We start from the raw sequence: 288358 nt of genomic DNA, 5'->3' as shown, positions 1-288358 counted from the left end.
GCAAGACTAAACTGTTAGAGCGGAAAAAATGATTTCATATCAATCCACAAGGGTTTTTTAAATAAAATTATGAAAACAAAGGTCATTTTATCTATAATTTCTGTTAGTTTTAGTTAGTTTTGTAAACTCACAATACTGTTTTTTGCTTTTAATTATAGATTTTATTTATTTCAGTTAATGAAAATGTTTTTCAGTTTCAGTTTTCATTATTTAGTTCGTTTTCGTTAACTATAATAACCCTGTTTGTTACAAAGTTTACCAGCCGGCAGGAACCAGCTTGGTGGTATCACGTGGTATAGCCAAACTCGCATGCAATTGGTCAGTGGGTTTCCTTGGACGCTTCACTACTACCGTAAGGACTGTAAAAGCTGCGCCGGTAAACCAGAAAGCGCTCAAAAAGATTTTAATTAAGTGGTTATTTCTGTTTTGGTATTAGGTTCGGGTCCGCTTGAGACATCATTTTGTTCCGGATCTGGACCGAGGTCCGCCTATTGGTGATGGTTGGTGTAGGGGCTCACCCTGCTGGCCTTAAGCACAGCGGTGCTCCAGGGTATTGTCATTGCAAGCCCCAGATCCGCTTTACTCCAACCTGCATTGTGTGGGGAATTGAGGTGCTTCTTGACCCAGTTGGTTAACTGTGTTACATAGGCCACAGTGGGTGGGGCCATTCATGCGGCGTTGCTCGCTGTGTTGTGCGGTGACCTGCCCCTAATTATGCTATAGTTATTATGGCTCACAACACATCACTATACACATAGGGCCTTGATGGGGCAGGTGTGTCACCCAGTGGTTTGTGAGTGGGGCTGCTGAGTTCGCCTCTTCACTGCTGTGTGCTCCTCAGTTTTTTCTGCACCTTAAACACTGAGCATTTTTGGGGGTACGTTCGGCTGTGCACTGGTGATCAGTGCTCATGTCACATCTGTCCCCTCAATTTTAATAGGGCTCTAGCTTTCACACAGTCATACACATCATTTTATACACAATACACTTGCAAACACCAACATATACACCCAACATATCACCCCAATACTGACAAGTGTGTGTGTGTGTGTGTGTGTGCGTGTGTGTGTGTGTGTGTGTGTGTGGGGGGGGGGGGGGGGGGGGGGGGTGGATCCATTTTGCTTTTGTTTTGGTTTGCTTTTTCATGTGCTGTTTGCTTTTTGTATGTTTTCTTGCAGGTGCAGCACTTGATGATGTACTTTCTCTACTTTCCTTTTCTGTCTCTTAATCTTGTTTTTTTTTTTTAACCTGTCTGGTATTGTTCTACTGTACATGTATACATGTGAAAAATAATAAAGTTAATGATTAAAAGAAAAAAAAAATAAAAGCACTAACAAGAGGAGCTTATAGAGAGTTTATAGTGCTCACCTGGAAAAGCAAATGTGTTTGGGACAACAGTGCATTCAGATCCTGGTTCTGACTGCAAAAGCTGCCAGACTGCACAGGGTATTTAAAAACAAGAAGAAGAAGAAGAAAAAGAATAGTATACAAAAACAGGTCTAATTAAGCAAGTGAAAGTGACTAAGCACACAAATAGATTTTGTCCTACTATACAAGCACATCAAGCCCCATGTTGCTGTTGGCAAAGCAGTAAGGAGTATATTATTTAGATATTAGCTATTGTCTTTATCACACTACTGTGAGAGAGAAAGATGTGTATGTAGTAGACCAAGTAGCTGTAGTAGAGAGCATACACCACCAAGACTTCATCCCAAAAAAAAAAAAAAAACAAGAAAAAAAGAAACAACGAATGAGTAGTTTCTTTTCACGTTTACCTTACAGAGGTCAAGTCACAAATCTTTTTCTTTTTTTTCTGAAGTCTGTATAAATTCACATACAGATGCAAAGGGGGACATTAAGCCAAAGATGTGTGTGTGCCAAGTAAATTTTCAATGGGTGGAGGAGAGTAAAATTGCCTTAAACCCACTTCAAGGTCATCATCTTCTAAAGAAAGTAGAGAGACAGCTGGATGTTGCCAACAAGCACAGTTTGCAAAAATCCAAGGAGCTTTTACATCATTATCATAGCTTAATAAAAATTCTCTTTTGATTGCTGCAGTAGTTATTTACAGAAATACCCTGAATCAAGAGGATGAATGCTGTACAGATAAACCTATCCAGACTATTCGAGAGTAAAACCTTCAGTATTGTTTTTGTAATAGTCTTCTATAGAACATGTGAGGTGTATGAACTTAAGGCAGATCTTTTTGGGCTGCAGTTTATTACTTCCTTAGGCACTGTTTCAGCTATAGATGATATTTATAACTGTGACAGAGAATAATCAAATGAATGTGACAAAATAATAATTCCCTTAATTTAAACAACGTATAATTAATGTAATTGGAAGTCTTAAATGAGATAATATTTCATTAATGTGCTATTACTCTATCAGGCAACTGACCTGCTGTCTCAAATTACTGCAGATGACACAGTCTGAGGTGTAATTAAAAAACAATTAAGAAAATATTGCAGGCTAAGAGCACCTTCACCTCCCCTCAGCTAAACGAGGTCAGTAATCCTGCTGGATATGACTTTTACAGATTATACAGGTGCGTGTAGGCAGTACTTGTGACTGCTCAACAATTGGCATCTTAACTTTAAAATGCCAAAGCATAAAATGTTATTACATGGATATTGTTTATACCAAGATACAGTAAGTATATTTGCCTGGAAAGCATCTAAATCCTGTATTTGAATTACATTAAAGTGAAAAGTTAAACTATATAGACCAAGACATTTTAAAAAGTGCAACAAGGTTTAATTTATGATAAGAAGTCGCCATAATCATGACAGAAATTAATCATAATCCTGACAGCGAGTCACTGGAAGCCTCTGACAATGTAAAGCATGCATATAATTGCTCTTATTCATTTATACAGTAGGTTTTCATTTTGTAATTTCAACTCATATAATGTTCACATCTTTACTGAAAATTCCATCAATCCACTTAGCAAATACATTTTCATAGGCTCCACCCCTGATATCAGCTGAAGCCTATTCCACTGATATCTGGGGAGAGGCAGGGTATTCCCAGAGTCCAACCACCAGAGCGGAAAAATAAACCCAACGCAAAATTGGCCAAAAAAACAGCTGCAGTTCCTCTAGGTTCCACTTGAAGCTGACTCCAAAAGGCAGTCAATATCCACAGACTTCAATGTTAAAACAATCAATTTTAAAGCATTAAAAAGCATGTTTACAACCTGATACAAAAACTGATTGACCACTGTGGATAGTTTCCTCCATCATAATGGCTCTGATTGGGGTGTACTTTTTTAATAACTTGCTGACAAAGCTGTAGCCGATCAGCTCTGGAGGGCCTAGTCCACTTTTTTGGTCGTAAAACTGAACGTCTTTATAGTGGGTATACTGTTGGCACCTTTTGGAAGGTTTTAATGGATTTGATTTATAGTATGGTTTCCTCTGTGGTACAGTACATCCAAGAACTATGTCCTTCACTTTTGGAGAGTGAAATTCTAATATTTTTTTAGTCTGTTGCTTAGCACTGACATGTGGATCTCTGCTCTGCAAGCATACAGTTTATGGAAGCAGCTTGCTAACCAAGCTTATTAGCTGCGAACTCTACGCTGTTATCCACACAAGTTCACTTCAGGCTTAAAACAACAATAAAAGCAACATGGTGGCAGCCACAGCATTGATGCTGAAGCTTCAAACGTGGATTCTCCACTCAATGGGTGATGTCACAGTGGCTACATCCATCTTTTCTACTGTCTTTGGGTATTCCCAGGATAGGTCACCAGTCTATTGCAATGGTAACACAGAGAGACAGATAACCAATCATACTCACTCACTCAGGCCCAAGGAGAACTTAGAAACTCTGCACAGAAAAGGCCCTGGCCAGCTGGCAGGTTTGAATCCAGAACTTTATTGTTATAAAGTATCACTGCTAACCATTACACTACTCAAAAGCTCTAGTACTCTGAAAAGTCATGATTTGCAGGTTTCTTTCATTGCTTGTTAACGCTTATTTAGTTTTTGGGTCAGGTCATGGTAAATTTCAGTCAACCACTGTGATTTAAAAGTATTTTGATTTTGAACAGAGGTTAATCTATTTACAAGGTGTTTAGTTTTTGACTTTGATCACAGATTCTGATAAATTATTCACACAAATACAAAATCTAGGGAGACGTTAATATAATTGAGGGTACAAATTATCTAAAGGTTTACCGCTGTTACCTGCTGGTATTTCATATAATGCGCTTCTGTTTTTTATAACTTTAGACAATAAAAAGCAGCTAAAAATATAAAAGAACATTTATATTACTAGTCATTCTCATTCATTGCTTGAAGGCATTTTAAGAAATCTTTAGAGACTTTCTGTTTAAACCAGCTTCCTTATTGCCCTCCTTCTTTAATTTTTCAACCCAAGGAAATGAAGAGGAAAGGGTTTTTTTTTAACTCATGTCTGCTCTTTTTGCTGCTGTCTTCGTACCCTCCAGCACCGGTAAAGTCCATGATTTCAATGGTGTATCACAGAGACGTCTCAGTTTACTGGCAGTTCTTTTAATTAAAAGTCACAATCTGACTGTCAAGCATTTGTTTGTGCCTCGTAGCAATGAAGTCATCAGCTATTTAAGTGAAGATGCACCCTCTTCCCTGTTGGTTCTCTGTGTGAATAACTGTCAATTGTATGCCCATATCCCTCTGCATTAATTAGACTGTAGTTGGAATTGGGTGGATAACAATATCCTCAAAAATACCCAGGCACAAATTGGCTTCAAATTGGTACTCAATTCATTCCTGCACTTTCCTGTCTATTTTTCTTCTTTTTTTCTTCTTTCTTTTTTTTGTTTTTTAGTTATGTAGCATGGCACTGTCAAACACAAGCTTGTTTGACTTCTGGTTGGGTCACAGTTCACAAGTTTTGACAGTGATCTGTGCATGCCCTTTAAGCCAATATTCATCCTCACATATGACCTACAGTACACTGACATTGCTGGTGTTTCACAGCAGGACAAGTCATAACATCAGTCCTGTGAAACCTATTCTGGTAATAGTGCATGACTGGATTTGCCTTTAGGTGTTTTGTTTAGGAGTTTTTGGTAAATCTGTGAAGATTAAAATAAAAATGGTATGCCTCCATAAAGTAGCATTCCAGTGCTAACACAGTACTGGGATACGTAGGCATATCTAGGTACTGCATGGCTAAGAGAATAACCACTTCTGGTCTGCATGGACTTCACAGCTGCTATGTGCTGGTAACAAGAGTCACATGGGACCTGTACTCACTGGCCTTTTTTTTCAGTACTCTTGTTTAACTGCTCTTTAACACAAACATCTAACCAGCAATTGAATGCATTTAGGCATGTAGACATGATGACCTGCTGAAAGTGACTGTGAATGTGACATGATTGTTGGTGCCGGGCTTGTCTGAGTATTTCAGAAATTGCTGATCGCCTGGGATTTCTCCACACAACCATCTCTAAGGTTTACAGAGAATGGTGCAAAAAAGTGAAAATATCCAGTAAGTGGCAGTTCTCTGGATGAAAATGCCTTGTTGATGTCAGAGGTCAGAGGAGAATGGCTAGACTGCTTCGAGCTGATAGGAAAGTAGCTCAAATAACCACTTGTTACGACCAAGGTATACATCTATGAATGCACAAACATGTCAAACCTTAAAGCGGATGGGCTATAGCAACAGAAGAGCATACCGAATGCCACACTAAGAACAGGAAAACTGAGGCTACAGTTCACTTAGTGTCACCAAAATTGGACAATAGAAGACTGGAAAAAACATTGTCCAGTCTGATGAGTCTTTGTTTTTGCTGCAACATGCGGATGTGAGGATCAGAATTTGGTATAAACAACATGAAATCATGGATTTGTGTTGCCCTGCATCAGCAGTCCAGGCTGGTGGTTGTGGTGTAATGGTGTGGGAGATATTTTTTGACACACTTTAGTCCCTTTTAGTGTCAACCGAACAATTGCTTTACTCTACAAATCATAGTTAAAGTAGTGATCTTCAACTGATGCTACGAAACATCAGCTTTTGAGAGGCAGAGTTAAACCCGCAGTATCCCACCATGGTGTCAGGAAGGCTTGGCTGTAACAGTCTGCAAGTGCGTCTATTAATGTTCATGAGGGTTAAGCTCAAGCAACTTTGGAGGGAAGCTTATGAAAGTCTTCTGTGCACTTCACGTTATGTTTTAGGTCAATTTTCTGCTCCAGTATAATGCACAACACATACACTTGTTAAGTCTGACGCAGTTAGTTTTTTTTTGTGTCAAATAATTTTTCTATTTCAGAAGCAAACAGAGGCGAGTGATAAGTTTAGCAAGGGGCCAGTTGCCAGATGAGGGTTCCCTCGCTCTGGTTTACATGTCACTGCCCCAGCCAAATCATTTTTATTCCCCCCTCTGATTTTTAGTGCTTGCATTTTGAACATTCTGCAGTGCTAACAACAGTCAAAATCAGAAACATTTACCTTCAGCGCACATGATCATCATCATCATGATACAGTAGATATAACACTGTGAAAAGTCTGCAGGATATCAGGACCAGTTCCATTCCAAGTTTTCTTTAAGACACTAAGCACCTCTGTTTTAGAGTCCAAACTACCAATAACTAAATAAAAGTAAATGAACTGGATTTCGAGCATCAGGAAACACACACCACACACACACACACACAAAAACAATCACAGGAATTGCCTGATTGCTGACATCAGAATTTGAGTTGTGCAGCTTCTTCTTTCAACATTGAATTGCAAAGCATGCGGGGCTGCTGTCTCTGACAACCAGAGGTGGCAAAAGTACTGACATTCTGTACTTAAGTAGAAGTACAAGTACTTATGTTAAAAATACTTTAGTAAAAGTCAAAGTACTGGTTCAACTTCTCTACTTAAGTAAAAAAGTACAGGCTCTAAAATGTACTCAAAGTAAGAAAGTTAAAGTAGTTCTTTGGAGGATGTTTCTACCTGCTATTTTTGTGTAAAACAAACCGAACCTCATTATATATTATTGTAATAATATAAAATAGTACATGAGAATACAAAGGTTATTCCAATTTAAATTTTAATTCTAATGAATGCTCTCAGCTTGAATCTGTTATGTAGGACACAAACTGTGAAAGGGAATTTAAACACAGCTCTGTTCTCTGTGTCCTCCATAGTAGAGGGTGACTGTGCCTCCACCTAAACACCAACATGAGGATACTCAGGGTTACAGTGGGATTCAGAAGGTGGAGGAACCCTAAGATCAGCTGTAGTGCTCTGCATGGGGAGAAGAATCACAGCTTTCTATTGTGAGCTGCAGTAAATGATGTTGGTGTGCAGACTGTGATCAGCTGACCTGCTGCTGCTGCTGCTCTGAGGTTTACTGCTCTGTGTGGATGAAGTGAACTCACAAAGATGTAACCCAGTATTTCACAGCTCTCTGAGCTGATCTCCATCCCCTACACTGACAGCATACAGGCTGTAGAAATGTTGGATTCAGTGACTGAATCTCAGCATCAGCAGCTTTGATTCAAACTCATCTCTGCTGCACTGATGTAACCTGTAACTCTGACATGAACACAAACACTGTGCTCCAGTCCACACAGAGCTTTACTGTAAATACAGTACAACAAACTAACCTATTTATTAAACACTAAACTGCAGCATTTTCATAGAATCTTTGAATTACACAAAGTCAGCATACTTCAGTTTGTTTTCCAGTCCTTACCTTTAAATCTAACCTCTCTTCTTCCTCTCCTGTCCTCTTTCTCCATCTCTGAGTGAACTTCTCTCTCTTTGCTCTCCCTGAAATACAGCAGCTCTTCTTTTAGCTAGCAGACACACTGTGTGACAAACTGCACACACTTTGTGTGTTTGCTGATATTTGTTGAGCATTTAGAAACGTTGCATTTACCTGCCACACGTTACTCCCTTCATGCTCGCTCCTCTTCAGTAGCGCTAGCTAAGCTGTTTATGTGCCGCAGCGCAACTTACGGACACGGTCCGGCCCGATTATAGCACTATAAATGATACATTAATTATATGGGTTTGCGTTTTTAATCCCTTTGTAAGAGATAAGCCCCGGTGATGGAGGATACGCAGTACGATTGTCTCTTATATGTTATTATTCCTCCATTTAGGCTCAGATCGTTTTATGTTTGAAGGCGCACTGACCGGAAATGCAACTTCTCTCTGACGTTAAAAAGTAACGAGTTTGTTTGAAAATGTAAGAAGTAGAAAGTACAGATACTTGCGTAAAAATGTAGGGAGTAAAAGTAAAAAGTAGTCAGAAAATAAATACTTAAGTAAAGTACAGATACCTGAAAATCTACTTAAGTACAGTAACGAAGTATTTGTACTTCGTTACTTCCCACCTCTGCTGACAACCTACAGTTATGAAGAGTGTCTGACAAAATTGCATGTATGGTTTGTTCGCTTTGCAATTAATGGTGCAGCTGCTGTGATGCGCTGACAGAGACAGAAGCAACCACGCTCCTGAGTGAAAAGATCCAACGCTAACCTGACCATCAGCCACTGCATCATTCACAAGTTAGAACTTCTGATCCATGATGCTGTAAAAGGCTTTACAGAGCCAAGTTTTTTTTTCAGATATTTATCACATTAACTCTCAAACTCCAAAAGACTGCTGCTAATCTTAATAAATGTAACAGAGCCACTGCCTTCCCCATACAAACATTTGCTGATGTCATGAAGGAGGAAAGCAGAAAATGTCTGTCATCAAGCCAATTGTTGTTTTGGCAATTTATTGTAACAGAATATTTAGAATCAACATCGTTTTGTGTTGTTGAAATTTGTGATTGTTTCATATTGACTATTGAAGTTGAATAGCACAGGCGGCCAAGTAACCCAAAGTGAAAAGTTACAATATTCTTGTGCTTGTATGTTTCAGTTTTGAACTTGTTCAGTGAAGTTCAGAATTATTATTTAAATGCTACATTGCCAGCAGTGCAGTATTACATACTCTAACAGGCTTTGGTGTATTTAGATTTAGTTTTTTCCAAGACATTAATATTGAAGTCCAGGCCAACTTGAGGTCACCATCAGTTTTTAAAAGTTTAGCTTTCATAACGCTTAAAGTTATGCTAAATAAATAGCCTTAAAAAAGAAGGGAAAACATTTTGGAATGGCAACTGAATGGTGCTGTTTTTGTTTTCTCAGCCAAGTAGGTTGAGGGTTGTACCTAGAAAGAGGGTCAATATGTCTCTACTTAACACATGGATAAAATGTCTCTGATGTTTGTATATTCTGTATCTTTGGGTGTCCAGCTTCAGAATAGGCTTAACACTTAATAATCCCACCGTGTGTCACGTCAGTTATTTGGTTTGGTTTCCTGCACTGGGGGAAAGTTGATTTCTTGGATGACTAGAAAAAAAGATGAACCCAAGTTTGAGATTTATGACAGCAATGAAAGGGTATACAGTGGGAGAAATAATGATTTGATCTCCTGCTAAATTTGTAACTTTGCTCACTTACAAAGAAATGAACAGTCTCTATTTTTATGCTAGTTTCATTTTAATTGAGAGCGACAGAATATCAATGAACAATCCAGAAAAAAACACATTACATCAAAGTTACTAATTGATTTATAAAATAATACAAATAAAAACTATAGATTGTTAATTTCTTGATTTTATTTAGCAAATTCTGCAATAAACGTTGCTTCACCTGTCAAACAATGCTTGATTTATTGACCTTCTGATGTGCAGTCATGTTCTGTCAACCCAGCCACACTTTGGACACAAGACATTTAGTGTCCACAGTGTTTGAGTGTCATGTACTGTCCTCCAAGACAGCATCATTTGATGCTGATTTGATGCTAAGAAGCCTCTAGCATATAGTTCAGCACCTATTAATTTAACTTTACACAAGACTCACATTGTTGTTTATCAAGCAATGTTTTGCTGAAAACGTGAAGCACTGACAGGGTAACAATGGCTGCAAATTACTTTACTTGTACAAGCCTCTGATGAATGCACAGAGTAAATGATAAATGGACTGGTTTTTATATAGCATCTCTACTCTACTTAAGCACTCAAAGTGCTTCATACAACATGCGTAATTCACCCCTTCATACAAGCACTTTTTTTTCTACATCCTTTCTATCTAACATTCTTTATTCACACTCTGATGGGGTTCAGCCAAAGATTAAACTACCAACCTTCCGATTAGTAGGTGATCTGCTGTACCTCCTGAGCTACAGCCACCCTAAGAGTGAGGGTGAGTGTCATCTGAATGATTGAAGGGCTGTAAATTAAGGAAATCTTGCTTAATTTCTCTTTTCTTATCTAGACGTAGTGCATGTATTACTAAAAAATTCCCTTTTCCTTTTAAATCACAAGTTCTCATGGTTACAATGTTCAAAATCTTCTGATTGATTTCAGATTTGCATTCAAATTTAGATTTAGAGAATCTTGGACCCCACTGTAATGACTCCACTGTTCATACATCGTATTTGAAAGCATGAAAGTTTTACAAAATCCAATTGATCTGTATACTAAACCCTGTGTATGTAATGGCCAAATATGTTGTACGGTGCTTGCACAAATTGCATGCTGGTAGCAAATTAATCCGGAAAATTGGGTAGGAGGACACCAGGATCTCCTTGGCAGTAGTTATTCTTGCTTTTCGGCGTTCGGGTTTGGTGGTGGTGTTTAGCTTTGGTCAGGCTTACATAATCCTAAAATTGATTTAATCAAACATCAAACTGCTATGAATTACAATTAAATATAAGAAATCTTCTTTAATGGGTGCAAAGCATTTTACTTGTTACCATAGAGACCATGCAAACAGAAGCGCTGTGAAAGTGAGTAGGAACAAAAAAGAAAGTCTGGTATTTCATCTCATCTTCCTTTCAAATAATCAGTCACAGCAATGTGAAAACACAGAAAAGGCTATTTTTTTAAGGTTAGAAACATTTGGCCAGTACTAAAGATGTGATTTTCTGAAGTGTTGATGACTCATGTATCTGCTACTAACAAGAATTACTAACAGGACAAACAATATAATGCAATACTTTTCATGTTCTTCAGCCTATAGCCTATATATGAGCTGTCACTTTCCTAAGGGAACACGGTGTTTTATTACTAAAAAAGAAACCAATGTATTTTTATTGTATATTGTAGAATAAATGTTTTTGAACATTTATTCTAAGGGAATAAATGTTCAGAATGCCTTTGAATGATGGTAACTTTAAAAGCCATCACTCTGCAATTGAGTATCTCTGTATCCGAGACAATATTTTGCTGTGTGTGCTTTTAATTCCCCAAAATGTATCATAGACTTACCATGTTAATGTACAAATTGGGTTATCCTTCTTTCAAGGTCTCCAGCCTTAAATTAATATGACATCTTTGGCAAGGAAACTAGAATGGCTTTTAGAAGAATTTAATAAAAAGCATCACTGATGAAATTAGCTAATGCCCATTGACATTTTATCCAGAGCATTAAAAGAATAACTGAATCCAATGATCATATTTCCTATGGTTTCTGATGTTGCTGTCTGATCTATATTTCAATTTAAATGTAAGTAAAGAAATTGTCTTGAGCTCAGGGGTGGCACCAGTGTTTACTATGAATCAAGAAAAAAATTGTTTCATTACGCTCTCACTAGCCGTTGTTTCCTAGTTCTAAAATATCGACAGTGAAGCATTTAGCAGGGTGATTGTCCAGCTTAACTTGGAGATACAAGAGTGTCAGGCAATAAACATTTATACTGCACGCACAAACACTCCTCACAGCAAATGGCAATTATAAATGCAGGTCCCCTACCAACAGTCATATTCTTTCCGCGTTGGACAAAAATCTACTATGAATCATTTTTACTTGTTTTGAATCACATGTCAGTTATAATGATGGAGACCCACACAGAGCATTCAGCAGACAAAAAAGCAGCAACTGCATGTCCGCGGTAAAAACCCATGAGAGCAGCTGCATGTGAACAAAGCAGCCTTCAAATTTGTCATTTTCTCTGTGGTTGTTGGTATAGTTGCAATGACTTGCCATTAAAATGTCAGCAAGAACCACTGTTTTGAACTTTTCAAGCTATCTGAACAATTCTTGCTGGTGAATAATGCTAGCTATAGTTATCTTCATATGCAAAACTGTTTTTAGTAAAAGCAAGTACATTTTCTACATTTCTTCCATTATCTATACATTAAAACATGATGCATTTAACAGTTTCTTTCTTTCTTTCTTTCTTTCTTTCTTTCTTTCTTTCTTTCTTTCTTTCTTTCTTTCTTTCTTTCTTTCATTTTTTATAATTAAACTTGAGAACACTTATTTAAGGTGCTTGCACTTTGTAAGACATACTCATTTGAAGAAATACCCATGGGGTGTAATGTCAGACCTTAATGTCGGTGTATTGTTCCCTTACTTTCATTCCCAAATTTTTTTTGACACTTAACACTGGCACAAACATAGAAATGACATATCATCTAGCACAGTTCTAATGTACAAGGTCTTTTGGTCACATTGTGAGTCATATACTGACAGTATTATGAAACTAACAGTTTTTTCCTCCTTTTTTTTTCAAACTCAAAGAAAGAACTACACTTTTCTCTTCTTGTAATAGTGTTCAAGGATACCTTATTAAACCATGCTTCAGATATGGTTTGCTGACTTTGAGCTATCATATCAAAGATTTTGACAACTTCTCTTTAAACGTGATTCTAAAGTGCAGTCACTGCCTCACTGAGAGTCCAATTAGTATGAGGAAAAGAATATCACATCTACAGTCACAAATAAGTATTATAAAACATTTAAGAGTAATAATATGTTTTTTCTTTTACTCTTAAATGTTTTAAAATAGATTACTAAAATTTTGTTAATAGAAAATTTAATAGCAGTAGCAGCTGTGGCCATATGTATGTGTGTGCAAGATGCAACAAAATGGTAAGTTGCCCTAAAAAATGCAAGAAAGGATGGGGAAAATCAATGAGTCAGCATCCACTCTGCCTGTGAAATGAGAAAAAAACATGTTGTTGTTTTATTGACTTGTACTTTGTTCCGTTTTTTTAAATATCAAATCTGTGAAAGGTAATACTCAGAAGTTATAATTGACATGTACTTTCTTTTTAGTTTACCAAAAGAATTAATATTGGCAAATAATATCCTCTATCTTTTATGACAGTTTTTTGCAAGAAACAGAAACCTCTGCTTTGTTAAGAAATGTAGCAAAATATTGATACATGATATAGCACAATTGAGGCTACCAATAAATCTCTTATTGTTTTTTAATGTTTAAACATAAACTGATTTTTGAAGCACTTTCCCTGAAACCAGTAGTGCTCAAAGCCATTTACAAAGTATACCAAACGGAATGCGCATTTTCTGCTTTAAACGCATTAATTTAATAACACAGTTGTGCCGGTCTATTAATAGAGCTCACTGTTTTTCCCTGTGTCATGCTCGGATATGGCTTTTGTGAGTTTTCATGTCAAGGATGACATTTCTTTCTATGCAGCTTGCGTCACGTCCATATGGCTCTGTTGATGTATAAGTTGTGGTGAGGGGGAGTGATGTTGCTCATCTTTGCACAATGCAATATTCTGTTAAAAAAAAAAAAAATTGTATTAAATTTGATGTTACTTTGACATCAACACCACACCCCCACCCCCACCCGCCACCATAGCAGCATTATTTCCCAATATCAGTGCTCCCCCTCCACCAGCACGACAGTGCGCCCACCCACCACCACCCTACCCTCACTACAAAAACCTGAAGAGCTTAAGGCATTTACCTGGCCTACAAAGTCCTCAGATCCTAATCCAATTGAGCATCCGGGGAATGCACTAGATCGAGTCTTATCGGTGAAGTCCCCACTCAGCAACCCACAACACCCAAAGGATCCGCTGTCAATGTCCGATACCACAGCACGCCCTCAGAGGTCCCGTATCCATGCCTCAATGGGTCATAGCTGTTTGGTACATTTTCAACAGAATGAAAGGTAATGTATGTTCAACAGGTGGGCATTTATGATATTAGCCCCCCCCCCCCCCCCCCCCCCCCCCTTCCCCGAAAAATCTAAAAATCTGCATTGCTCCTAGAATCTGAAACTCACACATGAATGACATTAAGTACGCCTGTGTGCAGCATCAGTTACCAAGATGGACAAACCAGGTTAATTAAAAGATGGCCACTTTTGTGACATTGAAAGTTTTCTTTTACGCTCCACATGTCACATTTATCTTGTTTTGGAGTTCACTCCTCAGGTCTTCTTTTTAGGAACAGTTAATCTACAAATGAGTAAAAAAGGATAGCAAAATAAATGCACACAGATAAAAGGCTGAGGTACTTTCCCGTACTAAGAAAGACCAAGGTATTTCTATAAACCTGGAAACTGTGTCTAACAACTGATCTGATGTGCAGAAGAAGTAGATGAAACAATTTACCTCAGATCCTGACCCATATGCATTATATTTAAGTCGCTATTAGTGCGCTATGTGCTTAAATTTGTGCATTGTTCTTGTTCTTTTCTGTTTCCAGATATTAATATAACACACTTCAGATCTCTGCTTGTCATTTTACCATGGTATGTAACAGATTTGATACTAGAGAGTAAAAACAGCAGTGGAGACTGCTGAGAAAAACAAGCAGAGACTTATGTGTGCTCTAGAGTTTTCCTTGTGTTAATTCTGAACTGATCTTTATGTGACTATTAAAGTGAAATACTACAAATCCACTATAAAAAATAACTTTCCATCCATCCATCCATCCATCCATCCATTCATGCATGCCGCTTATTCAGGTCTGGGTTGTGGAGCAGCAGAGCCCACTCTCTCCAACCACCTCTTTCAGCTCTTCTGGGGGAACATTGAGGCATTTCCAAGAGAGCCAAGAGATATAATCTGTCCAGAACATCTGCTCAAGGGCCTCATCCTTGTAGGACATGGCCACCCCATCTAGAAGAACACCCAAGACCCAATTTTGTGCTCCAAAAGGCAACCTTCTATAAATACAAATGCACTAAGGCCAGTTGTAAAGAATCTGTTTTTTGGCATCTACATAAAATTTCACTTCAGATTGAGCTCAGATTGAAAGTGTGAACAGCAAAATAAATAGAAATCAATACATAAGTTTGGTGAGAGGCAAAGCTAGAAGGAAAGCCACATTAGCATTGTAGTTGTTTTGTTACTGATGCCTATTGTTATGCCAATGGACTTACTGTCTGTAAAATATACCTTCATTGATTTGGTGGAATGTACACTGCTCAAAAAAATTTAAGGAAAACTATTTAATCAGAGCATCAAGTCAAACACCAAGTTAAACTTCTGGGATGTTGATCTGGACAGCTAAGTAGCAGCAACGGTTGTTAATCAGTTTCAACTGCTTTGCAGTTAATTACATTAACAACAGGTGCACTAGGGGGCAACAATGAGACAACCCCGAAAGCACAAATGGTTTTACAGGCGAAGGCCAATCACATTTTTTCCCTTCTTATCTTTTCTAGGGCTAGGGTCAGTGTCACTACTGGTAGCATGAGGCAATACCTGGACCTTACAGAGATTGTACAGGTAGTCCAACTCCTCAAGGATGACACATCAATATGTGGAGGACCACTAATGCCCTCTGTTTTTCACAGATGAGAGCAGGTTCACCCTGAGCACATGTGACAGATGTGACATGGTCTGGAAAAGCCATGGAGAATGTTATGCTGCTTGTGACATTGTTCAGCATGACCACTTTGGTGATGGGTCAGTATGGTCCTGTGAGGCATATCCATGGAGGGATGCACAGATCTCTAAAGGCTCAGCGATGGCACCCTGACAGCCATTAGGTATTGGGATTGAATCCTTTCACCCACTGTCAGACCCTATGCTGGTGCAGTGGGTCCTGGGTTGCTCCTGGTGCATGACAATGCCCGGTCTCATGTGGCGAGAGTATGCAGGCAGTTCCTGGAGGATGAAGGAATTGATACCATTGACTGAAGCCCACACTTGCATGACCTAAATCCAATAGAACATCTCTGGAACATTATGTTTTGGTCCATCCAATGCCACCAGGTCTCACCTGAGACTGTCATACACAGTCATACAAGCATGTGGGGTCCATGTGAACTACTGAGCACCATTTTTAGTTGCTGCAATGAAATTTCAGCAACATGGACCACCCTGCTGCGTCTATTTTTTTTTTCACTTTGCTTTTCGGGGTGTCTTTGAATTCAGCCTTCTGTAGTTGTCCATATCAGTATAGATGTCCATCATGATTTTTTTCCCCTTTGACATCTGATGTGTTTTCAAAGTGGTCTTTTATTTATTTTTATTTTTGCAGCATTAAATTTTGATGATCAAAAAACAAAAAAGTTTCAGTGTTTAGTATGTCAAGGCTTGAGTAAAATGGTGCCCTCAGCATGGACAATAACTGATGAACAGTGCATTATTGGTTGCTGTTCTTCATATATTAGACAGTTCTTTATTTCTAAAACCAACTAGTTGTGATTAAATCATACCAAGTATCACACTACTTTCATATACTGCCTGATGGAGTGAGGGATTGCCTCCACCATAAGGGTTAAACGTTTAAGATCAGCTACATCTGCAAATATATATGTGTAATATTTCTGCAGCTCCGAATCCCCTCTTTTTCAAGCACCACAGTCACAAGGACCTCATCGAGCTGAGTCTCTAACAACTCTTAGGAAGGCTTGAATTATGGCTTACCTTTTTATCTCATAAAAATGAGATGCATTTATTAGATTGAAGCCAGACTTCACTTGTTCTTTTTGTAAATGTTTCTTCAGATTTCAATTGAGAGTAGAGAATGCCTCTTTAATCTCATTTTCCTCCCTAAAGTTAGTCTTAGACTCAGTGAAGTTGGCTATCTTAGGATAGATGGGCTTTGCATACCAGTTCCTGTATTTATTGCATAAGAAAGGTTACTTTTTCACAGGTTGCTTACCACTGAGAATCCAGCAAGTTCAGTGGAACTTTACTGCCCTTTCTGTTTAATCAGTAAGCTGTCTGTTATCTAAGTCTACTGCTTACTCTGATGAGCTGTAAGGGGCAGATTTAAAAAATGACTGGTGGTAAATTCTTTTACCAGCTTTCAAGGTCTGAAATTCCACAAGTAAATTGTCAAAACAAGCCAGTCAGTGAAGAAAGGTCCCTGTTTTAACATTCTTTCATATTCTCAAATGTGAATATCACCATATTGACAAAAAGTTGGGGCACTCATGAAATGGTGTGAAACTACAAAATTTCTGATGATGATGATGATTATGCTATTAAGTATATTCAGATATAGCAACCTTTGTAATAACCAAGATTTTGCACATATGCCATTTTCCACAGTAAGCCTTCCAGTCAGCAAACTTAAAATAATAGCAGCATCGGATCTGGGAAACAGTTGGACAAGGACACAGCCCATAAAGGAATTTCAGCAAAATTCAAATCTGGTATAGTTTAAGATTTTTAAGGGCAAAATGCTTTAATATTTTAAGATTTTTTTTAAGTACTGTACTTACATCTATTAACTACAATATTCATCACGTGCCATTCTTCTTCTGAACAGGCAAGCTGCTAGATAGATAGATGAAATGCACACTGCGAGTAATGGTGATGGTCTTGCCAGCAAAATACTGGTTTGCAGATTTATTTGTTAGCTTATGTATACCTAGGCAATCTTTTTCAAAGTAGAACACCAACAAAAAGATTTTTTTGTTTGTTTGTGTGTGTTTTAATATGTATACTTGTTTATTTATTTCCACTTCTTTTCAAAATGCAGAAGGCAAGAAAACAAAAACCAGATGAAGAGTCTTTGTCGTCACTAAAGCTGAGGTCATTGTTCATTGCGCTCATCTCGCCTTGGTTTCCAATGAAAGCAGATGCTTTCAGAATCTATAAAAGACCACGTGTAAAAGTAGTGGTAGATTCTAGAACATAAAATACAAGAGAGGTATAAAAAAAAGAAAAAAGAAAAATGCCTCTGGGCAAATGTCTGTTTTACACAGGCTGAGCCTCTGGGTCGCTGCTGGCAAGATACTCGACAAATGACAGCACTTGGTTGGTTGTTTCGAGGCTTCGAGGCCATTTGCCTTCATGTGACAGGTTGTGTATCTTTAACTACACTCAGAAATGAACTGGTTATAAACGTGTTCCAACCTCAGCAAAGGATGAGAAGATATTTTGTATTTTTGCTTCTCTTTCCTCATTTTGTGTTTCTTTTTTGTTGCCATTAGGTCAACTATAAGGCTAAAGAACAGGTATGGTCTTTGAAAGATACCTTTCATGGCATACAGTTTCAGTCATTATAGCAGAGAAAGGAGCTTCATTAAGTGTGCCAGTAAGCGATGAGAGTAAACCAGCATGTACAATATTAGGTCCTTCCCTAAGGGGAATGCAGTAATTGTTAATATGCTTGTGTTTTCCCCATCATTACATGTCAAAAATCTAACAAAAAATCAGTCACACTTCTCATCTGGTAAAAATGCACAATACAGAATGTGTGTTATTATTGCAATAAGTCACATTAAATGATTACATTTATATCTATACCTTTTTAAACATAAAATTCTGAACACAAACACAGCACCTATGATGCCATGAAGAATCAAAAATGATGCATTAGACTGCATGCTCAAATAGACAAATGCTTGAAAACACCACAGACAGCCAATTGCAGCTCTTAAATTGAAAAATCTAGGCAGCAACAGTGACTATCCACCAGCAAAAAATGGAATCAGAAAGGCATTGTTCCTCAGAGAAACTTGTTCTGCTCCTGTGCTTCTGTCTTGCTTAGGACAAACACTAGATTTTATGACCTGGCAAAGATGCTGCCTTCTCTCCAGTGACTCATTTTCACCCATTCTATCTGCAATAAGCATGATAAAAAAAACATCCTGGTGCTGCATGGTAGTAAGTTCAATAATATAGTGTGGCCTTAGTGGTTACCTGCAAGAATCATAGAACATTGTTGGTTCTGTATATAGTAGCAATGATTTTCTATTCTAGAATTTTTGCTAGTCTACATTCATACAAATAGCTACAGAATAGTCTACTAAACAATTTGAAAAAGATATATAGAGAGTGTATGTGTATGGAGTATATTATTTAAACATCAGACAGTAACCACTGAATCTATCTACCAATGAATCTATCATGTTTTAATTTTGAAAACAAAATATATCCATAGCATACAACAAATGTCTATAATTTTGTCAAGGCTTATTGGAGGATTCAGAAAAAACAAAGAAAGGTTTCATATGCATTATAGTTATGAACAATCTAATATACATATCCATTTAAAAATTAGAGGAGTTGAAAAAATCTTCACTACAAACATTACATAGATGGCTTTTATTTTGACACTTTAAAATCATGCTGGTAAATTCCTGTAACTAACTGAGGGCTTTTATTTTGAATAGTGACTGAATCAAAATGACCTGTGTTTGTGTTTCCCATACTCTGTGTCCATACTAAAAACAAATAGACAGGCAGACAGATTATTAATCCATCCATCCATCCATCCATCCATCCATTCTCTTCCGCTTATCCGGGACTGGGTCGCAGGGGCAGGAGCCTAAGCAGAGAAGCCCAGGCTTTCCTCTCCCCAGCCACCTCCTCCAGCTCATCCGGAGGGACCCCAAGGCATTCCCAGGCCAGCCGAGAGATATAATCTCCCCAGCGTGTCCTGGGTCTACCACGGGGCCTCCTCCCGGTGGGACATGCCCGGAACACCTCACCCAAGAGGCGGTCAAGAGGCATCCTTATCAGATGCCCAAGCCACCTCAACTGGCTCCTTTCGATGTGGAGGAGCAGCGGCTCTACTCTGAGCCCCTCCCGGATGGCCCCACTCCTCACCTTATCTCTAAGGGAGAGGCCAGCCACCCTTAGAAGGAAACTCCTCCATGAATCGCCACCTTATCGTGGTGGAGGGGTTTGTGTGTCCCAGTGACCCCAGGAGCTATGTTGCCCGGGGGCTTGTCCCCCTGGTAGGGTCTCCCATGGCAAACTGGTCCTGGGTGAGGGTCCAGACAAAGAGTGGTTCAGAAGACCACTATGTCTATAACAACAAGGGAACAGTTTACCCTGCCCGGGTTACCGGGGGCCCACCGTGGAGCCAGGCCTGGGGAGGGAGCTCGAGGGAGAGCGTCTGGTGGCCGGGCGTTAGCCCATGGTGTCCAGCGGGAAGAGGTTACATGGGCCCGCCCTCCTGTAGGCCCACCACCCACAGGATGTGTTGTAGGGGTCAGGTGCAGTGTGCGTCAGGCGTTGGCCTGAGGGCAAAGGCCGATCCCCGGCCATCGAGACTAGCTATTGGGCAGACAGATAAATTGGTTGAAATATTTTGAAAATGTATGTAAATACATTTCAAGAAGGACTTTTTAATCAGACAAAAACAAGAGATTTAATCAGATTAAACCAACCTGTCTGAGAGAAAGAGAAAAGTTTTTCCTGTGCAAACACATCAAGTATCCACCAATCAGAGACAGAGGTGATTTTTCAAATCCACCAGCTCATCAACTGTCACACCTATGTCAGCAACTGACAGGTGTCAACATTCAAAATTGCTGTAGTGATGAGCTTCCGAGTGACTGATAGTGAAACCTTTGTAACTTATAAAACCACAACTTGTATCGATATAGTTTAAAAATAATAAATGCCCCAAGAAGTTGTTCTACAGGTCTTCTTGTGTGTGTTTGTGTGTGTGTGTGTGTGTTAAAAATGTGGTCATGGGAGCATGATAGAAAAAGACGTATTTTCTTCTTTTCTCAAAAAGTCCATGATCAAATTAAAAAGGATCTCTAACTGCGGCTGTTAGATTGCTTCCTGTCACTCCAGCGTCTGTTGGCTTTGAGAAAAACATTGCTTTGAAGAAGTCAAATTTTCCTGCTTTCTAGTAATAAAATGATGTCGGTATATTTAATATTATGGGCTCTGTGGCATGTAAGAGATCAGATTTTCAGAAGAATTCTTCTGCTTCTTCCACTTTGACAGTTAAGTAGTCCGCTCGTGTTCTGAACATTGGGCTTACTGAAACACGTACTTTCAAGAAGACAATCGCTGATTCACACAAATGTGCTGGTTATCATAGTGCTTCCACAGTGTTTCGATGACAAATGGTCTAACTGCATACCAAACTTTTGGATTTTTTGCTTTCTGAATGACAATATGTAGCCAGAATTTTGCTTTTGTAGAAATCACACCAGTTATACTTAAAGTAGTAATTGAAATGTTTGTTGCATTTGTAATGTCTTTTCTGGCGGTTAATCTGTTTATTTGGGGAATCCTTACTATTTGGGGAGGCCTGAAAAAATGCTAGTGTCAGTTGAGCTTTTCGGCATATGATGTTCTGGCTCTCCACTGATAGTGCCGGCTGTTTCGGCTCAAAGGACAGCACAGACTCTGTTTAAGATTAAAAACTTAGACCTGGGTGAACATGCCTGCAGTAAATTGTGTGTTAAATGTAAATAAATTTGTGTAAATTGTATACCAAAGGTGTTAAACTTCTCTTTGTTCATGGGATGAGCAGTTAAATGTGGATGGATGGATGATGGGCCTCTTACAGCTAAATCAGATCACAGAAGGGCTGTAACAGTAAAGTAATGCACAGTAACCTATGAAAAAATAAATAAAAATAAAACTCTTTTTTAAAAAAATTTAAAGCATTTCATAAATTTTCATTAAAAATTTGACCTTTTGATGTCTTACTAGAGGGATATACTTACCAAATTTCCTGTCATCTGGGGGTACTAGAACAATCATTAGAGGACCACATGTCAGTTTGATTCATCCTTTGGGTACCATGAACATCTGAATGTAGTAAATATACTAGAACATAAGAGAGTAAATGTAAAGTAGAGTGAATAAATATAAAGGACATAGAGTTAGCAAACTTGTCACAATTCCTCTTACATGTTTGTCTAAGAACAGAAACATCTAAGTCTTAAGTAATATGAAGTAATTTTATGGCATCTGCCTTTAATGTGATCTCTTGCTCATTTTACCCTGCAAAGCCAAATCAGCAAGTCACACACGTGAACATGTATTTTTTTTTTTTAACAAATTTGTTACAAAGATTGCAGTTAGTGAATGTTTTATACCAAATACTGGGATCCCAAATGAGTAAAATTGGAAGAATTTCAGAGCGTAAAAGAGAAGGGAACCAGCATCTCAGACAAAAGTAGAAATAGGTTAAACTGTCCTGTACCAGAGCTGTTTTAACTGTATATGAAAGTCTAATAAAAATATATACAAAACAGACTCATCAGTGGCTGCATACTGGTTGATGTATACCATTATAATAATACAATATTTAAGATTATTTGGCTCATTCATGTTTGCGTGATCATAGCTCTAGCCTATACTTAGATAACTGCTACTCAAGGTCTGACAATGTATTCCAGTCACGCAGTGAGGATGATGTACCGTCTTCATTTTCCTAGCTCTTTACATTTCTGGACTCCTACATGTGCATTATGTGTAAAGCTTGGCCATGCATGAGTGCTTGGACAGGTTTTTGCACATCTGCATATAAAATGACAAGGAAAGGCTGAAATGTGTTGATCAGGCAGATGCACTGTAGCCACTGTCACAGCTGTATGCTGAGTCCCTTAGGGAGCGCTCCACCAGCCACCCTGTAAAAAACTGCTACGGCACATCTGGGTCACAGCAGGTGCTGTGTAGTCTCATGATAGAGTGCTGTTTGTTGCAAAACCTTTGGACTGGTGTCCTTGTGCATCATATATGGAGCTTACATTCAGTTTGCAATACCCTTTAAATATTGCAGTAAGAGACAGAAGATTGAAGATAAGTGAGGTACTGTCCATAGACTGCTATGTGTTATAGGAAGTACCAAGAGCAGGGAAAGGAAAAAAGGATCAAAGAAAAAGGACAACCATTCTTGGAGATAACAATAGAGATGTGATTGCGATGTCACTGTCACAATGCCTGCAGGCCAAAAGTCAATCCTATAACAACTGCTTTCTATCATATATTGTGAGATTTTTCTTTTTTTTTTTTTGTCTTTACACAATTAAATGGGGCATGGCATCCTCTAACAACCATCAATGTAAAATACAGTACTGTTGTGTCAGGAGTTTTCAGTCTTTGAGGACAAACTGTAAACACTGTTTATATTTTTATTGAAGTGGGTAAAGGACAAAACAAGGATAACCAAATATCATCCCGTCTGATCGTGATTCTGTGGTGTCAGAGATAAGCAAGTGCAAATTAAAAAGATAACTTTCATTTCATCAGGCTTTATTACTTGTCTTTAGTTCTTAATTGTTGATGTTCCCTTCACAAAGTAACTGACCTCCATATCCTCTAGTCTTTATCAAGAAAGCCATCAAAAAGATCTTGATATCTGTGAGGAGCAGTGATAAGTGATTGATTCCTGTGACACAGGGTGTGATTATGGTCTATAAATATAGGAAAACAGGAGCATGTTTTGGGGGTCACGAGCAAGATGCTTTGCTGAAACATTTCACCTCTTCCCAAATGTGCTGATTAACTAAGCCTAAGATAATACATTTGCTTGCATCACACTAAAACCTGTTTATTTTATGTGTCCCCTCTAAGTGAATTTCTACCATAGCTGACATTTATTTTTTACATCAAGTTAAAAAGGTATAGACGTTGATTTCAGGCACCATTTTAAACATTATAAATATACATAATATTGTAAACAGAAATTAATCAAATGTCACAGTGGAGCCATTTTATATCACTTCAAGACTCGTCCTAAGTAGATTTTGAAAATAAAGACTAATGTACAGCTGGAGCTTCCTGCTTCCTTCATGCTTGCCTGTCAGCAAACATGTTTATAAAAGGCATTATAATATGGCTGTCAAACTGACACACTAAAAAAAAAAAATCAGTATGCTTAAAAGAACATGACAAATGACAAAATTTGGAAAAATGCATTTCTGGCAGATGAATTTTTAGTCATGAAAGAAGAAAGTCAACAATACAGGTGTTTGATTTAAATATCCCCTATGGCAAGCTGTAGTCCTTTGCTTTGACTCTGGTGGCAAATAAAATGAAGGTGGGACAACGCAGGATATGTAGAGATGACAACATCATAAACCTCTCTCTGGATTATCATTAGAACTTTCAAACCAATGTTTGGAAGTTATTTCAATGGAAACTTATTATTATTTTAATTACATTTACTTTACTTTTACTTAGCTCCCCAAAAATGACATGCTAATGCTGTAGCAAAAGAAATAGCAGCAAAAATAATCTCTTAAAAAATAAATCCCTCACCATTAAGGGAGAAATAAATTTATATAAAGATAATCATCAAACTCCTATCCAAACCAGAGACTCAATAAAAATACATCTGTCAAAGTATCAAAAAACATAATAATCTTAATCAAAAAGGAAAGAAAATGTAAGATTCTGTTTTTTTGTGAATGTGAAAAAATATCTATTAATAAAAGGTGTCAACTCTTTGACATGCTAAGCGATGATGGCTTAAAATACCGTGGTTATCTAAAAGACTGTGGGTTTGTTTGAAACTCTTGAGGCTGTATTATTTCTGTTATCTTTGAAGGGGCACAATTTTTGTAAATGCCTTTGGAGTTAACTGCCTTTAGAGTTAACCTCATAGGTTTACATAAGTGGGTCAGTTACAGGCGAGGCCTTTCCAATTTGGGGCATAGCTTTTGTGAAAAACAGTGAGAGCAGGCCCAAGTTTGAAAATAGCTAAGTGGAATTTGATTTGAACTGCGCTCTTCCACCTCCGGGTCTTAGAAAAACATAGTGTATGTGTTTGCATCTGAATCCTCACCCCTTCAACTTGTCTGGGCTTTGATTTCTTGACATACTCCCTTGCTGCCTTTTTGCTTCAATGCTCAGTGTACTGTGTTGTCTCCCATCTTCTTGTATCTGTCTCCTATCTCATTCCACATGTGCTTCCAGGCAATGCATGGCTCACAGTCTGCTTTCCATAAAGATAACATTGCGTTGACTTAAACAGATGGGGTGTAAATGTTCTCTCACTGATACGTATCTGCGTCGACCAATGAGATAGAAAAAAGATTTTTAAAGCAACTTGAATTTTCAAAAACTATTTAGCACTTGGGGGTTTAGAAGTGCACAATGCATATGCACATACAGGTTTCTTGTGATACATGAGAGCCTGCATTAATAATGGAGAGAGCTGTCTCTGAAATGTGTTTGTCATCATCATCTGTCCCTTTTGTAAAGTTAACAATCTTAACAATATGACTGATTTGTGATGGGAAAGCTCCTGGTGACAAATTTGCCAGTTGTTCGAACAAGAGAAGTGACCAATCCTTTAGTCTAAAAATCAGAAAACCCTCAGAAAACATTTAAACTGAGCACATAAATATGTGAAGATCAACACCACTTTGTGTATTTTAGGAGCTATATGAAAATGTTAGTCCTGTTCCTCGTTAATCAAATCACGTTTTAAATGTCCCTGAAATGTGCAGCACTTTGCACACGTGTAACGTTCCAAACACAGATCATCAGATTCGTTTCTTCCATGCTAGTGTCCACATCCCATTGCAGAATATGGTTATATGCTTGGTTGTATTCCAGTTTATTCTGCTGACATACACTTGCTAATTTTGCACATTAAAATACTGCAGAATTAGCATTGGCGGTCTATGAATGTCAACTTCCATTCATAGACAGAAAGAGAGAAGAGGGAGAAGTTGCCTGTCAAGGCTGCAGGTAGTGACCAGTGGTGATGTAACATCTGCAAACCAGTAACTGCCGTAGTACATTAATAAATAATACATTTAATCAACTTGTATGGACCCGTAAGGAAAGGAGGCAATATTTAAATGTCTGGTCGACTAGTCGCCCACATCCCTAATTTGTGATGTTTAGCTGATGTATCGATGGAGCCTACTTCTATTTTAAGATTGGGAGAAATGGAACATCTTTCCATCAGTTGCATGTATTTTCTATCACAGAAAGGTCAACCCAGAAAAGGCTAAAAAGAAAAAAATTATCATACTATTTAAGTCCATGTAAAGGTAGGCTTAGGTGGTTAGGCTGTTGCTTCACAAATTTAATCTGAGATACAACAGGCAAAACACACTATGTATTAAATATGTACAGCCTGTACTGAGTGGCTAACCCAGCTGTACTTCCCTAAATCTGTGCTGTAGTGGCATTTTTATTCCACTCTAGTCACAGCAACTTAATTCTAAATGTTACTGAACTCCCTGTCAAACATTTTGTGTTGATAAATCTCCTAGTTATTCTTCAATCAATATAAGGGCAAGGTGGTGGGTGAAAAACCTTTATAATCCTTGCCCTCAGCAATCCTTTGCACACAGGCCAATTTCAGTCTGGTTTTATCATTTGAGCCTGACAGTTTGCAGTATGTTGAGTGGATCCAATCCATATTGTTTGATACCATTCTTGGCTCACACCCATAAAGTATTCCAATGAAAGTAGCAGCAATGTGTTTTTACTGTCAGTGGAAAACCTTGTTTGTTTATGCACTTGTAAGATTTTCAGATAGAATATCAATGTGAGAGGCAATTGAGCAAGTGCTAATCAATTTCAACTACCGTGAAAAATGTTGCAGTGGCCTACTTAACAACAGCAAATATGCTCTCATTCATTTTGGTTTAATTTAGTTAATTATGAGAAATAATGCAAAGACACTGAAATAGGAATAATATGTATAATTGGTAAGTACCTATCACTGATAAGAGAACCTATTCAAATAAATATTGTATGATTTTAACCATCTATGGGTACTCTATGTTAATTTTAGCACCTTTTTGGATTTTTATTTCAAGGTAAATCTGTGTAGTGAAGCATTTCATTGTCTTTAAATAATACACGTTTAAACTCATGGTCCTGACACTTTTATGATACTTGGGTATTGTCGCTGCTATTTCCACAAGTTAAATGAATTATTCATAAATAATTTGACATTTGTACGATGACATTTGGCGCCAACCAAATCAGCAAAATCATAATAAAAGTGATCAAGAAACAAATCACGGTGTCAGATTGTTAATAAGTGGATCACAATAGCTGTTAACCAGCAGGTATAAAAGCTGGGTCAAGGACTCTTTTTGGTTTTGCAAAAAAAAATAAATAAATACTGCAATGAATACTGTCTTAGGGAACGCGGTTTAAAGGGTGGGTTGTTCTGTCTTTACCAACAGTGACACCAAACTTACCCCTGGGGCAAAGAAATAACCATAAACACAGTGTATATAAGATCCTTCTTAAATGATCAACCTTTGATTTAAAGCCAGTCGGCCTTTTAGGCATGAGAAAGTGTAGAGATTCTCTAAAGAGAAAAGGAATGTGCTTAAGCACTTTGGAGATTCAAAGAAACATTTAGAGCACACATCACATTACGTGACAAACAAGACAGCACCATCTTGCTAAATGTCAAAACTGGGAGATACTCCATCTCTTCTGTCTGATGTACATTATGTGCAATTTGGCCAAGCGGGTTTGCATGTCTTCAAGATGTTGTACAGTACATCAATAGGACACCTTGTTAGCATTTTTGCAGTTGAGGCCCATCTCGCAGGTTGTAAGAGACAGAAACAATCTTAAAACGCTTCTGCTAGGCTGCGAGAAGCAACGTCAAATGAGTGAAGGGTCAGCACACCAACAGTTAGAGGGAAGCCTCGGGGACATGTATAAAATTGGATCTGCCATTTTCTGAAAAATGTGCTGTTGATTTGATACTTTTCGGGTCTGGGTTTTGTTCCTGAGGATGTCCATAACAGTTGATGAAGACAAATTACAGGTGCTTCCCTCTAAAGGAAAAGAAAAGAAAGCAGAGGAAAGAAAAGGAGATTGCCCATACTGTAGAGACTGTTGGTCCATAGCAGAATAGACCAAGTAAAATGGCTTATTAAAAGATAATGACAGACTCTTTAAGTATTTATAGATAATTTCAGTGTCCCAGGACAATTTGTGTGATGTCTGTGAACTTGCATCAGTCTTTCCTAAAGCTAGACATCAGAGGCAGAACCCTTGAATTTGTGATGTCACTGTTGTGTAAAATTGGGGGGGGCTGCTGATTTGCGGGTGCACACACTCTGCAGTCTTTCTAAGTTCACAGCAAAATGAATTAAAATTCTAGCTCTGTGGAGCATAATATAAACCTCAATGAGAGTAAAAGTCTTATACACAAAGTTGGCATCCCATTCAAAGTCAGCTTTTAACACAACTGTCCAAGGGCAAAAAAAAAAAAAAAAAAAAACTTGCCGTTTGAGAATTTCAAAAATGTTTTTAATTCCCCTTAGAAAATCAAAACCCTAAAATTAGTTTGTTAGCTGCTGCATGCAGTTGAAAGGCACCATAGTTTCTTTAAACTAGCCCAGTGAAAGTCAAAGAGAGATAATGCCTTTATGATACTGTAAGCCCGAGTTATTCTTCAGAAAATGATGCATAGACAGAGTGCTCAGAAGTAAAAGCATATTTGTCTACTTGTGGGTTGTGTAATTTTCAGTACTGTGTTTCAGTGAAAGTCTGTGTTGTGTTGTAGTGCTGGCATACAGCCTTACTGGAATTTTCTATGGTGATTTTCTATGAGCTTACTCTATTAGAATCACAGAGGGCTTCCATCTAGTCAGCAGCAGCCTGCATGCAAAAGAAGTGTCCCTGGAGCCTCTGTTTACCAACCAAGTCGGATTTGCTGCTCTCTAACACAGCCAGGCTAAAGCTCAGCTACGCAGCTGCCCCCCCCCCCCCCCCCACACCCCCCACTACCCCCCACTCCCTCACCCTTCTGCTTGCCCTCGCCACAAACAGCCCTCCACCCCCACTCCACCCTCCACAAACGCATACACACACTACCCCCACCTTCACTCCCACCCGCTGGTCCTTGAGGCTTTCATTTTGTCGCTCATCCTTAGGCTACTTTTCGCCAGAATCTGTGTAAACTTTTCAGACTGCGAGCTGTTTATGTAAATCTAGTGGCACAAAAAAAAAAAAAGTGAAGCCATGGTTACAAGCCAAATCTGCATCCTTAAAAAACAACAACAAAAAAAGAGACACTTCAAACAGAATTGTTTAAGTCTTCAAATAACAAAATTGAAGAAGAATTGTACTATTGCTTTGACAAAATAGAGGGAGGGACTTCAAGAGCTTTTTAATAAACATTGAACAGAAGCCTTTTGCCTGCGTAAAAATGTCTTCAATCTGTTTTCAAAATGGAATACAAAAAAAAAAAAAAAAGTTTTCTTCATCTTATTTTTCACTTTGTCACATGTTCGAGTGGTTTCTGCAACAGGCAAGTTTAGTTATGTGATTTCAAGCTATTCAGAATTTTTGTTTTTGGCACTTTGATAACCCTCTTTCTCAGTGGGGGAGTGTGAAATAAACTGTCTGTAAGAACTGTTTCTTGGTGTTAAAGGAAACAATCCAAAAATGAGACTATACAGGAGGGGGGTCTTTCTCATCCTCACATCTCTTCAGGGAAAGAACTTCTAAAAGTTGATGAAGTTAGTTAACAACTTTAGCTTCTCGTGAGGGGAGGATGTCATATGTTCGTTGTTGTTAGTCTTTCACAAACATGCTGCTTGTGCTTGTGAGGATGTCATCAGATTTTTGTTCTTTTTAACCCTCTAAAGCACACTCCTTTACTCAACAGCCTGTAGAACCGCCTTTAGTCTGAGTCTTTGCAATAACCTGAAGTAATTGTTTTTCTGCATGGCAAGTCTCTCACATGGCTGTGCAGTAATTTTGGCCCACTCTTCTTTACACAGTTCATTGAGACTTGTTGGCATTTGTTGATCCACGGCTCTCTTAAGGCCCCACCACAGCATTTCAATCAGTTTGACGTCTGGATTTTGGTTGAGCCACTGCGGCACCTTGATTCTTTTCTTTTTCAGCCAATCTGCTGTAGATTTGCTAGTGTGCTTGGAATCGTTGACCTGTTGTAAGACACAATTTTGGCCAAGCTTTAGCTGTCTGCCAGATGGCCTCGCATTTGACTCTAGAAGACTTTGGTATACAGAGTTCATGGTCAATTCAATCACAGCAAGATGCTCAAGTCCTGTGGTGGCAAAACAAGTCCACAACATCACCCCTCCACCAGCATGCGTGACAGCTGGTATGAGGCGTGTGTTTATGCTGTTGCTGGTATATGTTGTGTTTAATTTTTGCCAAACATGGTGCCGTACATTATGGCCAAACCTCTCCACTTTGGTCTTGTCAGTCCAAAGAACATTGTTCTAGATGTTTTGTGGCTTGTTCAAATGCAACCTTACCCTAACCCTAACCTTACACGTAACATGCTAACTGAGGCCTGTAGAGTCTGAGCTATAACTCCTGAGCTTTTTGCTCTTTCTCTGAGCACTGCGTGGTCCGACCTCAGTGTGAATTTGCCGGGATGTCCAGTCCTGGAAGATTATGGCATTGTGTTCACAACCATCTAAATGCTCCAAATTAGCAGCCTCCCAAAACTTCTGCTCTTCTAGAGGTGGTCGCACTTGCTGATATTTATTACTTATGCTTTGATTTCTATGGGAGCAGTAAAAGGTGTACTTAGTTTTCATAAACTTTTTGTTTTGCATAAAGACCTGTGAAAACTTTCTTTTCACTTGACTATATATATTTGTTTGTGCAACCAATTAATTATTTTATGTATTTATATATTCCATCTTTTATTTTCAGTCTATATAGTCTTTCTTTACTGCTTCAAAGTTCACATTTATTTGTTCAGTCAACCTTTTTAGTTGTTCCACCTATGTATTTATTTAAACTTTTAGTCTATTTGCTTGTTTTTTCATTAATTTATTCCGTTTATTTTTCTGTGCATTTATCCATTTATTTATATACTTCTTTATTGGTTATTTGCTTTTAATATGGACATATGACAGCTGGGATAGGCTCCAGTCATTTATTTATTATTTTTTCTTTATTTTGAATTTGGCAATTCCACTCTTCCATAAGCATCATGATATAGCAAATTAATTCTACTCTTCACAGTGAGCTTTATCATTTTTTTTTTGGCAGCAAATATTTTGCATTTGACTCCAAAACACATTCTTGGCTTTATATCTATACATTTTGGCTTCTCTATTTGCCCTCATTATAAAGGTTTGACCTGCCAAAACACAGAAAACAATAAAAACTAAATATCAACAGTCAGTAAACAACATAGATGGCAGAATACCAAACACAAATACAGGACAAAATGGATACTACCCTTTTCATTATTCTTAGCCCCTTTTTTGCAATTACTTGGCAAAAAGATTAATTTGAATTTACACAGAGCTGCTGTCTTGGCATCAGCAATTGGCAAACTGCCAGAAACTTGGCATTATGCTGTCATTCTTCTTATCAGAAATAACATAGTTATGAGTTTACTGATGCTACGCCACTTGGCATCATCATTGTTTGCACGACATTGTCAAGAAGAAATTATTTTCTGTCTTTACAATAAACATCTGCTTGATAGTTTCTTCCTGCACCTTCAAAGCTGTTTCTTTTTAGCTTTTGTCTGTCACCAGAACAGAGCTGAATCACTGACTGTCACTTCCAGCTGCAGTTTGTAGAATCTTCAGACATGAAATCAATACAACATTTTCCTTCTGATGGACACATACTGGGGACAGACAAATTCACCTTACCAAGACTGCACTTGATTGAGCCCCAGTTAGATTGCTAATGTGACTGATGGACTGACACAGACAGCTCTACAGGAAGTTACTATTCACTGACAGCAAGAAGATGTATTTGAACAATGTTAAATATTTTGCTTTTGCACTTCCTACTGTTTATTGTTTACGCCTGTCCACACCATGGGACAGCAGAAACTTTGACTTAAAATCACATGACATCCACAACACTAAATTTTTAAAGGGAAGATTTAGCTTTGTCTAACTGGTTCTGACTCCAATGATGAAATGACTGCACACAACATTGTTGTGTTACAGGTTACAGGTTTGAAGAAAAGAATATAAATTGTAGTATAAAATATATTGTTTGAACCACTCATTAACAACAGCACCTAGCAGTGTGGGATGAGGCAATCATAATCATATAGTTACACTAGCATGAAAACTCTTTGATGTGTTATTAGGTTTCTTATTGTATTTATCTGGGAATTCTAGGTTACAAATATGTATTAACAAACAGCATAAGAAAGTGTCTTGAAAAAGATTGCATTTTGAAACTAGATAATGTGTTCTGTTTATGCGACACCGCACAGCTACAGCGGGTAAGAGGGTTCTTTAGCATAATGTGTTGTTAAGCTAGGATTATTTTGGTAGTAACAGGCTAGAAGCTAGCATATTTTGCATCTGGAAAAAAAAAAAGAATTACAGCAGTGCATTTTTGTTTTAAAGGTTAACCAAAACCACTACTGCAATTTTTTTCTTTGCACTTTCCATCACCACTGAAACAGAAAGAGCCCAGTGTTAAAATCATACTGCCAGAAAAGACTGTATGTTGTTTAAAAACAAAACAAAACAAAAACCCACGGCAATGTCCACTCTGTCCACCAGGTCTTAGAATACCAAAGTAGTAGTAGTTAAAAATTCATATGCTGCATAATTTTAAATACTTTTCACTGCTTCCAGAGTTTCATCATGAATTTTACCTGCTGATTGGAAGCTGTGAGGTTTAACCTCACATAAAACATCACAAGAAAAAAAAAAAAGACCATGTGAGCTACAGCTCAGATGGTCTGCTTCCTTATAATGACCCAGTTATTCTGTCCTATGTTATATAAAGTTTCAATATAAATTAACATTTTGTTGAGGTGTGAATGCCACTCAAATCATTTTTAAAAGTTGGAGTGTGCCTTTGTGGAAGAAAATTATCTTACACACACACACACACACACACACACACACACACACACACATATATATATATATATATATATATAAAATCCCAGCTCACCCTGCGGGCGGTCTTTGTCTTCCAAACTTGGGTCCTCTATCAGGGGACAGGTCAGATGAGGGTCCTGTGCAGTATCTTAGCTGTTCCCAGGACTGCGCTCTTCTGGACAGAAATCTCGGATGTCGTTCCTGGAATCTGCTGGAGCCATTCTCCCAGTTTGGCAGTCGCTGCTCCGAGTGTGTGTGTGTGTGTGTGTGTGTGATTCTTCAAAATAGGCACCTCTTGTTTAGATGACAGCTTTGTACATCTTGACATTTTCTCAGTCAGCTTTATGAGGTAGTCACCTCTAATGGCTTTCAGTTATCAGCTGTGCCTTGTCAAGAGTTAATTTCTTAAATATCTTACCTTCTCAATGTATTTGAGACCATCAGTTGTTTTGTGAACAGTGATGTCAGTAACGTTTTACTTAGTAATGCCTTACTCTAATCTGACCACTTTTTTCAGTAACGAGTAATCTAACGAGTTACTATTTCCAATCCAGTAATCAGATTAAAGTAAGTTATCCAAGTCACTGTGCATTACTATTTTTGTCATTTAGTAAAAAGATATATGTTTGCTTTCTTCTTGCGTCTCACCTATGTGACAATTAAGTCACGTTTTCAGCATGAGGACAATAATAGCACCCAGCGACACAATCGTAAACAAGTATCCTCAAGTGCAGTCGCAAAGACCATCAAAGATGATGAAACTGGCTCTCATCAGGACCGCCCCAGGAAAGAAAGACCAAGAGTTTCCTCTGTTGCACAGGATAAGTTCATCAGAGTTACCAGCCTCAGAAACTGCAAGTTAACAGCACTCCAGATAAGAACCCACCTAAATGCTTCACAGAGTTCAAGTAGCGCACACATCTCAACATCAGCTGTTCAGAGAAGATTGCGTGAATCTGGACTATATGGTCGAATTGCTGCAAAGAAGCAACTTCTAAGGATGAATGACAAGAGGAAGAGAATGGATTGGGCCAAGGAACACAATGAATAGACATTAGACCAGTGGAAATCTGTCCATTGGACTGATGAGTCCAAATTTCTGATTTTTGGCTCCAAATGCCATGTCTTTGTAAGATGCAGAAAAGGTGAGCACATGGTTCCTACGTGTGTAGTTCCCCTGGCCGCAGCTATATACTTTCTGAGGTGTATGCAGGGGTGAAAGTAGTTTTAAATTCTTGCTGGTACTACGACAAAAACATATATATATATATATATATATATATATATATATATATATATATATATATATATATATATATATATATCGCTTGACTGGATAAGGCAGAAATATATTTTTGTTGTTAAGGAACCGAGGTGTTTGGGCACATTGTACACTTAACACAACTGATGACCACCTCCATGCATTCTGCTTCTGTCCACCAATAGCAAACCTCTGAAAAGAAATAACCACCAAACTTTCACAAACCTCAATCCCCTTGGCATCCACTGTGTTTTGGAGGTGAATGCGCGCTCATGTAGCGTAAATGAAATCTCTGGTCATAAGCAGTGTTTTTCAGTTGTGCTGTGTTGCTGAAATTGAGCAGAATAACATGAAAAACAATTAGTTAATCTCTCTTTGCTTTTAATTGAGATATTTTGTAACAAGCAGATCGACATTAAACGTAGCAGTGAACGTTTTAACCTGTTAACTGGCTGAACCAAAATCACCTGAAAAAACTACACCCTCTTGTTATTATTGGCTCTGGAAAACCCATGTTGTTGCCTTGTAACTGGCTGCATCCTGACCGGTATGCATTTTATATGGAAGGTAGACATCTCCCCTATGCATTGGATATAATACATACCCACTTTTTGGCGCCACTGGTGGTTCCCACCATGAAGTATGGAGAAGAAAGTGTGATGGTATGGGAGTGTTTTCCTGGTGACATTGTTGGCAATTTATTCTAAATCCAAGGCACACTTAACCAGCATGGCTACCACAGCATTCTGCAGCAACATGCCATCCCATCTGGTTTGCGTTTCATGGGACCATCATTTGTTTTTCAACAGGACAATGACCCCAAATATACCACCAGGCTATGTAAGGGCTATTTGACCAAGAAAGAGGGAGATGGAGTGTTGCATAAATGACCTGGCCTCCACAATCACCTGATCTGAACCCAATTGAGATGGTCTGGGATGAGTTGGACCACAGGGTGAAGACAAAATAGCCAACAAGTGCTCAGGACCTCTGGGAACTCCTTCAAGACTGTTGGAAAACCACTTGAGGTGATTACCTCATGAAGCTGATTGGGAGAATGCCGAGAGCATGGAAAGATGTGATCAAAGCAAAAGGTGCCTACTTAGAAGAATCAAAAATTTTGAACATCTAACACGTTTAAGTTTACTACATGAGTCCTTCATAGTCTGGATTACTTCAGTATTAATTTACAATGTAGGAAAAAAAGGAGAAACATTGAATGAGAACCTATGTCCAAACTTTTGACTGGTACTGTGTGTATATATATATATATATATATATATATATATATATATATATATATTTTTTTTTTTTTTTTTTTTTTTTTTTCCTTTTAGTTAGTGCCATTTCACAAAAATAAGATTGCATTTGGCTTTAACTGAATTGAATTGACTTTAATTACAGGGCATACCATCACCTCCTATAAATGAAGGCAATACAATACAGATGGCAGCAGTGGCCCTGAAATGAGATCCTGTCTAACACAATAATGATCTACAAATACCATTGGTCCACACACATTTTATTCACTTTGTCATGAATGTCCTGTCAGTGGTATTCAGCCTGCCGCCCTTCCTGTATTCTTCAACCATTCACTCCTCTTTCACTTCTGTCACAGTCCTTGACAGTTTTAAAAAACTTTTTTTTTTCCCACATAGACTACATTTAACAACAAGCTCAAAGTTCAAGCTCAATCATTACTCTTTGCCTTGGTTAACATAGCCAACCTATTATCATTTTAGTAACAGTTACATTACAAGAAAGACATGTCAAGTGAAGCATCTACAATATATCTGGCACGGCAGTAATTTGGCAAAACACAGATCTTTCAAAATGAAAGTGTTATGAAACACACAGAAGGGCAATAACAAAGACAAATTGCCAGAATGGAGATAAATAGTGCAAGGAAAAACAGAATCAACCACGTTCTTTTTCACCAAGACTTTGCCATCTGTTAAGCTCCATGGCCTTAATCACTCTGCTCTGTGGAGAAAATGTAGTAACTTTGCTAACATTGTGTGTGTATATATATATATATATATATATATATATATATATATATATATATATATATATATATATATATATATATATAAACAAATTATTTTCTTCTTAAAGACTTAACTCATAGGTGATCCTGCAGTTGCCTCTTGTCCAGAACCATTTGAGTTGTTTTTAAGATTGCAAATTTCTTTACTGTAACCCACATAAAAACATATGGGCATTAAACCATTAACTGTCTGCAAATCAGGCTGTGTTATCTTTTCATATCATGTCTGCTCACCACTGCTGGTACCAGACAGCACAAAGAGAAAGAGAGCAAACATATGTTAGCATCATTTTGCAATGTGCAGGGTAGTCTTATAGGATCATTAGGAGCTCCCAGCATCTGAAATAGATGCTATGAGACTGCGGCAAATGTCACTATTACAGTAAAGCGTAACTATAGAAACCAGGAAAATGTTAGAAACGCTCATTGCAGATGGTAAAAGTTTGCCTTTTAACACATTTAAAATGATGTAACTCTGTATTTTAACCAAAGCAATGTTACAGAAAATGTATTGCCCAAAATAAAAGTGCAAAAGATGATAATCCCAGATAGGACTCTTCATGATCATGATGCCCATCACTTCACCTAACTTTTTGCTTTTAATCCTTCAGTGCATTGCAATGTCAGAGATTGCAGCTGAAGGGATATCTCTTTATGTCTGGAAAGGCCATTAATGAGTTCCTCTTGGTATAGAATATGACAAGAAAGGGTTGCTGTCCAGCTGGGAATGTGTAATGTATTAAGGAAAAACATCAAACTGACTGTATTCATTGATATGCACAAGGCTCTACTGCTATGTCTACAATTTCCTATTTCTTCTATAACAGAAAGGATGTCAGAAGCTGCAAAAACAACTGCTGGTTTCTGGTGAAGATTTAAAAGCATATTGGTGTCTCAAGAGAGCTGTAGGTACTGAGCGAATGCTAACAAAATGGGGGTCAGTGTTTGGACTAGGAAAGGCCTTGCACAAGTTGTCAAAGGAGTTGTGCACCATCTGCTTGTTCATTAGTCAGACTGGGCAAAGGTGGAAGTGGCTGACTATTGTGGAATAGTGTTTTCTTTAAAATGACCATGGTAGTTATATTTCTTGCACCACTGAGGCCTGCTAGGCAGCTTACGAGGGGGGGGGGGAATCCTGTTGTAACTCAGTCTGTGACCACACACAAGGCCAAGTGACTGGTAAGAGGGGCAGGATTATGCACATTTTTGACTCGAAAGCTACTGGTTATCCTATTTTCACTTAGACTTTCAAGCCTTGGAGACCTAGTGGGGGTGATAGAGGTCATAGATGTGTATATACTTCAAAACTTTAATTCCTCAGCTTTTATTTTACATTATAAAATATACATACATTTAAAAAAGAAAAAAAAACTGAAATGCTTTTTCACTTTGTTTTTATTCTCTTATTTTTATTTAATTTCTGTCATTTTTCTTCTGTATCTCTATTTGCATTGACTTTAACTTTTATTATGAAGTACAATCTATAACTGAAAAGTGCTATGTAGCCTATTTCTTACATAGAAGTCTTTCATCATTAGTGGCCACACCAATGATACATTTCAGATGTAGATCGACCGGACAGGGACTGGAATTGGCCAGTTTTCAGCATGCTCAGCTCAGATGGGTGACAGGCCAGTCAGTCTCAACTAACACGCGCACAGCAGCGCAGGTAAATGGCCGCTCACTCATTCACAGCCACACGTTATCATGTTGTTAATGTGTGGCTGCAGCCGTTAGAGAGGTCTTCACTGTGAGCGAGGAAAACTCAAAGCTTGCCAAACTGTGGGGGAACCACCACATGTCGGTAACAAAACAAACCAAATGATACACTTAAATGAAAATGCCCAGCTTGGAGAAGTTAACAAAGGGAAAGTGGCTAAAGCTAAAGCAAGACAGATCTCAGGGCCAGACACAAGGCAGCAGCCTCAGTATGGACTTGAGTATGAGCAGTGAAAAGCAATAACTAACAAAAATATGGAGACAAGCAAAGTTTAATGATTTTGGTTATTAAAATAAAACTTTGCATTGAAGAAAGGTTTGTTTGTATATGCTGTCAATTACAGCTCTTATAAAGAAAACAGAAAACAGCAAAAACCTCTATCTGCAGCATCAACAAAAGCCACTGTTCCAATTGTAAATCTGAAAGTAGCCAAGCCATGTTGGTTGATTGGGGTTTTTACCTTAGAATATAAAGCACCTTGGGGGTGCTATAAAATAGCATTGAATTGAACTGAATTGAATGGAATAGAATTGATGAAAACCATGTGCTGGCCTTTTTCATATACAAAGCAAAGTTGACTTTACTTTCTAAGCAAACAAAACCAAGATTGGAGCAAGATTGGAACCTTACCCATGGTAATGTGAAGCTGGAGGACTTTATCTCAGAGGAACTAGATATCCACTCTCTGCACACCCAATAGTCAATTGGTTCCCAATTCCCCCTTGCCCACTAGTCTTGTGATTTTGTTAATTGTTGAGTGCGCACTACACTACACCAGTGCATAACCACTGCAGACCTGCTATTTGCAGTCAGCCCCCAACACCTCCACACCTCCATTTCTGTGCACATGAAAATACATTTGATTACATAAATGTATCATGGAAAAAAGTTAGAAGAATGTCCATTAAACCAAAACAAAGCAATTTAAGTAATTAAACCAATTGTATCTGAGGTGGAATCCACAAAATGCACCCTTTTCAAAGTGTTTCCTCAAGAGTGACAATGCTATAAAAAATAAAGGCTTGGGCTGCAACCAAGACAGTGAATTTTGTGTCCCCTGAGACACATAGAAAAGAAAAAGCTTGACATTAAAGTTGGTGTGAAAAAAGAACAACAGACCAGAAGAAAAAGAAGAAGGACAAGGACCACAGGCACTGACAGCCAAAAGATGAGAGAATCATAAGCAGGAAAGAAAACATGACAATGACAGTGATCTCATTAGTCAAGAATGAAAGGGCACAATCTTTGTGGGTCTTTAACACGTTAGGTCGATGCATTGCTGAATTCTTCTTCTTCTTTTAAGGCCTTTAATTAATCCAGTATTAATTCACTAAGCATTTTGATTAAAAGAGATATGTTCTTACATTTTGGATGACAGTCAGTCTTTTGCATATACAGTAAAGACACAGATGCACAAACCCACTACTTGTGGCCAGTTGTCATTAAGGCAGTGCACATCTAACTCTGAGATCACTGATTATTCCTTGTTTGGAGCTGATTAATTTTGTGATCCTTTTCCTTCTGACCTCCATGGAAATGTGTTTATTGGATGGGAGTTGATATTAGGTTATAAGGCACTGATCGCTCATGTATTTTTTTAATTAACTTTTATAAGTTCTCTGTTATTCATTCTGATATTATCTATCTTGTCATCACTATCAAAAGATACGAGTGACAAAAAAAGGCCAACTAGGATTTAAAAAAATATTAAAATTGCTGATTTATTTCTTGAATGCAGACATTTAAAGTGACTATAGATTGCATTTTTGCTTTAAATGTTTATTAAGAAACCAGCTGTGCCTGTATTTTGTAACAGTGAAAGAAAAATGGCATACACAGCATTTAGATTGTTTGCTTATAAAGGTTCCTTTTGTTGCTCCCACCTGCAGATTTCATTTACAGTAAAGAGGAAGCACGTTTCCAGTCATGCAAACCCAGAAGAAGATAGCACTAGTTATGATGGATGATGGATTATATACTCAGGATTAAATATAAATATATATATATATATATATATATATATATATATATATATATATATATATATATATATATATATATATATATATTTTTTTTTTTTTTTTTTTTTTTTTTTTTTTTTAAGGGATCATTTTCCAATAGACCTCTGGATTTCTACAGGACCGTATTTGCAACTAAAGCTATCGCCATCTGATTTAAGGCACTTCCGCACTTCAGCATCATTTTTTCCAACTTGGAAACCACATCCATATTTTATGCTATCAGGGGTGATACAGCACAACCCTGGTCTTTGCAACAACCTGACAACATTGTCACCTTTAATTCTTCTTAAAAGTGCTAGGCAGTCATCTTCCCATTGTTCTTGTTCTTCCCAAAAAAGAACAAGAATGTTCCAAAGAACTCGTGTTCATGCTGAAAGGTTTATCATCATCATCATGTATACGAAAGTAAGTGATTAAGTGTTGAGCTTAGCAGTTAATATTTACAAATAGATTTATACATTAAATAATTGTTCTTTAATGGGTACTGCGTTCAACTGTCTATATTTTATACATGAAGTTTATTTCATTCAATATTGATAAAGATATCTGACATAGGAAATACAGAGATGAGACAGCTGAGATGGAAATGAATGATGGAAAGATTCATGACAGTGCTTAAAAAAGACACTATAAATAAGATATGCCCCCAACTACTAAACACTTAAACCTCTTTGCACATTACCAGGCAAATTTTATTTACCATTGTTGACCTTGGCAAAAAAAATTTGGATCCTGATGAGGTCCACATAATTTGGACCTCTGGGATGTAAACAGTTTTAGTCTCATAAAACAAAAAAGTAAACAAATGGCAAAAACTCCAGTATAAGAGGCGATAGAGTTGTGGTTCTTATGGTCTGCAGTTGTACTCTTCAATACATATCTATCCTCCAAGTTTGAAGTTAATATCTTGCACGGTTACTGAGATATTGAAAGTGTGACAGACAGAGAGATGGACGATGGAAATGTGATCCCTAAGCGTCTCCCTGCCTCTCAGCAGGTGACACAAAAAAGGAACAAACAAACAAAAACAGCCTATGGCCTCCACATCACATACAGTTGTGAAAAAGAAAGTTTTCACAAGACTTCTCTGAAAACAGCAATTCTCTGAGAACTGAGTATCCTTCCATAGGAATTACGACTGTAAATAGCAGCCAGGTGCTACTAATCAAATGCACTTTAGCAACTGATCATCAGCAAGTGCGACAGTCTCTATAAAAACATATGTTTTGCACTTTGCTGATCTGAAGCATCCAGGTGTGTGTTAAGAAAATGCCATAATCATACCAGGAGTGGACGTCTCAACAAATTCATGAAACAGTACAGTGATCCCAAGCACACCAAATCTACAACCGAATTTCTCAAAAAGAAAAGAATCAAGGTGTTCCTGTGGCCTGGTCAATGTCCAGAGCTCAACTCACCTCAAGTGCTGAGATGGGACCTTAAGAGAGCTATGGATAAATGAATGTGTGTTGTGGGGTTAGTGCACACACGTGCTGAAGGGAAGTGGGTGTGAAAACATTCACTTTATGTTGTTATATGTAGTACTATAAGTAGTTCTACAAGCTATTAAATCATGGGGTGTACTTAGTTTTTCATAGACTTGATTTTTTTGCATAGACACCTGTGAAAACTTTATTTTTGTTTTTTCACATGACTGTATGCACCACTTATATACTGCTCTCATCCCTGTTCAGGTCATGTTCCATGAAGTACAAAGTGGCAGCTCCATCAGTGTAGCCACTGGCTGAAAGTTCCCAATCATATTTGTGAGTCAAGCTGCAGCTGAGCAGAAAAGAACCTACTCATTAGCTCTCATCAATTGCAGACTTAGTTACAGTGTACAATGACCATCAACAAGCTCACAACTGAAGCCTTTTGAAAAAGGAAGCCAGTTCCTCAACGGTGCTGGCTGGAGACAGAAAAGAATACAGTATTATTATTATTATTATTGCATATATACATGCAGACAGTCATACACAAGTCATACATAAGCCTGCATATATATATATATATATATATATATATATATATATATATATATATATATATATATGAGATATTATTGAGGGAAAAAAATCATTTGTATCTTCAATTTGTTTTTTTCACCTTGAACTGCTTATTTACCAGGGTGAGTGAAGAACTGTGGTTGGTGTGGTAAATAATAAATTTTATGTTCTGTTTGATGAGATTTTATACAAGCACTTTATGAAGAGTTTGGACCATTTTATAACATCGATTCCTGTTAAACACAGATTACTCCTATATTACCTCAAACTGCAAATGACATAAACTCACAATACTTCAACTCACCTTGAAATTTTGATTGGGTTGATAACTGCTCTATACATTTTATCTGGTCCAATTTTGCTCCAAGGTCACTTAAAGAAAACTGTGTGCATTCAGTAAAATCTTGGCTCACTGAACAACAGGATGAAAAGCTGTTATTACTTATGATTAAATAAACTGATTCCCTCTTTGCCAGTATCCTAAAGAACTCAGTCTGTTATCTCTACCAGTCCTCCTCAAGAACAGTCTGCTCTGTAAATAAGTGTACTTACATGTCTATATGACCTGGATTAGATATGGCAGGTTGACTCCTCCCACTCACATAATATCGTATTTACTGTACTTATCAAGTTTGGCATTTTTTGTGTGATAAGAGTACCATTGAATTATTTTATAAATTTTTCCATTGATGACATTTTTATTAAATTAAACAGACCCTACAAACATAAACAGTATGCCTATACAGATTTCTTAGATTTATTCAGGGAAAGGCTTCTGGAGTGGAAGGGCTAGTGAACAGCTACAAAAAAAACATAAACTGAAATGATCTGAAAGTACAAAAAATATATATGCTCAATACTGTGCTACAGCATTGTTAAGGTCCCACAATAAGAAAAGATGAAATCTTTCGAATAAAGTTGAAGCAAAGTTCAAAAGGAATGAAGACAGTGCACTCAGTCGCCTTCAAGAGTCCATCTATTGTTTAACATTCAACAAACATCAACAATATTCATGTGTATCTTACTTGCTTTCAGTCTCAGTGTCCTTACAGTTCACATATTTCCATCTTTCCATCACTTATAAGCATAAAAAGAAATGCATTCACACACTAACATTCCAACATTTTACATGTACTGTCCATCTCTCATTGCACGCAGAATAAAAGTACATAGTCACCCTTGCATAGCAATCAAAAGCTACTGTAAATCTATATTGCATATTACCTCAATACTCAACTGTATTTAAGGCAGGCTACTCTTAGCTGTTTGAAATTACAGTGGACAGATACTGAAATTAAGCACACATTATTAGCAGCACTCTGAGGATCTTCTACATTCTCACGTCACTAACATTCAACTGAACAGATTTGCACTCTTTGCAGTATAATTATACATAAGGCGCTAAAACATCTTCACACTGACAGCTTTATATTAAACAGTAAAGTGTGCAGGAGTAAAAATGTTCATAATGCAAAGCAAATAAACCTACAGCGACCTTCCTGCAAGAGGACACTCAAAGGCATAAGGCCCATAATGCCACAACATACCGCGACGTACCTGCCAGCTGCAGACTCTGACCCTGTCTGGCTAAGGCAGTTGCGGGTCACCGGTGCTACAACTAAAATCATAAACCCCTACAAACTTGGCATACAGATGAAACTTTGTCTCCAAGCAATAGACAGTGGTAGTTTTTTTTTTAACCAACTACTAACTTGCAAATACAGGGAAAGTTCAGGAGCAATGAACACACTCGGTTCGCCGTCCACATTTCAGTAGCAATCCACGCCCTAAAGCAACTGGGGCACATCGGCCCAGAAACAGTTCCACCTGTGGTGCTGCTCCACATTACTGCCTTTCTATACAATCAGTGTTACAAAATAATGCATCACAAACATTGGTCATGTTTCCTAAATGTCCTTATAGTTGCTGAAAATAACCAACTAGCAAATTAAATAAATTAAATTGTCATGAGTATCATCCCCTTTGCCACTACACTGATTTTATTTGTACTTTTCAGTGTTGGAGCTGTATGTTAAAGTTACATTTTGGCCAGAAATTCTTATAAAACTGTTGGACTCTGGGGCTTTAATGTGGGATTTTTTATGGCCAGAATTTTAAGTACAACTGTGGTCTTGAGAATCAGTATTTTGGTAATGTTTGGATCAATATGTTTGCCTTTTGCAGATGATGCTGTCTTTCTGACTCTACTGGAATTTGTATTAAAGCTGTTTGGGGCTGAGTATGATGCACTTAGAGTGAATGTCACATCCTTGAGATCTTTTAAGCTAGCTGTGGAGATTTGCTGCCATTCACCCATAAGAGCATTTGTAAGATTAAAAATGTCAAACAAAAAGCCCTGGCTTGCAATTGGTGTTCAGAGTTGCACTCAGGGCTCTAAAGACACCAGTTAAGCTCACACTGGACTTCCTTTTGTGCACAGGGTACTATCATGTCAGGAGAAAAGAGCTTTGGTTTCTTGTCTTTTCTAAAAACTTGAGGAAACTAAATTATTAAGATATTATTTGATCAAATTTGCCCCAGAAGCAGATCACCAGCATTCAGATGTCCAATTGTAGAAAAAAGGTGGCTTTTCCACAATCATCCAAGTAGATGCATTCTCTCTAGTCTGGGCAGATTCTGGATAACTGCTTAACAATATTTGGAGGGCATGTCTGAATTGCTTTCTCTGGATGGATGGATGGATGGATGGATGGATGGATGGATGGATGGATGGATGGATGGATGGATGGATGGATGGATGGATGGATGGATGGATAGGTTTATAAGTTAAGTAGTTAGAAGCTGATTGATGGTGGCTATGATTTATGTTTATGCTTTTAAAGGCACTGACCTCAGTAAAAAATATCTTTCCAGCTAGATTAAATTAAATAAATGAACTCAAACAAGCATAATGGATTTACACTATGTGGCACTGGAAGACTTAGCCATTACAGATTAATAAACAGTTTTTTCTGTCAAATATGGAGATTATTTGTGCACTGCTAAAAATAAGCAATGTAAAATGTCCACATTTAAAACTTTCAAGACACCAGAAATCTGAAAATGGCAGATGCCGGTCTTTTCATGTTTAACACTTATGGATTTTTAACACTTATGGATTTCCCAGGTGTCTTACTAAATAACACCAGTAGCAGCAACTATAAAACATGAAGACACAAATATTTTGTTACATTTCTTCACACTGTCAACCTGGCTCAAAACACATCTGTATATGAATATACAGAATATAAAAAATATATGACATAAAATATGCAGAATATAAAATATATATACATAAAAAAGTCTTATAGCTTTGATTCCCATCTGAAGGTCAAAACACCATGTTTTTTTTTCAGTGTATTACAGCATTTAATCACATTTCACATCAAACTTTGGCTGACGGGAGACATTCATGTGCCGGCACTTCCATGAATTATGATGTTCCTATAGTCATGATTATCATTTGGATGATGATGGGATTCTACAGGTGAGGAAGTGTAAAACAATTTGATAAATCTAATATTATCACGGTAGCTTTTTTTTTTTTGGTCTTTGTTTGTCACAGTACAATTGTTTTTTTTTTTTTTAACCTCCCTTAAGCCTCAAACTAAGGAGCATAAAGTCTCAAGAGTGCAAAAGAGATGTCTGCACACATTGTCTTTGCAGTGCCATGTCTTTGGCAAGGGGGCATCCACAGTTTACAAGGCTTGCCTTCAATTTTACTCATCAAACAATGGTTGTGTACACAGCCCATTCAAGGCAGGGAAAATGCAACAGAACGTGACGAGAACATCAAGCATTTGGCCATCTGGGGAGGAAGATTGCCAAATAATCACTCCTTAGTGATCATGGAACAGTTATTCTTATTCGCGCCTGTCACACCTTAAAAATGGTGGATGAAAGAAAAATATGTGTGAGCACTGATCTTACCATGTGTTTTCTGTGACACCGGTCAGATTACCGTGTTGGGAAACACATCATGTAATGTTTAATAGGGAATTGAAAATGCTGTAAGTTGAAAGATGTTGATTTAAAACCCTTCCTCCCATCCTTAAATTACATCTATCCAATTTATTTTCCACTTCCTTTTGTTGCCACCAGGGCCATTCTTATCTGTGACCTTACGAGGACTCAGCATTAACACTGACATCTCTAAAAAAAATTATTTGAAATCAATTTGGTGACCTTCTCGATGCAAAGACAAACATGATCTCAAACCCATCCCAATTTCAGGCAATGTGTTAAACAAATGTTGCATATCTTTATTAATGAGTCTTCAGTGAGCACTATAGAGGAGGTTAAAATCTCACCATGTTCATTTTTAGTTACTTTGTAAAAAGCTTTTTTCTTCTTGCAGTTCTATCATCAACACTGTAGACCTGTTTTTTTGTTTTTTTTTTAAATCAAGGATGTATTATATTTTTTACAACTACTGTGTGAATGAATTAATGACTGCACGAATGTGCATGGATTCAGAGTGGGACTACATACTGCCGACTGTACAGTATACAGCCAAGCAAACCACTCTCGTCTGACAGCGCTGCCCCAGGCTCTGTTTCACAGTAGACAGATGGAAGGAAACATCACCACAGCATGTACAATCGCCTTCATCAAACACACAAAGAGCGTTTTAACAGTCAGTTACTTCTTGAAAAAGGGAAAGCTTTCCAGGAAGCAGGAATTATATAGTTTATGCATCCATCTTAAAAAAAGAAACAACATCACTCTGATATCTGTTGATATTCTGCAGGTTTTTTTTTTTTTTGAGTATTTATAATATGTGTGTTTATTTTCAGTAAGAAAAAAAATTGACAGTTAAAAGTGAATCGGTGAATAGGTTGCGCTACAAATTGATCTAGCACCATGATATGAAAAAAGCAGACGTGTGATGTTACATGAAACAGAGCAGAGAAGCAAAACTCTGTGAGTCTTTCATTATTAATGTAAACGCAAAGTCATGTCAGTGTGTATTGTCATTAACTGACACGTCTCCCACCTGTGCTTTATCATACAATAAGCCCTTTAATCTATTTATAACCTGGAATACAGATCTTATTACCTCTGTGTGGTAAATAGGTGTTTCATAAATAATAAATAAGTATGGCAGATTTCCTTTTAAAAGGCATACCATATCCTAAAAAAAAATGCCTTTTTCTGTCTTTCTTATTTTTTTCCAATCCTGTCAGTGCCTCTTCATGAAAATATGGCTATTCTTCTAAATAAAACAACATTTTGATAACAGTACTCTTACTTGTTAGGTTGTCAAAGGCAATTAACAGTTCAGCTTGCTGTCAAGGGCAAACATGACATGATACATTCACAGAGAAGCCAGCCTAATCAGTACAGTGCTTGTATGCAGTTAGTTTAATACAAGACATTAACTAAGATTTGTATCAACACTCGTGTAATGATAATCTGTATCCCTCTTACATGTAAACAGCACACACACACACACACACACACACACACACACACACACACACACACACACACACACACACACACACACACAACACATATTAATTTGCTAGTGGAACATTAGGTGAGGACATGTAAATTGACAATAATGGTGGTTCAAAGACTGTAGTCTAATTGGTGCGTTGCAGCTACATGCCACTCAGTGTTAGACCCTTCATTAGTTTTGAGAGTTCTTTGCCTAATGAATTCTGTCCTATTCTGCTATAACCATGCATCAAACTTATCTGACAGGATATTAGTGACATGGGTTGCCTCAGCAATAGAATTTTGTATTGGCATTAGGGTGACTGTTTTAATCAGACCAAAGGCAAACGCTTTTATAAATAACATTGTGCTTAGGAGCATTAAGTACCCTTTTGCTAATAATACTATTGCATGACATATTATTTAGACTTATGATCATTTATGATCTTTTTAAAATTTAGAACCTTTGAAGCTTTGTCGGGCATCAGCTAATGGGCCAAAGTTTTACCTCCAGTTAAGCCCCAGCCACACAGGACTAGAGACTAGCTAAAGACCATGTTGTAACCACTGGTTGCAAGGTTTAAAAAAAAAATAAAGTGTATTCATTCCCTGACTGATTGATGAGTGGTTGCTGGAGGGTACTGGCAGTTGCTAGGTGAAATCGAACACAAAGAGGGTACTGCACCAGTAACCTCCTTGTGATTCCTGCGGTTGCTGGCAGGTTGCTGCTGTCGGCAGTAGTTTTCATAGAAGATGCCAATTTATCTGGAAACACTTGCTAACAAGGTGAGCAGCAGTAAAACAAGTGCGATGGAAACAGGAAATGGAGAATGTTTACCTTCAAAGTAAAGTTGTGGTTCACTGCTGCAGCCAACATGTTTCAAAAGGTGCAACTTTTACTTTGCTTTTACTTTACTGTTTTTTCTATTACACTTTTCACAGTTTGATTACTGCTTGCAGTGCTGTTGGCAAGTGTGTGCAGACAAGTTAGCGTCTTCCATGCAAAACACAGGCAACGGCACAATCTGCTGCTGACCAAAGCAGTCGCAAGGAGGTTCTCTGTGCAGCACTGTACTGTACACCTTTTTGTGGCCACTTTCATTGTGCAACTGCCAAGAGGCTCCTGCAGTATCCTGCAACCATATGCTAACTGCTCAGAGAATACACATGCTGCCTTTGTGACTGGTTGTTGCCAGATTGTTGCCAACTGGTCTGCAGGCCTGTGTGACAGGGGCCCTCCCTGCTGGAACGTCAGTATGATTTACTGTTGGTGTCTTGCTGCTAACACCCCTAAATTGCAATGTCTGGTTGTGTGTGTGTGTGTGTGTGTGTGTGTGTGTGTGTGTGTGTGTGTGTGTGTGTGTGTGTGTGTGTATAGCTATTAAAGCACACTCAGAAAACAGAGAGAAAGGACTTTAATTTAATGGTCAGTGTAAGGGAATTTTCATTTCTTCCTGAATCTCATCAGCACTATGATGTCATTTGCAGTCTGAAGCAAATTTTGGAAACTATATGTGAATGCAAAGCAAACTCAAAGTATGCCGTAAATAAATTACATTCTTTTCATCTAATGTGGACAGATAACTCAGATTTTGTGTATAAATGCTAATATTCAGAATTCTCGGGTGGGCCCTTTGGTGCCTTGTGATATTTCCTCTCTGTTTTTAGCAATAATACCCTAGACATAGTCTTTTGCCGTATCTACCGCTCATGCATGCTGCATATTCATGCTGTATGGAACAGTTCAAATATTATTTCTTTCAGAGCTTCTTTTTTGTCTGTCCTATGTTTCAACACTTTTAAAATTCTCTCTCAGTTGCCAATAAGGTAAAAGCAAATATTGAATTATCCTCACTTCGTCCACTCCATCTTTCTCAAATCTTTTTCTTTCTCCAGAGATCCTTGAGAAAGTGGGAGAGAAAGACACAGGCAGGAAGAAATGAGGCAATAGTGATAGTTTCAACTCATTGTGGTAAATCTCAGTGGTTCTTGAAAGTTGCCATGGATACAAACCCAGCCTGTATGGATGAAAAAAAAATGTTTTGTCAGGATGTATCAAACTCTTCAAAAAAATCTTCTGTATTTCTACAGAGTATGCTTTGGACATATTTGCAAAGCCTTGTCTCGGAGTGACATGCTGTGGGGAACTTTTTTTCCTAGTAGAAAAAAATCCAGTGTTAACAATTTATGCTCAAATGCTCAAATATAAAGAACAAATTTTTAGACAATATTCCACAGGAAGAGTATTGAACAAAGACGATGGTATAGCAGGCACTTCATTGCGGTGTCTATGGACAAGTTATGCTGTTTTAGCTGAAAAGATAATACAAACCCACAGAACAGTATTGAATCAAGTGTGGTCGGCAAAGAAGCCGTCGTCTCTCAACACCTCTGAATGTTAACGGACGGCAACCTTGCTATTTAGCTCTGCAACCCATTGCTTCACCCATCCCTTTGCCCAGCTGTACCACACTGATAAGGTATATTAGCAAGTGTGCTCCTTCCATTTCTGCTACATGTGAGCATAACAAGTCATGGATTCACTACAAGTATGATTAAAACCAACGATGGGGAGAGGGTCTATTTGATCATATCTCTAATAAAAAAAAAAAAAGCAGAAGAGCAACCTTTGCTTTTTGACACATTTGAAAAACAAAATCTAGCTATAACATTGTTGGGAATGACTATTTAGACAGAAGAAGACTCTGTTCAAAGTTATGTATATCTATTTGTCTATAGATAGATAGATATGTCTTAAGTTAGTATGTCATTTTAACGCTTATTACACTGTAATGAGCATCAACATGGAATGAAGTTGCATTCGCATTAACACGTGCAGTATACAACTTCACAGTCACAACACTACATTTCGCAGCTAAAGGAAATTGAAAAAAAAAAAAATCCCGTTTTGGGCGATTTGACATTATTACTAAAAACCTATCAAAAAATTTGTTGAGTCGACATTTAAGATAATCAGCTTTGGTTAAGCTGTTGCAACATTATAACTGAGGATTTCTTTTTTGTGCCAAGAATAATCAATCAAGGAGGTTAAACAGAAATTTGAACCAGTGTCAAATAAGTTTTACACCCATGGCTGTATTTCATGTTGAATTATATTACTGTGGGGATTCATCCTATAAAATTTGACATGAGGAATTATGTGCCTTCTGACAGATATTATTGCTTTTTGGCTTTCAGATACTTCTGATGCATTCTTCAGAAATCCTCAGAGGCAGTTAAATTAAGAAAACACATTTTGTATTATGCAGTGTTTTCTCAATAGAAAGAAAAATGACTACTTGTTTTATAGTGAATTTTTTTTAAAAAATGGGCCTGTTGTTTTTCTATCAGCTGCTAAAAACAACTATCGTTTGGTCAAAACTCACAATAGACTCATCTGGTACAGTCCCTGTCTTCAGGGATGAGTGGCACAACATGGAACAGGTGAAGGCAGCATATACAATCATGCCAGAGGCTAAACTTGTTAAAATGCAACAGCCATTTGTTGTATGAGCTGATGACAGAGGGACAAAGGTAATTGGCTGTAACATGATGTTGGTCAAGATGATTTGACCCTCTGTGACCATAACCCTTTTTGACCCCTGTAAGGGAAACTATTAGAATCTGCTGGAAGCTATTTAGGGACAGAAAACCCATTCATTTTGCTGCAGCGGGAAAAGTAACAGCTTGGCAATATGTGATTAGTAATTGGTAACATTACATTGATCCCCGTCTGACAATGAAGTTTGCAGCTGCAACTATATTTGTTGATATTTTAGCTCTAAAGTTAACACAGTTTTCTTGCTAATACCAAATTAGGCATGTCTGTTTCTGTCTGTATATGTTTTAAATGAGGCATATCTGTACTTTAAGACGAGACATTTTTTTTTTCAGCCTTTATTATTATTATCTTGTTATTTCTTGTATTTCAAACATCCAGCCTATTCATGGTACTTAGATGGACTGTCACGTTCATAGACCATAATAATTATTTGTGCATTTATAAATGGAAGTTATCAAAAAATGTAAACAAACCCATAACCGGGCTTTTCATCACGGAGAAGGGCTCAGCTTTTGCATGTTGACATCTCGGGAATGTGTGAAAAGAATTTAAACCTCACGTCATTATACAGATATGCCATTGTTATAGGAGTCCCTCACTGAAGGCTTGGTATTAAAGCGAACAGTGCCCCCCTCTTGCTTTCAGGTAGATTCCTGGAGCACTCTGGCTACAGCAAACAGCAGAGTAATCTGTGGTCCACATATACCCCAACATCCACCTACTGTACCTCTCGGTGCAAACATCTCTCCAACGCAGTGCGGCTTTAAGAGAACCGGGGCTCTTAAATCTGAGCTTGGCTCCTCCTTCCTCCATGATGTCAGTCGGAGGGAGAGCGAGAGGGAGAGAGGTGGGCAGCATTGAGGAACTGAGTTCATACAATACTACTGAGACATCTACAGCTTAGCAGACAGATACGGTGAACCGCCTATCCCGGCTCCTGTAAGTGATGCTGCACTGAGGCACACTTTGATCCAACTCCACTGGGGGGGCGATGCGCTCTCTGCATCCCTCATTTAAGAGTTTTTGGAGAGCGTGTACAGCCTCAAATCAGTCAAAACAAGTGGTTATAAAATTAAATTAGGTTCAAGCTTTCGTTTCTTCATCAGAAGTCTTCTCTTTTTTTTTTGCCCTCCTGGATTTAAGTTTTATGTGCGGTTTGAGAGGCTTTAACGCACACGTCTAAGTTTGCTGCCAACTGGTGAAAATAGGAATTTCAAGGCAAATTAGGCTAGGGAGACAAAGTTTATGTAAAACAAGCGTGGATCACTGCGTATCTCCGCCTGTGGGATTGTGAGCCCAATACATCCGAAGAGGAATTACAGCGTCCATTAAGTTGATCGCTGTGCATGCTCTTTTTCTCTTGTACGCGAGGACAACATTTTTTATTTTTTTTAGCACATGGATAAGTTTTTGTAGTGGATAACATTTTTTTTTCTACGCTTGTTACCGATTCAGATGAGGATCCTTTCTCCCCGTTTTCCCTACTTCACATTAATTCATGGCACTTCTTTTTTGTGAATCACTGATGTCTCTGCGCGACGGTACACACGGTTGATTTTTCATCTCATTCGAACGGAAAAGGTAAGCTTTGCTCTTAATCACAACTTTACTGTTGAAAACAAAACGCATTTTTACTTTACCGCTCTCTGACTATGTGTGCATATGACCGGTCTATCTCCTGTGCGTAGTTTGAGAGCTCCATAACCTAATTAATTTAGTCCGTATAAAATGAAATTGCTGCCCCAGTAAGGGAAAGGACAGGAGCGTTATATGTAATCAATGACAGCATAAACTGTGCGAAAATTAGTCTAGCCTAAAAGGTAGTTCGACAGTGGGTCATTTTGACGTTGAGTGGGTTTTCCTAGAGCTGCTCCAAAGATATAACAGGCGTCCCCGTGAACCCAGTGTAAATACAAATTATCCATTTACACGGTGCATCGTGGAGCATCTAAGCGGAGTTGTCGCATTATGAATGTGTACCGCGTGGTTGGTCACGACTTCGGGCTTTATTTAGTCTTGCTCGCCGCTGATCGCTAGATAGATAGGCCTCCTTTCCAAGAGCATCCAACAACAGGGACTTTTTTTCGCGCAGGTTTCTCAACAGCTTGGCCGCTAAGCTCGGTGCGTGGGTGCGCGGCAACGGCGCGCTCCTGGTCAAGCGGTTCAGCTGTCACAGACCGTAACCTCAGGGCTATCATCCTGTTCACACTCCGACTCTTGAGAGGGGAAAGAAGCAAACACAGAATTGATTGCTTCTAGGAATAATAGTTCAGGTGGTCAATGTAATTCCCACTTAGTCTTAGGATTAACCGCCATGGTTGGCTTTTTTGGATAATTTGCTATACCTGTGCCGCATGCATATTGTTATTGGGGCTATTTTAAGAGGCCTGTCAAACTCAGTATTTGCTGGAGAATAACTTCAAATCATAATGTGAATCTCCCCAAGGTGTCCCAGATATTTTGGCAATATCCTCTGCGAGTTATATTAAAAGGGGGGTCAGTGGGTGATGGAAGCAGGGCTTTTATTTTATTTGCAAAACACAATAAAAAAACATTTTCTCATTCACATCCGCATTTCAAATTCGCCAAAAGGTACTGATCAACTGACTGTAGTCTCTAATATCCTTGCATAATGTGCTCCAAATTTGTTTTATGACTCGTAGAGGTTGAACTACAGTACTATTGGCTGCTGAGTGATGAGTTTTGGGAGTCATTAACTTGCACAGGGAAACACTATGTGTTCTGAAGAGTTAATACAGTAAGTAACTGTGGTCTCAGGGATTCTTACCAGGTGCCAGAATAATGTCTTTCTGCATTTGCATTCAAATTCCTTCCACAATTACAAATAGTTTATATAAAAAGTTAATTAAGAGTTTGCCAACAATTTAGGTCCATTTAGGATCCTCTCTTGAGTGGCTTTCTGATAACACACAACAGCAGTTAAAGTGTCCTTTTCATTCTCCATCACCTGACTTATTGAATTTGATGGCCTACATAAAATTTGTCTTTTTGAAATGATTTCAGAATCCATAACGAGAAACCTCAAGATATATATGAAAATGAAAATTTCGACGGTGTCTTCCCGTATCATTAATGCAGAAATTTATATTTTAGCACTTATTCATGATAATGATGGCTTCAGTTTAACATTTTCTTTTCAGAATAAGTTTTAATAATTGGATGGTTAATCAGTAATTTGGGGGCAAGAAAGAAAGAAAAAAGGATTTATGAGTGAAATTTAACAGGAGAGATGAAGTAAGGCTACACCAACAGAAACAAGCTTAGATTTGGCTTTAGAATTACATCTTCATGTATGGACTGCCCTCTTGAGGTCCATGATTACAAATTTGGCATTTAGCTTGTCATTTTGCAGATAGCGGAGGTAAGATCTTTGTTTACCTGAGCAGTAAAAGCCTTTATAATGCTAGTCAATCTAAGTATTAAACTGATTCAGCTGTGGATATACAGTGGCTCATTCAGCCAAAATGCACTAATAATGTAAAAGTACTTGATAATGTGATCATTATGCTAGAACCTATGAGTCAGAACTTTACTATATCTTTTCTGTTTTATTTTTTACTCTTATAGTAGGCATCCGACAGTTTTATTTGAACTCCACTGTTCATACTTCATCAGTATTATTTCCATGTGGTGGATATTTTTTTTTCTTGCACTGTATTACTTTACACCACAGCTTAGGTGATACAGACATTGCTGAAGTCTCCCAAGAGAAAACAACTTTTATTCCACCTCCACGTGAAGAGAATTGGTCTGGCTGTGTGGACTAAAAAAGAACTGACTGATCATGACAGAAACCTGGTCTGTCAGGCTGTCAGCGATCCTTAAAGCTGCTAAAAGTGAAAAAGCTCATGACAATCAAAAGTATTCCGTCTACCAGTGCCCTCTCTTTTAAATCTCTTTGGATCTACAGGCAATATTGATATACAACTGTGGTAAAAACCTGGCTTTGACAGTTAAAAGACTCCAAATGTCAGAGTAACTACACTGAAAGTTTCCAATGAGGGTATCTTTTAGGGGTGAAGGTAGGAGGTGGCAGTAGATGTATGTCTCCTCTCCCGCTGCTCCCTTCAGCGGTTGCGAACCACAGGAAGACCTGTCCATCACGCTGTCGTGGAAAGTGATCTCGGGCCAGCCTGCTCCTCTTCGCTGTGTTTCCCAAGAGGGAGGCTTGAGTTTGCCTACTGGATTCAACCTGCTGTCTGGGGCTCAAAATAGCATTTCAGGAGACTAGTGAAATGTAAGCAAAGGAGACACTCTGACTGACACCTAGAATCCCCCTCCTCTTACCCCCCCCCCAGCACAATTCCTTCCCTCACCTAGTTTTATTCCTTATGGACAGGTTTTTAAAGAAGTGTGACTAGTGAAAATCACTGCAGCTGTTGGAAAATCATGGTTAAGAGAAAAGAGCCCCACATCAAGCTAAAAGAATACCAGAAGTAAATATGTTCAAGGGCAAGTGCACCTCTAACCTTTTAAATACTTAATATTATCACTTCATTAGGTAAATATACAAATATATCTTTGTTGTAATGTATATGAATATCTGAAATAGAAAAAAATGTATTTGTAGTGCTCATTAGCAATGCATGGGTGTCTTTCATATTACTACATTTGTTACTCCTGCATGTACTGAATGAAAAACATACTACACGCCTTCATCCTGCAGCACATTATTGTCACTTACAAGCGAGAGGAGATCTAGATCATGCTTTGATCTTTTCTGTTTTTTCACTTCAGCGAATCACATCCCATTTAAGGATGTAATTTAAACTTCATTATGCGTCGTGCGAGCTCAGCCTTGGACTGCCTGGCGATCATCACAGTAAAGCAATTGCTGCTCACTCTAAGAAAGATGCACACTTCAAAGTAAAGTGTGTCACGGTTACTAATAGGATATCTCATCGATATTTTGACGTGACAGTACAGCACTGCTAATATTGTATGTGTAGAATGAGTAACCCTCACACAGATCAATGTCATCCATTCTTTTTTTTTTTCTGTTCAACTGTTCTTTAATGAGTCTCATGTGACTGCTTTGTGAAATGTGGGAAGCCTGTGTCTACACGTTTCATGAATGCCTTGCAATTGTTGGAGATTCAAAACCAGCTTAATTAAATTCTTATTTTTAATCAATTCCCCTTTGTCAGCGGGCAGAAAGCTTCAATAGCTATGGACGCAGTTGCCTTGCCAATTTAGAGGACCCCTGTCGTGCAGTTTAGGTAGTCATACTTTTTCTACAGAATACTGTTTCAGTCATGTAAATGGCTGGAAAGGATGGAAATTTTAAGAAATATACCTGACTCGCAACGAGCCGGATATGTGTACGTTTTAGAGCAAAAGCTGTAAATTGTTGTGCCATGGCTGTCGTACCCATTTGCCATTCTTCGGAGCAAATGTGTGTTTGATTTCAAGGCAGTTGCCCTGTGAATACCAACAGATATCTCGAGGAAATTCACATAAGGTTAACAAACACTCAGTGGGAAAGTTATTAGCTGTTAATTGTGCTGCAATGCAGATGGGTGGTTCGGGCTGCAGGGTGGGGGTATGCTTATAAGACTTTACCCGTACATGTCACTGTGGATTAAAAACAGGCCACTAATGTAACATTCTCAAGCAAAGAAGGATGCGCTTTTATAATAAGACTAAACTTCTGCCCATTAATGCACATGTGGCAAAGCCTCAGCACGACTGTGACACTATGGAATAAAATGTTTTAAATGCGTCCAGGAATGGGTTAAATGAATGAATACATAAAAACTAGCAAATCACATCACACACAAATTTACTTCCTTAATAACAGGTGAGGGTAGAGAGGGGCAACATGCGTTTGGTGTCACTGAGCAAACAAATTCATAATAACCGCATAGTATATTTAATTCAATTCCTCCGAGAGAAAACTAGTGTCCTGCTCCTCTTCTGGGATCTGTTTTCAAACAATAGAAAATCTAGCCTGTGAGCTTTGGTCAGTTACTGGCCTTTTTTGACCAAATCAGGTGAGCTGCATGAAGTAGTAAAGTGAGTGGAAAAGCCTTCATAGGAGGTATAATGCAGTGGTACAATGTGATAAGCAGGGGACTTTAATCTGGGTAGACAGGGTTTGAGTCTTTTGGAGCGTATTGACATATTTTTAGCTTGTAGCATGTGCATATGTTCATATGCTTAGAACAGAGCGGGGGGAGCTACAGGAGGGCTGCTTTTTTCAATATCTGGCTTTTTTTCCTTTTACCTTTTCTCAATTTCTGCATACTGCAGCTTTAACCTGTGGAAAGCAGTCAATATATATGCTAGAATATATGCTGAGTTATAGAATTATAAGGTATTACACAGTATCATCTTTCAATGATCTACCTGGCTTTTAGCAGACGAGGAGCTTGCCCTTTGGCAAGCTTGTGCACTCATAAAACTTAAAAAAAAAAAAACTGTACAAAAAAATCAACTGGCTTGGCACTTGATGCTCAAAAAGTTATTAATGAACATTGTTCACTTAGGGTAAATCAGTCGCATTGTGTTTTCTATTAAGTGTTTCTATCTGATCACCATTCCTTGCAAACAACAAACTGCGTGCAGTTTAAATTTAATGCTGGAGATAAAACATTTGCTAGCATGTAATGAAGTTCAGATTAAATTTCTCTAATTTGACTAATGGTGGCTCCTGCAATAAATGATATCACATTGTTGTCTCCTTCCACTGCTGTTACTCAAAACAGTGCTTTCATCATACTGTGCTAGTTTACACACATGGACGTTCATGAAATATTTGAGAGCTCAATTGTTTACATTCCAAACAAATGATGGTCTCCATTAATAGCTGCTGTCAAGCGATACAACTCAAAGTCTGTGTGTGTGTGTGTGTGTGTGTGTGTGTGTGTGTGTGTGTGTGTGTGTGTGTGTGTGTGTGTGTGTGTGTGTTCATGCATGGAAGCACCAATGCTTAAGGCTCATTTCTGCTTTCTCCAAATGAGCCAAAGTCTGCGTGTGGATGCACTTTCAGATATGATGGCGTAACAGTGGAACAGCGGTTAGTACTGTTGCCTCAAAGCAAAAGGGCGCCTGTGTGGGTTCTGTGCTAGTACTCTGACTTCTTCCCACAGTCAAGACATGCATGTTAACTTAAGTGCTGATTCTAAATTGACCATAGGTGTGAATGTCAGTGTGTGAATGGTTGTCTGTCTCTCTGTTAGCCTGTGATAGATTGGCGACCTGCCTAGGGTGTACCCTGCTCTTGCCCTATGACAGCTGGGCTCCAACCCCACCACCACCACTGCAACCCTGAATTGAACAAGTAGTTAGGAAAATGGATGGCTGAATGATTCAGAATGAAGTTTTTCTCCATGTCCATTTTTTTCAGGCGAAGTAGTTTGTTAACAAGGTTTGAAAGCAACTATTTCATTGTAATACTGAACTCAACTGCTTTCATACTTCTCAATAAAAATATTAAATGGTTCATTACAGCGATGAAATGGATTGATGGAATGCATGAACTACTAACCTTTACGTGTCCGCTTGCTCAATGGATGTCATCAAAGGTTAATTGTGTAAAACTGCCATTAATTTGCTCTCAAAGACATGGGAAGGATGTTGGCTCATAACTAGTTAGGATGAAGAGGTCAAGTTGAAAACTCTCCATGAGGGAAAATAGTACTAATTACAGCAGAACTTGAATACCATGTAATTTTCTGCACTGACATTGTGTGTTCTTTCTTTCTCGCTTCTTTTTTTTCCCCTCCTCTGGCTTGTCTGTCGTGACAGATTTGCTGCAGTGAAAGTGAAGCTCCCATCTACCCTTGAGTATGGACTTAGCAAGTCAGGCTCATGTGCTGGTGGTCTTGCTCACCTGTGTGGTCTTACAATGCCAGGCCCAGGAGAGGGACTACACAGTGAAGGAGGAGCAGCCAGAGAACGTCCGAATTGGGAATCTGCGCAAGGACCTGGACCTGAATCTAGACCCCAGCATCAGGCTATCCTCACCGCTGCAGTTCAAGCCTGTGTATAAAACAGGTGACGTGCCTTTGGTGAGGGTGGAGGCCAACACCGGGGAGATCTTTACCACCAATCACAGAATTGACCGAGAGAAGCTGTGCTCAGGGGTCTTCAATGAGAAGCGCTGCTATTATGAGATTGAGGTGGCAGTGTTGCCGGATGAGATCTTCAGACTGGTCAAGATCCGCTTTCTGATAGAGGATGTGAATGACAACGCACCCCTTTTCCAGTCCACTGTAATCAACATCTCCATCCCAGAGAACACAGCCATTAACACACGATACCCAGTGCCCTCAGCAATTGACCCTGATGTTGGGATCAATGGGATCCAACATTATGAACTAGTCAAGGTGAGGATTAATCCTATTTCATCACTGATATCTAAAAAAGAAGAAAAAAAAGCAAAACTATTGTGTTGTCATCTTTGAAGTCTCAGTAATGTTAAAATTACAGAAAAACTAGTCAGGGGAACATTTCCTTATACCCGTAGTGAATTTTCTCTGGATGTCAGCTTGAAAATGTAATGTTTGCATACATTAAAAAAAACTGTAGTTGTTTAGAAGGACATATATAATCAACATTATATGGGAAGAAGCAAGTTTTTAAATATCTAGTCTTGATTTTATAATTAGCTTTTTGATTAGTGAACCTCAAAAGTTAAAATTAGAGTTATAATTATATTTGTGAAAAGACATATTTGGCATGGTTTTTTGTTACTATGAAACCCATTTCTGAAGGTTTCTTTGATTCTTTTATGAATTATGATTTTGTTTGTTTAACACCGGGACTCTCGCTGTCCCCAAGTGCATACCACCAATGTATCCCTGTTTTGCTTTACGTGTATCAAACTCTCAGCTGTAACTAAATCATTAATAATCAAACACATCTAGTAGGATTTTGCAAGTAAAGATTTCTTAAATATCTACTTCACTATAATACTACATGTTGGCAGCCTAAACTAAAAGCCGTTTTGTCCAAATTAAATGGAATAATAAGTGAGTGAAAGAATATTGCCTGAAGCACTGTGTAACTGGAACAGCATTTGAGGTACAGGTTTACTGAAAGGATTTAATAAAATAAATATGCTTTAGTTGTCTGTTAGGTATATAGCTTCAGAGCAGTTACAGGCATACATTTGATAGATCAAAAACAATTGAAGTAATTTTTGTCTTGGAGAAACAATTGTGAAGAACAAACACGCAATAGAAAGTATGAAATTAATTGTCTGACTTTCTTCAATGCAAGCGCAATATTCAGTGCTCACATTATTGATTAAGCTGTGACAAACTGCTATGCCTGCAGCATGCCACCTGTGTACATCAGGTCTGAATAGCTGACTATTTTTTAATTAATGAGCCCTTACATCGTTTCTCTTTGTCAGTTTTGTAGCATTATTGAATATGATTCAGATTCTGAATTAGCTGGATCTGCAAACCCATTATAGTGCTGTAGAGTGTAGTGTTGTAGTATATATATGTGCATTACTGGAAATGAATTCACAATCTGCATTGAAAATATGACCTACTTTTTCATAAAGCAGAATATGTTGCGAAGCCTAAAAGATTTTATACCAGCTATTAATTTCACCATATGTTTTTTTTTTTTTTTCATTATTAGAGAAGGCTGTGAAAAAAGGGGCATGTTTTCACCATGTACAGTAATAGAGAACATGTAGCAGAAAGTGCAGACACAGCATAAACTGCATGTCCAATTTTCAGCAACAGGTTACATGTGCTAAATATAGTATTCTAAAGCAAGTGAAAAGGAATAACGTGTATTATTATAATATGCATCCAATGCAGAACTAGCAGAAGCCTTTTTTTCCTGTTACTATTAAACTGCACTGTAATATTCTTTGTTACCTAATGAAATCAGCTCCAAATACAGAAATGTAAGATAATATCATGCATTCTTCATTCTCAGTCTAGACAACACTTTATGCTTTGCAGATAAATGCTGGAGATTACATGACCACATAAAACTAAATTTTAATTTAAGAGGGAAACCCAAGCATTCTGGAGGGAATTCTAAATATGATAAATCCAAAAAGGTTGTTGTATTTAAGACAGCAGTGTGAGACAGGATGATGAGTCCATCGTGGAGTCTCAGATGACATTAACACTGTGTAGGAATGAACAGAATCATTGCTGCCTGTGTCGGCCTTGAATACCAATTTGCATTTTTAAAGAGTCTCCCCACTGCCAGGACCTCTCCAGCGCAATGTCCTGAATTGTTCATGCCTGGAAAATCACCAACCAAATGTTCTGCTCATTATGATGATCATTTGCTATAATTTTCTTTGCCCTTTCCACAATATGGAGCTTTCTAAAAACTGTACCTAGGCTGTGGTTATGTTATCTTTTGCAGGAAATTCTTCTTGCAGCATCCTTGGCTCCACAGCCCCGATTCAGTACTCCTCATTATATCCTCATTGTATTCAAGATTAATTTCCTTGTATCGCAGATTCCATATGAGTAAAACACAGGGAGAAGCATTAAAGGGAGTTGGATACATTTTCAGCCTTTGGTATGTTTTATTTCAGAAGTGAAGTAGAAAGCCAGGGGTTTAGGGGGGAAGGAATGTGTAAGCAATTCCTAGAATAGCTCTTGGCCGCTAAGCCACCCTTGGACTATCTTTGTATGGTCCTGTGAGATTTGTCTCAGAAGCTCCCTCAGAATGATAGTTTGCCCAGTTTTTTCTTGTGTTGTACAGGGCACAGTGCTAAAATTGCTTCCATTGTGTGGCACAATGAGCCATACTCAGTGGTCTGTCACTCCACATGTAACTTGCCTGAGTTGTCAATATACAGAAGAAATGAAAGAAACATGGTGGCCTTTTTTGTGCAACTTTCTTCTTTTTCAAAGCCAAGAAGGACAACGGGTAATTTCTTCCTACACAGTGCCCCAGCGCCACATATAATGGTTGATAATCATACTTTGAGCAAAACTCCACCATCAGTGCAGCAGCGTGTTACGTCACCTGAACTGCAGAGAAGTTGTCCTAAGAAATGGTCAAGGTCAGAGAAAGTAATCACATGCATGGCTGGAGAAGAATGTCCCATGAAAAGAGATTTGATCACTACATATTCACAGGATACGTCGGGTCAACACAGAAACAGACTCAGGACTAAATGAGATCTCACTGTTGGTTTTCCTCTCGCTTTTTCGATTTCAAAAGTTGGCACCATTCTTTATGTCAGTGCTTGGAGCTTGACACGCACTGTTAATCCAAGTTGCATTCATGTCAGCGTCTTTCATTAGATTTAAAATGAGCATCTTGTTCAGATGATTTTGATAAAATCAGATTTCTGTCACTAAGCTTGACAAATAAAATAAAACAGGATATCTGCATTTTGGTTGAGCCATCTTGAGGGCATTTATAAATAACCTTATTCCAACAACCAGGGGCAGTCCACTTGGTTTTTATATTTCTAACTGAAATATACCTTAGATTTTTGAGTGGCTGGAGTAGAATTTTTTCTGGTACTCCAAGTCTGAGGCTGACCAAATTAATTCCCAAACTGATTTGAAGATGCAAAATTTATTCAAGCTTCATTCCTATGTAGCAAGAAAAATGTGATTAATTCATTGCATGCTGCCTATAGGCATTGAATATTTGGGTGGAGAACTCGCTCTCCAGCATTTCTACTTTTCATTAGCATCCTATTTTGACACATTTTCTTCTTCTAGGGGTTGACGAAAAGAGGCAAACAATTCCTAGGTTCTTTTGTCTTAATTATATGCATGAGATCATGACCAGGGGCAAAAGGGGATGAGGGATAGAGAGAAAGAATGAGGAAGAGAAAGAGAGAGAGAAAGAGAGAGGGAGTTTCTATCAGCATTATAAAGAGGTGCTATAGCTTGTGATGAATACCTCTGCCTATTTAGTCCCATCCATGGGCATCACCGTGACTAGAGTCTTCCTGATATATTCACAGCCCAATCTGAGTCTCCTCTGAGTTTTAATAAGGTCATCAACTTGAGTGAAAGATGCATCTACTGATAATCTGAGGCACTGTCTGCAAAATGGGGTTCAGATTCATCCTTCCCTCATCATCTCCCACCTCTGCTTCTTTCAGTGTCCCTCTATCAGTTTCATTTAAATTAGCCAACTCTGATTAGATTTTGTACTTCACAAACCTCACATATACAGTGCTGTAATCCCCCCTTGGCTTCCAGAGAACCTGTGGCCCTGTAATGTGGGATGAAAGGCAAGTCATCAAAGTTCAAGAAGACATGTACCTGTACAGAATATGTGAGGTGGCAGAGCGAAGCATGGTCTAATGTGCACACTTGACCGTTTAGAGAGCTTTGTCCTTCTCACTCAGCCTTAAGGTTTCCAGTGAGTGATTCATGCTAGTATTTGGCCTTTTCTTAGCCTGCCCTAGATCTTATCACAATCCACCAGACTAATTCTGCATTCAGGAGGATGCACAGCCTGAGAGATAGCTCTCCGCAAGTTATTGAAATGCGGTGAGTGCTGCCTTGTCAGTTGTAAAATTGTGTGGAAAAAAAAGACAAAAGCATAGAGGAAACGCTGGCTTATAAATCATTGTGCAGCATTCCCTTTGACACATGCTAACTCAACATCCTACTATTAACATCAGGCTTTGCCAAATATCAGTGTGCAGGTACTGAGCTATACTGTGCCGAATCTGCAAACTGTTCAAACGACTGAGGATTGAGGAGGTCTGTGTAGCTGAAGTAGTGCTTAACAATACAGCCCCTAGAATGTTGTCTTGGACTTTTCAGTTAGAAATACTTCTGCTGGGTACATAAAGATTCAGCTGAGTTTATCCATAAGGCAATTTTTTTTTTTCTACATCTCCACGCAGAGTTTTATATGCTATGTCTGCTTATCCCTATATGACTTTTGCTTGGCAGAAGGATGACAAAATAAGGTCTGAAAGATCATTGCTGCAGTGTTGGCTGTTTTAAGTAGTTCTGTCAATCACTGACATGTTGACAACATTCCCTCTGCAAGCAATTTTTCAGAGTACACAATAATTTACATGCTGCAGCTGCACGTTTTCTTGTGTCGGCTACAAAGCTATGTTGGCACAAGGACAGTTCTAGATTTTGAAACCAACTGAGGACTCTTGTGCTCTCAATTTGGTTGAAGTGTTTCTCCCTTGAATAAGCAGAATGTATATATCTTAATCTCATTTGATAGCTGTGCCTAGACAGAGTAATCTCTTCCAACATTATGTGCAGCATGAAGCTTATCTCTTTAAAGAGGATGCTTTTTCTTGTTTTACCATGAAACTGCTTCTGACTGAAAGAGCTTCAAAGGGCTTCTTTGTTTCATAATGTGCATGCAGCTCATTCATGGGCTTGATCGTCTTCTTATTTCCTCCCCCTACTCTCTCTCTCTCTCTCTCTCTCTGTCTTTCTCTGTCTGTCTTTTTCTCTCACACACTAGTATGGTATGGTATGGATCCATACCATATAACAGTTGTCAGTACTACACAAATAGTGAACATTAGTGCTAGATTTTTTGGGGTGGAAGGCAATTATTCTTAACAGTGAGTGCCCTTTCTGGGGGTATATTGTGGATTACTCATGCATTTGTTTTCATTATCCTCTGGTTTTACTTTTGCCTAGATTGATCTATTTCTGAGTGAAAAGCATTTCTAACAGGAAATAATTTTTGACTGTCTGTCTCTTTATGCATAGAGATTTGGCCTTGAGGTGTGTGCAAGTGATTTATTGGTGTGGCTTCATTTCCAGCTCTTTCTCTCACTCCTATTAGAAGTTTAAATGTTTATAATGTGTCTTGTTGCATTTTAACTTGACGCAGTACAGGAAGGTGGAGTGAAGTCTGAGAGCATGAGCAATCTGATGAGGAGGATAAAGACGTAAATGAATCCCTTCAGATAGTAGTTAGTTGAAAGTGAGGCCAGATCGTTTACCAAAAAAAATGGTCATTTGAATAGGATTTATTACAAAGCATTTAATATATTTTTCTGGGATTTATTTATAAGGTGACAGAAATGACTAAAAGCCTAAAAAAAAACTCGCAGATGATTAGCATGTTTGCACATTTGTAGAGACCCAACTGAGATGAGCAGAGCAGAGCAAAAAGCCAGCTGCTTTTGTTGAAGAATTTCCCAGGCTGTTTAACTTGACATTCATCAGAATGCATAAGAAGGGCTCCAAACGAACCTGAATAACCTAAGGAAATACCTCAACAAGATGTTTGTTGTTATAAGATAATTGAAAAATTTGCACTTTAAGAATAAAAATGCCCAAGGATGCTTTGGAATGCTTACCATATATCTCTGTTATTAGCCAAGTCAATATGTAATGTTTTCAGTTATACTACCAATATATCAGTCAAGTCTGTATTCATAAAAGAGGTTTAGCAATTTTTTTTGCACCAAATGAAACTTTCTCCCCATACAGTCTTGTCTCATATGTTTTTAAAGCTGTACATTTAAAATGTTAACATTCACAAGTTTGTTGGTTAGATTTTGTTTGCATTATTCAAATAGGTATATAAAAACAGCACCACCAATTAAATATATTGTCCTTTCTTTGCAGAGTGTCAGCGAGTTTGGCTTAGACATCATTGAGACGCCCGAAGGTGACAAGTGGCCGCAGCTTATTGTCCAACAGAACCTGGATCGTGAACAGAAGGATACCTTTGTCATGAAGATAAAGGTGGAGGATGGTGGCAACCCTCCCAAATCCAGCACAGCCATTCTCCAAGTCACTATTTCTGATGTCAATGACAATCGTCCCATTTTCAAGGACAGTGAGCTGGAAGTCACAGTACCAGAAAATGCACCTGTGGGGACATCGGTCGCACAGCTTCATGCCACGGATGCAGATTTGGGCTCCAATGCACAGATCCACTTCGCCTTCAGCAACCAGATCTCTTCCTCAACCAAACGTCACTTTGCCATCAACAGCTCTACTGGACTTATCACTGTGAAGCAGCCACTGGACAGGGAAGTAACTCCTGTTCATAAACTCATTGTCCTGGCCAGTGATGGCAGCTCCACCCCCTCCAGAGCTACAGTGATTGTTAATGTAACAGACATTAATGACAATGTTCCCTCTATAGACACTCGCTACATTATCAACCTGGTTAATGGAACTGTTCTGCTGTCTGAGAATGCACCTCTGAACACCAAAATAGCCCTAATTACTGTTACTGACAAGGATGCAGATCTTTATGGCAAAGTAGCTTGCTACACTGACCATGATGTTCCTTTCCGATTGAAGCCTGTCTTTAATGATCAGTTCTTACTAGAGACAGCTGCTCCTCTAGATTATGAGACGACTCGAGAATATGCAATTAAGATAGTAGCCTCGGATAGAGGGACACCTCCTTTGAACACTTCAGCTATGGTCTTAATTAAAATCAAGGATGAGAACGACAATGCACCCATCTTTCCCCAGCCAGAAATCCAGCTTTCCATACCGGAGAACAACGATCCCTCTACACAGTTAATAAAAATAAGCGCCACTGATGCAGACAGTGGACATAATGCTGAGATTATTTATACTCTTGGCCCTGATGCACCTGATGGGTTTAACATTGACAGACGGTCAGGAATTCTCTCTGTTGGCAAACGACTGGACAGAGAAAAACAGGAGAGGTACTCATTCAGTGTCATAGCGAGGGACAATGGCTCTACATCCCTGCAGAGCAATGTCACTGTCAAGCTGATTGTCCAGGACCTTAATGACAACAGCCCAACTTTCACACACCCTGAGTACAACTTCTATGTGCCTGAAAACCTGCCTCTCTATGGAACTGTTGGCTTAATCACAGTAACGGATGCAGATGCAGGAGATAATGCTGTTGTAACTTTGTCCATTTTGAATGGGAAAGACAACTTTATCATTGACCCCCAGACTGGTGTGATCAAACCCAATATTACCTTTGATAGGGAGCAGCAAAGCTCCTACACATTTATGGTAAAGGCAGCTGATGGAGGGCAACCTCCAAGCTCTTCTTACGCCAAGGTCACTATCAATGTTGTTGATGTAAATGACAATCGCCCTGTGTTCGTAATTCCATCCTCCAATTACTCGTATGACCTAGTGCGAACCACCACCACCCCTGGTGCTGTGGTCACCAGAGTGTTTGCCATTGACAATGACACTGGTATGAATGCTGAGCTGCAATACAGTCTCATCAGCAGCATCATCATTACATCTAGGGTCTCTCCTCGCGGTCTCTTTGCCATCGACAAAACAACGGGTAACATAACACTGCAGGAAAAAATAGTTGCAGCTGATCAGGGGCTGCATAGACTGGTGGTCAAAGTCAAAGATTTAGGCCAGCCGGAGTCATTACATGCTATTGCACTTGTTCATTTGTTTGTCAATGACACTGTTTCAAACGCTACCTTTATCCAAGAGCAGCTGCGAAAAAGCATGGAGACACCATTGGATCGCAACATAGGGGACAGTGAGGTAGCACCTCAAGCTAACGGATATGTGATTGTTGTCATAGCTATCATAGCAGGGACCATGACTGTCATCTTGGTGATATTTGTGACTGCTTTAGTGCGCTGCCGGCAGACACCCAGACACAAAGTAGTGCAGAAGGGCAAGCAAAGTGGAGAGTGGGTGTCACCTAACCAAGAGAACCGTCAGATCAAGAAAAAGAAGAAGAGAAAGAAGCGATCTCCCAAGAGTCTCCTCCTGAACTTTGTGACCATAGATGAATCCAAGCCTGACGACCCTACGCATGAGCATGTTAATGGCACACTGGATCTCCCTGTGGAGCTAGAGGAGCAAACCATGGGGAAGTACAACTGGGCAACCACACCCACCACCTTCAAACCTGACAGCCCCGATTTAGCCAAGCATTACAAATCTGCATCCCCTCAGCCTACATTTCAAATCAAACCCGAAACACCAGTGGCCCCAAAGAAACACCATGTGATCCAGGAGCTCCCCTTGGACAACACATTTGTGGTGGGATGTGACTCACTCTCCAAATGCTCATCGACTAGCTCCGACCCATACAGTGTCTCTGAGTGCAGCTGTCAGGGGGGATTCAAGACTGCGGGGCAAAGCACCAACCGACAGGTAATTCATGACTTCCTTTTTAAACCCACCCACACTAGTTCCCACTCACGGTCCCCTTGCTGTCCTCTGGTAGGTGATGTTGGGGGTGGGTGGGAACATGAAGGAAGGGGATTTACCTACACAGACCATGACCATGTCTTCATGAATGTCATTTCCACCTAAAAATCAGACGAAATTGAACAAACAAACAACAAAAAAAATCATAATTTGTTGCAATTAATACAGCAAACCTTCCACTGTACTGTTGTTAAGTCACCCTGTATTCACCCTGACCATTTAAATGCAGCCATAACTGTATAAGCATTTACCAAAATACATGTTTAGGTTAATTTCATTATCAAAAGCTTAAGCAATGGGAGTAGTACAATTATAATGGCTAGCTGTTTTAAAATTGAAAGTGAGTAGTTGGTGGCAGTGTAGCCTGGGATATTTAGCAACTCTGTATTTGAGGTATTAGGATGAATGAAGCTGTGGCTATCTGGCTGACAGTGTCAAAGGCCTCATTTCATGAGGTATTTGTTTAGGCAAAAGTGTGAAAGTAAAAGCACAAAAATAAAATGTGCTAAAACAACTTGATAAATAATTCCCATTTTTTTGTGGTTTCTGTCCTCAAAATATTAAGTGCTAGCTTTACTGTGCCAGTGATGCTTTGTGGGAGTGAAACTCATTTGAATGCCAAGGTACAGCAAAGGGCTTATGATTCCCTAAGAGATATGTGCCAAATGTGAAGTGCCCCAATAAATAAAAACTGGCAAAGGGAAATAAATGTAAATCAGAGGTAAGGAGAGGTGGCCTTGCTCAGTGCTGACAGCCAGAGCAGAGTGCTGTGGGGAAGACTGAGTACTGTTTGGGGCTGGGGAGGAGGAGGAGGGGTCACAGGGATCAAGGTGACGCAGAGCCTTGAGACCAATATACTTAAACACCAAGGGAGCAGTAGTCCATAAAAAAGCCACCTAGGCCAATGTTGCATTTAGCCCATAAATGTCCTACTTTAATGACCCCAATTATTGTTATAAATGGCATATGTTGATACAAATTCTTTACATTTTTTAAATAGTCTTACAACAGAGAGGATCAGAACAAAGGTTTGCCACGTCGATGTGTTGTAGTTTGTGTTTGACCGAACACCGAAGGGTGATATCGTCGTATTTCTAATACATGACAAAGTATGTTCATGGTGATATTTCACCTGCTATCACTTGCACAATGGAATTAATGAAGGCTGATTGGTCTGTGCATGGGGTCGTAATTTATTCATACCGATCTGTGTGTTGCCATAGTTTTCCCTTAGTGTCAAGCATCCAGTTGATTTTTCTGGCTTTTCCAATCATTTCCTTGTCTTTCGTTTTGCTTCTTTTGAGATTTTTGAAGATCCCATTGTTGCTTGGTTGCACTGGCTTTCGTTTTTGTTACTGTTTTGATCATGATTACCACAACTGTCATTCATACAATTCTGGGTCAATTTCATGATATTGCATCAATAATTGATTTTGTTTGATGAGGTGCTTGCTTTTGTTTGTGTCTAGCATCATATTGCACACAGTTTCTAGATCTTTGGTTCAGTTCTGTCTTTTTCCTCTCAATATGCTTCTATTGCTTTAAAAATTCATCATAGCATAGTTGTGGCAAATGACTGTTGATCCTGTGAAGTATTGTACTTAGGCTAATTTATGAAGACACCCACACAGACTTGATAGTCATTCCCTTCATCCACCTTTTATTTGAAACCCTAGTTAAAAGCTATGCTCTGCCATGGTACATTATACATAAGCCTACTACATGCCCCTGGTACCAAAGATTTCATCCATAATGTGTTTATATGACACACTGACGAGTTGTCAGAATGATTTTCCCCTCTTACGAGTAGTGGCTGCCCTGAAATATGCAGAAAGATTCGGTCTGTGTTCAACCGTTCTAAATTATTATCCGTTATGAATTTTATGCATCGAGGATTGAAATTGATTTCCACTCATGTTACTGATCAGAGTGTGGAATTTTTATTTTTAATTTTTTTGCAAATAATTTTAAATCACTGAATATATTATTATTAAACATTCTGCCAAATCTTCGGGCTACAGTTATATCTGATTATTCCTAAGGTATATTTATCCACTCTTCTAATTGAGCATGGGTTTTATGTGTACTATAATTTCATATTTTGGTATCATATCTTACTAGTATTTCAATATAGGCAAAAAATGTTCTCATTGATTATACTCGGCAATCCGTCTTTAGTGACGTTAAGCTGACAATATATCTATTTTTTTTCTGTCCCCTTGAGCAATTGGCAAGTGATTCCTCCCACTTTACACATTAGATTTCCCACAAGTTTAAAGTGTGCTTATTTAAAGCCTATGTTATAGAAGGAAATAGCACGAAGCTTTGCCTGATGAGAATCACTGGCTGCAAAGGTTAATTAAATGCACTAAAGGGTTAATCACTCGTAATACAGTATGATTAAAATCACTCTAATTGGTTTGAGAATGAGGCTGATAAGAAAGAAGAAAAAGGCAGCTGTCCTTTAAGAATACCGCAAACTAGCCTTAGGTGAGTCCTGTCCTCAGGATCCAAAGTGATGTGGCAGTAGATGACCAGCACCCATGTTTGTTGAAGCACTATTAAAATTTCATCAGTTTGATTTAATCTTTGTGCTTCTTTAAAGAGACTAAATTTTCAAGTTTCAAAGTGCACCTATAAAAAGCACTTCAAAATGTATGGTTTTTGATCTGATGAGATAAAAAAAAAAATGTTTGGGAACTTTGTAGTGTGGTTCTTAAAACAGAAATTGCATCTGGTCTGTAAGTGGCAGCTATTCAGTCTCTCTTCAGCTTAACTTAATATTAAAAATCCAAAAGCAAAGATCATAGTCACTTTTCTCTGTTCTTCATCAAAGTGACACAATTCTTTAGTGCATTAAAGTAATATCTAATTGTTACACATCTAAAGAAGGTGAAAATGAAGCATAGACAAAAAGCCCAGACATGGAATAACAATAGGGAGGGGATGTGGGAGGAGATAATTATGGTTGAAGGTCAACAAAATGTTTCCAGGGACTTTACAGATGTAGCTGATAAAGAGTAAAGCTTGTAAAAATACTTCAGAGACTACAGATTTGTGCCACCATATGGCTTCATTATACAGTAAGAGCTATAAATGCAAATCTCCTCTTTTCCCTCCCTTCTCTTCCTAGTTTTTATGCATCTCATCATTTTCTTTTAACCCCTACCCCCTTGATATTAGAGGTCAATCTGCCTCCAGTGATGAGGAACACTTGTGAGAGTATGTGATTTAGAGGAATCAGATCAAATGACTACTTTCCTGCTGAAGTGATCTCAGACATCATCATGAATACGTTGGCTAATATTTTCGTATGTTTGGCCCATAAGTCTGGCCAAAGAGCAGGAAGGTTTATTAACATTTTGTTAGTGTTTTGTGATACCACTGCATACAGTACTGTGCAAAACTTTTGAGCCACCCCTCATTTCTTTATATTTTGCTTCCAATGAGCCAGACTTTGTTGTAATTTATTTTAAAGTGGTCTTAGAGCTATAGTTCTAGACCTCTGAAAGACTTTCAAAATTTTTCTTTGGACATTGGCTCCTTTTTCACCCATTTTCAGTCCAGTTCTTGTACCTGATCATTTTCAGAGGATTGTTTTTTTTTTTTGTTTGTTTGTTTGTTTGTTTGTTGGTTAAGCCACTTAACACTGACCTGTGAATCATTCAAGCATTAAAAAGGGCACCTAACTCAAGGGATAAACCAGTGCTGTGTCTACACTTAACAGACAATTTAGCAACAACAAAAAAAACAATTAATTTTAGGCACTTAGTTACTAGGAGTTGGTCACAAAGGCATAGTCACAGTGGTTTCAGTGGAAGGTTGGCTGTCAAGAAGACATTTTTAAGGAAGGGAAACAGGGAAAAGGTATGCCAAATTACACATGAACTGGACTGAAAATTAGTGACAACAGCTTTTATGGGTTGATCACTCTATCACTATCTATGTAAAACATGGTGGAGGCTCTGTCATGGTTTGGGGCTGTATTTCAGGGGATCTTGTCAAAATTGATGTAATTACAAACGTAATTACAAACACAGACCCATCAGATCCACCATGCAATACCATCTGGAACACATCTGATTGGCAATGGCTTCATTTTTCAGCATGCCAATGATCCCAAATACACTGCCAGTGCAGTAAAAGCATACCTGGATAGAAAAACATACGATGGAACACTATCAGTCATGGATTGGTCTCCCCAGAGCTCGGACCTCAACATTATTGAAGCAGTGTGGGATCATCTTGACAGAGAACAGAACAAAAGGGAGCCAACATCCAAAGAAGAGTTTTGTATGTCCTTCAAGAAGCCTGGAGAACTGTTCCTGAAGACTGCTTAAAGAAATTACAAGAAAGCTGCCTAAGAGAGTTCAGGCAGTGTTGAAAACTAAAGGGGGTCATACCAAATATTGATTTTCAAACTTGTTAGAACTGTAGAAACTTTGTTTTTGCCTTATATACTGTATTTCAATGTTCGTTTGCACAATTTTCAATAAACCTCTGAACCTATTTCCCATTATCCTAGTACAATCTAAAGAAATTAGCTTGGCACAGTACTGTACACTGCATAAAAATAGTATTTTATAGCTGTATTGGCTAACAAGGGCAATATTAAACTAGATTTTTCCACACATCTTTTATTTCTGTGGGGGAAGGAATGGGTCAGTCACACTTGCCACCTACAGTTTGATGACAGAATGTTTGTGCTTAATGGTAGTGGGTGCACAGCCAGGTGTAGAAACTATGCTTTAACTAGGCACATTGGTCGATTTCAATGCCAGTTTGAAATCCTTGCAACTGATTATGGTTTTGTTTGTAGTTTTTTTTGTTTGTTTGTTTGTTTTGTCTTTTTCTTTGTTTGTTTCTTTTTTATTTCTGTTGAATCATTGTTGAGTCATTGCATATGTAATCACTGTGCTTTGTTAATGTAAGCACTATCAAGCCAGATTCTTCCTTATTTAGACTTTGGCAGATGTGTTGCTACTTTTGTGAGGAACAGCAAAATGTCATATTCTGTACATATCAGAGGACCCACTGGCAAGGGTCCAAAATAAAGACTGGGCCTAAATTAATCCAAATGTTTTTATTTATTTATTGTTTTGTTTTTTCTTTTTTGAGGGGAAATAAAGAGTGCTGCACTAGTGTGGTGGGAGAGCAAAAAAAAGACAAATTGGGAGTGGTAATTGGATAAGATTGCATGCTCTGATAAGTACAGGAAAATGCACAAATGTGTGACACCTGTAGCATTCTTCAAGGAAACCTGACAAGATAATGACTTGATTGCCAGCCGTACCTTGAAGAATGTTTCTTTTCTTTTCTTCTCTCTTTTTTTTTTAAATATCATCTACACTCTTTTCGGAGTTTTCTTTAATCAGTGTTCAACGTAGCCTCACACTGATAAGGCTACAGCATAGGCTGCTCAGAGCTCAATGATATTGTAACGACAATCTCCCTATATCTGTCTGTCTCTCTATATTTCAGGAGATGGCACTGAAACCACCACACTATGGCACACTCTGTGGCACAGGTACAGCTCGCTCCCACAGGATTAAAATCAATCTCTAGCTCCCAAAAGAGAGAAAAGAAAGAAAAAAGAGAGAAAGAGAGAGAGAGAGAGAGGGCAGAGAGGGAAGAAGGAAGGCAAGAACTGAAGAGGTGAAAACAAGTACTTTACTGCCTCTACAGCCTCAAACCACACCTCTTCATACAATCGAATGAAAAGATAAATTTGGAGGGGGTTGGGGGTGGTGTCACAGAAAACAGACAATGCTTCATGTTGCTGCCTGAAACTTGACAAAGCCCCTCGTGTGAATCTGCTGGAAGTTGGAAATGCTTTATTGAGTCCTCTGCTATTATTTACCTGTGTCAATGAGGATGATATTGTATGCTCCATGCCCTCCTCAAAAAATGTCCCACTCCAGCACCCACTCTGTAAAATAGGTGTCAAATACAGTCAGTAGATCTGTAAAGTATGTTTATATGTATGTATGTATATCTATCACAGAGTTGATGGTGTTTATATTTATTGATTGCATTTGATTTACCTTGTTTTCAAAACTGCCTGGTGGCCATTTTATTTTCCTACTTTATATTTTTTGTATCATTTGATGTTGCTCTATCTGGGCTTGAGCAGAACTAATGATTTTTAATATATTTATGCTGCAAAGCCTATGACCTGTAGGCTTCCATTAGTATTGAGCCCGCGCACAGTGTACCATGTCTGTCACCATTCGCCTCTTTTATTTCTACTTTTGCAGCTGATAACATTGTTGGTGACAAGTGTGGCTGATGTTACAGATACATGCATGGCCCTGCAATACCAATCACATTCGTAGTGCTTTACAACTGTGCTACCGATCGCCATGCTGTTATTACACTGGTAGAAATGGTAGGACAAGTTTAATACTTTAAGCTAAGCCACAATCACAAGGGACTAACTGCTGGGGTTATAATCAAAAGCTGTTTATGTAGGGCAGATTTGAAGAGCGCTAAGCCTAACCTTTTGTGTGTCGCTTACTATTTCTAAGTCGGAAGTGATTTAACTATTGGGATCCATATTAAAATGACTCCAGATGGTAGAAAAAAAAGTCATAATTATAATCCTCTGGCAGTCGTTAATATGATTTCTTGGGTTCAAGCAAAAAAAAAAATGACTTGACTTTGTACACTTATTTACATTGAATAAAGACATTTTCTGATGAGAAAAAGACTGAATAGCAAAATAAACAGGTACTGCAGGATTCAGTTTAAGAACAGCAATAAGTTAAGATTTGATGAAAAATAAATAGACAGATCCACTATGGTGCAATTCATACTTCTTATTAAGAACATCGTTTTCTTCTACTTTTTCTTCACTCATAGAACCGTCATGGCACATTTTGTCTTACTGAATCATTTCTACAGAACACACCAGTAACTGGCTTGATGGGTTTGCAGCATTATTGTTCAATAGTCCTGTTAATTGGTAAGCTAAATGTCTTCGCTAGGTAAGGCCTAAAAGGCACCTTCAGTACAGAAATATAAACATAGAATTAGAGTAATTAAAATGGACAAAGTCTGTGTAGTCAGTTAGAATTGTACAGATGGACTTTGCTGGGGCTGTTTTTTCCTTCTTTAAGAGACTATATATAGTTAAATGAAATGACTGCACAGACAAGGCGCCTTTTTGATTTTGTTCCAATCTTTAATCTGTCATGGTTGTACAGACTGTGTCCATTTTAAAGCTTTTAATTTTATGCGTGTCACTTCTTTGCAAGGCAGGTTGTTATTATTTAAGGAGGTATATTCATGTAATTATGGTATCAAATGTATTCACTACTGCGTAGGAGCCACAGTATAAAATATACATAGCATCCTAGCACTGTGTAATAATTAGATTTGCCTGATCTTTGGGGAAAAGACAAAAAAAAAAAAAACATACAGGGGAAAGCTTTTGTCCTTGTAAGGGAGACGGAAAACCTCACTTTTATTCAATGTGAAGTACAATATGCACCTTACATGATCTTTGTAATTGACTTTGATTTGCCAGTGTGGAGAAAACTGTAAATGTTTTGTTTATGTATGTGTGCGCTTCTGAAATTTATTAAAGTCTTTTGCATTGTATTGCATATTTTGATGACTCTTCTTATTCATTGTTTTAAACATCCAATATTAGTTTGCATCACACAGTTTTCTGCACACGATATTGTGTCTGCCTGATGAGAACAGTAAGACTATAATGAGGCGAGCGCACGTTGCAGAATAATCTGTTGTTTTTCTCATATACACTTAGTTGGTGACATTAAGTATTGGTAAAACAGGCTGTGGCCTGTAGAAATATGTGTGGCTGTGTTGGTTTAGACAGCATTAATAGGTTCATTTCAGCCATAAAAAAACAAAAACAAAAAAAAAACAAAACACCCATACATTTCTTTTTACATTTTGCAACAGTATACCACTTAAATAGGAGAAAAAAAAAAAAAAAGATTTACATCGCTAATTAGGAACAGCTTACAGATAAAAAGCTATGGAAATTATGAGAAGATCACATCCTTTGAAGTGCGCAGACAGAAAACAGCCAAACAGAAGCTTTTTTTGGACCAACACATTTTTTTTTTTTTTTTTATTTGTCTCCCCTCTATGAGCGCTGATAATGATCATTTGATAAAGATAACTCTGCTATTATGATGTACAGTAGGGCGCAAAAACAGGGTTTTACACATCTGAGAGAGACTGATGCGAGAAAGTACAATAACCACTGCTCAAACATTGTGTTGTGCAGTGTTTATACGGATTTGATCCAAAAATACAGACTTGAAAGGCACAAAACAAAAGCCTGGGTAGAGACAACAGAAAATGTTTAATTGCTTATCAAAGTTGCTTCATATTTTGAAACCAAGAGAGCTAATCAGTTCCTGTGGGAAAAGTGTCCTTGGTGATTTGAGAAAATGGTGCACACTCAAGAAAAGCATCTTCCAATGGAGAGTGCATAAATGTCAGCTTTCTATTAATAGATAAATATAAATCTGATAAATGCACTGTCTTGGCATAAAAAAAACAGGGACCAGGGATAGATAATAAGGCAGATGTATCTCTTTGAGGAACATAAATTTAGTTTGATTTTTTCTTTTATATATAATTAGGCAATAAATGTTTTCAAACGAACCATAAATAAATGTAACAGCCAGGCCATTAATGAGTCTTGACATTTGTTCATGAGTAGTATGTGATAAATGGAGTTTTCTTTTGCTTCTTAACACAAATTAAGAAAGAAACAAGGAAAGGAAAAGTCTTCAGTGAATGCTGGGCTGTTGTGATCTATAACAGACAATCTTCTTGCTATGTCTGTGGACCAGTCATTTTGTTGCTTTTGTTTGTTTTTAGAAAATTGGGATGTTAGTGAGTGCACATAAAATTCAGTACTTTTATCTTTTAATATGGCTGTTAAAGCTTGTACCACAGCTACATTACAGTATGTCACAGAGCACAGCATTAGCAGAGTTTCTTTGTTGACATATTGATTCATGATTTATGAGAAGGCAGTATTCAATTTCATTTACCAGGCCAGCAAGCAAGTTATATGTACTAAGTTTGATTACATATTGTATAATGCAATGATATGTCTGCAGATGGAGCATCATATACAGACCAGGCACACATTCGTCCATTGGTTGTGTTGGTGGTGGGGCTCACCATATGTTCTTCATTAATTATATGTATATGTTTCTTTTTCCACTTTCTTTGCTTCATCAGTAACAAAGTGACTTCTTATTTTCCTGTAATGTCTTACTGCATTATTTAAGCATGTGTTTATTACTAGTTAAAAATACTGAACTCCAGCATTAATCAGAAAGCATGTGTGAAGTTTGTTATACCAGACAAAGACTGCATGGCTGGCCCGGTGACTTTCCTCAACCTTGAGAATGCAATCAGTGCAATCAGTAAATCAGCCCTGTTATCAGTGCTTTGCCTCTAATAAATGTAACATAAAACTTAAGCATATCTGTTATTTATGTGGTAAAGATTGCAAAGGAGCAATTGAGATGGCAAAAACCATTACACATTGATTTTACAAGTCACTCAGATTCTCTTCTGGGATCAATGATATCTGCTGCAGACAGTATAGAATTACAATTCAAGATTAAAGATTGTTTAAATTAAATGACTGGTGCAGTTGCTTTCTCAACTCACTGTTTAAAAGAATTTTGAATTCCGTTATCTTAGGACTGCATTACATGCATTCTCTATCCATCTATGTATCTACCCATCCATCCATCTTTAATCATTTCATAGCGGTCACTACAGTGGACCTGTTCTCTTGCATGTGTTTTGATGTTATAGTTGCATATCAGCCAACACAGTGGATGCTTGTGCATCATCTCATACACAGCTACCTATTGGCCAGTCATGGGATGTTTTTTTTTTTTGTTGTTGTTATTTTTATTTGTTATTTGAATGTAATTAATAGGCTCATGATTAGTCAATGCTAGCAGTAGTGAGAGTGGATCTGAGGATGCAACATCATTTTCTGTTATTGGTTTGTTAAATACATATTTCTCTGGTTCAAAAGTCAAATGCATGGTGTGCAGCTGAGTGGACATGTTTGTAACTCCATGAAAAATAGGTTCATAAACAAAATTTCAGTTGCATTGTTTTTTGTTTTTATGCCGAAAGAGGAATAAAAAAAAAAAAACTGTTGACTGAGGTTCTCATAATTCATGCATGAAAGGGTATATATATATATATATATATATATATATATATATATATATATATATATATATATATATATATATATATATATATATATATATATATATATATATATATATAAGTGAATTAAACAGGTTTAAAATGAAGGCATTTCATATTTTGGTTGTCTTTGGGGAGGTATAGGTCAATTTAACAAGCAGCAAGCATGCTCAGGGTATGATGTGAAATTGTCCCGAAGCAATACTGAGTGTGTAAGCAGAGGCTATTTATGCATGTTCTGTGCAGTGGTGCAGGAAACAAGAAGATGCTGTTTTTTCTGTTGCACTCCACTCAAGGCAACACTCCACACAATTGCTGCCAAATCTCTGCCAAACTGAATAATTCAATCATCCCCCCATTGCTGCGGTGGTCTATCTACCTTTGTGTGTGCAACAATCAAATCAGTGTGGAAGCCTGCCGTGTGGTTCTTTCTGAGACACTGAGTAGCTCTACAGCCTGGAGATTGTTTTCATTGAAAACAATTCTGTTGATTAAACGAGGTGTGACTGTGGAGCAGGCATCTGAAGAACATCGATTGCTTGTACAATTGTTTGTTCCTTGTTAAAAGTGTGATCTAAAACAGTGGACGCCATTAGTGTGCAAGGAGCATATGGTTGGCTGGTGTGCCCCTAAGACAGTGTGTATCTGTATTTCCTAAAATATCCCAGGTAAAGAAATCCATTGTGATCACTTGTGTGGGCTCAATAATACCTTTTGATTAGTAACCACATAAAATTCTTAAATTATACTTCCCATTGGTTAACATGGCTTTATCAGTACCTGATTTATATTATTATATTGCATTGTATTTTTTCTTTTGTGAATGTGCATTACTTCATACAGATAAATGAGCTTTACAACATTCTTCAACAGATAGTGCCCTCGCCATTACGCTGGATTCAAGCTTTGCTTCGCCCATGTCCACCCAGCTCTAATTCCCCTGAAAAATAGACTGCTGTGAAGATTAGGTAAAATGAAAAATTACCAAGATGCTTTATGTGTTTTCTTTTTTTTTTACCACCTGGGCACTAGTGGTGCACCTAAGTTTTGTGGACATCTGCAACAAACTAGCAGTCACATAAAGGTTGTTTGAGTTGAATTAATTCCTCATTACCAGCCATAGCACTGCATTGATACAGAGCAAGATCAAAAGTGTTGGAGTCATTTCATCTTACTTAGTGTAATTTAACTACAACAAAGTTATTCCTTAAAAAAAGTTGAAGTCAAATGTCATATTCTGCAAACAACTTCATATAGCGCTGATTTCAGAAGGTAGAAAATGTGTTTCCCAAAACTGAGTGGAGTTTTCCCTGCATTCTCTGAGATGTGTCGTGTGTGTATAATGACTTAAGTAAACTGGGTTCTAATTTCCCACTGATATTATGTGGTACATAGCCATTATTGTTACCACTACTTTTATAGTGTTCCTGTTGTGGAAGGAGTTTTTTTTTTTTCTTCTTCTTTTTTTGGTCAATGCAATAATGCCAGGGGATGCAGTCTTGGAAGTGTGTAGCTTGTGTTGGTTGTTGGGGCAGGTGTGATAGTTGGAGTTGGTGTCATCCTATTGCAAGACAATCAGCAGCTGTAGCTTTTTTAAAGCATACAGTGGAATACCTGTATGGCAATCTGCCACGCTATTTCATAGCCATGTCCCACTATAGGTTATTGTTCAACAATATCTGATGCTGTCAAAACTGTGTAAAGCAGATATTCTTTTCTGAAATGTAACTGGGTTGCTTGACTGATGGCATGTAATGACTGGTGATATGTAAATCAGGTTTCAGCTGTCTGCATTTGAACACTGCTCTTTTGAAACAGACTAACAATACTCCACACATGACAAAAACAACTGTTCCTAGAAATGATGTTTTAGCTCAAGAGAATTAGTCAGTGTCAAGGATGTTGTCATGACAAGACGCATACATGTTTGCAAGCTGAAGGTGTCCAGACTAGAAGGCGGCAACTTAAAGACATTGTCCAGGGAAGGCTATGTCTGTGCCCTCCTTAATCCTGGTAATCCTCGTACAGAATTCTTGATTTGCTTTTGTAAAAGAGATTGGGAGATGATAAGATGCTCGTCCGCCTCCTTAGAATAGCTGATAATCTGGTTTGAACAGAGGAATCAGGGGGTATTTAGCCTGCCTTAACATTTGCCCAAGCAGATGGCACTGACGGGGGAAGGCACAACCTTAACCTTCATCCCCCTCCCTCTCTGCTTGGTCTACTTTGGGGGAAAAAAAAAAAAAAAGAACAGTGGGATGATAATCAATGTTGTTTATTTTGCTGCTTGACTCTTTAAGTACTTTCAGCCAGATTATAGGCTTTTGCAGGGGATAATCAGGAGACCACAGACAATTGCTTTTTTCCCATCCTGACAGTATCCCCCCACGAACGCGTAAAGAAGGCGATTTAAAGTAGATGCCAACTCCTAATTCCTGATTAGTCCCATTGCAAACCCTGTTAAAATTAACTGGACACTGTGCTAATCACTGCATTTTGAACACTTGCTGTTCTGGTACAGTGGACATACCGTATCCAACAAGTAAGGCGACTTCCCACGCGTGATATCTCCATTAATACTTCCTTTTGAGGCCCCCTCGTCCTCAATGTGATGACATACAAACACACTATGAACCCTAAAAACTGCTTGAGGGTAATTGTAACACTTCAGGACTGAACAGCTAGTGTGCTGATCTATTGTAAAAACAGACAAAGACAAGCCCCTTCACCTCAGTGTTGTAAGGTAATAAAAAGAAAGAAAAAGAAGAAAATGTTCTTCTTATTTCAGCAGCACATACTGAAAATAACAGATGTTAAGTTATTCACCTAAAACTGTAAGGTTCCGATTGCACTGTTATTGAAAGCTCACGTGCATATTATCAAAACTGCAGTAGCAGTTTTGATAGCATTCATGGAAGCTGTAAGCATGACAGTATGTAAGCCATTAAGCCATTTATATTAGTTCCCTAAGTCTACCTCTCTAACTTAATGCCTCTGGCAATCTTCTCAGCTTGGACTGGACACCTGCAACAAAAGCATTTCAACAAATGAGATGAGCCCATTGACTAATTAGAACTGTGCACGGCATATGTGTGCGAAAGGACAATTTAACTAAAGCATTTGTTGCATCCAGTTTTTCTTTGTCTCTGCAGTTGTGTTCTATAACAGGATATTGTGCATAGCTGTCAGGCTCAGTCTGGGGTAGAAGACAAAAGACAAGCAGCCCAGAATGCATCCTACTCAAGCATGTACACAGTGCAAAGTTAATCCACATATTCACAATGACATGCTGATTGTCTGTCTGTGCTCTCACTTCATCCAGACGCAAGCAAAAGAGTCAAGCACTCTCAAACATGCATTTTGAGGGGAATGGTCATTTTCAAAGCAATTTGCATGAGACACACAAACATTATACATTGTAATTGCACCTATCACCACAGCTTGATATCCTTGTGTGATACTTGCTATAATTGATGCAGTTATTGCATTTGTTTCTTCTCATCCATGCTGTGCTATTTAAGTGCTTCCTCATAATAAAAATGTATTTGATGTGATGTGCTTGAAAGCTGATGTCAGCAAGGAGTATGTGCAGAACCATTAACAGAGAATATTAGATGGTGAACCACATAAAGCTAATGCTAGGCAGTGGTAACACGCATCATGCAGCTCATACTAATTGCTTGGACCTTTACTTTTAGCAATGTTAAGACATTGCCAGCTCTTTGAGTTGAAACCACAACACTGACATGGTCACAAAACAAAACACAACATATCAGTGTCTTTAAAAAGCTGTTGACCAAATCCCTTTTATCCATCGGAAACAGCTTTTAATATACAGCCGCTAATAGTGTAAACTTTATGTCCAAAAATATGCCACAACAAAAGCAGAAAGACAGCAAGAGCTTGAAATGCAAAAGAATAACTGAATCAGGGATATTTTGCAAAGACTTCTTAAGCAATGTGTGTGATATTCACAGATTGGCATGAAGAATTTCAAGGCATTCTGTATTCAAAAACAGCAACAACTCATTCCCAAGATCAGTCATACTTCTTCATGGTATTTTGACAGTGTTTGCAGAAGAGGTCTGTGTTTTTTGAATGTATCATTACGAAATGATAAGGCTTCATGTCACATACTTGTGCTTCTCACACACACTTTGAGATTTGCACTTTCTGCTGGTAGGATTCAATATGCAGGAATTTGGAGACATAGATTTGAACACCTCAAACTCATTTTCCTGTAAACATTTCTTTAATAAATACATTAAAATTATATATATATATATATATATATATATATATATATATATATATATATATATATATATATATATATATAAAACCATTTTAAACCATTAATCCCGTTGTTCAATAATGAATAATGAATAATTAATTTAAATGCTGCTTAACTGCGCGGCACCGCACATCGTGCATTCTGAACACTGCACGTAATACTTCAAACAGACAAGGGAGACAAAAAAACCCCAAACAAACTTAAAATCAGTGCGCACTATAAGAAATAAACGAATCAATTGCAACTTAAAAGTGTGGCCCATTGGGGCGCGCATAATGAACGATAATCAATTCATTACACGCATCTCAAAAGTTAAATTCTCAAATGATAATAAAACATTAAAATACAAACAAACATCCATCCACCCATTTTCTTCCGCATATCAGGGGCCGGGCTGCGGAGCCGCAGCCTGAGCAGTGAAGCCCAGACGTCCCTCTCCCCCAGCCTCCTCCTTCAGCCTCCGCCTGATTCTGAGCTACGGTGTAACCTACGTAAGTGGCCGGTGTTGTTGCCGACATTAATGCTTGTTTAGGTGCATTGCGTGTGTTAATTACCGTGTCGTCCTGTTTTTGTTTTTGTTTTGTTTTTTTAAAGGTGCAAACATATTTGTTCCTCTAGTTTTTTTTGCTTCTTTGTACAAACTTGGGGGAAGTAGCCGGAAGTGCACGCAAGGAAATGACGGTGGTTCTCGGTGGTGCGCTTTAGGTTATGTTATAAAACTTCAAAAATAACTAACGATATTAGACCTAATAAAAATATAAGCCAAGATTAACAGAGTTATGGCATTTTTCTATAACAGTGTCAGGGCTGCAGTTCTATCGGGTGGCAGATAGCTGTGTAAATCTTAATAGTTAGGCTAACCGATTAGTACGTCTAGTACCGAGTGGTGACGATAGCATACTCATCTAGTCGACTAGTCCTGCACATCCACACACACACACACACACACACACACACACACACACACACACACATATATATATATATATATGCATTTGTTTCTTTCCACAACTTTCTTTCCATACACTTTTCAGCAAAATAAATTTATAGGTATGGCAGATGTATTGCACACACAATTCTCAATTTAGATTACATGTACACATATCCACACATACAGATATGCGCTGCTTGTGATGGAGAACACATGTGTTCAAAGCCAGAAATAATGGACAGCATTTCAATGACTTCAGTGAATTGTGCCGACCTTATTGTATTGTGTGGATGATTGTGTGATGCTCCCTCAGATAATGACTGTGCCCTATTTTGACTTTGAGGCAATGACCTGAAATAAGGCACACAAGTGAAATCTGAGTCTCGATGAACCTGGAAGTGATTAAGGTCACCCAGACACACCACATTTGTTTGCCCGGTGACTCACATCAGCCGATGTCTGCAAATCATTTGGGAGCGCATTGTGGGAATCCTTCCCAATGCAAACAATGACCGTGTATAGCAAGCTTAGGAAGAGTTTCAGAATGATTGGTTCACCTATATAACTGTGAAAGCAAATCCAATCTAAGTTCAGCTCTATAGGTATACACATTTGGGTTTTTGTTTTCAATGTACCACTTTCTGAACAAAAACCTTTCCTGAAAACTACAGTTTTTTTAGACTGTCCAACAAAATGAACAATATGGTGAGAGTGTAATCAAAGATTTCACAGCATGCAGTGATTGCTATGCATTAGCTCTGGACGCTGACTAGACAAAGGGGGGGGGGGGGGGGGGGTCACAAAAGTTAAAAAAGGGTGCTATTAGTGCAAGTGCACAGCAGAGTACAGTGAGTCAATGAAAGTTTCTTAGGGACATAAAAATGCACCCAACTACTTAAGTATGAATCACATATAGGGGAAGTAAAATATCAAGTAACTGAAGATGTCACAAAAGATGATGCAACATTGAATCCTGGATTCATTTTAAGTTAACTCTATTCAGCGCCTTAATGCATTATTTAACAAAGTGACTGAAAAGGCTGAGTTCCTTAGTTCAAGTCTGACATGATGCACATATGACTTTGGGGGAAACATGGATAACATGAGATCATGTCTGCCTCTTGAGGGGAGGATGCACTGAGTGGATCTCTTTTTGTGCCTTGCTATTCTGCTGGGGATCAGTAAACAGCTCCTCGCAACAGCCACGATGAAAACTGCTATTCCTCTGCTGTATATGTAAATCAGAGTAGGGGGATATAATGAAATAATGAATTCTCCCTTTTTTCCCCCCTTTTTTTTCAGGAGGGACTTGTGGGACCCACTATTTTTAGACACAACAAAGAGATTGCCATGGGTGTCCAGTCTCTCTGGTTAAGTTATGGAGTTTTATCCAACTTGTCAATGATGAACTGCTTCTTTCAGTGCTTAAAGGCATGCTGGGTAAAAATGGAGGCCTGTGTCTCCCCTCCAGACAATTTCAATTAAGCCTCTGTGGGGCTTAATGAATGGATGTGTCAATAAATGGTCACCCCCCCCCCCCCCCCCCCCACCACCACCTTAATAGATTATGAACATTATCAATAAGATTATGGGAGTTGATTCTGAGTTTTGTGCTGTGTGTATGTACTGGCCACATGCATAGCAAGCCTGTAAGATGACCCTCCCTGCCAGCAAGAATTGCTTTGTCACTCAGACAAATGTGGCAGATGAATGCTCAGCATGATGCTGGGTTATTTGTCATCTGGTGTTCTCTTTCTAATGGGTTTACTGTTGACGATCCAGGTCAGAGAAGGACAAAGCGCTCTGCATCAGAAGTTACAAGAGAACCTTAAGAAGGGTCACTTGATAGATCCTAACCTTTTAGACTCCAGAGTGTAACTCTTTTATAATTCCAACTATATCTTTAATCTTAACCTCCACCAAAACAAAACCCTTTTGTTTATGAAGCTCTTTCTGACCTGCTTGGGGTTTTCTCTCTAATAATGTAGGTCTTTACTTTAAAATATAAAGTATTGTGAATTGGCACTATATAAAAAAAAAGCAAATTGAGCTGAATTGAATTAAATTTCACTTAAGATGCTGCTGTCCACCCCACAGGACATGCGAAGCTGAGTATTTTTTTGTCCCTAAGAACTGCTTAACTCTGTTAGGGGTGTATGTTTATCCCCGTAATTTACTCTAACACCTTTATCTAACATATTCTTAATATAACATTTAACCTTGAAAATGTGATATTGCAGATACGGTGAGACTGAATCTTTGCAAAGTCAGATATTTTCATACTAGCAAGTAGGAAGGGGCAGTAATGCTGCCATGTTTGCCTTTTGGAGATAACACCTCAGAGGTCACTAGAATGACTTCTTGTAATATGGGTCACGTCAAACACACTGAGAAACCAACTTCCTGACATGTGAGATTTTTACTCTCTTGCTGATTTTTTTAAATTTTTTTTTTATCATTATTATTATATAACTGTGACTGGTTGCTATGTGAATATCACTCGGTAGACTATTTCAGGAGTTCAGGGCCACACGTATGGGACTGGATGATAACACCTTTACACATCAGGTTTGTTCAGTGTTAAAGTTATAGTGACTTCCTCTTCCCTTCCATTAGATTTCTCATTAAAAAAAATTATGTTACAGAAATGAGCCCATAATCATATCCTCAACATTCAGGATTAGAATTCCTCCAAAACTAACTGTCCTTGACTACTTTAAAGGAAAACATGAAAGGTAGTGCATGTCAAGACACACATTTCCCAGCAACGTGAAGATTCTTGGCTCTTATCTGTTTGATTTTGCACTTAGGGATTTTTTCTTCATCTTTTCTCTTCAAACATCAAGTGGCAAAGTCATTTACATGTGCTAGGGGCAACCAGAGTTAAAACACAGACATACTGCTGTCTAGAGGCAGTGTATGAAGAAAATAAGGAAGTTGTAAGGGATAGGTAAAATAAGGCAACAGAGGAAGAGTAAAATGAAAGGAAAGTGAACAGGAAGGGAGGAGAAAGAGATTGAGAGAAATGAGGACAGTAGGAGGTGAGAGCAGTGAAACACAGAGAGGGTAATTCAATTTGACTAAAACTCTGTCGCTTCATACAACAGGGGGATTGGCCTAACCACCAAAATGAATTAAAATTCATGAACTTTTGAGGAGAGAGCTGCCAGCAGGAAGTGAAGAGGATGAGACACAGTTAAAGCAGATATTATTTTTTTTTAATTACAAATAAATGAAGCTATTAGTTTACCTTAAATTAAAAGCAGAAGGGTTCCCTCAGAGATATCTGATCCCATGTGCAAGTCATTTAAGACTGATTGGGCCCCTATTGAGCTATATAAGTTTCTCTGAAAGTATCTCCTGTATCTGACTGCAAAGTACCTTTTGGTTATAAAGAAGTGAAACTGCTGGCTTGTTAGCAATTCCACCCTCTAGTTGTAATCGTATACAGATAAATAAATGTCATAAATGTCTACACAGTGGAATTTGGCAAGAAGGAACACACACAGCCGATTATTTGTAATGCTTCCCAAACCAGACAATCAAAAGAAAATCCAGTGTTTGACTTTGATCCATGCACAATATAAATAACTAATTTATCAATTGTGCTTAAAGAGGCATACAATGGGCAGAACAGAGAACATTGTGTAGCCGGGATAATCCCTTAGAAGATTTATCCTGACGTTGCCTTGAGGGGAATAGTGGGAGCAAGAAGCAGATCCTATTCCCTCACTCTCTGTCTCTCTATCTCTGTTTCTCTGGATACATAGTCACTATCTCAGCTCCTGATCAGCCCTATTTAGTTATATTGCATTGTGTTCTTTGATATTCTAGTTAATCCGTCAAGTGAAGAGATTAAAGCTAAGATTACAATAATTCAATGAACTTTTGATTAGTTATGTCTGCAGCCCTATGGCCTTTTCTTGATGCACCGTATGTGCTTTTATATACATTTGTTTGCCTGCATGAGTTAAGTGTGGGCAACTGACTGTTCTGAGTTTTAGTAGCAAGAAGATTGCCATGATGTATTGATGGTCTGAAAGCTAAGCAGCTTCCCTCAGTGTACTCTGGGGCTATAGTAGGTGGTTCTAAATGTGAATACCAAAGGACATACATAACGTCTGAGAGGAGTCTCATTTACCATGATGGGGTTTTTTGTTTTCTTTTTTTTCCTGAGTCACTTGATTTCATCTTTACATAGACATCTAGACAACTGATCTTTAGGCTGAATTCGAACAAATGGAGAGCAAAAGTATAATTCCATTTTATGGCTGCCCAAGCCCACCTTCCAAATTTAGTATGCATGCTTTAATCCAAGTTATCATGCCTCGGAACAACACGAACAAGCCAGCATAGGTTTGGATAACATCTGTTTTCAGTTTTCTATCAGTCGGAGCATTCTGTATGTGCAATTACTTGAACCAATCACATGCAAAAGCTTTTTCAATCTGCCTCCTTGAGTGCTGTCACTAGTTATTACAGTGTGTGCTGTTTAGCAAAAGTGCTTTTGCAGTTTGAAGAGCATCCCAAGATATTAGTGGCATCTAATTGCATTACCTGGAGGAGACTGATGGCGCCAGTTAAAATGGCTGGAACCTGCACAGGCTGTGTTGAGGGCAAGTGCTTCTTTACAAGTTATACTACATGTTTCTGACTGGAATCTTTTGTTGACTAAGTGATATTCTGACAGCTTTAAGCCTCCACTCGCCTCACCAAATACCCTTATTCCCTTAGCAATCATACATTTTACCATTAATCCACTTTCATCCATGTGAAACCAAAGCAATGACAGAATGATAATGGCAGCTAATGCAGCCAAATTTTGATTGCACAAGTCAGTTTCATTCTCATTAACTTGTTCTGAATTGATTCATGCATTCATGCCTGTTTACCTAGCAATAGTGTAAAATGTCCCTGCAGTGCAATCCATATTCAAGCAGGCCAGCTGCGAGGCTTGCTGCAACACTTGTCCATTTAAGCTCTGAAATAGCTTCTTTTTTTTTTCATCATTCTAAATAACCCCTGATCAAATCTTTACATCTTTTCAACAATCCATTACACTGCTGACATTTTCAATGCATAATATGCATAATAGAGATCTCCAAGTAGCTTCTCTTTGGCAAGGTGACAAAAATGCCTTCTTAAAATGTAGACTTTCCATAAGGATACCAAAAAAAAAAAAAGTCATCTTGTGGGCAGCTCAACATCATTTTCCAAAGAAGCCACAGGCAAATTTTTATGACTGCGAAGACAATAAGGTGAAAACTGCCGAGTGACCCTCGCAGGATGTGTCTCCAGCCCCTTCTGTCTTCCACTTCTAGATTTAGAAGGGACCGGAGGGGTTTTTAATGCACAGTCCTCACATAGTCCAGTGGGATTCTCATCTTGGGAATAGCATGCCAGTTTTATAGAGCAGGGAGTGGCAGTGGAGAGAGACAAGGGTCCTCAGAGACGCCTGGATGTTTTCCATATTAAACTGAAGAGAACAAGACTTAAGATCTCACTGGTGAAATGACTCATTTTCAATGTGAAAATGCCAGTTAAATCATGATATGGAAATTAGCATAATTATGGAAACTGTGACATATCTAGGTCTGTTGTTGGGCTGAGATTTTATCCCACTTATGCTATCCCACTCCCTCCCTTCCTCTCATTTTTCATTTCTCCCCCACCTACACGTTCCTCTAATCATTTCCCACCCTCACTTTTCCCCTGGACCCTCTTTGCATGAGCACCCTTCTTACCAATTCCCCAACCTCTAACTCCTCTTTTTCTCTCACTCACTTCCCACAGAGAGTAAAATATCCATGGGCATTTTAATCACATTAATATGAGCAAAGGATGTAAGGTAATAAATCGCTTCTTTCTCTCAATGAGCCATAAGAGGTAGTGATAAAAACAACTTTTCTGTTGTTGTTCGCTTTTGCCTTGTGATGTGAAAAGAAGCTGTGTTTGAAGTTCAGATTAGTCTTTAGGGAGCCCCACCTATTGGGACTGTTAACCTTTAGCCATTCAGCCATAAAACAAGTGAGTTCCATTAAAATACATAATGCATGAAGTGCCGAGATTGCATGCCATTGATCAGCACTTGAATAAATTGAGTTGAAATCCTATTAACATAACCAGTTACACATAAAGTGAGATGAATAAAGTGCAGTATAACACCTGCAAAAATTAGCTACCATCAGCCGCAGTTTGTGATGGTTGAGGTGGTCAGGCTAACTAAAGCTAATTTAAAAATAAATTGTAATGAGCTATAATTCCAGCTATTTGTGCAGTGAGATGCTGGCATTTTAGTCACAGTAATTTTTTTGTCTTTTCTTCTTTTTTTAATTTATTTTTTTTACACACCTATTATTCTGGATTGAAATCTCTTGTTTTCTATAACTATTTTCTTTTTTTTTAGTACATACTCGTTGATCAGGTTATGACCCTTTCTTCAATTTTATTCTGGACAATGATTTCACTGTATCACAACGGCAGAAGTTCACTTCAACCAAGTAGCACCATTGCATTCTTTTCACCTTTTACTCTCTGTGTAACTAGAAATTCTTAATGTTTCATTGTTGTTTATTGCTTATTTTTTGGGCTGCGTATGAAAAGTTGCCATGAGATACGCAGAAAAGCTGTTTAGCTTGGTGCACTGTGGCCTCCAAGGCAGCTTTGACTCATGGCGCCTGGCTGCTTCAGATGTGGTAACTAAGATTCCGTCTCCCCCTCCCCCAACAACCACACGACACTCTTTAAAGTATGAACATGTTCTTCTTTTTAACGCAATTAAGAGATGGCTTGTCATCTTGACAGGTTGCCTTCATCTCCTTAAATGCATGCATGCTGCAGCAATAAGTCTTTACGGGACTAACATGGCGTATCATTTTTTTCACCATTTTTGTTTTCATGTCTCAAACTCCCTGTCCCTCTTGTATTAGGAATAATTAGGGCAATTAATTCAGGTGGATGCCCATTACACCATATGTGTTTTCAGATTAGGTGCAGAAAAGGCTCTGTCACCCGACCCCATGCAGACTGGGAGATGACCCAAATTGAAGCATGTTTCCTCCCACCCATAGCCCCCCCTCCTTCCCAGATCTCCCCTCCGACACCCAAAATCTCCGTCCCCACCCCCCTTCCGGTGCCATGCCAGCATCTCAACAACAAAGCCAGAGAACGCCTGCCAATGGTGGCAGCTCCTTAATGAAATAGTAATTGTGACTGTGACTTGCATGCATCAGTTGCTTTCCTGTTCTGTTCTGTTTCATTGCACAATACAGACAGGAGTCTACTGAGTTCCAGCTTTGTGATTTCATTAATGCTCAGTGTTGCACCTCTGCGTATGGTTTGTTTTCATTGCTGCTTTACATTAGGTGTGATTGGTTTACTAAGTCCTTCGCCTTGTTGTTTTAAGACTTAATATTTTAGGAAATCCAGTTTGTATATAGAGTCTACAACATGTGCCTGTAGAAATGCTTTTGCTAGTCACAAATAAAGTGTGATATGTGAGAAAAAAGATTGAATATTGCCTAAAAATTGTCACAGCGAGGATTTTGTGGTACAATGGCAGTAACAGCTGTTCAGAGAGACACCAGAGCGTGGAAATATTTAAGATCAATATATCTTTTATTTTACTGGGAGTCTATAACGGGCCTCCAATTGTATGCTTCATTACTGGACACAGGGGCCTATACTGCTGACCAATCCCATCTAATGAAAACAAATGTACTTGCAACCTGAAGAAAAGAAATACACTACGCTGCAGTTAACATTCCACTATCATTTTGTATGAGAACTCTGGCCGTGGTATATCCTGAACGGCAGACCTAACAACTCAAGTGTGTCATTATGTGTGGGCAGGGAGAAGGAAAGCCAAAAAGTATCCTAATTGCAGACTTCTGCTGAAACTGAAAAACAGATTGCAGTGATCCATCCATCCATCCATCCATCTATCTATCTATCTATCTATCTATCTATCTATCTATCTATCTATCTATCTATCTATCTATCTATCTATCTATCTATCTATCTATCTATCTATCTATCTATCTATCTATCTATCTATCTATCTATCTATCTATCTATCTATCTATCTATCTATCTATCATCTATCTATCCTTATATACAGATGTTCAGAAATGGTAGTGTCTTTCATCAGAGCACAAATGAGATCAGAACTATTATTTCCAAAGTGCCCATGCTGATCTAACATCAGTTTTAGCTTCAGATCATGTTGAAAATGGAGAAAAAACAAGGACACATTTAGTGATCCTAGATCAGCTCACTTTCTCTGAGGTGTTTGATGAGAGCAGCTCCAGATTAGATTAGAGGCCTTACAGTGATGAAGGTAATCCATCATCTTGTAAGCAGCAAAAAAAATTATGACAATTTAGTCCCCGCAAGTCTGTCATAAGCTTTTAGGTTTTAGTTTCTTGCATAACTACAAACAGAATATAGAAGTACAAATGAAGGCTGCTGGGTCGACATGTTTTATAAAACTTTGGGGATTTTGATTTGTGACCATGACAGAGATTGAAAATACATCATACGTTGAAAGTGCCTCTTTTCTATTTCCTGCTTTTTGTTTCTTTGTTTCACCTTTTGCCTTACCACTGCAGGCAAAACAAAATGCGTGCCGCTTCCATTTCATCTGCTAAACTTGGAGATAAAACACATATAAAACTGGATGTTTTTTTTGAATGTTTCACCACTTTATTCCAGTTTGTGAGACGACAACTTCTTTGAACTTGATTTTTTCCCCCCACGGTGTAACTGCTGTGTATCCCATGAAGTAAGCCTTCTTAGTGGGCACTGAGGGAATGAGTTGATCAGCCTCTCAACACAAATCTTTTGTTTTTGTTATTCATGTCATATTTCTGTCAGGTGTGGCAGCTCATCAAGCTGAAATAATGAGGCCACATTCCATGATTAGTGACAGAACTCTTTAGATATTTATGTGACAGTAAACTGTTTCTTTCGTCAGACAGTTGGTTCTTGTGATTATTTCACCAAAGATCCATTTCTGTGTGCGTGTTGTTCACAAGCAATAGCATTTCTCACCACAACACAACTTTTTTCTTTTTTTTTTTGTAGAAAAACAATACCCCTGCCCCAAAATATAAATACATAAATGCATAAATAAATAAATAATGGGTACTGTAGGCTGAAATCATAAATCCAGAAACCACTTTATAAGTGGGCGTATTAATTTAATTGAAGCAGAATCTGTTTTGTGACATGATAAATTAATGTGGGCGGAGAGTTTTAGCAGCTTAGGAGTTTAAATGTTTATGCATTTTTTGGTTTTATAAATCCTAATACCTATTAAGTGACATTAAATAATGTAATTTGAATGGCAATTTAAGTATTTCACGATGACGTTTTACTTTTCCCCTGCAGCACAGCCGCGGCATAAACTGTTCAGTGCTTGAATATACCTGTATATATGTAACACCGTACCATAATTATACTTCACGCTGTTCAGAATTAGACTAAGTACTATACTGATAAATGTGATTAGCGTTGTCTCAAACATATCACAAATAGTGTGTTAAGAAAACCAAGTCACATAATATTCAAGTGCATCAAAAAATAAAGTGCAGGTTTTGGATGAACTCTTTGTATGCTGCCTGCACAGACAACAGCTTGACAGTTGGTTTCAAAGAACATCTCGGCACCTGAAGGGAGGTGTGCAAGGAAGGGGAGAATCACAAAAGTGGTTCAGTCATGCACATCACACTGTTCTTGTTTTTATTAATTCCCACTGTACATCTCCACAGCACTTAAAACAGACTTTAGCTAGCACCCTCTAACTCACATCAAAGTCAGTACTTGTTTATTGTGTCAACTTTAGTAATAGACATTTGCCCAAACAACTGACAGTAACATTCCTTATGCAAATAGGCGAGAAGGAATTGTCAGTGTTCTCAGTGCAGGGTAGTGCTGGTTTCATATCAGTTTACAGGTGGAAGAAAAGAGATTCACTGGGTAAGTATGAAACTTAAAATCTCAAAACCGTGACTGTGTATACTGAACAAAGCCATTCTCGTCCATTCAGACTTTTGTTTAGATACATTTTCTTTAGTTATTGCCCGAATAATTTGCTTTTCCATTTTAAGAGACTTTGCAGCCGGGTATTTCTTAATATGCGACAACTCCTATTTCAATAATAGTTGATTTGAAGCTGATCCCTTCATTTTGGTGGACATGACACATTAAAACTTAATTAACTCTCCATCCGCCATAATGAGGAGTGTGATGTGAGTTGAGTGCCAATAACACACAGTAGGGAGAACTCTGCAAAGCACCGTGTGCAAAAAAAAAAAAGAAAAAAAATCACACTAATTTAAATAATTGACATTATACATGCTGTGTTGAATAAATAATTAAATAAATAAATAACACCTCTGGATCATAGCTTGAGTTTCTCATTAGAAGGCAAACTGTGCAACTCCGTGCTCAGGAGTGAAAGTCAAGTGAAGCAATTGCAATAATTACAGCAGCAAGAAAAAGTCTGTGCCTGTTGGGAAGGGGAAAGGGGCTTCACGGAAGGCAATGAGGAGGGAGGCGCCGGCTGTCTACAGGTGCCTCTGATTAAGGGTAATCTGGCTAGCCCTCCCCTTTTTTATCTCTGCAACAAGCCCTGCTGCTTCTGGGTGCCTTGAGCTCCGTGGCTGCCTGGCGTAATGAGCTCCAAAGCCACACAGTAGATGCCCTGCAGGACAGTCCCTACAGAGCTATAATGAGCACTCCAGTGTACCAATTCTTGCTCCCCACCAAGGGGCCCCAGAAGCCAGCCTTCACTCAGACATGGGTGGGCATGGCTTGTTCACCAAACCTTCAATAGCCACCTTTCACTTCAACTCCCCTTCTGAGGTAATGGCAACCCATCTGGATTTAGTGTGATGCCATTGCGTGTGTGGTTAGAGGGATGGCTACATCAAGATCGAGGTGTAAGGCAGAGGCGGCGATAGAGATTGAGCTGCTGCAAAAATAGAGAGGAGGCAGGACATCAGAATAGAGTGCCAGGTAAAGAGTGAAGGCAGCTGAAGTAGCTGGGGATAGAAAAAGGTAAATGAAGGTAGAGGGATAGAGAGTATGGTAACTGACAGATGGAGTGAGTATAACAGAAGGAGCGGAAGGTAAATTGTAAAATGAGGGAGCTGCCCAGTTAGATGGGAGAAAGAGGGGTGGAGAGAAGGAGAGAGGAGTATCCTGGTATAATGAGGTCTATGGAGGAGGGTTGGTAAAGTGAGGAGGGGTGTCAGAGTCCAAGGTGAGATAGTGAAAGAGGAGGAGAGGGAGAGAGAGTGAAAGAGAAAGAGAGACTCCTTTGGACAAACAGCAGTCCCTCTGTTGGTGCTGGGGTGTATCTGTGTGTTTAAGAAACTGCACTGCTGTGCTTTTGCTCTCTTAAACAACCGGGAGGTGGGTGAGAGGATCGACGGGCCTGACCACAGAGCAGGGCTTTGAAGCTGCCTCACGCTGCGAGAAACTGTATTGGGTTTAGAGAGACTGCCTTTCAAAATGAAAAAAAGCTCAGAATGAAAGACAAAAGAAATGGAAAACTAAAATACAGAAAATATTATAAGCGAATGAAAGAACTATGCATTATGCATGGAGTATTCCTCATACATGCACTTTTGTTCATCTACAGTTATCACTGAAAAATTAGCATAACAATTAACATTTTATAATGGCCTACATGCCAATAGCAAGATGGGAATCATGAACGTGATGTGATTCACCATCATTATGTGGTCATAAACAGTTTTCAGGGCTGGGAAAGATTCCGTTTATTTTTCAAATTAGTTGTCTTTTGCATCAAAACCTTGCGTTTTCCTGCGTTTTGCATTTGTGGATGTGTTTCTCTGTGTGAACGCCTGCTCATGTGTGTGTTCGAAGATGTTTGTGAAGTCCACAAGTAAAAGGGCCCTCATCATCTTTCATCTGTGCTGCATTTATTCTACAGTAACAGTGCAGCAGCTGTTGCAGCTATATTTTTTTTTTTCCTTTTTTCCCCCCCTACATGTATTTTGTATTATGTATAAAATCGTGTGCATCCTTCAAATGGCACGTTGTCAGATCACCAGTTGAATGTACTGGCATATGAAAAAAAAATATCATCATTGTCTGAAGAAATACACTTGGGAATAGAGTAAGTGTACAGCATTGTGTACAGATACACAATAGACACCGTCAAATGAGAAACTTTTTTATACTACAACAGCTACATCTGTATCAGAAAGGATTAGCATGGTGGGAAGGATTGGACAGTATGTCTTATTTTAATTGCCATGTATTTTAAGTAAATTCCCATTGCTTTTCTTCTTGAATAGAACCTCTGTGGGGCCAAAAACTCTCTTTTCTGAATACAGTTCCATATGGGAATAAGGATTACATTATTATTATTATCTTGTGAGGGATTAAGGATTTGTCTCATTTTGTCACAGTGAGTAGTGTTGCCCTGCAAAATACAACTAAATCACAACACAGTGTAACAAAATATATATGCTTTTTTTTTTTTTTTTTTTTTTTAATAACAGCTCATCATGCATACAGCTCCAGCAACAGTTTCCTAAAAAAAGATAGTGGAATTAAAAATGGCATTTGGGCTCAGTTTTCGATCCATCATAGCGGACAGATCAGTAAAATTTTCCAGTTATCTATATAAGACACAGTTTGACATTTTATTTTCACTGTCATATTATTCTGCGTTACATCAGTGCCTGTCATCATATTGTTGGGAACGTGATAAAGAGCAATGCCAAGCACTAGAAGTGTTTATTTATATGCGTATAAATGAAAAATCAACACTTTTTTAGCTTAAGGATTGAGAACCGTGTTCAGTTTCTATTGCACTTCTAAAATGTACACAAATTGGTATCATTACTTGTTTTCACATGGGTCACTTGGCTCCAGTGCAGTATAAACAGAGAGGACACCAGAACAAAGCACCGCCCACAGCCACAATTGACCTTTGGGGTTCTGATCTCTTAATGTGTTTCTCTGTGTTGGTGCTGATAAAGCTTTCCTTTGCCTCTGTCCAAATCTATAAAGGTTTTTTCAAAGATGCTGGCAATGCGAAGTGGGAGACACAAATATCCTCTCCATTCCATGGTCATAATCTCTGCCTCTGCTATCGATACCTCTAATAGGTGTTTAGAAGGCCTTGTATGTGTCTCCATTTGATAGCCTGCTAATGGTTTGACATGTCATTCAGAGAAAATGTTTTGTGTTGAGGGGGTGGGGTAAAAGCAAGATCAGAATTCACCAAAGGAGGCCTGGACTGAAACATGTAATCAAAAGCGAAATCTTGTAACAATTGACAGAGCACCCTCTTTAGAGCGATCCTGTTTTAAGTTTATTGAATCTGAAAACTGGTACACTGCTACATTTATTGTAATTATGAATGCACTGCACAGCATAATATTGTATTTTCTTTGAATAATTTTAACCATAAATAATTAACTCATTTGTGTATTTGAGTAGCCAGTGTGTGTTTGGGTGGTGAATTGAGAAATGCTAAAGCTGGTTCTCAAATGAACACTTTGTACCATGTGAGATCTAAAAAGGGGGGAAGCTGGAGTTGGGAATGTGGTCAGGTTCAGACTTGGTTGGGCTGTGGGGAATGCGGAGAATCATTAGGTGACTAGTAGATATATGAATTATATAATATTAGATTGATGTGTCCAGTTGGATTTAACAGGCAATTATATTTAAATCATATTTGAAAACTGAGGATCATATTTTTTTTCACAAAAGCAATTTTTAACATTTGTTGGTTTTTTATTAACTGAATAAAGAACTGTGATTTGTTTTTTTGATCAATAGGAAAAGAAAAGAGTCATGTTGTATTTTACAGTAAAAGCTAGTTAGTTAAATATATTAAACAATATATTAACATAAATTATAAAAAGGTGAGTTTTTGACATTCATCACCATCCTGGATTAATTATATGCTGTCTCTCAGCAATACTTTCTGTCTTGACTCCGCCTTTTACACAGGCTTTAGCAGCCTGCTGCTGCTTGGCCAGAGAAGTTCTCCACTGAGGTTTAACGCAACCAATGAGATTATTTATGCTTCCATAGAAGCACTGTCTCAGAAAAAAAAACATGTTTGTATTGCTAAAACCCCAATCTGCCTACATGTCCTGGTTCATGTGTGGCCACGACTCCCCAGACTGAAGGTTTGGTCAAGGTCTCTGTTTCTGCTAGTAGTGTGGAACACATGCCTGGCACGGCCAGTGCCATGGGGGGAATGGCACACAGCTGGTTTGATTGGACTCTGGCCTTAATAGCCCATGTCTCTGCCATCAGCGCTCAAGGAGCAGTCACACACATGTTAACTGTGCTCATACAAGGGAAACTGATTGGAGCCTTCTAGATTTATTCCTAATCAAATACTGAATTGTGCCCAGACAGATAAAAGCCCGGTGTTGCTTTCTTTGCGAGTCGGATATCAGTGTTTAACAAGAAAGTTTGGTCTAGGTGTTCAATGAGCTACTTGTGGTCTCAATTTTCAGGCAGATGAAGGGGACTGCTGTCAGAGAGCTAATTGTAGGGTACAAAATACTGGGGGACGGTCTGTGTGTCAAGATAAATACCTTTTCTCCTAGTCAAATGCCATTAGCCATGCATATTTTAATCCTAAATAACTGTTATAAAGCTTGCAAAACAAAAACACAAGGAAAGGTCAGTATTGAGCAGCTTAAAAAAAAAGAGTAGACTGCTCATCTAAACAAGAGCATCTTGCCTTTAACTGATGAGGAGTACAATTGTAAGACTTACTTCCAAATTTTCTGTTTTTTTTATCCTTGTTTCTCACATATTCTGTTATGTATCATATTTGTCATTCTGACCTCTTTTGCCAAACAGGAGTCAAATCAGTGTTTTTTTTGTTTGTTTTTTTTTCTTAGTAGCTCATGCACTAAATAATATAACTTGATAAGATGTTACATATTGTCATTTATCAAAAAAGCCATTGCCTGACCATGAGAAGAAGTCAATAACAATGTGTAGCTAATGTAATTTTGTATACACTTAATGCTCTGCTTACCCGACTAGAGAGGGAACTGCAGTAATAAATCGGTTGACTGTTGCTGATAAGCTTAACAGCAAAGCAGCATCCAAGCATTTGAATGAGGACATTAATGGTTGTTTAAAACAGGAATAATGAAGTGACAACAGCAGTGTTCTGCTGCCTCTTGCTCTTGAGAGGAACGTCTGCCAGTAGACGAAAATGGTGACTAGTTTACTTCTAAAGAACATTTGCAGAGAAGTAGTACTGCCAGTCATGAGAACTTAGTGAATACTATAATTGCAAAAAAAAAAAAAAAAGAAAGTGGAAAAAAAAACAATGTGGCCTCATTTCAGCATTTCATTTCATTTGTCAACAGCTTCTCATACATGCACACAAACTTAAAAGCATAAACACAGAGAGACCACTCTTAATCTTTTTGACGCACACACACGCGTGCACATGCACACTTGCTCACAAAATACACATACAAGCTCATATGCAGTGCACAAACACAAAGCAAATGTCCTCGCAAAGTAGATGAGCTTCATTCTGTGTCGAATCGAAAGCATCTGCAAAGCCAGTTGCTCTCGGCCGTGGAGGCGTGCATCAGCCGGCAGAGGCGCCTGCTTGGTGTCCCAGGGTGGCTCGCGTAACACTTGGCCTGCTCCCTAGCCACTGCCGGGATCAGAAAGGCCCACTGCTATCATCCGGGCGCTGGCAGCAGTGAGGCTAGGCTTAGAATGACAAATTGGTTTGAGGGAGTGAGTGAGGGAGAGAGCAAGCCAAGAAATATACTTTGAAGAGAGAAATGCATTCCGGGTTTCGACAAGCATGCCATATTATATGGTCAAGTGTACAAGTCTGACTCCTGCCATGTGGACTGATCGAGATCCCAAAGACACTTAAATGAGGCAAGGGTCTTTCATCATGACAATGCCAAAGTATTTATCTTAGAAAGTCACCCAAAATATGACTGGATTAGAGAGCTTTTCAGCATGCAGTCTCTCATCTCGTGGCCTCAATTTCTATTGAACTGGCCTTTTTCTGCAAAGTACTTTGCAATAGTAGTTTTGTAGTATTTGCTTATGTTTCAGAAATATTCACAAATATCTAAACACACATAATATTATTTATAACTTTATCCAAAGCCACGTTAATTGTTGTATAAATCACAATGTTTACATCATGCATTTTGGATAATTGTTGAAATAATCTGGAAAAAAAATATACGTGGTGCTTAATACATGCTAATGTAATTTTCTCTGATGAATTATTGATTCAGAATGTATTACTTAATTCATATTTCAACAAACTCATCATTGCCACCATCATCAGTGATTACAGCCAGTGAATGATGCGCTGTACTTATTGTTTGGCAGAGCCATTCTTTTCAAATGAAACAAACGAGGAACGAAATATGATGATTAGTGAATCGTATCTTTATTTTGGATTGAGTTAGAGCGTGAACTGATACATAAACCTTTGTTTAACCTCTAAGTGTGGTATATCCAGAGCATGGCATATATAGCACTGTCAGGATCAGCTTGAAGAATGTTGTTATTGTGTCCCTTTTCTGTGTGAACTTACTGAAAGCAAAATCTCCTAATGCAAAGTCATAGCAATAAAAACAATATTAAGCTTTTGCAGCATATTTTAGATTACCAGAAGCCCGCATACAGTGAAATCCAACTCTAGTTAATCCACAACAATATTGCATTTGTAAAAACAATCCATGCTACCAGGAAACTGTTCAGAATTACAGGGACAAGAAATTTCTACAGTAAATGGGGAATGGCTCAAGTGTTGACACTGGCAAGCTGTTTAATGTTGGAGGTGCGCAGCATTCTCCTCGACTTGAGGAGGATAACAGTGTGTGAACACTTTGCATATTTAAACAGGAAATACTTCATTTAATCACATGCATCGGCTCTACAATTTAAATTTCATTTGACGGTATAAGGGATAATCTGATTAAACATTACCGCAATTGTCACTCTTGTACAATTGGATAACTGACTTATTTACCAGTGCAGTGTTCTGCTGTTTTAAGTAAGAGCTTGTTTTAAACAAGCAGCTTTGTAGGTTGTAATTACATTGTTTTCTACAGGCTTGTTGGCACCTTGGTCAAAGGCAAACTCCTGTGCGGACTCCCTCATGTAAATAAGACCCCCTTTCCTTGCCAAAGCAATCATGACATTGCACTGGTGTAATGCTAGGCCTGCAAATAAGCCATGTCAGAAGCACACACACAAGACACCGGATGTAACTCTCTTGAATTCCCTCTCTCAGCAAACTGCAGAGACGTACCATTTGGCATCTGTAGAATTTGGTTTGAGGTTGCAGAGTATTTTACTTTTGTTGTCAAATTGCTTTGCAAATGAGGCCCACTCTGGCACAATTTCAAAGAGCTTGTGCTATATGTGCAGCTTCCTTCAGGCACTAGTTTCTGAACCTTCATCATTCTGTATGCATATGCACAGTACTGCACTAAGCTCACATGGAAGACTAGATAAACATGCCAAGCTGGGAGGAAGATGGAAGGCAGTATGCTTACGTCTTGTCAGCCTGTCTGTATGTTGATTTTGTGTTGTTCAGCTTGACTGGCATGGTCTATCTAATAACATGGCAGGTAGACAGTATGAAAGCCTTGTAGGTTTCTACCCATTAAAATGATATTCAATCATTTTTTGATGGGCTTTCGTTGCCCGAAACCACGCCTTATAATGATTTAAGGTTCGAGTGCCATTCACATTGAAATGCTGTGTTGCTTGAAGTCACATCAAAATAATTGTTTTGATATGTTCCGTTTTTGACTTGGCAATGACATTAATAGGAGGTGATTGTACAATGAGGATAAAAAACATTTTTTGAGGGATGTTGACTAAATTTCAGCCATGGATCCCCTGGCTCACAATTATACATTTTTAGTCTGGGCATCATGGAACAGCCATTGCTTTGAGATACAAGTGTTGCACATATTGCGTGTCCTTTTGATTGCATGTCCAAGTCAGCCACTAAATAATAATGCAGGGATTGAAACACTGCAAAATAGCCCAAGGCTCAGAAATTGCTAATGAACATCAGCAGGGTGCAGCTGGGGTTGCAGTGGGGGGGATAAAGGCATTGAATCCTTACTTCATGTTTCAAAGGCAAATAATCTGCGGTCGATTTCTTTATGCTCCAAACATCTGTGTCATTGCCTCAAAGGTGGGGGGGGGGACATTAAATGTTAAATGTGTATTAAGAAAATTTATAGACGATTGTAAAATAAAATCAATATTCCTACATGTCATAGTGTCAAGTGTTAACCGAACTTCAGCGCCGGACATCTTTACAGCACTTTACTGTTTCTGTGGATTGATAAGCAGTGGAAGCATGATCTCTATCGTCACAATATTACAAATATGTGTTTTATACTTGTTACATTTTCTCCTTTCAAAGCCTGTCAAGTATTATTCTCACTTTGCAGAGAACCAGCGAGCAAGGGGAAATCCATGGAGAGGCAAAGAGACAGAAGGCAAGAAAAAGAGAATATATTTGGTGCTATGTGCTGCAGATCAAAAACATGGCAGTCACATGATCAAAGGCATTTGATAATCCTTGAACTACAATGCTCCTTTAATCCTAGTGAGAGAACTATATTTTATTGGGGGAGGAGGGGTAAAACAATGTTGGGGTGACAAACAGAGCTGGAAGAGCAGTAACTAGCTGGTAGAAATACAGTTTACTAAATGTAGTGCAGTACTTTTGTGGGCGCTGGGGAAGACGACAGTATAAAGCCTCCTTGTGTGTGGAGAAAATGGAGGCTGAGTTGATGGGACTAGAAACACAAATGTGCCACAAGTCAGTGTCCACTCAGCACTGAATAGTGCTCTTGTTTTTTGTGTTTTTTTGTTTTTTTTATATACTTGTTGGGGAAGTTGGCTCAGTATATGTGACTAGACTACTACATCTGCCACAGAAACAGAATGCAAGCTATACAGGATTTGGGCTAATGCTTCTCCCAATCAAACTGGGTTTCTGGCTAATTCTACGCTGGAGATTAATCTAAATATTAAAAAAATGGAAGTTTTACAAAATGTTTTTTATAAACCTTATATCCGATTAAAATGGTAGAAAGGCAACATACCTAATGACAAAATGTTGAAATTCTAAAATATATACTCATTTAAAATTTTATGGATGCATCTGACACATTAAAAAGTTGTTACAGGGACTGGACATGAGTAAAACATCATCAGGAACATCATTACTAATGAGGTGAACATGTCTTACTGCATGTAAAACTCTCACTATCCCCAAGAGCCTGAAGGGTTTCACAACTTCCCCAAAAAAATGTGTCTTCAAAAAAATTGTCGAGAAATCTGGGATTTTATTCATTACTTAAAGTCAAAGAGTGCAAAGACTTTGAAATCTCTGTGCATAATGGATAAGGCAGAAAACACCTTCTTTGGGTTCTCAGGCACAACTGCATTAAAACAGACACAGTTCTGTAGTTCTGCAGTGGAAATCACTGCACAGGCTCAGACACATTTCTGAAAACCATTGTCATTAAACACAGTTCATCCACTAGAAGAAAGTTAAAGCCAGAGACATTATAAGAGAGGCGTGGTACTCGCCTATAACACAATCCTGAAAGAATCTATGGACTGCAGCTTATCTATATATCTACAGCAGCAAAGCTGATAGTAGAAAATCTTTTAAAAGCCTTTAGCTGCATCCACACAGGTAGCAGTTCACTTGTCTGCATGACTTTGAAGTTAACTTGCAGACTCTGGTTGTCTAGGTAACCCAGTAATGTATTTACTACAAGGCCATATGTCAATCAATGGTATACTGTGCTCTGGTTTATAGTTGCTTTCATTTCTCACCTCAGAGTTGGAAAAAAAGATATCTGGTCCATTCATGCCAGCAGCGCTTTTTTGTTTGTTTTTTGTTACTTGAAGTTGCTGAATCTCATTGACTTTCTGTGGTCAATGTGCATGGACACATCTTTTCATTTCATACACGCAGTTTCCTGGCGATCACTGAAATTTACTAACTGCCCAAACAGGTGCTGGGAGGTGTACATGGCTGCTGACTGGTGAGACTTGCTTTTAGAAGAACTTTGTTAAGCCCTACAATTCAAACTAAATAAATAAATATAATTTAAGCTACTCATTCTTTGGGCCAAAGAATGAAAGGACAATGAACTGAGGTGAAGTGGTCCTGTATATCAAAACCTTAAAAATCTTTGTGAGAGTCTGATCCCGGAGCCAAAGAGAGGAGGGAACATGTGAGAGCCCGCAGCTGAAAAGGTTTAACTGAAGCTTAACGTGTGTTCATTTTTTAAAAAATCTAACATACAATTAAAATGTTCAGAAATTATATAAATGACAAATAATGATTTATAAAAAAAAAAAAAAAACATTTATGATTTTTTTTGAAGTATCTTAATAGGCACATAAAGGCCCATTTCAAAGAAGAGTTGCTTTTGCCCGTAGTCTCAAATTTTTTTTAAGAAAAGAAAGGAAAAAACAAGAAAACTTTCATCTGAAACTTTTCAAAGTACGCTTGTTCCAAAGAAATTTAAGATTCTATGTGGGAAACTTTTCAACAGAGAGACAGACACCTCAGAGGTCCTCAGCTGGCACTTTCATTACTTTAACCTAAGACCATGATGGTGTTGGTCTGTGAAAGGAATAACACACACTGTGCATTTTCTTTTTTTTTTCTTTTTTTTTTCCCTAATTCCCACATGAAATAGTTTTCCTTAAAACAAGAATACTTCAGTGAGTTTCCAAAGATGGTCCAGCTCAACTTTTTTGTTTTTCTATTCAGGACAATCTGTTTTCATCTCTGCTAACATATGTTAACATCAATAAGACTTTTAACATGATAAACTTGCATTAGGCAACGCAGTGTGCTACTAGAACACAGGAGCACTGGTTGCTAAAATGGGCCACTGGACTCTTATGTAAATATACCATTAAAAACCTTCATGATGCATGATTCCATTATTCTAATAGACTCTAACAAATTCACTGCACTGGAAACCCCTGTGGCGTAACTGTTTGGCCTGCCACAGTGCATGTACGGCATCAAACACATTGACATTATTAAACTGATGTTTACTGTATTTTTTTTTTTTTACTCTAAAAGATCAGGCTGCTGGACAAAAGGCACCTTTTCACAACATTAACCATATGCTAATGTTGTTTATGTTTCTTCATTTCTTTGCTGTCGAGTCCCATAGCAGTGATAATACCTGTAAAGAGAAAAATGTGAACCCAATCAATTTAATGTGCAAACTGGGAGTGAGAACTCCCTCTGAAATCCTATATAAACGACAAAAGGAACGCATGCCTTCAGACTACAGCAATTGCAACACTTAGCACAAAAATTCATAAAAGTTTATTTATTTATTTATTGTTGTTTGTTTATTTTGATAAAAGACAATATACAGTAGCTGCTGTCCCATGCAACTTTTTACAGACTCGTTGCTGGTGTTAAATATTAAAATGAGCACATATTTATTGCAAAAAAAACCCAAAAACAACATTTTCTCCATTTCAAACTTTGCTTTGTACTATTTACACTTAAGTGTAGGGTTTAAATAATTTGCAAGTCATAGTATTTTGTTATTACTTTTATGCAGCTGTATCTACAAGAAAACTGTTTTATTTATTGAAGTAGAGAATTAAGACTTGTCCAAGTCTGTGGGCTGTTGAGTGAGCACAAGAATTACTAAGAAGAACGTAAAAGCAAAGCAGAAATGATTCCTGAAACATCACGGTGTTTCCAAGAAATCAGAAACATAAAATTCTATTTCATTTTCTTAGGAAAGTATAGCATTGTGCTCTCTGGGCCTCGTCAAATTACAATAACCAACCGTGCACTGTGAAAAGACAAAAACATCAATATGTGGTGTAATCCAAATCCCTCTGTTGCAAGCATTGTCAATATTCTTCTTTATCAGATGCAAAATGTCCCAGACAAAGGTGAGTTGAAAAATGACAGCCATTTTTAACTTCTATATGTTTTCGCTTATCGCTTCTCTCCCGATTACATCATCCCGTGTCTCTCCTGTAAATGAGTGGAGATGAGCTATTTGCAGGAGAAGCTGCATGGTTTTATTAATGAAAGCTTTGGCACAATGGCACAAGTGTAAAGTGGTGGTTAGCGTTACTTAAAGAATCCAACAGCAAAAGAAACAACTGCAGCTGTGAAAAATGTTGCTACATAAGTGTGTGCGTGAACAAGGAGGGAATTTTGATCATCTATGGTTGATGTAAAATATGAACAGGCAACTTTATTATAAGTTATATATTCAGCATATTTTGCTATGTATGCAAGGAAGAACATCAAGCAGTCTTTAATAATGATAATATTCTGTCTTTAACATTAACATTGTTGAACTTCCAATCAATTTGGAATACATACACACACACACACGCACAGAAGAATTTTCACAAAGATTTTTTTCCCTATTACCTTCATAGACTATACTAGAATAACTAGAAGTGTTAAAAGGAGCTTGAAATTTTACTCTAAGGTTCTGTGTGAGTTTTTTCTAAGTCATGCCTCGCTGTAGTTCACACTATAATTAATTGGGCTCCCTCTTTTTTTTTATCTACTTTTTTGTCGTTCCCTTCCAATTCTACAATATCCTGTAGAATCTAATATTCCCAATTTTGGAGGCAGTGTTTAGAATCAAGGTCATTCATTTCCCCCCACTGGAAACATGGAGAAGCAAATCCCATTTCCTGCTCCTATCAACAAAGAAAATAATTCATGTTTATTTGTCACATCAATTAAGATATCATGGTTATATTGCCTACTCAATCTGTAGGGAAAATTTTGTCTACTAATTCCACCGTCCCAGCAAGGCCCATTTATTCATTTATATTTCATGACCTGGTGTTTACGCTACAGTGAAAGCCTGGCTTTTTTTCTCCCGTCTCTCTCTCTCGCTTTCTCTCTTAGTTGCCTTGGCCAGAGAGGTGTTCTCCTTCTACGCTGCAATGAAATATAGATGTTAAGAGTCTGGAGAGTTGAGTGTCTCATCTGTCCTAGAGATACCATAAGGCAGCCATTAATAGTGTCACAGAGCATCAGACATACCACAGGCACATAATTGGAAATGAGGACATAACTGAAAGCACCTGCTTGAAAATCAACAGGGCCTTCCCAGGAGGCAGACCCTTGGTAGATTCCAAAAGAAGTTTTCTTAGCCCCTGTGCTTCCCTGCTGGGTCTGCTTCACCCATTGCTCTTTTCATTTCTCACTGAGGTCAGCTCAAGATGGCTTATTGTTTTTTTTTTGTTTGTTTGTTTTTTTTTTTTTATGATGGCATTGTGAGTATGCAAATACTTTGAATCTTTGCATAATCACAAGCAGCAGGACCATCTGTTGTTGGCTTGTTGACTTACCTTGTGTCTGCTTTTTAATGGTGTTTTCTTGTATCTGAGTGATGTATTGGTGTATTAACAATGTGATAATCATTTAACCGCAAAAAATGCAGCCGGGCGTGTATGAAAAAATCCCAACATATGTTCAGTGAAATCTTCAGACAAAGAAGGATTTGTAATCTTTGTGCAGGGATAGAAATAAGGGAAAATAAAAATCACTGCACTCACGTGACTCTGATAAGACAGTGCTGTCAAGATAAAGATTTAAAATGTGACATCAACAAATGCGGCGGTCTTGGATTACCGGGTGGTAAAGAGTGGAATTTGAGTGTCACTTAACCCCACTAAAAACATGCAGCTAAAGGCTAATGCTAAGGACTAGTAAATAAGCTGCAACTTTTATCACTGAAGATTTGCAAGGATATGCCTGCAATGAAAACACGTCGCTGATAATGTGTTTTTCTTGTAGAACCCGAGCCAGACACCAGAGAAGTCTTTTAACTCACCGCCCCCCATTTGTCCTCATAAGGTAAGCTCCAGCTTGCTTTCAGGCAAGAAATAAACAACATTATGTGAAATAATTGCAGATATTTTAAGAATGTGATGTTCTTATTAATCTGTGTTTCTGTCTATTTGCATTTGTAAATTAGCCGTATATTATGTCAAGACCCTTTTCATCTTTTCACATATCTGATGTTCCATTCACCATATCATTGCAAGAGTCTTTGCCAAATGATGTGCAAATGAATTTGTTCATCGTGGATTCGTAAAGAAACGATTTTCATTTCCAAAATAATCGTTTCATCTGTTTTCTATTCTTCCTCTGTGCATTCTACTAATCATTTGAGATTTATTTAACATGAGGCGAGAAGGGCAAATTTATTCAATGCTAATTAGTCTTGTACATGCACAGTCAAAGTCATCACTTCAATGTGATGGTCTCAAGTCTTCACCACACACTGACTGAAGTCATTCTCCCCTTCAACCCCTACTCCTGATGCATGACTCTTGCAAATGTGATAATGTGCCATCCAGTGAAATTCGCGCAATTTCAGTTCACTTAGCACCAAACGTGTCAAAAATGCCTGTGTCCTTTTCTGGATGAATGGGCGTTATGGTTGAGAGTGGCTTATTGCAAGAGTAGACCTTGGTAAAAGGAGCCTAAAAGATGGAAGCTGTCTGACAGCCTGTCATCAACTGTTCAAAGCCTAACACCGCTCTACATCCCTAATGCACAGCTAGCTGTCTGAGATGACTTTGGTGGCATTAGAATCTGTAGTGGGACAGTAAATAATAACAAAATAAGATACCCCTTCCTCCGGTCTGTCAGTGGGAAATCACAAAGAAAACAATAAACTACAGTTGCAGAGTAACACTGCACATCCATGTAAGACCCAAACATTTCATATTTGGGATGCTCCTGGTGAGAAATTACAGCCTGGCATAGTTTTAAAGCGATGTTACAGATGTTTTAATGTAAGAAGACATCTCTTTTGATTGCTCTACAGAGTATGTCTATGTCTTGTTTCCTCTGGACCCCATATTTCTCTCTCTCTTTCTCTCTTTCCATTTCTACACAGCTGATCAGGGCTGATGTAATGGGGGAACACTGTGGGTTTGCGGATAGTGTTATTCACGTTTTAGCTGTTAGCAGCTGAACATAATCTCCCTCTAGTCAGCTCACATTAGTCTCCATGATCCACACCAGCCCAATATGTGCAGCGAATGCAATGGGCCAGCTGGGGTAATTTAGTATGTCAGTCAGTTCAGGAGGCTGGTAAAATGAGTAAATGGCTGGATATGATTTATATGTAAAGAATATTCTGATTATAATGGCTCTCAGAATAGAATATCCACTGGCTTTTTAAACTTCTCTTCATCTGCATTGTGTGCATCCCCCAGATAGATAGCGAAATGAACAGAGGGCTTTTAAACTGACTACTCTGTGATTATATTAAGAATGTGAGAGTGAGAGAGCGAGGAAAGGGAGGAGAGGGAGGAGATCGGGTGCCCGAGCACTAAGTATATATAATTGCTTCTTGACACATTGGCCAAATTCTGCAGTGCCAGGATCTGAGCGAAGATGATTAACGGCTGTCCAAGTGGGTGGGCACTGCAGGTCGTTCCGGGCCTTTGGTTTCCATAGTGATTCTAGTCTAAAGGCCATATATTGCATAGTGAATATCCCAGAGGTCTACACATTGTTAAACTACAATTATAACTCACATCAAGAGCATTGTCTGTCCACTGCAAACTCTCTTATTCACCCACCAAGTGTCTTGCTGCGTTTTCCCTCTGCTCATCATTTATTTTCTCTTCTTATTTTCTTAAATTGTCTCCCCTAGCTGGTGAGAAGATAAAGAGTGAAATTTTTGCATTATGTGAATAATTGATGTGTGGGCTCACCTCGGAGCATCATCACACTACAGCAGTCAGGGTAAGAGGTGAGGGTAAGATCATATTTATGACATGAGGCTTCAGGCTGTAGAAAATTTGTTTCACAAGGTTTTTCCACAAGGTTTTCTTCGGAATCTACGGCACATCTACAGTATGGATAACAGCTTCTAATTATTGGACAATCTGATTGTAATAAAATGTGAACAGGTATGCACATGCTTATTTCTGTGCATAAACTTAAAATCACTTTTGTAACGCGGGTGGTAAACACACTTCTTGTGTGTCTGACAAGCTACTGCGTACAAGTGGCTCATTACAATTTTCCTTTTGATATCTGAGGTGGTTGTTTCAATGATAATAGTGTGTGTTTAAGCATGCCAAAGTATGTGTATGTCTTTGCGAACACCACAATTTAAATAGATGACAGATGGAGAGGACAAGGGAGGTGGGGGTGGGGATCAAGCACCTCTGACAATATGGGGCCTGCACTGCACCTTGTTCTTGCCAACTCTGAAATAGCTATGGTAAACTAAAGCCATGTGACTCCAGGATGCCATTTCACAGTTTTGTTTTCCTCACATTTCACAGTTTTATTTTCCACAAAAGAGAAAGCCTCTTGTGAAATGTCACATAACAATGTAAAAGTTGAGTGATGAGCATGCGAGAGAAACACCTTGCTTCTTGAAGGGTTGGGCTTTATCCTGTGAAGTTTGACAAAGGCATGAATGTAAATGCGCTGATGGATACAGATAAAATTCTGTGTGCGGGAGCTTTTTAAAGCTAAGGAAAGGCCACCAAATAGCACATTTCGATGGTGATTCATGCTGTATAATGAAAGGAAATCCCTCAGGCGTCCAAACAAAAGGCTTGTCATACAGCAATTAAGCTTTGTTATTTGCATCAAGCAGACTATGTATAAGTAATATATCTTCCTAAAGATGTAGATCCACATCCTTGCACATGCAAGTGCACAGACAAACACAGTCAGTCACTCAACCCCAATTCATTTGAGGTAAATATAATCTCAGAAGACAAGTAGCAACAACCCACGGCTCCATCAAGGTGCCTGGGGTTGCATTGGTGGCCATCGTCAAGCAAATAATGCTTTGTGACTGAAAAAAAGGCAATCCAAAAGGTCATTTGTGACCTCTGGGACCAGTGCTGTGCAGCATCTGTCACTAGCAAGCACCACATGTCTGTGTCAAATGGCAAAAGGTATGTGGTGCAGCCAGCCCGTCATGTAATAAAGGCAGTAGGCCTCTATATACATAACATCACAGTCACAGTTGTGTTAAAAGGGCTGCACAGTATCCTGGTTTATCCTGGTTTATCTTATATGCACCATAGTACAAATGACTGGATGGAAAATTTGAAGCTTCCACAATGTGAGTAACATTATTAAATATACACACTTTTTAAGCTCATACTTGGCATGTCCTGTGACTAAATATGACTAAATTCCCATTTATATGCATGTTCTTTGGAAATTTCACTGGAAAAAATAATATAAAAACATACAATTTATAGATTTTTGTTTTTACATACTGTAAGCTACAGCTATAAGTATTTGACATGACACTAATGTAACCCCTCATGTTGGGCCATCCCTTTCATGTAATGAGGTTTAGGTAACTTTCAATAGAAATATGGCTATCCTCCATGTCTGATGTTATTTCACTTGTCACACAATTTCTGCAACAGCAGTTAATGGTATCAAATATTCAGGGTAAAATGATGAAGGAATATATAATCGATGCTTTCCTTTCAGCCAACTTGCAATTCTCATATATCTGCATCAGACCACACCTCTGTGTGGAACAAATCAATAATATTCCATTTCTAACCAAATTTTTCTTTTTGAATAGCGAAATCCAATCTTTATGGACACAGTAACAAATTGGATATCCCGACAGTCACATTAGGAAAAGAAACAGAAACACAGAGAGGACATGGGTTGGTCTGTAAAATATTTACCATGCATATCGTGTGATGAAATTGCGTACCTCACAAATTTCATTCTGAATTCTCTCAAAGTGCAAATGAGGCTGAGTTCTGTTAGTATATTTCCCACATCCCCTGCACTGTACTCTCTCACATGCTGGCTGTCCTCTCCTCTCACTTGCCACATATCTCCCTCCCCACACCCAGCTAAACCAATCAGGGATTTGAGGGCCTCGCCTCCAATCAATTACGACCCAAATCAGTGCAGAGGCCTTTGATATAGAATCATTTGTCAAATCAGTGCAGATGGCTGGGGGCAGGTACCCCTGTGCTATAGGCCATATCCATGTGGAAATCTCTGCTCAGGGTGGGCTCTCCTGATGCTCCCCAACCTATTAATGGGAAGTCATTGTGTGCCAGGACTGCAGTCCGGCTGCCTGGTCTCGTAGATTGCTAATGTTTAAGCATCTTATTCTGACCAGTGGATAATACCAAATGATTTGGACTACTTTTAATATGATTTTCATGGATCCTACTTGAAGTTTTCATATGGACTGCACACCTACTGCAGGAGTACCCAAGGTGCATTTTTAAATATAAAATTATCACATGCGACCTACTGTGACAAAAAAGACTTTAGTACACGAGCCAACTCACTGAAAATGGTGTCCCAGAAATACCCGACAGAAATTCATATTTTCATCATGTTTACTTGTGCACATGTTTTGAACATTTGAAGAAAAAACATCTGGTTAAAACTGCACATCTGAAGTGAAAAAAACGTTTGCCATTAGTGCCATTTGATATCTTCCTAGGAGAAGACAGATAGTGTATATACAATGCATACAAGGTATTTTATTTTGAAATGCCAGGATTTTTTCAAAGCCTCTGTGAAGCTCCTTGTGATAGCTTGGAACAATTATTTTGATATTCCGGAATATATCATGCAAGGGTTATTCCAACTAACAGAGTTCCTTCTTCTCGCAGTATCTGTTGTAGGTTGTTGTTTAAAAGTTTAAAAGGCATGTGAGCTCCTTTAAATACCTAGGAGCTTTCATTTTTACAATCCAGCACACTTCTGGTACAGTAACACACTGGTATCATGAGGGAAGCCATGATGGATGGTCAGTACTACATTGGATCAGAACTGCCATCTAAACCAATCCCCGGCCTACCACCACCTACTCTTTGTATCCAATCTCACACCAACCATGATAGATGTTTTTGGAAGACCTTTTACAGTGTGTGAAGACCAGTATACATAGAAGTTAGGTGATTAAAAACCTGCATTTTTACTTATATCACAATACACACTGAATTTGTGTTTTTTTTTTTTTTGTTTTTTTTTTTAATTGAATGAACATAACCCCAGTCTGATAATTTTAATCATTTGTGACATTTTATTTATACTTTTTTGCTTATAATGTGTATGTCCACCATTTTTTCTTTTATTAATACAGATTCAATCCTCCTAGGCATGAAAAAAGCACTGTGCAAAAAAAAAAAAAAGCTCTACAAAGTATAATCTTGAGTTTTTGAGCTATTTTACAAGCAGTCGTTTTCTTGGAAACCAGTTGTAGCGGTTGGCTTCACGCAATATCCTTTGTACAGTACTGTCTGAACATCAGTGAAATAACAGTTTCCAAGAATAATCCTTTAGCCAAGCCAGGAGCACTCACCTGTTTTTGAAAGCACATGTTTAAATGTTTTTTTTGGCATCGTCATTTAAGGACACTTATAGCTCTTTCTATACTTTGTAACTACTGCTGTTGGTGTGTTTTGGTTATGAGTTCTGCATATGCTTTACACAGATTGGATTCTTACTTTGTCACAGAGTTGCCTGCGATATGGAACCATGTGGCAACAGACAAACATGCCCAACTTCATGAAGCTGTTGTAATCACAGTCACATATATTCCCTTATAACTTTGTATTTACACTTAATCTGGAACTGGAAATTGTATGTGTAATCACATGTGTGGCAGTGGTCAGAAGTAAAATGACCTTGTCCTCACCTTTATACTCACCTGTATTGTATTGTGGTTGTACTTTGCATTTTTTTAGTGTAGTCTCTGGTTTTAATTAGACATGAGATCAAATATTCTACACTTCAACTTAAAAAATAATTAAAATATTGAAAGCTGATGCAAGTATTGTTCTTTTTAAATTATTGGACAATTTCACAGGAGTTTAATTTTTTTGTGCATTGCAACAGCAACACTGAAGCAACAAGATGTTGTCACAATTGTTTGTCATTAGAAGAAAAAAAAAAAGTGGTGCGGTTAGATTTTCATGTTTAATGACTTAAACACAGCGTTAGAGGCTTCATTAGTTAGCGCATTGGTGCAAACTAGATTGTCTAGGAACAGAACAGAACAGAAAAGTTAAAGCAAACAGGACTTGTGTCCTTATGTGATCTGACTTTTCCACTGGAATTAAATTATGAAAGCCTAAAAGAACATAAATAAATGTGAGGGGAAAAAAAAAAAAAAACTCCTCAAAATCCAGAATGTTCAATTTATAGCTGAACATTAATCATCAAAAGCTCAGCATTCATGGGTATGGTTTAAGTTTGAAGGGGGAAAAAAAAAAGGTTCTTTTAATGATTTTATTTATGAGAGAAGTATTATTCACTGCCTTCAAGTTTCAGTGATGTATCCTTACCTCCTATTTTTCCGCCCTAAGATTATGAATCAATGCAGTGCACTGGGATGTCATGGATGCCAGCCCTCAGTTCTCTGTGCAAGAATAAGACAAGTTCCCTCTCGTATTTGAGGCACATTGAATATGTCTTCAGATCAACACAGCACAACTGTTTCCCTGGCAGACAGAACAAAGATCACAGGAATCAGAAATGCAAAATAAATGTTTAAAAAAAATAAATAAATAAATAAAAGCAAAAGCAAACAGCCTTATCCTTAAAGTGGGAGTTTTGAGCACTGCACACACATTCTACCCCAAAACTGCTCTTGCAGCAATCAGCATAATCATCAGCCTGCTGCATTCTCAGATAAGCTAGTGGGTGCATTATCTGTCCTCCAGCTTCACAATTTTAGTCATCATACAAGCAACACTTTCATTGTAGGTGGTAATCAAGCTGCATTTCTAATTCATGTTAATATTTCACATGTTTTCTTGAATGTCCACCCTTATTCATTTCATGAGGTATTATTTAAGGTTTACACATAACTAGTAAACTCACCCACAATGTTAAATTAGCAAATGTTTTGCCAAGAATATCCCATCATTCTATGGGAGACGTATTCCGGTGCCTCTCTGACTTGTTTTAATACACTGTAGTTTGTGCACCACTGCCAACAGACAAAGAGAATGACATTTCTTACATTCTCCGCAATTGTAAAGCAGACATATGTGTATTTATATTATGACACAGATTTCGTGATCTCTGAAATGCCTGATATTACTTAAGACAGAAGAGAATAAAAACCAACAAATGAAAGAAGAAAAATGCAGTTAGGAAATGATTACAAGCATGTAAGCTCGCTAGGCAAGAACAAGCTGCATTGCTCAGGATATTTTTCTCACCCTCTGCCTTTGCATATTTCACACTGGCATAGTCTTTTGAGATGTAAGTCATACTGAGAGAATTTGACTCTGCATGCTAAAAAGGCATAAATACAGGGGAAAAACATAACCAGCAGATGACCTTATTACACTCAGTATGTAACATGCAGTAGCAATATTGCCTTTATTTGTCATTATTACCACCCGCAATTACTGTGAGTAGGAGGAATATTAAATTGACAAAGAGGGCCCCTGACTAAATGTTAAGGAGCTCTCCTGTCATGTGAGACACATCCCTGCCGTTCTGAGTGGGCTGATATGACTGTGTTTTACTACTTATGGATATTCAATGGAAGAGCACAGAGCAGGTCTTGCCGTAATAAGGCATTTACCAATGCAGAGTAGCACTGTGCGCTGTGAGAACATATGTTAATGCACTTGGCTGTGGCCAGAGAAACAGTGAGAGGTTTGGAAAAAAAAAAAAAACACATGGGACTAGCCTCCTGGAGCACACACAGCCTTCTACAAAGATATTAATATGACTCAGTGGTGGAAGAGGAGGAAAAATTACCCTGGCAGTGAGGAGAAGTTTGTTTTCATGATGGTGATGGACCCCAATTGAGTGAAGCAGACTGGGGAAGAGAGGCTATTCTGTGTTGGATAGCTTTTGAATTACATCAGCGGCACACCTCTAACTGCCTGCCTTGCCAAAGAAGCTAACATCAATCTATTTGGGGAATATATGCATGAAAGAAATAGGAATAAGTTTATGAAAATAGTCTCTGATTTATCAAGACTTTTCTGCTGACTTTTGGTCATTTTTGAGATGTGACTGTCTAGGCTGTAAATAGAAGTAGGATTCCACCTAAATCCAGATTTTGTCATCTGAATCTGTTTTGGCTGTCCTCTGTAACAATTAGACAAACAATGTCAAGCTGCCATATCCATTTGTTCTAATAATGAGTCAGGTGGCACACATGTGTTTCTGTTGAAATCAAGTTCTTTTGGCTTTATTTTTCATTTGACTTCAAACATGCAAAAGCATAAAGATAGTGAGATTTAAAAAAACAAATTAATGCACTTCACAAGACCTCCTGTTAAATAATTGGCATATTGCATTTTTATGCAACTTACTAGTTTAAGCAGTTTACCATGTTTACTGTTGGTAAATCTTATGCAAATTTGTGCTCATAGAGTTTGCATTTCACTTTTCAAGGTTCTCCGAAAGTGCAAAATGTTGCTGTGCCTCTACTCTAGCCTGGCTCGTTAGCTGGTAACCTTTACTGTTCGGGGCAACTCTACCGTGATGAGGGGGAGGCAAAAAGACACCATCACAATGTTGCACGAATCAGGCCTTTGTTTTCTTTTTCACAGGGCAGTGTACAAATGGTACAAAACATTTGGATATCCGTTACACTAAAACTCCGTCACAATCAAGCACCTTGTGACTCTTTACACTAACTTCATCGTGGCTATGTCCTGTTTACATACTCATATCCTACTACACTGCACCTACCTTCCTTGAAGGGAAAAAGGTTTTTCATTATAAAAGTATCACTTTAACACAAACTGAATCCTTTCTGATCAGTTCATCTCAAGCACAGCACTTGTGACCTTTGACTGAGGCTTTAAGGCACTAACTGTAAGTTACGAACTCTACATAGACGGTACCACGAGAAATCGTAGTGCCTGACACCACATTTAATTCAGCTTCTAATGTTTCTAACAACTGCAAATGACAAATATTTGTCTTGCTTGGCTTTCATATTCATCTTGATTACCTAACAAAATATTGATGAAGTTCACACTGGGCTCACAAGAAGTAGTATCTTCTTGAATATTATGTATATTAAGTTGCAGTACTCTGATAGAAGTAGTCAGGGTTATACTTCTGCTCCAAGTGCTTTGGGTGATAATGTAATTAAGCTCTAAATTATGGTTTTCTTACTGAGTATACAATCCCCTTCTCTAAAAATATATCGAGTGACCTTTCTGTTCTCTAGGTTCCATTACCTTTTCAGTAGGAAAAGAAAAAAACATTGTTTCTGTGTCATAGGCTTTTATGAGATGCACCATCTCTATAGGTTTCATCAGCAGTAATAAGCTTATGTTGAAAAAGATGAATACATTAGTGAAAAAATATATTTACAATATCAGAACTCTGAACTGACCTCCACACTGTTATAACTGTAGTCTTTGGGTTGTATTAAACCTTCATGAGCTGCTTGTGCTTCATACTTATTATGGTATTGTTTGTAATGTGGAATTAAAAAAAAAGAAACAACTTTGTTGGTAGTTATTCTGGAATACAGTAAGCCATTCACAAGTAAAAGTTGATATCTACTAAGTAACAACAGTGAATTTTTGGTGTTAAAACCTGCACTGTTGTTCTAGCTGCACAAAAATAATACTGTTATCCCCATGCTAAATTTGATCACTTAAGATATAAATTGATTTCTGTGTAGAGAACAGATTATATATAACTGGAACAGGAAAAAAAAATGAAGTCTTTTTAAAATGAGACCTGTCAACATTTCAGCAGAGAGAAGGCTATTATTCTCAGTGAGATTAATAAAGCATTATCACTTCTTGTTGTGGGGTTCTCACTGAAATTTATAACAAGGCCACTGTCAGCTAATGTTTCACGAGCTTCGTTGTCTAATCCTTATGGCTGTTGTAATATGTGAAGAATGACATTGAATACATTTTCAAAACCCAGCGGCTACACCAAGTAACATTATAGCTACCGTTTGGCTATCAGCAGTGTCTTTAAATTTAAGACAGAAGCATCTTCCACTTTTAGGAGACCAGTACCATAAATTTAGTGACAGTCATTAATCATTATCATCACTGGGCTTCATGTTTGTCAGAGAATGACAGTGATTCAGGCTCTTTTCTCCAAACCTGAGCTTGTGATTCACTGTGTATTTGCACATCCCAGTCTTTGGATAATGCTTCCATAAGTGTCAATGAGGAAAACTGTCAAATGTTTCAATAGGAGAGAGATCAAATGGGTGAACAGCTCATATTACAGCAGGATTTTGATAAAGTGAAGTTATGACACATCAGTGGGTCTTTCCATTCTCTTTTTCATGTTTTCCCCTTGACAGTTCACTTTATTAGATAAACCTCCCTGTTAATGCAGCTCCCTCCCCCAGACAGTGATTCAAGCCCTTGTGACTCACTATGGAGGCAGACAGGACATGCAGACAGGGCTGAACAGTTCAATTAAAGGTGTAGGGTCCACACGTGTGTCACCAACATGTAAATATGCTTAACTTTATTCCAGCAAAATGATGCACCAGTTTTTGTATTAGAATAAAAACCATTAGACCAATGGACAAAATGCTGAACTGGATACCATATTGTAGAGCTCTCAGTAGACATGGTGAATAAAACTGTCTTTTTAGTCAGTTTAGTGGACAAATCTTGACAATTCTTCAGACCATGACAACCTTAACATCATGCCACTGGCTAGTAGTAGAAAATGGCTCTCAATACATATAACATGAGTTTTTTCAGCAACAATATTACAGATAATAGCACACTAGGGACTCATGACTAGTGTTTCTAAAGCACTTAACTTTTTTTTCTGTCTATTCTTTCATATTATGTTTGAGCCAGCAGCAAAATCTTCATTTTCTTGTAGCAAATAATATTGTAATAATGCAGAGACTGTGAGAGACATATAAAGGCCTGGATGTTATTATGCATTAGTAAGATTGTTATCATCCATTGCGACAGCACCAGCCAACATGCTATCACCAAACATGGGAAGAATTAAGTCAAGGCAAGGTGCAGGAGGTGGAAAGCGTTTATCACAGTAGGACAGTAGCACATTCTCTCACATGCTCAGTTTTCCAGTGATGAATTTATAACCAAACCAAGTATGGATCATGTATGTTGTATTATAGTTATATCAACACTGTTTTAAATGCCAGTGAAAAAAAAATATATTACAATAGCAGAATAATATCCATTTTGCCACTGTAGCTAAAGCAACTTCAGTAATCATAATGGAATGTTTATTGTTTTAGCTTTTTACTACTACTATTGTAGTAGTAAATCTAATATTTTTATGTATGTGAAAGATAAACACAAAACAAAAGGATGGATTACTTTTATACCTTTAGCCAGTGGCCTTACACCATGACATGCAGGGCAGGCAGTGTTTGTGAAACTAAATCTACAAATTACAACAAACTTTGCTTTGCTTGCCTTTCAGTGCATGACATTGCCATTAGCCGGTGTAAATATATCTAGGGTCTAACTCCAAGTGTTGGTGGTAAGAAAGAGCAAGGTATACTATATTGCCAAAAATATTTACTCACCCATCCAAATCAATGAATTCAGGTATTTCAATCACTTCCATGGCCACGTGTGTATAAAATCAAGTACCTAGGCGTGCAGATTGCTTCTGCAAACAGTTGTGAAAGAATGGGTCGCTCTCAGGAGCTCAGTGAATTCAGGTATGTTTCAGCATACCAAGACATTTTGGACAATTTCATTCTCCCAACTTTGTAGGAACAGTTTGGGGATGGCCCCTTCCTGTTCCAACATGACTGTGTACCAGTGCGGAAAGCAAAGACCATAAAGACATGGATGAGCATGTTTGGTGTGATTTCACGTGACCTACACAGAGTCCTGACCTCAACCCGATAAACCACCCTTGGGATGAATTCGAGTGGAGACTCTGAGCCAGGCCTTCTCGTTTAACATCAGTGTCTGACCTCACAAATGTGCCTCTGGAAAAATGGTCAGAAATTCCTATAAATACACTCCTAAACCTTGTGGAAAACCTTCCCAGAAGAGTTGAAGTTCTGACATCATATTAAACATTATGGATTAAGAATGAGATGTCACTCAAGTTCATATGCGTCTGAAGGCAGATGAATAAATACTTTTGGCAATATAGTTTAGGTTTTCAGTGCTATAAATACTTGATATTGAAGGGAAACAAAAGGAAGATTGAGTTAAAGCAGAAAAATGACTTTTCTACAAGCTTTATGTATATTTATGATATTCTTGTTCCCATAAATATAGCTAACATTATTGCTGACCAGCTACAATTCTGTCTCATTGTTTTTTCTTTCTCTTTTTTTTTTTTTAAAGAAGGGAGTTTTCTTGCAAGAAAATGTGTCATTGTCTCAAGACGGTTCCAGGAAATTACTTTACTTTACTCCAGTGGTCTGTAGAGTCCCCAGATCACAGTCTAATAAAACATTTTTATGATGAGGTGAAATGGGATGTTCATAGCATCTGCAACAACAAAAAACTGCAAAAACTTCAGGTCAGAATAGATCAAAATCTCAATGTAATATCTCTAGCAACTTACTGAATCATACCTTAAAAAAAGAGGGGGGGGGGGGGGGGGGGGCAACTCTGAGGGTCAAAAGAGGACCCTATTACTTAGGTGTACTTAAAATTGTCAATGAAAGTATTTACAATAGTAGTAAAGAACTTGACTTCAGTCAGAGACCTCAGGCTGAAATATTCATTCCTTTCCTTGACTTCTTAGCATAGACACCATGACATCCTAAATTTGCATAGCAGTAAAGATCAATGTAGCTCTTGGAGGCTGGTGTGACACTTATTCAAAACAGCTCCTCTTTTTTCCCTAGTGTAGTCTGGAGCAAAAGGAGGTGAGAAGGCAGTGAGTGATGTGGGTAAAGAAAGCCAGACACTTCCTCAACTGTAGTCAACCTCAAAGAGCATTTTGTCATGTAGCTTCACTTGGTAAAGTACCTGCAACCCTCTTCACATCACTGCTGAATCAAGGTGTGTTTCACACTGTTTGATGCTGTTTGATGCCAGTTGAAATTTGGAGGAAAAAAAAAGTAACGACAAAATAATAAAAAAAAAAAACACCTTTAAAACTGGCATAGCATTTTTTAAAATCTTTTTAAACACATGAATGATTTTTGGTAAGTGGCAATTATTAAGTTAGATGTCACTGCATTTTGAAGGATGTCCTTCAAGCTGTACCTGATTTCAAGGGACAGCTTGACAAAGCTCACTTTGAATTTGGTTGAAAGCACGTCTAATTGAATTTTGATACGTAATTAAATCAAGCAATAAATCAGCGCAGATCCCACTGCAACCGACAATTCAACACTCCTGAGCACCACAAGCTAATTATGATGAAGTTATTATCTCAGCCAAAGGGAGTTCTCTGAATGGCTCCTTCTGCATCATGTAGATTCTTTTCAACTAGAATGTACTCAACCTTGAGAAAAGGGCATCTCTCATAATAGATCCAAAAGATCCTATAAATTTTACTTGCTCTCTGGGTAATGTATCCTTGTCGCAACATTGTCCCACTCAAAGCCAGATGATTTCTTTGAACAGTCATATCAGTGGGATGTTTTTGACTCACTTCTACACATTCGCACATTAATAAGCCGAGTTAGAAATTATCCGATATAAGTGAGCGATTACAGCTGGTAGTAATTTCTGTCAATAATCCCTTGATGTGTAGGAAGTGGCTATATTGATTTAACATGGATTTAGAGCATCATCCTCATCATCTGTTTCCCACCCTCACATGGTTAATCAATTATATCCCCTGAGATTTAAGTATGCTTTAGATGCCATGCACTGCGCATGTAATCTTGTGACATAAGGTATTAAATGAAGTCTAATTATAACTTTGCAGCTATGTGTCATATCATACTCTTTTAATACCTTCCCTAAGAAGACAAATTGGTGTGTCAGTAAAGTGGGGAGCTGCATTTTGATTTAGTGAAAAACAAAATGCAGAGGCTTGTTAAGACTGTCACATGATCCTTGTAAACAAATATGCATAACATTTTTTAATGTATTTTAATCATCAATCATCTGCTTGAATCTGAGATTCAAGAACCTAAAGAAATGAAAAAGGGCAAAATTCACCAACTCCCCAGACAACCATACTAGTTCTAGCTCATATGGTTTTCATAAATGAATCCTCTGCCACAATTACTGGAGTAGCCTCCTTCTGCATAATTTGATGAGCAAAGAGAACATTGATGAACTTTTTTAATTATTATGCCGCTTGGGATTCTGACACAAACGCCACAGAGAGGGAGGGGGTCCACCACGATAGCTGCCAAGGAGCTTTTTTTTTCCCTTTCTCTCTTTTCCTCTTCCCACATCACCTTTTTTAATTCACCCAATTTGTTGGCCCAAATGAAACAGCAAAAGGTTAGAGTGTGGAGTAATTAACAGCAGCTAGCTTAATGAAATCAGGAGGGGCTGGTACACTGGGAGGATCAATGCCTCACTAAGAGTGAAGCAAGAAGGAGGATTGTCCAGGGGAAACACACACATATACGGACCACTTAATAATAATAAGCTGATTAAAAGGCAACATGGTGTCCACTTGTAAATCAAAACCGGTTCGAACATACAGTGACATTATTGCTGTTTAGTAATTGTGTTAAAGGAAAGTTGCTCCTTATGCACACTCAAGAAGTTTACAGGATTTACGCCGCTCTCTGTGGTTTGCTGAGAGGGTTTCCCTTTAATGAATGTCAATAGTACATCAATACACTTTGGACAACTGAACACTAGTGCAGAGGGAAATGGTTATTCTATTTATCTAAGGCTACACTTAAGTATATTGAAGACTTTATTAGCCTCTTTTGATGAGGAGGTGTTTTGTTTTGCAACCGTTTTATTATGCTGTCTAAGACATGCTGTGTTTGCCAGATATATAAGGGATGTAAACTTGAACTCTGCTCACTTTGTCTTAGCTGAGACATTCGTGTCTTTTGTGTCTGTGCACATGAACAGATGGCATCCGCATCAGTTTTCCACTGTGAATATTAGTGTTATGTAAGCATGTGTCCATGTGTGTATCAGTGTTTTGAGGCCACCTGACAATTGTCAATTTGCTCTTTTTGATAAATTCAGACACTTCCATCTCTTCCACGGGGAAAGCACTTGATAGCGGGCCATGTGCTTTTCTCCCACCCGCTCTAAAAAGTTTAAGTAATAGACCATGGCACATTTTTTCGAATACTGCAATCTTGTCAAAGTCCCGCCTGACCATTATTTTCACAGACTTCATGCAGTGAGATTGGCTGAATTGCACCAGACCCCGTGTGTTTCACCAAGGAACCTTAAGTTGCAGTCAAAACAAATGTGAAATATACAAGTTAAGAGACCATGGCCAACTAGCAAGGTTCCCGTCTCTTTGGCTTGCTCTGTGCTTTTCCCTACCTTCAAAGGTATTTACACTATGAAATAAACTGTTATGTGGGAGGCTGTAAAGATGGGAGCAGCAGATCTCATTAGTGTTAAACTATTAGGAGCATGAGGACCCCAGGGATAGGGGTTTTAAGGCTTTCACTGTAGCTTGAAGTTATCACATCATATGCTCTTTAAAAATGTTTTCACAAACTGCAGTGAGGAAGTTTTTTTTTTTTTCTTCCTTTTTTTTCATGCACTTTGAAGTTGTTGCTAATGGAACATACTCAGCAAAGCTTGTTATTGTGGTACTGTGTTTTAATTGCTGACATATTACAGAGGTCATAATTGAGCTTGGACCTCTGTGCCAGGAAGCTCACAGAGGTCAAGGAAAAAGTCACAAAAATGCTGGATAACAGGAGTCAAGGATTTGATTGGCATTGTGTTTAAGGATGCCTATCTGTGGAAAATGTTTGTGTATAAATAAATTATATATATGTGCGTTCATTTAAGTACAATGGCTACCAGCTGTGTTTCTGTGGTTTCTAAGTGCACATGAATGTGTCTACAGTTTGAGGAAATTAAAAAAATTGAGCCCCATTGTGGCTATTTAATATCATTAGAGTGTGGTATAATTTAATAACAATGGTTGTCGACCTTCTCTAGTGACATATGTTTGCAAATAAGTTTCCGTTTGCAATGTACTTTGGTCCACAAAATATCTGTAATTAAAACACAATTTTTATGTGCTTTCAACACATAGAAATTGTAATAAAAGATACACTAAAAGATAGAAGTAGCTTTGAAATTGTAAAATTAAGCTGGTGCTTAAGCGTTTCAACCTTGCACTCTTTCCTCTAGCTATTAGTGGACAATTTCAGTTGTATTTATATAACGATAAATCACAACAGTCACCTCAAGGCGCTTTATTTTATAAGGTAAAAATCCTACAATTCCCTGATGAGTTTATGGTCTTAATCGTTACTTTCAAGTCTTATTTTGGACAACGTGATTTTGATTTTGTAAATGATGATCCCCTTTAGAGTCAAAAAGACAACAAAGCAAGATATTCTTTAGAGTGGGCAACCCATGGGCAACCTCCAGAGCTGAAACATGAGGACAGCGCAGAACTGGCATAAACAGTTCCTCTAGGCGCCACTTGAGGCTGACTCCAAATAGGTGTAATTCCCCATAGACTCCTGTGTTTAAATGCCCAAAACAGTTTTGGCCTTTATCAGTAGTTTCTCCCTTCAGAACAACTCTCAGTGGGTTTGTCTTTTTTTTTTTTTTTTTTTTTTTTAGTAACTTGTTAAAATGTAAAATTGACTTAGGGGCATGGCTGCTTTGGTTTACAGGTGTCTTGACGCAGTGGACTTTTGTCCCTCCACTACATCCGGTCATTCCACTGGACCTCTTCATTGTGTGGTTTATGTGCTGTTCCTGCCTTTTAGAGCATTTTTAATGGATTATCTGACTATTATTATGGTTGAATGTGTGGTATAGATATAATTTTGGTGAGTAAAATTTTAGTGTTTTATTTGTCCATTGTATGTGTGGCTGTGCTGTACCATACAATTTATGAATGCGACTTGCTAACCAAGCCAATTAGTTAGCTGATAAATATGCACTCCACCGTTCACCCATATATGGTAACTTATGTCTTAAAAAACATGGTAGCTAAATTCATCTTTTGTACTGTCCAGAGTTGCTACTTTATGAGCCTATAGTGATCAAAATCAGAGCTATTATTTTCAAAAAGACATTTACCAATTGTGGTTTTATCAAATAAAGAGGAAAAAATGGAAAGCAGCTGAAACATAAATAATGAATAAGTATTGCTCTAGTATACATTAAACAGCAGTGAACTAGAACTATGATGCACCAAGCTCATAGGTATGTAGAATAATCATTTCAGGTGATCTGTAACAACAAAAAGCAAATTTTTATTGTACATTATGTATTATACATTATCACACAATCATAAGGTGTTTTTAATTCAGTATCTTTCTTTTGATGCATGATTACTTTCCTGTATTGTTTTGATCATTTTTAATAATGAAAATAAACCTTCAGTAGCACTGCAAAACCTCTATTATTCAGACAGCTATCCAACTAATATATAAAGACCAGCCAGCATGAGAGTGATTGTAGGTATTGACTTGTCAGTTCAAACATTTTAATTCATTGATTTTGTAGATAAATTCATTATACTTTTAATATGCTAACTTATCCCTGCACATAAAACATGCTCTCAGTGTGGCCTTACATTTTATTTCTTTAGGAAATGTAAGGTGGCCATTCTTCAGACTGAAGGCCAGAGCAATATCGCTTTGCACCTTTACCTCGTGCTCAGGGTTGAATGAAATTGTTAAAGGCAACAAAAATAATGATGTAAAACCTCACGGTGAGGAACGCATGCAGTAATCAGAATGCTTAGAAAAAATTATTGTCATGATCATGAACCACTACAGATGAACAGGCATGCACATGTTGATTTAGTTACTCATACAAACGTGGTAATGGATTTATTCAATGGATAAGTGGGCCCAGTGCGACTCTGCATGGGGTCCAGAATTTGTGCTTCGCCACAGGCCAAGTATTAGAAGTTGGAACATGAATAAATTTTGATTACCGTGGACTCATTTTTTATACTCAATATGTAAATGTATATGTACTTAGGGAGATGTGTGTCCAAACTTTTGACTGGTACTGTATAAGCCTAAGCTGAAGGAAGGCTTTTTTAATATCCACAATATACACATAGCATGCATGTTGTCCTTCTCTTGCATACTGCATACACAATTTTCGCTGTAGATGGAATATTAGCTACCCTCCAGTCACCTACGCACAGCTGGAATGCACTCAGTCCTATCTTTTGTCTGTGCCTTCTGATTCTTTTTCTCAGTTCCTCTACCTCAGTGGCAGCTTGGCATGCCATAGCTCAGACCATTACTTGTGAAGAAGGTTTGTTTTAGGACTTCAACCTGTCTTCAGTTCATACTGGAACTCAGTTAGTCAGTAACTCAGTACTCTAGTCAGTTCACCATACGTGTTAGAACAATATCAGAGATAATTACTTGCAAACAATTTTGCAAAACATACCATCCAAAGTGACAATATGTCCTATTTGTCCCATTTATTCATTTGTACAGTATAGCCACTGTGTCTCAAAATCAGGATACATTTGGATACAGAAACAGAGCACAATAAGGTCTGGTGTTTTTAATCAATTATTTATCCAATATTTTAATGATCAGAGTGCCTGGGGTGATCAAAGGCAAGGTTTGAGCTCCACAGCCTTTGCTCGCTAAGACATCCCTCTGTACTTTGATGTGGTTCACCAACAAATGCATTTATCTTAAGCAGAACTCTCTCCCGCTTGCATGTGAATGCTTTGAAAACTGCTAGTTTGAGAGGCGTACATGCAGAGAGAGGGTCACTGACCAGTCCATACTGAGGAGAAAAAAAACAAAAAAACTTGTACATTTATGGTCTTTGACAATCAGATGTACAACTACTGCTTTGAATGTCATCTAAATATGAAACAACCATAGGTCACTTTCTCAGTTCCCTTATGTGCATTATCATATATTTAATTGGTTGGCAAGGTCTCTAACTTGAAGTATGTGTCACAAGATGTTGAATAAAACATTACTTGGAGAAGAAACAACTGCCTGATGGCAGCCTCAAGTAAAATTCTGCTTTAAATGACCAGTCATTAGATGCAAATGACTAAATCTTCAGACAGACTTGACTGATATTGTTGGGCTCAAATGTGCAGAAAAGAAAAGAAAAGAAAAGAAATAAACATCTATTTTGTTTCATTTGCATAAAAAATAAAAGTACATTTAAAGAAAGAAATTGATGCATGCCTTTATAATATTTTTATATTCCTTATAATCTGATTATGAGTGGTTAGTAGATGTTTAGGGCGTAATGTGATGATGAAATGATAAGTGCAGTGTTAATTATAATTACAAGCTTATGTAATCTACTTTGTTATGAGTGACATTGTCTCCATATGCGAAGCAGTTTGTTAAGCGTGTATCTACATTCATTTCTTGAACAGGGCACTTTGGAAAGTGATGTGTTGCTGATTTCATAGTAATTACAGTCATCTTATACACAATGACTGTGTTTTAAAGAACTCAGTGGTGGTTCTGCCTCATAGCAGGACACTTCAGATACAGTGAAGAAAAAAGAATTGAAAGCTGACTTATATCCGCTCTTTGTCCCTTATAGAGGTGGGTGATATAGTCTGAAAATGTAAATATGATATTTCAAGGATAATGTGATAATGATATTTTTGACGACATAGCAAAAAGAATACAAAAAAATGTAAAAAAAAAAAATGGCTTGCAGGCAGCAGCATTTATGAGTGCAAACAAGATGAGCCAATAGCAGCAGCATTATAGTGCGATAGTAGTGATACAGCAATATATCCAGTGACACAGCATAAGTCAAATGTAAACACAAAAGTAGCTGAAGTAGTGTTTTTCAATGGAATTTTTAAATAAACAGAATAGCTTAACACAGTATAACAAAAACTAAACAACTAAAGTAAGGCTAGTATAACAATAGCTTAGCATAACAATAACCAAAAGTAACTCAACCTAGTAACTATTCAGGAGCCTGCACGATATTTTCTCGTAATAAAAGTGAAACTGAAAAATGTTTTTCACCTTACTTAAAAAGCACCTCTCCCACCACATACCTGCACCTGTAATTTCAATCCACCTGTTGTTCTTGTTGTATGGTGTGCAACTAGCGAATGCTCCAGTGTGTCACGGTGGAGTGATTTGTTTTACTAATGGTTCACACATAACCAGCTGTTAGCACCTGCTCCTTGCCCTTCACACCTGGTTGTACTGGATGGTCTGTTTTTGCCTCAGCTGGTGAAACAAGTTTGTTGTTGTGTATTGTGCTTTGTTGGAGGTCTGATTTCTTGTAGCTAAACCACTTGATATTACAAGATGACACTTTTCTATCCCATAAAAATTATGCTGGTATTATCTTGGACAGTATGGCACTGCCCTAATATCATATTTTGTAATAATGTCATATGTCTGTTTTTGACAATTGGGGGAAACACATTAGCCTTTAAACAAAACACTAACATAAAGTTGCTGCCACTTACCCGCTTAAAGCTGCTCATTCTGTGTTGTCTGTTTATTAACAGACATAAGGCATAAGCCAATGTTAATATATACTAACTCTGTTTTAGGCTCCAGCTTTCAAGGGAAGCGACTGTATCTTTAGCTGCTAAATGAAATGCTAACTGCTAGCTTTGCTTGTCTCCTTTTTAATATTAGGTGTTGGGTTTATCAGAGCTCCTGTGCTATAAATGCAGCAGTAGGGTCTTCTAGGCACAGTGGATGGTGATGAGAGGTGAGATGGAGCCAAACCGTAAATGTATGGGCTGTAAAACCATAACAATAAGTTGAAAGATACAAAAAAAAAACCTTTATGGATTCTCTTTTTTCCATTTTAATTTAGTTCGGCTGGCCACCACGAAGAACTGTTTTGTTTTTAGTGAATATCTTGGGGTGTACTCCTCTATCACTCAGTCAGTAACAGCATCCCTTGGCAAATAATTGCAGCAGGATAATCTGTTGACATGAACTTGTTTCCTGTTCATTGTTTTACCGTTCCACCCCAGTAGTCCTCTCAGCTTCTCCCCTGTCTAAGTGGCACTTCACTGCCACATTTCTTTTATTTTCTTTGCAAATAAAGTCACGTATTCAGATTATTATACACAGTACAAAGAAAACAAAATTGGTGATTAAAAATTAAATACTCTTATCTCTCTGTGAGTTATCTCAGTCCCCAGAGAGAGGATGCTATTTTGCAGGCTTGCGGGTGTCTTTTGTTCCCAATTTAGAAGCTTGTCGCTGTTTATTGTTAATTTTTGATGCTTCATTTGATATTCTGTTCACTTTCCTCCCTGACATGTAGAGAAAACATCTTTATCAAAGTGTCAGTTGTGGGGGCTTCTGTTGTCAGGATGTCAGGTTTGCCCTATTCTTTACTTTTCTGGCGAGAGGGTGTGTACTCTGCAGCCTGGTTTGTCGGCGAGCCAGCTGGGCACGGAAGTGTGCTGCGCAAACTTTGCATCTGAGCAAGAAATCAATACGTATCCTTATTCTCAATTCCAACTTTAAAACGACTTTAAAGGCTCAAGTCTATGAATGTGGTTATATGAACTCTGATTGACCCTAAGAACACCAAAAAGTTCCCTACGCACTTCCCTTTGTTGAGTTCAAATATCAATTTCAATTGTAAATCTCTGTAGAGTTATAGTCAGGCAGTGATGTAAAAACATTTTCGTCTGTCCTTGCAGGAGGCCTGCCAATTGGGGAAGATCACCTCTGTGAATGTAAGTGCTCTGCTTCTTCTTTTGCATGTTCTCGGCTATCAACAGGAATATTGCATGACAAAGCATTTGTTTCATCTGCTACTATATTTTATATAAGTTGCGGCTTAAGTAATATTGCATCTCACCTAAATAGCAAAACAAATTAACATTGTCAGCTTATGTTAACACTTGGGTGAACATTACAGATGTTAACAACTGTTGTCTTCTTTTTTTAAAAGCAGTTTAAGACAATAATTATTTTCTCTGTGCTGCTGGAATTAAACACACCTCACAAACGAGTGTTGGCTGCTTACTGATGCTCAGTGTCAAATGCACTTTGCTTCACAACAGGATTGTAAACTACACAGGTGCTTCCTATATATTAACACAGAAAGGTTTAAATATGGTTTCATGTGATCCGGCACTAGTTTTCATTTGGACTTTAAATGCATTTTATTTCAGTTGTAACACTTTTTTTTTTTTTTTTTGCAAGTTTAGTGACATGTTTCACTTAAAAGTAATATAGTTGCTCACTAAAAATAACTTACTGCAGGAGCTGCACATTCAAAAACAAACTGTTCTGTTTTTGCTGTTGCTTAAATCTAAAACAAAAAACACAGATGAAAGTCCTACTATGGCGACTGTATATTGTTAGGAGACTGTTTTGAATATGTATAATACTTATTACTATTAATATGCACATTGTTGTTAGCATTTGGAAACTTCAAACCCACCACTGGATTTGATTCTAAACCTTCTGGAAATGCAAGGTTTATAACTAACACAAATGACAGATTCTCTTACTGTGATGGCCTTTTCTGTTTGTTACAACCATATTCTAGTATAAATATGACTATTGAGAAATGGATGTTGTAAGAACTGTTCAGTGTAGTAGCTGTAGTATGAACCCTCCTGGCTACATTGGTGGGAAAAATACTTTTTCTGAAGCCACACACTAACGTGTGACCGCAAGATCAATAACTTGTGGTCATAATAAGACATGTGAATGAGATAATTAAATAGTGTTCACGAGTTAATAAGACATGGGAATTAGATATTAAATTGTGGTCACAACTTCATTATAAAGTGTCCATGACTTTGGATATGAGATAAACAAGATCAGAAAACTGCAAGGTGTCTGATCTTTTAATTGTTGCCTGAAGCGTGTGGCGCTGCGTGCACATCTGGGCTCAACTGTCAAGACACATGCTTGTAATTTTTGTTCTCTCAAGCTCTGTATGGCCGTAAAAATAGTATAAACAACCAAACTACTAACTATTCTTGCTGGTTGTTTCAGAGCAGGTCAGTGGTTGCTGTTTTTAGGTGCCAGACTGTGATAGTTTTTAAGCAGAGCATAGGTTATTAATGATGTCACATATTTCTGTTTCTTGTGGTAGAAAATTCCATTTTCCTTAATTATAATATTCTTCAGACAGAAGGAAAACAACAGACATGGAAAAGGACAGTCGGAGCGAGAGAGAAGGAGAGAGAGAGAGCTGTTTCAATGCCCCTCCCCCTGCTGATAATGCAAGATATTATTATAACTCATCCCAAGATTAAAATAAAACAAAATTAAATCAAATTTATAGACGCTTCATGTGTGATAATTTCCCCAAGGAGCTCGCCCCGTGCTGTCAGTAAACAGCAGATTCTGTATCTTGTGGCCAGGCATTAATAAGACATGGCAACAATTTAGTTACCATATCCGTAGATCTAAACTGCCTCTTAGCCACAAGCTATTGATTTTGTGATCACAAATAACAAACTTGTGGCCATTAGATTTTTCTGACCAGTGTCACCATATGGTTCTATAAAGAGCAAATATATGTTGTCAAACTTCACACTGACAACATTACAATATCATGCGTATTGAAAAGCTTCTTCTCATCCCTTTATGTTATTTTCTTATACAAAAGTATTATTTTAGTGTCAGCTGTTTAAATGGTTATTATTAATTCCCAGCCAATATACGTACAGTATATGTACATATAGTGCTTAACAAATTTATTAGACCACCACCCAATGCAAGGTTTGTGCCGCAGCTGCCCAAAATTGGTAATTACCAAAACCTTTTTTTTTTTAATGTTTCTGTAATTGTTAATCTACCAGTACACCACAAGCACAAGCTCTTTAATCAAAATAACATATTTTTTTCATGCTAAAATATAATTATTGTTGTTATCCATGAATTTCCAAATTTACTGTTTTACAAAAAGGCAGAGAAAAAAAAAGTAAAGCACATTGTTATTTTTTGATTAAGGTGCCAAATTATAGCTATTTACTTGCATTGCTGAATAGAAAAAAAAAATGTTTTAGTGGTTGAATGTTATGCTTGATTAATTTCTGACTTCTCAGAGAAGTCCAGTGTGCTGGCTCAAGTTTAGGCATAAAAATATGAATTCAGTTTGCCTAATAAATAACAATATAATTTTTCAATCCATTTTTTGACAGATTTCTAAAATGTTTGTGTTTTCTTGTTTTCATGGCGGGTTAAATTAAATTTGGTAAGCAGTGTATTGTGTACTCGTGTCTGTAAGCGTACTGAGAGTTAAGACTCTTTGGGGAATGACAGCAGGACTGTAAAATTTCTTCCTTACTGTAGTTTGCACACCAACCTGGTACCTGCTCCCCCAACTTTTCTGCAGTCTCAGCAGAATGCTGACAGAAGAACTTGTGTGTCAACATCTCACTTTCGTTTTTAAAACTCACAGCCAGAATTTTGTTATTAATAACATATGTTGCTTATTCATACTAATGCCATTATATTGGTGACATTTCACAGTTCGGCGTAAGACCAAAGTTTGCCAGAACTGGGGATATTACTTGTTTTGTCATAGTGTTGTCACACAAAGAATATCAGAGTTATCAGTATATAACAGCAGATGACTCAACGATGAAAGTCAGAAACCACCCAGTAATCTCTCAGCCCACTTGCTAGAATCACCTCCTTCTAGTATGTTCCTGCTAACTCATCATCTCACAAGCAGAGGCATATCACCTCACACATAATAGGCAGCACTGGAACAGCGTGTACAAAAAAATATATCAAAAAAGAAATAAAGAAATACCTATAAAATAAATTTTCTGACAGATATTTTTTTTTTTTGGCAATGTTGCACCACATCAAGTAATACAGGGACATGCAGGACAGCACTTTTTGGATCTTGCCATTGCCGTATAGCTGTTTTTTTCACTCTACATAAGATGTGTGACATGACAAATCGCCATCTCCTCTGAACAGATTTATGCAGGTCTAGGTGTGCCCGCGAGCTGATCCTTATCTGAAATGGCAGAGCCAATCTCCCCTGATTCACTCCTAAGTGGTCTCTGTTTATCACTCAGTGAGGTGGTTGTCAGCCAAGTCCCTCTCTGTGCATCACTGACTTCTTTGCTATTTTGAGAGAATGGTAGTGGGGGGGGGGGCAGTATATATAATAATAAAAGTCATAGAGCTGTAGTCTACCAAAGAACAAGGTGGCAACCACCTGGCCTCCTCTCTTCTATATCTAAATATAACCGACTTATAATCCAGTAACCCGTGAATCCAGCCCTGCCTGGGTGGTTACCAGAGGGCTGGTTTTGGATTTTCTAGCTTGTTATATGGTAGAACTTGGCATGCATGTCTCCTGTTCATTTATCTCTGTGTACATACTTCTCAAGGCAGTGTTTTATCTGGCTGAACGGGCTTTGTTTGGTCTTGATATCTCTTACAGCAGCTTGTCTTTGCTTTATGGATTTCTGGCAGCTTCTTTAAATAAGTGATTATGCTTAGCAAAACACTCACCTTGACTCCTTAGTGAATGTTTGTTTTTGTTTGCAGTGTTTGTTTTTCAACATTAATGTTTTATTCGCATTAGTCGTTACCTCTGGGAGCAAAACTTTTATTTATTTAAGACCTATTAATGGTATTTAATTGTAATTAATATTGCAGCTCAAAATGACTTTGTAGCGAGGGCACCATGAAATCAAATTAGGCTTTTCTTAACATCTGGCATCAACTTGAAGAAGCTTGAATAAACAGCAGTCTAAAAATGAAGACACTCCCTCATGCAAAATGATTATGTCCTAATTGTCACGGGCAGCTGTTTGTTCTAATAGATTCTGGAAGCCATTGTTGAAGCAAGTTTTCAGTAATTAGAATCGTGTGGAGAGAAAGCGCGCTTTTTTGTAAAGCTGCCAACCTTCCGTAAGTGGGCTTTTTCTTTTGCTGGAACCTGGACATTGCATTTGCGTACATCCTCCAGTAATTTGAGAAACAGCTGCCAACGCTGTTTGAGAACAAGTAGATATTTAGACCACTTGAAAGCGTGGGCAAACATGGCACACAGAACTATATAACTTTGCCAGCAAGGTATTTCTTTCTGCTGTGTCTTAGAAAATGAATAAAACCACGAGGAAAAAAAAAAAAAAAGTGGGGAAAAAGAAGACATAAATCTATGCTACAGTATGTGCTGTAGAATATATGTCATAATTTGCCACCAGAGCATCTCACACCACATGCAATAAAAACAAGATTAATTTTAGGGAGTCCTACGTCTTATAGTTTTATGTGTTTGAGAAATGAATGCAGCGCACGTGAACAAATACATTTTTCTTCCAACAAAATGCTTTTGTTTCAGAGTTTTTATGTCACACAGTAGTTGAAGGCTATGTGTGTTTTGCTGTTTGTTTCTTTGACTGTGTGCCCCCTTTTTCTCTCTTTTGCTTCCTATTTCTCATCTGTCTTTTTAAGGGCATGCACACACTAACTCTTTCTCACACGCGCGCGCGCGCACACACGGACAGCGAGATTCGAGGCCTCAGGTTTCAGATGAATCAAGAAAAAAAAAAAGAGTATTTAACAAACTGTTTGAACATCACAGTATTGAAACCACTCAGTTTGTGCTTTCATGGCTCTAATTGTGAGGATTTAGGTTAGTCAGCCCACTCTAATAATTTTTAAATGAAGCATTTTGTGCACTTTGTTTTTGGCAGCTTGTCCTTCTTTAGAGCCAGACTTTAGTTTACTCTCATCTTTCCTCTATTTCCCTTGCCTTATTTAGCCATATCAAACAACAATAAATGCTTTATCTATACACTGTAGTGGCTCTGGAAAAAATATGTGCGCACAGCTTATCCTGAGCTTAAAGGAGCATGTGTTAATGATGTTTTTAATTCAGGACATGCATATTGCTTTTGTTGCTATAGCAATGGGAAATCAAGATAGTCATTTGTGCCAGTTGTGTTTGCTCTTGGAAAAAAAAAATCTTATCAGTTTGAATAATGGGATGAATAAAATTTGCTGCAATAACCGAAGCTGAGGGCGTAATTATATTTTATACGTTTTATGCCTCTATACAGTGTGATGCAGTATGATGTTACTCAGGGAATCGTGTGAAAACATAAATTCAAGCTGCAGTCTATATTACTGAGACCGCGCTCTGTTTTACCACTGCTACATGAAACTCCAGTCAGATGTCCTTGTTTCTGATTTTTTTCTTTATAAAATTCAAAGGAAACACACACACACACACACACACACACACATATATATTTATATTATTAAAGATGAAAGCAAAAATATAAACTAAAATCAGTGGTGTCTAAAAATTGCCCAGTGTGCCTCACAGTATAAAGGACTGTAACTCTGTAGTTTGCTTTCTGTAGGATTCGCAAACATGTTAACAGACATACAGAATGTTTTTCTTCTTTAGCTCCAAAGAAAGGTCGCAACTTCTGTAAACCTCCAGAGAAATCAAAGAGGCCTGTACTGTTCAGAAGAAAATGCCCACACTCCTGTGATCCCCAAGACTTTACAAATCAAAGTCTCAGCCTCCATACACGTTTCCACTTCTTTTGTGTCTAAATTGGGTGAGTGGAAAAACTAGGACATATGGTATTTCAACCTGTTAATATACATCCCATCTTCTGCAAGATGTGTATGGTGGAAGTCTCAATTATTAAGTCTTGCAGTTACCTTATATAAGAGAAGTGATTTAATAGGCCTCAGAGACCCAAAACAGTTTAGCAATTTAAGGTCACTATCTCAGTCAGTCAATCTAAATACAGGATGCATTCTGGACTTCCAGTTACTGTAAAAGCAGATAAACACTACAGATGCTGAACTGGCATGAAAAACTTTATACATTTATGCATGGATATCCCTTGGAAATGTCATCTCACTATACTCATTTACCAATGAGTAAGTGTTGCTGTCACTCCCTTCTTGGTGTGAATGTTCTGTCTTCATCAGCAGTGGTGTCCTCAGAGAGAAGTAACCAGAACTGATACTTATGCTGCCTTTCAATACCAAATTCTTTTATTAATTTTTTAAGTACCGTAGGCAACACATGTACTGAGGCTGCCATTCTGCAGAAACAGATGGGGGCAGCATTAATCTGCAAGTGTTCATGTCTATCCTTAGACACGGAAGAAAAACTACACAAGCCACAGAAAAGAAAACTTTAAATGGGGACTAGTACAGTTATCCTGATAGCTCTGCTCGACACATTGATAAAAAAGACAGTAAGAGTCAGGAATGGAAGTACTTTGCATTATTATCCTGAAATACCCTGGACGGTATTAAACATAGCCATAGCTTCTGGGTTGGAAAAAATGAAGCCGATTTGGATCTTAAACCTGCAATCCAAGGCCACCAGATAGTGATAGATGTGGTTGCAAAAAGAGTTCTGGTCCTATAGAAGTTAGATTAGATTAGATTACATTCAGTTTATTGTCACTACAAAATGCTGAAGCCAATGGGAAACCAGCGTTTTGACCTCTTTAAACATTTTCCTGCTGAGTGTATGGCCTCAATCACTCATTTTAGGTCACACTAAATAAAAAATTTGGTTTATTTTGTAAACTGTGGTTATACTATGTTTAGAAATTGAGGATTATCTATTATATGAAACTGCATTTTAATTGGCCAGTGACTTGTGATTGATAAGGTGTTCACCAATTAACATGTCAGATCTGTGACCTCCTGGTCACATCTGTTTGTTTGCAACCAAAATGGCTGGAGTCTCCAGAAACCAGTGGGTGGCATCGGGGTCTCTATGTGAAATTCACCTCGCCTTTTTGTTCAAGACAGCTGGCATTGCCATTGTGAAAGTTATGCTCAGTTTATCTGTAGATGAGGGTTTTTTTTTTTAATTTATCTATTTTCTTTTTTCAACCGTGATATCGAGAATTGTGTAATTCTACTGTTATTGGTATCAAATACGAAGTCTGTGGTAATGTGACACCCCTATGTTCTAAAACCTACAATATAAAGGATACTTTCTTAAACACCAAGCTCACCCATATCTGAACAACAGGTAAGGTTAAGGTTAAATGTCTTGATGAGAAAACAAAAGAAATCCAGTGGCAGAAGTGAGCAATCGCAGTTCCAATTGATGATTACACTGGTTTAGGGAATCACTAATGCTTTTTATTCTGTTGGCTTGTTCAGTCACAGAAGAGGAAAAAAGTAAGTGTTGTGGTTAACACCAGGCGCATAGTTCTAAGATTTCTGTCCTCACCCCAGTACAATGGCTGTGAGAGGAATTCTGATTGTGGTTCTCAAAGCTTTGATATATTTTAAAAGATTAAACAATGTTTTTCTGTAGAAGAAATGTCCTTGTTTTTCCAGACAGATCTCACTTTGAAGTATTCATAGGAACTCCTCACTGCTGAATAAAGCAGTCCTTATTAAAAAAAAAAAAAAAAAAAGTTCACTGTGTTCGATGGATTATAAAGAGTACCTTTAACACCATTTCTGGAATGAAATATTGCTGTCACTATTTTTATGTAATTTCTCAACTCTGTAGTCAACACAAAAATTGAAATTTCATTCCTCCCCAGATGGGGTGAAGGTAAAAATCTTAGAGGCGGATATTTCAAAACCTGGGCAAATACTGAGGATTTCATTCATTCAGCGATCAGCCCATACTTTATGACCGCTCACAGATGAAACAATCATATAGGTTATCTCCTAACAACAGCACATGTCAGGGTCTGGGATGTATTAGATTTAAGTGAAGAGTGTGCTGTTGTAGTCAAACTGTAGGATTGGGAAGAAAGAGCAAGTGTAAGGACCTGAGAGACTTTGACAAAGGCCAGATTGTTTGAGCCAGACGACTGGGTCTAATAACAAGGGGTGTTTTTGTTAAGCTGTGATAAGTGAGGGGAGAACCATAAAATGGTGACAGGGTGTTTCAGAGGAATGTGGAGCAAGTCTGATCCAGGATGGTTGCCTTGCATCTTACTAGGTCTGTCTTTAGTATGAGAGTAGCTGCAAATTTAGGGTCTTAATAAATTGTTGCTGTAATCACCTCTCACCTCACAAGCTATTGTCATATACAGTCAATAAGTCACTACACTGATGGTGGTTTCTACATTTCTGTATTATTATTATTCTTCTTATTGTTGTTTATATTAACAGGACAGAAGTGTTTCTCATGCAAAAAAAAAATTCTTATCTTCTGGTGTGCTTCAGACCCAGCGCCGTGTGACATTCCATCTTCCAGACGGTTCCCAGGAGAGCTGCAGTGACAGCGGGCTCGGAGACCCGGAGCCTAGCATCACTGCCAGTACCACCCAGCCTCTTCCCCTTAGCTTCCCCCAAGAGGAGTACTATGAGCAAACATCACCTAACAGCCGGACGGAGGGAGATGGAAACTCAGACCCAGAGTCCAGTGAGTAGCATATTTTGCTAGTTCTGACAGCAGGCAAATCCTTCCTTTTATGTTTTTCATTTTTATTATTGTTTGTGCTTTCTGAGGCTGACAGCATAATTTACAAGTGGCCATCTGTGTTTTTAGACAGTAAAATTATTTACTGAGATTACAGCTGTGATTGTAATTGTAACAACACAGCTTTGCAAACACTAAGCCAGCGGCCATTTTATGCAAAAAAAAAAAGAGAGAGGTTAGGATACCTAGCCATGCATGTTGGTTTCATGAGTTAATTCTTTAGACAAGCAAGCAAAAAAAATAAATAAATAAAAACATTTGCTATTCAAGTAATCCCAGAATAAAGGATGCACCGAAGTGAGATAAATATACTCCTTCTTGGTGTGTTATATTTTACAGTTTTCTTTATAGAGATTAAACCAAAAAACATCTCAATCATTTTGGATATGCAAATAAATTTGTTTCATTAAAAAAAAGAAAGAAAGAAAACAAGCAGTGAGTCTGTCATGGGAGCGCAGAATAAAATTAAGGATGTAATTTGCACAATGGTGTGTTTACTACTGAAAATTCATTTTGTATGATTAATTTTTTTAACTGTTGTCCAGTGTTAAGCAGTACAATGTAATGGGAATTATCCCTCTGAAGTTGTAACTCTGTTGCCAAATTGTATTTTAATGATTCACAAGACAGCTGTCACTCCATGGCTTACTGCCCACTGCTGTTTTGCATAATAAAAAAAAAAAAAAGGGATACACAACTCCTTCCTCATGCATATACATTTTAACAGTTGCTCAAACAAATTGCAGAGGGGGATGAAAAAAAAAGAAGGAAAGTGTGCTTAAGGCAGTTTAGAAAAGTCTGAGCATTTTCATTAGTGTCAGCGTAGATTAAAAGCCCTTACACCAACAGCGTACCAGAGATCCTGATGAAATTATTTTGCCATATATGACAGCATAGCATGAACAAGGCTATTCTGAGTCCCAATCCAGGTGAATCACATTCTATTTCCTGGATGTAACCCTGCACCATATGTTTCAGACAGGACTGCTGCTTGGATCGGTGTAGACGTTCACTCTTTTTGTGGCCTGTTGCTTTTCGGTTATCTGTCAAAACATAAGACTTTTTTTTTTTTGTTTGTTATTTTTCCCTATGCAGCATATAAAATCCAAAGAACACTGAAAAATAGATTGCTTTGCATACACCTACATGCAGTAAAGCCATTGTGTCACTGTTGTAAGTGAGACAAGAGTCCCTGATGCCTCCCCAGCATCTGGGTTGACAGGTTTGGGGCTGGGGTGCCAGTGTGAGTGTGACTGCTTTTGTTAGGTATTAAACAAAATGGGTGACACCCTGTTGATGGCCTTCTGTTCATTTCCGTGTGGAGGTGTAGCTTATGTATAATGTTCGGTTGTTTTAATTGTGAAGTCAGAGGAAGACAGTTTGATTTTTTTCTTTATTTTTTTGTTTAACAAAAAGTTTTTTTTAACAAAACCACCTCCATATTTTCTTCACAAACCCACACATATGTCCACACATATGTCTATAAACATGCGCATAAACTCATACAGTACATCTAATAATTGAGCCACTCCTTCCCCAGCTGTTCTCTATAATATATTCACCATGGTGACAGCGGTGATTCATATGTGATTCATTCATATAGTGAGGCAATTGCTCATGATTTCATTAATATACAGAGACATAAACATCTCATACTTCATAAATTTGCTCAAATACTGCACTTATTACCCACTTTCCCTCTGGGGTAATATTTGTTGAAGTGTATTTGCTTTAGACAGAAGACCATGCTAATGTAATAAATGCATGTATACTTTTACAAATTGCTGCATGAAAAATCCCAGTGAGTGCAGTATCAGCGTCTAATATGAGTAGTTGGATATTAGAAAAGCCATTTTCAGTTATTTGACCGCAAAGCCACGTGTAATACTCTGTTCTCACCTTATCGCACCAAATTGTATTAAAGTCAGGGTAGTTCTAACAGATAAATAGTAAAAGCAGGTTAGAGGAGACTGAATCATTTTCAAAGCCTACATATATATATATATATATATATATATATATATATATATATATATATATATATATATATATATATATATATATATATATATATTTTTTAATTTGTAACTCAGCAGAACCTTGATGCGTTCATATTTTCTCTTAGTATAATTCATATAAATAGATATTTCATAGACCATACATTTCCACCTAAAACCAAGAATCAGTTCATTTGCTTTTGGATGCTACTGATTTAACACATGCTTACACACACACTTGCACATCATTTCAAGGCAGGGTGAAATTCACCTGACTCATCGAGCTCCATTTTCTTCTTTCAGAAGTTAAGTCAGATAAACTCTGACTCTGTGCAGCTCAGTTCAAAAAGAGAGATGGATCCTGTGCACGTCGACTGTCTCAGAGATGAGTGTGTTGGTGACAGAGGGGGGCCTAAGATGGATTAGATATGGTTTTATCAATGAGCACCAGGCTGGCATGGCAGTGGCAATCTCTTATCATGTCGTCTCAATTTGTAAAGCAGAAAGAACAAGTAAAAGTGTAAAGAGGAGAGAGGAGATGGAATGACTCCAAGTGAAAAGCGAGAAACAGAGCTGAGAGATTGAAAGACCCGAGCAATGGCAGAATGAGAGAATTTCAAGAGTCAAAAGCAGTGTTGTTTCTTAAAGGTGCTTCAACTAGAACCTGAATGTCAACTTGCACTGAATAATTGTCTGTGCCAAAGGCAAGCCATGTGGCCTTCTTATGACAATGAATTTCTCAACTCCTCTTTAAACCTGCATCTTTATTAGACCACCCTCTCTTGATATAAAGTTCATATGACATTTTATGTTTCTATTATTTATGAGTAAGGCGGCTGTTCATTTTATGGGTTCTTGCCTCCCCCCCCCCTCCAGGCTTATTTCACCACCCCGCTATCAGTCTTAAGCTGTCGCCTCTCTTGTCACACATTATTTTGAAGATTTTGATAGTTCTTCTTCTGTCTCAACAAATATAAAAAAAAAAAAAAACCAAATTAAGATCATTTGCACGTTCATTTTTATGTCAGACCCGCATTCATCCAACAGCTGGCTATTACAAGACTATACAACCAGACCTATTAAACACAGTGAATAGTTCAAACAGGATATGCAAGGCTTTGCTTTAGGGTCTACAACACTGCTTCAGTTGACTTTCCCTCTAGTAGTGACTTCTAGCTTTCCAGCACAAATTTACACAGGTTCACCCAGACATTAACTGTGTCTGACTTTTTGTTCTACCTGGAATACTAAAAGTATCCACTTGATGAAAAACATAATTCTACACCCACCTTGGTTATAACATTGTGATCTAGGTTTGTTGTTCATTTTTATGGTAATGGTCATTGACATGTTTGTGGGTGATGTGACTGCACTCTTGAGCTGTCAAGCTGCGTGGATGCTGAAATATCTGTACTTAAATCCTGTGTTAATTTTTTTTTTTTTTTCACTTTAAATTTTATGTGTTTTAACCCGTGCTGTTAAGAAGATGTTGTCCTAATGATAACCTGAAAAGCTTTTGAAGAATGATGGGAATCATCATGTCGCGAGCGGCGATCAGTGCTAAGCCCTCAGACAAAGTGGAGCAAAGTGGGAGCAAATCCCTGAGTCTAAATCCCTCACATTTTTCAAACAATACACAATTTTGTTCTTTGGACGATTTGTAATATACTTATTTCTTTCTCCTGTTGTTGGAGTTGAGGGATTTAGGAGCTTGTGCTTTTGTCCACTTACAAGCAGCTCAGTAAAGGCAGTCCCGACGTAGTGCATTAGTCTCTGGAAGAAACATAACATATCTGCACAGCATAGTGCCGTATCTTAATCTGTGGCATATGGCTTTCAAATGACCAGCTTACACCTTGTCTGTCTAAGATCTAAATCTGCTATTAAAATAAGCCAATCCTTTTTAAATACTGCAAATGTAATAAGATTATGGTTTTAAATGTGCTGCACAGTGCATTCTGTATAAATCTAGAGATTTCAAAAGGCAGTTTCTCATCAAATAACACATTTCTATCACTACTTTGTGGTTCATATTTACTTGTACATTATATCTCTCTTTGGGCATTTTGGGGGTCTTTTATGGCACATTCTATAATTCCTGATACCGGCGGGCAAATAATCTGATTAAAGGCTTGCAGAGTTCATACTTTCTGGGGGTTACATTCTCAAGTCTTTGATTTCTGTAGGTCCAAAATTTTCATAATGGCTCTCAGACTGAGTTTCCAGTTGGCTGATTTACAACTGCCCTTTTCTTGTCTTTGGAAAAGGCCACTTGACTTGATCTAGTGTGCCAAACACGTTGGTACCACTTGAATTTTTAATACTTCTCTAACCTCCAACTCTACTCTGTATGTCTGGCCGCCAGTTCGCTTGCGCTGAGATTGGAATTCAGCTGTCTAGACACAATCTGCCCGCAAATGAAGAGATTTAATGAAAAAAAAGTTTGTCAGTGATTGGGTCTGTGCATTATTAAAAAAAAGTATAACACTACAGTTTATCATTAAAACCAATAGTTTAGCACATTATTATGTGACGGCAGCAACATTACAGTGTTCAGTACAGTTAGCTGCATTAATTATTCATATGAGCCGGATCTCAGTTTCACTTTGAGGGTTCTCATATGCAATTAGAAGTAATGAATGTGCTTCTTAATTACATTCATTTGTGCAAATTTCCATTCCCCATTGAATTTTTTTTCTGTGGAAACATTGTGACACTGACCAATGGCATATCATTTGCAATGTGACTAAATCCATTCAGCATAGAACAATTAGCTGTAATTAGTGTTACAATGTCATGAGCGACCAGGGGGAAAGACTAAGCTGACATGCAAGGGAGAAGAGGACCCTTGTTCAGAGAGTTAAAAGTCCAATATTGTAGCAAGAGCCAGATAATTGGCTGACCACAGGTTAGAAAGATGATGAACTGTTGTAAGAGTGTTTTTTTTTTTTTTTCGACTTTTATGTGCAAGGTTGGCTGAGCAGGCATTCTCTTTGATAGCGATGCCACACTTACTGTAGCTGTCAATGCAACCTTTTACTTTTGCCAGCCCATCTCATCATCTGCTGCTGACAAATGAGCAGCTTCACAGGAGTAATTAGGAATGAAGTGCCTTGCTTAAGGGTACATCGCTGGTGATTGAAGGATGGGAAGAAGGATTACCTTACATATTGTCATGTTATCTGACTTATTCTGGCAGCAGTGTGTATATTTAATTCATGCTGCACATAAAATGGTAATGCAGCCTATTCCTTCTCTTGCAGTTATGCCACAATCTACAAGATAACTTCTCCAAACTACTTTTTCTTTCACATCATTTGCACCAGTTTGCTTTCCGCTATATATTTCTCCATGATATAAATAAATAAAAGCCTTTGTGCCTTCTGGCTCCCAGAACTTTTTACAGCTGCCCCAGTGGGCCTGCAACAGAGCTAAATGAAGGAACAGTGAATATTAACCTACATAGATTGGACCTTTCCTTTTAAGATGATTTTAGGGTCTTTTTTCTGCATTTTCTGATCGCTGGGGGTCTAGAGCTGAGTTGGAAGGGGATTTAAATGGACTCATCTGTATCCTTCTCATCCAACTGGGATTTGGTGGAAGTGCTCAGTTGTCAGAGGTGAGGTGGAGGGGAACCCTTGTTTTATCTGGTTCAAATGCCACACCAGTTGTCTTGGAGAGAGAAAGAGACGAGCTATTGATCTGGAGGAGTCAACTCAGCTCACAGAAATCTCTCTCCACCCTCCTTCAAACAGCTGAAAAGTGTCATGTTAGAAACCTCCTTTTCCAGAGTATTAGGGCCTCTTCTTTGTTGCCCTGCCAAAGTCTTCTGTGAAGTTGAGACAGGAGCTTTCTGGTGCAATCAGCCAGATCGTACCATGGCAAGACAGAAAAGACATTAAAAGATATCAGGAGTGACATTTGTACATTTAAAACACTGTAACTGTTCCACGTTAAAAGTAAGTAAATATATTGAAAGTATGTTATTACAGTGCTAAGAGCTGCAAACTAACTGCATAACATCCTTAGTATATTAAGTGTGTATATTCATATTAGACTGTTTTTGGCTTTGACTAGAAATCCCAACTGTTATTCAATTCAATTCATTATAACACCAAATCACAACAATAGTCACCTTGAGGTGTTTAAAGACCTTACAGAGAAAACCCCCAACAATCAGATGACCACCTATGATGCACTTGATGACAGTGGGAAGGAAAAACTCCCTTTTTTAACAGGGAGAACCCTCTGGCAAAACCAGGCTCAGGGATGAGCAGCCATCTGCCGTGACTGTTTGGGGGTGAGGGGAGGGAGACAGGACAAAAAACACACCGTGGAAGAGAGCAAGAATTTAATAATAACTAATGATCAAATACATAGTGGTGTATAAAAAAAAGAGTAAAAAAAGGTGAGTGAAGAAAAAATACTCATTGCATCATGAGAACCCCCAGCAGCCTAGGCCTATTGCAGCATAACTAAGGCAGGGTTCAGGGTCACATGACCCAGTCCTAACTAAAAGCTTTATCAAAAAGGAAAGTCTTAAGCCTAATCTTAAAAGTAGAGAGCGTGTCTGTCTCCTGAATCTAGACAGGGAGCTCGCTCCATAGAAGAGGGGCCTGACAGCTGAAGGCTCTGCCTCCCAATCTACTTTTAAATAACCTGGGAACCAAAAGTAAGCCTGCAGTTTGAGAGCATAGTGCTTTATTGGGGTGATATGGGACTATGAGGTCTTTAAGATAAGATGGGGCCTGATTATTCAAGACCTTGTACGTGAGGAGAAGGATTTTAAATTCCATCCTGGATTTAACAGGGAGCCAATGAAGAGAGGCCATAATGGGAGAAATCTGCTCTCTCTTTCTAGTCCCTGTCAGTACTCTAGCTGCAGCATTTTGGATCAACTGAAGGTTTTTCAGGGAGCTTTTAGGACAGCCAGATAATAATGAATTACAATAGTCCAGCCAAGAAGCAATAAATGCATGAACTTCTTCAGCATAATATTTACAAATATTGCGCAAATGCAAGAAAGCAGTCCTACATATTTGTTTAATATGTGTACTAAAGGACATATCCCGGTCAAAAATTACTCCACGATTCCTCACATTGTTACTGGAGGCCAAGGTAATACCATCTGAAGTAAGTAGGTGGTTAGACACCATGTTTCTAGATTTGTAAGGCCGAGTACAATAAATTCAGCTTCATCTGAATTTAGAAGCAGGAAATTGGAGGTCATCCAGGTCTTTATGTCTTTAAGACATTCCTGCAGTTTATCTAATTGATGTGTGTCATCTGGCTTAATGGATAGATAAAGCTGTATATCATCTGCATAGCAGTGAAAATGTATGATATGCCTTCTAATAATATTGCTTAAGGGAAGCATGTATAGTGTAAATAGAAATGTTCCTAGCACGGCACCCCATGGAACTCCATGATTAAGCTTAGTGTGTTAAGAAGACTCCCCATTTACATGAACAAATTGGATTCTATCAGACTGATATGATTCAAACCACTGCAGTGCAGTAACTGTAATATCTATGGCATACTCTAATCTTTGTAATAAAATATAATGGTTAACAAAACCAAACACTGCACTGAGGTCTAGCAGGACAAGAACAAAGATGCGTCCACTGTCAGAGGCTGTAAGAAGATCATTTGTAACCTTCACTAATGCTGTTTCTGTACTGTGATGAATTCTGAAACCTGACTGAAAGTCTTCAAATAAACCGTTCCTCAGCAGATGATCAGTTAGCTGTTTTACGACTACTCTTTCAATAATATTTAAGATAAAAGGAAGTTTGGAGATTAGCCTATATTTAGCTAAGACAGCTGGGTCAAGTGATGACTTTTCAAGTAATGGTTAAATTACTTCCACCTTAAAGGCCTGTGGTACGCAGTCCATTAATAGAGATAGATTGATCATATTTAAGATCAAAGCATTAATTACTGGCAGGGCTTCTTTGAGTGATCTTGTAGGAATGGGGTATAATAAGCACATTAATGGCTTGGAGGATGTAACTACTGAAGTTAACTCAGAAAGATCTGTCAAGATCAATTGGAGACAAAGCCTAGATAAAAAGTAGTTGTACATAATGATACATCTGTGAGATGATTCTGAAATTTATTTCTGCAATGATTAAAATTTTCTTTGTGAAAAAATTCATGAAGTCATTACTAGGTAAGGTTAAAGGAATACTCGGCTCAACAAAGCTCTTACTTTTTGTCAGCCTGGCTACAGTGCTGAAAAGAAACCTTGTTTTCAAGTGATTAATAGTAAGATGTCCCAGCAAGTTTTTTTTTTTTTTTTTTTTTAATTGAGCAACAAACCTAAATGAAAATCTTCTAAAATGCAGTTTCCTCTCCAGCTTATGTGTTATCTGCTTTAAGCTGTACATTTGTGAGTTGTACCCTGGAGTCAGGCACTTCTAATTTGAGGCTTTCTTTTTCAGTGGAGTCACAGTATCCGAAGTTGTACGCAGTGAGGATGTAAAGCTATTGACAGTATAATCAACCACTCTGGGAGTAGATGATAGATAACAACAAATAAATCTGGTTTTTGAGTTTTTTAGTTAGGGGGTACAAGGCTAAGAGTCAGGCTATCAAATGAATTAAAACTCTGTCTGGGTCTTTGGTTGATTAATAAGCTGGAGTGGAAGATTGCTGCTATTCCTCCTCCTCCTTGGCCTGTGGAGGCTTCTGACAGTATGACTCTGTGTGTTGATTCATTTAAACTAACATATTCATCCTGCTCTAACCAGGTTTCTGTAAGGTGGAATAAGTCAATATATTGACTTATTTTTGTTTTGTTTGTTTGTTTGCTGATTTTTGGTTTGTTTTTTGGTGGTCTGGGAGCACACACAGTCCCTATGGAGATTGGGGGGGGGGGGGGGGTTAATTAATTTGGCCAGATTCTATAAATGCGAGCTGCTCCATCCAACGTGGGATGGATTCCATCTTGCTAACAAGACCAGGTTTTCCCCAGAAAATTTCTGGTTTTGTTCCTCAGCAGGTGTGTCGCTGAGTGGAGGAAAGCTATTCAAAACAACAGTAGGTTGGTGGTGTACCAGGGGCTTCTGTTTAAAGCTACGCTTCCTCCTCTATATGTGTTACATATTTACAGTAGTTACTTCATTCAACAGTTTTAGGGGGTTGTGTTATTAATGAATCCTCTAACAGTTTTATTTCAGCATCTGTGAAAGGAGCAACAGGTAACTTTTATTTATTTAATAACTTTACTATGAAATAAATGTTAATTGCACAATGTGTGGCTATAGAATCATGAGATCATCCCCCTTTAGGTTGGTTCCCCATAATCCTTTTTTTTTCCACTATGCAATTCCATCCCACACTATTTATCAAAATGCCCTGGGAAAATATGAGGCTCAGTTGTGCAACCCAAATAGGTAGAGGAGAATGCATTTTCCCCCCAGTACCTATTGGTAGCTTTCCCCAGGTAGCTGAAATGGCGGACAGTGAAACAAAAGGACTTACTGTGTAAAAACTACCCAGCAAAATAAAAAGAGCCTGGTTGTCAGGGGAGGCAAATAAGGTGAAGAGGGAGAGTGATATAAACTTTAAGTAAAATAAAAGTGAATCTTAACTCGTTTACACTCGTCAAGCTCCAGGGTTTGGGTGGAGTTCAGAACCAACACTCAGTTAGCATTATTTCAACTAGATCAGCAAGTAAAAACAAACAAAAAACAACATTATCTTTGTTACAGTGACACAGGGAATGAGGAAGGCTTGTCTCTTGCCACATTAATGCATGAGTGTCCTCAGCAGTGTCCTGAAAGAGAACCAGAAATGTTGGCTGGATGCACAGTGTTTGACGGTCCAAAAGCTCCTGTTTCAAATTGACTCAGCAGCACTGTGTCACGAGTGGGCTTTTGAAAGACCTACACAATTAAAATACTTATTTTGAAGTTGTTAACATGTTCAGTAAGTCTTATGTCTGATTTGGGAAGGGATCAATAGCTGCCAAGTTTGATCGTATCTCTGGACAATGTATTCTGAACTCGGCAGGGCTGGAGAGAGACTTCAAACAAGAATAGCGGCTCAAAGGCCCCAGCCAGCAATCCACTTTGTTCCATTTCACTGACTCTGTGATTCCCAAACTGGAATATGGCTCAGGCTGCATATAAAACCTGTAAAATATTGGGTTTGAAAGAGGTGAGCGTTGTGAGTCCTCAATTCCATAGCTGATTTGGCCTCAGTATCATCAAAAATAAATCATTAAAAACAAAAATAACACACCTGAATTGAAAAATTGGCAAGCTATTCATTTGATGATAATGGTGTCTAGCATACGCATGGCGCGGTGGCTCTGTTTGTTTTTATAGTCATTTATTTTAGTCTGTTTGAAAACAACCACTAAACCTTCTGGCCAGAGCTCCTCAGATAATAAGGAACTTTTAAACTCTGAAGAAAAGCTCACCAAAAATCTGGATTCCACAAAGCTCCAAACAGTTCTTGAGATCTATCCTTAAAGTGTTACACCTGGCTGTAGATCCAGAAACTCTAACTCCCTACAGAAGCAAGAGGAAAACATGGAAAGCTATAAAATATAGATGTACTAATATTTTATTCAAGTTAGATACAGGTACCTTTCACAAAAATCCCAAACTTTTGTACATATATATACAAAATATATAGAGGCTATTTATGTATTTTATGGAAAAAAAATCTGAAGGCTGTCTGTCATTTTTGACAGATTAGAACACTGAATATGGATCTGCTGTAACTGTTAAGAACAATGCTGGCAGCTTTGGTGGTCTGCTTGGAGGAAAGACGCAAAAAAGAAAAATATATCACCTTTGCACCAACCACCCCTGATGCATTTGATTACACCTGAATACCCACCTTCTATTCAGTTCATATTGGCGTGTTGACTGCAGTGTTTTAGCACCTCTGCTTTGACTGTAGAAAAAAATATTGACATGTGCAATCAGTAAAAGCAAGGAAAGCAATGCCTGCCCTTTGAAATATGAAAAAAAAAGAAATCAAAACAAACCAAAGTGAAAACAATCTCTCTCTTTGGGTCTCAAGACAGTGTTCTGTCTTGTAAATAATCTCAAAGTGCTTGTTTGTGGTCATCCTGTAAATCACTGTCATCTTGTGGCCACAGTTGACTATTGTCTTTAGAAGCCAGCTTGCCTACCAGACACTGAATATACTGTTTCTGTTATTAGGGCCCGAGCACGAACTGTGCGAAGGCCCTATTGTAATTGCTTCGTTTATTATTAGGGCCCGAGCACGAACTGTGCGAAGGCCCTATTGTAATTGCTTCGTTTATTATTATTTTTTTTTTTTTTTTTTTTTTTTTTTTTTTTTTTTTTATTATTATTATTATTATTATTATTATTCAGGCAAATGAATTGGCTTTTTGGGGGCTTTATCATATTCAAAAACTCATGAAACTTTGCACATGCGTCACACCTGGTGAAAATTTAAGTATTTTAATGGGCTCGGGCAAGGGCGCGCCCAAATGGCTCGCTAGCGCCCCCTAAACTGGAGCCCCACCGCTGTGTTTCACGTACATGAATGAAACTTCATACACATGTATATCATGTCCAGGCGCACAAAAAATCCTCTTGGAGCCATGCCCTAAACCCAACAGGAAGTCCGCTATTTTGAATTAATTATGCAAATTTGGCGATTTGCAGCCCTCACACTTTTTCTAATAACTCAGAGGTTTTAGACGTTATCATCTTCATATTTGGTTTGTCTAACCTACACCCCCAGGGGAATCTAAATCTCGAAAATGGTGAGTTTTTGCCAAGGGGGAGGGGTCCTTATGCCCCTTTGAACTTTGATCATTCGCCATGAAATTTTGATTGCCTCTCATTCATACCTACATGATCCAATGTGCATCAAACTTCTCCAGTAGGATGAGGGTGCCCCCCTGAACACATACATATGACAATATTTAATATCAGTCGCAGCGCCACCTAGTGGGAACAGGAAATGTCATATTTTACACTTGGAGGTCCAGCTCCAAGGTGGTTTAGCAGAACCATCTCAAATTTCACCTGGAAAGCCTTAAGAAGTTGGACTTACTGTGTTTTCAAAACTGTGACTTTTTGACAAAAGGGCGTGACCCTTATGGGACGGCAAAGTTCGATGATTCGCCATGAACACAAAAATGGCTGTAACTCAAAGCCAACTTGCCCAATCTGGCTCAAACTTCAGTGGTGTGATAAGCATGCTGCCCTGAACACACTCATATGCATAAAGTCCATAAACGTTAGAGCGCCGCCTAGTGGCAGCTCGGAATATCTTAAAATAGCATGTTTTTTGAGTAGCCCCGGAGCTACGTTTTATCTACATGTATGAAAATGTACAGGCTCATGTAACATCCTAAGACGTACAAAAAAGTCTCTTGGACCCATACCCCAAACCCTACAGGAAGTCGGCCATCTTCAATTGAAGGTGTCAATTTTTGCGATTTCCACGCCTGCTATTTGAACGAACTCGTCCTAGGGCATTTCACCCACTGACACCAAATTGGCTCCAGATCATCTACACAAGTAGCCCATCAAATATTGTGGAAATCTTTACAAAATATTAACCGGCCTTGTCACACCAGGCCATTAAATTTGGCCTTTGTTTTTCTCCCTCACCACCAAAATTGTTTGTGCACTTGTTCGCACATGCTTTGTCTGATCAGGCTGAAAATTTAATCACTCATGTACACACCCAGGCTGAATCCATAACTACAGATTCAAGACTGTAGGCGCAATAGCGCCCCCTACAGAAGCAAATGAAAATTTGTATGACCGTCCACAGAATTAGTTTTGCTCTGAAATACATGAAATATCTTTCACCATTCCTTACAAAATCCTCATCAATTTGATAAGCCTCCTGCCCTGAACACATTGATATGCATAAAGTCCATAAATGTTACAGCGCCACCTACTGGCAGCTTGAAATATCATAAAATAGCATGTTTTTTAGCTAGCCCCAGAGCTACATTATATCTACAGCTCTGAAATTCTGCACACTCATGTAACATCCTAAGACGTACAAAAAAGTCTCTTGGAGCCATACTGGAAACCCTACAGGAAGTCCAGCATCTTCAATTGAAAGTGTCAATTTTTGTCAATTTTTGCCATTTTCAGGCCTGCTATTTGAATGAACTCCTCCTAGGGCATTTCAGCCAGTGAGACCAAATTGGCTCCAGATCATCTAGATCAACAGCCCATCAAATATTGTGGAAATCTTGACAAAATATTAAACCGTGTTGTCACACCAGGCCATTGAAGTTGGCTTTCATTTTTCTCAATGGCGACCAAAATTGTTTGGGCACGTGTTCGTACATGCTTTGCCCGATCTGCCTGAAAATGTAATCACTCATGTACACAGCCACTCTGAACCCATAACTATGGATTCAAGGCTATACGTAGCTGCAAGAGCGCCCCCTACAGAAGCAAATGAAATTTTTTATAGCATCCACAAACTTAGTTTCTCGGAAATGTATGAAAATGTGTTTCAACATTCTTGACATCATCCTGATCAAAACAGTCTATCAGACCCATGCCCTATTTTGCATGCTGGAGCCGTGACCCCACCCCCAAATATTCCATTGCGTCTATGCCGAGAGCAAAAGATATCTTTTCCTATAAAAGAATTCAACTTTCTACAGACCTTCTGTACACCATCACGATCACAAGACCTCCGAGTGCGGCACGGGTCGACGAGCGCCACGGGTCGACGCGCAGGGAGTGCGAGGGCCCGATATCACCGCTTGCGGTTTTAATTATTATTATTTTTTTTTTTTTTTTTTTTTTTTTTTTTATTATTCAGGCAAATGAATTGGCTTTTTGGGGGCTTTATCATATTCAAAAACTCATGAAACTTGGCACATGCGTCACACCTGGTGAAAATTTAAGTATTTTAATGGGCTCGGGCAAGGGCGCGCCCAAATGGCTCGCTAGCGCCCCCTAAACTGGAGCCCCACCGCTGTGTTTCACGTACATGAATGAAACTTCATACACATATATATCATGTCCAGGCGCACAAAAAATCCTCTTGGAGCCATGCCCTAAACCCAACAGGAAGTCCGCCATTTTGAATTAATTATGCAAATTTGGCGATTTGCAGCCCTCACACTTTTTCTAATAACTCAGAGGTTTTAGACGTTATCATCTTCATATTTGGTTTGTCTAACCTACACCCCCAGGGGAATCTAAATCTCGAAAATGGTGAGTTTTCGCCAAGGGGGAGGGGTCCTTATGCCCCTTTGAACTTTGATCATTCGCCATGAAATTTTGATTGCCTCTCATTCATACCTACATGATCCAATGTGCATCAAACTTCTCCAGTAGGATAAGGGTGCCCCCCTGAATACATACATATGACAATATTTAATATCAGTCGCAGCGCCACCTAGTGGGAACAGGAAATGTCATATTTTACACTTGGAGGTCCAGCTCCAAGGTGGTTTAGCAGAACCATCTCAAATTTCACCTGGAAAGCCTTAAGAACTTGGACTTACTGTGTTTTCAAAACTGTGAGTTTTTGACAAAAGGGCGTGACCCTTATGGGACGGCAAAGTTCGATGATTCGCCATGAACACAAAAATGGCTGTAACTCAAAGCCAACTTGCCCAATCTGGCTCAAACTTCAGTGGTGTGATAAGCATGCTGCCCTGAACACACTCATATGCATAAAGTCCATAAACGTTAGAGCGCCGCCTAGTGGCAGCTCGGAATATCTTAAAATAGCATGTTTTTTGAGTAGCCCCGGAGCTACGTTTTATCTACATGTATGAAAATGTACAGGCTCATGTAACATCCTAAGACGTACAAAAAAGTCTCTTGGACCCATACCCCAAACCCTACAGGAAGTCGGCCATCTTCAATTGAAGGTGTCAATTTTTGCGATTTCCACGCCTGCTATTTGAACGAACTCGTCCTAGGGCATTTCACCCACTGACACCAAATTGGCTCCAGATCATCTACACAAGTAGCCCATCAAATATTGTGGAAATCTTTAAAAAATATTAAACGGCCTTGTCACACCAGGCCATTAAATTTGGCCTTTGTTTTTCTCCCTCACCACCAAAATTGTTTGTGCACTTGTTCGCACATGCTTTGTCTGATCAGGCTGAAAATTTAATCACTCATGTACACACCCAGGCTGAATCCATAACTACAGATTCAAGACTGTAGGCGCAATAGCGCCCCCTACAGAAGCAAATGAAAATTTGTATGACCGTCCACAGAATTAGTTTTGCTCTGAAATACATGAAATATCTTTCACCATTCCTTACAAAATCCTCATCTATTTGATAAGCCTCCTGCCCTGAACACATTGATATGCATAAAGTCCATAACGTTAGAGCGCCCCCTACTGGCAGCTTTAAATATCATAATATACCATGTTTTTTAGCTAGCCCCTGAGTTACATTTTATCTACAGCTCTGAAATTTTGCACACTCATGTAACATCCTAAGACATACAAAAAAGTCTCTTGCAGCCATACTCCAAACCCTACAGGAAGTCCAGCATCTTCAATTGAAAGTGTCAATTTTTGCCATTTTCAGGCCTGCTATTTGAATGAACTCCTCCTAGGGCATTTCACCCAGTGAGACCAAATTGGCTCCACATCATCTAGACAAACAGCCCATCAAAAAAGTCAATCAGACCCATGCCCTATTTTGCATGCTGGAGCCGTGACCACACCCCCAAATATTCCATTGCGTCTATGCCGAGAGCAAAAGATACCTTTTCCTATAAAAGAATTCAACTTTCTAGAGACCCATCACGATCACAAAACCTCCGAGTGCGGCACGGGTCGACGAGCGCCACAGGTCGACGCGCGCGGAGTGCGAGGGCCCGATATCACCGCTTGCGGTTTTAATTTTCATGGTTATGTCCGTGTTTCATTAACAACGGATAGAGCTTTGCAAGATGCGATAGAAGCAGAAATTTTTTTTGACTGTTTGCATAAGCACATTGTGGCTTAGCCACTGCTCTTTGTTGGGAGACTAATGGGGAGACCAGCAGTGTCCCAGCAAAGATGATATATCCATGGTCAAAACTGGTTATGGCATAACACCAAAAACTGAACCGTAAATGGAGGATGTTGAGATTGCTTCCATGTAAAATCGAGGTCGGGTGAGAAATATAGTCAGATTACTGCAAAGATTAATGCATTTCAACCATGATAAGACGTCAAGTTATTCCTATGGTTCAGCTTTCACCAATCTGAAATCAATTAAGATGTGCACTTCATTATATACATGCACAGATAAATGTGGAGACACAGGGGTAGGAAGAAAGTTAGCAATTTACTCTGTGAGTCATCATCTCAGTAGATAAGTTATATTTTTCTAATCACCTTGGCAACGTGTGTGGTGTCACACTAGCGTGATCACCATTTGTGCACACAAGTGGCACATCTTTTGGAACTATATTGGCAGCCATACAACCAGCCAACCGGCTCTATTAGACCCCAGTTCTTATTGAAATTACAATGAATAATTGTGGGTGTTGCTTCCCGTGTTAAAAGTGCACAGCATTTTCTCTCTCCCCCCAGCTCTCCTTCTTCCCCTTCTTCCTTCCTTTAAGACATTGTGCCATATTAAAATGCATGGTCTCATCCCATTCTCATTTTTCACATGCAGTCGGTCTCAAGGATAAGGATGGCCTCTGCTCAGAAGGACTTATTGACCAAAATAACTGTGCATCAATATGTCTCCTGAAGGCTGAGTAGACCACAGCATCACGAGTTGTATTTTCACCAACTCTCTCAGCCTTTAATGGTATTGACCTGCGTTGTCCTGATATTCTGCAGTACAGCATAGCAGGCTAGAACCATATGGCAAAGTCGTTTTAAAGCTTCATTGTCCTAAAAAGAGCGCAATTATTTATGTATCAGGGAAGCTGAATAATAGAAGTGTTCTAACAGATGACAAAAAGGAACATAAAGCAGATATTTACTTGAAGAACAGCCTGCTGTGACCAAAGTAAAATTATATTGTGGCTTTTCTCTGCCTTATTTTCCAATAAGAAAGCACTATGAGATTAACTGCACTTTTGATTAGGTTCAATTTACAGTGATAGCTTCAGTATTGCTGCAATGACATCAATGATATGATGACATACGGCTACAACTATGATGCCATCTGTCTATATTTCACATATTAGCATATTTCTGCTAAAATGTGTCATTCACAAGAAATGCAATATTTTCCCGTTAAATCATTAATTTCACAAGCACAGGCATAAAATTGCAATAAATCTCATGCTTAACAGTTCGTGCGCACACACACACACACACACATGCACAACTGAATTCTGATGAACTTACCAGCAGTTAATCCAGCTGGTTGAAATATAATAAAGCATGCAGGTTACAGTATGGTTTTAAACTGTATTCTGAGTTAACAAAGTCATTTAATCTGGGTGTTGAATGCACAAGCATGATTGGGATTACTCCCCTCTACACTGTATGGAACCCCATCCCCACTCAATCAATGTATACACTGACCGGTTGATAAATTGGTATTCATGGAGAAATGGATCACTTCAGAAACCGCTCACATGCTGGTAATACTGACAAATGGAGTCAGAGTGTGGTGAGAAAAGGAAGAAGAAGTTGTGCTGAAGGAGTGCAAGAATAAAACAGAGAAGGAAGAGAGTGAGGCTTTCAGATGGGACAAGGGGGTTGATCTTCAGCTAGGTCCTCCAGCACATGTTTGGCCTAACAGAAAATGACAGAGGAGTTCAAGGAGGCTTGACACTGAACACATAAACCTGATTGTTGTGTACTCCACGTAGCAAGAAAGCTGAGGCATTCATCACATTCACCATCACAAGTTTGTGCAGCACTTCTGCCCAAGCTCTTTGTGAGGCATCTGTAGGGACCTCAAGGCAATGTAGCACTCGTGAGCAGTCTGCCACTCCATGCATGCAGAAGCAGACCTGGTGCACAAAATACTTGCCAGAAGCTCCTGCGAGCAAGCAGACAGACGGTGTCCCTTTGTCCCCGTTTCCCCCAGACACCTGCATGATTACATTGATTTGTCCCAATTCCATTCAGCCACAGATCCCGCTGGATTTCAAGTGTCAAACATCTGTCATACTAATTCAAAAAGGAAAAATAATATTGACAATTTCCAGGATTTTGTGGAAATTGTGTACTTGTCTGGATTATTATTATTGCATTTATAACATATCCAGGCCAACACAACATAACACAATGCCAGTGGTTTTTGAACAAAATATTCTTTAGACATCTTAACACTCTTCAAAGTTCTAAAATATCTTCTTTTACTGTAAACAGTGTATCTGAAGTCTTTACAGACATAAATGTGGTTCTTTGGATGTATCCCTTGGTGTTCATTTCACACAGAATGGTAAGAGCGGGAAGAAAAATACTGGGTGAAAGAAAGGCAATGTTAGAGAGAGTGAGTTCATAGTATTAGCAGAAATAGACTGAAACATCTCCTGAAGCTAGTTACAGGCACTAGCAACGGCAATGTCTTTGTTATGATAAAATCAGGGACCTCTGCAAGTGTGCCCTTGATTCTTCAGTTGGCTTAACTCGGCAGGTCACCAAGGGGAGGCAGATGTTGTCTTGAGGCATGTCCCACTGCCTGCACGAGGGTTATTGCTGGTGTTGCTGAGCTTTTTTTTTTCTTTCTTTTTTTTGGGGGGGTGGGGGGATGTATTAAGCCTCAGCTTAGCCACCACAGGCCAGCGCTGTGGATGTTGGAATGAGCAGAAATGCTCATTTTGATCCAGTGAGGTATAATAATTGATGATCAGTCCTGCTGTCGCATCTGGGACCCACTGGTCCATGCTATAATACACCCTTAATGCAACACATGGTAGTGTGGACAGAGGTGCCATGGGGTCTCATGCTGACTTTCATTTCATGTGGTATAATGGATGATTGAGCGAATACAGGTCCATATAATACACCATGGAAAGCCTTCTCTTGCACCTTAACTTCTTGTATATGTTGAATAAAAGGCTGAATTCATCCCTGAAGAACTCGAGACATTTGATCACTAAAAGCCCTCTTTAAAATGATTGTTGCCTTGAAGCTTCTAATTATAGTTACACGTTCCTAAACACATAATGCAGACGAAAAGTACAAACAATAAATGTTTATAAAGAATAAAAGGAAAAGGCAGCCAGAAAATGTCAATCTGGGGACATTTTAGTCTTACAGAAAATAAAAATGTAGTTTAGTGTCTCTGGAATTTTGTAAAGAAGATCTTTGAGATCACACAAGACAGTCTTTCTCTGTTCTTCAATTTAGTGAATTGGCAGAAAGTAAAAGAGAAAGTCCTGTAAGGAAGGATAAATAAAATCTACTCCTTTCTGAAGTTCAGCTTCATTGTTCTTAAGGCTTAATACTTGACCTACATCCCCCACCAACCACCCTGTGCCATTAAAAAAAAAAAAAAGTAAGAAAAAAGAAAAAATCTCATTTGTTTTTTGGTTACTTTATTAATCACTGTTATTGTCCACAGAGACACAGTACATGCAGATAATTTACATGCCAGGCATACAAATAAAACATTCCTACAGAAGCACATACGTACAAATACACCTTGATCTGCATCTAGCTGAACAAACCTCCCACGTCGTACAACTAGAGTTGAGAACACAGAGGTCGAACACAAAGCACTATCACTGACAACCTAAGGGCCTTTGAAAACCTCCTTTGCAGGTCTTTCTTCAGTGTGATTCTCCTGCTGCAGGAGATCAAACAAAAAGCACAGTAGCCCAACACGAGATCATTCCAAAACTCGAGCAAAAAAAAGTCTCCCAATCTCCCCTTCACACAAAACAGGTCTCATGCAATGTCACAATTTCTTTTAAAAATTAGCATGAACCACTTAGAAAGTTAGAGTTTCAGCATAAATGCCAAAGCGATCAATAGGCTGCCATTATCCTGGCCACAGTGGACAAAATTTAAACCACTGAGCAGCTTTGTCGGTTCACAAAAAGGAGCTGTGTTTCGTGTTTGTTGTCAGCGTTGGTCGTCAGTGATCCGATCACATTTTAATCACAGTACTCGGCCTCATTGATTTCAGTTTACCACAGATTGTGCAGAATGAAATATTGTTCTTTTTTCTCCATCAGTGGCAATTATCCAACAATAGGAGCTTGATATTGCAGCGTATTAGAAGGCATGGTGTTTGTGGAATACTGGATTTGGGCTACTTGTGTGCAGCAGCCAGGATTTGAATATAACAGCCATGCACACACATTCGCATGTGCGGCAGGCACACGTCTCTGTGCTCTCAAGCAGCCACTGATATACACCCACAGGTCCACTTATACTGTCGACAAATGCAGACAAAAAGACAATTGCACACATAAGTAGTGAGTGGATACCTTTTCTTACCTTATTACTAATTTCTCAGATTAGTATGTGCGTGTTTGCTGCACTTTGTCCTCGTGGCTTGAAAAAATAAAACTCAAAAAATTTAAATTTTTATATGTTTTTCTGGATTGTCTTTTGCAAGCTTTTGTTTTTAAGGTTACAAAGTTCTGGCTTCTGGTTGTTCCAAAACTTTTCTGCTTTTAAAACATGGCTTAAACTATATTATACTTGTTCTATACTAATAACAGTCATATCTGCAATGACCTGTCTTAAATAAAAGACATTAGGACTTTTTTCCTTCATCATTTCCAACTAGGCATTCCGGTCATTACTGTTAATTTCTCCAAAGTGAAAAATGTGCATACTACCATAGAACCCTGGCAAAATCCATCTGTCTTACCTTTGGAGCATCTGCCATTGCTTACAGGGCCGTCCACCTCACGAGTCACGGGGACTTAGCGACATCTGTCCCAACAGATAGAAAATCAGGATTGGGCCATCCATTCTGTTAACGCTCCACTGAACTCTGTGTTATGTTCACCATAATTTGCTTTTGGTTGCTGCAGCATCCCGGAATATTGCTTTGCAGCAGCTCAGACAAAGTCGACTGGTTGTAATGTGTCCCTTTTCGGCCATTCTGCAAGCAGATAATTTGATAAACCTCCAGACTTAATGGCTATGCTGCATCCTGATAAATGTGGGTAATATGACAGGGGACAGAGGATTTTCCTAACAATTTCTGAAGAGAAATTTGGCTATTAGGATGATTTGATATTTTCTGGAGAGAGTGCATTTGATCTGAAGGGAATGTATTTTGCTGTCATTCAGTGGATGACTTTTTTAGTTACGGGAACTAATGCATACAATGTTTATTTTGTTGCTCATCTTGTTCGTGACTGTGAATGTTGTATTTGGATCTGTTCAGGCAACATTTCCTTTTAAACTGTTTTTTTTTTTTTTTTTTTTTTGTAGCTTCACATATTAAACCCCTATTCCAAACGAGGGGTGGGGGGTAGCGTTACAAGCACAAAGTATTACTCAGTTTCCTATTTTTGTTTGCAGCACCATATGCTGTTTCACTTTTCCCTAGCAAGAACACTCTCCACTGCATGCATACAATATTATTCACAATACATTACCCTTTTATATATTCTTAAAAAACACAAATCAGAATAAAGTTAGTGAAACTGACCATGCAGTGGCCCAAAAGCTCTCTCTGCTAGTCTCTCTTGCTCATGCTTTGTCTCAATCTTTTGAGGGTAAACGCGTCAGCTATTGCTCATATGGTAAAATATGCAATCTGTGTCTGCCAGTCTATGAGTGAGTTTTGGGTTAATCCTCATGAATACGTGACTTTGTCTGCATGAATAAATAAAAACCTGCTCACTGGGTAATTGAGGTGCTGTGCCACTAACAAACGAGGACACAATTTGTAAATGAGATTTTTTTTTTTTTTTCCTGCACCAATCTAGACCCGTGGCGGTTTATATCAAATGAAAATGCTTACTAAAAAATCATATTGATTCAAAAAATAATGGAGATGTGACAGCGAAATTCACACCTGAGGACTCTTGTTTTGCTTTTTTATCTTTTCTGTCAATTTTGTAGAGGCTTAAGGGTAAGAATGCCCCATTGTGTTAATGGAGGGTGAGAATACATGAACAGTAAACTTCATGCACAGAACATTTATAGTGCATTGTTGAAGAGGAAAAAAAGAAGAGAAAGAGAGATGTAGCAGACAGAGACAGACCCTGGAAAGTGTTCTATTTTGTATTCTAAAAGAGGCACAATTTCAGTCAATTTTGTGTTATGTGTCAAAAGGATTCTATATGTTGATTCTCTTTATAGAAAAAAGCTGCCTGTCTGAAGGATACATTTTTTTTTTTTTTTTGACAGAGCACTTTCAGATTCACCACAGCAGCACCACTAGTAATTGAGCCAACAGCATTAAAAGGTTTCAACATGTCAAAAAATAAACACAGAAAATAAAAATAAAAACAGCAGCAAGGTTATTTAAGCATCTTTAGATCACTGTGGCAATGATCAGACTCTTGTAGCAGTTCAGGGACTAGAGAATTACACTGTGTGTACAACAGAACTGTAAGTTTAAATTTGAACTCTTAATCTGATTCAAATATGCACCAGTCTTTATGATTATGTGTGCTGGTCCACATTTTTACTCCTTCGTATTCTGAGATAACTCAGCATGCACTCCAGACTTTCTAGTTTTTGAGCACAGACAACTATTCAGCAGTGCAGGTACTTAAATCATCTTAACCTGGAGAAGTCCATGTACATAAAAATCAAACACTTAGTGGCGCTCACTTTTCTCCAGCCCGATGTTGTTGCAAACATGACTCAGCTAACTCCTGAGTCAGGCATGGACTCACATCAACTGCGAAGCCCCAGCATTTAGCCTGCAAACCTCTTCTTTATGGAATATAATGTTCATCAAAGGCTGCTTAAAAACCTTAAAATAATAAATTTTCTTCTGTTTATAGCTCTAAAACATGAGGACTTTACCTATAGATTTTTATTTTATTCAGTTTGAAATCAAATTAGTCAGATAAATAGATATCCTTGTAAAATCAATGTTTTTTGAATTTCATTAGTTTTGTTTTATATATTCTCAGGTCAGTTAATGTCACCTTTTCTTTGCACTGGAGAGTTTAAACAACGCTGCTCCTAATAAAAACTGATCAGTGTGCTCTGCTGTGGCTTGTTCCTCCCTAATGGTCATAAAGGTATAGACTATAATACCTTGCCAAGTTTCCTCTGAAGGACCAATTTCCATACAAATCTGAAATGTGTCAAATTAGAATGTGGAAATGCAAATAGATGAAGGTTAAGGTCAGAAGTTAAAACTGTATTGGTTTTTGTGAGTATTGTTTGTTTGCTATTAGTATTTTAATGTCCCTGGTAAATGCTATGAGGGCCAGTTTGTGTTTGCTCAGGGACTGACAGAAACAATTAGCTTCTTTAACACCAGGATGCCCGTGAAATATCATTGCTTCTATCTCAGGAGACAAGCGGTATAATGGCTGACAATTTGGGTACCATTTACCGTAACAGCAAAAATACACAACTATTATGATACTTATCTCACAAGATATGATGACGAAGAATGCCTTGGGAATGAGATAATCAAACTCAGATAGGGCACCTACAGCTTTTAGCCCATCATTTACCACCACAGTACACTTTTCTGGTGTTCGATATCCCACCAAAGCAAGCCTTGAGATGTGCATTGATTTCAGTGGTGTCCTCTTCACCAATCCTGCCCCTCACGCCTAGTGCTTGACCCACTTATTTTCTCATCTTTCTCTGTTTTCTCATGAGAATTTTGCTTGCACACTGCTTTTCCCATTACAACGTGAGTGGATGCAGGCCAAGTATGATTGCATTGCATAGGCTGTCTCTCTCTCTCTCTCTCTCTCTCTCTCTCCCTCTATGAGTCACACGCACATATACACACTCTGTCTACCTGAATGAGTTAGGTGATACCAAGCCAGTCAGCCAACAAATAAATCACCAGACAAATTGACATATATGCCACAAGAGAGACTGTCATTAAAGGAGTCGTTGAACACTGCTGTGCTATAAGGATTTCAGCAATGATGGATATTGACAAAGCACTGTGTTTAAACTAAGCTAAGAGCCCATACTGACCAAGAACATCCACAAAATATTACTGATAATATAGGGCAAGACAGTGCCTTTCCCTTTTTAGTGTTTGGGGAGCAATTGCTGTGAATTCTGTATGAACGGGGGGGGGGGGGGGGGGGGGGTGCGTTCAGTTGAAATATTTTGAATTTTGTTTTATTAATATATTATCATCTCAAAATAAGATTTGCTGTGTTTTATTACCTTAGAGTAATACTTTGAGTGAGTTCTGCTTGACAGAGTCCACCACGTTGCCCTTTTTTTTCTTTTCTTTTTTTTTTTTTTTTACAGAAGTTCATAACACACCAATGGCCCAAGGGCACTTTCTTTCTTTCTTTCTTTTTCATTTTTTTTTTTTTTTAATCCTTAGGTCTTTACGTGTAGCCACTAAATCCTATACATTGATCCTTTAGAATTATATCAGTCACACAGGCCTGGAGACCAGTTGGCAATCCCCCTGGCACCAACTCTTCTCATATCCTGTGTGAAAAATGTGTATTCCTCAACCAGTTGGCAAGTGGTGGCTGTCATTGGGTGAAAACGGTCACAAAGAGGTTGCTGCACCAAAAACCTCCTTGTGATTGCTTTGGTGTATAGTTCATAATTTGCATAGAAGATCTTAATGTTTCTGCAGACTCTCACCAACTCATTACAAAGTAAAAGTTAAAGTTATGCTTTTGTGCCACACTTTTCACAGTTTCACTACTGCTCAGTGAGTAGTTGGCAAGTGTCTGCAGACAACTCATATGGTACCATGCAAACTATGGGCAACCATGGCAATATGCAAGCAGTTGCAAAGACGATTTTGGTCCAGCAATGTATACTTTGCAATCAGTTTCTCTGTTACCAATCTCCAGGAATCACTCACCAACTGATCAGGGAACACCCATTTTCCCTGGTGACCGGTGATTTAAGGGAGGGGGTTGCTAACCATTCTCTAGGCCTGTATGACTGAGGCTTTACATACAGGATATGGAAATTTAACTGCATCAATTAACCCTGAGGAATTTATATAACATTCATAACACAGCTTGTGTAACTGAGGATCCTTGATTGAATTCTAAAATATAATAGCTAAAATGGAAATATGTAGATATAAAATAAGACAGTGAACACTAAGTGATTAATAACAGCATTCAAGGTAGTCATTTCTTGGTGAATTCACTTACATTCTTTTCACACATTTCACTGACATATTTTAGAAGTAAACTTTTTTTTTGAAGTTGGGATGGCAAGTCATGGCAGCTGGCACCCTATGCCACCTTGGCAGATCCACCCCTGGTTATCTGCAAAACATTCTGACCCAGTATGAACCATTTGCTACAAGTATTTTAGCAGTCCCCCAGTCTGCCAGAGGCACACTTCGATATATATTGCTGGCAGCCATGCAGAGCTCTCTTCTATGTGCTGTTTTGGGATTTGGTTTGTTAGTGCAGTAAACCTGTGATCTGTAGTTTCAACTTTTTGGAGGTTCATCCAGATCCATAACAATTCCCAGACCTTTTATTGATCTTGTAAAATCTTGTAAATCTTTGCACTAAATCAGGTATTTTGTGCTTAAAATGGGGAGGTTTTTTTTTTTTTTTAGGGTGTTGTAATAATACCATTGCTGTTTAAATAAAAGAACAAATACAGTAATATTAACAAAGAATTTTGAATAATTATACAAATTGTGGAAATACAGTACTGCACAAAAGTCTAAAGGCACCCTTCATTTCTTAATATTTTGCTTCCACTGAGCCAGATTTTCTTGTAATTTTAAGTGGTCTTTACCAATAGCACCCCAGGCTTTTTAAAGCTCTTTAAAAGATGTTTAAATATTCCCTGTTTTTTCACTCATTTTCAGTCCACTCTTTGAACCTCACCATTTTCAAAAGGTTTTTTGTTTGTTAAGCCACTTAACACTGACCTATGAATCATTAAAGCATAAAAAAGCACCTAACTCAAGGGATGAATCAGCTTGTGTCTAACAGACAACTTAGAAAAGAACCAATTTTAAATTGTATCTTTAGGCACTTTATTACTAGAAGCCTGTTGCAAAAACACATCATTTGTTCCAAATTATTCAGTTAAATCTCTGAAGAATTCCAAAGAAAAACACAGTTTGAGAGGCATAAAATAGCAGTTTTGCACCAAAAAGGTGATACCCAGCAACCTTTTGGCCAAAAATATGGCATATTTTGTCATGGGTTGCAGTGTGTCCTGAAAGAAATTAAGGGAAACTGGATACTTGGAGGACAAAAGAAGAAGTGGCAGGCTTAAAAAAATATCTGCAGCAGATGAACACAATCATGTCATATCTTTAAGAAGTAGTAAAAAAAAATCCAGCAAACACCTGACACAGGACTGGAGAAATACATCTGGCCCTACAGGTGATCCAGCTACTATTCACCAAAGCCTCTTCAGAAATGGTCTCAGTGGAAGGGTGGCTGTCAAGAAGCCATTCTTAAGGAAGCGAAACTGCTGACAACAGAGAAGGGAAATGGAGAGAAGGCTAAGGTATACTAAGTTACACAAAAACTGGACTGAGGTGCATGGCAAGATATCATGGCTTGGGTCTGCATTTCAGCCAGTGGAGTTGAGGATCTTGTTAAAATTGATGGAATTATGAACACAGAAAAGTACCATCAGATTCTGAGTCACCAGGCGTTACCGTCTGAAAAGCATCGGATTGGCAACAGCTTCATTTTTCAGCATGACATGAAGATCCCAAACATACTGCCAATGCACTAAAAATATACTTGGATTGAAAACAAATAACGGAACACTATCAGTCATGGATTGGCCTCCCCAAGAGGCCAGATCTCAACAGCTTGATAGAGAATGAAACAAAAGGCAGCCAATATCCAAAGCAGAGGGTTGGAATGTTCGTCCAATAGCTCGGAGAGCTATTCCTGAAGACTAATTAAATTGAGTCATAAGAAAGCTACCTAAGAGAGTTCAGGCTGTGTTGAAGAATAAAGGTGGTCAAACTAAATATTGACTTTCATTGAAAGTACAAGTGTTTTTGGATTACAGTTGGGGAAATAATTATTTGATTCCCTGGAGAATTTGTAAGTTTGTTCACTCTCTTTTACAAAGAAATGAGCAGTCTTTAATTTTTATAACATAATCTTTTTAAACGAGAGAGTCCAAATTTCAACAAAGAATCCAGAAAAAAACACATTACATAAAAGTTATAAGCTGATTTGCATGTCATTGAGTGAAGTAAGTATTTGATCCCCTACAACCCAGGCAGAATTATACAGCATGAAGGTCCTAGGTTTGATTCCACCTTAGCCAGGGTCTTTCTGTGTGGAGTTTGCATGTTCTCCCTGTGTTTGTGTGGGTTTTCTCTGTGTTCTCCAGTTTCCCTCCACAGTCCAAAGACATACACTTAGTGAGCGTAGGTTAATTGGTGATTCTAAATTGCCCATAGGTGTGAACCTGAGTGTGTATAGTTGTCTGTCTCTCCTTGTTAGCCCTGCGACAGGCTGGCGACCCGTACAGGGTGTAGCCTGCCTCTCGCCCTATGACAGCTGGGATAGGCTCCAGCCCTGAAACGGATAAGTGGAAGAAAATGAATGAATGAAACTACCATAACAAAATTCTTTGCAAGTGGGCAAACTTACTAAATCACCAGGAGATCAAATAATTATTCCCCCTTACTGTATAGTATTCCCGTGTATGTTTGGTCATCTTTCAAGTAAACCATTGCACCTGTTCCACATTTTTTGAAATCTAGTATTTTACAGGTACTTTTGAATTTTTGTTCCAATTTTTCTTGCTAGAGAGGATAAAGGAGGAGAAGGTAAAGTATGTAAGAGGCAGAGTTAAGGGTTGGAGTTTAGGTTCTTTTGGAAGGCTGCATAATATTTCTTAATAGTTTTGGAAGCAGACTTGAGGCAAGTCTGTGGAGATTCTCTCTTCCTCCCCCGGATTATCATTTTTAAGCAGCTTTCTTGGGTGCAACTAGAATCCACATTATAAAAGCCAAGGATGAAAAAAAGGACCTCACTACTTCGGTTATTTCCTTCCATATGATTCGCTTGTGTTACTCACAGTGATCCAAATGTTTTGTTTGTTTGGTTTTTTACCTTATTTACTTCAAAAGCAACAGCACCGTGAGCTTCACTTTCCAAGCCCAGCTTCTGCTGTAATTTGAACTCATTTAGTTTTAACCATCTGAGACGTTTAGCCTAGCCATGCTGTTGTTACATCATCAGAATAATGCTGAGAGAATCCTTTGTTCTTTGTTTGTTTTTATTGTTTGTTTATTTGTTTGCTTTTTAATTAATGATGCAGTAATATAATGACGAGGTCTCCCTCACCTCAATCTCAGCTGGTCGCGGCACATGGTTGCCCCTCCCTGAGCCTGGTTCTGCTGGAGGTTTCTTCCTGTTAAAAGAGAGTTTTTCTTTCCCACTGTCACTAAGTGCTTGCTCACAGGGGGTCACCTGAATGTTGGGATTTTCTCTGTATTATTGTGGGTATTGTGGGGTCTTTACCTTTCAATATAAAGTGCCTTGAGGTGGCCATTGTTGTGATTTGGCACTATATAAATAAAATTGAATTGAAATGAATCAATATTTTGTTGTCTTATCTAGTGGTAATGCAGTGTTTCTATTTTTTAATAATTCATAGAAATCTTTACTCAGAAAAAAAAAAAAAAACCCAAACAAAATAACAAATCTGGTCTCGGGGCAGTACAGGGAACAAAGTCTCAATGTATCTGTGGATTCCACCAATATTAGAGAAATGTTTTTTTGTTATATGCAGATAGATGTTATATGCGGCAAATCCTTGAGAGCAAGTTAGTGAAGTTACAAATCAGTGCTACTGTTGATTTTTATTGGAAGGTGAATTACAAAGGAGCCATCGTGTGAACTGGCTAAACACAAGACCTGGGTTTTGCATGTAAGACAAAGCCCATTTTTATTAAGTGGAAAATCTGAACTTCTTCAGGTAGCATACCTACTGTCTGATTTTCCCTTCACAGCAGCGGCATTTGCATTTTTCAACAGAGGCAGGATTTGAGCAAAGACTGTGATTGCTCTCTTTGCTAGTTAAATGTTTAAAGAAGACATGCAATTTGAATTGCTGCAGAGCTCATCAATATGAAATTGGACTAGTGGAGGGAAACAGAATGTAAGGACGCAGCCTAGCAGCTGGCATGCCAAGATCCACACTCCAGTACTCAATTTTCCACCACAGAAAAACTTTATTCATCCTTGATCTGAATGGCACATATTTTTGCATTACATATTAGCACATTTGTGATTACAATCTGGGACAGAATAGCTTTTAACATATTTTTTTAAAAAAAGGAAAAACCCTACAGTTATTGATTCAGCAAATACAATGAGAAAAAGGATTGATAATCAAATTTATATCCACATTTTCACTGTTTTTAATGACAAGAATAAACATATCTGTTAACTGGCACTAAGCAGGCTGTATTCATCAGGGGAGAACTTCCCTGGGCCTCCAAGCTTGTTATCTGTCACTCAAAAAATGATCCAATAGCATCCATAATGCTTCTAAAGCCCTCCTGTTGTCTTCTGCCCCTGAATCCTGCTGTGCTTGAAGATGTGTCGGCAGCAGCAAATTATTAAATTGTATTTTTCATTCTCAAGGGTTGTCAGCAGCCTTGCAACAAATAGAATTTCCCAATATAATTATGATTACTAGAGGGAAGGTGAAAAAGAAGAGCTGTGCAGGGATACTACTGGCAAACAATGGGACCCAGGGTTTTGACAAGTATTACCTACTTAGTTCTAATTATTATTCACAAGCCAGGCCCAAATTTGATTGATAATCTAGCATTGTCCTAATACAAATGTTTCTCAAAGGAACAAAATAATGTGTATGGAGAGACAGTCAGAGTTCAATAGACTTTCTGTCATCAACTCTTTCTGCTGATAAAATGCACTAGGCAGTGGGGTGAAAGGGAGCCATTTGCAGAGTTGACAGATTCCATCATGGATGACTTTAGCATACCTGAGAGCTGCTCTTTCCCTGCCTTCAGCATGCCCTCTGCAAGCGATAGGGGTGATGAATCAGGCTTTATGGGCCTTCAGAATGCCGGCGAGGCCAATCTGTGCGAATGGCTGTTAAAAGCTGACATAACTTGACCAGGCCCCTTTAACAAGCTCCAAGTCATACTGCACCCACAGTCCAGGCACATTTGTATAGTTCTCCAGCATATTTGGTACTCATATGTTGCTCACTGAGTTTCTGAATACCAAAGTTGGCTGTTACTACAAGACATAAAGGAAAACAAGTATTTTTCCTTGTAATAAGAATTATGATATTGACTTCTCTGATTTTCATTGGTGCAGGCAGTGATGGAAGATTAGCCGCAGTTGAGTGAGTGCTAGTAAACTGTCCTTGTCATGCCCTGAATTATTCTTTCGAACAAAAGGCTGCTAATAAAAATAAAAAATGAGAGTGAAAGACAGCCGGAGAGACAAAAACACAATGAAATCACTCTACATATTCTTTTCTGATTTCTAATACAGTGGTTGTGAAAGGAGGAAAAAATTATGTGCTACCTCATTGTTTCATTATTATCCAAAGCTGATGAGTTAATCTCTCTGAAGTTGTTTCTCTGTCATTATTAACACCCCCCCCCCAATCCCAAAAAATAAATAAATAAATAAAAGCTCTACTGGCAAGTAAAATATATACAGGCACAAATCACAGTGTTGGAGAAAATGTAAAAAATCTGAAAGACTGTGACTTAATAAAGGGAATCAATCTGACAACCACAGCAGAGTGTGTGTTGTATAGGATAAATAGAAGTAATCTGTATAATGATTTCTCTACTTTCATTAGCCACTTGCATTGCTTTACACCACAAGCCACAATCACACAAAGCTATACATACAGTAGAGTTCATTTTCGGTCACATACACACCAGTGACGCATCACTGCAATTTTGGGGTTTAGTATCATGCTCAAGGACACTTCAATATGCAGAGTGGATGAGCTGTGGATTGAACCTAGTGGACAAAGCACCTTTTCTCCTGAGCCAAAGCTGCTCCTAATTGAAAAGTTGAAATGTAGCTTTTCCAGCAGAAATTTAAGTCAGGTGGCTTTTTTAACATTAACAAATGCAACTAAAATATGTTTTATCAATGAAAACAAATCATACTAGTGTAAAGTATATATCATGAACTTGGGTTGTTTTTCCAGGATAGGAGAGATTAACTGAAGTGGACCTGTGTTCATTTTTGTATGGGACAGTCAAATTAATGTTATATGCTATGTTCTGTCAGAATGTTTCTCATTCCTCAAAACTATATTGTTCTGTGGTCGATCGCATTTTCAAACAACACACTGCATCTATTAATTTGCCTCTATATCCCAGTTGGTCTTTGTTTGCTTTTACAGTGACCTCTTTTCCTACAGCTTCACATCGAGAAGTTTTTGTAGCTGTAAAAGCCTCTTAATTTTATTTGTTTTTGGTTGTTTTAATCCATCATGTTGCCTTGACAACAGATTTAGCTAATCCATAGTGCATGGGACACAACTGTTGGGCCACAGACAAGGCCAGAATGATGCACAAAAATGGTAATATCACCTGGACTTCAGTGTGTGATGTCTCTGCACTCTGATCTTCCCTCCGAATATTTTGTTGATGTTGTGAAGTCACATTTTCACACAGTGATGCCATGTGCACATTTATATGTGTGTGTGTGTGTGCGCGTGCGCATTTTGCCAGTGGTCTGGCAATCATAGGGAATAACACAGCTCCATGATTGCACACTGCCCTTGAAAAAAATCTATTCCCAGTTGAACTCAAAACAGCCTAAAGCCTTTCTCACCAAACTCAATATTTTTCCTGTATACATTCTGCTATAGGTGGACAAGAAACATAAAGAAACAGTGGTATTTGTGGCAACAGATTACAGCAGCACTCTACTGTGTAACACAGTCTGCACACACATAAAGAAATTTATGTGTGATTTATATTAGAAATGCATTATTTCTAATATAAATCACTGTTATTCTCTAAAGAGAATTTTCCCCACTAAGAAATTAGAAGATTACAGTACTAAATAAAACTAGTATAGGATCACAACTTATCATAAGCTTTGTGTACTCAAAAAAAAAAAAAAAAATACATTATAGCACTTCCCAAGTGTTATTTTCATCCACGCCAGTTTTTTTTTTTTTTCCTCAGGTTCTGGCTTGCTTTTTTTTTTCTTGTTAAATGTCACTGACAGGTTTTGACATCAAAACTTAAGTTAGCAGTATCCATCCTGTCATACTGTATTTGTAAACAGCTTACTTTTCCTTCTCTGAGCTTAGGAAAGGAGGTGAAGCCTGACAGCAGACAAGGGTTTTTAACAAACGTCCTCAGATGCATACATAATGCCTCATTTCAAAAAAGGGAAAGTTTGCCGCTCCATTTCATACATAGCATTTCTCTGAGCGCCCAGGGGATACCTTCTGTCCACAATTTCTATGGGCTGCATGCACTATACTTAGCAACCCTGAATCATATTGTATGGTTACACAGTTCACCACTCCCCCCTATCTATGCATCAAGGGAATGAGTGATTTAGTGTAATAAGATTATGCCTCCTGAGGAATTTATGTGTCTATGCAGAGTCAAAGTTTCCCAGAATAATCCATCTCATGATGAATTACCTTGAGTTTTTGCAGGATTAACTTTGGTTTGCTGGACAAACTTTGAACGTCATGCTTTGGCTACATCAGCAGCAACATGCTGTGCCCGTGTTGTGTAGATATTGATTGATGTAGCTAAGAAGTACGATTGCTGTCCTACACAGCAGCAGACAAGGCCAATGGAAATCCTGTGGATTTCTATGGCTCAGGCAGATTTAACTCATCAGCAGAATAGGAATCACTTGGATCCTCAGGGAGTTGTGCTGGGGATACATCAAGGGCAGGTGTGAGGAGACAGGTGACCCATGACCTTTGGCTCCCACTAACTGACCTTAGAATGAAATATCTGTATCTGAGCTAAGGCTTAAATCTTCTGTACTGGATCAATTTGGTGATGTATAGTGTTATGCAGGAAGCTTGGGATAAGAGCTCAATATTTAAGTATAAAGAGACCCATGGGACACAGTGTATCTGTGAAGTCACTGCTCTGTTTTCTGCTTAGATCAAGGGCTAACTCAAAAGAGGCAAAATATTTAGGAATACATTTGTGGTCATCCGGTAACATTCAGTCCTTTGAGTCAGACGAATAAAAGTGTAATATATTAGCAATATTTGAGTATTCCTAAAGTGTTTTTCGAAGGCCTCACTCAAGTCTTATAAGTGATATGAGATCTTATTCTTGATGCATTTGTTTTCTTTTTAGATTTCGAATTTTCTGAAAAAACTTAAGTAGCAAAAAAAAAAACAAAAAACAACCGTGCTCTGTGTCACTCCATTTATCACTTACAAATGTAATTTAATGGCAAAATGTGTTTTTGCAACTTACATTTCAAAGTTACTTGACTGAAAATAAGTATCATATTTATTACATGATATCTAATTGGCTCTAGTGATGAGGCAGCGTGCATGGATACAACATCAACCAGGTGAGAGTTTGAAATTTCTCACCTTTGGAAGGAGCAAAAGTAAGCAGATGGCAGGCCTTTAGGGTCCATAGCACATTGTCGACAACGAATTACAGTCCAGAGGGGAATGGGATGCCTGATAACCTCGATCCCATGGTTCCATCTGCTGAATCCTAAGCAAGGACAGTGCATGCAGACATGCAATGACATTTTGCAAATATGATTTAGAACTGTTCAAAAGAGAAGAACAGATCTTTTTTCTTTTTCCCCTAGGATGTGCAGCTTTTCTGAAAAGAAAAAAAAAATTGCATTTCAGTATGGAATACATCATAATGTAGCAACAGAGCATTTTGTTAAATAAAAATCTTCAATAGTGTTTCTTTTTTCTGACTCACAATAGCTGAGCTCATGATAAAAGATTACCGGTGGTGTAACAAAAAATTAGATGGTCATTCAAAAGGATTCAACCTGGCATTTGTGCAAACCCTAAACTGTTTTCATCTAGTCAAAGCTCCTCTGTATGCCTCTTTGGGGTGGTTTAAAAAGAAAAGACTTGAAATAGCAAGCAGACTGTGTCAGAAAGCACATGCCAAGGCCAAGTCTCTCTTTTGTCTTTTAAAACAAAGTGGTTCCTCATGTTGCATACATTCACGAGGTTTCAAAATAGGCTTTCATCACAATAGGACTATCTAAATCCTATTGTGACAGAACAAGGCAATGTTCTCAGAATGAAATAGAAAAGACTATTTCGCTATATTCTCCGACTAGGTTTAGTCTAGCTCCATTCATGCCCATGCTAATCACAACATAGCCTGAGAAGGAGAATTACCGCCAAACATAACTGAGGCTGTTATAATTGCACGACAGGAATTGGCAAGAATGTTCAAAGCCACTGATATGAACTAAATATACAGTTACTTGTTTTCACATATATCTCAGATATAAGATTCTTTGTCCCTTTTGAGTGAAATTGTAACTAGTGATGTAGCCACTTACTTGTTCTACCAACCCTGCTGCCCCACAATATTGTTCAGCCTATTTGTATGTGACAGGGGGTGCCTTGTCCCGCCACAGTTCTGTGTGGAGCAGCTACAGTAAGAAATCACAGCCTCTGCTGAAACAACAGCTGTTTGTACTTATGTAATGGCTGCAGGATGACTGTTCATATCCTGGCTCGTTGAAGCTGTCACAAATCATTAATCTTGGGTCTGTCTGTGGGGCCATGCTGTCAAGTTGCCTTTGGACAACTGTGGCTAGACAGAAGCGGGACATATCATTTAGGGAGGTGCCTCATACCTTTAAATTATTACAAGATAGCTTATAATAATCCAACCTTACCTGCAGCTCTTGCCTTTGAATTGAAGACTGAACTGAGTGGATGAGCTATACAGTGCATGCACTTTACCTAAATAATCGCACAACTGAAAGGATATGTGGTGTAATCTGTTCTTTTTGTGAGTATTTTTTCTGTTCAAGGATAACTTAAAAACACACACAAAAAAAAAAAAACAGCCACTGCACATTTCTTGATTGCAGGAATAATATACATCTATTTCTTTGCCTTGTGCAGTGTTACATAGATACATCCTGTAAAGGTGCATTGTTGGTATCACTGCAGCAGATCATATGACATATGAGATCAGTGAGCTTAGCAGCAGCATTAAGTGTCTCAAGTAACTTCTTAACACAGCAACACTGAAATGGCTCACTGAGGGAGACTATATGCCCTCTTATGTCATTTAAATATGGAGAATTTAGCTTGCTTGAGATTTCCTTAGGTGCTTATAGTACATACATCCCATATTGTGTTTGATATAATTGTTTTACCAATTTCATAGATGACCGATCCATCTGTATGTTAAGAAATGAATATTTTTTTTTTGGTCCCGTGTATGTATGCTGTGTGAATGTCTGCGTGCATCTGTACAGATTAAAAATATAAATGTTTTGTGTACATTTAATTAATGCTGGTTTTTTTTTTTGTTGGTTTTTTTTTGTTTTTTAACATACCATGGGGCCTATGGCAAACTGTACATGAAAAATGAAAGGGATTTTTACAAATTATTTGTTTGTTTTTTGGTCTACTTATTGCTGACATTTTGCAAATTAGAACAAATAAATTCTAACATTATTGAACCATTAAAGTGAGATGTAGAGTTTGGCCCAGCTCATAATTGCTTTTTCAAAGACTAGCCTTGGAAGTAATTAGAGGTCAGAGTAAAAACACTAACCGCTCAGATAATCAGCCTGCCATCAACACCTTAGGGGCTGTATTGTGCTATCAGCTTGACCCTGCTTGGAAAACACACTCTCTCTGCCTTATTTGCAGACTTTACTCTTTAGACACAAAGTGTTAGTGGATTGATTAGTGCAAAGGTCACCATGTAATACTCCCAGCATATTTGTGGCCCAGGAAGCTATTGACTAAACAAAATGGATTGCATCATACTTTTCAGAAAGACTGCTATTTAGCTTCCTTATTTTGAGCAGAATAAACTAATTAGGCAGCACTTTTTTCTTTTTTTTCCCTGCAAACAAAATCTCCTTTTATTGCTTGACCTTTTCACTGACAAACTTGTGATTGAGTGCAGATTTCATTATGGAGAGAAACTCATCTTTATTGATCAAATTAAGAGACAGGTTGTAGAAGATTGTAAAAGGCCGAAAGGTGGATTCTGATGACTATAATCAGAATCATCCGGTTCCAAACCGCTGCGTCTACTCAGCAACCTCTACTTTTTTAATTTTTGTTTTTAGTTTGTCATTTTTGATTAATGTCTTGCATAGATTTCAAATAATAAGGTTACATCAAAATACCATGTTTCATTTGTATCAGATTCACATCTTGCTGTTTCCTGATCGTAGTGTCCGTGATCGTTTGGCAACAGGTATTAGGTGCAAATAACTGTGAATAATATATGCTGGCCTTCACATGCCAGTGTCTTGACAGCTTTAAAGGAAAAACAATACTTGGCTTTCAGTAGGAAGTCATGCTGTTTTATTTATGGTTAATTTAATTTATTTACAGTATTTCAGCTTCAATAATTGATGTAGCATCCATGGATCATTCTTTTCACTAGGAGGGAAGACAGCATCCTATTTAATTTTGTTATTTTCCCATTAAAACCTGAGAAAACATCAAAGGCAGAATGATTTAATTAACAATGTGGTGAGTCTGTGTACAGCCGTCTGCATTTTTGCAAATTACTCTTTGCTGAAAATAAGAGACTTATCAGGTCCATACAGACATCGCTGCACACCTCAAAAGAAGTTGTGTTGACACAAGGAAGGGGAAAATACATGTCTCCCCCAGACAGAATTATCCACTTCACAGGTATTTTCAGTTTACAGTTTCCAGGTTGAAAAATTAATATCCTTTCTTCTTCTGCCAGTACAGTTTACAATTCTTTGTTGTGTTTACTGCAAAGTGCAGATGGAATGAAGAGTAGAAGGAGAAAAGGTGTCAAAAATGGAGCATCATTGTGATTCATATTCTTAAAGCATTTGAATTCTTGATAACTGTTTTTGATGGGTCAGGGCTTCGAGGAAGCTGTTTCTTAATGATTATCCCTCGTATTGCCACTTGGGTTTGGCAGCTTTAGGTTTGTTTACCAGTACTTGAGGCAAAGATGCGCAATATAGCCAGTGAACTCAGACGAGGGCTCTCAACACGTTTGATAATGACAATGAATAATAGTTTTGATGAAAATGGAAGAAAATGCCAGCTGGGGCATGTTAACCACTTTAAATGATAATTGGGCAGCCTTGCTCTTTATAAACCCATATGAATCAAAGAGCAATTGAAATGAAGGAGAAGTGAGCCCACAGTGGTCTTAAAGCACTCAATACATTGTTGTCAACAGTTTGTTTAAATGTCTAACAATATTATAAAATACAGTTTATTTGCTGTGCTTCTTTCTTTTTTTTTCTTTTTTTTTACCTTAAGTAAAGGTGAACTATTATGTTTGAATAAATTTCCATATTGAATTACAAACTGAAATTATTGGGGTCACATGTTTGCAAATTAGCAAATGAGTGTATTATATTTTACATTGAATAACTAATCCAGCCGTCTGATGTTGACTGAAAGGTACAACAAAAATCAGTGCGGGAGAGGAGTGGAAGAGACAATGCAAGAAATGCTCCGAAATATGGCAGATCATCATTGGATGAGGTTGAGCATAAAATATATTTTTAGACTGTATCCAGACGAGCAGAGAAAGTTGCCTTTCCCAAAGCATGATTTAATAAATCAGACTACCTGAAATTGTCTCGACAATAAACAGCAAGAAGAAGGCAAAGGAGCGCAAATAGCAAGAAATAGAGACAGACAGAGTAGAGACAAAGACGACGAATGGGGAGAGAATCATTTTATGTTCTTCCTAGGGGTGACAGTCCTGACCAATTCCATTTCATACCTATGTTTTGTTGCAATGTTCCTCCTTCTGCTTGACATTTCTGGGTTAGAAAGCACCTATTACAGGTTCCTATCGTCATGTTTCACACAAATTCACATTAGATGGAAATTATCTTTTTCTCTGTCAAGGAGTGGTCTTGTTCTATTATTCTAGTCATGAGCAAGTCACCACAGGTGAAAGCAAAAGAAGAGCAAGGTAGAGTGTTATGATGATAGAAATGTCACATTTGATAGAATCACTTTAATTGCATGCATGTACTAAGTTGTTCCTCAGCGCCCGCGCATTGTATTGGCTAATGTCATTCTTTTGATGGCATTTGGATTCAAACTATTTCATTGAACAATAAAGAGCAAGCATCCGGTGTTCATCTGTTGTTTTAATAATCACTATAATTATAGCTTGAATTAATCATGGATGACCTTTTGTACCATTCTAAAAGTAAGCAGTATCTTGCAGAAATAAAGAATAAATTTATTAAAACAGGGGGAAAGACAGTGGTTTGGCACATAATTAATTAAAACAACACTTATACCACTACTTCTATTTCAACTATGACTTATATTTATTATTTAATAATAATAATAACAATAATAATATAACCATATTGTTTCTTAGAGATGAGAGCCAGGGTAGTGGGCATGCTGGGGAGTTGTTTTAAGGGATTGAATGTCATCAATCAGCATTAACCGTCAGCTTTGAGCTATCGACTGATGATTCACTACGGCAGAATCTCCTCTGACTCTAAAATGAAAGGCAGCAGTAGCAGCAATAACACGACACACAGACACTCAGTTGATTGGCACCTCATTGAGTCTGGCAGGGGAGCCTTTGATTGCACTAGCTGTCAATATCACGTAATTGTTTTTCTTACATACATGGTGCCCTCTGTTTAGTCTCTGTTTTTCATTTCTTTCTTTTTTTCTCAGCAGGCTCTACAACTGCATGCAGCTATTTTCTGGAAGCTTTTTTTTTTTTTTTTTTTTTCAAAAACATATTATTCTTTTTATTAGTTAGTATGAATTTGATGCACAGTGACCATTCTGTGAGTAGACCTGCATTTACATTCCTGTTAATACTTTGAGCAAAAACTTGTCTATGTACCATCACATAATAACTCATCTTAACATCATGCATTAAGATTCATACCCCTTAGTAGACAGCTAGATTAGCAGCGTATGGCTGTAAATCTGTCCTTGCTAGCTGCCCCAGGGTGTGCTGGAGTAGCCAGTAATGCCTTGAAGCTTTAATTGGGTCCCTCTCGATTATCACATTAAGTGTGTTACTGCAATACATATACTGACCACACTTCTGTCTCACTGTGTGTTCATTGAAGTCAAGCTCAAATTGAATTTAAATCTTAAATGACACCCATAACTTCCAGAGGAACTATTCAGGGCTGAGAGAGCAACACTGTTTTCCACCCCAAGGTCAGCAGAGAAGATGAGATTTAATTGAAATTGAAGCTGTCTACCTGATAGTTTGAAATAATTAGCAATGTCAGAGTGGAGAAAGGACAAGTCAGGGATGAAGACAAATAAAAAGGACATCAGCACTAGATAAAAATGGCAAGTCATCAATTCTAGTGAATTGAATGTCACTGTGATTGACTGGACTTGCCTCTGGATGTCGCACATGAAACTTAAACAGGGAATGTAAACACCATAAATGATATAGAAACTTTGCGAAAGATTTATAGAGACAGCTGGGCAGTTTAATGATTGTTTTAGAAAAGGCATGTGCACTTTTGGAACTGATACACTTTGACTCAAAGTGTCATGTAAATTCAAGAGGCTGCTAAACATTCAGAGAAGACTAAACTTCTTCTGTCTGGCAAATACACTATTATGGATGCATGACTCCTAAAATCATCCACCCTGTATGAGCAGCTTTCTCTTCCCACCCGTAAAAACCAAACTCGACCACCCCACAGCCCCAAAAGACTTCAGAAGTCACTTCTGCTGGGTCCAACATTTCCGCACCAGTTAATAAAGGGGAAATGAATTGTATCAGTGTTGCTGTCTTTGCTCATGGTGAATAGGAAATTATCATAGAGATGGGTATTGGTGCCTTCACACACTGAATTACAAAGAGAGAGCCTGTTTCTGTTCCACTCTCACACATGCACAGAGACGTGTATGCTCGCAAACAGACACAGTACCTTAGAATAAAGCTCTGAATAAAGTTGCCCATAGCGATGTCACTGCAGCAGGGGTGGTTGTATTGATGAACCAGGAAGTGCTGGCAATTTTCTCCAATAATTCCACAAACACACAGACATGTTAGTGAAATCCAAGACTTTTAACTTTTTGTGTCAAGCTTCCTGTACCTTCAGTGCAATCCTTCAACTCTGATAATTCATGTAAACAGTACAGCAGATGCTAAATGCAAGGCAGAACCAATGTAACATATTTATGCTACCCCTACTACCCTATTTATGGGTGTTATTTGTGGCAGAACTCGATACAAAGAGGATGGCATTGGACAAAATCTATTTATGAATGTACGTAAATGTCCCGAGGACATGCCAAATCAAAGGTGTGGTGTGTTAATATTTGTAAGTTGGCACATTGGACTAAACATTGTAAAAGGGAGTGCGGTCAGTGGGTTGTCAGCAGTCTATAATGCAAAGGAGCCACTCAGCTATTTTAACTGTCTCCTCCTCTGTGGATAACTGTAGCCGCTGGAGTATTGCCTTCATCAGCGCAGGCAGAACACAATCAGTGAACCTACTTTACATAAGGCAAAAATAGTGCTTGTACAGTTCTAAAGAGCTTGAAAGTCAATATTTGGTATGACCACCTTTATTCTTCAACAAAGCCTGAACTCTCAGGCAAGCTTTCGTGTAATTTCTTTAAGAAGTCTTCAGGAGTAGTTTTCCAGGCTTCTTGGATGGGATTGCTTTGGATGTTTCCTGGCTCTTGTTCCATTGTCTCTCAAGATGATGCGTACACACTGCTTCAATAATGGGGAGGGCAATTCATAGTTTGATAGTGTTCCCACATGTCATCAAGCAAGGCAGGCAGCTGCTTGGGTTCCCAGTGTCCATTTGTGGAGGTATTTTCCTACAGAAAGTCTTCAGAGAGGGGTTTTCAACCAGCATTAACTTGCTCCTGTGCAGTCCTCCAAAACAAGCAGGAGCAACTCAGACTGGTTGTACCACATATTTGTGACATTGCCCCCATCTGACAACAGACACTCTCTGCAGGTAGACAGGCAGTCCGAAGCTGCTCATGGACTGCCAATGGACAAACACCATAACGGGGCCCCACCTGACTCCACTCACTGCCATTGCAAGTGGTGTTTATGATTTCACAATTTTATGATTTCATGTCAAAATAAATAAAAAAGCAGCCAGTGTCCAAAGAAAAAGAAAAGTATTGCTTGAGACCACTTAAAAAAATTCAGAGAAAGCCTGGCTCCTTGAAAGCAAAACATATAGAAATGAAGGGCGGCACAAGACTTTTGCACAACACTGTGTGTTGACTACAACTATACATTGTTATTATGTGCGACAGTTAATCAGAGTCAGTAGCAGCTTATAATAGTGTTAATAGTGTCTCCAATGTCAGTTAATTGTGTTTACGTGCATCAGAAAAACTTTTTTTTTGTTTTAATTGAGACTCTTATGGTTATTTGATCTGACAGTGAGACTGTAATGAATGGTTTAGCTTGCTTAGTGCAGCAAAATTAGGCATTTTTCTCTCCTGGAGTAATGAAGTCACGACAGCAACAGTTATTTTAAGTATCAAAAGTTTTTTTTGTTTTTTTTTTGTTTTCTGAGATTTTGAAGTCATGTTCTAGTTTTCATTGAATTATTTATGGACTTAACTTTATGCCTCTTTTGCTTGTGTTTCAGCAACTGCCATTTTACACACGCTCTCTCCCCCTCCGTGTGTCTGTCTGCAGCTGTCGCTCTCTCTGTTGTGAGTGTTAGTTGACAATGTCTGCACTCAGCACACCCCAAATAAAGTGCGTTGTGACAGCAACATTAACACAACCCACTGAGTACCTCTGTGATTTTAGTGAGAGCATATCTGTCAGCTGGGGCCTGGAGGAGTAAAAAGCATATATCTGAACTTTCAACGAGTGGTGTTTGGGTGGAGGATTGTGACAGTCAACATCAAAACAGTAAAAGTAAAGCCGTGATTTATTGAATGTGCTGGTTTGTGTCTGCTTTCATGTTTGCCAGTGATACATTATATGACTTTTCTCCTGCTTTCAAGAACATGGCGATGCGGATGAATTAAACATGTTAAGCAGGAACAGGTCTTTCTCTGAAAGCCTTACCCTTTTCACGATAACCCCTTTTTAGACATTCAGTGGACTTATCACAGCGTATAAATAGGACAGAATTCATTATTCAGGGGAGGTTTCAGTGAAAAATTAATAGTTGTCCCTGTAGGAGGGTCTGTGGTGCTTTGGAAAAGGAAAACCTTTAAAGTGTACATGCTCAGGGGGATTTGGGGAGAGTCTGCCCTTCATATTAAAACTGTTACCATGCTACCATACACATTGATACTGCAATTGTAAGTTTGCACATCACTAATGACTGTCACTAACGCCGTATACAGCCTCCATTCATGCCTAAGCGGACTGCAAAATACTTTAAAGCTGGAGAGTAAAAAGACAGGAGAAAAGGGCAGCACAAGTGTCTGCTTCTGATACTGACACCTTAAACAGATTACACATTTTCAGTATTGCCTATTAGGACAAAACAGCGGGACTTCAGCTGTTGACTCCTGAAAAGAGACTCCTTTTTGATAACAGAGTGAATGATTTCCCTCAGAAATACCTCGCTGTACAATAAACTGACATCCTAGCAGAGCACAACAAAAAACATCAGGTCCTCCTCTCACCTTTGTCATATAAGAGATTACAATTTTCAGCATGTCCAGATTACTCAAGCACTGAAAACATGCAGCCCGTGGTGCTGAGTGGTTTTCAGCCTGCCAGTTATCAGTTGAAAGATGGGCTTCACAATGCCTTTGTATCCGCTTCCTATCTGTGCGGCCATGAAGGCAATAACCGTAATGTATGGCTAAGGGAAAACAGAGCTAATCATCAATGACTGCAAGATATATAGCATATACAGTGGCACCTTGTTTATTACCCTCTCTTCTCCTTCTGTTGTATCCATTGGCTGTACAGACAGGCTACTGGATTGGAGAGCTTCTTCAATTTGATTGTTAATTTGATTTATTCTTGTTTTCCATAATAATTGGGGGCAATGGGTCAGCGTGATGAATTTGCTTGTTACACGACACAGGAGGTAGCACGTCGGTGACTGCTGTACAGTTTGTCTGTCTAGTTTATTTTTCCCATCATGTGAAACAGGGGCCTCGTCGTTATTAGCTATTTTCAGAAAATATCCAGTTGTTACATAATAGGTTTAATTCTGAGGACCTGCTTATACTTCAAATCAGCTCCTGATTTGATTTTAAAACAAAAGCCAAGAGTGTTACGAGTGGCATTTTCATTTTTAGATCAAAGCCATTTCCTAAAAATCATGATTGTTTAGATAGTATTCCTGCTGGAACAATCCAATCTTTTTGCAAATATCAGGCTGCTTTGTTATGTCCCACTTAATCAGTCTATTTTTCTTTCTGTCTTAATCCTTCGGAAATGTTTTTTTTTTTTTTTTTACTTCCTTTTCATTTTACACTCTTTATTTTCATTTCCCAGTCTTCACATTATCTACACAATATGGAAATGTTCAGACATCCATCTATAAGCAATGAATTTTAAGGCAGAAGCATTTCTTTAGTCTTATAAATATACATCTATGTATTGCTTTTTTTTTGTTAGTAACAGCACACCTGTACAGTATATCTGCGCTTTCATCCAGTGCCTGCACATGGCACAGGTTTACAAAAAGGAGAGAATGAATTGCTACCCTTGCTTGAGATTTTAAAATGAAATCAGTGTATGCATGTGTGGGTTTCTGAGCATGTCTTGTGTTTCTACCCCCCATAGAAACTCTGTGCCTCCTCCTCTGTGTGTCATTGTGTTGATGAGCGCTGATTGCAGATTGTTATGGTGTTTGCACCTCTCATCTATCTGGCCCATGCTGAGTATTTGGCCAGGCCTGATTGTGTTGATGGTGACACCGGCATCTTGTCCTCGGGTGGGAAGGCCCAATAGTAGTCCAGACATAATGAAGGAGATGTAATCAACCAATGTCACACACAAAAAGTCAAGTGAAAGAAAACTGTTTCTGTGTTCTACCTTCCCGACTGTGCTCTCTGTTGATGGAAATCACACAGTCGTGGTTGTTGATGTCAGGGCTTGCTTTTTTTGGCAAACATTTTAAGCTAGGCGAAAAAGAAAAATTTTCTTGTTCTCGTCAACAAAGGTGACTTGGAGATAAAGGAATTTACATTAAATTAAGTCAGTACATTCTCTCTGTGTTGTACGTTCTCAGTGGAGAAATGGGTGTTTCTACCTACAACATACTTTTAATCAATGACAACAAAAAAGAAAGAAGCAAGTGTTTGGCACTTCGTTGTTCAAGAGATCCTTTCTCTCTTTGTGCACTTTGTCCTCTCTCTGTGCTTTGTTATTTGTTTTGGTGTTCTAATCTCTGCCAAGTCAATAATATTCTTTGTTGTCTGAAATTGTGTGTCGGGAACAAAAAGGCCTCCTCCTTTTGTTGAAAGTACCTGTCTGTGACTTTTCACTCTCTCTCAGACTCCCAGATAAAGTAATCATTAGATGTTGTTTTCTGCCTGCAATTACTTTCAGTTACAATGGGTCAAACACTAGGAAAGCAAAAGGGGTCGAGAGAAGACAAGGCTAGATGGATTACAGGCGAGGAACTGTATAGGTCCCACAAGTGCTGATAAATACGTATGTGGCTCAGAGACTCACCGTTGTCAGGAGTGTCTCAGTAAATGCATCAAAAGTAATTAGTCTAGAGTATATATGGACAACCTTGCTCTGTTCTTATCTGCATCGCATTGTCTCCTTTACAAAAAAGGCCATTCATTACATCTAGCACTATTTGTTTTAAGAAGTAAAAAAGGGACAACAATGGCTCTGCCATTTCTTATATCTGGCTTTGTATCTTTTGCAACAGAGAATTGCTTTTAAAATTGTGTTTCAGAGGAAAAATCCACATTGAGCTTGTCAAATGTTAATACAAGTCAAAGTTCTCAGGGGTTCTGATGACCAGACAAAGGCGTGTGCTATTCCTTGTGTTTCATGTCACATTAAACAATAAAATCATGTTTAAATATAATTCTGAAGAGGCCTCTACAAACTGTTTACCTCAGCATAGCTTCTTTTTTTTTTTCCTCACTCTACATGACACAAGTGACCTCAGTGGCCTTCTTTCCAAAACACATGCCATTTTTTTTTTTGCTGCTACAAAGGAATACTTGAATTACTTCTTCCTCCATCCCTTTGGCTGCAGGGATAGTCTGTTTATTAAGCGATGACGTATCAGCCCTGTTTCCGGATCCAAGCATCTACTGCCTTGACGGAGGCAATGTGTTGTATGCTTTGTGTTTTTTTTTTTATTATTCTTTTATTAAATAGCACCCCCCCCCTTCCCCTCCAAATAATTAGTGGCCGTTCTTTTCCTCTCCATTTGTTAGAAACATTCATGTGTAGCAAGTATTTAGACTAAGCTTTTAAGAGCTCAAGGTGTACACTACAACAAGAAATCCAAACCATCCTGCAGCGTATCAATAACTAACCTCATACTGTGTTTGGGCTCATGTCAGATGTTCTCTTGGCTGAAGTTTGGTCCGTTATCTGTGTCTTTTTCCTGCCATATGATGACATTTGTTTCTGCCCATCATCTCCAATCTCATTGTACATCCTGTATAATGACAATAAAGGCATTCTATTCTATTCTATTCTATTCTATTCTTAGATCGAAACAAGCAAACTAACAAAGTTAAAACTCCAGCTTCAAAAAACATTGTGAATGCTCTTTGTCATAGATGCCTATACATTAAACTTTATTGCAAAACCCAGAAGAACAGTCACACTGATCATTTTATTGGAGCCGAAATAATTTTAACCATTTTGGTGCGTCAGTGTTTGATTTTGGGAACCAGAGTAGTGTTTGGACCAGGAAATGGCTAATAACATCAGACTTAAGAAACGGATAGCACTTACATCCATCACTTCACTGGGGATTTTACTGTATCTGTTCCTCATAGAAGTAAAGAAAATCAAATCGTATTTGAGACTTACAAAGTTCATTTTCAGACTGATTCAGATAGATCTTGGCTTGTTCCAGTGAAGTCACAGATATTGTCATGTAATTCCATCTTGTCCGAAACCAATCTGAGTTTACAGCTTCTTGAATACAACAGGAATTCAAACATCAGTACACATATACTGTGCACACATAAGGTGTGCATCAAAAAAAGTCCAGAAAAAGGAAGGAGGGTGGTGAAATGCTATCTTGTTTTTGTAATGCTTTGAAAATTAGATAGTTGTCTTTCCTTAAAATGAAGATTGCCAGAGCTGTGATGAAAGTAATGGCATCCCAACACCAAGGGGTTTTAATAGCGCTATTATTATTAATGACCATCCATTTGCTTATCCAGATTGTACATTTGGAGTGGGCATAAGGCCGGGTGAAGTGATAAAGTCTTGGTAATTACAAACCCAATTATTTCTACTGAGATTCTATTTGTTTGAAATAATCTTTCATATTCTTGTATTTCTGTGTTTCGGTGTCCCTCCAGACACACGACACGTGCTTGTGATGTCCTGTATAGTCTGTTTCTACTTTTTCTCTCTTTCTCAGTTTCTTTCTCATTTCCTATCAAACAAGCACACATTATATATAATAACATTTCTGCACTCCTGATAGCTGTATTACATGAATTCCAGGATGGTTTGATAACTTTTGATAAAAGTCACAGGCTTCATTTTAAAAGACTCTTGCATATTTTGGACCTGTTACACCTGTTGAATTCAAATTGCCTGACAGTGCTAAAATTCTGGACATAAATACAGATGAAAAATAAAATGTCAGTGAAGTTTTTGGTGATAAGATAGATTAGAATCAGTGACCCGATGGCTAGCTACAGAGGATTTTTTTTTTTTTTTTTTACTATAAGCACAACAGCGGCAATATCTTTTACAAGTTGGAATTGTTTTCAGTTCAATCATATGGCAGAGCTACAGAAAATGTACAAAAGTGCAGCCAAGAGACTGTCCTGGATGACAGAATCCACAACACAAGGTTATGATTAATATGTAGTTATAGACTTTGAATTATTTGCTGCTGAAAATATTACCTTAAGCTTTATCTCAAAAATCTGAAAATGCTGGCCAGGTAGTGATTTGTGCTTTTTGAAGCATTAACATATTAGTGTGTGGGACAGCACAAGCCCAGGAGCTGTAGTATACATCATGGGAATTTAAAAGCTTAGCTTAAAGGTGTGGCATGAATGAATAAAAGATATAGATGGGTAGGATAACCATTTAATAGTTTTTTGGGGTTTTTTTGAGAATTTATGTATATTTGATAAAAAGCACAACAACACAGCACTACAACTTGTTGAAAATAAGAGCCTCAGCCAATGCAGTAGAGGCCTGGACAGTGAAATAGTTCTATGATTGTCAATAAGTCATCATTTAATAATTTCAGGTGGAGAAAAATGTATTTATATTTTAGAATGTATGTGAACATGTTTGGACAGTGAAGTTATGTACTAAAAAAATAACCTCTCAAAATAACCTTTCATTGTGAAAGCCTGTGTTTCAAAACTGAATGATAAAAACCAAGAAAAAATAAATATTTTCACTAAATTGCACATACAGTATTGCAAAAATATACAATATGGCCATGACCATGGGAAGCTTTTCATTTGAGAGTACACAAGTATGATGCATAGATGCATGCAAGTTTCTTGCAAAAGAATTACAAAGACTGAACCAATTAAGTCTGTAGGATGAGTCAGGGGCCTAGTCCACCTTCCTGATGGCTGTTTGAAGAATTTAATGTCCTAGATGCATGCAATTATCCTTTTAATTAGCAATAATGAGTTTGTACATGCTGAAATAATGAGTTGAATCGTGATATGTGTGCAGACCTTAATGTGAAGCTCATCAAGATGTAACAAGCTCTGTTGGTAAATATCATCAACTGTCATGTTAAATATCTCATGCTATTGTACTGAAAAGCCCCAATAAGCTGGCTAATATGGATCCTAGCTATCTATGTGTGCATGTGTGCGTGTGTGTTTCTGCCTGTTTGAATGTGCATTTGTTGGTGGATTTTATGGTCAGGAAAAAAAAAGGGAATCTGAATGCGATCCTAAACACTAAATCCAAACCAACTTAAATGCCCTCCTGTGTGTCCAGCTGTAGTGCATGAGTGTAAGTTCAAGAGGACTGTCTGAATTCTTCTAGGCTCTTGGTGTACAGAGTGGGCGAAAGGCTATTGCAAAATGATCAATTTACTTGTGTTTGCCAAACAACATCATTAAGCAAAAAAATGAAAGTAATGATTGATGAATAAGCACAGTCTGATTGGTCAGCTGGTCCAGTGAAAATAAACTCATGCTGGATATGTGCCAGCAGAAAGGATTTGCCCACAGACGCTAAAGAGTTAGAGTTAGCAGAAGCTGTTCTAGCCATTAAATGAAAATGGCAAAATGTGAGTTAGCTGCTCATTTTTTTGTGTGAGCATATGCCAAACTAGCCGCTAGCCAAGCATTATGCGTTATGAAGTGATATAGAAAAGTCATGTGGGAATAGCCTGGATGGCTAAGAGAGCATGAATTTGTTTCCAGGGATAGGATTAAAACTATACTTAAAGGAAGATTATCATCAGTGTGTCACCTGCATGCCAGATGACTGGAATCTTATACAATGCATTTTAACAGAGGCTGTGCAAAATAAGATGACCATCTGTATATTATAATGCAGTTAGACTCTTTGTCAAGTCTGGCTCCAGAAGGGTTTTATTCAGCTTTTACTTACCTCACGTCTGTGGTGGTAAACTGGACCGAGTAGACTGAAAAACATGTTTATGTGATATCAGTACTGATTTTCTTTTTCAGCTAAAAGTAACACAAATTACATTACTTAAAAGTCTGAGCAAACATAATGTATCTCACAAAGTTGTGTAAAGTTATTGGACCCAGTTGTAAAATACTGCACATGTTCAAGGCATTGTCTTCAACCCCATTATATTTTTAATTAAAAGATTGCAAGTTCTCCCATTAGTGAGAGCCTTTTGTATTATATGAATCCCACCTTGTGTAAAGTCAAAAGTGATGTGATTTGTTGTATACGTTCACTCAGTCTCATGAAAAAAAAATAACATTTTGTGAATGCTTTGCACACCATCTAGCATCCTCACACCTTTCTCTTACACATGTTCAATATTTATACAAGCTGTAAATGTTTGACCGCACCAAATGGAAGGTCGGCTGAAGGTGAATGCAGCAGTTTTCGATCTGTGGCTAGGCACAGGATGTGTTGATGTTGCAAAACAAGATTGCTGAAAGGTACCGCCGGTATGCATATGCCTGAAAGTGTGACACATTGTCTAAAAATACAGAGAAGACCATGGATAATAGATCACCAGAGCCATCAATCAGGCCATAAAATGAATAGTATTTCTGGAGCAAGCAGAAGACCACTATTTACACTAATTGCTTTTATTAAACGTTAAATTAACTAAATACATAGTTATCAGAGTTCTTTTTCAACTTCACGCTAGTCAGTAAAAATGATTCATCTCAAATGAGAACACTAGGTCTAATCTCACTTGTGCTGTCTATTACACCTCATTGTTTGCTATTATCCCCTCTTGTCTGCCATTCAAATTTCCTTGAAGGGAATGTAGAAAAGTATGTTCACAGCATCAGGGGATCTGTGGCATCAGTGATGTGTGATTTCTCCTGAAAGCTCCGTGGGGTACAATTGTTTCCCCTGAATACAAAAGACAGCGGCATCACAAGCAGGCTGCGGCATACCTCTAGCTGACGAAAGCAGCAAGAGCTGTCAGCGAGATCACTCATACCATGTGCCCACCCTCCCAAACCAAACTACCCCACTGGAATTGAAAATAGTACAAACCCATGTCATTGACAAAGGCGGGTCGGTAAATATTTAATATAAAATTTGTAGGCATTGAAGGCTGTTGACATAGAAATGCTGCGAGTTCGGTCTATGTAAAGTCGCAGAGTAAGAACTTACCTTTCATTATTTGTTTTATTGTGTTAAAGAGAGCTTCAGCTTTAAATAGAATCTGAGGAGGAAGGAAAAATATCCAGGACAAGACAACATTTTCTGTGTCTGGCAGGGTAATAGGGCATTTATGCTAATTACATTACCTAATCAAAAAACATCAGCAACCTAAAAAGGCATCACCAAGAGCAGAAAACACTTGGAGAAAGATTGAATCAACGCACGGCCGAGACTTGGCTTGGCCCCATTGTCCTAGCTCAGAGAATGAGAAAGCAGCATCCATTTTTCCCTTAATGAAGTTAGTGACCCTCTGAAAGGTGACACATTTACCGCCCAGGGGATTTATACACTCCTGCTCCACGGCTCTAGTTCAATATGGAGAGGACAGATTTGACTCTACATGGGTACTCCAAATATATCCTTACAATTTATACCAGGTGATTCATTTTCAGACACTACTCTCATAATTAAAGTTGGCGTTGTGGTATTCAGTGTATGGTAACAAAGATATACAAAAAAACCCCAAAAAAATAAACACGTTTACTGGGCCGTTGCACAGCAATCTAAATAATTCTGGGAGGACACACTGGTGTTGCTACCAGAGTGTAATCATGATTTTCATTTTCATCCAAAGAATTATATAAAACAATAAACAAAATGATGGGGGAGACGTGCAGATGTCTGTGGAAGAGAATCACACAGATTATGTAGAATTGTGTGTGGAGGAAATAGTCTTTCCAGGGTACTAGGGTCTAAGACTCCTTAATTATTTATAGCATTCTTACTTATGCAAATACACTAAATAATTTCTACATGACAGCTTGAAGCTGAGGCCTAGAGGAGTGATGTGATGTTTGAACGAGGACCCCTCTTGCCTTTGCATGGCCTAGGAAACATAACACTGCAGGCTTCTGGTTGCCTTGGTGCATACTGTTTTACATTCTAATTATCTGGCATGACAGGCTTTATTGCTGAGGCTCAATGCTGAGGTCTCATCCCAGACTCATTCCACATGTGATGTCAGTTCTGGGATAATAAGATGAGATAGTTTGAGTGCTTAGCCTTGCCCATTTGCCTCTTCATTCAGTTTTCAGCCTTTTCCCTAATTTTTCCATGCATGCAACCTAACTCCTGGCACAATGAGAATACATTTTACCTGAATATGCTAAAGATGCTCACAAGATCCTGGAATAATTTGTATCTTTTCCAGAGCTTATTTGACCAGATTTATTTTGGAGTCTAAAAGATCAAAGGAGTTTAAGGAGTAGCACATTGACAGTGATTAAAATAAACAGTATTTTGTTAAGATGTTCATTTAAAATTTAATACAGTAAAGCCAATCCAAGACACAAACAGCAAGACAATTTTTTCTAACTAATTAAGCTACAGGGAATTCAGTGCATATTGTAGGTAAACAGACAGAGTCACGGGAATAGCAATGGAAATTAAATGCTCTGCTGGTGTTTTTCTCATTACAAGATGAAATGAAACATTTATCACTGACTTTCATTTCACTAAAAGGCTGACATTTTGTGGGTCAACCACTGATAAGTGGACAAATTTCTTTTATTTGCATTATGATTCATGAGTTCATTCAGTGCTTTTACATCAGCACAGTAAAACTGTTGATTTCCAGTTCTCTGTATGTTCTGACCTGTTGTTTAACTTTGTTGTTTCTTTTTTTTCTTTCTTTGTCTGCTTTTTACAGCCATTGAGGTGAACCTGCAGAAAGCCTTGGCTGAGGCCTCTGAGACCTGTACCCAGGAGTGTCTAATACTGGGCCACTCTGACAGCTGCTGGATGCCCCCAGCCCTGGCCCAGTTCCAGGGTCCTGGCAGCAACAGCCCCATCTCCACCCCTACCACCGCCGCCATCACTGCCACCCTCCCCTCTTTCGGTTTCCAGCAAAGCTGTGCCCGGGGAATAAAAGTTAACATGGGCAGCATGGGGGTCATGGATGGCCGCCATACGTTGGGCAGGTCTGTGCCCAAAAAAGATGAACTGGACAAAGGGATCAATCGGCCACAGTTCTACAACACCCTGGATAGACACTGCAGTAGTAAGAAGGAGGATCCCGTCAAGGTCATTCCCCTGGCAAGCTTCACCACTCCCGGGCAGCAGACACCCACTGGTGGGGGCAGCGGCTCTTTCTTACATGAAAACCAGTTGTAATAGTAAAAGACAGATCTTCATTGGCCTACACGTGACTCCATCCAAAGATGGCCTACAAGTCTTAGATTAGTATGTATGCGTATTTGTGGCGGTATGCATAATTTGAATAACTTGACCAGCTCAGTGATCAGCTCAAGCTCAGTTTTACTAAATAAGACATCTGAGAATGGATTAGACAATAATGATGATGTTCAAAAAATTCATATAAAACCAGTCTGACAGCAAGGAAGGAGCAAGCAAGGAAATGTAAGTCTTAACATAGAAGACACATGTACAATAAATAAATGGTAGTTATATGCCAAAGTAGATCCATCACAGAAAAAAAAAAAAAAAAAGATAATTTTGCTTTCTGTTTGTTGACGTTTGCTTAGCGATTTAAAAAAAAAGGGCAGTGTACACCTTTATCTCCTTGGGTTTATCTTTGTGACACTGTTCTAAAAGACAATTTCCCGGCACAGAAACAAATGCAACTTTGTGTTATGTGAGCTAAATTGGGCTAAATGCTAATTACAAACTCTTGAGTGGATGGTTTTTCTGTTGAAGTTCTAGTGAAGTATTGCTCTGTAAAGCACATGGCACAAACCTTTTTTGGTGGTGGAATATGTGTCTTTTGTCTCATCTGGACATGTTTCAGAAGTCTATTTTGGTCAGGGGACTGCAGAAGGATAAAAAAAAAAATCTACAAAGCATAACTAGGCCAATAGTAGACAGTGCTGCATCTTCGTGTTTTGCATTCTACATTCTCACCCTGGACCGACACATCAAATAAAATGCACAAACACAAAGCCTTGCACATACAGATATGCAAAACTATAATTTTTTTTTCCATATGGTGATTGCTCTATCTCTGCCAACTTTATTAAGAAAATGTTCACTCTTAGCATTATCTTAGTAGTTTAGCCTTGAAAGGAACAGACAGATGCGCTTTGGAAATGCAGTCTCTGTTTTCTTCCTTTTTATTTCTGTTTCTCTCATTTTACTGCTGAGAAACATTCACATGGTAACAGCTCTGGAGCCAATTATGAAATCCTCAGTCTAATTACTTTGATGTGTGATCTCAGTAGTGACCCTCATTGTGGTTTGGAGATTTGGAATGATTCTATTGCGTCTCCTGAAACATGCTCTGCATGTTCAGAGACAGCGAAAGGGTGGCAAGAACACAGCAAAAGCAGCTTAACACTTCCTCTATTCCCACTGTATTTTTAACACCTGGGTTCTTGCTATTAATTACTACTCTGTTTTCATTTCACTAAGGTATACGGCAAAGTTTCTATTATCAGTTTTTAAAATGTGTTGACACTGGAATAATAGACCAGGGTGCAAAAATTTCTTCAGGGCTTTGAGTCTCGCTGAATTATTGATGGTAATGTTATTTTGGCAGTTATCATAAGGATAGACATTGGTACTATTTGAAAAAGCCCTCCCTGCAGGCTGTCACTCACAAGGTTCCATAAACATACTGCATCACGGCCTGTGTGTGCAAATTGCACTAATGATAATAACTACTTCAGACTAAGTTCCTGCTGTAACAGATTGGGTGCAGTATAATCTATTGCTACAGCAATAAGTGACTTTGCTGATATCCATTTTTCTTTCCTGTAACATCCAAGCCAGGTGTCTACATCATCAGGTATATGATTCATGTGATTCATTTTGTTGTACCACCTTGCAAATTGGGAACAGGCCTAAATCTATAATGCAACACAGTATTCTCAAGGGAAGGTGCAAGGCAAATTGTGTTAGTATGCTATTAGCTGCCACACCTATTCTCTCAGATCAGAACTCTTATCCTTATAAAGGGGATTTATCTGAGACTTTGTAAAACGATCACTTAAAGGAACAGTATGTCAAGGACTAAAAAAAAAAAGAAAAAAAGGGCAATTCAATTTCACCTTAGTCAGTTATGAAAATGAATTGAATTCATAAGTTAAATCCTCCTATAAACATCCATTGATGAAAATTGCCCTATTTGGGAATCCAATTTCAGCCTATTTACTAACACTTTCATTTTCTTTTCTCTGTCATTTTCATATCATTCCATTGGTGCCGCCGACGATGTGTGGGTGTGGGAGTTGCGGGGCAGGGGGGCGGCACACGATGATATGAACAATCCATTTTTAATCAAAAGGAGCACATATCAAAAGGAACATACATCATGATGTCACTGAAAATTTAAATTTTATCTCTCTGCCAAATACAGATCCAGCACTTCATATCTGATATCACAATATGTGATCCAAAGCCTGTCCCAAAATCATTAAAAGTCTTTTCAAGTTCTGTCTACAGTTATATGAAGGGTAAAAAATTCATAGTTTAATTTTTCCAAAATAAGAATTAGGATTTTAAGAAACGTTCACATTTGTTAATTTAATAATTATAGGTAATATCTGCTTGTAGAGTGTTCCTAAATATGGTAAACTGCGCTATCTTCATATCATGAAAGGAGAGTATTTACAGAATATGTACGCGTTAACACACGTTGTCACGCTGTAATAAAAATGTGAGTTTTTTTAAATACACTGCCCAATCACACATGTAAAGTGAGCACAATACTGCCTGTAACCCTGACTGTGTTTTGACTTACTCTGCCTACATAACTCCTATGTACTGTAATATTGCAGCAGATACATTAAAGACTACATGAAAGACTACTTCTAGAGGGAATTCTACAATAACTGCATGAATGTATACCAGTAGGCTGTTGCTTTTGGCAAAAATATGATTTTTTAGTTTTTTATTGTATACCTGCATCCATTCTGTTGTATCACATGTCCTCTCACAGGTAAAAGTGGTGTTTTATTTATTTTCAGAACAAAGAGCATACCATATGAATGTTTTTTTTTTTTTAAAGTGGTTCCTCTGAGTAAGTACTCTCTCTGTCTGTGTCAAAACTTTTCATCTTTCAAAAACATTAAGTAAAAAAGACTAAACGTTGAGTGGTTACAGGTTTTCACTTTGCATGATTCTGCTCTCACTATTAATTTTTAGATTTTTCTAATTTCCTATGCCCTAACAATAGAAATAGACAATATACTATACATAAAATTGAGGATTCTTTTTTATTTTAAGAATATTTCTATTCAAAATGTTTTATGGTTACCATGTCAAGCCGTATCATAATTTGCATGAAGTGTTTGAACTTCCACAAGGCCTTTTGACACTTGATTACATGGTTCATGCATCAGTCATTAGAGTTGATGTCAGTATTGATGTTTACTGTTTTGTCTGTCTTATGGAACAAAACAAATGTTACACCGTGTACATGGTCAAGCCTTGTGATGTGTGCATACCACTTACACCGATGCACACACAAATATCAAATATCTATACTGTCAGGTAAACTGGAAATTAAACTGTACATAGCAGAGTCCCCTAAGAACTAACTAGTAAAAATGGTTACAAACTGGAAAGACACACGTGGTAAATACTAAAGCCTACAGCCTCAATACTATAAATCACTCTGTTCATAAAAATGAAAAAGGGAAAAAAGTAAGACATGATGAGATGACAATCTCTGTTGTAATGTAACATGGATACATATACATATTATCAATGAGAGTGTGTTAATAGGTGATAATTGTATGTGCGTAAATGAGAGTGTGCGTATCAATTTGCATGTATGCGTGGGTGTGTGTGTAAACTGGCACACTCATTGCCAGAGTATTTTATGTACACTAATGTATCTTGTACAAAAACTATATCAAAATATGATATAAGACTTAAGTATATGCTTGTAAATTAGTCATCAGTGAGTCAGGTCAAGTTTGCATTGAGAGAAGGCTTCAGTGCTTGCCAGCAAATCTGTATTTCTTAGTTAAAGCTATACAGTCTGTGTTGTTATGCCTTTGTAAGATATCCCACTTAAATCTATGAAAAAAATGACCTTACATGGTGAAATGATTTTTCCTGTCATTGAATTTTACTTGAGCCATTAAATATTGAGTCCTTGAAGAATTCATGGATCATGTTTGTCTTTCACTGTTAATTGTTGTTTGATAGGGTTTTCCTAAGAGCCCTGGTATATCAGTGAAGCAATGTGAGCGCATACTGTCATCATATTCCAATTATGACAAATACAAGCTAATGATAGAAGACCCATCAAATGGGAAGTGGCATATCACCTTTTTCATTTCTGCAAATTAGCACTCCTGAGGAAATAATTCAACCTATGAGATTACATGAGAAGTATTGAGGTAGATAAGACAGGAAAAAAATACCCCAGGGGCATGTGCTAAAATTTGAACTCATGATTAACCTAAACGTAAGCTATACTGCCAATGCCAAGAATAAAAAAAAAAAAAAAAAATAGTAATAATAATCAAAACCACCACCTAAATTTCATACTAACCAGGCCTTTTTCAGATACTATGTAACTGTTTAATTTGCAAATGCAGATCTCAGTCTGGACTGAGGCGATGTTGGCGCCACTGCTACTGTTGATTTGTATTTTTCATTTGTTTTTAAATTAATTTTTAATTTTTGCTTTCAATTGAGTTTGCTAATTTTCAGTTAGTGTGCTTGTTTGCTAGTTTTAGTTTAATTTTATCTAGGTTCAGAGTTTTTGTTTTTTGCTTTCTAATTATATTGGGTTGTCAGCGGAGAGGTTTAAGAAAGAATAGATATTGCAACACAAACGCACACACACACACACTTTTGTGAGTGCAAATGACTCAAAAGGATCTTGACAAAATTTAAACAAGCTGTCAAAAAATAAAAGATTTAATATGATTTGATTGTTATTTTCTTAGTTTTACACATACGCAGTATTATTTTGGATACTTTTAGCTCCCTTGTATTGTCTGCAGGATGTATTATTACACCTAAGGATGCTTTATTTCATGGTGTTAATGAGCAAAGAAAAAGCAAGTAACAAAGAAATAAAGAGTGGCTGGTCAGGGGTGAATGCTGAAGCAAGGTAATATGACTGAAATCTTTAGAAAAAAATGGGAGATGACCATAGTCTCCTTCAAGCTGACCTGGGATGAATTGAACAGAAGGGTGACAGTAAAGAAGCTGAAGGGTGGAAACCATTTGTGGGAACTTCTGCCACAATGTTAGGAGAATGTTTTTCAATATATTTCATGGCAATGAAGGAAGCCAGAGAGTGACTCCAGCAGCTGATTTTTTTTTTTTAAGTAGAGAAATATAATAAATCCATCAAAACATTGTAATTTCAGTAACAACTGGAAAATACTAGTTTTCTTAAACATTTAACCCATAGTTTACAATATTTGCATAGATGCCACACATCCACTGAGAATATTTTTTCCAATAACTTTTGTTGTTATTTTTCATGATCTCCTGAAAGAAATATCTGTTTTGTTTGGCAGTTTTTTTTTTTTACTGAAAAAAAAAAAGTAGAATGAGTGAACAGTGACCATAAATTGTTGTTTTGGAAAACCAGCACAAGAAGCTGAAAGCTGCTATGAAGCTCAGCAGAGGCCAAGCAATAAGCAATTAAGGTGGAACATTTTTCTTCATTAAAACTGGAAAATAAAAGTTCAATTACACTTTTGTAAACTTTAATGCCAAATCCATCCAAATCACTGAATTCAGTTGTTCCAATCAATTCCACGGCCACAGGTGTATAAAACCAAGCACCTAGGCATGCAGACTGCATCTACAAACACTGTGAAAGAACGGGTCGCTCTCAGGAGCTCAGTGAATTCCAGCATGATACCATGATAGGATGCCACCTGTGCAACAAGTCCAGTCATGAAATTTCCTCATTACTAAATATTGCACAGTCAACTGTATTATAAGAGTGGAAGCAATTGGGAATGACAGCAAAGCAGTCACAAAGTGGTAGGCCACATAAAATAACAGAGCGGGGTCAGCAGATGTTGAGGTGCATAGTATGCTTCCTGGGAGAGGTCTCCAAATTTCTGCAGTCAACTGACAGACCTCCAAACTTCATGAGACCTTCAGATTAGCTCAAAAACAGTGAGAGAGCTTCATGAAATGGGTTTCCATGGCTGGGCAGCAGCATCAAAACCTTACATCACCAAGCACAATGCAAAGTGTCAAATGTAGTGGTGTAAAGACCACCGCCACTGGACTCTAAAACATTTTCTCTGGAGTGACAAATCACACTTCTTCATCTGACAAGGAAAACAGTACTTGTCTTGACTGCACTGTGCTAAGTGTAAAGTTTGGTGGAGGGGGGTCTATGGTGTGGGGTTGTTTTTCAGGAGTTGGGCTCAGCCCCTTAGTTCCAGTGAAAGGAACTCGCAAAGCTTCAGCATACTAAGACATTTTGGACAATTTATTGCTCCCAACTTTGTAGGAACAGTTTGGGGATGGCCCCTTCCTGTTCCAACATGACTGCACACCAGTGCACAAACCAAGGTCCATAAAGACAAGAGCTTGACTGGCCTGCACAGAGTCCTGACCTCAACCTTACAGAACGCCTTTGGGATAAATTAGAGAAGAGAATGCAAACCAGGCCTTCTCGTCCAACATCAGTGCCTGACCTCCCAAAAGCCCTTCTGGAAGAGTGGTCAAAAATTCCCATAAACACGCTCCTAAACCTTGTGGAAAGCTATGAATTACAAATGGGATGTTCCTCACGTTCATATGTGTGTAAAGGTAGATAAGCAAATACTTTAGGCAATATACTGTAGTGTATGTTGTAACTACTGGATTATTCCCATCATTTTTTTCAATCCAATATAATGGCATACAGTCCACTTAAATTTGAGGTAAGTAAGTCAATAAATAAGTGAGTAAATACTGACTTACTCACATAACTGAGTTTCATTCAAAGTTGAAATCAAACCCCAAATCAGTGCTCAGAAATGTAGGGAGCTCATTAAGCTTTTATCCCATAAATATTCTATCAACATCTAATATATGAGCTAATTTTGTCCACTCAACAGTGTTTGCAATTCCACCAGCCATGTATTCCACTTTGTGTCACAAAAAAATAGAATCGGTGTGTTTCTTTTTTAGCAAAGGTGCCTCAAGCTGTACAGAGGAGATGAAGAGGGAAGCAAATCAGACAGCATAGAGTACCAATATTTCCAAATAGATGACCCCATACACACCACTTCTGAAACACTCCAGGTGTGATTTGAAACCATGTGAAGGACACAACAGGACTGTGTCAGAGATGAAATGTCACAGATACACACCATGTGTTTCCCCAGTGTTACCCTTTGGTTCTATAGAGAAGTAAAGTAGAATCAAATTAGGTTTAAGATTAGAGAAGAAAATGTATTATTATTATTATTATTATTATTATTATTGCTTTTAATACATCTGTATTAGGTGTGTGTGTGTGTTTGTCTTCCATTCATCTGGCCATCCCTGTTACAAATTCATCCATCAGCCGGGTACTTATCTCAATCTATCTATCCATGAGAACTTTGATGCCTCAAAGGCAAACTCTAAAACAACCTCAACAATCCCCTTGGGCTATGAATCCTACCTGAGGCCCTTCTGGCTTAATGCTTTATCCACGGTACTTTCATGAATACACAAGACCTCAGAGGGGAAACCTGAGGCAGACAGTACACTATTGATGCTCTCAACAACAGGACATGACAGGATCTCTTGGCACTGACTCCTAACTTGTGTGACACAAAGAGCCATGTCATGGAGCTTGTAAGACTTCAAAGCCTTTCTGGACTGTGTCATCTTGTAGCATCTTCAGCATATGTTCAGTCCCCAATCTCCTTAAGGGAGCTGGCTTTGACCTGCCCCATTAGTTTTCCATGGTAATTGGCTAATAATGAGACAGCGAAAGTCCCAAGGATGTCTGCACTGTCAAAACACATACCCAACTGCACCAATCTGCATTTCCAGTAATTACTGCATATTTGAATAGAAAGAACTTTGTGATCCTTACAGTGAGTCGAATGCTTGCCACACACACACCCCACACTCTTGTTCCCATCTGCTAACAAGACCAACTTATTGTAAGCCTACTTAGTTCTCAAGGTGTCATCTGTTGAAGTGTCACGAGAACATATAGAGATTGTCAAACAGTACACTCATTTCAAATTGTAATTAAACTGGCCATCAGGTACCTAGAGGCTGTTTAGTCAACAGCAGGGTACTAATTACTATAAGATGACCTTTGGAATAATATCTGGTGAATTATTCATAGTTGAGAAAATTGCTTCGGAGAGATGCCAACGACATCCAAGGGACGACTGAGTGTACACATACTCAAAGATTTCAGGCTGGCTATGAAAATAAGGTCACTAGATGGATAAAACAAGAACTTCTTGCTTGTGAAAAAGAGGTGGCTAGAAAAAAGTATAAGGACAAAATCCAACTTTTCAAAAGAGAAATGTTGGCGACAGAATACACTGGCTTATGTAAAGGTAATGTAAAGGATTTCAGAGAGAAAAGATCTCTGTTTTGGGATGCCTTAAGAATGTTAACAACTAAAGCAAAAAGCAGTGTGGTCAAAAACACAAAAACAACTGGTTATATTATTTATTAATTCTGACTTCTAATAGCTTCTGTTAGAACATAAGGTAATTAATTTAAGTGAAAGAAATTCATACTTGTACATAAAAATGAAGTTATTTCTTCATTTTTTATGTTTTTATGTTTTTCATTAAATCATTTTTAATTAAAGAAAAAGACAAAGCACTGATAGCATATTTCAACAGATTAATCTCCCTCATCATTCATCATTCATCCGTGATTTTCAAAACCACTAACAGCATCTCTCTCATGCTTGAAATGTTTCTGCGAGGTATTCTGCACAGCATGTATAGCAGTCCTGGATAGTTACTTATCCATCTCTGCTTAACCTTTAGGGACACTCTGCTGAAATTAGGATCTCACACAAACCCTTCACTGTATTTCTGTGTGACACAAATAGAACCTAAATGATTACACATCTGCATGGCTAAATCCGTAATGTGGAAAAAAGAAAATGAAATGCATCTTTATGGAGCTGGTTTGTTAGTAAAAAACAAAAAATAAATCACCCATCACCTTGGTACTAACTTTATGGGGAAGCCCTCTAAATATCTGGATTCAATAATATCTCAGCTGAGTATTTGCAAGATGCTTTGAAAGAAGGTCAGAAACAAGACTCTTTATCACCATCACAGAGGGCCCAAATGATTAGTCAAAATTTGAGTTAATTGGTAGTAATTAACAAGGACCTTGTTCTCTTGGACATTGGAGAGCTGCCACGATGCCAGATCCCACCCTCTCCACCTGCCATTGGAGAGCAATTACTGATAGGAGTCAGTAGACAGTACAGCAAGATAAAACGTATGCAGCTGCTTGTGTGTCTTTATTTAAAATACTTGGCTCAAAAAACTTGCTCACATTTGAGAACCTAATGTGATGAGATTTTGCATTTGCACATTTTTGCAGGTTAATCCATCTATAACAATTTAGGAATAGACCAGCGTTCTGATGTACTGTAACCTCTCCTTCCTTTGTACATTCATGGCATTAATGAATGAATTTTTAGAATAACCTTTTTTTCTTTTAGTTTGACACAGTGCTTGGTCCACTGCCTATTTCACATACATTCTTGTTCTGCAGATAAACATTTTCTGTGAAACAAGTTTTTCAGTGCATATGACACTCCAAATGCGTAGCATGTTATTGGGTTACAATTTAAGTTTAGTCAATCAGCATGCTAATATTTGCTAGTTAGTAATAAACACAAACTGCAGCTGCTGATGATAGGAGTGTGATTTATTGTGTAAGTATTTATCCATATGCCTAATGAGCTATTTAATATTCTGACCCCCTGGTAGGAGGGAAGGGAATGAACGGAGGATTATTAGAATCAAAAGTCAACACAAATCCAGGGATAAAAAATGTGCTAAACTCTGTCTGTGTAAATTTAATGAAAAGGGTTGTGAAAGAGTTTGAGATTTTTTGTTTGGAGTAAAGTGTTTCAGACCACACAGCCCCATACAGCCACAACTTGACTAAGCTGGCTTCTCAACTTAGCTAAAAAGCAAAAAAAAAGTTTGTTTGTTCCCTCTAATTCATTAATAACAGCTATCACTAGCTCTACTTTTCTCAGGGTTATGCCACCTAGTAGAAAAAAGATGTATCAGGTGTTGGCCTGCCTGATAGGTAATGAAAAGAAATGAAGTTCACACTGTGCCCCTTTCGCAGTAAGGAAGTACTTTAGTGAAACTGCTTTTACTGCGAGTTCTTTGTGCGCATATAAAGACAGTATCACAGGGCAGCCTGACAAGCCTGTTCGTGTTCCGCACACATGCAGCTTTCCTGCAGTTAAGGCAGCAAGTCCCTGAAGCTCTTCCTCCATGGAGTTTATTGTCAGAGTCTATCCGATGGTAGAATGCCGCTCCCTCCTCTTTGAAATCCGGAAGATCAAACAAAACAACAGTGTTAACGCAGGGTGTGTTTGAGGTTTGAATATATAATCAATTTCCAGGGTTAGATGTTTTATTTGTTGTTATATTGTTACTGTATTACTAAACCGATAGTGAATGAGTTAATAGACAGTGTTGTCTTTTTACTTTGTTTTGTGTGCTATCTATCTATCTATCTATCTATGAAATTTCAGTGACATAAAAAATACTACAGTGGGCTTATAAAAGCAGATGCAGTAACATTAAATATGTGTGGTATGCAGTAATTAGGGCCAAATATGCAAAAGCAATGATACAGTTTGTCCTTCCAAAACAGTATTATACTTGGCAATCAACCTTTACTTTCAAAAACATCTTTTGCACAATGGCAAGTGAAAGCACGGTGGGATGAAAAGAAAGAAGCAACAAGGAAAATCAATATAGCAATTATGCGTGCAGATAATGGACATCAAGGTGTTATTTCGAGAAACCAAAAAGGAGAGGTGACATAAAGCCGATTCGAATAGTGCAAACAATTCATTTTCTCAGATCTGGTGCTTCTGGCATATATTTAGTGTCACCTGGCTGCAAAAAAAACAAATTGTGTTTTTTGTTGTTTTGCCATGGCTGAAATAGCACTGTTTGGCACCATCTAATCACCAGGTTAGTCTTTATGTTTGTACACAATCACCAGCATCTGATAAAACTCAGTTTCCCATTATGCTTTTACCGGTTACGAAAAGCCTAAAAACACAAGCAACAAACACAGTAATTAGCTAATTGAGATTTTTTGCAAAATACACACACACACACACACAAAGAGAGAATGGTGTAGGGCAAGTGCAAAAGGAAGGACAGGGAAAGCAGATAAACGCACACACTGATACACCTCCACCACTCCATGCTTTTACCTGCTCAAAAGAGGTCACCTCCAACTCTGTCAAGCTTTGTAGGTGGGTCAGAGATCTGGATTTGATAACTGGAGGGAGTTTAGAGAGCAGACATTTGACAGGCATGACAATGCTCTGACAGCCCTCATTGCGCAATGATTAATGACTGACATCCTTGTCGCCTGTCTCATACAGAATGCAAATGCAGCACTGTGAGAAAATTACCCTAATATGTCCTGTAATTGGATGCAGGATGTATCACATAAAGCAAGAACAGGATGGGGCCTTTTGTTCCTGAAACAAAGCTTTATTATTGAGAACACTACAAAGTAGGTGAGAGAGAGAGATCCTGCAGGATGATTGAAAATGACCGCCAGCAAATCCTTCTCATTTGTAGCAATTCATTGCTATAGCAGTTGGTCCAGGGATGAGCAGAGGCAATGTTTCGGATCTAGACTTGAGAAGTTACTCCTGGCTCTCTTGTTTCAGGCAATAAACATTTTCCTTTGGTTGTTTGGACAGATTTTTGCTTACAGTCATTTATACATTGTAACATATAAAATAAATACAGTATTTTCCTATCAAAAATGATCAAAATTTGGCAGCAGGGCAGCACAGCAATTACTTAAAGGAATGCTCCATCTTTGCTTTCACAGGAGCAAAAGGCTGGTGATTTGGGTTTGTATATGTGTTTATATTTGTACAGCTTTGCGATGCCTGTGAGTCTCGGGATAGGAATAATACTGGCAAAGGAAGGAGGGGTGTGGTGTATGTTCATATGTTAGTAAAAAGCATTGCTAAATTTTGGTAGTTTGGAAGCAAGACTGTGACAAAAATAATGTTGGTCGTCACTCTCTGTTTTGATTTTCCGCAAAGTGAATTTCCTCAAATTATTTATGGACCAGTATATATATCCATCCACATGCAAATGTTATCAAAGGAACCACTGTTTTATTGGATGTGATAAATAAACTGGACTTTGGAGCATTTTGATCAAAAATTCATACCAGGGGATTTTGATCAGTCATACTGGAGGGAATATACAACAGAATATTTTTTAATATATTGACTCTCCAACCATTGGTAATAAGTTATAGGATAAATGCTGGAATGGAGGACTGACAGATTTATATAACTCTTTCTTTCTGCCAGGCCTGGGTATAAGTGATTATAATGCCATTCTTTTACCCAATGATCTGATGTGCAAGAGGGTTATTTTTTAATACACAAACATCAGAGAGGTCATCCATTAAAACTGGAAAACATTTTCAGAAAATCCTTTGTATGTGATGGATTTGACTGGAATAAACATCTCTCTATCTACCACAAGATAAGTTCAACCAATCAAAGCAATTAGCCGTAGGAGTTGGAGAGCGCTGAAGAATGGTAAATGGCAAATTGATTGGTTCTCATACTGTATAGCGCTTTTCTACTCTACCTGAGCACTCTAAGCACCTAATACAACATGTCAACATGTCACCCATTCATGTAGAGATTCATACAAGTACTTTTTTTCTATGTCTAAGTGCTTTCTAGCTAATATTCACACTCTGATGGATGCATCAGGAGCAACTCAGGGTTCAGTATCTTGCCCAAGGATACACTGGCATGCAGACTGGAGAAGCAAGGGATTGAACCACCAACCTTCCAATTAGCAGATGACCTGCTCAAGCTTCAGCCACCCCCGAAGAAGAAGAAAAAAAAGAGGCTTTTATCTGAGATACTTTGAAACATAGTTAGCAGCCTTTGAATCTAGCTGTTAAACAGTTGTTGCCATTTTTTTGCATCACATCCAAACAACACTGGAATTCGACTGGACAAATTATCTGTAATGGATTCTCAAAGCTGCTACTGAATGAGCAACACGGCAGACTGTGAAGGAAAAGATAGTTCTTTTCCTTTTCTTCACACATGCACGTGATCAAAATTTACAGACCATCAAATACAAATAAAAATTCTTGGTACTTCTCAAACACTAAAGAAATAATATCTATGCATTTACTTTGATGGACTCAAATTATAGCATTTATAATCTGACAGAACAACGAACTGAAAAGGCAGAAAGTGGTGACTAGAGACTGGGAATAGACATTTTTTTCCTAGTGGCCAACGGATACTGGAGGTTGCTGGCAGTCATTGCGGAATTGATTGCTAAATCACTATTTATTCAGGCCTAGACTGGTTAGTGTCCATTGCTTTACTTGCTAGCAAATTGCCATAATTATTGGAGGTTTGAATGGAAGACACCAACCTGTCTGCAAATTATTCACCAAACAGTAGTGAAATTATAAAAAGTGCAGAACTGGAAATGCAAGTGGTGGCCATCAAACTTTTCGAAATGTGTTGCCTGCAGCTGTAAGTCACAACTCCTTTACTTTGAAGGAGAATGTGTCTCGTTTCCGGTTTGCATCTGACTTTTTCAAATTTCACAACAGCTTACAGAGTAAATGGCAAAGGTTTACAGACAAGTCTGCATCTGTATAAAATCCGGACAAGCTAACAAAACCAACACAAGGAGGTTTTGATTTTACATTTAGTGGACCATTTACACAGTGCAAATGTGTGGGAATAGAAAGCACTAGGCATAGAAAAAGTTTTTTTTTTTCTAAGTATTTTAAGTATTGAAATAAGTATTGTATAAAGTGTATTAAGGTTGCCATGTGTATAATGATGTGTATGATTGACCAGTTTCACTAACTTATATAAACATATACAAGTCCCACTTAAAATTCAAGGTTCTTTAGTAAAACTGAGTCCTTCCATTTGTTTAGAGACAGACTTTGCCTCATACCACATTAGTGCCTTTCTTGAGATCCTAAAAATCAGTGGTATGTGTTTAAAGTTTGTATGAAAACAAGCGTAATTATCCACAAGAAATTAGCAATATTATTTGGAGGTGAACATTTTGGCTGATGTTAACATAAAATTAAACTCTCCCTGTAATTTTGAAAATCAGAACTACAAATTAAATTGCAGTCTGTGGTACCAAATTTTGACTTTAAACTGAAGGTGAAAGTAAAGGTTATTGTGTGTTTGTATTAAGGAAGTTTTAAGAATAGAAGATACATTTTTTTGACTGCAGTACTAACTTCTCCGAGAAATAAAATAGAAAGAGTTTCACTGTTTTATAAATTTGTGCATAACTTATAGATAAACAGTGTTAGATTTCTTGGGAGAAACCAAAGCATAATATCATGGCATCATATATGTTGCTTAGAAATGTGATTTGTTTACTTATGCTAATAGACCGAAAAAAAAAATAAATTGTAGAATGAAGATGGAGGAAACTCCAAAGTCAAACACATTGCTAAACTACATTTCTGTACATTCCTGAAATGCAGTGCAAGAACCTGTATAGTGTTCAGTTCAGTAAATAAATACTATATATATATATATATATATATATATATATATATATATATATATATATATATATATATATATCAAGGTTCAAGGTTTCTTTATTGTCATATATATGTAGAATAGAATAGAATAGAATAGAATAGAATAGAATGCCTTTATTGTCATTATACAGGATGTACAATGAGATTGGAGAACATATAATGAAAACATATAATGAAATTTTGCATTCCAGAACACTCATCCAAGAAATACAAATATATATATATATATATATTACTGTTAGCAATCAATCAAGCCATTTTCAAAACAAAAATTGCTGTATTTAAAAACAATCAGCATAATCTTACGGAGGTTTTGAAAAAAAAACATCACAGCAGTTTCAACGAAAGAGCCAAGTGAATGCATTTTCTAAGTGAACCCTACTTACAGTATGCCACATAAAACCATGAATACCAAAAGGATTAGCATTTTTGTAAAGGCTTGACATTGAGTAGGTGCTCTGGGTGCTCCTTTCCAACAGCTGGCTTCAGAGTATAATGAATATGCATGACCATGACTTTTGTCATTGAGTGTTTTGACAGGAAGTGCAAGTTCACTTTCCCTATTCAGAGTCCCTGAGTCTGTGGCTCCAGACAAAAGAAAGGTTAGCGCAAATAAAATCTGACTATTCAGAAAACAAAACGAAATAATTTGGTTTTGGAGAAGCTAAATATATTTTCATTAGCTTTCATTCCCAAATCACAGTGTCATTTTTTTCTAAAAGCTTCTTCCCTTTGTCAAGCTCCGGTGTTGCTATACAAATGACCCTGAAATTGTTTAATTCAGCCATACAGTAATCCCTTGCTGAATGCTATACATCAAATGAGCAAGTGCTTTAATATAGGAACCGAACCAAAAGCACAACTACGCTATTCATTCACTGCCAATCAAGTGCCAGAGACTCGCATCAAATTGGATATCAAAGGATATAATTTCGACTCACAAAATATTTATATTTAAAACATAAAATCTATCATTAATATCTCAAGAGTTAATTTTTTAAGACTTTTTTCCCCTTTGTACAGTTGGTTTTAATAATATTGTGAGGGGGGGTTATTAAAATAAGGTACTTAATGACACCAAACAATGCCAAAAAGGCAACAAAAGGCAGAACAACATCACTGCGACCTTCAATCATAACCTCTCTTTGATCGTTTCGTTTGCAATTACAGAACAAACTATGAAAACCACTCGAAGGAGGGGGAAATAATTGTCATACTCCAATCTGATAATGCTTTCGGGGGAAAAGGCAGGGAAACCATGGCACCCTCCTACTGACAGGGAAAAAAAAACTGTGCTGCTTTTGAAGACAAAGACAATTAAGAAAGACTAAGAAAAAAGAGATACGCACAGTAATGAGCAGACTCGATGCTTTTCTGTGTCATTCCCAAAATCAGCCAAAACTGAATTTCTCTTTTGAAGCTCCCCATTATCCTGATTGTATAATGGATATAATCAAGCAACAGTGTCCAATTAGCAGTCCATAGGCTTGCCTCTATCAAAAAAATGGAAGACATAAATGAACAATTGACACTGTGTGTTTGTGTAAAACGCCGGGGTTACTCCCTAATCAGAGCTATTGATGAATCCAAGGGCTTAAAAGAAAAAAAAAAGGGGGGCTCTGACATATATCTATGATATGATGGAGGTTGTAGGATGTGAACAAACAGTCCTTTCCAGGTGGTTTGAGTGATTGCCTAATCCCCTGTAGCTAGATGATTGCAGAGCAAGGTCAGTTTGAAGGCTCAGACTGATTGAGTGCTGTCTATAGATGGGGGCTCGCTGGAGTCTCTGATGCCTTTAGATGGACAGCAGTTGGAGATTCACTCTGGAGTTTTTTAGCACTTGAACCAAAACTGTCCAAACTGAATGACACTGTGTGCCATTCAGTGTGCAGTTCACACTAGCAATACGAACATTGTGGCTGTTTTATCATTAATATGAGAAGTAGGCTAACTTATGAATGATAACTTATGAACAGGTTTTGCTGCTGTTCATTTTTAATGGATTTCAAATTGCATTGTTACAGTACACTCTTGCTTTTTATATATCTAGCATATGTCGTCAACCCTAAGTCCCGTCTTGTACTTTTGCTTCATATCCGTTTGCATAGCATCAGTTCAACTATTTATTTTTTTTTTTTTTAAATTAGTCCTGTTGCCAGCATTGTCAAGATGCATTTTGTGCATCATTGACACCAATTTATATCTCAAGCTGTCATTTTGATACAAAACTGGGTTTTTGGTAAAATTCAACACTTCCCGGGGCTGCAATTGGATCACCCCCTACTGCTATGTACATTCAAAATACCGAGGGAAAGCGCTGTTCTGTGTATCAAACTCCACTAGTCTGCAGCAGAAATCCTTTGTGCGGACATCTCTGTGACAGCTCCTTGGCAACTTCTGCGCCTGTGTGCCACAAGCTCCCTAAGCTGACTGTTTGGATCAAGTGGGAAGAGGCAGCAATCCCAAAGAGAACAAAATAGCAGATCCCAGCAGCTTTCACAGCCGATGCTATGAGATTTACTAGACTAGAGAGGAGGGTGTGGAAGTATGAGTTTGTGTGTTCATAAGAGAGAGGCAGAGAGAAATTGGGGGAGGGGAGTAGATGTACTTTGAAATTATTTGAAATGTCAGACAAATAAGATTCACAAGAGGTATTATGTTTCCATAACGATGATGCAGTGAAGCTTAGGTGTGGTGTCAACATGCAAATGCATAAGATAATAAATTGGTGACATTATTTTTTTTCTTTTAAAAGGCTTAGGAAATGGATGAAAGAAATTTTCCCCTTTACCATGTGCACTTTGAAGTGTCAAGCTTATGAATTGTGGCAAATTACAAACACATTTGTGCTCAAAGCAAATATCCACTATAGTACAACAGGTAAACAATATGTAAATGTTGTGAACGTATTTGAATTGGTCAATTAATGGTAACAATGTCCTTTAAAAGTTATTTATTATGTTAAAGTTATTTATTAAAATTGTCTTTTTCTTCTTTTACAAGAAATGAACAGAGTATTGATACAGTCTCTGACGGCTAGTCTTTTGATGATAACATGAAAAGCATTCATCTTCCTCAAGCACTCACAAGAACAAAAAACAAGCAAAAATAAACAATCAAACAAATAAAAAAATATATACAATATATTTTTGCAAATACAGGAGCATAAACTGACTAACTTCAGGCTTTATGAGGGCGGTTCACTTCTTACCAGGGTATATCCCTGTGGTAACTTATGTTATTGATCTAATTTGCGCTACAGCACATTATTTTTGAGATTAGACATCAACAAGCATGAAAACAGCACCTGCTGACTAATCAAGCCTCTGGAAAACAACGTCACCATTCTGGGAAAATCCCTCTGGTGTCTGTGTGTGGATGGCAGGAGGGTGTAAAGTTTTTTCAAGTGTCTAAAGCCTTCATCTTTCTCTGATTCTTAGATGCAACTGTATTCTTTGATTCTTAATTTATTCATTTTCCTGTTGGTTGCAAACAATTTTACAATAATTGATGATCCAAAAACAGGGCACTAACTTAATGTATGCTTTTAATTCAGTTTGTATTTTCATTCTTTATTTGCTGTTAAAGACCACTAGGGCTGTGGTTCAAAGAATAAAAGCTGCACATTTCTTACACACATCTAAACATTAATTAATTTAACAACAATTATGATCCGTCAGATTCTCCTGTATCTTGATGAGAAAGCTACAATACTGATAAGTCTGTTGAATGACAGTGGGTATTTTTGCTGGCTTTTCTTCCTGGTTTCAAATAGACTAAATATTATTAATGCAGTAGGTCTCCTCCAGTCTTACTGACCAAACAGCTACTTTGTTGTTTCCAGCCTGTATTATGTGTATAACCTATTCCTATTTTTCTATTACAGTTTATCTTTAGTTGGAACGCAGCCACCCTGTTGTCAGTACACTTGTATATATTTTTGATTTGCTATATGCTGCAAATGCCACTCCTGACATGTGAACACAGTCGTAGCTAGCTTAGTAAACTCTTTGACAAGTTGTTAACCACCTTTGTGTGACCACTTAGCCTAATTGCCAGTGTTAGAGTAAATTAAGCCTGCTAATAGAAAGATATGTAATGTAATGTTCCAAACCCATTATTTCTTTATTTTTTGCTTCCAAGGAACCAGACTTTCTTTTCTAAAGTGGTCTTCAACAATAGATCTCCATGCTTTCTAGAGGTCTGCATCGAGTTTTTCATTGGCTCAGGGGTGGCCGTGGCTTAGGAGGTAGAGCAGGTCGTCTACTAATCAGAAGGGTGGTCATTTGATTCCTGGTTGCTCCAGGTTGTGTGCCAAAGTATCCTTAGGCAAGATACTGAACCCCAAGTTGCTCTCTGATGCAACAGTCAGAATTTGAATAATTAGATAGAAGCACTTTGAAGTTGTGTGTGTGACTGGTTAAATGTAAAAGTGTTGTATAAAGCACGCTGAGTCTTACATAAGAACCAGTCCATTTCGACATTGGCTGTGTTCTCACTCATTTTCAGGCCAGTGCTTGGACCTGACCATTTTTATCTTTTTTTGTTTTGTTTTGTTTTGTTTTGTTTTGTTTTTAAAGCCATTTAACACTGACCTATGAATCATTCAAAGATTAAAAGAGGCACTTAACTGAAGGGATGAAACAGTGTTTCATTTACACATAACAGAGATCTTAGCCAGGAACCAAATTTAATTTGTGTCTTTAGGCACTTTATTACTGGCAGTCTATTGCAAAAACACACATTTCTTTAGATGAATCTATGAAAAATGCCAAACATTACACAGCTTCACATGCATAAAACAGCATTTTTTCACCAACAAGGTGATTCCCAATGAGCTCACATATTAGTGGAATACTTGGCATGGAGATTAGTGCGTCCTTAAAAAAAATTTGAGGTGACTGGATACGTGGAGGAGAAATGAAGAAGTGGCAGGCCTAAAAAAAATAAGCATCTACAGTGCATGAACATATCATATAAAGTCAAGCCCTTAAGAAATAGGAAACAATCCAGCAAAGATCAGACACAGGACCTGAGAGGAGATGCATCTGGCTCTTCAGTTGAGCCATCTGCTATTCACTGAAGCCTCATCAGAAATGGTGGAAGTGGAAGGGTGGCTGTCAAGAAGCCATTCTTAAGGTATGGAAATGGCAGGGGAGTGGGGGGGGGGGGCAGTTATACCGTCCCTCATTCCTTAGTTAAGCAAACCTTTTTATAAAACAAAAACACCATAAACATGAAAACACAACAGCAGTCATAGCACTTTAGTTTAAAGACTGATTTAACTTTTTTTTTTTTTCTGCCATTTGACCCCCAGATTCAAATTTTAAATCAAAGATTATGTTTTCAGCCCACACAGCTATGTTTACTTTCCATTTTTGTTGTCACTCCCTTTCATAATCCCGTAAAACACCCCAAACCTCAGTCAGGTATGAGCTCTCTGCCGCTGATTCTTAGGCAACCGTGCTTTGAAGAAACAGACAAAATTGGTTCCGGTTGGCCGGATACTACACATCATTTAATATATTCCAGTCTATTACCACTTTTGTTCTGACACCTCATTCTTTTCCACCAATATATGAGAGGGTCATTCAATAGCTGACACCTCTCTTCCATACCGTAGTCACATCTCTGTTGCTTTTTGAGCATGTGTCACAGCTGAGAGGCTTGAATTTCAAGAGATAGATTTGCTGACAGAGACATACCATCACTCCTTGCAGTGAGGCTAACACAGGAAATGCTTCACTGTAGAGGTGCAGTAGCCTTGTCACTTTAATCTGAGGTAATTGATCATGGCAGACAACAGCTGATGTGTGCAAGTCAATTGTAAGGGGCAAAAGGATGCTGCTTATTCAGATAAAAGATCTCTAGCATTCCACCAGTCACTCCCATTGATAGGTTGATAACATGATTGACAGCAAATCAGTCTGTTAGAAAATATGTTTAAATGTTGGATGAACATAGCCATAGATGTGGGGCATTATTTCTGACTTCGTAACATTTCCTCATTAAAGCATACAATCCCTAACTAGACACTAGGCAGCCTTTGGAGAGTCATTTAACTGTCAGAGTGCAGGTGCACAGGGAAAACCATTCAGAATAAAAAAAACAAAAAAAAAAAACAAGAACACACATACCCTGGGACTTCTCAAATGCCACTTAGCATTCAAGGACTTTGTGATTCATTAGTAGCCCAGCAGACTGGTTAGATAGAAGCATCTGTTATCTGGTTCCAGTCCTTATGCCATCAATGTCACAAATAATCACATACAACAGGCAGTTTCCAGCAACAGGTCCTTTAACATCCAGTAGCCTTCTGCACTGCATTATACTATTCTGCACTATTTTTACACAAAATGGCAGCAAATGTGATACATTTTTATGTCTGTTATTCAGCTGAATATTCAGTACATCACAGCACATTTATTAGCAGGAAATTTTGTTCACTTCCCATTAGACTGCGACTCAAACTGGCACTCAACTGGCAATCAGTTAATCTGCATCAGTCCTGCATTTAATTAGCTGGTGAATGTTTGTTGAACATGACCATCCATTATACACTAGTCACTTTGGGTTTTAAAAACAAGATTTAACTGAACACTGCATCGTATAATAAAAAGAAAAGAGAAAGAGTGTTCCTGGTGTTCCTCAAATTCCTGGCGTTCAAGGAAGGGAACAATCGGAAGATGAAAAATGAAAAAGATTATGACCAAAAATGGCATAAAACATCCGAGTCAAGCTTTGGAAAATTAATAACAGTCCTTTATTTTACTGGGCTAAAGACATTAAAAATACAGCAAAGTGTACTGGCTTGCACCTTCTTCAGGGTGTAGAGGACTCTGTAGAGAATACTGAGCAAGATGCAAAAAAAAAAACCAAAAAGCCAGTCCAGTAAAATAAAGGCTTGCTATTGCCTTTCTAAACCTGAAGTTGGATATTTCTATGCCATTTTTGGTCATAATCTTCCCATTTTTCTTACTTCATTACCTAATATTGTAGTGACTGTCTTTTAGAATAATAAGACTGGTAAATTGATTGTGTCATCAGGTGCTATCTGTATATGCAAAGTCTGACAAACTTACAACTTTCTCTTTTTTGAGCCTGTGTTGTTGTTGGAAATACTCACTGCAATAAACAGTATATTATACAGTATCACATTTGGCATTGAATATTAGAATTTGACTCTAGAATTACAAGCAAATATAACACACGTCCACACATTGCTGCTCATTGTCCATGACAACCAATTTAGTACACAAATTAGAAACTGCAAATAATCATAACAAATTTTCAGCTGCCTGTTTATTGGTTATTGATTCCTCGGTCTCTACGCCAACGATGGGCCAAAAGAGGAGGTGGAGGTTTCTGACCCATTTCAGCATGTCTTTTTTTGCTGAGACGAAGTACCAAAATTACCAGAGGTTGTGAACTTGACAGTTGTTCTGTTTGAATTGTGGAAATGATGGAAGCGAGGATGGAAGTGGAAGCCTCCTGTGGACATAATCACACCATTCTTGTAACTTAAAAATTATTGTGAGAACACACAATGGGTAACATGTGGTGAGGAATGGATAGCGCTTCTAAAATGGGAAGTAGGATTCTATTTTTATATTAGGGTATCATCATTATTACTGAAGCCTTTTAGCCACTTTCTCTTCTGCACAAAAGAAAGGACAATGCTTCAGGGTAATTTGTAAAATTGGTACAATCTAAATTAAATGTTGAAACATTCCACTCAGTTAACTTTTTTTTTTTTTTTTTTGACCGTTTTCTTTTCTTAGCTTCCAATTAATGTTTTTGAGATCAGATGCAGTTATTCTTGTACTACAACAACTGTGTTTATAATTCCTAAATGCCACGTCAGTCAAGAAGCAAACTGTTCCACTTACGTCCGTGGCTTTACTTCACAGACGCCTTCTCATCAGTCATAATTCGTGATATCAGCATTAAACATCTGGTGGTCCGCCCATCCAAGCTGTTTTCAGTGTTTTTGATGTTTCGCTTCAAGTATCTTGTATCACATACACAGCATAGACACACCTTACCAGCTGATGCTTCTCTCAGAATCTCTGTTTTCCTGTTTTTCTTTTTTTTTGGGGGGGGGGGGGGGGGGGGGGGGTGTCGGTCTTTTTTCTCCGATCCATATGTGTTACTATAAGACTGGAATTTACTGGCACATATAATTTTCAAAATATTGTTGTAATTAAAATTTTTGATAATATTAGGCATAGCCCAGTATAAGTGCAGCTTGGCACAGTGCTCTCTTTTTGTGGTTGGTGTTCTTTTGTTCTGTTTTTTCAGTTGCCTTCTTTTATTTTTAATTTTTTATGTATGAACCAAAAATAAATCTGAGGTATTCTATTTTTTCTTTTTTTTTTTTTTTTTTTTTTTTTTTTGCAAAAGAATGAAGGCAATGAACATAAATGCACAAAAAGACACATTAAAGGCTATACGGCAAGATCTGATTTCTCAGTTTTAAATTGCCGTGGACACAATAGCAATTTCATGGTTGTTCAAGTTGAGACGGTGCAAGAGATCTCTCAGGCTTGTCGACCTTTATCTCAGCAAACATCAGAATCCCTATACAAAAAAGCAGAAAATGAGCTATTGATTTTCCTTTTTTCTTTTGCCCCCTCACTTTCTCATCCCCCTCCGGTATTGTCATTCAATTCTCTAAATGAAGGTCAGCATTGGTTTCCTTGTCACTGCTGCAGAGACGTGGTAGAAATATAGCACTCTGTGTTTTTTGAAGAAAAAAAAAAAGTCTTTCAAAATAGGTAGGGGTTGCTTTTGTATGTAAGGTTTAATTGGCTGAAAAAAACTTCTTTTTAGAGCACAACAGTTTTCAGTATGTGCAAGATGTGTGCACACAGTATATGAACAGCATATGTGCACACAGAGAAAAGAGGAGCTTTCAAAGTAAGTCAGTGAAGCAGGCAATGAAGAAGATTGGTTGGAAAAATTGACAAGATGAAGGTTTACATTTATGACTAATATAAACAACTCACGTCCTTCAATGTCAAAGATGGAAATAGTAAAAAAAACACTTTGTACACCAAAGTTAGCTAGTCAAGATATTTTGTATAGATTCTCTGTCTTAAGTCTATACATTCTTGGAAATGTTCTTAGTAGCTTTTTATACAAAATAAAATAAGAATAAAAGTAAAAAATGAATTATAAACCTCTATATTTATAAGCCATTACATCTACGTATCTGGAGTTACTCCTCCAGTAGAGGCTCTCTAAGATCAAATGCTTGTTACCTGTCTTGTGTCATGTTGTGCATGTAATCATCTTAGCATCTTTGCTATCTAATATCACTTGAAAGAAAAGACAAAATCTGATGTTTTCTCATACTTGTTCATACCCACAGTGGAACCCAAACCGCAACATCCTGTTTCATTTTACCCGAGATTGTTTTCTTGTCATCTGATAGGTGGTGGCAAGTACTCCTGTCATGTTGTTAGGTACATCAGTGGGATCAAATGCTTCCTTAAATCTGCAGTGACATCAGTGCATTTGACTTGGCATGCCTCTCTCATCTCAATTCATCACTTCCCCAAGGTGAACACACTATCTTGCCAAATCCAACTCAGCGTACACTGCAGAAGCCTTTTTTGCATATTCTTCACACTTGTTTATGGTTTACTGAGCAGGTCACTTCCCCTGCTTGCTTGAACAGCTGCTTCAGTGATGACCTCCCTCTTCCTAACAGGGGTTGGAAGACTACTTGTGTGTTGCTCCCTGTCAAATTCTCCTTTGCTTGTGAGGCCTGCAGGTGACCTCACGCACAGCATTTACTAGGGCCATATGAATAATTTATTCTTTGAATTTAGCCCAACTCTGACATTTCGATGTTTGATGCCCACAGGCTTTGGCTTTAACAATATAGATAGTGCTCCTTTCCTCTGTGCACCATCAGATAGAGTCTCAAAGCACAGCGAGTGCACTCTGTATCAAAACCATGGATATCAGAGTTGCTGCATGTTCCACACTCTGGATTCCTCTATTATATTAACTCTTACTGCAGTATCTCTCCCTATACAATGGGATTCTGTATAGGATTCAGACATCTGAAGTGAAAATATTATGCTTTATCTGTGGGGAGACAAGAAAAGATCGATAATTACCATAGGGCGACTTTAAAGAACCCACGAGGCAAAATAGCACATCTAAGAGGAATATTGATTAAAAAATAAATAAATAAATAAAATAAAATATACAAATGGAGAAAAGCAGATCATTTAAACATAGAGTACACAAAAGATACAAAAGAGACTCAAAAGAATTGACTTCAGTTGGGTATGTATAAATTCTGTGAATCTGAGTCTGGCCAAATATACAATAAGAGCGAAACAGCAGCAGTAGCTACAGCAGAAATAAGTCAGTTAAGAAGGGGCTGTGGAAGTGGAAAGGTGAGTGGCTGTGACTCAGGTACTAGACTGTTAGTTGTCGATTCAACCCAGGTCCTCCTGATCCTCATGCTCAAGTATCCTTGAGCAAGACACCGAACCCCAAGTTGATCCTAATGAGCAGGCAGGCACCATGTATGACAGCTCCACTACCAATGATGTGTGTGAATAGGAGGCAAAAACTTCCATTTCTTTTAATACAGTCTTTATTTAAACCATTCACCCTATCTTTGTAGACATAAACTGAAGTGCCCTGGGCTCAGTTGCTGGATTAAATATGAAGAATAGTCTGTTCCATATACAGTACTGCTCTTTTAATCTGCACTGCCCTCTATCAGACAATGTCTCTTTTTTGTTGACACAGACTAGTATGGTGGTGTACACACACACAGGTACTTGTTGGTCTGCAGCATCTTCACTTCTTCACCCTGAATGATGACATGTGTCAGTAGCTTCTCGGTCTGTCGGAAATCCACCACCAACCCCTTGATCTTACTGACATTTAGCTGCAGATGGTTCTCCTTACTCCACCAGACACCTACTATAACGAAATCATCAAAGAATTGCCGGAGGCTGCAAGATTCAGAACTGAACCTGAAGTCAAAAGTGCAACTAGAAAATCACGAAGGAAAGTGACCCTTTTATATTTATGTGGGTAGTATTTGCTTCCTCAATGATTTATACAGCTAAATGCAAATAAAACAGCCAATTAAAGTGGAATAGCATACTGTGGCTATTGCACAGTATTGTAACAATGGCTATGTTCCTAATCAATTATTTTCTTCAAATTCCTGCCATTAGTATGGGAATGATGGCAAACAACTTTTTATCATGCTTAATCAAAGTCATCTGGATTGTGAAACTACAACTAAATACAGAACTAAATACATTTTCATCAGACACACACACACACACACACACACACACACACACACACACACACACACATTTCTGTTTTATAAGTCTCAGATGTGAGACTAGGAGTATCTACAATTCTACTCATAAGAAAGCTTAACCATAAATAAATACACTCAAATACTTGTGCAATCTGTACCACTCATTAGACCTGTGAGAGACAAGAGCAGGAAAGAAGTATAGTTTAACCAGTCATGTCACAGTTTGACAGCAACACAGTGCCACAACATGATTACAAATACATTAAATGGATTAAGGTACTGGACTACCTGCAGATTACATCTACAGGAGCTACTTAGGCATGGAAATCCAAGCCATGAAGCTCCTGGCAAACAATTTTTGTGCTGATGTTAATGCCAGAGGAAGTTTGGAGCTCTGCGGTTATTGACTCAGCAGAACACTGGTGACGTTTATACACTGCACACCTCAGCATTAATAACCCTGCTCTGTAACTTTATATGGTCTGCAACTTTATAGCTGAGTTGCTGTGGTTCCTAAACATGACCACCTTTCAACAATACCACTTACAATTGACTGTGGAACATCTAGGAGCAAAAAAAATTCACAAAATGACTTGTTGCAGTGGTGCCATTCTATTACATTACAATGCTCCAATGCAGCGTGCTTTTTAGAACAACCCAATGTTTGAAAAAGCAGACTGCATGGCTAGGCACTTAATTTTATATACCTATGGTAATGGGACTGAAAAACAACTGAATTCAAAAATTAAGAGGTGTGGCCCAATACCTTTGTCCATATACTATATCTGTAAAACATCGTCATAATGATACATTAATTATTATTTTAGGAAAGATAATCACTGATTACAATTATTCCTTATGCTTGTATCAAACATATCACAAATTAGAGAGAAATATCATTGCCGTGTGTTGCAATTCCAAATGTTTCTTCAAATTTGATGCAGTGTTTTTGAATTTGGCACTTGTCGCCAGCATAAACCTTGATATTGTCATCTTTAACTGACACAAACTCAAAATAGTATTTCCAGCTAGAAAATGTGCATCTCTCTCCTCCTTCCATTGTTCACGTTTGTGTCGCTGTGTGCTATTATTGTCCTGAAAACGTGACTTAATTGTTGCATCGGCCAGACGGCAGAAAACAGAAGAAAAAAGCAAAAATATATCTTTTTACTAAGGAAAATGACAAAAATAGTAATGCACAGTGACTTGGATAAGTAACTTTAATCTGATTACTGGATTGCAAATATTAACTCATTAGATTACTCATTACAGAAAAAAAAGTAGTCAGATTAGAGTAATGCGTTACTAAGAAACTGTTACTCACATCACTGCACCCGGCACATATTCTGCGAGTGGTGAGCCTACAGGAGGGGTCTTCCACTTTGGTGGCCTCAGAATCTCATATCTGTTTTTTTTGCGGTCCTGTTGGCTTCGTCAGGTGGTGGTCTCCAGCTCGCAGTGGAATGGTTTGCAGCCAAGTGTGAAGCGGCTGACATGAGAATCAGCACCTCTAAGTCTGAGGCCATGGTCCTCAATCAGAAAAGGGTGGAGTGGCCACTCTGGCTCAGGGATGTGTTGCTGCCCCAGGTGGAGGAGTGGGAGAGGATCTCTGGGCTTCTCTGCTTAGGCTGCTGCCCCCACAACCCGGCCCCAGATAAGCGAAAGAAAATGGATGGATGGCTATTATAAGTACTGTGCAAAAGTCTTGAGCTATCCCTCATTTCTGCAAGTTTTGCTTCCAAGCAATCTGACTGCAATTTTTGTGATCTTGAGCAATAGATTTCTGGGCTTTCAGGGCATTAATTTCAAATGTATTTATTTTAATTTATTTTGGTGAAATTTAGGGTATCTTGTCAAAATTGATGGAATTATGAACAGAGAAAAGTACCATCAGATTTTGATCCACCATGCAATACCATCAGGGAAGCATCTGATTGGCAGCTGCATGGCAATGATCTCAAACACACTGCAATAAAAGTGCCTGTATAGAAAAACACACAATGAAACACAGTGCAGTCATAGACAGGTTTCCCCAGAGCCTGGACCTCAACCTCACTGAAGCAGTGTGGGATCTTGAGAGAGAACAGAACAAAAGACAGCCAATATTCAAAGAAGAGTTTTGGAATGACCTTCAAGAAGCCTGGAGAACTATTCCTGAAGACTACTTAAAGAAATGACAAATAAACTTACCAAAGAGAGTTCAGGCTGTGTTGAAGAATAAAGATCATGATACCAAATATTGACTTTCAAACTTATTACAATTTAATAACATATATATACATATATACACACATGCATATATATATATATATATATATATATATATATATATATATATATATATATATATATATATATATATATATATATATATATATATATATATATATATATATATGTTTTTTTTGTTTTTTTTTAAAGTACATTTTTTTATGTTTCAATAAATTGCTTTACTTCTTTCCCCAAAAAAGAATTCAGGGATGGCTCAAGGCTTTTGAACAGTAGTGTACAGAGTTTTTAAAAATGTCAGGGAAATTGGCAACAACAACAAAAAAGCATGATTAAACACTGTCAAAGAAAAAAAAAAAACTTAAGTGTAGTACAATTGTGTATTCACATTTTGTGCATATGCATGTCATAAGTCTGGCCTTCTCTGTTTTTTCCTCTCTTCCTGTCTATTGTTCCCCTTTTGTACACTACATCACAATAACTTTTTGTGTGTGTGTGTGTGTGTGTGTGTGTGCGCATTTTTCTGTGCTTTCTTGCAAGATTTGATTTAGCTTGGTTCAAAAAAACATCTGACTGAATACTTAAAACAACAAATAAGCACACTTCATCATTATTCTTTTTTTTTTTTTTTTACATGTACTTCACCTTGCCAAATTCTAGATGAGTTTTATCAATCAAAAATTCCCATTACATGCCCAATTCACCCTCTCATACAAAGAATTTGATTTGAAATTTGATTGACTGCATGGCACCTCTTAAACTAGCAGGCAATTGGGTGATAAAATGAAATTCAGTTTGCTTCAAGTATCTCCCTTGCATCAATATCAGGCAGCCCATGACAGGCTCACATGGATTCTTTTCTTCTGTATTTATATCTAATAAAACTCCCCCTCAGTTTACTTTCTGGAAAGACTTTGAGGGACATTTTCGAAAATGTTGGGCTCTGGCATTTTCTCAGAACCCCCACCACCATCCCCTGGCCCCCCCAAGGACGTCTTCTCCTGCTGCCAGGACCTGTCAGGCAGGAGCATCTCAAAGTAAAGGGGTGAGAGGACACCAATTAGAAAGCCATCCTCAGCCAAGAGAGCCAGTGGCACAGCTTGCCACAGGAAGTGGGATGTCTGACTTCCTGCATGGGGTCACAGCTGTTTGCGGGGAGGTTACTGCTACAAGCCAATATGCGGTACAGTTTAGTGTCTGATGAGGCAGGCCTCATTTGAATAGCAAAGAACCATCTCAATGTCACCAATAAATTTACATGATTTCTGTCTTGCTACAGCTGGGATCAGAGTGGGGACTTTGCTGAAATTAGGAGAGCATGACAATGTCAAAAGAGCAGGACCAGTTAATTTCAAGTTGGCTAGTTTTGAGGTAAAGATTAATATGTCATTTATATATAGTTAAATAACACAAAATTTCATTTTTTAATGTGTCAACACAAGAATAGCATAATCTATACAGTGTGTGTTATACCTCTAAAGTGAAAAATATATAACATAAAAGAGCATTAATTTCAGAGTAGAGTCAAAGGGAAGGAGGAGATGGAATCCCACAAAAACTGTCATTCACATTTAATAGGGACCTTGAAGTACCATGTCATATATACATGTACTCTTTAACTAGGGAATTGGATTTTTTTTTGATACATTTAAATGAACTGTCCAGAGTCTGTGTAACAAATATTAGGTGCTTATGTTAATGAAATGTATTAAAAGTAAATTTGAGTGCTGTAAAAGAAGGCAGTTCTAAAACAACTATTGGACAGTCCTAGGTATTTGACCCCTAGTGGGATTTGTCCCCTTGGAGGTGATCACTAACTCACTATTAATTGTTTGAGTTGTCACATGAGCCAAGTTTACCTGAAACCAACACACATAGACCAGTGCCTACTCTTTGACCCCCACCATCCACTAGAACACAGACTTGAGATGATTAGGACCCTACACGACTGGGCAGAGACTACCATAACCTTGATGACCGAGAACCTATACAGATATATTTAAAGTCAAGTTATTCACATTTGTTAGATAGCATTGATGTTACAAACAAAAAAAAAACTTTGTCTAAAATGTTATTTTTGTCAGTAGTTCTTAAAAGTGGTACTAATCTCAGCAATTCTATTTCACAACATATGATAGCAGATGTTTAATTTTAGAAAGAACCTCCTTCAACGTGAGAGTAATCAGAAACATGGTCTCAAAGCAGCTTCTCTATGGAATAAGAGAATCTCTTATCTTTACCTGAGTTGGTGAACAACTGGAAGCGTGGCAGAGATGAGATCCTGTGATTGGCTCCTGCTATGAGCAGCTGTCTAGATTGCCCATATTTGGGCTCAACCCAATTACATCCTCTGATCCCCAGTCACTGGGCTGATGCAGTCAGAACCATTAATCTCCCTGGCTGAGTACTACGCTGTGTGTTAACAGCCAAGAAAACCCCAACCCCCATTTCACTGCCAATCCCCACCACCAAGGTTGAAAGTCATGCCAGTCATATTGACTTTTCTGACTCTAGTATTCCCTTGGACTCATCAAGAATATAGGAAAACCTACGGTGACTGAGAAAAACACATAACGTACAAAGGAAACATTTCATTCGATATTGTCAGCCTTATAGTAACGGACCAAAGTTCAAACAGGGGTTACAGTGTGTGTTTTCAGAGTGTTGTAGGTGATCTGTGATGGAAGAAGAAGAAGGGAAAAAGAAACACTTCTGAATCTGGGACGTTAACAACAAAATACCTTGGAGCTGTGTCAGAAACCAATTCCAGCAAATCATTTTCAAAAGGGACAGTAGTAAACAGCAGGCAGGTTTTCCAAATGCTTTTCTCAGAGAAACGAAAGGCACGTTCAGCTCATGGTCTACAAATGGCTATCTGGACAAAGAGAAAAAAGAACAAAAGAAACCAAAGCATTATTCTCTTTACTTTGGCTTCTACAAATCTTCCATTTCAAAGACCAAGAAAACCTTTGATTTTAGCTTTTGGTTTTCTACATCTACAACAACCGATAAAAATGAACAGATTGTTTTGACCCCTGATTGGTTTGTATTTGTACAGTGATTAATGGTCGTAAAAAAGGGAATAGAGAGCGAGGCTAATGTAAAATTAGAGGAAGTGGTTTAATCAGGGTCTGAATTACATGGACCCTGAGTTCCAGTTTGGTGAGCCCTTTTTGTTCACAAAGATTAAGGGAGGAGTCAGGCAGTCCCCCATTGTTCCTTTGAGAAAAGAAACTCATTTGCTTTGAAAGATAAATGTCTTTCGAGCATAAATCATGTCTCCTAATCCCTTTACCAATGACACATAATACAAATTGCGTCTCATTCACAGATGAGACAAAAGAGACATACAGAGTCTGTTGCAATGTCCTTCCTGCTGAGGACATTCACCTTAGATTGTAAGATTAAAGTTGATTACAGGGGTACCAGGGTGGCTCAGGGCATGAGCAGGCAACCATGTATCCCGCGTGGCGGAGCGATCGGCGCAGGCTTCAGTCCCGTTTAATGTGTGTCTTCCCCATCTCTCCTCCTGCTTTCCTGTCTCTCTTCACTGCAAGAATCATCCAATAAAGCCATAAAAAGGCCAATATCTTTAAAGCTGATTATATAACATATGGTTATGGTCATCTATCTTTGTGCTAAATAGATCTATATGGAAAAGAAAAGCACATATAAGACCTAAACATTTATTTATTACATTTTTTTAATTAATTTTTCTGATGGAATTAGAGCTCAGTGTTTTTTGTTTGTTGGTTGTTTTGGGTTTTTTATTTATTGATTGATTTTTTTATTTTAATGTAATGAATAGAAATCTTATGGCCAAATGTTAGTGTAACACATTTTAATAGGCCAGCTACCACCAACTTTAACTTTGGTCAAATGCAGGTCTATTAAACACCTTTCTATTCCAGTCTTCAAACACCATATGAATCATTTACCCAAGGGAGGCAGTTGACATTTAGTTCTGTGCATGAATGTGCTCCATTTCTATTCCCATGATAATGATGACTTTAGAAAACATGCAAGCATCTGAATTTCTAAATGAAAACAGATATCAGCAAGGAATAAAAAAAAAAAAGATCCCTTGTGAGCTTCTTCTTCAGTAGGAAGAAGCTCTTTTTTAGAGCATTGTTTCATCTGGTATTTGCTATTTCAAAAGCACCACAAACAAACAAGCGTTTATGTTGAGTTCCAAATACTACTTGGTTAGGTTGGGAAATATATGGTTTAGGTTAAATACACTCTGACATAACATATGTAATGAAAAATGCTTCTTAACCCTTTATAGGCACTCACTGAAATACTTTGAAATTCAAAATTTCAACCATATAACAAAACTTAATTACTGTTTCATTTTCATATAGAAAACCAAGGTTGACGAAGTTACAATATTTTGTTCCCTGCCCGACTGGGTAAAAAAAATTCCAAGAAATGTATATATATATATATAAAAAAAAAATACAAGAAAAACAAATATATGGTGAAAGGAGCATGTATTTTAGAACATTAAAACAGATTCATTATAACATCACTGCTCCCATGTCACTTATGCCTGGAATGTCCTGGTTTTAGGTGGGAGAGACAATGTCAGTGTCTGCCACATGATCATCTTCCTTCTCCATCACTGATGGCAAGGTGGGCTAGCATAACCACAGTCTCCCTGCTCTTGCCATAAAACATCTAAACAGACATTTGCTAAAAATTAATACACAAGCAATGAAACTAGTATAATGTCAAAAACTGACAAAAATCACTCATCTTCACTATTAATAGCTTTAAAAGGTCTAGAAATGGGTTAAATTTCTCTCTGAAGAATTATATTATTTTTCTTTTGTATAAAAAACTTTGGCAGTATAAAAAAATAATGTTCTAAGCTTTATTCCCTCATTTGTAAAGGAAATACACTTGGTGTGATTTGGTAGATGCATCAGGCATATGTCCAAATATGGTCAAATATGGTCATTTTTTTTGTTTATGTGAACAAGGCGTAAGATCAAATATGGTGCCCACATTTTTCATGCCGTAATTTCACTCATTTCACTAAGTCTTTCACAAACAACACATACACTTAGCACAACTATTCAACAGTAAATTGTGTGAGCTTTATCAACTTAGCATGGTTAGTTTTGATGTTTTGAACATAAATGCACAGCGAGCCGAGCCCCGCAAGCGTCTTTTTGTCGATTCCGTGAAAACACAAACTTTGACGTGTTCAAGGTCTCTGCTGATTAGTCGAATTCTACAGTGAGATGTTCCGTGATGTAGTGTGGTCTTTGCTCATTGGCTGGATGAAAACCACATGCTTCTTAACCTGACTGCGATGCAGTACTGTCATCATTTATCAAGTGTGTGGAAATTACCAAATATGGTAACTTGCCCTATAAAGGGTTAAAGATACTCAATGTATGGATACTGTCCAAGGGTCTGCATGTGACAAGTTGGGATTAAAGAGGGCCCTGTACTCCAAAGTGAGTTCAGCACAGTCAGGGTATCTTTCCATGATATGAATTCACTTATTGTTACATCGACAATCAGGACAAGCAGTCAGGTAGCTAAGTTAACCCAGGGTTTTTTCTGCATGTTCACATGAAAGCCAAGCCAACTTTATTTATAGAGCACTTTAAAACAGCAAGTGCTGACCAAAGTGCTTACCATCAAGAGCAAAATAAAAATACCAAAGCCACTGAAAAACCACTGAAATAAGGGGTAGCATTGGCAGCATCTGACCAGTCACAAATATGAATAACTGTACGGGCAGCAGAGTGGCTGAAGGAAGACAAAACTATACTGTGGGAAAGATTTGAAGAGGTTAAACATATAATACAGACTGAAAGCAACACAGCTGCTGCAGACTAAGCAGCAGCATGAGTGTGTATAAGAGGATAAGTACTGTACAGTAGTTTAGTATTAAAAGCACTGTATGAATGTATGAGTGCTTTAAGTCCTTGGTAACAAACTAATATAGTTAGCTGATTTGAAGCCAGGAAAGAAATTCGGCAAAATCCTGACCGTGTTAACCATGACATGAGAGAATCTGATCGATTATAATCATATATTTCCTTAAACTAAGATTTTATCCTAGAACACTAATATCGGGTGATTTTCACCCACATGAAAGTGATAGTGATAGTATCACAAAACTCACGTCAGTGTTCTAGGGTCAAAGACAGTTTCTTTTTTTTCTTTTTTTTCTTTTTCCGCTGCAGCCTTGGTGGTTTTTAAGGGTCTGAGAGCAAGTAAAGAATAAATATTAAAAAAGAATTGAAAGGTAGGGTCGTTCAACATGTAATCTGATATAAAGTCCACAAGTGCAAACAGGTGTCCTGTTTTAGGATCATATATTAATGTTCATAGAACAATAAAATTGTTGTAAAACTGTTTGCAGCCAGTAAAAAATAAAAATCAAGGAATAATTTTGTATCTAAGAATCCATATTTTTTTTTATTGTTGCTTATCACAGAAATACAAAGAGATTCGAGTCTATTAAAACACTCCTATTATCCACTCATAGAGGTCCAAGGGATCTTCCAGGAATGGTGATGCTATTTTTCCAAAGAATTGATTGGTCAGTAGGCAGTGATATCTTACCTGTTGAACTCTAATCTGGACCATAACCTGCTCCAGAGAAGGTTAGGTTCACAACACAAGTTACCATGGTGATATGCCCTGGGAAGAAGTGAATCGCCTTCATAGTGCAGAAAACCCAGGGTTAACCCCGAAGTTATCTGAATAAGACAAAATCCTGCTTTGTAGTCCAAGCCTCTAGTCTGGTGTCACACAGTAGTGATATTTTCCTCTTTGAAGCTGTGGTAGAGAGGAGGTCACTGAACAAACTGTTATCCATTATGAATAATCCCGACCAACCTTTGCACCTCTAACAGACTGATTCTGCTTCACTACTGCAGGGAAAACTACAGGGAGTCTTCCATACCTCATGCAATAACTCTCTACAATGCAACCCTGTCAGTCAGCTGTTGCTTCATTTTAGAATTATATTTCCATTTTACATTCTGTTTTAAGATTTTGATTTTGAAACTTTGCAAACTAATATTATATTATTATTACTAGTACATGCCTGTGCTTCAATATCATTTGGTCTGTTCATGCAATTGGCAAACTGATATACTTAATCACAGAAAATTAAAGAAATGAAAAAATAAAAACATTGGGGTGGTAGATGAATAAAAATGGATAACTATGTTCAATCAAATATAGTAAAAGAGGATTTATTTACACACACAAACACACACACACACACACACACACACGCATACACATTGCATGTACCACTGGCAGATAGAAGAAGTGGCTGATATAGAAAATCCTACCAATGGCTGGACAAAGCTGGACTGACAGACAGCACAGAGGCACTAATCATGGCAGCACAGGAACAAGTTCTAAGCACAAGATCAATAGATCCTGGGCTCTACCACATAAGGCAAGACCCCAGGTGTAGGCTGTGCAAAGATGCCCCTGAGAAAATCCAGCACATAACAGCAGGGTGCAAGATGCTAGCAGGCAGGGCATACATGGAACGCCATAACCAAGTGGCTGGCATAGTATACAGGAACATCTGTGCCGAGTATGACCTGGAAGTCCCGAGGTCAAAATGGGATACGCCCCCAAGGGTAGTTGAGAATGACCAAACTAAGATCCTATGGGGCTTCCAGATACAGACAAACTTGTGATGGCTAAGCAAATGGACATCTTAGTGGTGGACACACAAAGGAAGAAGGTTGTAGTGATAGACGTTGCAATACCAAGTGACGGCAACATCAAGAAGAAGGAACACGAGAAGCTCGATAAATACCAAGGGCTCAGAGAGGAGCTGGAAAGGATGTGGAAGGTGAAGGTAACAGTGGTCCCCATGGTAATGGGATCACTCGGGGCAGTGACCCCCAAACTGGGAGAATGGCTGCAACAGATTCCTGTAACAACATCTGAGAACTATATATATATATATATATATATATATATATATATATATATATATATATATATATATATATATATATATATATATATGTATATATATATATATATATATATGTATATATATATTAGGGGTGGGACTTTAACGCGTTAATTTCGATTAATTAATTACGGGGAAATTAACGCGTTAAAAATTTTAACGCATTTTAATCGCACTTTGCACCGTGGAACGTTTCTCAGTGCACGAGTTCCCGGCATACAGATTATATCGACGCACAATGTCCAAATTAGGGGCCGCATCCTGCGAAGGACCCGGCCCACGTCTTTCGCAGCCCACGAACACCACAAAGGCCGGAAGTGAGCGGCTAGCCTTCATATCAGCTGCCGTCACCTCTGCGTAGCTCATGTCGCCTAGCAACGTGAGTGCGAAGCCCAGCTGTGTAAAGCAGCTGTTAAACGGAGAATGAACTTTTTCTCCTTTTTGTGGTTTAATTTTAAGTCTTTAATTCAAAATAAGCTGTTAAAACAAGCATAACACATTTCAACATCAAGGAATACAGCTGAGCGAAAGATTAATTTCCAACTATAACAAGTGAGACATTAATGTTGAATAAAACTATCCAGTTATGATGCTTAACTTTAGTTTCAGGAGTTTGCTTATCACAGGAGCACTTCCACCCTTCATTGGTCTGTGTAGCAGACTGGTGGGAAAATAAACAAAATTTTGAAGTTTAAGCTTATGTATATTGATTCATTCATCAACTAAACTTAAATTAATATTTCTCATGTCAAATATTGAAATGCGATTAAAATGCGATTAATTTCGATTAATTAATTACAAAGCTTGTAATTAATTCAATTAATTTTTTTAATCGAGTCCCACCCCTAATATATATATATATATATATATATATATATATATATATATATATATATATATATATATATATATATACATGCCTCTCTGACTTTCTTCATTTGGATCCTCCATATTTTGCTCCAGACTTAAACAATGACAACAGGGCCTCAGAATATATTGTGTATGATTACATATGAAGTCAACGTTCAAGATATATTTACTCGATAGGAAATTACTGTGTGTAACCTGGCATGACCTTACCTGTCATACTAAAATAAGCACCACAGGGTACACTGATTTTATTGATAGCTTTTCACAATGTTATGTCCTCTCGGCCATAATGGAGAGTAAAACACAAACAAATTTTTTTGTAATACATTAACATTGTTGTGTGTTAGCGTGACTTTTATATATGTCTGCATCTGCATGCACTTAGTTAGTCCTGAAGGATCATACTGTTTTCAGAGGACCCTGTGTGTGGTGACAGCATCTGCTTTGAGCGGGTGATCCATCTCCGCTTAGCTGCCATATAACAAGTCATGAGGGATTTTATTCAGTGAATGCCCAACACAGGGGGCTCCATCATAAAATTTACTGTCTCACAAGGGCATTCTAGAGGTTGTGCTTTTTACCTTCTAGTGTTCAGTGGCATTACAACTGTTTTTTAAGTAACTGATGTAAAAAAAAAAAAAAAAAATCAACAAATAGTTTCTGTCTTGAGCAGAAAAAGTGTTGTTCAGTACATAGTAAAAGCTGAATTTTTTCCAGTAATGAATAAGACTTTCTCAGCAGTATTTGGTAATAGCAAAATATCTCCTGCTGCTTATTGTCATTAATGTCATCTACAGTTGGTATACATTTCAGCATGTTTGCACAGAACATAACAACAGTGTCAGAATTGCACTTTCAACAGTGATAGCATAGCAGGAGTTAAAAGTAAGCTTTCATCCCTTCTTTGGAAAGAAGGCTGTTTTTTAAATGCCCCTGGCTGTCTTCCAAGCTTCTAGCCTCAAGCCCATGGGTCTAACAAGCATGATGCTTTGAGGATTGACTTGTGATTCAACCCAAATTTACAAGCTGATTGCTATGCAGACACTGAGTCAAGTTGAGCACAAAAATGTGCTCCTTATTTTTACCAACAATCTTTTGGATGTCCAGAGAATGAAATGGTGTGGATGTGTGTTTGCATGCCTGTGTGTCTGTGTGAGCATGTATTTAATGGGCACCAGCTGAAACTTTGATGTAATTGATAAAAGAAGCTGTTCTCCTAATCCTAATGGCACAATTCCTTATGATCCTTTATGCACTGACTTGCAGAAGATCAAAGAAACAGAGTTTTGCCCTAGGCAATAAAATATGTATTAAAGATGGGTTTGAAGGATATATTAACAGGATATAAATCATGCAATTTATTCAATTGATACGTTTGGCATTGCCTGTAGTTCACAAGCTATTTTCATCATTCACGCATACTCCATAATTTCCCAATAACAACTATCCCAACCGCTCTTTGTTGTACCCAGGAATATACACTTTTCTCTGCCTCTAATGAGATGTTTTTCAAAGTAAAAGCCAATTTGGGGGCGTAGGCCCTTTACATCATTTGTCAAATGTTCTCCACTGCATTATATTTCTGGAATCCATATAAATTACATGTCAGCATAATTTGGCAACAATCTCTGAATTTGGTGCTTTTTTTTTTTTTTCCTTAATCTGTGTGATTTCTTCACCCACACAGACAAAAAGCAACATCAGACATGTACCATGAACAGTGACAAAGTTTTCAGCAATGAAGGAGTCTTCTCTCCTGTCAGGACACACTCAAAATAAAACAGAATCAACAAATCTAAATGTGTCCAGACAAGAACTGATATAAGGACAGAACCCAAAACATGCATGAAAACATGACAAAAGTGTTAACTGTTAGGGTGAAATATTATTCACCTCATGATTAAAGTATATTATGTACTTGCATAGATGGGGTCAAGTGGCTTCATAGTGCAGTGCTTAACAAATTCATCTAACAAGCAAAAGATCCTTGGTTTGATCCTGGGAGGAAACAAATCCCTTTGGGGTTGTGTGAGGAAGAGCATCCAGTGTAACAAATCTGCCCAATCAAACTAAGGGAGCAGCCAAAAGAAGCAAATGAGTTAGAGGTCAGCTTATGTGTAAATCAATAAGTGTTCCTATATAAACAAGATCTTAATATTTGTCTGATTGTCAAGACATAAAAACTGCCCATTCATACCATCCCTGTAGTGCTCAGGAGCTGAACACTAGACATGCAAACACACATTTCATGGGGGAGGGGGCATTTTCTTCCATTTTATCAGTGCCTCACTTAAAACTCATCGATTCCCATGCAGCTATGATTGGGTTTAGAATAAAAAAAAATGCTGCAAGAGAGTAAAAGTAAAAGATTTAGAGCTTTGCCGAAAACACTCAGGATTTAAGTCCTGTAAGCCTGACCCTGGCATCACTCATGCTGTATCCACAAAAAAGTGGCTTCCATTAGAACTAAACTGTCTGTGAGGGTGAAAATCACAAAGTCACACAAAAGGCCCGAGTTGCAGTTTTGTCTTTGGTAGGGTGATTCTTGTGGCTGAGGAATAGAGTGAGACAACTCCTGGTGAAATAGGGTGCTGCTCCCTCACAGGTGATCTATAGTTTGTCAGCACCAATCAGCCTGGAATGGGAGAACAGTCCATTCATCTGCTCATGGCTTATTGAAGAGGGTGGGCTGCTTTTGAATGCCTCAAGCTCACAGCTTCTTCCAGAGGCATTATTGGATTGAGCCTATTTATGTTCCTCTTTATCACTTGAGAATGCACTTTTTGATTTATACGTCCATATGATTCTTTTCAATGTGAAGAATTCACCTATATGCAGCCCTTGGGCTAGAGGTCCTGATCATGACAAATAGTTGCAATGAATGTGTCTTACTAAATATCAACAGGAGGTTTCCGCAAAACGGATGTAGATGGCATCACTTGAGTAGTTGTTCCAGACTTTTGTGTTTAAGATATGGAAGATTTTATTCCAGGAAAAAAAGACTGGGTGTCTTAGGTGCTCTGATGCGGAAACATATTTATATTACTTAGATCTGCATTAAGACAAAGGTATCAAGGTCAGCAGAAAAATCTGGAATAACACAACAATAATAACCAGAGCCTGATAGTGGTGTTATTGTGGGTTTATTATGCATATACTCTAAGATGCTTTAGATTGCATGTATCCTAGTTTTATTCAACCCAAATCCTGTTGCTCACCCTTTTGCCAAAGCATTTTTTTCATCTACACATCCAGTCAAATAAAGCAACACCTTTCACTACTGAAAGATGTGCCTTAATATCTCTTTCCATGAACGAGATATTAAGGCACCTTAAATTCTGCTGACTCATAATTGGTGGTTAATACACTGTTAAATAATGTGTAGTTTGGGCCAAGCAATTTGGTCAAAGATGTGCTCCAGTTGAGCCAATAATTCCCATAAAGCACAGTTAAGCCATGCTTTATTGGTTTCCATGGCAATTCTTGTAGAAACCAGAGAGGATGTTCTTGTGGTCCTGTTTTAATATTATGTATGTGTTCTCCTTCAAAGAAAGCCTTTCACATGGATGTGTTTGGACCCTCTCCATCAGTCTTATAACTTTTTGTTGAAGAATAGTAGCCAGCAGCCATGAGTTACACTTCCTGCATTCTTTCCTGAGCTTCAAACAATTTTGATGTTGGATTTTTCTGCACCTGCATTTAAGCCTGAATTTTGAGTCCAGTTTAATTAAATTTCAAAACTGGTGAGGAACCCACTAAAAGCCAGCAGTCAGATTCAATGACATGTATTTAAGTTCCCAGCTAAATCAGCATGTATAACGACAAATAACACCCTCATGTAATGATTACACTTTTAATATACAGTAAAACCCAATAATTTCAAATGTAAGATTGTCTGCACACAGTAACGTGAATTTTTAATGCACAGTGCATGGGTGGACTGAAAAAAAAATAGACTTCAGCAGTAAATTATTATTTAACTCTATTGTTTAACTTTGATTTAATGAGTAAATGATTCGCTTGAATTCATGATTCAATCATTTATAATAATTATAATAAAATTTATGTTAGAGTTAATATTTTGGTCAAAAACATATTTTCACCTGACAATTCATAAATTTGGGTTCGTCACTGTCCTGTACAGACATGTCTTTTTTCTTGCCATCCTATCAGTAAGCTGTCTAAACCACCTGTAAAACTGGCTGAGGCTCCAAAATAAGTGGCAAAACTGCAGTTCCTCTAATAGCCACTAGATCATGGCCCCGGAATAAAACAGTCAGTCCACTCAAACTTCCATATTAAAATGGCAAGACAAGAAGTGAACTTTATATTTCTTTATTTTGGGGGGACTCATTCAAACTCGATTAAGTCTCAAAATTACGCATTTATAGTGGTATGGCTGCTCTGAATGGCAGGTGGATGCTGAGACAGGCTATTATAGTCTGTATAGTAGCTATCTGCTAGGCTTCAACACAGTTAATCTGAGTTAGTCATTGAATTGGGCTTCTTCACCATGCTTGTGGCACCTTTTAGAATCCCTATTGCAGTTATGGGATGATACTAATGACTAATGCTTGCTGCTTGGTTAACTGTATTTACTGACAATATAAGGAATGTGTGCTCAGGTTTTGTTATACAAATTAGTCAGTACTGTATCTGTGTCTGTGCAATGCCCATGGATGCACCTTGCAAACCAACCAAGCTGGTGTTAGCTGATAACTAAACATACTATTGTCACTTCTGCCCCCCTCCCCCCAGAATGCTCAAATTGAGGCTTAAAAACAGAAATGCATCTTGTACACATAGACTATGCATGAAACTCATAATCAAAGGCACTTTAATGGTTCTTTGGGCATGAGGTGCATCCAATAAGAAACACGTTGTCTCATTTATTAACAACTGCAATTTATAAGCTTGTTATCTTCAAAATGTGGAATGTGTTCATTTTTATGTCAGATAAACTGTCATCAGCCCTCACCAGTCATTTCAATCTTAAGGCACACTATGGTAACCTTCATATTTCATGTGTGCTTGCTACAGGATGCTTCAAAACAGAGAAACTGTTTTGAAGCATCCATGGACAAAACACAGAAGACTGTGTTTTGTCCATGTCATTTTTAAGTAGCCATGGTGAAAGCATGTTCTTAAATTAAATTCAGTGGCTTTTCTACAGCTGCAGATTTCAGTTAAATAAATTCCACTCTGTCATAGTTAACAATTACATTTTGCGAACCTGTCATTTAACCACTCCTCACCACACCACATATTCCTTTTAGCATATTCCTTTTGTGCCATTCAGCACCAACTTTTGAAAGTAATTCCAGATTTCATCCTAAAAGAGTGGAATTTACTGCAGTGCCATAAAAGCAAGCACTACCACAGAAGCACAATGCATGTTCAATAAAACAATATGAGATCATAAAGAGTGAGCATTAATGCATCTCGGAGGCAGATTAAATGAAAATCATGGAATCAATAAGGCTTGTAATAATGTACTCTGACAGGCTGGCTCTAAAATGTGGCAGGCACTTTTACATTTCAGCAAGGCATACCATGTTTTTTTTCTTCTTCTCGAGAAATAAACTATACAACTGGCATGACTTTAGATTACAAAACTTACAGAAGGCATGATAAAATAACATCAGTCTGATTATAAAGTGTTTTTTTTTTATTATTATTCATTTTCGACAGAGAATATCTATGGGTCAGGAATTTAAGGTATAAAAAATCTAAATAAATGTTACCAAGCACTCTTATAAAAGAAGTACGAAGAATTAGTTGCAACATAACTACAACATAACTACTCTGTTTGTTCAGTAACACATTTCACAGACTACAGAGAGACCCAGTGGCCAAGACCTCAGTAGGGCATTGTGTTTGCAGTACATACACAACTTTCTGTAAAATATAATTATACAGATGAGAAAAATGTTTAACTTTACATTCAAAGAGTTTGAAGGTTTCTTTGTGGATGACAGGAATTTAAATGGTCGCTCTTTTCTCAAGGTGCAGAGCTGAGATAGAAATCCACAAAGTCTTTCTAAATCTTCATCATCTGATGCCAAGAGGTATCAAAGCCTTTCTCTGTTGTCATGGAAACATTTTACCCTTTACATTTCCTATTGTCACTTATGCTTTTGCCCTTGTCCATCTGAATGAGGCAGAGTTCTGATGGTTTTCACCATGAAACACTTACAACATGTTTGAAAGAGTTGGTGAAGTCTTAGACGTACAAGTGGGACCTTGGCTTAGGAAAATAAGACCAGAGTCAAAAGGAAATCTATCTATCTATCTATCTATCTATCTATCTATCTATCTATCTATCTATCTATCTATCTATCTATCTATCTATCTATCTATCTATCTATCTATCTATCTATCTATCTATCTATCTATCTATCTATCTATCTATCTATCTATCTATCTATCTATCTATCTATCTACTTTCAGAAGCTCAAAAGTAAAAGCATGTTTTGTTGAACATTGTCAGATCATTACTGTCTAAGAAAGAAAACAATTCTGGGGTTCAAACATCTGTGATCATAATGACCAACAGTTAAACTGAATGACAAATACAACAATGATTACATTTTTTGGGAGTAATGAGCTAATGCTATGATTCATGGCACGTCCCATGGAGATACATTTGCATCTCACACTGGCTGAATGGTGTTAGCTGTCTGAGTTGAGAGGCAGTTATGACTGAACACAGAATGACTGCTACGTATTATATGGGCATCAACACCCAAATTGGACCAGACAGCTTTTAACTATTCGCTGAGAAGTCATCCATAAACTCGCACTTTGGACCAAAGTGGAAAAAAATAAATGAAAAAGATTTTTCACGGCAGACCAGTGAGTTTAATGCTGAATTTACAGGTTTCCAGAAAGATGACTAATGAGACACTCACTTAAGCCACAATAACAGTAAAAACTAAAGCCTCACTGATGCACATTTGTTTTTCAGTCCTACTCGCCACTACTGGCCAGAGATTTTCCACACAGAGTTTTGTCGAACTTGTCAACTCTTGGTCTACTTGAGCAGGCTGTTGTGAATGCTGATGACAAGGGGTGTAATTGTAAGATCTGCGCAGTGTTGACGCCACTTCAATCACTGCTCTCCCAATTAAAGCAACAATCCCTTGTTTAAATCAGAACATGGAGTTAAGTTAGAGGAATGGTAAATAAGATCAATTTAATGAAGGTATGCCAGCAGAATTAAATCATGGGGATAAGGGAGGTTTGAAGATAAGAAGCACAGATTGTAAAATCTAAATTTCTGAAAAGATTTACCTTTACATAGACATCATCCATGCCATAAAATGATTTTCTTTAACAGAGCAACTCAGTGAAAGCAAACTCTGAAATAATAAATAAATTAAAAAACATAAATACACTGATATTTCAGAATGTGCAAGACTTAATTATCGCTAATAAATAAAGAGCAATAACATGTGTTTAATTTTTTAAGTCATCCATATTTCGAAAGTTTCGGAAGACCCACTGAGAGTGCATACGCACAAAGCTGCATTTTTATTTTATTATTTTTTTATTATACCAGCTTTCTCACAACTGCACAGCAAGACAAAATGCACATGAGGGACTCTTTGGTCTCAACTACGCTGATTTATATCTGTTGTCTGCAAAGGAGACACATGCTGGTAACAGGTGGATACAATGCACTGGTGACCCAGTTTCACTGCTAAGAAGAAAAAAAGTCAACATTAAAACATTCCACAGTAATAGAAACTGTTACTTTGCTCTTCATCTCAAAGCTTTCTGCGGCTGCTCCTTTCGTTCCATTCCACCCACAACATTTTAAAACTGAAAAGAAAAGAAAAGAAAAGAAAAGAAAAGAAAAGAAAAAATGCCCCCCAAAAAGACTCTTCTAATGTTTACTTCATGGACTGAATGATTCTGGTTAGAGCTAACCAGACAGTGACATTTACTATAACATTTACTAGGAATGCTACAAAAAAAAAACAGAGCTACACATTGTTTTGTCAGTTAAATGCTTTTGATGTTAAAATTGTAACAGATGCTGTTTTTGTAACTCAGTCCCAATACAATAGGAGAGTGGACAGTAAAAAGTAATATAAAACTCACAGCAGTAACACTGAAATAAATGCAAGTAACTTTTTTGTGAAGCATTTGTGCACCTGGACTTAAGGTTTTATCCCACTGTGTGAATGGAAGACTTCTAAAATAACATATAATAGTGTAATACAAAATTTAAATATGTTATACATAATGTTGACAAAAAAGTAAGAGTAAATTGTAGTAAAAAAGAGGGGTTTTGTGGTGCTGATCATGTTACAGATTTAAGTTTTAATTTCAACCCATTTCAGTAGATTTTATTAATTTCTTCATCTGTAAGAAAGAAAGAGAAGGTGACTGGGTAGAGGAAAAGCTTTGGCGAACTCAGCTCAAGGGTAGACGCAAACCTGGAGATAGTTGCAGGCAGGGGGTCTATTAACACTTAGGGGAGCCAAGCTTGACAGCTCCTTACTCATCTAGGCCCCACAGGGAAGCTTGTTCTCGCCACAGCACTGTTGTGATGGTCAATACCAGTGCTTCCAGGGACACCTGGATGTGGGCTGGGATGTTCGGTCACTGTTACGATCCTGCTCCATCTGGGATTTGAACCAGTACTGGAGTAGGACAATATTTTTTTTTTTGTTTTTCTTTGTTTCTTTCTTGTTTATTTATTTATTTGCTGAACTGAGACAAGTGAAGCAATGGATCTTTTGATATAACACCACCACCACCACCACAATGCATGCAGATTTATATGTATAGCTTAAATGAAGCCTTTGCAAAGTAATATGCAGTAATTATTAGATCATCAAGAAGATTGTCCTCATTGTGCAGATACTGCTGGGGGGTATCACACTATCAATGCAATAATGTCAGTGTATGCTAACTCAATTTGCCCATTTTGTTCTGTATATTACAGATGGGAGTCAAGTACACTGAGCCAAGTTCTTCTTACTTCTTACTGTATGAAGCCATACACTTCTAATGAAAACGCAATGTTCGTGAGTTTTGTTTTGTTTTTAGTTTTTGGCGCTTGTTTACATTTGTTTTATTTTTGTTCTTCCTTTGTTAAACTTTCTTTTCTTCAGGCTTCCTGCTGGGTTTTTTGTTTGTTTGTTTGTTTTGTGTCAGTGTTGATTTGGCAGTTTGATGCAGCGTAGGATAAGTGAGTAAAAGCAATAATCACTTAAAGTTGCAAGCAGCAATGATGGGGCCCTTGTACCTTGACATGTGTTGCAGTCGAGTAGCACTGCTGCTCAGGCATGATGCAGTATGGACATTTCTTACAGTCATTTGGATGTCCTATGTCCAGGATTTTAATTGGCTCTTAGACAATTGAGTTACTTATCACTTCTTTTGTCCACTAGTTAGTGTTGGAGAATATCTACTAATTATACTGCATGCTGTTGCATATTATGTGTGAAAACCACAATGAACATTGCATGTACATCGGATGATGTGTATCACTTATTGCTGATTTCCTGTTGCCACTAGGTGGCACTATGCGTGGGACCTACTGTGATATTGGCATGTAGGGGTCTCCATACTTAGACTCCCATCAAGCATGTGAAGTTTGGGACAGAGTGGACAATTTGACATATAACAATTTTTTTTAAAATGCATCTTAAAGTCAAAATGGATAACTGACTCCAAAAGCCTTTTTTTCCAAGTCCTGGGACATAAGAATGCTAAATTTTAGACACATACCTTGTAGATGAAATTTTGCAGGTGGCACCTATGAAGCCAGTTTTCCACATCCATTGGCAAGACCCATAAAACATGAAAGGCTTCATCAAATCCGAGGTTTGTGCCGAGTTTCATAACTCTTTAAGCTTGCCTAGCCCCTCAAGAACAACTTGTTTCATGGTGAATAAAATGAAAGCTCACAATTTTCACACAAAAGCATCATCATTGTCTGAAGTATTTGAAAGTGTCCACTCTTTCCACCTCAGCACCACTGATGACAAGTGGATGGTAGTCCCTCTGCTGCTTCCTGCTGAAGTCCACGATCAGTTCCTTCGTTTTGCTGACGTTGAGCAGGAGGTGGTTCTCCTGGCACCAGTTCTCCAGGCGGGAGACCTCTCTCCTGTAGGCTGTCTCCTCATTGTGAGAGATTAGTCCCACAACAGCAGTGTCGTCAGCAAACTTGATGATGACGTTGGACTCTGACGTGGCCTCGCAGTCATGGGTGTACAGTGAGTACAGCAGAGGGCTGAGCACACAGCCTTGGGGGGATCCAGTGTTGAGGGTGAGGGAGGATGAGGTGAGGTGACCCACTCGTACCACCTGTGGTCTGCTGGTCAGGAAGCTGTGAACCCACCTGCACAGGGATGGGCCCAGGCCCAGGTCCAGCAGCTTAGAGACCAGCCTGGAGGGAACTATGGTGTTGAATGCTGAGCTGTAATCTACAAACAGCACTCTCACATAGTTCCCCTTACCAGTGTCTATGTGTGAAAGGGTCTTGTGGAGGAGGAAGGATATGGCGTCATCTGTGGATCTGTCTGGCCGGTATGCAAACTGTAGTGGGTCGAGGGTGGTGGGCAGTGAGGAGGTGATGAATGTCTTGATGAGTCTCTCAAAACACTTCATCACCACAGAGGTGAGTGCTATGGGCCTGAAGTCATTGGGGCTGCTGGGGTGTGGTTTCTTTGGGACAGGGACTATGATGGACTTTTTAAAGCAGGTGGGAATCACACACAGTTTCAGTGAGAGGTTGAATATCAGTGTAAACACAGGTGCCAGCTGGTCAGCGCAGGTCTTAAGGACACGTCCACTAATACCGTCTGGTCCAGCCGCTTTCCTGGTGTTTACACGTCTAAACGCCCTCCTCACGTCGCGCTCCGTCACAGTGAGTGTCTCCGCCCCTCCGGCCGGGAGCGCAGCGGGCTGTCGGCTTCCCGACTCAAAGCGCGCAAAGAAGATGTTGAGTTCATCAGCCAGAGAAGCGTCGGCACTCACCGGGTGTGTGTGTGGTGCTTTGTAGTCCGTGATGGTGCGTAGTCCCTGCCACAGTCCCCTGGGGTCAGACTGTTGTAGTTGCTGTTCCAGTCTGCGGCCGTAGCGATGTTTTGCCTCTTTCACCGCTCTGCGGACGTTGTATGATGCAACCTTGTAGTCCTCCATGTTCCCAGAGGCGAGGCCGGAGTTGTAGGCAACGGTGCGGGACCTCAGGGCGTCGCGGACAGATTTATCCACCCACGGCTTCTGGTTGGGAAAAGTCCTGATGGTCCTCCTAAGTGAAGTGTCTTCAACAACTTTCCCAATAAATCCCACGACAGTTTCCGTAAACTCCTCGATGTCTCCACCCGCGCTGCTGCGAAACATGTCCCAGTCGGTTGAATCCAACGCACCCTGCAGAGCGGCCTCTGTTTGATCAGACCACCGTGTCACTTCTCTCACAGCAGGGGGTTCCTGCCTGAGCCGTTGTTTGTATTTCGGCATGAGAAGGACAGAGGTGTGATCGGACTTCCCAAAAGGCGGAAGAGGCTTTGCTTTGTAGCTCTCTTTGAATGCAGAATAGCAGTGGTCTAGGGTCCTCTCTCCTCTGGTGGGGCAGTCGATGTGTTGAATCAATTCCGGTATCACCTTTTTCAAGTTTGCACTGTTAAAGTCCCCGGCTACGATGAGAGCCGCATCACGCTGGTTAGCCTGATAGGTGGAAATCGCCTCATGTAGCTCGGATAGTGCAGTGTTTGTGTCCGCCTGAGGTGGAATATAGACGGCGCTGAAGATGACCGAAGTGAACTCGCGGGGCAGGTAGTGGGGACGGCATTTCAGGGTTAGGAGCTCCAGGTTAGGTGAACATGATTGTTTCAGAAGGACAACATTCCTACTGTCACACCAGTTGTTATTAATCATTAGGCACACACCTCCTCCTCTTGATTTTCCAGACTCACTCGTTCTGTCCGTGCGATGAACACTGAAGAACTCCGACGGCTGTACGGCGTGGTCCGGTATGAGGGGGGTCAGCCATGTCTCCGTGAGACAGATGATGTTGCAGTCCCTTATGTCCCTCTGAAACTGTATCCTGGCCCTGAGTTCATCCAGCTTGTTATCCAGTGACTGGACATTAGCCAACAGGATGCTCGGCAGTGGCGTTTGGTGCGCTCTGCGCCTCAGCCTCTCTCTTACGCCGGCTCTTTTCCCTCGGGGCCTTGTCCGTGACCTGGGTGCTCCGCGTCCTTTGTTTGAGCTGGCCCACTGGAAACGCTGAATCTCCTGAGGCCAAGTCGGGTCGGGAGAAAAAGGTGTCAGAATACAGCCAGAGTGCTGTATTCTGATATTAAAAAGAGTCTGTCTGTCATACGTGATATGACACAGAGCAGGTGGAATTATAAAGTCCAGAATTAGAGCTAAACCTAATATGTACAAACAAAGCGTAGGAGCAGGTACGACGGCTGCTGACCTCACCGGCGCCATCTTGAAAGAAGTTTATGCCCTCAAATAAGTGATTCATTTTGTAAATAATAAAAGAGCAGATACTAAACATCCAGGGAATCAGCAAACCACATTTTTTCCACACTGTCTGTAACGCCCATTAGTTGCACTAATAAGGAAAACCTCCGGATTTTTTTCTGTTCCTAAGTGTTTAGTGAAAACCCCAGGCAATTCTTATTTTTTGCCAGCAGGGTGCGCATACACCCACATCTATGCTGACAGCAACGTTGTGTTCTCCCGTTTTTTTCTTTTCCGTGTTTACTTTTTTTCTGGTAATTAGGCTGATCAGAGCACACACGGCGGAGAGGAAGGGTGTCGTTCGCTCTACTGCCTGTTAAGTCCAGGATAAACAGTGGAACTATACTTTCTTTTGAATGGTGTTTCGAGTGTTTGAAGATTTTCATTTTGAGAGTGAGCCGCTTTGACGGACATCGCCTCGTCAGATCGGTATATTGTCAAGTGGAAAAGCTCCGGTGAGTGAGTTTCTTTCAGCGTAGGCTAATATGCTAGTCGCCGCCATTTTGACTATATTGTTACTTATTCTTTGGCACATACAAAAGAAATATTTGAATTCAAAAGGTTTCTGTGATGGAAAGAGGAAAAAAACCAAAACCAATCGGAGCCAGATTTATTGTATTATGTTCAGTGGTGGTTCAATTTTGTTCTGTTTGTTCTGATATTTTTTTGTGCAAGTTTAGCTATTGCTGTGTCCTTGGCTACACATGCAGTGTGTGTAGTTCAGTTAATTATATGAGGTAAACTCAAATGATGCAGAATGTGGACTTGATGTGGTTATCTTCTCACACTATGTGCACTATGTGATGGGTAAGATGACACAAATCCGTACACATTGTGGTGTATTGGCTGTAAAAAAACAACTTTTAATGTGCAGCTACACTGACGTTGAATAACTTATGTTCATCGATTTACGAATGGAGAAAACATACTGTACAGTTTGACAGATTTAAGAATATAGATACAAAAAAAGGAATATATTGGTTTTCTTTTAAGAGGGGATGTATCAATTACTGCTTTATGCAGGTTGGTTCCCCCCCCCCATTTTGGGTGGATTCTGAAGATGGCGAGCCAGAGGGAGAATCGGCGAGTGGAGAGGCGGGATGTGGGGTTGCACGCATGGAGGGTGTGACGCCAGCGGCCTGTTGTGCTGTTCGTCTGAGGAAAGGGGACGCCCATCGCAATATTCCAGATAAGACAAAAAGGAAATCAAACTACCCGGGTAGAGAGAGAGAGAGAGAGACCTGTGAACATTTTACACAGAGACATTTGACATTGACCGGACTTTTGACTGTTTGTTTTATTTAATTATTTTTTTTGGGCCCAGTTTCTTTTCAAGAAGTTTACCAATTGGTAGTATTTTTTTATACAGTGAGAAATTCAGTCGTTACTGAAGCCTTGTTTTTTTCAACTTGTTACAGTGCTAATAAATTTTTCTTCTATGTGTTACCTTTTCCAAATCTCTGTCCACGTTCATTTGTCCTCCGAGAGAGAACCTAATTTTTCTGATCTGGTCCAAGTTGAGAGAAGCACTCTGTCATCCCTGTCTCATAAGGGTTAAAGGTGGAAGTGTTACATGTCTCATTGTAAAGATAGGTTTGTGTTTGCAGTGTGTGTGTGTGTGTGTGTGTGTGTGTGTGTTACATGCATGCCATTCAAACTCATATGTGTGGGTGATATTTTACCTTGAGCCAGTGTTGCAGTTCCCAGTCTCACAATGGATTCAAGAAGGAGTTCAGCTTAGTGTCATTCCAATCTGTTTCACCAAGCCGCTCCTAGAAAACTGATATGCTGATGAATATTTGCTCCCATCCTTATGTAGATGGGTCTTAATGGACCCTGACAGCTGTGTGGCCATTATTGATGTCTTTGTGAAGCATAATGAAAGTGAAATCACTCCTCAACAATAGGTGGCAGCTAAATGGTGAAAACATTCACCCACACTGACAGGTTAACATGTATAAAAAAAATTACCCCTCCATACCTGGACTGGAATCATTAGTGAACTCGAAGCATCAGACTCATTTTTTCTGAGACGCCTTATGAAGATATCAATCTCGTACATGTAATGAGAGAGAAGAATATTCGGCTGACGTTGTTGTCCAGGAGGATTCTTAATGGTAAATTCCTGCACAGACCTTTGAAGCAAAATCTTGCACTGAAATAAACAACAATGCCAATTTGTAGATTTCCTCCATATTTCACTGGAATGCTGGTGGCGGGCATTGAAATTCTGGGCACCTCCTAGCTATGGTCATTGTTAATTAAGACGGCTGTGTTCTGACTTATTGACCCCCTGTAGCTCAGGGGATTTTGATGGGTTATGGAAGAGCTCATGGAATCTGGCCCATGGCCCAAGTTCTTTCCGTTTTGGTCAGCGGCAGTGTTTGATGCATGGCAATTTAAATCCTCTCATCTAATTAAATGTGATCTGCACTTGTGCTAAATGACTTTTTTTTCAGCTTGCTGAGAGATATCAGCTGCCTCTCACACAAGGTGACATTCCACTTTTCCATTATGCAGGATTATAACAGGTAGGTAGGACTTGGAGGATATAGTGTATGTAGAGAGCCGCTACCACACTGGAAGCCCCGTTTTTATTTCTGGTGAATAAGTAATGGTGATGAGCAGACTGCCAGCCAGGGATTTGGGGCTTAATTCAAAGCTTAGCTACCCCATCTCTGGTGTCAGCACAATGCAAAGTTCAGTGAAAAAATCATTAATAAAATAATGCCATCAGTCAGTCAACAGTCAACTTAAGAAAAGTTGAATTCTAATACCTTTTGTGGTCAATATTTAAACTTTAGACCCAGCAGAGAAGACGGAAGTGTCAGTTTAAGTGACAAATGTCTGTATCATTATACAGAACTAATACCTTTATTTTTAAATGTATACCATGGGTTCTCAAATTCACAATATTCACAAATTACCTACATTTAAGAATGAAAAGTTCATGCATAAAAAGCACCAGCCATTACTGATTAAAATTTGGCTGATCTCCCATTCAAGGTATTCATCCTGCACGCCTCTGGACAGTTTCCTGTTGTCTTCCTGCCTTCCTGTTGTCCCGTTCTTACTACTTGCATGTGCAATGCATGGAAGATCCTGTCCTCTGAGTAAAAAAGGGTTACTATTAAACTTGTATTTAATCTTTGAGAAGAAGACAAATGAGCAGGTCAGGTAATGAGGGAAGGTTAGGTTGGTAGATTTTGGCAAGATTAGGTTGGCACATCCTTCCTCGGATGTCTGAGTATATTGCAATATAACTCTGCCTGAACCTGGGAGACAAATTCACTATGCACAACATTGTCAACAATGTTGGCAAAAAACTTACAATACTCCCATTCACTCTCCTGACCTCATGCACCACATCTGAGTTTGGCTCAGAAACTTAAACTTTCACTGAATTCTGCTGTTTTGTCTCTGGGACAAAGCTTTATTGTTTGATCAGTGTTTTTTTTTTTTCCTTGAGTCTGGACAGTTTTCCATTCTATCAGAATTATTTCAGTAAGAATACAAAGAGTTGAAGCAATATGAAGCCTGGTAATCAAATTTTTATGGTTTGGAGTTGCTTCACAGCTTCAGAGAATGAGGAGTCACAAATTAAAGCATGAATTTTGCATCTCATGACAGAGTGCTTGAAGAAAATGGCAGGCCATCTGTAAAAAGCTGAAAAGAATGTGAACGGCAGGGAAATGATTATAAGTCCCCTAGCAAATACATCAAATCATGGCTTAAATAAATGCTTGTATGTACAAATATCCATGCACAAAACCATTAGTTTCAATTCAGCTTTACTTACTTTTTAAAACTTTAAATATATTTAATTTGGTTGTTAATGACAGTCCTGAAACACTTATGATTTGGTTTAACATTTTGGATCTTGTGATGATCTAATGAGAAGCCATCCTGTTTGTCTAACACAGATGATGAACTGAACATGCCAGTGGCAGACCTACCAACACCTCTCTGTGTACTTATATTGTCATGTGTGCTGGAGACTGTCGCTGCACTTGGCACAACTTCTTTTTCATGTTCAAACCTTGACAGTCTGGCAAACAAAATAACAAAAACAGTAAATAAAAATGGTAATTAAAAGGAAAAAAACGATAACTAACTGAAAATTGTGTGTTTACAAAACAAACTAAAAAGTACTGAAATTATAGATAAAATGACCTTTGTTTTCATGTTTGTCAGTTTATTTAAAAGCCTTGTGCATTGATATGAAATCACTCTTTTTTTTACACTCTAGCAGTTTTTGCTGGGGGCGCCATTCGGCACCTCACTGTGTGTGTGTGTCTGCTCACCGTGCCAGTCTGAAAATAATGAAAACAGCAAAAGTTGGGAGAAAGTCCCATAATGGTATTTCTTTGAGTGCGATAGCGAGACAAGATAAGTGTCTTGTTGTGGATGATGACAAAATGTGTGGAACACTTCTCAAGCGGAAAACTCCTACCAACCTCAGAGTCCACCTGAGAAGTGCGTACAAGGCAGCTGCGGAAACCCCTCTGAACTCATGCAGTAACCTACAACATAACCTGACGTGCACCTGTCGAGAAATGTAACTACATGTCGGAATGGACGTGAGGGCATGAACAAAGTGAAAAAACAAAAAAAAAAACAAAACAGGGACTAATATGCACCACATATAAAACACCGGCACATGGCCAGAAGGCAATTAACACACTTAATGAAGCTCACACAAGAATAAATGCCGCCAATGATGTCGGACAATTAATGTAGGTGTCGTATCTAGGCCCTGCAAAGACCCAGCTCAGAAGTCTGATTAGTGAGTATCTAACCACACTAGCTCTCTGAGCAGCTCCGACAGAGAACCAGCATCGCAGCCATGCAGCAAGGTGACAACCATAATGCACTGTTTTCACTGAAAAAATAACTGCTGGCTAGTTAATACACCACAAATGGGAGGATGCACTGATAAATTTGGTTATTGAAACTGGGATGGTCACACCACTGTGTGACCCAAACAACTACAAGCACACACAATCTTGAAAAGCTTTATTTGACCTTTGATTCCTTCAAAGAATTCAGTTTGTTTTTGTCAAACATTTGCTGTGTTGTGATGTTACACGCCACATGTGAGGTGTTGTTAATCTACTGCACTGATGCTAAAGTTTATTGTAGAGTTTATTGGGTTTTTTTAGTTTGTGTTTCTCCCTGTTAATGTCTCATGATGTTGAATACAATTTTTTTAAATGGTATCTTTTGTTGAGTTCTTATTACACAATAGTTACTCTCGCACCTAGTTAATCTTACACCTGACAAAAAAGTATTAAAAAACTAAAACTAATACTAAAACTAATGAAAACTAATCTAAAACTAAGCAAAAAATAACTAAAAACGAGCAAAACTAACTAATTAAAAATAACTGAATTAGAGAGAAAAAAGTTACAATGAAACAAAGCTAAACTATCATGACTATTGTAACCTTAAGCCAGGATCTTTTTTTTGGTTTTTTTTTTTGCATCTCTTGTATCTCAGTCATGTCACCAGCTGAGCTTTAATGTCTTGATAACAGGACCATGGCATTGCTGGAAACACCTGGACGCTTTCAGGGCTGCTGCAACAATAACTCTTGGAATTATTAACAATAACTCTTTTCTTGTCTCCACACATCAGCAGCAGCAGGTTGACTGGCATGGCCTTCTGAGCTTTCTCCCTGTTTGGCCTAAGGGGCAGTGACCTTTCACAGTTTACCAGTTCTTGTTGCTCTTTTGGTTTAGCAGCTGAGCAGAAAAGAGCTGGCAACCTGGCATAACCCAGGTACCAAAGACTCTACAAATCTACATCCACTGAAAGGAAACATAGATGGAAATGTATTAGTCCTTTTGTGATGTAGAGAAAATACTCTAAATTAAAAACATGTAAAGCACAGACAAAATAAAAGTGTTGTGGTCAGAAATGAAAGTTGAAGCAATTGTGAAAAATAATTGGGAGCTTAATTGCTCTTGTTTAGGTGTTAAATTGAACCAAAATGATTATTTTCTGAAATATTTCTCATAATGAGTTTCTCCAGTGAACTACCAGCAACTTAACGGGATAATTATTAATGTGTTTTTATTATTATGATTCATCCCTTTGTAATCTGAATAGATTTGGTGGAAATTTAATCACACATTTCAACAAACTAAAAGACAGCCGTCTTAGCCCTCATGGTATTTGTTTGTTTTGTTTTGTTTTGTTTTGGTTTTTTTTGGGGGGGGGGGGGGGGGTTCCACCTATACAACAAGTGTAATGGCCCAAAAAAAGTAATGTATTGCACACTACTTGTTACTATGAAAAAGTGATGCCTTGCAATATGCAATTTCTCCCTATAAACAGTCCCACACACTGACACAAATCCCTATTCAAATCAGGATACACACAAGTATGAACACAATGTCCACAGCATAGGAAAGAAAATAAATAAATAAATGAACATAAAACAGCCCAAAGAGCAGTGCAGCAAACACAACTGCAATTCTACCATAGAAACAGGTGTGGGAAGAAATGGAAGCTGCAATACTACAAGTTCGAAGGCTTATCACTGCTGCTGTTTACCGTTGAAGCTCAGTCTTTGGCTGCTTGGTTGGGGTCAGCATACACTCAATTTAAACATCACTCTGAGTTCTTCACTACTTTGTGTTTGCATGCTGCCTATGGAGATGCTCGTGAAAAGCCTCTACTGTAGCAGTGAAGCTGTTTCTATTCTGGATGCACTTTACATTTTACCATTGCACTCTTGTCCTTTTGTGCATAAAATAAATTAAAGTTCACAGCTCCTCTCCTCAAACGTTTTGCACCAGTCCACCATTTTCCTTCTCCCTGCACACAAACTGAAATCAGCTGACTGTAGCTCAAATGTGCAATGCGACTTGTGTGTCTCCTGCTGGGAGACTCAAATTCTTAAATTTAAGTAAGTAAAACTGACTGCATTTCTTTGCCTTGAAGTGTTTGGTGTTGGGTGCTAAGAAATATTGTGGTCTTTGCAACAAAGTTCCAGACATTCCCTCAAACAGATGTGGCCAAAAGGTTACTACTGTAATGCACTGTTCTCCTGAAAGATATTGAAATTAAGCCAGCAGAGGAAACCCCTCTGGTTGCAAAAAAAAAAGTTAAACAAAATCAAACTTATTAAGAAGCACTTATCAAGAAGTCAGTGGGAAAATAGCACTATGGTTCACTGGATCTATAAGCAAATACTTGAATTATTTAAGTTAAGAGAATTAAGAGATGGTAGTGCTGACTATATATGGTGATATTCTTGAGTATAACATGTTAAGTTTAACATCCTGCTTCAAAACACTTACTGTAAAGTGTAAGTGCAAAAAATAATAAAAACTTGTTAAGCCTGGTCAAGGGAAAGGCTACAAGACCTTTTCCAAGCAGCTTGGTGATTCTTTGACCACAGGTGCTAATATTATTAGCAGGTTTGAAGTCTTTGGAACTGAAATGACCTTCAGGTATGTCGTTGCAAGAGTAAAACTAACCCCAGATTGAACAGAAGGATACTTCAAATAGTAGAAAAGGATGAACGAAGAAAAACTTTAAATCAGATAAAAGATGACCTCAAAGATCAACTGTATGTTGCTTTTTGAATGGGACTTTTTTAAACTGAAGGAGATTCAGAAAGATGTGTTTAAAAAAAACAGAACTAGAAACATGAAAAAGCTAAAAATCTACAAAAATTCATGTTTTCAAGTGAAAAAATTTCAAGGAAAATGTCCTTTGTACAGATTAAACAAAGCTGGAGCATCTTGGTGAGTTGGATTAGCTCTGTGTTTACAGCAGAAGAGAAATAATTTTTCAAAAGAAAAAACATAGGACTTTAAAGAGAGGACTCACGTAATATGGGATTCTGTGACTGGCACAGAGGACCTTGAAACTGTGCAGGGCAGGATGAAATCAGAGGATTATCAAGGCATTCTGGGGTGAAACATACTGCCCAGTGTCAAAGAACCCTGTCTCATTTTGAGGTCTTGGCTACTACAAGAGGATAATGAACCGTATGAAGATACATAAGAAAACATCCAACTCTTTTGAAGTGGTATGCAGTCCTGATGTTAATCCAAATGAACATGCGGTGCAAAGCTGAAATTTGCAGTTGGGAAAAGACAGTTGGCTAAAGAACACTGGAACAAATTGCCAGTTGAGAAACACTTGATTACAGTGATCAAAAAAATGATCTCTGTCTTTGCCATTTTCATTTGTTGTGCTATTAAAAATAGCATGTTTTATAAAATCAGCTTCTGTTATATTAAATATGGAATGCACATTAGTTAAAAAAAACAAAAAAAAAACATTTTGGAGAACATTTTGGAATTTTAAGTGGAATGGTACCAAAACATTTGGTCCACATCTGTTGAAGAACAAACAGTTCCAATCTTGACTGCAGGACAGGCAATGTCTTCATCAACCCCCCGGGATTGCTGGTTAACAATAAATCAGTGAGATTCCAATACTATTCACTACAAGCAACCTGCAAACACCAAGGATTGTGATAAGGGAGCCCTTATCTCCAGTGTGACCAATTAAAAAAAGACACTGATCTGTACACCTTTGACCTTTCAAGCCTCTTGGCACTCAAAAGCCTGCAGCCTGGAATGCCTGGTTCACATCCCACTGTGGTCTGCGTCAATAATGTGGATAAACATTAACCCTCTCATCACTGACTTCTAAAAGCCAGTCACCCACTGTGTCTGGATAATCAATGTTAACATGTGACCATGTGCAATAGGCAATTCACTTTTTAGGGAATACTTTCATATGCAAGTGGTCATTTTTTTTAATAAATCCTTCTCAGAATCCTGAAGGCGTTCTCCACATAAGCAGTGATTTCCTTGTCAGCCATCACTTTGTACTTAACTGTGTCAAAGTTGGACTACCTGTGCAACCTCTGTAGAGGTATCGCTTTGTGCTACCAGTAGTGACACTGATTCTAGCTAAATGCAAAACTAGTAAAAAAGCAGTCAGAAACAATAAGATGGGAAAAAAAATTTCGGAGGCCTATACCTGTCAAACCATTCCTGTTTGGGGGGTTGTCAAATTGTTCCCCCTCTAGTGCATCTGTTGTTTATTTCATTAACACTAAAGCAGCTGAAGCTGATTAATAACCCCCTCTGCTACTTAACTGCCCAGGTCAAAATCCCAGAAGTTTAATTGACTTGATTCTATACTCGGATTACAAAAGTGTTTTTTCTTTTTAATTCTTTTTTGCGCAGTGTATATTTCTCCCCCAGTAATATGTCCGTCAGCAACATCTTTCACTCTCATTGGTCGCTTCAATCACTGGCCCACCCACTGAGCATTGGTAATTGTTATTTTGCCTGTCATTGCAACAGCTGAGCCACCACATCACTGCTACTCTCCTTCTGTGTTTACACTCCTTAATACCATTTAAGCGCAATTCCTTCAGGCCTTTTCAAGCCCATTTGACACATTTCTCAAGTCACTAGCAAATAAGATGGTGTGACTACTTGCTTTGACCTCCACAAGGAAAGAGTGTTTTGTATACCTTTTGTGAAAGAGTGTCACATTGAAAAGGGTAGGCCTGAGTAGTGCCTGAAACAGAATGCAGAACCTCCTTTACCTTTAGCTGTAACACATCTGTACAATGCAGTCAATCCTCCTACCTGGAAGTATGGCAGGGACAGTGATAGAGAGGTTGTATAATTTGTCCCAAGAAGATAGGATCCTCCTACAGTTGTTTGTGCACTTTCCTCAAGAGATATTCAGGCATCAAGTATTGCTCACTGCATTCTGGTTAGAGGAGATTTGTGCTTCATTCCCCTGTCAATTCATCAGCCTTACCTGCACAGTGTATCAGGGCTTCTACAGCACTGTGCTTAGCATTAAAGGATGTTAGTGAGAAACTTGCTGTATGACAAGCTTTCAGTGTTAATGAACTTTTGAAAGTTCAGAATACTGGCCAAGACACAGCCATCTCGTTCTTGGACAGCTTCTGCTAAGGGTAGGATTGGAGTGGCAAATCATTACTGGCTGACCTAATGCACTGTGTCAACTGGGATTTGATGCAATGCGTGGGGTCAGGAAGCCCCCTTAGGTATAGTGGGATAGATACTGCAGATTAAAGTATCAGTGCAGCACTGAATGAAGCCAGTGGCCTCAGCCATTTAAAGAAGTATGGTCCTATTAAAAGCTGATGGCAATAGTTCTAGGGCGTGTTCAGAAAGAGTGCAATCTGATGTAACGTTAAAGCTAAGCCACAAGTGAATGTAACCAACTCATATTTGCTTTCGGTGAACTAGGGTGAAGACATATTTAAGGAAGGTGCTGTCTCACCTTGAGAGTGAAACTCACATTTATCCCAAGGCGCTATGACACTGTACAAATGCATGAAAATAAGAAGATGAGCAAAGACCTTTACAGGAAAGTAAAGAACATAATTTTGACATCAGTCTGAGCTGTCTTAATAACACTACCAGGGACGTTCTGCACACACGGACACTGTGCAGGTTAGTAGGTAGAAACAGCTGTAGTCCTTACAATTAAGTGTAACAGCTTAACCTGTTAAAAGGTATTATTTCTCAGTGGTGATCTTAGGGTTAGGGCTAGGGTCTGACTGTGTTTTAGCCACATGGTAAAAAAACACTGTCAGAAACTACTAGTGCATCTAAAAAAGCAAACAGAATATTGTGAAAAAGGTCTTCATTATAATTTTGTTTTGATGATTATGCTTAGATAGAGCTCATGAAAATCAGAAATACAACATCTCAAATTAGAATATTGGAATATGTCAGATCAAAAAAAAGATTTACAATACAGCAATGCTGAACTTGTGAAAGGTATGTTTATTTAAACACTCATGACTTGGTTGGAGCTCCTTTGACACAATTTGCTGCAGTGCTGCATGGCATGGAAGCAATCAGCTTGTGGCACTACTGAGGTGTTACTGAAGCCCGGGTTGCTTTGATAGCGGCCTTCAGTTCATCTGTAGTTTTGGATCGGGTGTTTCTCATCTTCCTCTTCACAGTACCTCATAGATTCTCTTTGGAATTCAGGTCAGGGGAGTTGGTTCGCCAATCAAACAGAGTAATAACATGGTCAGCAAACCATTTCGTAGTAGTTTTGGCACTGTGGGCAGGTGCTAAGTCCTGCTGGAAAAGAAAATAAGCATTTTCATAAAGCTTGTCAGCAGATGGAAGCATGAAGTGCTCTAAAATCTCCTGGTAGATGGCTGAGTTGACTTTGGATTTGATAAAACACAGTGGACCAACCACCACCAACACCAGCAGATGACATGCCACTCCAAATCATCACAGACTGCAGAAACCTCACACTGGACTTCAATCACCTTGGATTCTGTGGCTCTCCACTCTCAATCCAGACTCTAGGTCCTTGATTTCCAAATGAAATGCAAAATTTTCTTTCATATAAAAGGAGGACTTTGCACCACTGAGGAACAGTCCAGTTCTTTTTCTCTTTCATTATTCAGCCAATGTTGATGAGTCTGGTTGACCCACCACATTATTGTGTTATTTAATCAATGCACACATAATAATTTCTGTAAAAATATTTAACAGATGCTTACTTGATCTCAATTCCAATACAGACAATGTATATGCTTAATATTCAGTAGTTACTTCAGTTAGAGCATATTTGTGAATAAAAGTCTGCTCATTTTTTTGATAAAATGGAAAAAAATAATCATAACCAAAATATGCGTAGGAAAAAACATGTTCATTTTGAATAAATATCTGGATCTAGAACAGAATTTAAATCAGGGAACATCACCTGATATGGATGATTTTCTAGGTGGCATCAGGGATGAAAAGTTGAAAATAAGATCTGATGTCCAGCACAACCACCATTTATGTTGGCGCTGGTTGCACCACACCGGCGGCTCTGTGGGGTGGCTTCACCATTTTTTTTTTTTTTTTGACATTCATATTTCTGCCCTTGCTGGTTTCTGATGGTGTTGTTTTGGAGCTGACTGATTGTCAATCCCATCCTCTTCAAACTCACTGTCAGACTCTGAATTGATGGTGCTCCTGTAGCTCACCTGGTTGAGCAGGTGAGTCCTCACTGCAGAGTCTGGCTTGAATCTGCCCCAGACTATTTCCCCCTCACTCTCAGTCCACCGTCCTGCCTACTGTCTGCACTGTCCTATCCAACAAAGGCACCAGCCTAATGTTCTGAAAATGTCTCTCTCTTCTAACATTGCTGAGGTTCTCTAATCAGAGAATCTTTTTGTCATGTTGATGGATAAGAAACCACACATGTAAAGTTATTTATCTGCTGTGTCCCACCCCTGATTTACAGCTGGGATATCATGTGAGAAAATATATAGTGGTTCCTGCAAGACAGAGGGTAAAATGTGCTGGAATGTGGGAGCAGACAGGTGTAGGTGTTTGAAATGTAACAATGTTGGAGATTTGTGCGGGGAAAGTAGGAGAAGAAAGACAAAAAACACCTACACACATATACAAACAAATACACACACACACACACACACACACACACACACACACACACACACACACACACACACACACACACACACACACTAACAGCAGGCCCTGTAGGAGGAGGACAGAATGCAGGGACACAGCATATCCATACTTTTATGACCCATGTGTAATATAAATGTGTGTGTGTGTGTGTGTGTGTGTGTGTGTGTGTGTGTGTGTGTGTGTGTGTGTGTGTGTGTGTGTGTGTGTGTGTGTGTGTTAGCAGTGTGAAGTCACTGAAAATGTGACAAAGAAATGAACAGAAACTGAATAAAAGGCAAGGAGTCTGAGGTTGAAATAATCCTAAACTGCACATTCAGTCTTTTGATGAACACTGAAAACTGGTGCGACTCACCAAAACACCACAAATGCTGATGTTGTCTCTGGTTCAGGCATTGCCTGATATCAGGAATGCAGCATCCTGAAGACAGCTCTTAATGCACTGACTGAGGCTGTGCATCAAGAGATCGTCACGAGGACCCTCAGTCAACTTCTCGTGAGGATCTCTTGAGTTCTTGAATTGCCTTTTTTGACAGCCTTCACAAGGCCGCTGTCACCTCTGTTGCTTGTGTACCTTTTCCCACTTTTCCCTTCCAGTCAACATTAATGTCTTTGATACAACACTCCGTGAACATTTTCAGCAATGACCTTCTGTGGCTCACCCTCCTTGTCAAGGGTGTTGATGATCGTTATCTAGACAACTGTCAAGTCAGCGATCTTCCCCGTGATTGTGGTTGCGGATACTGAACTAAAATGAGAGATACATGGTATTTATACTGTTTAAAAATGTATTTGCTCAAACTCAAAATGAAATATTTAAATAATCTGATATACTGGATTTCTGATTTTCCTAAGTTACAAGCCATAATCATGAAAGTAAAACAAATAAAGGCTAGAATTAGTTCACTTTACATGTAACGAATAATGATTAGGACTATAAAATAACATGAACACTTACCTTACTGAATTCAATTACAAAAAAGGAACATTGTCACAATATTCTAACTTTCTGAGATGTGCTAGTAGAAGCTGTGTTCCAAATAAAGTCTCAAAGGTGCATTTTAGTCCTGCAATTTGTTTTTCATGTGCTTTTCAATTTTGGAAATGCAAAAGGAATCAAAAGAAAGAGGTTGGTGATTTACTAACTCTTATTCCAAGTGGGTTGCCAGGCGTTCTGGTGGAGTTCAACAGGCAGAACCCTAGTACTGGAGAGTCAGTGAATCGGGGTGCTGGCTGCTGCTGCTGTTTTTTAATGGCTCTGCAAGTGAACACTGAGCTACAAATTTTCTGTACATTTATGATTACATAAGAGCTGAAATTCAGAGAACAAGTCTTTTGCATTTTGAGAGTCACTGTTTAGCACCACACACTGCAGAGGCATATGTGTTCAAAGACCGGAATATCAAAGTTTGTTGGAACCACTGAACGAGTAGTCGGTGCTTCACAACACCCGTCAGTCGCCTTTCCATTTCAACTAATATTACATCACAAGACGGCATTTTCAAATAGACAACAAGAAAGATTTCAGTGAATGCTTTTCTCTTTTACAATAATGATGAAGCTTTGTATTATTTGATGTGGCACACTCCCCCCCCCCCCCCCCCCCCCCCCCCCTCTTTGGTGCTTCCTGTCACTGTCCAGCAAAAAAAAAAAAAAAAAAAAGACAAAGTTATCTTGATCATCCTTGCTTTTTTTCAGCTTTAGATGAACAAAGCGGATCTTTGTTCTCTCAGGGATTGAAATGTGCTGTCAGTGACTCTGATGCTATAAACCTACAATAGAATGGTTACCTGATGCACAAGCTCTCTGTTGTTATAAAAACCATTTACACAAAGCAAATGATGCTGACTAAATGGAACGGCAGTGTACGACTAACTCAAAGGAGACACATCAATTGAGTCAGAATGTGTTACTTTTTAGCAGCTGTACATCCGACCAAAAGCACTCTTAGCTTGAAGTGTGCTTAGTGTCACTGCCAATTTCGAAATGAATACCCCCTCTTAGCGTCCGATACCAACATTAGCAGGCAATTGGCTAGAGTAAATGGGAAAGTGGATAAACATTATCTATCACTTTTATACAAACATAAACAGTCTGTTCGCATTAGTGCTACAGTATTTAACAAGATTACTTATCTTACACTAATACCTTTGAATATTAAAAAAGAGTTACCATTGGGGGGAAAACACTTAATTAAAATCAAATTTTAGTCATTTTAGTTATTGCTTGGACTTTGAATGACACTTGTTTTTTTTACTGGTTAGTGTCATGTAGACAAAGTGAAATTAATTTTAACAAATGATCAGGTTGAATTTTTTTGCAGCACATGAGATCCTCTAAAAACAAAAGCTTTGGTTCCTCACTGGGTTTGATTAAACCTGGCTATCTCTATGCATGCTAATGTGATGAAGTGCACCAAAAGTGTCCATGCTTGATTGCAATACAGTTATATTTTGTCCGCCATGATTTTTAATAGATTTTCATTTCTTACAGTTGAAAGGGGATGTTACAGCTGACACATATTTATGTGATATTGTTGGTATTGTTGCACTTAAAATGGTCCAGAGACGTTTTTGGAAGCAAAGGATTTGAATCAGCACAGAGTGCCCAGGGAAACAAAACAAATGATCCTAATTCTAACAAATTGTTGTAATGCCAGTGGGCTTCTTCCCAGTGGTTCTTTTATAAATTGGGACATAATGCAGCAGTAAGTCAAAGCATCCCTCATTTTTTATGGGACAAACTCGATGATCTGTGTGCTGAGTGTGGGCTTGAAGACACACACAAGTACACTCAGACTCTTGCAGGCATGCAGACACTGCACCTGCAGAATTGTAGGACTAGCTCGCTGGCGATAGTGGGAGGGGATATAAATGGCCCATAGCGGACCATTCCCAGTGGGCAGATAGTGATAGTCAAGCAAGTTCAAGGTATAATCTCTGTTGGCCCATGAGGGGGACTAATGAGTGACTGGAAGAACGGGGAGGAAGATGATTATACTTTACATACTAACCTTGGCAACTGGGCCTGTCCTTTAATGACGGCATAATTCAGCGTTCACCTTGGGAGACTGCCATGGGTTTTGGTTTATGAGGTCACCCAGGTAACCTCAATCATTCAAGTGCATGCTCTGTCTTTGCTTCAGTGACTTCCCTCAACACACACACACACACACACACACACACACATACACAGGCACACGCACTGGCCTCGTGTTAGAGATAGGCTGCCTGCCGCGGCCGCCAGCGGCAGAACAGGTTAGATCACAATCTTGCTTTACTATACCCCCCTGTCTGAGATCCTTGTGCTGGGCTGACTTGTTGTTACGAGTGGATTGATAGATGCGCATATAACTCAGGATTAATCTCCCAGTTTAGAAAAAAAAAAAAGAGAGAGTTTGAATTGGAAATGTGGACTGTGTACAACCCACACAATAATAATTATGACAAGTTAATCAGTTTGTGAAATCTGAAAGAAAGTTTGAAAATTTAGTGTTTGAGCTGATCTTATAAAATAAAGATGAAATGCCAACTACAAATAAAGCCAGTATTTTTAATCACTGGATTTATCACTATACCACAATCACCTGGCATCCTGTGTCACCTTTTCAGGTGCCATCCTCTTACATATGTAAAGTCTTCATGTAGAGTAGATGTGAACAGAAAGCCAGGCAGATATAGTTCCTTTGATCAATAGAGAGGTTTTAGCTGAGCCACAGCAAGCTGATGCCATAAATCTAAAGATTTCAATATTCTGCTTTCTAAATGGTACTTTTAAATCTTTATTGTGCAATTTGTTTATTCTGGGTGCTGCAGCGATTTTACTGCAATTTTACTTACCTTTAGAGTTGCCATTTTTTTTTTTTTTGCTGCTAAATCTCTACCACCGACCATTACTAATTGATACCAGATCTTATTACATATTGATCAAAAAGAGGCTGTGCTACGTCCGAGAACATCGTCTAATTAGATGATGTATATTTCATATGGCTCTTTTGCAATACAATACAACATACTGATGTATTAGAATATCCATTATTCATACAGAACGCCAATACATTTGACATATTTATTTTTCAGTCTGCCTTGGCAGCCAAGCTATTTCAGAAGATGCATGCATTTGACTCTAATTTTTGGACGCATTGTGCGGGTGTGGCAAAGTGGATCTCTTGTCTACATTATTAAAGGCCTCAGATGTGTTTTTCCTGTTTTCAGCTGATGGAAATATATTATCATGAAGCTGTGGAGAGCTGGAACAGCACATTGTATTAACAGCTCCCGACTTGCTCTGGTGCAAAGTACAGGATGAGTATGCTTGACTCTACAAATATTGCCTGTGCTCCCCTTGTATACTGGAGAGGAGGCAACACTTGCATGTCTGTGTGGTGATCAGAGCAGAGTTTATATTTCAAGTGCATGAAATCATCATTCGTGCTTGTTATGTTCAATCTGTTAAGAGTGCAGAGAATCAAATGACCAGGGGGTTAACATATAGGGGAAAACATACATTTAATAGGAGTAGTAAAATGAGGATTTAGTCAACTAACAAGGCCGTTTTCACAGCAGCAAAATGTACAATAAGAATGCAGCAATACCTGGATGAAGCAGGTTTTAATGTAAAAAGGTCCAAAATTGATTTGGGTTTCATTGCTCAGACTAAATTTTGCAGCTGTTGATTTTTGTCCATACAAAGGTTAGATTGGGATTTTTTTTTTTTTATGTAACTTTTTACATACAGTTATGTCAAACATGGTAAACAACTTACTGGCTATGTAAGATTGGAGTGCAGCTTTAATCAAGACCACTCAATCACATCATGGCAATCCATAAAAGTTACACTGATGGCATTTTTGACAATGAACATACTGTACAGTGACAGTGAATTTTCTGTGAAATTACAGCTACTCTATCATTCAATCTTCTGCCATCTCAACTACACTCAGTACTTAGTCTTGTCAGATTTAGCCATGCAGAGTCTCTTTAATGACGACTTTTAGAATTTACTGAGAGCTTTGATGTGAGTTGGCAACTCAGACTGCATTCAAGCACCTGTCACTATTTCACATTCGGAAGAGGGAAGATGGGGAGACAGACAGACTGAGAGACCAGCAGGTGTGTGCTAAGCCTAGCAGTGTAGACAATATACTGTAGCCAGACAAAAGCCAGGAAACGGATACAGGCAGCCATCGACAGAGATGTTGTTATTATTATTGGCAAGTGCTACTTCTCAACCAGAAGTCGTACTTTTATTTGGCCAAGGTTTGCGCAAAACAGTGGAATTGATCTGGAATTGATCAAAATGCCTGTATGGCTCTCTCATCTAAAGGGGATTTCATTGATCTGCCAAAGTCCTTCTCTATAATTGCTTCAGTGAAGTGTAGGAACAGCAGTTTCAGGTGGATAGGTATCAGAGGAAAGAACACAGCTTGGACAATTTACAGATCCTTAAACTTAAAAAGAAAAAAAAAAAAAAAAGACCGACCCACCACCCCCACTGTAGCCTAGACTCCATCCATTACAGCTACATCGACAAACACTGATCTACAAAAAGAGAAACTTGATCACCATAGTCACGAGCACCAGTTATAAAACTACATTAAAAAAAACACAACATTAAATTATGTATTCTGATACAGCTGTAAGACAGACAAATCTTGTTAATCCATATTATCGTCTCATCTCTCTTATCTAGATGTATGCATGCAGGCTTATGTCAGCCAGCAGGTTTAATGTTACTAGACTGCCACCTAGTGAAAGCTTATGAACGGGTCCCCACAGCTTCCACAAGAGAAGTGAGTGATGGATCGATTCAGCTGCTTTGAGCAAGGTGTCAAAGCTCGTCTTTTACAGGCTCTTTTGATGGCAACACATTTAGGATCTTAGTAACAGTGACACAGAGAATGATGATTTGCATAAATCACTAAGAAATCCAGACACTTGGTTTCTTTGTGATGCATTCCAGTTATTATAAAAACTGAAAAGAGATTTTTTTTTTTTTTTTTTAGTAATTAAAACTGTATAAAGCTGTTCATTTTCGGTCATTGCAGATTAGTCAAAATATAAGCTATAGATGTAGACATCTTTATTTAATAAACAAATGACTATATGACATCTGCAAATCTATGATCCTCTGCACTGAACTCTCACTTCCTCCCCTTTGCAGTTTTTCTTCCTCCTTCCAAAGAAAGCCAAGAAATTTACTGCCATTAGGGCAATCTTGTGCCAGTTGATGAGTTGTCTAATGTAGAAAGCAGAGCCAATGGCTGTTGTTAAGCCTTCAGAGAAACTGAAACCACTCAATTACTTAGCATGGCTTTTAAAAGGTACATAAACCTCAGTGACGTGGGTTTCTCATATGTCTGACAGAAACTCATAATAATTTTCAAAATACAAAGATGAAGGCTTCACCAGTTGAATAAAAGGAGGAAATATAGAGGAGTGGAATAGAGTCGAGTACCAATTTAAGAAAGGTCACAGACCCTTTATCTCCCAGTGAAACAACTCTTACCCCTCTTCTAAAGCATAGCATTTTTATCTTTTTTCAGCACAGAAAATACATATAAGATTTGTATAAACTAGTTTATGGTTAGTTGAGCCTTTTTTTTTTTTTTGTATCAGAAAAAGGAAAAAAAAATCAAAAAGAAAGAAGAAGAAGGAAGCAAGACATTGTGATGATTTGTATTTTCCAGCCTGTCCCTGCCGCTTGGCAGTCCAAACAGAGATTTTGTGTTTTTTGGCCAACATCTGAGCTTAAGTTGACAAGAGAAGAAAGAATGAAATAATATGTAGGTGGCTTCTCCAACAGACAAGACCATTTTCAGTCATGCTTGAGGAATTTGGAAATTTTTATGTCTCTTATTCTTCATCAGGAGCCATCAGATTTGGATCATTTTTATCAGACGTACATTATGTCCCCCAAATATGCAGATGGCAGTCCCTGTCTTGTAGAACTGAGTAATGACTAGGCTGGGTAAGTATTGTTAAGGGACTGTTACAGCAAACCCAATGAATTGCACAGTGGGGGCTAATTGAGAGAGAGACAGACTGGGGCATGATTGCTGCATTCTCCAGAGATGGTTTTTGTCTGAGGCCAGGCGAAGGAGAATGTCGCCTTGTCTCTCCTGTGATTACCATGCATCAAAAGCAGATTACACTCATAAGTATTAGTAGGTTACAGATATTATTTATTCAAAAGCAACACTGCCTGGCAACTGGATTATTCTCTTAAGATTAATCAGACTTGGTATTCATTTACAGTTCATCGTAGATTCTAAAATGGATATTAATAATAGATGAGCTATATAACGACAAAAAGAAACGGAGAAAATAACAGTTAACTGTCATGTCAGCTCTGGTTTTTCAGTGTTGTGCTGCAGTGATGGGTTATTTGTGCAGGCAATGGGATATTTTTGCAGACTTAAATCAATTAAAGCGCTTTATGGGATGAATTACCCAGCTTTTTACTGTAAGCATATATTCTGGCAATCTATTGAACAATGACATTTGTATAGACATAATTTAATGAACATCTGGTTTTCAGTGGATGCCTAATGATTTCACATTCATCTTCCTCTAAATGGCTAAAGTGCACACAATTACGTTTTTAATTAGCTGTGAATATGTTTCTGTCAATTGGAGTGATTCATCTCTTAAACATGAAATGAATCACGTGATTTCAAAAAGACTATATTTGTTCCGATTTTGGAGCACTGGAGTATGTCTTCTGGGTTAAAAGTTCTGTCGTTAAAATATAGGTCTCTTTAATAATTCTTGATATTGCTTTGTTCCCCTCTCTGCAGAGGAGACAACTGGATTATCTTAAAGCAATATTAATTTTCTCCCAATTCACAACATAAAAATTTTGAAAAGAACTCATGTGCACACACACACAGAAAAACACACATATCTATCTATATAAATATATATTTCTTTTTTTTTTTTTTTATTGTGCTTTCCAGCTGATAAAGAAAATGTCCAGGTCCCTAATGAATACTGTTTGGCACTTCCCAGTCTGCAAGACCTTTTAGACTCCTCAATGTGGTGCTGACAGTCATTTCTTCTGGCCCGATCACTAATTCCTCATTAGAAATGATGAGCTTCTTCATCACCTCTCTTTGCAAAAGGTTAGGCCTGGGCCCAGAGGAGGAGAAGGGAGTCCTTCACTCTGGACCTGACGGAAAGCTTCACAAGGCTACAGCTATTGATTGGGGGCTTCAGGTTGCCTCTCCACCAATGTAGGGGCCTGCAATGCAGCATACTAAGCTGATGTGTAATCAATGACTCATACCACAGCCGACCTCTGCACGGACCCGTCAAATTATACAGTAGTCATCCAATATCTGACATAGTGTGTTTTTAAAACTGCCTTCCGGAAGAATGACACACCAACTTACACAGGTAACTGCACACAAGCTAAAGCTGATGTGAATACATGTGCAAAATCGCGCACACTCTCAGGCACAAACAACCGCTGAGTCCTGCAGGGCTACTTTTGATTTTTTCTCTCTCTGTCCAGATGAAATGTTTATCATCTCAAATACTCTGTGAAAAACATATACAAGTTATAAAACCCAATCCTCCTTAGAAACGGTTGCTTTTTGAGTCTAAGCTGTGAGATGTGGCCTATCCATGCACTTGGCCAGGCATCAGCTCCAATGTGCCCTCCTCCTCCTCTTCATGGGGTTTAATGATATGCACAAGCACACTCCGGGGCCAGCTTCCCAGAGCATTTAATCCACAGAGATATGATACTATGCTGGATGTTGTGTCATCCATCACAATCTCTTTCTTCTCTTCTTATTCTCTTTACTTTTCCCTCTTTCCCTCTATACTAGCATGCAGTGCTCAAGGAGTTTGATCAGATGCCTACTATATATTGACCTGTACAACTGCCTATCTATGTGCTTTCAACTGATGAAGTAATGTTACTCCTTTCAAAGTTGAAAGATTGTAGCTACAGTAAAAGTGTTTTTTATTGTTTTACTTTGACTCTGCATTCAGTGCCAGTGCTTATTGCTGAGGTGCTCCTGAGCTGAGCTCCCTGGAGATATCTTCTCAATAAAGCAGTGGGTTTAGCTCTGTTACATCTATTCTCATTTATAAAGTTTAAGTGTTAGTATGTAGGTTTTTTTTTTTTTTGCTTTGTCTGCTAAAGCTCAGTTGGTATCACTGCTCATTATAGCAGTTTAGTTCTCAGTTTTTTTCATGTTCCTTCAAAACAAATGTTGGTACCAGTGGAAAAAAAATCTCAAGCCCTCGCCTTCTGTGCTTTCACCTTTTACATTTGTGGTGTTTAGAGTGGAACACGGTGAGAGCCTTTGTGTTACTTATATTGTGTACTGTTAATTAGTACTAAAAGACACATTTGTTTCTGAGAAAACATCACTTATTATCACTTTAGCTCTATGCTACGCGTCGTAAACATCACAGAAACTGCATTAGCTTATTGCTGCAAGATGCTTTTCAATATAAATTCTCCAGATCAGTTTTGTTAAGGCAAGAATGCCCATCAATACCATTCTTTATCCATTACATGGTCCATTACATTGTCCCTATGGCTTCCTAAAAAGCCATTAAGTAACAAAATCTCATGAAGGAAACCTAATCTCTCACATCACAGGGAGTTTAGTTTGGAGCCTTTATCAGAATATGTTGCCCTACTTTTCCCTAGGTTTTACTTGGCAGCATGCAAGACAAATGGACAGCCATTAGCTGTGTATTAATTACATGTAAAGAATTACTTTCTTAATCAATCACACAATTTTTCCCTTCACTTGTCATATTAGTTGCTGACAAAAACAATAAAACCTGGAAGGCCTGTTCTGTTCTAGTCTCTGTGTAGTGCAAACAGGCTGGAACACTGAATTCATCTGCTTCTCGTTTCTTCTGGAGATGCACAGTGCCCCGCCACCCTGCCGAGCAAAGGTTCACAAAAACACCTCAAATAGAACAGACGCAAATTATCACGTCAAGATAGATTAATTGCAAAGATTGCTAAAACACTAATGATTACCACTGTCAGAATGCATAGATGTGCAGACACAGCAGCATAATTGCTTTTTACCGGGTATCATATAAAATTATCTGTTCTTCTCTACAAGAATGAATATCAAAGTAGCAACGCATCTAATCCAAATACTGCAAATGATTAGAATGTGTTCGGTCGCTGTCACAGAATAATGGGACACTGGTGACAAAGTGTTTCTAAGCTCTTTTAAAAAAGCTCTTATAAAGTGATTTACACCTCCTTTTTAGTATACTGTACATGTGCAGTAGCTGATTTAATGAATCATCATTTGGTGCATGCAGCTATAACTAATATTTGTAAAAGTATTATATAAGTACAGTGCCAGTCAAAAGTTTGGACACACTACCCAAGGCAGATATGGAAATAACAACACACAGTAAAAACGATTTTGGAGAATGTGAAATGGTCAGACATGCCTTTAACTAAACATTAGAAAGCGTCTGCCCAACATTTTTGACTTTCCGTTTATCTTACTTAATCTCTGTGTGTCTGTCTGTGTCTGTCTGTCTGCAAACATGATCAGGAGTTGAGCAACTGAACTTGCCACCCAGATACATCTTAGGCATCTGGTGGTTCACACCTATATTGCACATTATGACATCATGTGCCAAGCAACCATGTACCAACAGGCTGAAATGACCCATTGTAGCATTTATGCACCTTTACCACTATATAAAGGCACTGTACTGTATTAATTTCATGGCAGCAACATCTAATTTATATTCACAAAATTTGAATTATACATGATCTCACCCTATGACAGCTGGGATAAGCTCCAGTTCCCCCACTACCCTGAAAAAGATAGGCAGAAGAAAATAGATGGATAGATATTATGGCGTCACCATGTTGCCTAGCAACCACCTACAAACGGGCTAAAACGACCCATTTATAGCATTTATGCACCTATAAAACCTTAGAGCATAATTTAAATTCTATAACAATAATATTGAATTGAGAAACTATTGATATCTCCAGACTGTGTTCTTTACAGTGTCAATATAAAATCACATTATTTGACACATTAAGTCAGGTTTACTGTATTTATGGACTGTGGCATTTACAGTTGTGTTCAAAATAATAGCAGTGCATTCAAAAACATGAATAAAGCTCAGAATCCTTATAATAGTTTTTATTTACAGGCATTGGGGATACTGCACATTATATTCTAAATCAAAACATGTAGAAAAATGTATACATTTTGCAATTACTTTACAGGAAATGAAGAAAAATGAATGTTGGGCTGTTCAGAAAAATAGCAATGTCTGCATTTTTCTTTATAAACTCAAATATTCACTTTATGAACTGAAAAATCTTTAGGAATTAGCATTCCTGTGAATCACTAAACTAATATTTAGCACCATAACCACTGTTTCTGAGAACTCCTTCACATCTGTGTTGCATGGAGTCGACCAACTTCTGGCACCTGTGAACAGGTATTCCAGCCCAGGATGATTTGACAACTTTCCACAGTTCCTCTGCATTTCTTGTTTTTGCCTCAATAACAGCATTTTTGATGTCACCCCACAAGTTTTCTATTGGATCAAGGTCCGCGGATTGGGCTGACCACTCCATAACTTTAATTTTGTTGGTCTGGAACCAAGATGCTGCTTGTTACTGGTGTGTTTGGGGTCTTTGTCTTGTTGAAACTCCCATTTCAAGGGCATTTCCTCTTCAGCATAAGGCAACATGACCTCTTCAAGGATTTTGATATATGCAAACTGATCCATGATCCCTGGGATGCGATAAATAGGCCCGACACCATAGTAAGAGAAACATCCCCATATCATGATGCTTGCACCACCATGCTTCACTGTGTACTGTGGCTTGAATTCAGTGTTTAGGGGTCGTCTGACAAACTGTCTGGGGCCCTTGGACCCAAAAAGAACAATCTTACTTACATCAGTCCACAAAATGTTTCTACATTTCTCTACAGGCCAGTCGATGTGTTTTTTGGCAAATTACCACCTCTTCAGCACATGCCTTTTTTTTTAACAGTGGGACTTTATGGGGGCTTCTTGCCGGCAGATTAGCCTCACACAGGCGTCTTCTAATTGTCAAAGTACTCACAGGTAACATCAGACTGTCTCTGATCACCCTGGAGCTGATCATTGGCTGAGTCTTTGCCATCCTGGGTATTCTTCGATCCATTTGAATGGTAGTCTTCCATTTTAGCCAAGCAGCCTATTGTTTTCCTGACTTCTTTATATGTTTTCCCCTCTCCAATCAACATTTTAATCAAAGAACACTGTTCTTTTGAACAATGTCTGGAACGGCCCATTTTTTTCAGGTTTTCAGTGAGAAATGCATGTACACTATGTGTTGGCTTCATCCTTAAATAAGGGCCACCTGATTGCCACCTGTTTTTTCACAGAATGAATGACCTCACTGATTGGACTCTATACTGCTATTTTTTTGAACTTTCAATTAATTATTTAATTTCACAGATTCAGGAGCATGTATCTCATGAATGTTGGGTCTGTTGGTTTTCTATGACTCTACTACACCTACAGGTAAATTATTTGCCATGTAGTAATATGATTTCTACCAAAAATATTGATTGATCGGGTTAGTCATGTTGGACTGCTATTATTTTGAACACAACTGTACATGTACTAGTGTGCATATAATAGTATATTCTTGAGTTTAATAAAATTGAATAATCTGACTTCTAATGTTGTTACTCTGAAACATTATTAACAGCAAAATTTCATCATGCCAATAATATTTGCATCATTTCTATAAATACTATTACATTTACTCTGGTTGCATTTAAAGGCTTTGCAGTATAGCAAGCAGAATATTGGATTGTCTCTGCTGGGGTATGAGTAACTGTGGTGTAGGCCCTAAGGCATGGCTATGACAACAGAGGTAAGAACAAACATTTTTACCTCCTCTGAGCTTATGCACTGCATCCTTGGCCAGTTTAGTGCGTGCAGGGCCCCCTGTGAATACACCGTGTGATACCATTGACACAGATTATGGATTTTACCTGCTTAAAAATATGCTATGTGGGAGCGTGGAAATGTCAGGGAAGGTACCCAGGCTCTGCGATTTAGTGGGAATTTATAGATCACCAAATGCTGCTCTCTAAGGGAAGAGAGAGGGAAAGTCCACGCAGAAGGCTCGTCAAAATGCAGCCACTGTTTCCCATTTCACCCTAAGCAAGAACTGATATCTGCTAAATTTGCATATACATGTATTTGCACAGATCCAATCAAACATCAAGGTGCTGACACAATTCCAGGATTCAAAGCGGAATACCAACCAGTGCTGCGGCTGTAACTAATACCCACTGCCCAAGGAAGAGGAGGGAAGGCTGCATTAGCTTTGGAACAGATAACATTAAAACTACAGAGGAGTTTTAAGCAGACAGCATATAGCAGCACAGGTCAGGTCACCCGTTCTTGTTACAGCTGGAGTGTGTCAAGCAAGTAAAATGGATTAGGGGTGGACAAGCTATGCTGTCATGTACCATTCAGTTCAATAGGGCATCTGTTACACACAGTATGAGTGTGAATAATTAATTATTTCTCAAAAGCATCTTATGCCCATACAGTATATCTGGTAAACATAATCTTAACAAACTGTCATGGCAGATGTGTGACAAATTTTGGATCAAATCAAGGTTACTTGGAAAAATCTATGGGCTTATTGAGATAAGAGATGTTTCTGCATAGAAAATCTCAAACCCTGTGTTGCATTTTGTCTTCTTGTGCTGATATATCTGCAGCCAGTGAGCACTACTGTAAAACCAAACTGCATCAGTTGTTTGAACCAGAAAAAAGTCAAAGTGTAATGATTGCCAAAAAGCTTTTTTTTTTTTTTCTCTCAGAAATACAGTTAATGAAAGTGGAGAAACACAGTGAAGGAAAGGAAATAGAACAGAGGTGGGTGAAAGAATATATTAAGACCTGAATGGAGAGATGGAGGAAAAATATTCCTCATCCGCAGTCCTCAGAATGTGTTATTAGGGAATGATTTCAACAGGCTCTTAGTAGCTCTCATTAGATGGTGTATCAAACCAGAACAAAACTCACTTCTCCTAACTATGTGGAGGAAGTGGATTGGAAAATTAAATGGGGAGAGGAGAGTGAGGCAGCAGTCTTTGCCATGCTCTTGTCACCGTGCCCCTGCTCCCACTAACAAGTCCGCTCAGTCGACTCGCACTGAAAGTCATTCACATGGTCTTTAATTTCACTTCATTGATTAGAATTTAAAGCCCCAGAATATAGCAAGGAAGACATTAAGATTATCTGTTCCCTAAACCGTTCACTGAACATTTGTTTTTAAATTGTGGCACAGTATGGCTGAAACCTTGTCTTTCGAGTTTGCACCCCTAAAACTTCAGAAACTTTACAAACTGGGCTTGCACTCACAGTTGGGTACTATGCGAGTGTATTTTCTAAAGAAGTATATATTTATATACTGCATGCCGTAGATCAATAAAAGTAACATTTCATTAATCTTGACATGCTGTTCCTGCTTGATGCCAGATGCTGGGGACACAAGCTGTCGAAACAATAGACATGCTCTTCAGTGCTTACTTTCCCCTTCCCTGTTTTCTTTGTTTCCACCTCCAAAGACTGCATTACATCTGTCAGCAAGATATGATTTACATAAACATCAAACTATTCTACTGAGTATCTGTCAGGGAAAGTCTTGAGACTTGCAAAATATTAGCATTTCAAGGTTGTATTTACACCATGTTCATATCTATTTTGCATATACTATTTTTATGTGTTCTTAATTTACACATGGTTGCCTATGTCCCTGACCAAAGCCAGAGTGTTGATTTTTTTCTATACAGTAAATTACGTGGTCATTAGATACCAATAACATTGATATTTTTGCTGTAAAAAAGACAAACTATACAAAAGAACTCTAGACTGGACACTTTTAAGTAAGATTTAAAAAAAAAAAAATCCAAATCATGCAATCATGTATCCTGATAGTGGTGAGGGAAAAAATCACTTTAGAGAGGAATTACAAATAACTTCGGTTTCAATTTATTCAGCAACTGTATGTAATCACATCTCTAAATGGAAATTATACGTTGGACAAGTCCACAGCTATTTTACAAAGCATTTTTACCACTGATTGTACACCAATCATGTCCCATGTACCACAGTTTCTATGCAGTGGAACTGCGGTTAATGTTAGCTCTACAACAATTTCCCGATGCCTCTCTGTGGTATGTATGTTTCCCTATAAGCTTGTTTTGGTGTTGTGAAGATGTGAGCACATTTGTGTAAATGTTTATTTTGCACGGACACACTCAAAAAGAGACAAAAGTGGCAGCCTTGATGCCATTTGCATGATTAGTTGTTATTGCTTAACAGGGGCAAAGTGCTGGCCTGGAATTATAGTTGTAGAGAGTGTTATTGATTTTTATTTTTTATTTTTTTTGCACCTTTGGAGAAAAATCATAACAACAGGATGTGTGTTTCTGTGAACTAATAATCTTTGTCAATTTACCAAAGCTAATCTGGTTTTCTTGTTATTGTTCTCTACATTCACATAAATAGTCCCCAAAAGTATAAATATCACAAAGCATCTTTTCCCTTTGTGTCATCAACGTATTTTCTGCATAGTTTCTGAAAGAAATAAACAAGAAGAAGAAGAAGAAGAAACAGCCTTTATTGTCCCACAGAGGGGAAATTTGGGTGTAACAGCAGCCGCAGTTATTATAAATATAAGTAAAAATGTAATAATTCACACTATTAAGAAAAGAATATAAATATATATAAAATCAACAAACAAGATTAACCTTAAATCACAATTGCCATCTATCAGACGTGACTCAGACTTTTACATCACTTTTACAGACATTTTCACTCAAATGAATAATCTAACATCATCAGCTGGCATGATTTTAATTGCTAATTTAAAATTAGATTAGTGGACGGCCTAAACAGCTACTCTTTTTAAAGTTATGTGGCAATTTCAGTCGAGATGGAATCCAGCACTGTTACAGGTGGACTAATCCATAAGACTGAAAATACCTTTGTTCAACATTGTTGCAATGTTAACATTACAATACGCATTAACTCTGTGGCTGGTATGAATAATTGTGATATTTTCCACTGATAAATGAGACCAGTTCTGAAAGTGGCATTATAATGAGTGAGGTCAGCAAACTAAATTTCCTCTGGGTTTGAGCATTGGTGGAGACATTCGAGATAATGTAAACACACAACTCAACAAAGTATATAAAATGTGTCTAGATGTTTTTAGACCTTTTAATGCAGAAATGATATACTTTGTTTCATTAAAGGACTTCGACTTCTGACTTCTTTGTGGAGCTGCAATAGGCTATATGGTCTTCTGAACTTGCACCTTGTACTTCAAGTAGTGTATGGATTGATATTGTCTGTGTAGGTGTTATTTTACTTTGCTCAAGTATAAGGATCAATACTCTATGAATTTTTAAGCTCATCTTGGCTTTGGGAATAGCCTGTAACCTGTGGTACTGACAGTCTCATCTAGGCCGTCAGTCTTCTCCAAAGCTCTGAATTTGTACTACCAAACCTCTATTGATGAGCCACAGGAAGGGGATCTGCAATGTCTTCAATAATGGGCACTGATTTTCCTGCCTTCATTGTTGGTTTAAAACAAACCACACTCTGTAGACACTGTACGTACACACAGCACCAGTGTATTCATTCTTTAAATTACCTCAGCTCTCCGCTGTGTTCAGACTAATAAGTATTAAGTGCTAGAGATGGATCTGTAAAAACAGCGTAGCACTTCTGCCAATAATTGAAAAATGGCAGTGCAGAGAGTTTGATTTAGTTTTACATTGTTCCAGTTTAGTAAAATGAAAAGTGAAGAGTAATAAATTGCAGGTGTGAGCTCTGCAGGGCATCAGTATTATGCACAGTATTATTTCAATAACATACTAGAGGTGAACTCTTTTCTTGAATCCTTTTGAATACTGACCGCTGCAGGTGTGCTTTAAAATAAAGTTTGGCTGATGTAACAGTTTGCAGACAGTAACTGGCACACTCGTGATGTATTTCTGGACAAACACCAACTGCACAAACTACATAACTGGCTGCTTTGCATTTTCTGGATCTTCAACTTTTTTCTATTTCAAGTCAACATCCTCAACTCTGCACATCAAACTGGCTGCAGTGAAACTGTTGAGATAACCAGCACGAACTTTGGTTGCTGCAAATTACTCTTCTGAAACGACATTTGCTACAGTGAGTAAAGTACTTTTGCTAATGAAAATGAAAAAAAGGAAAAAAATACTTTAGAAATTTTTAGTTTAGAATCTGATTTTGTGATATCTACTTTTATCATAAGTCACAACAGTTTCTAAGCAGTGGGAAATGTAAAATAAATATGTAAATATTAAATTACTGTACAAATATATTGTTTCTAGTGTAGAAATGGCTTCAGCTCAATAATAAATTCCATAATTGCTGACTGCAAAGTATCACATGGTCAATTTAATTAGTTAACTTAAAAAAAATCTAATTCCGTTATTGCAGTTTTTCATGAAAAGGCCTCAAGTTATCTCCAGGCACTGGCAAAAGAACCTGCCCCTGATTTGAAATGTCATGCAGCAGGAACTAGAGATAAAAGATTTAAACAGACAGCACAGCTCTTAATAAGAAACAATTTTGGATTGGTTTAGAATTAATGAAAGTTAAACTAAACATTAATACCCTAAGTCTTTTTTGAGGACTTTCAGAACAACTGAACATGTGTAGATATTTAAAGTCTGAAGCAATGGTACTGCCTGAATACTAACAGCATCAGAGTCTTGTGATTACTTTGAATTCCTAGAATATGACAGATTCTTGGTTCAATAGAAGACCAGCAGAGCCAGCCAGTTCTTATTCCCACGGTGGAAAATACCGGCATTTTGTCAAAGGAACTGGCGTCTCAATGTTATGCACAAAGTGTTCTTTGGCTTTTGTGGCATGACTTACTGGGATTAAGCTATACTGAGAAGTGTCTTTGTGCCCAACTCATCTCCACTCATTACTTCTTCCATGTAAAGAAGTCCTTAACAATACATTTTAAAAGCACTGAAAAACTGAAAGTTTTCAATTCAGTTTTATTCGTTTAGTGCCAAATCACAATAACAGTCAACTCAAGGTGCTTTATATTGTAAGGTAAAGACCCCACAATGATACAGAGGGCATGCAAATAAAAATCAAGAAAAAAACACCCAAACAAGCTTTGGTTTCCTGGTTGACAAACCTTTGTTAAAAAATGACTTAGGTCATTATTTTAAGAGGGTGACGAATCATATTTTCTTCACTCATCAGACATTATTTTTGCGAACATCAGTGTGGCTAAGCTTGCTTTTGTAGTGTTCTGTTGAAATGTCTTATTGGCACCCCTCAGTAATAAGCTGTACAGGCGTTTTTTGCAAATTCAATTTTTTTTTTTTTTTTACCTGCTCTAAAAGTCCTTCTCTACCTCTCAGAGGCTCAATGCCACAAAGCAGACTTATAGTGCTGATGTTTTCTTAAAAGCCACCAAATTGTATCAAGGCAATATTATTTATACTCATCTGAGCTGAAGCTTAACTTTTATCCTGGGCATGTCAACATCACAAATAATTTTTAGGCAGTACTGCTGCCCCAATACCCAGTACTAAGACCATCAACATTTTTGCAGGTGGCTGAATATTAGGTTCTATAAAACATTAACATTCAGCAGAAGGACAGCCTCAAACTGAATGAACTGAGAAGAACAAAGAAAAAAGGCACAGAGCAAAGATAATGACAATAACTAACAAACCAGCAATAACACATATAACTTTATTTGTGGGGGGGGTGAAAATCCTGTTTCCTTGCATTACTGTTCTTGGTCATATTTTTTGAATGAAGTCTATATTCTCAACCACTTGTCCACTTGGGGTCACAAAGAGGGACCAGAGCCTATTCCAGCTCACAGTCTAAGGAATGGAGGGCACACTGCATTTTTGTCCATTTTGCATCTTCAGATTTATTAGTAGACCAATGTAAACCCTAAAAAATAACTTTGTTGGCTTAATTGAAAATCCAGCTACACAAAAATTGTTTGGTTATTGCTGTGCTTGAAACCAGAGCACAGACATCATTATCAGGGAATCTTGCCATCCATCTTACATGTGGAGGTTTTAGTTGGGAGAAACTGATGTGGTCAAAAAATAAGATCTACCTCTCAGAATTTGATGCACTCTGAATTTCATCTGACACACGAGTTCTAGTCCTTATCATCAGCTCAGCCTTCCTTAAGTTTCCTTGGTGGAGAGAGGTAATACAAGCTGGAATGGCTTGGACTGTAATCCCTGCGGATACAGCGAATCTACATTGGCAAAAGGACAATAGTAATGATATTCACCTAATCTCCGTTGACAGATTCAGGACATGCTTTTCATTAACACAAAAGTGGATAAGAGAGCAATAAGCACTGTTTCAGAGTTTACCTAAATCCTTTAAAGCTAACTGAGATTCATATTCTGGTGTCACCTGTCTCCATCTGCTCTGTCTGCCTGGGATTAACCAATGCAGGTATCATATTTACTGAGCTCTTTGACTTACTTTTTCAGCTGTATTTTTCAAAGAGCATGATTTCAACAATTGCAGGAGCAAAGTTGATTTCACCACCAACTATGTAAACTTCAGCTACATCAAGAGTTGCTAAAATAAGTCAAATTCATGTAAGATCCTGGGCCTCTATTTTGTGTTTAATGAGTGCTTTTGACATTCAGTTTAAATGACCTAAAAAGTAGTTATTTTAAAATCTTAGCTGTGAAGAGGTTGTAGAAAGCACTTCAAAAGAATTTCCTACTTCATAATATGCTAAATGGCCTCATGAAAAGGTCTTTATATAATCCAATTGTTCATGCAGGAGAATTGTTAAAATCCCAAAGCATTCTAAACATACTGAAGTGAGAAAAACAGACATGATCTGATTAAAGCCTTTCTCTTTAATTAAAATACAAAGCTTCCACTGCAAGTGGACTTCAGTATGTTTAACACCATTCTTTCTTGTATGAAAGACAAGCATCAGATTGCGCTGTCAATCATTCAAAAAGAACAGGTGTTTTTCAAACGCTGACTATCTCACGCTATAAAGAAACTTCTTTTCTACTTGTCTGGTGGAGAGATCATTGAAGCAATCTCAAAAACAGCTCTTTTCTCTCTATTTTTCATGAAGTGAAAGGGTGTCAGAGGAGTTTCTGTTCAGATTGCAAAGGAGGTAAGAAGAGGGAGGATAGCACTTATTTTTCTTTTTAATTAGCTTCATCTGAGGAATTATCCAGCACTAATATAATGGCTCGATTCATCTCCCACACCATCTGGTGTGAGAGTGGTGAACCTCTGGAGCTGATTGCTTTCCCCTGGTGCTGTGTCGGGGTAATAGGCTGTTCAAAGGCTGCTCTGGGCTCGGACAGCTGAGCAGAGGTGGGGCAGAAGCAGCTGGCCTTGGCGCCATCACCTGCTGCCTGTCAGAAGGCTTTGAATATGGTCCATCCATGCCCTAAGTGTATGTATCTATGTGTGCGTATGCATGGGCTTGTGTGCGTGTGCAAAATAACTGAGAGTCAACTTTAGGCAGACTATCAATTTTATCGTCTTCCTTAGAAAAAAAAAAAGACTGTAGAAAGAGACAGTGAGAGTGCACATCATTAGGGCTCACATGAACATCTGGGAGAGGTAAGACACTTGACGAATAAGGAATAGGGTCTGGAGATTATACCTGCACTTCAGTTGCTTTGCACTTCTCCAGACCATATGACACCAAGGAAACACATCATTTCTGTATATAAATTGCTTTTTAGTAAACCATATGCAAGCCTGAAATTGTAGCATTTCAATCATTTTAATTATTTTTTAAGATATGTGCCTCAGTTTTAAAATCATATCACTGTCACTCAAGTTTGAATTCAAATACTAACTGTCACAATAGCAGGGATTCATTTGGACAGTTTGACAACATATGGCTTGACACATGTCCTCCAGGTCCTTACACTACAGTGATGCACGGATAGAGTCCCCGCATAGCTGACACCTGTTGACTGTGACCTACTTTTGGTCAATAAACTTGTGTTTAAAGGATGATGCTTCACTTGTTTGCTGGATAAAAGCTGACAAACGTGGTTATAATGGAACTTAACTATATTTTAAAACTAAAAAAAGCTGAAAAAAAAAAAAACTTTTTTAACAAACAGAAAAATATCAGCAGACCAAGCAGTTTCTACCTCTAGCATAGCTCATATTAGCTCTAACATTTTTAGATGTTTGATTCTTACAGTTCTGTTTCGCTTGCACACGTTTTTTTTTTTCCTTTGGTGTAAAAGCTCTGACACACTCTATGTAACTTACCAGGCCAGCACCAAACAGCTGCCAGGCAACTGAATTGACTTACATTTGACAGCTAGTCAAAAACTTACTGGCACCTCAACTCCCCAAAAGGTCACAGACTCTGTTCTTACTGCCAGTTATGTATCCAGCCATTTGGCTCACCTTCAGCTCCCTCCCTGGCTACCTCTAAGCTGAGTCATTCCTTGCACATTCACCAAATGTGTAAATAAACCTTCTTGCCTTTCTGATTTAGTCTCTTGATTGATTGAGTCTCTTGAATGGGGTACAACATTGACATGTTGCCAGACTACTACGGTGCTAACACATCGAGGCAGAGACTCACACACTCACTCAAACATGAACGCTGTGGCCAATTTAGAATGTGTTTAGACTTGGGATGTGCACAACAAGTCAGAAAGCTATTTAAACGTTGTTGCCCTTGCTAGTCAATGCAGAAATGCTAGTCAGTAAAATTAATGTACAATAGCAGTTACCAGTTCAAAGATGTTACAAGGTCACCAGCTACTACCTGGGGCTGCAGCCCTGACCAGTGTCTACACCTCTTTCTTGCTCTCTTTGTGACTGGAAGTCTTAAGAGCTTGAAAAAGAAGGCAACTGGACTTCTTTAGTTTTGTGAAGACATTTTGCCTCTAATCCAAGAGGATTCTTTAGTTCTAAAACAACTGGGAGAGAGTCCCAGGTAGTTAACCCCTAGTGGGAGATATCCCCTTTGAAGGTGGTCCTGAGGGTCATTGACCCACTATTTATCATGTGACTTATCACATAAGCCAATGTGTGGAGAGAAAAGTGGGGAGCATTACTGTGACTGGACTAAACAGGTGAAATCTCTGTGAGACATTGCCCCACCCCACCATCATGCGAGTTATTGAGGTAACACGAGGCAAGGTTTGAATGGCTGAAATGCCTGGGAAGGGATCTGAAGACTGCTTTGTAGGTGTCTGATAGCTGGTGTTGTAAGCCACCACCTCTGTTCAATGATGGTCATTCACAGTAGACATAGATGGCCTCCTTTAGCCCTCTCAAGACTGATGGTTTGAGTTGTTTTAGAACTGAAGTTGCTTTAGAACTGAAGAAGCCTCTTGGATAAGAAGTGAAAAGTCTTCAAAAACCTAAAGAAGTCCAGCTGCCTTTTATTTTAAGCTCTCAAGACTACCGTGAACTCAGTGACTGAGAACCTGCGCAGACACTTTGTGAATGGAAGTTGTAACCAAGCGGATGGCCACGATAACCCACACTGATCTGCAGTACAGTAATCCCTCGCTACTTCGCGGTTCGCGTTTCGCAGACTCGCTGTTTCGCGGGTTTTCAATCAATATTAGTGTAAAATATTTATTGCAGTATTTTCGCTGTTTTGCGGTACTCGTTCTTCACATGCGTAGTACGTGTTGTACAGTAATGTATATATTTGGTGTATAAGTGTGTGGGGAGGGTTTACAAAAACTTAAAATAGTGTATAACTACTAAAATAATGTATAAGTATTAAAATAAATATAGCGTCCCTACTTCGCGGATTTTCACTTATTGCAGGTGGTCCTGGAACGTCACACCCGCGATAAGTGAGGGATTACTGTATTTTAATGTATAAATTTCACCTATTGGCTTTGTTAGAATAAACGAGAATATAACCATGTGACTGGTTATATCTGATACCATGTGTCACACATTTCAGCAACACTTAAAGCATGATTTGATTACTGCGGAGTATGATTAACCATTTTATATAGCTCCTTAAATACACAGGAAATGTGTTTGGACACACTGACCCATTGGGTAAGTGTGTCCAAACTTTTGACCAATGTGTTTGGCCAATGTTTAACTTTATCCATTTAAAGTGTGGTCAGTTTTAAATGTTTCTGATGGTTTTCTTTCTTTTAGATTAGTCTAGTTTTTTTTTTTCTTTCTTTTGTTGAAACTACTAGAAAATTAGTCACAGGAACATTCCTAGTTTGGTCTGGGTGGGGAAGCCAGAGCACACAGGCACAAGGAGAAAATGTAAACTTGACACAAAAAGGCCCCAGGTGGCAGATTCAAACCAAGAACCTGCTTTCTGCGATGCTATGGTTCTGACCGCTGCACCACCATGATGCATTCATTTCAAGTCAGTTTAATTATATTCAGTTATCCTATGAGCAAGCACTGGTGTGGAAGAACTAATAAATAGACCTTTAGCAGAACTCAGCTCACGCAGGGGCATCAGGGGCACAAAGGGTGGAGAGCTGCTTTTCTTACTATGCCAGTTTTTGATAATTCTGTCAGGCAGGGCCATGAGCTTTTTTTTTCCTCCACTGGCAACAGGAGCAATATTTTGTAGTAAGCTTTCTGGAGTTCTGGAGTCCTGGCTTCTAACTGCCAAGAGGTGTTTGAATGACCAAGCTCACCATAGCGCTTTTCAAGACATACAGCCCGCACATGTCTAGTGTTGTTTGTTCCTTTTCATCACACTATCTGCTCTCTGTCCTAGCACTCGCCTTGTCTGAACTGTAGGCCCTGCCAGATCCTCTTGACCTTTTCTCTGTTCCTAAGGTGTATCATGATTTTGCCCCAGTCTGAAATAAACATCAGGCTCTATTCCTAAAGCCTTGTGTCTACGCCATGTTCTCCATGTCAGGAAAACTGCACGAATTGAAAACTGAATTTAACACCTCCTGGAGTATTTTGGGTACATTGTTGGTATAACGATCATTTTCAGGCTCTGGTATATGATGTTGTGCCATTTTGTCTTTGTATATCCAGATGATCCATTCTAATCTTTTCCCAGAACTCAGAAGAACATGACCAGAATGTACATAAGGGTACTTCAGTGCCTCCTGAAAAACAAGCACCTTGAAAAAAGTCACCCATTGAATGCCCTACTCCCTTAGCTTGTGAGACTGTGGCCCTCCAGGCGAATCATGTCTTCCAGCTTTGTGAGATTTCATCTGGCATCATTTCTGACAGAGGTCCTCCATTCTCCTCTCAAGTCTGGAAGGTGTTTAGTTCAGCTTAGGGAGACACAGTAAGCCTCCCATCCTCAATATAATGGCCAAACAAAAGAGGATAATGAGTAGAAGTAGACTGCGCTGTACACAGTGGTGACTGCATCACTTCTGATAATACTTTCACCTGGAGTTCCCAGCTATCCTGGGTGGAACATATCAGTAGCACTCATATTCCCTGCATATTTGACAAATTTGTAAATAAATCTTTCATTTCTGATTCTGATTGTGTTCACTAACTAGCTCACTATCCTACACCAGTATTTTCTTTTTTTCTTATGGAAGTCAACAAGAACATAATTTAAATGAATTGCTTCCTGTTCCCATATAATATTCCCATATAATCAACTTGTATCACCTAAACAGCATAGTTCGCTTTTTTCTAAATGTCTGTCTGCATTCGTTCAGTGTCTCAAAAAATAACAATCCAGCAGCCCAGTCTAAAATTATAATTATTGACTAGAATAAGTAAGTCAAGAGCAACAGAAATAAAGCCCTCCAAGAAATCAAGGAATCTCTGTATGTCTGTCTATGTGACATGTGTGTGTATCTGTGTATGTGTGTGTGTTCTTCCCCTGTCTCTGCAACCATTTTTGCGGCCCACGTCAGTCTTGGCAGACGTATTGCTGGGGGCATGAGAGAATGCAATGTCAACCTTGAGGTCATTTGAATAAGCAGTAATCTTATTTTAGGTGTCTTTTCCCTATTGCTGGGCAGTCAATGTCAATCAATAGGCAAAGCATACTACTCATTTTGCTAGGCCAGAGAGTTTATAATAAGATGGACATAACCTCCTTGACATCACCCACTTGTATGTAAAGTCCAGTTATTGAAGCTTCAAGCTGATGCCATCACCATCTTAGCTTTTTGAAATCCAATGTAACAAGCATGGGTAGATCGGATTGTGGAACCAAGGAACAGTCACGTCTGTGCAATAGTGACTTATCAGTGGCAATGTATGCCAGCCTTAAAGCATCATTATAATTGATCTGGAGAATAATAAGCCCAAAAATGTACAAAATAATCATAATTTTGTATTAATAAGACTGAGGAAATGATCACTGAGGGTGTGGGTCAAAGCAGACGAGTGCCATTTTCCCTTAATCAGACTTCTTTTTGCAATCACAGTAGTCCCCCACTGCTGACCACTAGAAAGAATGCAGGTTTAAGATATTTCTGCACGGGCCTTCCTTTTCATACTTGGAAGCTATAACCAACTTCTATATACAGATATACAGTTGATATGCTAGACATTATCATTAAAACATCATCAGCAGATTGTTTTATGCTGTGACATCATTTTTGGAGAATTATGTTACAGAGATGTCTAGAATTTAGAATTAGGACAATGACCAAAAATGTTGTTGAAGTTTATGATGCCAGTGTTTAAATAAAGTTCTCAAAAGACAAATCATTTTCTCTTGTACCGGTAACTGTTTCATTCAAACAGCTTGTTAGCTGCGCGCATAAAAGTAGCATGCTCAGTTTACTACCCACGATATTAGACAGTCTGTCGTCACATTTGTTTGTTTATATTGGCTGTCGGTGAGCTGTCACAGCAATCAAATGAGGTGTTGGGACGAAATGTAAAGTTGACCTTGTAGAGTGAAACCGCAAGCTGCAGAGTGATGATAGATGCACAGCAGATGTACAGGGTGAGCATTGTCAAAGCTGCCAGAGAATATATGCTAATTAGCCACGGGCCAGTGTTGCTTACACTAATTAGCCATGTAGAGCTATGGCGGCTAATGCGGTTAAAGCGTGCTCGTCTGGTGAAAGGTGTAATGTTTACGTTGTTTAGGTACATAGTGATGTGGAAAAACATCAGAACGTGCTCATGATGTAATGATAATCATGCGATCCTGCCTTAAGCTTTCCCGTTTTGTTTTCTTTTTCTTTTTCCTTTTCCCTCCCTGTTCTGTTTAAGGCAAATGTGTGTGTGGGTGGGTGGGTATGTGTGAGCCCCTTCATATCTCGTGATGCTTTTATTGTTATTTAATCCTCGTATCATCCTTCAGAACATAAACCCACTAGTATCTGGCTTATGTTCATCTTCTTGAAAACGCAAATGACCTTGTGTTTTCTTAACACTAAATGACATCTGCATTTCACAACGTGACAAACTGTCAGGCAAGCACATTAGACAGTTGAGTTCATGTTGGGACACTCCCTCCACTTAATACACATTTTCTATTACAATATTATCCATGATGTCTAAATCACATGCATCAAAAAATGCAGAGGAGTAGATTGAAAAGGCAACAAGCCGGAATATGATGAGTTCTCTGGTTGACTGACTGAGCTGAAAATAGTAGCATGCTAATATGTATTTCTGACAAGTACTTTTGGAGAGACTTTGATTCGTTCTTGAGGATATATTTTTGGGACTGTCAGCCTTTTTTTTTAATTCTCTCGCAGCAGCAACCCTTCTGTCAAAAGACTGCATGGTTATGTACAGACATTGCTTTGTACTGGTCTTAATCAAGTAGACTTGGACTTCACAACATGGAGAAAACATGTAGCATAAATGAGGACATACTTTGACTTGATAGCATTTAGTGTAGAAATTAAAAGTGTGTGTGACTGCATTGGTGCGGAGGTGAGGAGGGGGTTATTGAGGGTATCTTATCTAACAGTTGAGCAGGTTTATGGCTTCTAATAGGCACCCTGTCGGATTGAATTGTAAATATGGAGCACCATTGTGCATTCAAAGGTGTGTACATCGTCTGCTTCATTTACCAGATGCTAAGTCATGACCAGCCCGTTTATTACACCATGCAATCCACAATTAAAATGAAGAGAGGCTTGCAAGGAAAAAGTCATTTACCTCAGCCCACGCTGCACTTACACACCAGACGCAAATTTCACTGTTACTTGAAAACTTCCCATGCATGGAGCACATTATCATTTGATTTCCATCCAGGGTTCTCAATTAAAATTATACAGAGGTTGCATTTCATTACCTGAGCTCGGGGCAATTTGCAGGCCATTAAGCTTCTACCTGTATCAGTGGAGATGTTTTTGAGGTGAACATCTGGGGTTGAGGAGGTAGAGCATGAAATGAAATGCCCCTGGCTCTCTGCTCTGCTTTTTGTCCAAAAAGGGCCAAGGGTATTAGAACGCCTTGCATAGTAAAGAGTGTGTTTCTATGGACTGCAACAAATTGGTCTGGGATCTGAATAGAAATAGAAAATCAACCTTGAATGTTTGATACCAAGTTTGTCAAAGCACTTCCACAGAAAAAGTGTTATTGTGTACTGCTGGCTGGAGTTTTGGTTTTATTATCACAATTATTATTGTTATTATTATTATATAAACTTGTCCCACTTTGAAATACATCTTATCAGTAAACCTTTTTTGCTGTCAAAGTCATAGAGCCCTATAAAAATGCACGGCACTCCTTGCAGAATTCCCCAAAAGGGATCATGATTCTCTATAAAACTGTAATTGATTTTTGTGCCGTGTAATAATAAAGACTTACCATGAAGAAAAATACTCTTATGAGACCTTTTAACAACCAGACCTCATTACACCTTGGAACTAATGTTTTTTCTTTGTTTGTTTATTTGTTTGTTATCTTTTTTGCACAACCATAATTTAAAATACAAACTGCAATTATGCTGCTTAATTATATAATATAATTTAATTGGTGATGTACTAAAAATTATGGCTTACAACAATTATTCTCTCTAAATCTCTGTTTGAGAGCTGATATGTATTCCTTGTGCGTATATGAGATAAGACTGAAATATGCCCACAGACTGCAGTGGTAGATAAAAATAATCAGATTTTCATTTCAAGAGATATAAATGGCATACTCATGTGAGTTGCATGAACTTTGTGGAGCAAAATGTTGTTCTTAGATGTTCTTCTGTTTATAGAAATCCTTTTACCCGTACAAGTGCATGCTTGGCTCAAACCTGAAAAAGTAGGTTTAAGCAGCAAAATTTTTATCAGTCACTCGTCTTGTTATTGTTCCTCAAGGTTACTATTTGCATTCAAAAGCAAACTTTTAGGAAGAGTATATAATGTGGCATCTAAATATACAATATGAATGCATGCTGAGGAGCTGTGATCACATTTAGAAGAGCTCATGAAAACTAGCATATGTTTTTTATTTCACCTGAATTAGAGTTTCTCTTTATATTTGCAAGCATGCTATTACATATTAAAATCGCACTGTTTTATAAGTAACAAGCAATATCCATGATTTTCAGGCATTATCAAGTTTTACTGTGCTTGCTATAGAGCCCCAACCTTTAATCTTCTGTAGTTGAAAGACATAAAAAAAAAACAACTGAAAAGCCAGTCTAATATCTTTCATGAAAAAATGAGAAAAAAAATTATCAAACTCCGTAGCAAAACCCATACTTAGTACAGGGCAGCTTTGGTGTGTCTCTTTTCACACTGTTGTGAATAATAACATTTCTTTGTTGGGGATTATAGGTCCTTGCAACAGGGTATTCCAAACAAATTTTGCTTGTGACAGCCTGAAATGGCTTTCAGTTTGTCAAATAACTGCAGAGTTGCTGTCTAAGTCATGCAGTGAACATCACTTTCCTTAACACTGCGAAGCAGCTGCGTTGAGAGCCCCAGCACATACTAGCTTTTCATTTCTGTTATCATACTCCAACAGTATGGGGATCTCACTGGAGATTTGTATGGTACAAGTTGTATTCTAGATGATATGCAGTAATCAGGCCCTTTGAGTCTCCTACTGTCTCTCTTTCTCTCTCTCTAGTCTGTCTCTCCCTTTTTCCCCTGCCCTCACTAAAGCTGGTGAGCGTGGAAGTTTTGCAGTGTTTTAGCATTACATCATTCCACATGGCACACTATTAAGCTTTGGGGAACTGGGAAGACAGCCCAGGCCTTCAGATTTGTCATAGCGTTGAGCTCCATTGTTGGACTGAACAGATGAATCGCATTCTGACCAAACCAGCACTGAGCTGGAGGAAATAATAAATGCACAGTACTCTTTGTTTTCCTCAAATGCTGTGCATGAACAAGTGGTGACACTGTGACTACTACTCAGATTTTGTCCCTTTTGTGTCAACATTGGGGACACATATTTATTCTGCAAGAGGCATGGCCTCCTTCCATCTAGCCCTCCATCTGCCCATATGATATTCCATCCAGGTACGATGTCATGGTGACGCTAAGTTATGCAGTGGAATTTATTGTCTGCACTGCGGCAGATTACCATTGCTTAACATGCCACACAGGAGACTTAAAGAGGCAGCACCTTTTGCGGTGTTGCATCCTGCTGGCAACTGTATGTTGGAATGGCTGAGGCATGCTGGGATACCTGGTTCCCTATGCAGTGGATGACATAAAGCATACAATACACTGCAAGAGAGGACAAGTAGAAATTGAGCATATTAAAACAGCATTTACGACTTAAATTTTTACTTCACCTGTTATTTAAATTTTTGCTTTTAGTTTTTATAAAACTACTACTTGCCTTGACATATTATCTTGATCCCATTTGATCATTTTGTCAGGAATCTGGCATGTGAATTGACTATTAGAGCCATTAAGAGCCTGCTCACATGCTCACTCTTTTCACACTTTCTCCTTCTTAAATAGGCTGTGCTTAGGGGCAGTCAAGGAAAACATTAAGTTATGTAATGATCAGGTGTATAAACCAACTATTTACAAGGTCAATATCTTGTATTAAATTCATTCAAAGTGGCCTTCAAAGCTGGTAACTATGTATTAGTTAGTATTCCTTCCAGCCCCATTCTAAAATAAAATACAGATTCAACCCTAAATAATTTAACACCTCTGCATTTCAAACAGGGGTATCAGGAATGAGCCTCAGGACGAATTTGAAGGGAAAGTTTCTTACCAAGCTAAAGGCTATGTAACAAAAGGCTTAAGCTACTTTGAGAACAAGAGATTTTCCTGTTAAAAAATGTCTAGTAAGAAGAGAATTAATCTTTTGAAGTTGTTATCTGCATACATACACTATCAGATTCAGACACCAGGCTATAGGAGGATAAGAAAGGTTCAACTTTTGTCCACCGTGGGCAATCCTCCTGGCAATATGGCTGCTCTGTGGGTTTTACCAGTATGATGCGTACTGCCTTGGGTTAAGCAAGAAACAAAATGTTCTAAAATTGATTAAATCAACCCTGGTATGCCTCTGTTCAGACCCACCTCTAGGTTGTTATAGAGTATTGCCTACAGCTGAAACACTGGGCTTTGCAATATTGCTTCACAGTACTTGCACAGTATTGTTACTTTAGAACAATCACACTTCTGTCACTTGCACATGATTATCTTTTTCAATATGCACATACTGTGTTATATCTTTATTGTAAGTAACCTGTCTGCCATAGGTTACTTATAATACAGGTTACTTACAATAAATATATACTAGCGAAGTACCCTATGCGTGTTTGTAATAGGAAAGCACACCCCATAAAAAATATAAGCCTGACAATACTAAGGCACTGAACATTACAAAAGGAACTGACCAACAGATAATTATGCAAAAGTCCCTCAATTTTTGCTTATTAATACTTATTTTTGTAGGTTTCACCAAACCTTTGGCTGGCTCCAATCCAGTACTGATAGTGTGTGCAGTCCCTGTGACGTCAAGAAAATCCTAAAGCAATATTTACCCCTCTGAGATCTAGGGTATAATTGACCATTTTTGACTACTGTTGATTTTACAGCATTTTTCATTTTGACATACTGTATTAACAAATTAGACTTTAAATCACAAAAAAGCATAAAATCAGAGAAGAAAAAGGTTGATATTTTCTTGTTACTGTGAAAGCCACAAACATGTTTAACAAACAATTTTAATAACTTAAAATTGAAATATAAATTGTAAATTTAGCAAACAGCAAAGTTATATGCAACCGTTTACATTAAAATGCAGGCAATGCCTCAGGTATTGTATTTTATTTTTTGTATAACTGTTCGTTCCTCTCCAAAAAACAGATCCCGTCCATCACAAGACAGAAGGGCACATCACAGGCCTGACACTTCCAGGTGTATCAGTCCTCCTGTTGTGCGCTTGGAGACAGTGTTTACATTGGAGTCTGCTTTTGGTGGCTTTTTGGTTATCATCTGCTTTTTTTTTTTTTTTTACTTGCAAGAACTTTATGCTAAAAAAGATCCTCTTTTTACTGCTTCTTCTTGCAACAAACGCGCACCACACATGAGGACAGTATTCAGGAAAAAGCATGGCATAAATAGTTTATCATGAGTCTGGTTTTACTTGGCCTATCAACACAATTTAAAAATGGGTATATAATTTGAAGTCCACACTTTTGACACTCATTGAAGCTTTATTTGACGATGTCATTTAGTCATCACGTGGCCGATCTCTAGAAGGAGTGAGACAAAGTATGACTGTTCTCTCTATACTTATTTTGTTTGTTTTTGGTTACTCTGCTCAAATTTGGCAAAGCTATGAATTTATGTGTCTGTGGGCAATGTTTGCGTCTGTGTGCGTACCTAGGGCAACACAAAAACAGCTGTTTTAGCCACTATGGTGGAACTAAAACAGCATTGAGTTTTACACCAATTGTTTACTCTCCTTCAAAGCAAAGTCTGTGGGAAGAGTTGTACAAAAAGACAACAGGTTGTAAGAAAGATGATACCAGAAAAGAGAAAAAAAATCACTAACAAGTTGGACATGTCATGTAAGTTTCTGCTGTGAACTTTTCTTTCTCAAAGATGACTTGCTATGTTACCACCTACGTGAATTTCTACTACCGTATTTTCCGGAGTATAAGTCGCACTTTTTTTCATAGTTTGGCTGGGGGTGCGACCTATACTCCGGAGCGACGTATATGTGACATTTATAACACATGAACCAAAATACTCCAGCCACTTGACATCTCCGTGAACTGCAGCTTTAAGGCAGTCTTGCGTAACCTGTGGGCGCAGTGGATGGAGAGCACAGCTTAACGGCAACTGGGAGAATGCGCCACCCAACTTTCCTGGAAGTCATTGGATGGATCAAGAAAACATGGGCTTCAGTGACAAACCATCCTGTTGGGATTCAGAAAGGCTGGAATAATTGGAACTGCAGCTGACGACGAGTCTGACTAACGCGACACAGAAGAGGAAGCGGCGCTTCGTCTACGGAGTGTACGGAATTGTTTAGAAGTGACACCGAGGATGAAGAATTCAATGGATTGATGGTTTGGTTAACTTGTTAGTATGTTCTTTATGCTATGATTATGTGAATAACTTAATGTTACGTTAACATACTGTAGCGATTCTCTTAGTTAGAGAGCGTGTTGATGTTGTGGGATTTCGGACTGTTCGGGAGGTTCGTGAAGGCAGCATGGAGAGAGAAAAAGACCGAGAGCTTGCCTGTGTGTGTGTTGCTGTTCAGCTGTTGTAGTTGTGGTTGGCGTGGCTGTGGCCTACAGCAGCCGTTTTTCTGTTAATAAAGACGACCTTTGTTGTGAATATCGCCGACTTTGGAAGTGTGTTTACAACGTTACAATACCGAACACGTGTTCGTTGTGCGTCATGTAGCTGAATGTGCTACGTTAGCATAACGTAGGTGTAACCGTGTTCGTCCTGTTCTTTAATCCATTATTATTTTAAATTGCCGTTCAAGATGGAATTTGTGCTCTGAGTCTCGGATTCTATCAACCCCCCCCCCCCCCAAAAAAAGTGCGACTTATAGTCCAGTGCGACCTATATATGTTTTTTTCTTCTTTATTATGCATTTTTTGGCTGGTGCGACCTATACTCCGGAGCGACGTATAGTCCGAAAAATACGGTACTTCTCCTTCCCCTACTGTCATGATATTTATGTGCAGAAATTATATCCGTTCCATTTAGACTGAGCAGCAAAGCAGGAAGCATTAAGTTTACACCATGTGTTTCTTGCACCAAGCAGCTTTTCATCTTTGATGTATCTGTAAATATAGCAGTTTGGTATTAGCAACACACCAATCTGAAGAATTTACTATTGGTAACACTAATGTTTAAGAGTTTGTTAATATTCATTTGAATTGTTCATGTTCAGAAATCGTCTGGATATTATGGAAGGATTTTGTGTAAAATTATTTTTGGAAGCAATAAAGAAGCTAATTTTAAGATTAGCTAATAATGTATTGTAAAAATAATTTGGTAAATACATATGATTTGAGTGTTGCATATTGGGGATCATGTGTTATTAAATTAAATTAAGGGAATTATTAAATTAAGGGAAATATGCCTAGAAGTGCTGCAAGTTAATTTTTCCAATGTGAAAACATTATCACTAGTGTTGTTTCAGTTAAATTCTATATGTAACTCATTACATATCACTGATCTGAAGAGTCCTAGTTAACTAATTATGCCACAGAAAATAAATTAGTTGCCTTTTGTCTCTAAGGACACTGTGACGAAGGTGCCTTCAAGCACACAAAAGCTTGTAGGCAAAATATATGTGAGTTAGGATAACTTTGGAGTTCAGATTCTAGGAGTAACATTTTCCCTCTTTTCACTGAGATCACATCACAAACATCTGATCCACGTTAAATGTAAAATACAGATGGTTCACTAAATTTAGAGCAAAATATGAGATTGGTAGACCCATATTATTTAACAGTTTTATTCATGGAAATTTGTGTTGTGTTGCAGAATTTCTGTACAATTGCCTCCTCCCTTGTTTGTTTGCAGTTAGCTACATGTTTTTAACTGAGTTTCATCAAGTTTTTGTTATAATATCACCCTCTATTCTTCCTCTCTGATAACGCTGCATAAACCTGACCCAAAGTCTGCAGGGCGTCGGACATTTGTTGGCTCTTCATCCATTCCAAGGCCCTCCATTATGGCTCTGGATGACAGATGAAGATACGTCGATGTTCTCCCTCAGGCTGTAAAGCATAAGGTCTACCCTTCCGTACAGCAGAAGTAATGGTCCACACCTTTAATTGTCGTGGGCTGTTCATCTTCACTAACAATAGCAGTAAGCAGTGGGTCTGGGAAAGAAAGGCAGTCGTGTCTGACAAAGGAAGTGATTTAGTTCTGGAGGCAATTCGTAAGCGGTCGTTGCACGGGCAGCCGTAATGTGCCGAGAAAGATCATATAGGGTAAGAGGCATAGCAGACACAATAGTGGCACACAAGCAATGCCAGATTTTTTTTTTTCCTCCTATTGCAAAGATTTATAAGGAAAAAAGCTGTTAAAATATATATTGTGTGTGTCCTTCAAGGAGCTATGCTTGTGTTATTGAAGTGGACATGATGTTCTCTGAATTATGGATGCTGCAAAGACTTAGAAAGTGAGTTGGACAGAGCAACTTTGTTCTCGTGTCTGTATCCGTCAGAAAACAAACAACACATCTCATTTAAAGAATTGTGCTGCTTGCGTATGTGATCTCTTCCAGGTCTTGATGTTTTCTCATTATTCCATTTGATGTCAAAACATCATTTGATGCTCAACTTTCAAAGGTCTGCTTTAAGTTTTGTATTTCTTTATTCCATACAAGCTTCCAAAGAAGCAAAACTGCTGTGAACAAAAATGTGCCATTGATGGGTGACTAGTTTACTGTCTGTATTAGACACATAAAATAAGGAATATACAAGTGCAGTTACCAAATTAAAGTGTGTTCCCTGGGAAAGTTTAGGCCCATTAAAATGATAGATTGCATGGTGTATGCAAAGGGATGCCGCACACCCACAAAACAGTCTAATTGCATTCATTCCTGTGAGAAGTCCGCAAATGTTGAATCTAGATTCTCAGGCGTATTGGCAGCAAGCTGCTAGACAGCAGATGACTAGCTTCAAACGAGTAGCGAGGGGGAGGGTTGTAAAATCTTGACAAACAGTGAGAGCCAGCGTCCACATCATCTCTCGCCCCTGACAGGCTTCCCCATGCATGAATTCAAAGCTGGTAAAACCATGGCTGGATTCATTTTGATCTGACATCCATCATGTAGATCAGTGTTGTGGTTTCACTGTACTGTGTCCACGATAAGATGTTTTGGCAATCGGCCCATGACATCTGTTAGAGCCAGTCAAGAGAATCTGGGACCAATTTGGCATTTGTGTCACAAGTTATTGTTGACTTTTTGATTTGAGCACTATTCATTCATTATACAATGGTCACAAAGGTACTAGAAATGTGCCAAAATGTAACACAGATTTGAAAATGTTACTTACTGGGGTAAACGTGTCTTATGTACTAAAACCTTTTGTGTACTAAATGCTGCAGTATCAGTGATGGTGTGAGATGCAGCCTGGAAGCATTTTGAAGAGTCAAGGGCTCTTTGAGGGATATTGCTGTTAAAAAAAAAAAAAAAATCTCATGTAAGTTGGTATCAGACTGAGACAGTTAACCATGCAGTGATTTTGTTAAAGTCCAAACCCGCTTAGAGTACCGGTCTCATGTCTGAGTTATAGAACTACAGCAGAACAGTACCAGCTTGTATGGCTGAAGCATGGCAGCATGTGTGTGGAAGGCGTTAGGCAGATGGGATGTGTCTGATATTTCTCACTCAACATAATGAGACGGGAATGCGCTTCACCAATTTTAGGGCCCAAGTGATGGCAAGAGACACAGTGCCCACTCATACGGGAGGGATCTTTCCCCTCTTCAAAGATAATGAGATGACAATGTATTCAACTATCATTAGATAGAGACAGGGTTTGGGGGGAGGATAGAGGGAGAAACGTTCTACAGCACTTGTCTGCTGCCTTTGATCAGTCTGAAAAGCAACTGTCACTCTCTGAATCAGAGCTCGACTCATAAAGGCTCAGCTAACTACTTTATCACTGTCGCTAAGAGGCTGTAGTTTGTAGTGTGCGTGTGTGCATTTCTCGAGCGGGTGATTTTTCCAAGCTCACCTGGATTCTTATCTGAAAATGAACACACACATCTCAGTGGTTAGATATTGTCCTGCTGCCTGTGTGATATGTTAAATACATCGTCTCTCGCTGAATTCAGTCATTTGACAAAAAATTGTTGCAGTGTAAAATCAATTTGCCATCACCTGGGAAGAGAA

General features: G+C 38.3%; 1 protein-coding gene across 2 annotated transcripts; it reads left to right on the top strand.

Annotated features, from left to right (window-relative positions):
* Positions 1–51694: 51694 nt before the first annotated feature.
* On the top strand, positions 51695–194038 carry pcdh11 (protocadherin 11). Of its 2 annotated transcripts, XM_030725911.1 has the most exons (7): positions 51695–52353; positions 58543–59123; positions 65316–67823; positions 107208–107267; positions 129111–129146; positions 137584–137782; positions 189651–194038. In XM_030725911.1, the coding sequence occupies exons 2-7, from the start codon at positions 58584–58586 to the stop codon at positions 190112–190114; spliced, it is 3807 nt and encodes a 1268-aa protein (XP_030581771.1). In that variant the 5' UTR covers positions 51695–52353; positions 58543–58583; the 3' UTR covers positions 190115–194038. The 2 variants fall into 2 exon arrangements, with proteins under 2 accessions (XP_030581771.1, XP_030581772.1); XM_030725912.1 differs by lacking the exons at positions 107208–107267; positions 129111–129146; positions 137584–137782; positions 189651–194038 and adding an exon at positions 73362–75445.
* Positions 194039–288358: the final 94320 nt, after the last annotated feature.

This window comes from Archocentrus centrarchus, unplaced genomic scaffold (genome assembly GCF_007364275.1).
Source record: "Archocentrus centrarchus isolate MPI-CPG fArcCen1 unplaced genomic scaffold, fArcCen1 scaffold_83_ctg1, whole genome shotgun sequence".
Taxonomy (NCBI): Eukaryota; Metazoa; Chordata; class Actinopteri; order Cichliformes; family Cichlidae; genus Archocentrus; species Archocentrus centrarchus.
This window is presented reverse-complemented; position numbering and strand designations above follow the sequence as displayed.

Bases quoted from the DNA above. Each gene is read 5' to 3' on its own strand.
- pcdh11 (XM_030725911.1), top strand. From the start codon at position 58,584: ATGGACTTAGCAAGTCAGGCTCATGTGCTGGTGGTCTTGCTCACCTGT. The intron at 67,824-107,207 runs GTAATTCATGAC...TTTTTCTTGTAG, and splicing joins GGCAAAGCACCAACCGACAG to AACCCGAGCCAGACACCAGA. The intron at 107,268-129,110 runs GTAAGCTCCAGC...CTGTCCTTGCAG, and splicing joins CCCCCATTTGTCCTCATAAG to GAGGCCTGCCAATTGGGGAA.